Here is a 288,358-nt window from a genome sequence, read left to right on the forward strand (position 1 = left end):
CAGCCCAGGCAGGGGTCCTGTGGGAGTGGGGACCCCCCCCCAACGAAGGTGTCCCCCCCCTCCAGAACTTACCTGCCCAGGCTGAACCCTGGTGCTGTCCCTGGTACCCCTGGGCGTTGGGTACCGGGCTGATGAAAGTAGTAAAATATAGAAATAAAAGCTATTGTCTAATACTGTGGAACTGTGAGTCCCAGCAAGCCTCCCCCGCATGCTGCGACTTGGAGAACCTTGGAGAATACAGTGCAGTATGTACTGTATTAAATAATAAGTTACCAGAATGTTTTCGGATTGTGGAAAGAATCAATACACACATGCAAACATTGGGAATACGTACAAACTCAATACACATATGGCCTTGTTTGAATTAAACACATTAATAACACTGTACCACTGTCTTATCATTTTTCACCCTAATAATGGATTCTGCAATTTTATCCACTAACCAAATAATTAGTAATCTCTGCAATAAAATATGAAAGTACTGTATGTATATCTATTTATTAAGTCAAAATAAAAAGCCTGAATTAATGTAGATTTCCCCTTCATTTGACTACTTTGAACTGCTGGCTCACACTACGCATTATTGCTCAGATCAGTTAACTTGTGATAAATATATTAAATTCAACAAATGTATCAGTGAAATTAGTCTATTCTGTCTACAGAATACCACACACTAGTGCTGCAGCGCCATCTGTTGTCAAGATCATGTACTGCACAGTTTCATTTATCATCGAAAACTGCACTTGCTAATGCCGATGTATTTTCTATTAAGGTATATCCATGGGTCTTCAAACTGTGGCCCTCCAGATGTTGTGAAACTACAAATCCCAGCATACCTTGCCACAGTTTTAACACTCCCTTATAGCAAAACTGTGGCAAGGCATGCTGGGATTTGTAGTTTCACAACATCTGGAGGGCCGCAGTTTGAAGACCCATGGATACTGTTATTTACACTGTGGTTATTATTCACTGAGTGCCGCCATTTGTTATTTAAATTGAACATGTCCACATAAATTGCCAGCTTTCTTTGAATACCTAATCAACAGTGCCTAGATTGACACCAACTTGTCGACATTTACAAGGTTGACATAGGCACTCTGGGTCCCTCCCGTGATGTGCCCCTGTGTGACATTACATAGCCATCGCCTAAATGGTCCGGACCATGCACCAAAAACTGCGATATATACATTCACATGGGATAATCGGTAGCATTTCCTACATTGGTTATTACTAGAAGGTACAATGGTCCCTATGACTGCTGCATTATTAATCAGGTTTGTCATGGAACATCCACCAGCAAGTCCTGAAAAGTATGCAGAGCCGCAGCTGATTTGTGTGGTGTCCTCTGTCACAAAGTAATTCGACTATTTTATCAATGGGGATATAAGAAGCATGCCCTCGTGGGACAGAGACATGACAAAACTCATCCCAGAGAAAGCCCATGTTATGATGCACCTTCCAACATTATATAATATACATGTATGGAAAAAACATGGATGACCGTGAACAGGACGATCGTAGTCAGAATAACGACGCTGGTACCCCGATAAAGGGAATCCCGATATAGGTCTGGTTAACATACTTAGCTCTGTCCAGTACCAATTAATATGCCCTGTACTGCACACAGACACATTGTGGGACACATACCCTGCACAGCGCACAGACACCGCGGGACACATGCACTGTACTGCACACAGACACATCGGGGGACACAGGCGGTGTACTGCACACAGACACCGCGGGACACATGCATTGTACTGCACACAGACACATCGTGGGACACATACCCTGCACAGCGCACAGACACCGCGGGACACATGCACTGTACTGCACACAGACACATCGTGGGACACATACCCTGCACAGCACACAGACATCGTGGGACACATACCCTGCACAGTGCACAGATACATCGTGGGACACATACCCTGCACAGCGCACAGACACCGCGGGACACATGCACTGTACTGCACACAGACACATCGTGGGACACATACCCTGCACAGCGCACAGACACATCGTAGGACACATACCCAGCACAGCGCACAGACACTTCGGGACACATGCACTGTACTGCACACAGACACATTGTGGGACACATACCCTGCACAGCGCACAGACACATCGTGGGACACATACCCTGCACAGCGCACAGACACCGCGGGACACATGCACTGTACTGCACACAGACACATCGTGGGACACATACCCTGCACAGCACACAGACATCATGGGACACATACCCTGCACAGCACACAGACACCGTGGGACACATGCACTGTACTGCACACAGACACATCGTGGGACACATACCCTGCACAGCGCACAGACACATCGTGGGACACATACCCTGCACAGCGCACAGACACTTCGGGACACATGCACTGTACTGCACACAGACACATTGTGGGACACATACCCTGCACAGCGCACAGACACATCGTGGGACACATACCCTGCACAGCGCACAGACACCGCGGGACACATGCACTGTACTGCACACAGACACATCGTGGGACACATACCCTGCACAGTGCACAGATACATCGTGGGACACATACCCTGCACAGCGCACAGACACCGCGGGACACATGCACTGTACTGCACACAGACACATCGTGGGACACATACCCTGCACAGCGCACAGACACATCGTAGGACACATACCCTGCACAGCGCACAGACACTTCGGGACACATGCACTGTACTGCACACAGACACATTGTGGGACACATACCCTGCACAGCGCACAGACACATCGTGGGACACATACCCTGCACAGCGCACAGACACCGCGGGACACATGCACTGTACTGCACACAGACACATCGTGGGACACATACCCTGCACAGCACACAGACATCATGGGACACATACCCTGCACAGCACACAGACACCGTGGGACACATGCACTGTACTGCACACAGACACATCGTGGGACACATACCCTGCACAGCGCACAGACACATCGTGGGACACATACCCTGCACAGCGCACAGACACTTCGGGACACATGCACTGTACTGCACACAGACACATTGTGGGACACATACCCTGCACAGCGCACAGACACATCGTGGGACACATACCCTGCACAGCGCACAGACACCGCGGGACACATGCACTGTACTGCACACAGACACATCGTGGGACACATACCCTGCACAGCACACAGACATCATGGGACACATACCCTGCACAGCGCACAGACACCGCGGGACACATGCACTGTACTGCACACAGACACATCGTGGGACACATACCCTGCACAGCACACAGACATCGTGGGACACATACCCTGCACAGCACACAGACACCGCGGGACACATGCACTGTACTGCACACAGACACATCGTGGGACACATACCCTGCACAGCACACAGACATCATGGGACACATACCCTGCACAGCGCACAGACACCGCGGGACACATGCACTGTACTGCACACAGACACATCGTGGGACACAGGCGGTGTACTGCACACAGACACCGCGGGACACATGCACTGTACTGCACACAGACACATCGTGGGACTGGGACACATACCCTGCACAGCTCACAGACACCGCGGGACACATGCACTGTACTGCACACAGACACATCGTGGGACACAGGCGGTGTACTGCACACAGACACATCGTGGGACACATACCCTGGACTGTGCACAGACACCGTGGGACACATGCGCTTTACTGCACACAGACACCGTAGGACACAGGACACTGCACACAGACACATCGTGGGACACATACCCTGCACTGTGCACAGACACCATGGGAAACATGCACTGTACTGCACACAGACACATCGTGGGACACAGGCGGTGTACTGCACACAGACACCGCGGTACACATGCACTGTACTGCACAGACACATCGTGGGACTGGGACACATACTGTACCCTGCACAGCGCACAGACACCGCGGGACACATGCACTGTACTGCACACAGACACATCGTGGGACACAGGCGGTGTACTGCACACAGACACATCGTGGGACACATACCCTGCACTGTGCACAGACACCGTGGGACACATGCGCTTTACTGCACACAGACACATCGTGGGACACAGGCGGTGTACTGCACACAGACACCGCGGGACACATGCACTGTACTGCACACAGACACATTGTGGGACTGGGACACATACCCTGCACAGCGCACAGACACCGCGGGACACATGCACTGTACTGCACACAGACACATTGTGGGACTGGGACACATACCCTGCACAGCGCACAGACACCGCGGGACACATGCACTGTACTGCACACAGACACATCGTGGGACTGGGACACATACCCTGCACAGCGCACAGACACCGCGGGACACATGCACTGTACTGCACACAGACACATTGTAGGACACAGGCGGTGTACTGCACACAGACACATCGTGGGACACATACCCTACACTGTGCACAGACACCGTGGGACACATGCGCTTTACTGCACACAGACACCGTGGGACACATGCGCTGTACTGCACACTGACACATATTGGGACACCACGGGACACATGCGATGTACTGTACTGCATACAGACACCGTGGGACACATGCACTGTACTGCACACAGACACATTGTGGTACACATACCTGCACTGTGCACAGACACCGTGGGACACATGCGATGTACTGCACACAGACACCGTGAGACACATGCGCTGTACTGCACACAGACACCGTGAGACACATGCGCTGTACTGCACACAGACACCGTGGGACACATGCGCTGTAATGCACACAGACACCGTGGGACACATGCGCTGTACTGCACACAGACACCGTGGGACACATGCGCTGTACTGCATACAGACACTGTGGGACACATGCGCTGTACTGCACACAGACACCGTGGGACACATGCGCTGTACTGCATACAGACACCGTGGGACACATGCGATGTACTGCACACAGACACCGTGAGACACATGCGCTGTACTGCACACAGACACCGTGAGACACATGCGCTGTACTGCACACAGACACCGTGGGACACATGCGCTGTACTGCATACAGACACTGTGGGACACATGCGCTGTACTGCACACAGACACCGTGGGACACATGCGCTGTACTGCACACAGACACCGTGAGACACATGCGCTGTACTGCACACAGACACCGTGGGACACATGCGCTGTACTGCATACAGACACTGTGGGACACATGCGCTGTACTGCACACAGACACCGTGGGACACATGCGCTGTACTGCACACAGACACCGTGAGACACATGCGCTGTACTGCACACAGACACCGTGGGACACATGCGCTGTACTGCATACAGACACTGTGGGACACATGCGCTGTACTGCACACAGACACATCATTGGAAACATGTACTATACTGCACACAGACACCATGGGAAACATGCGCTGTACTGCACACAAACACCGTGAGACACATGCGCTGTACTGCACACAGACACCGTGAGACACATGCGCTGTACTGCACACAGACACCGTGGGACACATGCGCTGTACTGCACACAGACACATCATTGGAAACATGCGCTGTACTGCACACAGGCACATCGTGGGAGACATGCCCTGCACTACACCACTACACACAGACACTGTGGGGCACATGAGCTCTATTGCACACAGACACCGTGTGGGACACATGACACAGACACATCGTGTCTCCCCGCATGCAATCCCCGCTCCCTGCTATCCGGAGATCTTTCTTGCACTACATATGATCTCCGAGTCCGATTCAATGCACATGGACATCAGACACATGCTATTTGTGCCGATTTCTACCAATTTCTAATCCAGATCCTCCTGAATCGGGCCCAAATCGCACAGTGTATGGGGGCCTTTAGAGGTAATTTATTAAAGGTCAATTTTATTCAATGTTGGTTGATTTAAAAGCAAATGTAATTGATGTCAGGCTTACAGGACTGAAACACACATTTACTATTTATATACATTTTTAGATATTAGTAAATATGTGTTCTAGCATCAACCAAAATCGACCCCTCAAAATATACCCCTTAATATCAATCCAGAACCATATTAGAGAAGGGATAACACAACAAGAAGTGGTACTTGTGTATTTTGGCAGCGCCCATCGCATCGCATACCATAAGGCATGCGATGGAATGCGATGCAACGCGATATCGCGCGATACTGTACAATGCCATACAATTTAAAAAATGTATGACATTGTACATGACATACAATGTGATGCGATGCGATTAAACATTGTATAAGCACCCTAATGGGTGCTTACAATGTGAAATGCACCCCCACTATAAACGTGAACCCGAAGCGTGGCGAGTGTAGCGAGCCCGCGAGGGGCGGCGGTACGCGTCCTCCGACCCTTTCATACCCCTACTATCCACGTGGAGTTGAGAATATAAAGTGTGCCGAGTGCAGCGAGCCACCGAGCCCGAAGCGTGGCGAGGGGACGCGCATTACTTCACAGGTATACACGCCCGCTCGCCACGCTTCGGGCTCGGTGGCTCGCTGCGCTCGCCACACTTTATATTCTCAACTCCACGCCGACGTGGATAGTGGGGGTATGAAAAGGTCGGAGGATGCGTACCGCCGCCCCTCGTGGGCTCGCTGCGCTCGCCACGCTTCGGGTTCGCGTCAATCGTGGGGTGTAGCTCACAATGGGGGGGGGGGGGGAATTAATTTATAGACACTATATTGGCCCATTTCCCATTGTTAGCTATGTAAAATGTGCTTAATCCCGTCCATCGCATCTTGTGTCATTATAATGGCACAAGACCGACGCGATGAACGCGATTACAATGTTAAAAATATTTTAACATTGAACCCTATGGCAAAATCGGGTCCATCACGTCGGTCGCGTCGGGTGCCATGTTAATGCACGCGACCGACGCAATGGACCCGATTTTGCCTTTGCCGGCAAAATGGACCTGATTTCAAAGGAAATCTGGCCCATATGTGCAGTCTGAGGGGACGGTTTGCCAGCTGGGATCACCTTCATGTTGGGGTGTACACAATTGCACCTTAGATGATGGCACAGTGATCTGGACAGGTGCAGACCCCACATACTGGAGCTGTTTACATATTTTGTGCCACAAAGCACCAAATGTCTGCCCCCAGATGAACGCTCCCTTAAGTCACTGCAGACTGGCTGTATCTATATGGGGCATAAAACTAATTACAGGCTATGGGAAAATTTACTAAGATGGGAGTTCTATTTCACATGGGATGTTGCTATGGGCAACCAATCAGACACCATGGGCGAAATGTAATAGGGTGCGTTTTTTTAGACTAAAAAAAAATCGCACCAAATCGCACCTTTAAAAATCGCGTTTTTTACCGCGAATTCGCATATGTAATGAGATGCGAATTAGCGGCAAAAAATGCGATTTGCCGCGATTTTTAGTCATGAAAATGTGCGCATTTTCAGTCATGAAAATGTGCGCATTTTCATAAATGCGATTTTGTGCTAAAAAAAAAAAGTAAAAAAAAAAATGGCGTGGGGTCCCCCCTCCTAAGCATAACCAGCCCCGGGCTCATTGAGCCGGACCTGGTTCCAAAAATACGGGGGGACAAAAAGCATAGGGGTCCCCCGTATTTCTGAAACCAGCCCCGGACTCTTGGACCGGTCCTGGTTCCAAAAATACGGGGGACAAAAAATCTGGGGGTCCCCCGTATTTTGAAACCAGCACCGGGCTCCAACAGCCCGCGGTGTCATGCCACAGCCGGGGGACACTTTTTATACAAGGTCCCCCGGCCAAAACATGAGCACCGTGGCTGGTCAGCCTTGGACGGGGTACCTGGAGGAGTGGGGACCCCCCCAATAAAGGGGTCCCCCCCCCCCCCAGGCTTCACCCATCCAGGGCTGAAGCCCGGGGCTGTCACCGGCGTCCGTGGCCAGTGGACGCCGGCCTGATAGGGTTAAATTCATCATACATATCATTACATTGCTTTTTACCGGCGAACTACAAGTGCCAGCAGACCTCCCCCGCATGCTGGGACTTGGAGAACCACAAGTCCCAGCATGCGGGGCATTAATGGGCCCGCTGGGACTTGTAGTCCACCTGTAAAAAGAATGTTTATAAAAAACACACACACAGAGAAGTACAAGTTTATTACACACACACACCTCAATTTTACACCAGCGTTACTTACCATTCCTGGATCCAGCGCTGGTCTGGCTGCTTTACAGCCGCCTCCCCCCGAACTGACAGGCAGCGGGGAGAAGCGGCTGTCTCCGTCGCTTCTAACAGCCTCTGTAGCGCTGTCCGAGTGCTACAGAGGCTGAGAGCGTGATTGGCTGAGCTACAGTATGCGTCTCCATGGAGACGCATAGCTCAGCCAATCACGCTCTCAGCCTCTGTAGCACTCGGACAGCGCTACAGAGGCTGTTAGAAGCGACGGAGACATAAAGTTGTATACTTTATAATGGGAAAACATCTGGATGCGAATTGAAATGTGACTAAAAATCGCACTTAGAAAAGTGCGATTTCGCGGTAAAAAGTGCGATTTTTTTACCGCGATTTTCAACCTATTAAATGTGCGATTTTCGGAAAATGTGCGATTTCGGCCGTTTTTGACCAAAAATCGCACATGTCTAAAAAATCACACCCTATTACATTTCGCCCCCTATATTTTCATCTAGAAGGTGCTAAAAAAATAAGTAGATTCTGATAGGTTGCCCATAGCAACATCCCTTGTAAAATAGAAATCCTGCGGCGCTGGGTCGCATTAAGCCCATAGGCTTCTATGGGGTATCACCAGCTTTTGCTGGCAATACTCCCTGCAGCGAACACCTGGCGTGCGGGTTTTCCTGCATATCAAAATGCGGTAAAAACACAGATAACAGGGTTTTTACCACATTTTTCATTTAGTGCATTCCACCTACTGAGTGGTCACATACAGATGTAGCACCGCTCATCCAGCACCAGGGCTCGCCAGACCACCCCCACTGGTGAGCGGATGGTACATCTGACTGGGACGCGAAAACCCTGCCCGTCTCCGCTTCAGAGAGACAGGCAGGGTTAGGAGGGGGAGCGGGGAGGTGGGGGACGGTGGCGGGGACCCGGGGGGAGCTACGGTTGAAGGGGATGCGCGTGCCTCTCTTGCACGCACATCCCCTTCCGGATGGCTGGCGAATCCACCACCAGCCCCTGCAAAGATTACAAGCGCTCCAACTGTACATTAGAAGTCCAATTCTCATTGATCTATGATGTTCAAACCCCACCTTCATTGTGGGAGTGTGTACACATTTAGGATTAGGGGTTTCCTTTACACCCATATGTACAGGTTGGAACACATTGTCCAGTGTGTACACTCTATGTCACTGACAATGCACATTCCCACGAATCATCAGACACACATACCCCATCACCAATGAATGTTAGATGGCAGAGGACATCACAAGTGGGGGAATGCAGCATGGCCTCCACAAGAGTAAGTGTATATGCACTTGCCAATGCCGACCCCCCCTCCTGCGATATTGTGCTGGGTACACATTGCGCAGTGTATACCCAGCACTACAGTAGGACTGCCGACTGGATATTCAGACTCTTTTAACTAGCCTTATCCCTGGACCTGGAACCACTGTAATAAAGCCTGTAGGTGAAACTATATAGGGCCAGATGCACCAAGCTTCAAAAAGTGATAAAACGGAGTGATAAACAAGCAGCCAATAAGCTCCTACAGATGGAGCGGGTCTCGCTCTTGCAGGGGATGGCGGAAGATTCGCCAGCCGTCATCCCCCGCCAGCCGCCGTAAGGGGACGCGCGCGCACGAGATGCGCACGCGTCGCCTTACAACGGGGCTCCCCCCGGGTCCCCACCAAGGTCCGCCCGGGGTCCCCTCTGCCTTGCCGTCCCCCCCCCCCTAACCATCTCCCACAAGCGGAGATGGACAGGGTTCCTGTCCCTCCGCCGACGGGAAACTGAGACACTCGTGCGTGTGAGACGCACGCGTGTCTCAATCAGCGCCAGCAAAAATGAGAGGCGCTCCATCTGTAGCTGTCATTTTTCAAACCCAGTCTGAAACATGGCAGCTAGGAGCTGATTGGCTGGTTGTTTATTACTCTCCACCTTATCACTTTTTGGTGCATCAGGCCCATAATGGGTGCGCACAGCGGCATCATTCTGAGAACATGTACACAACCTAATGTACAGTAGTTTTCCATGGTGTTCCCTGCAGTCTTATCAGCAGATCAGATTACCAGTAAGATGGAGCGGCTCTCCCCCGGCGATCGCCAGCGGGGAGCATTCTGGCAATTCCCGGTGATGAAAGAGAGGCTCTCCATCTGTATATCTTATATTTTGGGGGCATTTAGCATTTGATGTTACCTTTAACAAATCACCATAAACACCATAACAAGTCACTCAGTCTCCCATGCACTGTAGGGGTAATTCAGACCCACTCGCTAAGCTGCTTATATTCGGAGACCATGCGAGAAGGTCAACATCGTCCTGCCAAACACCCCCCCCCCTGGTTCCCGAATCCCCTCGCTATGCTGCAAGTGGATGTGTACGTTTACGCTCGCAAGGACCCACACAGATGAGAAACCCTTGGATGTTTGCTCACCACCTAATGACTTCCCCTCTGTTTGCACCAGGAAGGTTAGCCAGGAATTACTTTATGCTACACGTTGTTGTCCAAATTGTGGCGGGTGTTGACTTCATGTGACATCATCCGCCTGCCCCGAGCAGGCAAGGGAACGCCTGCGTTTGCTGGGATCCACCCAGCATTTCTATTAGCGTGCTCACCATTTTGGTGGGCACGCCCATTAAATGCTAGGGATCCACCCAGGAATGCCTCTGCCTGTCAATCAGGCTGCGAGCCCCTCGGTGACGAGAAACTTACCTGAAGGCGCTCGGCCGGCACATGCACAGAGCAAAATCATCGGTGGATGGACCGAATTCGCTGCTCAATGATGCAGGTCTGAACCGGCCCCTGGATTAGCCTATCCTCCTCATATCATGCCTCATCTACAGCAACCTCCTTCTATGTGGCATTTGTCACCTCTCTGTCCCCGCAACAACCAATAGTAAACACAAACTGAACTTACTTGCTGAAAAAAGAATCTTCCAAAACAATTACCTTCATATTTAATATCATATTATGTATAGGAAAATTCACCTCTGACCTGCGCCTCCTCTCCGTTCACTGTATCTCTACCCTGCTTACAAATCTTTACTACATTAATGGAATTCCCTAACACAATTGACTCTCCCAGCCTTTGACGCGTGAAACACCTACGTCCACCATTATCGATCTCACTGGTACAAAATCCGGGTTGGGATCATTTGGTCTACAACATGATGATCGACAGTCATTAGGTCGACACCATTAGGTCGACATGGGAAAAGGTTGACATAGATCTAGGTCGACATGGGAAAAGGTCGAAAGGTCATTAGTCCGACAGGTCGTTAGTTTGACAGGTCATTAGTTTGACAATGTCTAGGTCGACAGTCAAAAGGTCGACATGGGGTTTTTCAGGTTTTTTTACCTGAATGTCAACACAGTTGACATGGACACAGTTTGAAGTGCACCGCATCCCCTCGCATCGCTCGCAATGCGTCGGGCACGGTGCCACGCTGCGCTCGGCACATTATTTTATTCTCCCACCACGCCCTAGTGCAGGGCTGGGCAATGGCGGCCCTCCAGATGTTGATGAACTACATATCCCAGCATGCCTTGCATCAGTTTCAGCATGGCCACATAGCAAAAACTACCGCCTGTCGGCTCAAAAAACAGTGAAAAACCCCATGTCGACCTACTGACTGTCAAAATAGACATTGTCAAACTTACGACCTGTCGAACTAATGACCTTTTGACCTAGAACCATATCGACCTTTTCCCATGTTGACCTAATGTTGTCGACCTAATGACTGTCGACCATCATGCTGTAAACCAAATGACCCACAAAATCCAACTGACATTTTTTTATCTGCAATTTTTGGTACTTATGTATTATCTGGGCTCCCATGTTAAATGCACCCCATTTTTTCATACCCCTACTATCCAACTACGCATGGAGTTGATTTTATATAGTGTGGCGAGCGCAGCGAGCCCCGCGAGGGGACGCGGTCTCATAAGAAAAACGGGAGCCCAGATATTACATAAGTACCCAATTTTTTTATCTGCAATTATTTTCTACCCTCTATGTTCCAGGGCTACAGTATACAGTATGTTTATAATGTTTTCCCACTGTCCTGCATGACAATTATAGCAATGAAAATGACAACAAAATAAAGTGGCAAATGAATTAGGAAATTGAGTGAAATAGATGAGTGTAACACTAAAGTGGTACAACTTAGTAGGTGGTAATGATGTTTTAAGCAATAACCACTGGTGGTAGATTCAGGGGAAATTGGTGATGCAGAAACTATATGGCTTTATTATAACTTACGTTTTGGTGATAACATTAGTTATCCATATTTATTTATTATTTATTAACAGTTTCTTATATAGCGCATACATATTCCGCAGCACTTTACAGGGAATATTTGAACATTCACATCTGTCCCTGCCCCAGTGGAGCTTACAATCTATATTCCCTACCACATGTACACAGAGACACAGACATTCTAGGGTTAATTTTTATTGGAAGCCAATTAACCTACCTGTATATTTTTAGATTTTGGGAGGAAACCGGAGTACACAGAGTCATCCCACGCAAGCACGGGGAGAATATACAAACTCTGCACATTTAGGGCCATGGTGGGAATTGAATGAACTCTCAAATCTGGAAATCTACATAAGCATAATTGAATGTAGTTTGTGTGTGTATGGATGTTCCACGATAAGTCTCAAACACTTTAACAAATCGTCTTCAAGCTTTGCATACTACCTTGTCATCTTAAGGGACAATCTAAGTTCGAAGATGGGTTTAATTGAACCACCCCTTAAGGGTGCTGTGTTATGACCATGGTCATTGCTATTTCAAGCATTGTGATGTGGTTGAAAAGCTAACAACTTTCTGACATCGTCAGGCCCTGGTAAAAGGGGGCGTGGTCAATGGGAGGGGCATGACTACACCCCTGTAAATAAAATTGCAGGGGAGTGCGGGTGGTCTGCTGCCTCTCTCACCCGGTCAGCACACGGCACTGAGCAGCGTGTGCTGAGCGGGGTAAAGAGGCTGTGCTGCTGCGGCAGCCTCTGCTCTCTACTCCCACTGCCTGGTCTCTGCAGTGGGGGAGAGGGAGGCAGGACCTGGGACGCTCCATCAGACCCAGGTAAAATGTACCCCCCTCCCTTGACGACACTGAATACAACACAAGAAAAACTCCCTTAAGTGGACTCTTAACCCCATGAGTGGTCAGTTTCCTTGTGGCAGGACAAACCTACCAGGGCAGGTATGTAATGCCCCAGAAATACTCACCACAGAAGGGGCAGCCCCTGCCTTCTGCAGCAGCCCCTGCTCTCCTGGGGCTGCTGCTGCCAGCTTCGGCTGTTTGCGGCCGCTATCAATAATCGCCTGGCCTGCAAAGTTACAGGTATGAATTAGGCCCATTGTCTCAATGCTGCTTGAATCCACTCATCCTCAGCAACCTGAGGGTTACTCAGATGGCCAATGTTTACACAGATTATCTAATGTTGTGTCCTCAGCAGATCAGAGAAGTTGCCAGGAGGTGCGTGTTAACACAAGACCCTTTCTGTGGCATTAGAATCATTTTGCAGTACAGGCTACAACACTCATCGCAGCTGCTACTGCATAGTGTGTCTCTGAATCAGGCCCTTTAACAACAAAATAACTACTATGCACCAATAATACTGAATTTGCTCCAAAGTTACCAGACCTGTCAGGTTCCAGCACTAGGGGGGTGTGGCCCCGTGTGTGTGTCGGTAGTCACAGCCCATTATAACTAATGGTGCCTGCTGTGAGAGATAATGTAAAAGGGGCTTATTCTGTATGTTCCCTTCTCTTTCAGAAGTTATACCACAATGGGTTAATGTGAGTAGTATTACATAAGAACAGGGGCAGCGCGTTCATAGCCTTTGCTCATAGCTAATGCTGTGAGATGCCATTCAAAGTGCTGCATAGAAAAATTAATACCCAGGTTTCTACATCATTCTGCATTTTGTTGGAGCAGATAAATCTGGCAACATGCACACTTGTGCACCCATAAATCAACTTGTGAATAAATCAATATGCAACTGTGTCAATATAGACATAATGGGCCTGACTTTCTGGCCAATGTTGGACATAGCGGAGGATCCTTTGGATCTGTGCATGTGTCATAGTTCCACCTTGCATGCATCCTGTCTGTGCCAGAATAGCAGTGTACTGAGAATGTAATGGAAGTTCCAGAGCAGACACAAGAAGGTATTGAGGATGATCCATGTTATGGGAAGTGTCAGTGAAAGTGACTTATAGACCCAACGCAACCACTCACAAAAGAGGCCAAAAGTCATACTGAGGAACTCCCCCTGCCCTATCAACCAATCAACATCACAGCATCTACAGACACAAATAGACCTTGTACAGTATGTTAGGACACATGAATGTACACAAAGACTTGGCATAGTGGCAGACAATGGTGCCAGCTGTGGGTGCTGCTTCTGGTCCACCTATTAATCAAGCCCTGTGGCATACTGTATTAATGGTGTTTTAGAAATGATTTATGTTGCCGGTTCTAAGAAATAATTAGTAAAATTAAGTGTTGACATTATGTATGTTCCTCACCAGGCTTTATTGATGAAGTAAAGTCATTAAGCAACACCTACATTTTGTGCTTTCGTGAGGACAGACACACAATGCATTCACATAGTGTAAACAACCAAAAGTTATTCAAAACTTTTTTGCTTTGTTGTTATGTCAAACCTTAAGCCAGGCATGTCCAAATGATTAACCTCCAGCTGTTGTGAAACTACACTTCCCAGCATGCCTTGCCATAGTTTTAGCATTCCCTTATAGCAAAACTGTGGCAAGGCATGATGGGACTTGTAGTTTCCCAATAGCTGGTGGGCCATAGATTGGACATGCCTGCCTTCAGCCATTCATATGTGGCATAATTATTAAATAATAGTTGTGTCTTAGGCATACAGAAACTAGGTCAACCCAATTTAGGTCAAGATGAATTGGGACGACCACCGACATGGCTAAGGTCGACAGGGTTGGAAGGTCAACCCTGACACACAACCAGACACACAAGGTCGACAACGGGAAGGTCAACATGAGTATTTCACTTTTTGTTTGAGCCGACATGTACCGACAGGCAGTATACTTCATACCCTAACATCCACTAGGACGTGGAGGGAGAATAGCGTAGTGAGCCATGTGAGGGGTTGTGGTACACTTAGGACCTTATTATGGTTGATTTGTGCGTGCACATGTTCGCACGCATATATACACAGAGTGACCATTCGCACGCAGCCATGTGTACCGACGCCAACACCGCATGCGAACGTGACACTTCGCAATGATACACAAAGGGTAGTGCACTCCAACCAACCACACACTTGCGTGTTGCTAGGACATACACGTGAACACAGGTTCTTGCACTGTGCAGTGTTCTATTTTTGACCAGATCTGTAAGCATACACACACACACTCAACCCATTAAACCTGCTCAACAATATACTTCATTACATCAATTGTCTTTATTGAAAGAAATGTAATAAATAAGTGGCCATTGTCAATTACCAATTAAACTTTGTAAAGCTAACTTTTCCTATGGTTCACACAACTCCCTCAAATTTTGTTTCCTACAATTGTCCTGGTTTTCTTTTCACATAGACACGTGGCTTTCATATGTATAATGTGTGCTTGCTGCTAAGTATGTTTGCATTTATTATATCATGTTAGAATGAATATGTGTCATGAAATGCTCCCACCATACTTCTAATGTGCACAATCATTAATGCCCGTCATATGTTATTTGTTTTGTATGTCATGCATTGTGTAAGTTCTCATTGTAATAGCTAATATAGTCACCATTAAACTTGTAATTAGGTAACAGGTGTCCTTACTGTGTAGATGTGCTTAGGTAATTGATTAATGACACAAACTTGTATGGTGTATGGCTCAGTAGTGTGGGCAGGTGTATGTGTTTTACCAATTGAGAGGGTTGATTAGTGGTGCATGCGCTAAGCCATTTAGTTGCAGACCGGAGACACCTAGGGCAGTGGTTCCCAAACTGTGTGCCGTGGCACCCTGGGGTGCCTTGGAGTAGTTGCAAAGGTGCCCTGTATTGGTGGTCCATGACCAATTCAAATTATTGAAGAACAATGTTATAGGAAAATTGAGGACAAACAGAAGTGAATCCTGTCCATTACCTCATAACTGACCCTATGAGGTAATGGACACTCTGAATTGTGAATGATTTTCCAGCCCAATACTGCAAGTATACACATAGCTTTGCGAAACTACCACCCACCAATTTTGGTCAACTCCCCTTGTATATGCTCCGTTATACGTCCATCCGCAGTGCTACGGGGCTGCGCCCAAAGAGACACCCACAACGCGCCCTGAGTTCTGATCTGCCGTGCGTGCATTTTTATGTACGCAATGATGCGAGACTGAAGGTCTGAACAATTTGGCGCATGTGCATTGTGTTCGTGACGCATGCGCAGTATGCGAAAATATGCGGCATTTGCATATTCATAGCCATGTATGTCAACCAGAATAACCTCCTTAGAGTCTATGTCATCAGTTGGGACAAAAAAAGTGAAAAACACAGGTTGAGCTTCCCATTGTCTACCTAATGCTTGTGTCTACCTTCCAACCTTGTCCACCTTAGCCATATCGACACATTTTATGTGTTGACCTAAGCCCTGTGGACCTTCAGTGGTCGATTCAATGATTGTTGACCTAACCTGATTCGACCCAATGACCCATAGCCATGTCTTATCCCCTCAAAATACCTCAACAGCCCAGAGTTTGTCCCCTGCAGATGGCATTAGCTGTTGTATCCTGAGGGCCACACTTCACGCAATTTACTAGAAGAGGGTTTGGAAAATGAGCACAGCGCATGTGTGGTCAGCGGAACCGTGCATGCACTGTAGTACGTCAGGGGTCCCAATATAGTATGAAGTGGCTGCTGATGCCATCTGTACACTACTAACACATAGCAAATGGCTGTGATAGAGACATCGCAATCATCGAGTCTGAAACCTTGCAGTTGACAAATATGCCCCTTAAAATGCTCTACAGTATATTACAGATTATCCCCGGAAGTTGAACAGTTTTATTTCATAATACAAACTACTATAGATCTTGCATATGTGATAGTAAGAATAAAAAAATTCAAAAGCATCAAAAAGGCACACAGTAGACACCCTTTCTTGTACAATAAAAAGACTAATGTTTATTTATTTGTCCTTTTTACTTGTGGTAGTAATGTCGTTTTTTTGTTTTAAATCAAGTTTGGGTCAGATTAGCATCAGCCACCATGCATTTTGCTAATACATAATTAATCTTTTCTAGTTTTACTAGTGTCCTCTTACATAGGCTTAACACTTTGTCTCAAAAACAATATATAAATAATAATAATAATAAAAAGGGGAAGAAATACTTGCAGTGAAATAAAATCTTGTTCTAATCTCATCGTGTTCTAATAATGAAGAGCAATAGACAAAGTGAGCAGTTACATAATAGGTATGAATATCTGTGAAATGCTTACAGTTGGTTAGACCAGTATGGATGCTGAGAGCTCATTGGGTGTTCCAAAACAGTAGAAGTGCAGGGCTGGTAATGATTGGTCTGTGGAGCGGGAAGGGTTATGGGGACAACACTTGCGTGTGACACATAATATAGAACTACCAAAACATTTGCCCAATTATATGTTATAGGCACAACAGTGGGCTGGTTCTCGTCAGAGTAACTATGTTTTCATTTCTCCATGATTCTTGGTGCTACAGTATATCAACTATATGGCTTCTTGTCTTGCATGGGCACTAGAATCTCAGTAATCTGCTACATGGCCACACAGGGCCCCATGAGGACTGCATTAATTGCAGCACTAAAGGAAGACAGTATTTTCTTGGTGCCAGCCATCATTTTGTAATTACCGGAGCAGATAGGAGTGTGCCTTGTTCCCCCTGCCAGTCCATTAATGATACTTGGGCTAATTTATCATTTATTGAGTGCAGCCCTGGAAATAATCTGTAAACTGTAATTTTTTTAAGTATTATGTATCATTTTTTTATTTTTTCATTTTTACAAAAAGCTGTTTTCCCTTTCATCTTGGAGCTTCAGAGAAACGTTGCATTACAGACTGCACAATGCATTGGTACTTATTTTGCTTAGTGAACTTTCAATTTTTCACACCCCCCCCCCCCCCACCCAAATGAAAGACATACAAAAGATGTAAGACATCATATTTATCAGTGCCTCTTGTCTGCTGGTGATGATGTCACTCTGCTATCTGCGTTCCAAACGAATAAAGCTAGCAATCAGCATTCAATCGATTACACTGTACTTCCAAAATTAAGATGGGAAGACACTGGATTGTTAACGAACTACAGATTAATATTTAAAATAAATCAGGATATATTTATAGAGAACCTGTGATTTTCACCAGCCTAAGCAATTCATTGCAAGTGGCTTTATAAAAGCATCTTCACTTTTCACAGCGTATATATATATATATTATATGAAGGTTAGCCAAATGTTGCATAGAAGTGCTCAGAATTTATTGCACACCGTAATGAGACTCGTCATAACATGGTTTGGTTTTAACTTCTGGGATATACATTTCACGCTAAAGTAAAATAAAAACATAAGGATGACATTGGCTTACGCCAGAAGCCATTCTATTTAATTTGTCGTTTTTGTTTGTATTTACAAAAAAAACATGTCAATAAAATAATGATATTTTACAGCATTTGTAATATCCTCTTAAAAAGTTGAACCTCACTGATCAGCTTTTTTGTGCTGTTTACAACATAGCCTGTACATATGTATGGATTTGGTTTATACAGTAACACATCCTCTTAGCTGTAAATGGATAAAAATGTTATTTCCAGATTCCTTCTCCCACCCCCATAAGCTTAATTTGTGTCACTGACTGTGGAACAGACTAGGACGTCCCGCTTGGCACAGAGGTGTTACCCTAAGTGAAAGACAACTGACATTTTTGGAATGGATGGATATCAAATGATAATATACATACATCATGGCATTTCATGCGTTCTGTGTGTTAAATAACAGGCTATTATTTTGGTCCACACCATGATCATCCTTCTTCTTGTACCACATTTACATCAAACCCATCAGCATTTTTAGCAGCAGATATTAAAACAGTACAGTACATGCTATATTTTTTGCATAATGTTACTGCCCTCATAATAAGGTTAAAATAAGATGATAGAAATTACTGTTCCAAAAAATAAAAGACAAACGTTGAAGGCTAATAGGAATCCTTAGCTTAACATTCACAGAAAATGTTCTTAAACATTCCTCGCTGATCCATCGTAAAACATATAACATAAGTCATGAACGAGAGGTGTGGCATACATAGTTGTCCCAGCGATGTGCAGTGCTTGGTGGGGGGTGGGGGGAGACTCTGCACAATGCATTGTAACAGCTTAAAAAAATCTAACATCATTACAAATTGCATTATAACTTGCAGTCTATGTTTATTACTGTCGTGTAGACTATGGTACCGGATATAGCTTTATTTTGTAAACTTGCTATAAAAAAAATATGTTATGACAGAGAACAAGGAGCAAACTTGTCATTTTAAAGTGCTAAGCAGTGAATTGTCCCAAATGAAATAAAATAACCTTCTTCACAAACTCTTCTCTCCATACAGACCATCCTTATTCTAGCAGTTTTCTAAATATCGCAGCTTTACTTCTGCTATATATATATGCCCTTTGTAGAATGGAGACTAAAAACGTTGCAAAATACAAAAGCAGAATTTCATAAGCCCTAGATTTTGGTTTACTGTGACAAAGAATTAGAAGCTATTTTCTTGTCTTGTAACTAGTTTATAGTAACCCCAGGAAACCTCAAGCAGCAACTAGTATCTTTTTCATCTGTGTGTAATATGTGCAAAAGTGGTGTTATTTAACATATTTTAATAAACATACACAAATCGTTCCGTCTTGCTTTAATCCCTAACCATGACGTGTAAAAAGATTGAAGATTTGGTAAATATTGGTGAAAGGGTATATATACTAAGTTGCCTCCAGATACAGTGTTCAATATTCAGTGGCGTGCCCCAGAATTATGGCTTACCCACTGCAGAGGACACAGTACTGATGTTTTGTGTTTTATGAGTCTTCATGCATGATTCCTGATCACAACATGCCATCATGCAAGTCATTTCTATGCATTGAACGAGCACAATTTTTAATTTTTTATTATTATTTTTTTTTGGAATCGGTCTGAGCAAGTGCCCCTTCAGCCTGAAGAATAACCTGATTTTCCCATCTCCCAAATCACATGAAGCCCGTGTAGAAAAAGTATGCAGATATATAAATAAATTGTGATAATTATGCGGCATGGGCATAATGTTTAGCTTTTTTTTTTTTTTTTTTTTTTTTTTTTACTTTTAATTTTTTTTTTTTGCCAGATATTTTTTTTTTGTCTTGTTTTGCTGCTTGACTAATGTAACAATGCAAATATAGTTTTGCATGAACAATCAAACCCCTAAGTGGTGCTTTTTTTTTTATATTTGTAATAATATGAGAAAAAACTTCATTTGGCTGCTACAGAATTAAACTATTTCTTGCAGCTCTGGTTGTTTCTCCTAAGTTGCATTTATTGATGGGGGACATGCAGTATCCACCAGCCCAACAATATGACATCCTTGTATAAGTCTTTTAACTCGGCGGCATGTCACTGCCTTAAAATGCAACAATGTCACAATAAGCAGATTGTTTGATTTTGATCTTTAGGCAAATGTCTCCATAGCTGATCTGCATTTATATATTAAATTTGTAAACAACCTTTGCTTGTAAATGTGAAATGTTAACTTTTTTGTTTTCAATACTTGGAGTCCCTGACGTATTTTTGTTTTTTCGCTCTCTCCCTAATTGCTTCTTCTATTCTTTCTTGTTTTTCCTTTTCAGGTTTAGTTACACTGTCATAGGATGGCAGTGATGCCGTCGAAGGGGTGCCTTCCTTCCTTTCCATGTTTGTTCCTCCATTCTCCATTATAGTCGAAGAAGGGTTTCTACAAACAAATCCTCGTTTTGATAAGTGACGTCTGTACGCCTGCTGAATAAGAACAGCTGATACATCCTCTTGTTTACGCCTGAGCGTAGTAGTGATGGGCTCGTAAGACACTTTTGAAGGGTTAGAGGCTACAAAACGCTCTTCCATTTGCTGACGCAATATATCAAGCTCTCCGCTTTCTCCAAGTACACGTTTAGTGAACGCGAATAGAATATCCAGGCAATGAATTCTGTCACCGCTCACCATAGGCAAATCCATGGCAATTAGTTCAATAGTGTTTGGCTTGGGAACTCTCAGAGGGTGCTCCAAGGCATCAGCAAAATCTGGGAGTTTGCTAAACTGGATAAACTGTGTGGCATCAGGGTCAAATTTCTCCCAAATTTCATAAAATGTTTCAAAATCGTCTTCACTTAAAGGATCTGCACTCTCCTCTGTGGCCACACTAAAGTTCTCTAGGATTATAGCAATGTACATGTTCACGACTATAAGAAAGGAGATGATTAAGTAGCTTACAAAGAAAAAGATTCCCACCGAGGGGTTGCCACAATCTCCCTGCATTGGGCTTCCTGGATTTTCCTTTTTAGGGTCACAATCTGGGGGGCGGTTTAAGATGGGCAACAGTAAGCCGTCCCAGCCAGCAGAGGTAGTGACCTGAAATAAGCAGATCATACTATTGCCGAATGTCTCAAAGTTGAACATGTCATCTATCCCTGCTTCTTTCTTCACATAGGCAAAGTTAGACATTCCGAATATGGAAAATATAAACATAACCAGAAACAAAAGCAGGCCAATATTGAATAAGGCCGGCAATGACATCATTAAGGCAAAAAGCAGGGTTCTAATTCCTTTGGCTGATTTGATTAAGCGTAGTATACGGCCAATACGAGCCAATCGGATGACTCTGAATAGTGTTGGTGATACAAAGTATTTTGTAATCAGATCCGCCAGGAACATACCTAAGGGAGAAAATATACTTTTTAGCACATACAGTAAAATTTGTGCAAAAATTTTGCAATTTTTTTCTACTTTACATGCTGTACAATATATGATTTCACCACAAATATCTAATAATAATATAAATCGGTACTTGAGTATTATCACGGCGCCCGATTTCATCTAAATCGCATACGATATCGCATCCGATTTATCTGCGATGCGATTTTGCGTCCGATTTTTTTTTTAGATTTTCGGCCATTTCCTGCCGATTTGCATGTTATTCAATCCTTGCACACCCCCAGGTACTATGCGATGGTATGCAATGTGATTTTCGGGAAAATTCCCCTGATTGTACAATTAAATATCGCATAGCATTGCATGCCAGCAAGTGCGATGCGATGTGATTCGCAATGTTAAATGCACCCCCATTGTTAACGCCACCTCCACTATCATCAACACCAACCCGAAGCATGGCGAGCGGCGGCGGTACGCATCCTCCGACCTTTTCATACCCCCACTATCCACGTCAGCGTGGAGTTGATTGTAGATAGTGCACGCCCGAAACGTGGCGAGCGGACGTGGATTACTTTACATGTATTCCGCGTCCGCTCGCCACGCTTCGGGCTCAGTGGCTCGCTGCACGCGATACACTATCTAAAATCAACTCCACGCCGACGTGGATAGTGGGGGTATGAAAAGGTCGAAAGGACGCCTACCGCCGCCGCTCGCCACGCTTCGGGTTGGCGTTGATAGTGGGGGTGGTGTTGACAATGGGGGTGCATTTAACATTGTAAGCACCCATCAGGGTAATTGTACAATTACAAATCAAATCACTTCACATGCATCGCATGTCATGCATCACATGCCCCTATATTGCATGCGATGCACTACGATGGAAATCGGGGGTGTGCAAGGTGTGCAATGTTGGAACAGCATGCAAATCGGCCAGAAAAAGTGAAAAATCTGTCGGAAATCGGCCGCAAAATCACATCCGATTTTTGCATGAGATTTTCGGCCGATTTCGTGGGCGCTGTGATAATACACAAGTACCTAAATCATTACACATGGATGAATTAAAAGTGTTAAAGGCCTGGGCCAGTAAATAAATATGCAGATTTCTAGTTTGTACACGTCTTGCTTGGATGCCTACCCTCGTTCATCTATTTTTTTATGGGGCCCATTTATCAATAAATATTTGCACTCCTTTTCAGGGGGTAACTGCATATATTTAGTATCACCAAAGTGAAAGGAGGAAATGCAGCAGATATTGCAGACCCTCCATTCCTCACTGCAACCACAACTACATAGGTTTCCATGGCGGACGCAATGCTGTCATATTTTACAAAGCTTTGGAATGCTGAAGCTAATGCCATCCGGAGCTAATGCCATCTGAAGAATGCATTACCCTGTTGTAACTCCCTGAAGACCGCGTTGGAGGACATTCCTACACACCACACACCCACCCAAGTCTCCTCCCATCCAGGAGTAGAGCGCACGGCAGCTGCCGGGACCAGAGACTCAAGTGCAGGGATATCGTGTAATTCGCGTCATCCACACCCGGAAGTCGAGCCCCGTGCAGAGTCCGTGGAGGTGAAAAAAATGGCAAATATAGGGCTATTCGTATTCAGTCACAAGCGTTTTTGCCCATATTTAAGTACATTTACACCCATGCCATCTCACTTTTTGGGTGTAAACAGCAAAAAAAAGGCAAAAACTGACGCGAATTCGACAAAACACTTGAATTTGCGTCATTTTTTCCAATTTTGCACAGTTTTAGCTAAAGCTGGATTTGTCACCCAGGCGAAAAATCGGAACGGGCATTGAATAGGGTGATTGAATTTGTGCCAATTTTCCGCCATGGGAAGAATTTGCCCAGGATTGAATACCCCCTTCCTCTAATGAGGTAATGAATTTGAACATAATGTCGCAAAGATCCTACTCTCATGGCCACTAATTGTAGTTTCAAACAGTGATACTTACCAACAATAGAGAGAATTACAACAACAAAGTCAAAAATATTCCATCCAACGGTAAAGTAGTAATGTCGCAATGCACACAGTTTTAACACACACTCCGTGGTAAAAAATATAATAAAAACTACATTAATCCAGTACAGGACATTCTCTGCATAATCACTTTGATCATCTGTTTCCACCATCATGGTGACCATGTTCAGACAAATGAGAATCATGATGATTATATCAAATGCTTGTTGTGTGATCAGATCAAAGATGGCTCCTTGAAACATATTCTGTTGGGAAAGGGATATACTGGATCAGTTAAGAATACAGCACTAGGTACAGTAAATTGTCATTCCTTACTACAGAGTACATGTTAGCAGAACATAAAATACATACTATATAATAAATACAGCACTAGTTTGTTAATATTGTCATCATCATCACCACAGTCAGATTTTCTCAGACTTTGGCCCTTATTCTGATTCGGTCGGTACGGCCCGCGTGCGGCCGTACCGCCGATGTTTGGACTCTGCACATGCGCAGAGGTCAATCTGCGCATGTGCAGCCCCCTTCGCCGCAGACGTATTTCGTCCGCCGCAAAGGGGGCGTATAGGGGCGTGAGAGGCTTCATGCCCTCATTTCCCTATGTGTACGCCCCGCGTTTCATGGGCGTTCCCATGCAAACGCGGGGCGTATGCATGGTAATGAGGGCATGACGCCCTCATTACCATGACATGGGGGCGGAAAGCTGACGTCGCCGGATGACAGCTTTCAGCCCCCATACAAGCTACCACACGGACGATTGTCCGTGTGGTCTTAGCTTGCGGGAGCTGCCGCGGCGTGCGGGCCTGCCTTCGATGGTCGACGACCATCGAATGCAGGGGGCAGCTCCCACCATGGTGGAGGCGTAGCCTCCACCATTTTAATGCGGATCGCCAGCCGTCCGTGTACGGACGGCCGTGGCGATCCGTCTGGTGGGCGGCCCTTGGTTTGTGCGGTCGGAGCCCCGTGTGCGGCTCTGACCGCACCAACCAGAATAAGGGCCTTTATTTGACAGAATCCTTGATGAACCAAACCTCGATAGAGATAACATAGGGCCTTATTTTGGTTCACTCTTTCTGACAAAATCCTTCTTAGATGGACAAAACCATATGCACTGCAGGTGGGGCAGATGTAACATGTGCAGAGAGAATTAGATTTGGGTGGGGTTTTATTTCAAAGTGAGATCTATATTGAAGTGTAAAAATAAAGCAGCCAGTATTTTCCCTGCACAGAAACAAAATTACTCACCCAAATCTAATTCTCTCTGCACATGTTACATCTGCCCCCCTGCAGTGCATATGGTTTTGTCCATCTAAGAAGTATTTTGTCAGAAAGAGTGAACCAAAATAAGGCCCATAGAGAGATAAAGTACCAGTATCAACCATTCATGTCTTGTTACAGGCTATGTTTCTAAAATTACAATTAAGAGCTGATTGGTTGATACTTTATCGCTATCCAATTTAAGGCTGGGTACACATCTGACCGATGGCCTGTTGACAAGATGGTTGTTTCAACTTTCCTTTGTCATGGACCAAGCGACATTGTCCATACAAACTGTGCAATTTTATGACAGCCAGAACAATATATAGATTTGTCATTCATTTAAATACATCACATAGTACACAATATCTTCTAATTGGCCGTGCAGCGCGGCCAACCAGAAGATATACATTTATATGACCCGTGGGAGCGCTCATTTAACTGTACCCACTATATAATCTATACAATATGTTGTTCCGATTTGTCCCAAAATTACATATCGTTATGATATCATACAAGTGAGTACTTGGCCTATCTCTCTCTAAGCTTTGATACATCTCCCCCTTAAAACCTAAAATACCTATGGGTCAACTGTAAACATTTTTTATAGGTTGCCATCTGCTTCAGGTTGGCAACATATACTGCTGGTAAGTTTTGACATGTTTAACAAGGTGGCTAATGTACTGTCATTTTGACATACATCAGTGGTTATAGTCTAATAATGTATACAACTGAAAATTGCCACCAACTCACAATAACCAGTATAGTGTGACCATGAAAACAAATATTTTTTGCACACACCTGTGATTGCAGTAGCGATGATGTGAGTCATGCCTGAGAACAAACTTGTTAAAGCAGATAGAAGATGACTACTATTGGCATGACTGCTCCACTCACCTTCTGACCTCAGTGATAGTCTAAGACATGGTGAGGTTATTCAGCAGGTATATGCTGCCCCACCAGAGTGAAATCCCACCCCAATCTAGCCTGAATTAGCTGGATCAGCCAATACTTACAAATACATTCGCAACCTGCCGATCATCTAATGATTTTTCCTGTGTGTGCAGTCAGTACATAGCAAAGGACTTACTCATGGCTGCAATGAAGACAGTTGGATCGGGGCCGAAGCTGACATCACACACCTTACCCTCAAGCGCCTGGGCACACCTGCATTTTCCCTTGCACTCCCAGAAAACGGCCAGTTACCACCCGCAAATGCAGGCTTTCTGTCAATCAACTTGCGTATGGCCAGCGATAAAAAAGCATGATTTTATCGCAGGACAGCCTCGCACATGCGAGCTAGGATCTGTAAGCATGAGCATTCTATCGATAATGGCCTGCAAATTCGCAGGTCGGAATAACTCCAATGGATAGGAAATGGTATAGCCATTCACCTGAGACCAACTTACCAATTCTTGTTCAATTTGTCCATTAACTTGAAATGTAATGATGCCACATAACCTTTATGCCGATAGTCTTGGTCAGCATTAATGAGCATTTATATTTTTGCGTATGGGCTCTTCTTTTGTAAATAACTCTCATTGCATTATTAATTTCAATAAAAAATCTATAAATCTAGAATTTAATATTTAAATTATGCTTCACTGTTGTAATAGCGGTAGAGGTACAGCAGGTAAAAAAAGTCTGCATTGCATGCAATATCGGATATGGGAGTATATTTGTGCATGGTGACAAAGGTGTAGCGCTGGGAATTGGTGTTATTTGCTTTGAGCAACAGGGGTGATTCAGGTTGGCTCACAAAGCACATTTGGTTTATTAATGGACATAACCATGTGCACTGCAGGTGGGGCTGATGTAACATGTGCAGAGAGAGTTAGATTTGGGTGAGTTATTTTGTTTCTGTGCAGGGTAAATACTTGATGCTTTTTTATTACAATATATATTGCAATATAGATATCAGTTTGAAGCACACACCCAAACAAAATCTAACTCTATCTGCACATGTTACATCAGCCCCACCTGCAGTGCACATGGGAGGTTATTCTGGTTGGTGCGGTCTGTTCCGAATTCTTTTGGAGCTGACTGAACGCCACGCTGTGCGGACATTGTAAGAACAAACGCCCACAGGTCCTCCGCATTCAGACGGACTCACTCTCTAAGAAGAGGGTGTGTTTTCGGACTACATCCAAACCGTGCGTGTGCGGTGGCCACACAAAGATTCTGCACGGTCTTACAGCGTCAGAACGGACGGGAAGCTTCCCGTACGCACCGATGCGGGGTATGTCCGCAAAACTCACGACTGCTATCTGAAGTCATACATCTGTCACATGACACACTTATGCAATTAGCCAACCTCATAAAAAATGGATTGTTTGTAATTGTCATCAATTAAATCCTAATTGATACTTAAACACATTAGTACCGCTTTAGATTAACCCTTACATCATGTGAAGTGCTATTCATTCATTGTTACCCCTTTACCTAGGTTTTATGTATGCATATTATATCATAATTGCACGCAATGCTTTCAATTGAAGCAATGAAAAGAGTGTAATTAATGAGTAATGAGTAGAGGAGTGGATTGTATTGTGTTTAGCTGACAGTGTTTCAGGTGCGGGCGTAATAATTGGGCGAACCGAATGCCTAGCGCATGAACAAGTGCTCTCCGCAAAGTGAAACTTGCTTATGAAGACCGCATATTTCATGCGTGTTGGTTCGTTTGAAGTCGGTGTGCTGTCCGAATGCACGCCTACGACAGTTCGTGCACTCCATCGTGTACGCCCATATTTACACCCAGTTTTTCCCACTTTGAAACCACGCCCTTTTGTAAGTCCGAATGACGCCCATATTTCCCGATTCAATTCGGTGGATATTTCTGGACAGTATTAGTGAGAACGAGTACGGAGACCATGCGTGGCACATGCACATAGCGTTGCCTACGCATGCGCAGACGGCTAAAAAGTGCACTCCGAAAGAATGCAGAACGGACCGCATCGACCAGAATAAGGCCCATGGTTTTGTCCATTAGCAAACCAAATGTATTGTGCGAGCCAACCTGAATCACCCCTATTCACCAAGCAATGAAATAATCAGATACTCTTATTCATAGTATGCATGTACACGTAGATGTGTTTAGTGCTAATTAAACAAAAACATGAATAGAACATTTCCTATTTGACTTTGTTTCATCCTTACCAATGGTCTAGGGATGGGTTTCTGTGGTTTCTTCGAGCCCAACTTCTTCATAGCATTGTAATACTTTTTCTGCTCTTCTGTCATGAAGATGTCCTGACCTCCAAAGTAAAAAAGAAACCACTGATCTGGTTACAATCTGTATCAGGCTGAGGATTGATGGTTATTCCCTGTGTATGTCTACCTATTATTTTGTCCCCGGCACAGCTTCTTTTTCCTCTCCCACATCCCTTATTTCACACTTATACAGATCTCATTCAAACTCATTGGTGCATACATGACCAACAAGGTATATACAGTATAAAGGGGGAGATGTATTAAGAATCCTAAAGAAAAATGAGTGGGAAAGTTGCCCATAGCACTCAAGTGAATTTTATAAAATAAATACTCAATATTTGCGGCTAACCCCCCAAAACTGGTTGTTTTTAAGGAAATAGCCTCAAATATAGGGCCAAATGTGATAGGGTGAGAGAATCAGAAAGTGAGAGATTTTGGGAGAGTTTTCACTTTTATTTTTAAGCGGCAATCAATTTCATGGCAAAGTCAACCTGGATTTGCAGTGTAAATGATTGCTGCTTAAAAAAAATGGGAAAACTCTCCCAAAATCTATCACTTTCTGATTCTCTCACCCTATGACATTTGGCCTATTATGTGATAAATTAGCCCCTCTCTTACTGGTTCAGAGCCAAGGCACTACAGCAGTGATTCTCACCTTTGGTCCTCAGGACCCCCCAACAGTGCACGTTTTCCTGGTCTCCACACAGAATCACAAGTGAAGTAATTAGCCCCACCTGTGGATCTTTTAAAATGTGTCAGTGAATAATGAGTGCACCCGTGGGGTGACCTGGAAAACGTGAACTGCTGGGGGGTCCTGAGGAGCGAGGTTGAGAACCACTGCACTACAAGGAGATACAATGTACAGCTGGTCAGTCTACTTACAGTCTATTACAGTACATATGGTCTTCTGCTCATTCTACTGATTACATTGGGATTCATTCTTGCATGAGCAAATGAGCAACATGGAAAAGAAATATTCAATTATAAAATCTTGTCATTTTCAATCAATAAAATACTTATCTTTTTCTTTTGCTGATTGAAGTTATCAATGATGACACCAATGAATAAATTGAGGGTGAAGAAAGAGCCAAAGATGATGAAAATGACAAAATAAATGTACATATAGAGGCTGTCTTCATAGTGTGGCTGTTGGGTGACCTAAAATATGGAAATTCATTTGTAAACATACAGCATCACAGCAGACGTCCAAAACACATGTATTAAGTTACAAGCAATGATAATATTAATACATAAATATTTGAACTAATATATAAAAAAACTTGCATGTCTACGCAGCAGGAGAAATCAATTCCAGGGTCACCAACAATGGAATGATTTCTCCTGGCTATACAAATAAAAGTCAGTGGAAACCAGCCACCCACCCCCAGCAAACATTGGCAAACATGGAAATATGAACTGAACAAACCACCCCCCCCCATCCTCATCATACTAGAAGATGCTCTCACTCCCCACCTTTACTTACTACCTACAACTCCCACTCCCTTATACCCTCTCAGACCCCTTTTTCTTGCTGAACCCCTGCACTTCTCACTGCTTGCCCCCCCCCCCCCTCCCCCTCATTTCATGCACATATCATTGGTTGTTTAACTCCCTCCCTGCATCCTTCACCCGCTGCCTACCTACTTCTTTTTCGTCTCCCATTACATGCTGGCAAATATGTTACATTTCTATCCATGATGGCTTTATCTCTACAGCGCTTTTGTGTAATGTCACTTACCTTGTGTATAACTTATAGAATCCCACTACTTGAGTTCTTTCTGAAGGCTAGGTATTTATGCATATCATAGTTCATTTATTAGTCATAGTCAGAAATAATATCCTACTGTACATGACAATAAATCTCACCTTCCTGGCATCCACTGCAGCATACATAATATCCATCCATCCCTTAAACGTAGCCTAAAAGTTAAAACATAGTTGAAATAGGCACTTATCAGGTCAAATAAAACTGCACTAAAGTTTTTTTTGCAGGGCACAGAGATACTAGTATAAATAGTTCACATACAGTATGCGCTTTACTAGTGTGGTAGGATGGAGTATACAACAAACATGATATCCTTCACCTATTGTAGCTTAGCTGTAATCAAGTTCCGTGCCATGTACTGTAGTCGCTGGACTGGATCATTTAAAATGTGCCTTGGAGACAGCTATCTAGAACTTAAACTTCAATTTCAAGTCTCTCTCTACACTTCAGGCTTAGGGTATATTTACTAAGGATCGTGATTGTAGTGAACTTGGTTAAGATTAATCAAGTTGGTCATCACATGATCTCGGGGGAAACTTGTTGGTATAATCTCCTGAATTTACTTTGAATCGAGATTTCAATAATCATGTTTCTCAATGGTGAAGGAGTTCAAGAATTATCCTCTTTGTACCCTGTATTTGGCCTCATGAAACCCCAGTGAGACCTGTGCAGTGCATCTTTGTGTAAAGGTGTGTAAAGTATTTAAAAATATAATAAATGAACGGCGTTGGGTCCCCCCTCATAACCATAAGTCACTGCCTGACGAAGGGACAAGCAATTCCCGATACGCGTTGCAGGAGGTTGGAGTGCTGTGTATGAGAAAGAGGCATCCAGAGCTGGAGATTTGGGAAGTACCTGAGACCCAGGTTTATCCGGATAACCAGGGGCCCTCTAAGGATTTAAAGAACTATCCTATAGGCTTTCAAAACCGCCAGAATCTGGTAAACCTCCAACCATATTTTTAAGGACACCATATAAAGTGGTCAAAACATTTTTTATACTGTGTGTACAAACAATTTTATTGTGTATATTGGAGTGTGTTTTTTTGTGTGTTTTTTTGTATTAATAAATTGTTATCCCTGGCAATATTACACTATTTGTGTTTCTGTCTTCCCCATATATCTATCCCTCATATTGCCGAGCCTCATTTGAGAGGTGAAGATTTATAGAATACGGGAAGTAATATTTATCTACCTCTCACCCACATCTTTTTTCACTTGTTTGAAACGGTCATCCACTCTTTTGGAAGGTGTCAGCGCACAGAGTCACTTACCATTCCTTTATATTGTATTGTTCAGTTACTAGGGAAGTAACTTTTAGTGACTAGTGCTGCAGACATTCATTTGTTTAGCGCCACAGAGTATAGACTCAAAATCACAATATACATAAGAAGCCCTGGGTTCTATGAGCTGATGCTGGTTCTTAAAATACAGGGAAAAAAACGTCATAGGGGTCCACCATATTTAAAGAACCAGCACCGGGCTCTTGGATATATACATATCCAGTATATATACCTATACACATGATTGTAACCATAGGAGTACATGTGGCGATAATTAGCCTTATTGCTGCAGATTCATAAATAGGCTCTACAGTCACACATACTAAATAGGGCAGGCAGAATTACACACTGTTATACAAGAGACGCTGCATTTAGAATGGACATTGAACACACAAACAGTGCTTACTATCTGAAGCAAGGCAAGGTATCCAGCTCCAACGTTGTCAAAATTAATTTTTACATTTTTCCATCTGACTTCCGAATAGTTTTGATTAATAAGATATTCACAATCTGTCTTATTGTTTACTACGTCTATTGGGAATCTGTCTTCTGCTGTCTCATTGTAACAGTAGTAGTATTTGCCAGCAAACAAGTTGACACCCATGATACTGAAGATCAGCCAGAAGATCAGGCAGACGAGCAACACGTTCATAATGGAAGGAATTGCACCAACCAAAGCGTTGACTACAACCTGTATTGGAAAGAAATAACACTGTAGTAAAACTGACCAAAACCGCCTAGTAATATCTGTTATCACACGGGAATGAGTAACATTAAAGGCCACTAACATGTATACCTTATGTACTGTAAACAGCACTCAGTAGACAATGAGATTGCTAACAATATAATTTGTATAATATGATTAGCGCATGATTAGCCAGTGATGGGTAAATACTGTAGATGCAAAGGCACTTATATAGTTTTAGGAGAATAATGTTGTCTTTAAACAAGACTTCACTAGTGTCACACATATATTTTCCAGCCTGAAAACTGCTGCACCTACAGTGATACTGATGGGGAAACGCACTAGCAATTGGTATTTTCCCACATCAAATGGCTTTGTGCGTATTTGTGGTGTGACATGTTCGGTCGAGTACGTATAATTTACTAAGGTGTTATATTTATGACTTTCCTATTTTCCGATGGCATTGTAATACGTAGGCAGTCGTATTTTTAGTGTTCGTATTCCATTCGGACGCATGTGCATTGTACATTTAATACGTACTTTGCCACGGTTCGTACAATTACATTCATATACAATACGCCCACCATTCGGAAAAATTTTCGCATCAACATTGCTTGAAAGTTCCTGACATGGGAGTACATCCACACAGGCCCCCCCTCCCTCCTTGTGGGTTTAGTTAGGAGAGGAGACAGTGAGGAGCGCTGTTGGTGAGAACTGGTCGGTTGGTTTTGTGTGCTTAATGGCGTTTTATAGGCAGCACACTTGAGCACAGATGATTGTTGAACTTGGGTCAGATGTTAAACTTGCATCAAAAACGTGTTCTGCTTGAAATTCGTAATGAATATTTCTAAGAATTACAAACGTGAAGACACCAAAATCCGTACGTACCCGAAAATACTAATCTTTAGTAAATTTGACCATACCATTGAAATGAATGGGGATTTACGGACGTATTCTAACGACGGTGTATTTATTCAAATTTTATGGATCTACCGGAAAATGCGAACGGCAAAAATACAATCCGTACACATTTCAGCCTTAGTAAATTATACTATGTGTGAAATTAAAGCTGTTCTTATGTACATGTCAGATCAAATCAGATCAAATTATATGTGGCATTTTACCATATCCATGTGCCATTAGCCTACAAGTGTAAATTATAGTCATATCAGTGGTCTTTAGATGAACATTCCCATATGCTGACAAAATAGTATTAAAGTACCTTAATTAACATTAAATGTGGATAAAGTTCATATACAGCATTTTGGTGATTTATGCAGGTTATATATATGCCTCAGGCAGCTTGCTGAGCATGCATGTAATGCAAGCTCAAGTTTTAAAAAGCCATATTCCCTCCTCTGAACAACAAACAAGATACATTTTGGATCTCAGTCTAAACTGCTATTAGGTATATTAAGCCATAATTCATTTCTTCAATATAATACAATAAATAAAGCTTTCTCTGTAAAATCTGGAATGCATATTAATCATAGTTTCCACTTGCCTAAACAGTTATATTCACAGCAGCCGAGGAGAGCAGAGCACTGTAACATGGGAGCGGAAGCCCTGAAAATTCTCCCAGCAACTTATAACATAAGCCAACCTCGGTTCAGCAGAGAGGTCAAGGGATATTCAGATTTCTGAGTTCTTTTAAATGTTTTCTTCAGTCTGTCTGGATTGTAGATCCCTGGATGGAATCGAAGACCTCTCTTTGTGTCCATCGCTTTTCCATTGTTTATGGCATTGTTTATTGAACTTTCTTGTAGCATAGATTTTCTCAACCTCAAACTTGACTGACTCTGGGCCGAAATTTGTTAGAGTAAAGCACTGCTTTTTGGTAAATTGTAGGTACAACTGGTAACAGGCAGAACTTCATTTTGTAATAGTCTTCAAATTTATTCAGTCTAAGATTGTCGTCCTATTCACAATTTAGAAATTTTAGATCATGATGTGCATGAAGAGCTGCTTGAACTTTTTTCCAGATGCTTGTAAGATGTGCAGAGGTTGCCGTAATATTGGAAAACACAAACTTTGGTTTGTCAGAAGAAAAGAGATTTGGGTGCTGACCAGCACACACAAGAAGAGAAATGTCAGAAAAAGAATGGTGAGAAATATTCTATTCCTACTGTAAGTGATGCAGCCCAGTCATTATGCTAAAGAATATTTATATAAACTCTAGTAAACGCTCTCCATCAGTCTCTTAGTTTGGAATATTATGCAGATTTTTATCTGATCTCTAAGATGACACAGTGTGACCTCCAAACCAGGCAAAAAACTGAACTCTTCTCTCAGAAACACTGTTAGTATAAGTGCCATATCTTGGAGATATGCTGGATGAACAATGGTGCTACAGTAACTCATAGGTAAACAGAAGACAAAGTTTAAAAATGGACCATTCTTCTGAATCAAGTAGTGTTGACCCCCACTGATAAAGAAATAACCAATATAAAATCCATTGAAATATAGGACCATAGTCTTCTATGAAAAGACAGGGCTACAAGAGGCCCAAACGACTGACCTTGAGAATCTTTCTATGGGCACAGACTAGACAGAACATTACAAATTCCAAGGTATATTCCATAGGAGATGAAAGTAAACTGAACAAAAGCATTCTAGTGGTCTTAAAGATGCCTGACTGACTTGGGGCTCTAAATTAATCAACCTTTATAAGAATGGCTAATTTAAGCTTTATAAGGGCAAAAAGCAGGTCTGATGGAGCTTCTACTGGAACACTGGAACACTTACTCTGCAATGTTTAATGACATCAGTGTGTAGTAAATCCTCTGTTTAGTGAGAACAGCAGAAGGAATCATTTCACTTTCTTCCAGAACCTGAGAATCTCCCTGCTACACTCATCTCTCTATCCTCTGGTGCAAGATAGAGAGTAAGCAGTTGGTGGACGAGATCCTTAACTCAGTTCTGACTTACACTGTGCGGACAGGCTGTACTATATTCCAGTATACTTTATTGATAATGTACATCACTGCAGGTGCATCATTGTAATATTTAGGGGTTGACTTAGGATATCTCCCTACATCCAGCAATCCAATTTTGTGTAGAGGTGCAATTGTTTCTATTTTGTCTTTGTTTTTGTGTGTCAATTCATATAAGATTGTCCTGTCCTACAATTAATTGGTAAACACCAAAGGACCTATTATTATTGATTAAAGAAATAAAAGTTAAGTTTTAAAGTAATAATATTTTGATTAACATATTTTCAGTGCCCCCAACACAAGTCTTCTTTTCTTTGTGTACATTTATACTGATGGAGCTTCTGCAAGATCATGGCTTTAAGACAACTGTAACTGTTAGATCTCTGGATCGGTCTGTCACAATTATCCGAATGAGAAGAGGAGGTTCAAAAAGTTAGTACAAGAAACTTTTGGAGAGGTTATCAGCCCTTAAGATTTCTGGACCCATGTCTATAGGTTACTGAAATTAAACCTGGAGAAGAATAAGTCTTTTGGCAGTCTCCACATGCAACAGATTTTTGTGCAACAAATCTATTGTTTGTTTTTTTTACAGAAAAATACTGTACATAGCCCACTGTAGCTAATGCCTCAATTCCTCGAAGGCACATTTCAAAACTAACATTTGTCATATTTTTTATAATTGAATTAAGTTAAGAACATTTATTTGAAACATATCTAAGATGATATTTTGAAAAAGATTAAAAAAAACATATATTTTTAAACATTGGTTAAATAGCATTAACCACAATATTGCTTCATAATTAGTTAGGAACATTGTGACCATCAGGAACCTGAATTTGGATACATCTCTCTGCAGCTGGGGGGGGGGAACTTCTTTTACATTTCACAAGAGGCCTAATGTCTGCTGCCATGGGGTGGGTGGGGGTGTGCCCCCGGGCTGTGATTGGCTACATATCAGGCACCGGGGGTGAAGAAATCAGAAAACAGAGGGCCCTGATGTGACCATGATGTGACCATGTCAGTGAAAATTCTGCCTAAGGTGGTGGTATTTGATGTGACCAGGCCAGGCAAGTGGTTAATGGCTAACAACTTCCTGTTACCTACATTTTTTTAAGCACAGGATGTGAATTGTTCAACAAATTTACGTGTGATAGAGTAACTCCAGATCCCATATCAGAGGTGTCAGTCTTCATAATTAAGCAAGATCTTAATGTCCAGATATTAAAGAACGGGTGCTGGTTCAAATATGCTCTTTTAGATTCGTCTTGCATATTGCATATCAGCGGCTTTGCTCCATTCGCAATGTGACTGGAGAAGTACAAGAAAAGCATGAGGCCTTTAGCCTCCATGGGTCCTGAATTGCCATAAGCTATTTTCTTGAGATTTTAAACCTTGATGTAGAGAACTAGCAGCTGGTGTACACATATATATATATATTTGTTATAACAATAAAATACCAACATTTTCTAGATCAAAAATAGATACTGTTGTTATAAGTCAGTATTGAGGGCCAGCAATGTTTGGCTTTTCATTGGTATACCTGTATATGCTGATAACCAGCAACAATCTTAATATGGCAAGTGCTGTAATATAAAACCAGTATTAAACCCAATTTTTCTTTGATTGTTCCATTCAATTCCTAACATTTTACCACTATTTTTGATAATAGATTTCAACTACAATTCCAGATATATAATTTTCAACAATGCTCTTAAAATACATTATATACAATTTGTCACCTATTTATTAATTTACTTTAAAATACTACAGTCAACATGTTGCAGATGACTTATATTTTGTCATGTTGCGCTAGCACCATAGGAGGGAACATGGCTTTTATGTGAGATTGTGCATTGGCGGGTAATATATTGCATGCATGCTTCATTGCATTATTATTATTACCAGACTAAGACATGGTATTTCTTTCTGAGAAAAAGTTAACAAGAAACTAAAAGACCATGAAGAACTACAGCACATGTAATGATTCAAAGCTTGCAGTACACTTGCTTTCTATCATTAAATGCATCTATTCTAATTTATTTATTAATTAGTTATTATATGAACAAAGGGGTGGAGGATAATGCAAGATAAATAGTTTTGTTGATCACCTATTAAACAACGTGCTCTTTACTATAAAAAATACCTTTTAATCAATTCTGTGATACAGCAGTGTTTCTCCCCCATTCTAGCAGAACTGTAAAATCAATCTGTACCACAGGTTCTCAAAATCGGTCCTCGGGACCCCACGCGGTGCATGATTTGCAGGTCTCCTCACAGAATCAAGTGAAATAATTAGCTCCACCTGTGGATCTTTTAAATTGTGCCAGTGAGTAATGAGTGCACCTGCTGGGTAACCTGGAAAGCGTGACCTGTGTGGGGTCCCGAGGACCGAGTTTGAGAGCCCCTGATCTATACCAATACTTATGACAAAGAGAGCCTGATTTTGATCGCATGCACTGCCCACATCTATCTCTTCATCACTCTCTGGAGGCTATACTCAGAAGGAGAATCTGCAACAAGCATAGTTCTTCTGCAAATTTCATTACTGTGACTGGTGTGGTCACCTCAGTCCCTGAAATTTGGAGATATGGCTGTAGACCAAGGAAGGGCTTTGAAGTGGCATAAGTATAATGTTGCAAAAGACACAGAAACTGCTAAGAATCATTCCTGGTGTGCTTTCAGCACATCCACTGTGGAACTACCAGTGCAGCTGCCCATGATTTGAGGGTGGCACACTTACCCTGGCATGAGTGAAGGCTTCCTGAAAGGATCACTGGATCCCTTAAATTTTGCTACTGAACTCAACATGCACAAGTTTGTGCTTAAGAAATAATAAACTGCTACAATGTTTATCAAACTGTCATTTGCATAAGGAGGTAAAATCATCAAGCAGCGATTTTTGGCTGGGTGACAAACCACGGGAATATCGTAGCAAAATAGCCAAAGTTAATTACCTGCTGTTAATTACCATTCTGATTTTTGGCATATAAATATACAGTTTCACAAATGCTGCCAGAAAAAATGCCTAAAAAGATGTGGTTGTTATTGGAGCGATAGTTCAACCACTGGCAGTTTGACTCACTTTACATTGCCTGTCCCCTTCCCATCTGCAATATATCTAATATATATAGAGGACCATCAAAGATATAACTAACATGTGGGAGACCACAAAGATAATACTAATATATAGGGGGCACATAATAATAATAATAATACATATAGCAATAAGTGGGGCTTACATTATATACAGTAGGAAGCAGAATAATAATAATAATAGTACATGTAGCAATACCAGGGATTTGTATTACATTTTAAACAATATAGGGGCACTGTGAAAGGTAGGGTGTTTTTTTTTATTAATTTAACAATAGTGGTCTCCCCAAAACATTGTGTGATTAAAGAATTCACTCTCACTGTACATTTCTGCTAATTCTACCCTCTAACTCCTAAATCAGGTGCCCTAGAGGGTGGAATTGCTTAATACGCCAATCTGCCACAGTCACAAAACCACAAACACAAAAAAACCTTGTTAATCTATCGTCTCAATCAGACCACCCAACTGTCCTGATTTTCACGGTGGGCTAGTTGGAAAACCCCTGCCTGTGACTTGCTGCTCTGCTTAGCAGGGCAGCAATGAATAGATGCTGTGAGTTTGTGCACAGCATCTATTCATGTAGGCTAAAGTGCTGTGGGGAAAGGCCAGCGCACAGAGAACTGAGAGAACTGTCCACATCATCACAGTGACAGAGAATTGGGGTGTGGCTAGCTGGAATGTAATTTCAGTAAAGCCACACCCACATTTAATGATATCACACACCATTTTCGTGCGATGGCCTGGCTGGTATCCCGACTCCCAACTTGGAGAAGTTGGAAGTTATGTCTCAATTAAGACCCCAGCTATCACTTTCACCACATTTCGTAATATAAGACAGAAATTACATCTCCATTTGAAGGTTAAGTGCCCAACACGGAAACACCTACAAATTGGTGCAACTTACTGTGGCCCAGAGAAAAATCAAAGTTACCTATTATATTAATTTGACATCTATAATAAACTGTTACAGAAAGGATCACTGTAGTAAACAACCATGATAGGTTGGTATCTGATTCCTGCAGAACAATCAAGGTAAAAAAATATATTGATCTACTCTGATAAGTATTAGTTTAATTACTAACCTCTTTTCTCTATTATTATTCTCTATCTTGCATATTATTTTGAGAGGGATGCAAGTGTGTATTGAATGTGTCATTATGTATTTATTCCTGTCTAAACTTTTGGAATGCCACCCTAAAGTACTTTCAACATTGGGATCCATACCCTCAACTTACTTAGTATATTTACTTCTGATTCTCTAATACCTAGGTATACATATATCTCTTTCCTTTCTGAGGGACTCACATAGTGTGGGACCCTGCTGTACCTCCTCCACTGACAAAAAAGTATTTTTTCATCAAGGGGAGTGACTGGATTATATACATACAAAAGCAGATCCCTGTCATTTCCTCATCCCTGGCTAACCTCTATGCACTCTCACCCACCTGTTCACTGTTCCCAGTAACACACAGCGGGCAGTAGAACCAGGATAAAGGTAATATGAGTCTTTTTCTCATTCATCTGACATTAGGGGGCAAATTTACTAAGCATCTAAACATGAAAAGGGGTGATTTTTGCCATAGCAACCAATCAAATTCAGTCTACTATTTTCTAGGATACAATAGAAAAATGAGTCTGATTGATTGCTATGGACAACATAACCACTTTTAATTTTTAAAAATGTTAGTTAATTTACTTGGATCACAGGTGGAACAAAATCCCAGATAAGACGCGGCACAAGCTGGCATATTGGGGCTAACTGGATAACGTGGGTGAGGGAAATGCATGCGATCAGTGATCATGGGTATTTGAATACCACCCATAGGATCATATTTATATCCCTCATTAATGTAAGATATTAGTCCAGATAATACCAGAGTCAAGTTCACCTTTTTGGAGACTTAAGTTATTGGGGGAAATTTACTATAGGAAATTTGTAAAAAAAAATAGGTATTTGTATCCAGAAATACACTTATTTTTGACATTTACTATGCCGAAAATACGGCAATTCGTATTCGTGTTGATGTGCTATCAATACGAATACAAATTGCCGTATTTTCGGGATAGTAAATGTCAAAAATAAGTGAATTTCTGGATACAAATACACCTATTTTTTTACAAATTTCCTTTAGTAAATTCCCCCCATTATGTCTAATTCGTTATGCACAAACTATGCTGTATAACCAGTGTACAGTAATTTATTTTGATTATATTTTCAACCTTTCAGATAGAGGTATTTAGGTGGCCATACACTTATGAGATTTTGGCCGATTTCACCCTATTCTGACCGGTTGAAACTTGGCCAAATAGCATGTTTGACATCGGATTGAATTCGATACGTGGCCATATGCCCATCGGATCGAATCCACAGATTGATCCTCTTGCACATAAGATAAATCAGAATAGCAGCCGTCAGTGCACATCCAATTTATCAATCCAATTTCCCTTGAACTCCCCTGCAGCTCCTTCCGTGCTATTTGCGATTTATCGCATGGGATAAATTGCATGTAAAAATGGCACATCAAGTGCCTACTCGGATGGAAGGCCTCCCGGGGAGCGGCCCTAGAAGTTAGAGGGATATAGGATGCAAATTGCCCTTCAGACAAGCAGCACCAATTACAGTATGAGGGCCTTTATCTTCTATTCTCTTTCTTTTTAATGTGGTATTACTCTTTGTATATACTTCGTGTAAACCAATAAATACAGCCCTGACAAACTGTGATTAGCAGGATCGTACCTATCCATTATTATAATTCACTTACAGATGGAGACGCTCTCATTACAGCGGCTCCTGGTGATAGAACCGCCATGCACCGCCCCCTAGCAGCCACCGGAGTCCGACAGAATGGGGCGGCAAGCCGTTTTTGTCACAGACGATGTATATATATATACATATACTGTAGTAAGCTCCACGATTTTTAAGCTAGTGGAACCATTTAAATGAGAGCATATGTATGTACACTGGTAAAAGTTTTGGTTCTAACACAGGGCCTAATTCATGTTTGCATAGACTTGCCTACGCAATTGCAAATCTTTAGGCTACAGAATCGACAATCAGTCAATAGCAAATGCGTACACATATGCAGCATCCATGCAATAATGAGGAACATTATACAGACTGGATGCGGCAGTAGTAACGCTGGTGCCATGTTTCTCTATCTACATGATTCCAGAGGAAGTCAGTTACACGCCCTGAAAACAGCCATGGCACACCTACATTTTTTTTGCTGCCACTCACCACCACCTCCCCCAAAGGGTTACTTCCTGTCGAATCTCTCAGCGAGCGGCATCGCAGAGGTATCTTATCGCGTGCGCAGTCTGCCGATAAACATGAATTAGACCCACTGTACAGCAAAAGTTAAATACATTTCAGGAAGCGTTAGAAGGCGCTGGTTTGAAGATGTGCTCGTGTTCCTACAGCCACAGAGGTAGGACAGGGCACCATAAAGCATAGAGAGAAGTGGAAGTGAAGGTGGAGCTTCGCTGTCAGACAAGCCTTCCAGTCTTCATAAGACTGGACTGAGAACAACAAGGTGCAGAAAGATGAATTAAACCAAAATGTCAAAGTCTCATTATTGGATGATTAGACAAATTATCTCTTCTATCTCTGACACAAATACAGATAATAAAATTTCTGCTATACACCCAGTTTCCCCAAATAATATACAAAACAAGTTATGGAGATGAGGTTAAAAGGGTTCAAATTCCTCTTCTTTGCACCTGGTGATTCTCTCTACAGAGATACAGCAGGGGAACCCTCTGGATGCTTGAGATAAGCCAGGCCAAATGAAAACAGCCAATGTTACGATGTACTACGGATGATATGTTGTTTGTGGCCCATATTAATGTGATGAGGCAGCTAAATGCGTCTCCCTTGTTGTAGCAGAGAGTGCGGGGATAAGGGGGGGAGGGGGGAAATTAGCAGCTGCATCATGAACTTTGAATCTCAATCCAGTTTGATCAGTTCTAGCATGCTTAAAACTGCTCCTTACGCATGCAGAAGGATCGGCTGCTTTCAGGATCTTACCCTCATCCCTTCAAATCGTGACAAGGCTCTTAGGGGTCTCAAAGCTCTTAAAGTCCTAAGGGACTTAATGGCACCTAGTTCCGAGTAGCCCAGGGCATTAGCTACAAGACTTACTAAAGAGACCTACACAGAAACACAAAAGCAGAGAGGTTCCAGACTGTTAGAATGAAAGCCTAACACTGATTGAACAGCCTGGATTCAGGGCTGGGACCCCAGCTGTCTAAGTCAGGTGACCGACCTGAAAAGAAACACGGTTAGAAAAAGGTATTATTAAAATAAGAAGGATAAGTTGGAGAGAGAACCACATGAATTGACAGTAGGGTCTTTTCAAGACGAAGCTCGCAAAATTCTTACCCTGGCCCATCAACATCTGCCGGAACAGCTGCTCCCATTAAATTAAGCCAGACAAATTTAAGGTACCTGTGAGAAAGAATACAAAGAAACATATACAGGACATGCCTCCTACATATATGTCGGCTGGAATATAAAAATGTGTATTCTGCAGCTAAACCTGCGTCATGCTTTGTCTTATTCTGTCCTGGTATATATATATATATATATATATATATATATATATATATATATATATATATATATATTGTCTCAATGAGGATTGTACTGTAGGATGATGGCTTTCATGAAGGATTTCATACATGTGGTTGACCTTAAAAGATACAATATAAACAAAAATGAGTCATTCATGTGCATACCAAATGGAACAATGCGTTCTTAGAAACTATATAAGCAAAATCTGAATGTGCAGACATAACTATATTGTAACTACTAACTATACGTGTTAAAATCAGCCTGTACGTATGGTACAGCTGTATGTAGTGTAGTGACTGATTTAGGGGTAAGGGGACTAGTGGAGACATTATCCATAGCATCCAATCCGCATTTACCTATCATATAGAATGTATTTGATAAATACTGCTTGATATATCAACACCCCTATGTTTATGTTGTTTCAGTTCTTCAGGAACAGTGAAGTCTATTTACTAAGTCGTAGAGAGAGATAAAGGGGACAGAGATGAAGTACCAGCCAATCAGCTCCTAAATGCCATGGTACAGGCTTTGTTTGAAAAATAAGAGTTAGGAGCAGGTTGGCTAGTATTTTGGGCCTGATTTTTGTTTGATGGGACCCCGGCGTATGCGTATATTCGCAGGGCCGCTGCACGGACGCATTCAGCGACTTGCACAGTCGCCGAGGGTTTCGCACAAGGGGAGGTGGGCAGGGAGCTGTCGCATGGGGACGCCCAGCATTTCCTGGGCGTGCCCACAAAAACGGTGGGTGAGCCCAGGAGAACGCTGGCTGTTCCCATGCGAACTGATCTCAGAGCCGGACTCCGCAAATATAAGTCAGTCAAGACTGACCTATATTTATGCTAAACATCCATTGGCAATGCTGCGGGGATATTTGCACGTGGTGGGGGTCGGACATTTGCACACGCCCAACGGCGGCGTTGGATGGCTCCCTAAGCAGCAAATTCACGCTGCTTAGCGAGTCAACCAGAATCAACACCTTTATCTCCCTCGATGACTTACTGAACAGATCCCATTGTCAACGATTAATACCCGCTTTCACACCAATATTCCTGGGACGACCTGGGATTGGGGCAATACCCGGGTGCAGTGTTAAGCTTTCTATGCTGTAAATAGGACCCGGGTCAGATGATCCAAGTTACCTATTCACACTGCTCCTTAACCAAGGTCCTACCCAGGACAAACAATGCTTGCTACCAGCATTGGAGCCCCGGGTCTCTGAACACAGCTTTTTTTCCAGGGACATTTCACACTGAGCAATGACCTGGCCAAATCCTGGGTCGAAACAGTGATGTGAATGGAGTATAAGTGTAGTAGTCTGTTATTTTGACTAATGAGAGTGTCAATTCTTATGTGCTTGAAACACAGTAGTTCTCTGAAGAACAAGACCTGTAGGGCATATGAAATAGAAATACAAATATACCTGTAATATTATAAAATTAGATGTTAATACATATTTATATTCTGGGAAACATAATTGCAGCAATATCATATCTAGTCCAACACACATTTACAAACTCTTTATATAGATCTAACTAACAAGAAAACATAACTTACTGTAGGTGAATATACTGTAATCTGTGTTATTCCATTTATGGTAAACCAGTATTAGTATAGAGAGCTGTAATTCCTATAATACAGGGGGATGTACTATTTATTGTTCCATATACCCAGGAATCACTATAGGGGTATTTAACATTTGTCATTCTGTATACCCCTACATTAAAAAACAAAAATATTATTGTTATTATTCCATATAACACAGTTTTGGAACAGGGGCAGGAAATCTTTTATGTCAACTGGTAATAAATAATATAGATAGATAGATCCCTTCATTCGATAAGGGAGTTTGTACTAGAGCCTATATTCTATAATTCCATATAGTTAGACATGCCACAGGGTTATACAAGGTAATCAGCATATTAGAACAGGCATATTCAGTATAATCTTTGTTATTCAATGTTTACCAACTTTAAAACAGACAAATTTTTGTTCAAATATAATTTTTTAAGTGTTAGAAATTTGTAATTTTGCCCCTAAAACAGAGAATTGTATTAGATGTTAGGCGGGGCCTGAGTCGGTACTGGCAGATGAGAACATCACCCAGCACCAGTTTTTCCATTTCAGTGAATGGATCCCGGGTTGCATCGACCCGGGTTACCCATTTACAATGCACAGCAAGCCGGGTTGAACCCGTGGGGTCTCACAACCCGGGTCATTTGAAATGGGAGCGTTTATACCGCCTGCAAATCCGGGTTTTTGTGCGCTCCCGTGCAAAAACCCGGGTTATTTAGGCTAGTGTAAAAGGGGTATTATTGTACATAACTCTGTGTATAGTAGGGATATACAAGTATTAATTTGCAATGAATCCTGACATTAGTAAAAGGATATATAATTTTTGATTGTTGCTCAGCATTAGAATAGGGGAATGCAATATTAACTGTCAAGATGGGGCCTATATAATCCAACAGTACCAGAGACATCAACATGTCCCATGTATAGGTAACCAGTAATGGTAGTGAATGAGCTATAGCTAAATATGTAATGTACAAAAAACACACATAAAATAATACATACATCGACAATGAGGAAGTCTAGCCAGCACCAGGCGTTGGTGAAGAACTTGACAAATCCATAAGCCAGCCATTTCAGTAACATTTCCAGGATGAAAATGTAAGTGAAAACCTTATCTGCATACTCTAGAATTGTCCGAATCGTCTTGCGTTGTTCTATGTAGATGTCTTCAAATGCCTGAAGGGAAAATTGCATTTGTTACCATGCGCAGTATTTGTTGAGGTTTTCATGTTTGGACAGTAGGGGCGAAATGTAATAGGGTGTGATTTTTTAGACATGTGCGATTTTTGGTTAAAAACGGCCGAAATCGCACATTTTCCGAAAATCGCACATTTAATAGGTTGAAAATCGCGGTAAAAAATCGCACTTTTTACCGCGAAATCGCACTTTTAGAAGTGCGATTTTTAGTCACATTTCAATTCGCATCCAGATGTTTTCCCATTATAAAGTATACAACTCGCAAATGTAATAGGGTGCGATTTTTGGTCAATGTTACCAAAAATCGCAAAAAAAATAGACCAGGTTCTGACAGGCGAATTTGACAGAACCATGCACAGATCATTGAGATCTGTGCATGGTTATGTTAATAAAAATGTGTAAAAGTGTTTTTATAAAAAAAAAACGGCGTGGGGTCCCCCCTCCTAAGCATAACCAGCCCCGGGCTCATTGAGCCGGACCTGGTTCCAAAAATACGGGGGGACAAAAAGCATAGGGGTCCCCCGTATTTCTGAAACCAGCCCCGGACTCTTGGACCGGTCCTGGTTCCAAAAATACGGGGGACAAAAAATCTGGGGGTCCCCCGTATTTTGAAACCAGCACCGGGCTCCAACAGCCCGCGGTGTCATGACACTTTTTATACAAGGTCCCCCGGCCAAAACATGAGCACCGTGGCTGGTCAGCCTTGGACGGGGTACCTGGAGGAGTGGGGACCCCCCCAATAAAGGGGTCCCCCCCCCCAGGCTTCACCCGTCCAGGGCTGAAGCCCGGGGCTGTCACCGGCGTCCGTGGCCAGTGAACGCCGGCCTGATAGGGTTAAATCCATCATACATATCATTACATTGCTTTTTACTGGCGAACTACAAGTGCCAGCAGACCTCCCCCGCATGCTGGGACTTGGAGAACCACAAGTCCCAGCATGCGGGGCATTAATGGGCCCGCTGGGACTTGTAGTCCACCTGTAAAAAGAATGTTTATAAAAAACACACACACAGAGAAGTACAAGTTTATTACACACACACACCTCAATTTTACACCAGCATACTTACCATTCCTGGATCCTTTTTTTTTTTGGAACAAAATCGCATTTATGAAAATGCGCACATTTTCATGACTGAAAATGCGCACATTTTCATGACTAAAAATCGCGGCAAATCGCGGCAAATCGCATTTTTTGCCGCTAATTCGCATCTCAATACATATGCGAATTCGCGGCAAAAAATGCGATTTTTAAAGGTGCGATTTGGTGCGATTTTTTTTTAGTCTAAAAATCGCACCCTATTACATTTCGCCCTAGGTTTCTTTAGCAGATCATTTGAATGTATATTAACCCTATTACAGAAATGTTATTGCAACTCCAGATTAAAACAAAAGGTGTTGGTGCACAACCCAAGACTAATGTAAGATGGGAGGGGTAACTCTCAAACAATTTGATTGGATCCATTTGAAAATAAACATAGAATGTCACGCCAAACTAACTTAAGAAGTAACCATATAAAAGAAATCTAGAATATTTTGATGCATAAAGCACTGGAAAACTACAATAAGTTCATAAATATTGTGGATGATTTGCATACTCTGAGGGCCCTAAAGGGATGATTAACCATTTGCCTCACATCAGATATGACCGAGCCAGACTGGGCTTTCCCTGACATGGTAACATCTGCAACCAGTCAGAAACGCCAACTTGGGGCTGGGGTAAGATCATTTTCCAGCAGCTGCCCCTCTGCTTCCTGGTTCCCTCCCCCAGTGCCTGTGGTGCATCCAATCACTGCTGACTGGGAAATGTAAATGTAACAACTCTCACCTCCCCTGTGAAAACCCAGCGGCTGTATAGAGAAGCAGATGCTGGCGAAAGCTGCAATGTTCCAATGGGTATGGGTCTTAGGTTGACTCAATAAAAGTCAACTCAATAAAAGTCGACATACATTAGATCGAACACTAAAGGTCGACAGGGCTTAGGACGACACCTGAAATAGGTCAAAATGACTAAGGTCGGCACAAACATTAGGTGGACAATGGGAAGGCCAACAGTCAAAAGGTCATGGAAGGAGATGTAGAAAGAACCCTGGCAGCTCTGGTCTAAATATACTGCTTGCTGAGGCTTGGCTGCTGGTAAAGACATCTACTAGCAGCAAGCAGTACAGGAACTAATCCTACCATGCAACACAATGCCTCTGCAGAGTTACTTTACTTTCACTCTGGCAGAACTGGCAACATGTCAAGGAGAGTATCCTTCCACACGGCATGACAAATGAGCCCTAGATTCCAGGGCGAAGAATTTTGATCTTGATAAATGTCTTGTGAACAAAGAGGACACAAGTTAAAAAAAAAAAAAAAAAAAAAGAAGTGGCATTCCCCCACTATGCTAATGCACACCTAAATGTGAAATGGGTCACATCATGCAAGGGAGGCAGCAGATGCAGACCTACCATTGGTGCAGCTGGTGCAGAGAACCATTCTGCCACTGGTCTGCAGTATGGTTCATAATTCAAATAGGGGAGCCACACCTACTGCCACCAACTGCCATTCCAAACTCACTCACTGGCAATTGATGTTTTTCCTTTATTTGAATTTTGAACTGTGCTGCAGCCCCCCTCTGGATCCACCACTAGTCACATGCAACATCTGGTTGCGCATAAAATGCATTTAATGGGGGGGGGGGGGGGGGGGGGGGGTGTAAAAATGACAAGTACAATACTTGAACTATTGATAACAAAAAATATATTTAGCATTTTAAGGTAAGAAATCTAATCAGATATTAATTTTTAATGCACAATAAATATCCTGTTTTGCTAGAACTATGGGATTTTTTTCAGCACAAACATATCACAAAGGTAAAAACTTTGAAAAGAATAAATAAAAGAATAAATTCTCACTTATAATCCAACTTCAAAATGTCTGTAAGAGCATCAAGAGAGGTACATACACCCCCTCCGAGCGGTAATACCGAAGTTCCGGCTCCTGCTCAGTGACAGGAGCCAAGTGCTGCACTGTAACATTACTGTATATGCAGAACCTGGCTCCTCACAGTGTAAGAGCTGGGACTGCAGACTCACTGAATCTTTGGACCCCTACAGTGTCAAAAATGGGGGTTTAGCAAGGCCACACCCCCTTGCACCCTGTATGTCTCCAAACCAAGGGTCCTTGAAGTTAGAGCTGAATAAAAAAGTACTTTAATTTAACCTGCAGCACACTGCACATGCATTATATACGAAAAGGCTTACCCTGCTCCTCACCTGTATTGGTGCAGGTGTTTTGCATACTAGAGGCCACTAGATAGCACTTAACAGAGCAATTTAAATGTTGCTCCATTCCTCTGTACACAGCCGCTGGTACTGACATTACTGTTACTGATGGGCTGGGAACTAGTACAATGATGATTACTTATACAAATAGATATACAAATATACACATTCTGGTCCACAGAGAGTGAATAACAAACTATGGGGGTTATTCTGGCTGCGAATTTACAGCCTTGCGAGTTCACCAAACCCCACCTGGCAAATGTCCGGCAGCCTGCCTCCCCCCCTCGCAGCGTAGGTTCACCCGCACAGGCTGCATTCTTTGCTGCGGGTAACCTCCCACATCTTTCGATGGTCGCCGACCATCGAAAGATGTGGAAGGTACACGCATATAAAAGTGACTTTCAAGTCACTTCCATATGCGTGTACGCTGGGATGGATATGGACGGGCAGCTGACATCTGGTGATGTCAGCTGCCAGCCCCCCGCACCCGCGTCACTGCCTCATTACCATGAGAATGCCCAGTGTTATCATGGGAACACCCATGAAACTATGGGCATTCCCATATGATGATGGGGCTGTCCGGCGCCCCCCGCTCGCCATGTAGTGGTAGGGTGCTTGCACCCGACGAGCAGAATGTTCGCAGTGGGTGCACGCACCCTTTGTCTGCACATGCACAGAAACGCGCCTGCGCATGCGCAGACACACAGCATCGGTCCTCCGTGCAAATGCACAGAGGACCGAACGAATAGTCTGTAGTCTGTGGTCATTTAATACTGACTTTAACCCTTCTTAGGTCCAACGTCTAGTCAGGTTTAACAGCCCTAGCGCTAGTAGCAGATCCAATGGTGAGCCACTTTAAAATAAGAACATTAACATCGTTCAACACTCGATGTAGACCATTTTTTGAATTAAAAAAAAATTACAATTAATTTAAACATTTAAACCTGACTGTTGAAATTGCTAAAAAAAATTTGGACTGCACGGGTTAAGACAAACCCTTTCAAGAAGGGTTTCATTGTGACAAAATAAAAGGAAACTAGAATAAAAACTTACCAGAGCCCCAGAGCTTAACAAAATCATGAAGATGATAAAAGTTTCAAACCAGTTGTGCTCCACTATAAGAAAACAGGTTTTCCGCAGGGTCCACCATCTCTTTCCCCACCCTTCTTCAATAGGGAAATCCAAATACTTGAAACGTGCTACACAACCTGCAAATATACATAATATTGTGTTAATACATAGTAAGCTTTGACTCACAGTAAGGAAACAGTATCAATACATCCAGGGCCTGATTCAGACCTTATCGCAGGTCTGCGAATTCAATATCAAATGACCGTGCATGTGTACAGTACGCAGTGAGCAAGCGAGAGCTGTCTGTGCGAACTAAGCCAGCGATGGATTGTCATCACTGACCCTTCACAACTTAATTGTCAGGCACGCCATAGTTTGTGGGTGTCACCCCGGCCGTTTGGAGGGAGATACGCTGACATCAACAATGGTCCCGATCTCCCCCTACACTTACTGGGTGGCTGCACATAGGGGGAGATCCAATTGATGGTGAGGGATTGAGAATGGATTTCCAACTATGTGCATGGCTGCAAATGCATTTGCAGCCATGCACAGGGGCCAGGATCCACACAGGCGGGGCAGAGTTTACCTAATCGCTGGGCTCTGAAGATTTGCAGCACAGCAGTCAGGTCTGAATCAGGCCCAGTGAGAACCAGTATCAACACAGTGAGCAACAATTAACTTTATGCTAAAAACATAAAGTCTCAGCTTGTCTTTTTTTCCTCTCCTTCCTTTTCCATGCATCGGAACGCTACAACTACACTACTCCCAGAATCTGTCCACAATTGTAATCATCACTATCATCAGAAAAGGGGACACTATCATCAGAAAAGGCATCCCCTTGGCATTTACACAACTGATAACATGCAGTAGCGCACGCAGGGGGGGGGGGGTCTGAGTACCCAGAAACCCCCCAGGAGTCTAAGGGCCCTAGGCTGAAAGCTGAGGGTCCCCTCTTTCTATGGGTATAAGAATTTTAAAAATCGGCCCTTGAAAATCCAGAGATTCTGGATGCTAATAAGACAATTTGCAGTGGATCACTTAGTAAATTACTTGGCATTAACACCAGAGTGGGCCATTCTAGGTTTCTTACCAACTACCCCCAAAATTACAGTTGGTTGTAAGAAACTGCTGCTGTATGTATCCTCAGTTGCAAGGAAATGCATACTACAACAATGGATATCTACCTCACCTCCCTCACTCTCAATGTTTGAGGACAAATTATTCCAAATATTTAAACTTGAATGGACCGAAACAACCCTACACAAAGAATCTCAAACTAAAGGGTTTTTTGAAATTTGGGAGAGCTATATAGACACACTTCCAACAGAAACTAAACAACAAATACACAAATGTTTTCACACAACCCTGTGGTACGAAACTAGAGTACTCCTACAAGATCCACCAATTAACCAGTAATTACTGGAACTGATTGTCTTGGACGCGCATGTTCTTCCCCCCCCCCCTTGTCCCCTCTTTCCTAAACATATCCCTTATAATTTTTGTGCTTATTGTTTCTCTTCTTAACTATATCTCACACAAAATAACATATGTTTTCGTGAACACTTTATCACTCTGATTTGTACGAAAAGATGAAAGATGCCACAACATTGATAGTTAAACTTGTTTATTGAAAACGAAAATTGAAAATGAAAATGTACACAAGTTCTGATCAAATATCACAAACTGTATGTCAAGATTATCTTTGAACTTATTATTTCTCTTCTTAACTATATCTCACACAAGATAGCATATGTTTTCGTGAATACTTCATCACTTTGAATTGTACGAAGAGATGAAAGATGTTACAACATTGATAGTTAAACTTGTTTATTGAAAACGAAAATTGAAAATGAAAATGTATGCAAGTTCTGACAAAATGCTACAAAATGTATGTAAAAAATTTTCTCTGAACTTGAGAATAAAAACAAATCGGCCCTTGGGAACCGGAGATATCTGACTTCAAAGCAGTGGTCCCCATCCAAACCTGTTAATTGCTCTTCCTAGTCAGATATTTCAGGTACTGTCTGACTTAGAGTTTTTCTGAGGGTATATTCCAAAAGCTGGGACTCTCCCTCTTTGAGGGACATTAGTAGTTTGTCTCTACTGTTCCCAGAACCAGAGATATCAGCCTTCCAGCAGCTGGTTACTGCTCCAGCTCCACACACCTGGTATGTAGTTTTCTATTCTCATTGGCAGATTGCTCTGCCTCCTGAACTCTGATCCCCTAGTCCCCAATACCATTTGGTAGGTGGGATTCTCTAGTTTTTAATTCCATTAAAATCTAAGAAATCTATTTCTGGGAAGTGGAGATATCTGCAGTCAAGCAAGCTGTCCTCCCACCAGAAAATTGTGAATAATAAGCCCACTCCAGTATACACCCCTCCACTGCGTATTAAACATACTCTACCACCCTGGAAGTTATGTATCAGGGCCCCTTCATTCAGCCCAATGCCCCCTTCTCCCACCCCATCTCCCACCATCTGTGCAGTAAAGGGGTAATTAGTGGAAATTACTGATCCAGGCCCTACATGCTGAGCTGTTGATATAATACCCCCTACCACCCGCGGGACATCAAAGCTTCCCCCACCCCTACTGCTGGAGTATCAGTAGGGGCCCCAATACATTGGTATGCCCAGGGGTCTACACTGCTGTTGACACCCCTGTATGTGTGTATATATATAAATATATATATATATATATTATTGTTATTACTTATATACATTTGGTCTATCTATAATACTTTAACTGACCCGGCATATACTGGGTCACCTAAGTGTCCATCTCCGTGCTTTGCTCCGCCCCTCTGGAAACCCCCTTCTGAAAATCCTGCGTTTGCCCCTGACATGGTGCACATACGATACAGTTGCGTACATTCAGTTGCCACCCAGTAATGATTGTTCACAGATGGCACAAAAGGGCTGCGCTTGCGTGTAGTCTGCAAAACATCACTATACAGCATAGGTTCCCAAACGCGGTCCTCAAGGCACCCCAACAGTGCAGGTATTAAGTATATTCATACTTGGCCACAGGTGACTTAATTAGTAACTCAGTCAGTCTGATTTAATCATCTGTGCTGAGCCATGGATATACCTAAAACCGGGACCATTGGGGTGCCTTGAGGACCGTGTTTGGGAACCTCTGCTATACAGTATGGTTACACATTCGACTTTATGTACTGCTCAGAATCAGGCCCAGAGAGTATATACTACACACATATATGCTCATATAGTAATAGTGAAGTCATTTATAAGCACCTTTTTGCAAAGTAGGCGAAGAGACTGGATCATAGCACATTTATCTTTCCGATATTCCTCCAGGAAAATGTTTTGAGAAAAAATGAATATCTACATGATGTATTTCCTTGTAAAACCTTTTATTTTCTTTCATGGAAATAATGTTGGTACTTGTGTATTATCTGGACGCCCGGTTTTTTCATTGCATGCCACTACTTAAGGCATGCAATGCGATGCAATGCAATGCAATGCGATTTTTTATTGCAAAGACCCGATTTTTAATTGTATAGTCACCCATGGGTGATTTCATACCCCCACTATCCAACTACACATGGAGTTGATTTTATATAGTGTGGCGAGCGCAGCGAGCCACCGAGCCCGAAGCGTGGCGAGCGGACGCAGAATACATGTAAAGTAGTCCGCGGCCCCTCGCGGGGCTCGCTGCGCTCGCCGCGCTTCGGGCTTGGTGGCTCGCTGCGATCGCCACACTATATAAAATCAACTCCATGTGTAGTTGGATAGTGGGGGTATGAAATCACCCATGGGTGACTATACATTTAAAAATCTGGTCTTTACAATGAAAAATCACATTGCATTGCATTGCATCGCATTGCATGCCTTAAGTAGTAGATGCGATGCAATGCGATGCAATACAATGAAAAAATCGGGCGCCCAGATATTACACAAGTACCATGATGTTAATTTGAGCCTAATTATATATTCTACATCCTCACATAATTTCCAGTATTTTAAGTGCATAAATTGTTGGGCTGCTGTAGAAGAGTATAGAAATATAGGATATGGCCACCTATTGGCGCCCTGCTGCCTAGGGTCACCCAATAACAGTTTATAATACCATACAAAACAAAAATTGGGAGTTCCAGACTTCTAAGGCGCAGATAATCAAGATGGTATCTCAGACGTCGATATCTCAAAGGATCTCATTTGCGCTTTAAATATTCTCTCTCAGTGTGTTCCCAGCAGTATAGGAAAAAAACCAACAAGGGAGACCAATGGTTACATATCATTCCATATATGTGAGATGATTATGACCAATAAAAATGGGCAGAGAAGATATAGACGGGCGTACCCCACTCACAGTGTCTATATACCCCGCATCAGTGGCGGAAGTCTCGGAGGCAATGGAGTCATTAGCCGCCGGGCGCCACGTTTGAAGGGGACACTCAGCAGCCTGACATCCATTGCCTCCGATAAACGCCACCCTCTGCGCGCCAGCCAGAATACTCTATCAGAGCAGTGCTGCAGTAATAGCAGGCAGCGCTGCTCCACGATCTCTGTGAGAGGAGGAGGAGGCGGGACTTCCTGTCACACACAGCCCCTGCCTCCAACTGACAGACCTGTCCTGCAGCCCGTCCAGCTCTTCTTCACCTCCCACACACAATCTAAGTTCTGACTCCTGTTACAGTATGGACGGATGCTTCTTTTATAGGTGAGAGACCCACCCAGTTGTAGTGTTTATTAAACTATTTATGTGTAGTGTGTTTGTGTGTATCTGTATAGATCTATGTTTATATGCATGTGTTGCTTTGTGTGCATATGTGGCTGTGTGTTTACAGAGGTGTGTGTGTATATGCATATGTAGTTGTGTGAATACATGTGTGTGGCAGTGTGGATACATGTGTGTGTGGTTGTGTGTATACATATGTGTATGTTGATGTGTGTATTCATGTGGGTGTATGTGTATACACGTGTGTGTGGCTATGTGTATACATGTGTGTGTGGCTGTGCGTGTACATATGTGTGTATGTTGCAGTGTGTGTGTGGCTGTGTGTATACATGTGTGTGTTGTGTGTATACATATGTGTATGTTGATGTGTGTATTCATGTGGGTGTATGTGTATACACGTGTGTGTGTGTGTGTGTGGTTGTGTGTATACATATGTGTGTATGTTGCAGTGTGTGTGTGGCTGTGTGTATACATGTGTGTGTTGTGTGTATACATATGTGTATGTTGCTGTGTGTATACATGTGGATGTATGTGCATATGTATCTGTGTGTGTATACATGTGTTTGTGTTTGTATGTGGCAGTGTATAATTGTGGGTGTATGTTCATATGTACTGTAGCTACTGCATGTGTATACATGTGATGTATGTGGCAGTGTGTATACATGTGGCTTCATGTGCGTATGTGGCTGTGTATAAATGTGTGTGGCTGCGTGTGTGTGTGTGTATATATGTGTGTATGTGCCTATGGGGGTGTGTCTGCATATATATATATATATATATATATATATATAATTTTTTTTTTTTGGGGGGGGGGGGGGGACATCGCATTTTTCACCTCCGGCCCTCTGTTATAAACTTACGCCACTGCCCCGCATATACCCCGCTATAGACACTGTGAGTGGGGTACGCCCGTCTATATCTTCTCTGAATATTTTTATTGGTCTCCCTTGTTGGTTTTTTTCCTATACTGCTGGGAACACACTGAGAGAGAATATTTAAAGCGCAAATGAGATCCGTTGAGATATCGACGTCTGAAATACCATCTTGATTATCTGCGCCTTAGAAGTCTGGAACTCACAATTTTTGTTTTGTATGGTGCTGTAGAAGAGTGTACAGGCAAGCAATGGTATGCGTTGATCAGTCACCGTTCGTTCATGGCATGAAAAGCTTGAATCTTGAGAGAGATTTTGAATGCACCAATCATATAGTTAGTATATGAAAATGACACAACTGGGGAAGAAATCTGGGCCATCACAGGCAATGTCAATTGATGGTCACTGTCCTGTCCCCCGTACGCCATCTTCTATTAGCCTGCCTAAGGCCGGGCCAATCAGCCTGACGACCTCAAGGAAAAAGAAGCCACAGTCATTGAACAACATCCCAAGGAAATAAGATGTGAGAAGAAGAATAGTCAGCAGAAGAAGATGTGGAGATGTATGGTAGTCATTTATGTAAAGAACTTAATATCCACCAACGTAACATAATCCACGAATCCTGTGGTAAAGGTTATGCTTGTAGACTGCAGGATTTGCATGTAAAGGCCCATACACACTTGCAGACTTTGAGCTGAAAATCGCTCAAAACAGCAGTTTTGAGCGATTTTCAGCTGAAAATCGCGTAGTGTGTATGCCCCCCAGATTGCCGACTAGCGATGATGCGCGCTCCCGCATCATCGCTAGCAAGGTGGTTCATCTGCTGGTTTTACCAGCAGATGTAGCGATGATGGATGGTTTACCATCCATCATCGCTGTGTGTGTACGCTGCCGGGCTGAAAGATTAACCACTTTCAGCCCGGCGGACCGCCCCGCCGCCTCGCGCCGCCCCCCCCACCCCCGCCTGTCATAATACTCACCCTGTCCAAGTGCTGCTGCGTCGGCTCCACGCATCCTGCTCCGAGTCCCTGTCTGCTTGTTCCACTCTCCTGCTCAGTGCTCTGCTCACCACGGAGCACTTCTCCCTCACCCGGCAACACACTCTGCTGGCCCCGCCCCCCCCTGCTATGCTTTACACAGAGCACCGAGAGCAGGGGGCACTGCTGGCCACCAATGTTTAATGTTTAAGGCAGTAATATATACATTGCTGGCATATGCCAGCAATGTATATATTGCTGGAACCACTGGGCACCAATGTTACATTTTTAAGGCAGTAATATATACATTGCTGGTATATGCCAGCAATATATATATTGCTGGTACCACTTGCCACCAATGTAATGTTACTTATAAGCCAGTAAGATATACATTGCTGGCACAGGCCAGCAATGTATATATTATTGGCACCACTGGGCACCAATGATTATTAATTTGCTTGCTGCCCACAAATAATTATGAATTAGCCAGTAATATATACATTGCTGGCACATGCCAGCAATGTATATTTTAGTGGCATCACTGCCCACCAATGTTACTTACAAGCCAGTAATATATACATTGTTGACACAGGCCAGCAATGTACATATTATGGGTACCACTGCCCACCAGGGTTAAAGTGAGCAGGAACGGGGCGGAACTGCATTCCATCAGTTCCATTTTGGAGGTGGAATGGTTCCGCCTCCGTCCGCATCGCTAAACAGCTGACAGCCGGGCAGAGCGGTGGGAAATCCGGATGTCTCAGAGCAGGTCCATCCGTCCGTGTCGCAGCTATTTTAAAATGATGTGCCAACTCACGGCTCGTGAGCCAATCAGAGCTTGTGGGACGGCAACAAATGAGCAGCTGCCGGGCCGCGAGCACCGATTGGCTCGCGAGTCATTTGAAATAGCCGCACCACGGACAGATGGACCTGCTCTGTGACATCCGGGTTTCCCACCGCTCTGCCCTGCTGTCTCCTTTCCCACACAGTGCACACCTCTGGCACTGGGCATGTTACCCCTGGCACTGAGAATGTAATACCTGGCAATGAGCATGTATTTACATGCGGCACTTATGTGGCATAATAAAAAATGGGCATTACCATGTTTGGCATATTGTGAAATGGGCATTACTGTGTTTGGCATATAGTATAATGGGCATTACGGTGTGTGGCATAATGTGTACTTGGCATTACTTTGTGCATTTCTGTGTCCCTGTCCCATAAAGCCATGCCCTAAATTTTTTGGCACAAAATGTTCCGTTTTTATTAGGTGTTGGGTTGTTTTGCACTGTGGGGCATCATTTGAATCAGGGGTGGTATTATGTGGCCCACATTATTATTTTCCTGACTGTGTGGCTGTGACATAATGGGGGGGGGGGGAGGGGAGAGTCAAGGAAGCGAATTTCACCACCTCACCAGGACCACTTTAAGCACTGCTGGTCACCAATGTATAGTGATAATAGTTATTAATGTAAACACTGCTAGAGCAGACCAGCAATGTATATGATACCGCTGCCACTGGCCATCAATGTATATTTTTATGGCGTTAATGTATACACTGCCGACGCAGGTCAACAATGTATATGTTACCACCGCCACTGCCCCCCAATGTATATTTTGTTGTGGCAGTAATGTATACATTGCTGGGGCAGGTGAACGGATTTCTCCCTACGTGCACGGTGGCAAATTAAATCGTAGTTGTGCACATGGGTGGGATTTTGCCCAGTCGGAGCAGAGTCAGGTAGCGTTTACCTGTTTGCTGGCCTCCGAATATAAGCCCAGCGATCAGTTCTGAATCAGGCCCCTAGAACACAAATGCACTGAATAAAATGTCCCCTGCTTCCACCCTTGGAATTCAAACCCCGCCCATTATGTAAATAGCCTTTTATATGAAAGATTTTCAGCAAAGTCTTTCGCCTCATGAAAATCTCTTGCTCTTTGGGGAAAGTAGCTCAGTGTGTACGCACTACTTTGGTGACAGATATATCTTTCACAGATTTTGGCAAAGTCTTTTGAAATGAAAATCTTCTAGTGTGTATGGGCCTTAAGATTATGAGAATGCCAATGAGAGGCAAGCTCAAGAATAGTCTGTAGAAGAAGAGGGTTCTCTGCAGGCTTGACACAGACAACAGACCCACTAAGGTCTTCGGGCCCCTTTGTATCCCTATCTAAAACTATATGACCAATGATGCCGTAGAGTAGTGGAGACACTTCACTGCCACCATTTTTTAGAGTATTTAGCTACTGAATCTGTAAAGGAAAGAAGCTGTCTAGCCCCATCTTTATAATTGGCCCCATAACAAAGACCTAAAAAGTGGCATAAGTAGCTAACATTAGACCAGAAGGAAGACTGAGCATGTTATAGTACTACATTTCCTTACTATTGTCACTAGAGAGATAGACATTGGATACTGCAAATATCGGGAGCATGCATACCCACTGTAATTTTTCTTTGCTACGCTTCGCACACAATTGAATCCTCCCCATAGGTGTAGATTTTGCTTGTGTGTTCAAAGTAGTGGTATAACGTTATTCAAAGGGCTTTATTCAATATGTCAACATTTAGAATGTTGACGCAATGTCAACATTGAGATTGTTAACCTATTATGACAGATACTGTATGACGGTACTGTACATGCCATTGCTAGGAAATAGGTTTAGCCTATACCTAAACCTAACAATGATATGTACTGTAGACATTGTGGCAGTCATACCATGTTGACATTCTCAATGCTGGCATTCAGACCATGTTATTCAGATCAGGTATATGCCCTCGCTGTACGTTTAATAATAACTGTACGCAGATCACCTGCCTTGTTTGATTGCTTCCGGGAGTGCACTTCATGATGACCGGCTCTCTTTTTTGGACCAGCCATTTATATTCCTAAATACTGCATGTAAGCTTCCTTTCTAGCATAAATTAGTGATATTAGTAAGTAAAAGTTGCATTTAACCTCAGCTTCACATTTCCATCCATCCGAAGAAGAAAAATGTTGCACTCCACAGTGTTACCATCTTGACAGGTGAGAACAAAATGCCTACATGTGGCTCTTACTGTAGACAGAGACTTGTTAAAATCTTCTCCTAAATACAAGAAACCCCCCCCCCCCCAAAAAAAAAAACAACAACAAACTTTTTTAAATGTAATAAACAAATCACCCTCTGTAAAGCAGTTATCTGGATCTAGATATTCTTCTGGCTGTTCCACTGGGATTTCTTCTACTTCTGGCTTTATGTCAACTGTACTTCCCTCTGATGAGCTTGTGTCGTCCATTTTCTCCATGAAAATAAAAAAGAACAAAAAAGTCAACTACAGCATGTGTAAAACCAAATAAAAACAGCTTTTATTTCAATATGTTACAAATTAATTAGTGTATGGTTGCTATAGCCCAAAGCTGGGTACACATCTATACAATCCCTATTTCTGGCAACCGTTCGGCTGACCGTACACCCGTCGGACCGTCCACAAACAACAGCCGACACGCGCGTACACACCTGTACAATTTTACTTGCGACGTCTGATGTACTCCCGTCCAAACAGTCGCAAGAAAAAGATTGTACCACCGTACACACTGTCTCGATTTGGGCTATTGACACGTCACATGTGACCAAAATTATCATAATGGGCTGGGTAAGGGCATAATTATAGCTGTCACCCTTTTACCAGGGCTGGTTCCCAAAATACGGGGGACAAAATGACCAGGGGTCCCCCGTATTTTAAGAACCAGCCCCAGGCCAAACCAGCCAGTAGGGTAATGCCACAGCCGGGGGACACTTATTATATAATGGGTCCGGTGTAGATCACGGAAGGTCCCGCGGCGTTCTTTCAGTAATCTTCAGCCGCCGCACTGACAGCGTGTGAGCTCCCAGTGCGGCGGCTGAAGATTACTGAAAGAACTACAGCACAGGTGAGAGGTGCACTGCGGGGGGACGGGACGCCAGCCCCCTGCACCACCCCTTGTGCCACAATTCATCACTTGACTTTTTCCTCCCCCCTATCTGCACTTGCGGACCCACTCACCCCACACCACCAGCAGACCAGCACAAACCCCTGTGCTGCCATTCCCAGCTCCTCTCTCCCTCCTCCCCCTCAGTGACCAAGAACCCACATTAGTGGGACCTGGACGTGCACTCATTCTTTTTATTAATAAAGCAACTTTGCTTTTACACCACATTGTTTTCCAGACCCATCATTACCTTTGGTATAACTTGCATCGCATCCAGCTTTGAGCTGTAGCCAATACTGTCACATTTACACCACATAGGGCAAACTTCTGTGCACCCACGGAAGCTTGCTAGAAGGAGAGCGCATTGTATACCCTATCTGTATTACAATATCTCTGTGGTCTTGGACAGCTCAATACTCTGCAGCCCCTTCGCTCAAAAGGTAACTGAGCGCTAGCAAACCCCCTCTATCCATTACTCTGAGGCATGTATTATATAGCTTCCCTTCTGGACTTGCAACTTGGTGGGACTGCTATGCTATTACTGGTGCCTGTCTTTGTGTTTCCCTCCTACTGCGGCCCTCCAGATGTTGATCGGGAGCGTGTCACCCAATCAGCCGAAAATCGAGAATGTGTGTACCCAATTTGTTTATTTAGATCTTGTGTGTGTTATTTATGTAATTATGATGTGGATATTGCTTTAAAACAATCATTTTTTTTAAGGAATGATGTTCACATCTGTACTCACTTCTTCATCAGATACACTGCTGATGTCTTCCGTGTTGAGATTCTCGAAATCAGACTCTCCTACTGCAATGGGCACTTTGACTGTGAGATTTGGGTTATTTATAAAAGACAGGTGTTCCTCGTCTATCACATATTTCTCCACACTGCTTCCAATACCACTGGTTGTGCCATTCCCATTCTTCTGATATTCCATATCTCGATTGATGTCCACCCCAGCATGATTAACTAAGCAGCCCTTTTTCTCATACGTGTCATCTAAAGGTTTCTCATCCGCTTTTTTCTTTTTAAAGTGCTTCTGTACAAAGTTGCGTACAATTTGTTTAATCCAAGCTATGCCTTTCTTGATCCGAATGACCGATATCTGAAGGTTGTTCATTTCCCCATCATCATCTGTGGCGGCCAGATTGTCGGCACTGAAAGAGCTCAGCAACAAAGCCAGGAACAGGTTCAGCACCTAGGAACAGTGATACGATGGGATTAGACGCCGTACATTGAATACTCATACATTAAAATGCATCCAAATTAAAATGAATGTATTAATCATACAATAAAAAGACTCATTCTGGGTTATTTACTAACAATGCACAAGTGCAAGAATGCTTTATACCACGCACTAATCTAATTACCGATAGATTGCCGATCTTGTGTATTTCCACAGTTAATTAAGGAATCTCTCAGAATACAGCATTACTGAAAAGAACAAAAGTTTTGATTTTATAAATTTAATCTAAATTTAAATTTATGACTCTTTATGATGATTCTGTGGCCGCTTCCCCTATACCTACAGAATTGTATTTACTTTTATATGCTAACGTAGGAAATTGCAAATCTGTGTGTCTGAAGTGCAAGCCCACTGGTCTAGATGCAGCTGTCATCATTCATTACTGCCCGCACTGGTGTCACAAGAGATCTTGTGAGTATAAGCAAAATTAGTGACTAAAAATAGGAACGATTAGTAATCGCATAGTATTTGCAGTATGGGTGACAGGTAGCTGGCATTTGGGCAATAGAGACTGGGGGAAGGGGGATGGATTTATTCCGCACTGAATTGGTCCTATTGTGGGCCTTTTTATATCCAATCTGCTGTCTCTTGTATAGTTAATACTCAATTCCTTTCGGGTATTGGTTTATTCATCTATTTCAATAAGAGAGGTGGTGCTACCCTTCTCCGGTACATATGTATACAAATAAAAGGGGGGGGGAAGGGATAGTGGAGAAACAATGGGTGCACACTGCAGATGGTTTTATTAGGCATCCAACTGATACTTCAACGTTTAAAATGTAACTTTTATTATTAACGATATTAAAAAAGAGGTGTATTAATTACACCTTCTTGCTAGAACAATAGTGTAGAAGTGTGAAAAAGTTTAGAATAGCTGGCATTTGGGGATAGATACATGGCGTTTTCTGGGTGTTAAAAAAAAAATACAGATGCCCCAAGTGTTTTTAGGGTGGGTATCTGACGTCAGCATTGACCACATTCAGCCTGTCCCTGTCACAGATTAGTGGTAACTTCAGACTTACAATTTGCAAAGACGGCAAGTACGGCCTACGATACAGTAATTCGTAATTGTACAGAGGCATTTTTTCTTTCTGTCTGGGCTGCGGCTATCTGCTCACAGTGAACTGCTATTTCTCTGATTAGCGATTCATGCTCAGTTAGGCCCAATGCGCGATGCAAGCACAGCAGAGTAACAGGGTGATGACATCATGAGGGGCGATGAGGTCAACAGGACCAGGAAGTGCCACCTGCCTGGAGCATCCGGAGGATGCTCTCTGTCACGCCTGAGGTGTTAGTATGATTTTGAAGCTGGATTCCCTTAGGAACATTGTCCACATATGTGGGTAATCTCAGGTGTGGATGCAGAGACCAGAGCCCGAAGGCATGACCAATGTTGGAGGAAACAGAAATAAAATCAGTTACTTAAACAATGATAATTAGTGTGAGGAAGTATTAGACTTTAAGGAGAGGAAACAGAAAGAACTGTAATAGTCTTTGGACTTGGGTTTGCTCGAATGAGGAAACAGTAATAACTGTAAGTCTTTGGACCCTTTACCCTCAATATGCATATCCGATATGACTTCTTTGTATTTTTACACCAGGAAGCGTACGATTTATTCAGATCAACTGGAATGCGATGTATATAGTATAACAGTTGCAGGCCAGGAAGTAATGGGGTCCAAGTTAGCAAATCTCTCACAAAACAGCTTTATAAAGATAATTAGAGCTGGTTTGTTTGGGAAATATATATATTCAATGCAATCAGCAAGCCCCTGACGGCGAGCTATATGGCTCATTGTTACCCCCTCACTGGTTCTTTTCAGCGAGGTGGAAACATTGGCCATCAAACCGGAGGGACACACAACAAAATGTAGCAGGCTCGCTGCATTTGTGGTGAACCTCATCGTCCAACCCCCCTCGCCATCACTATCAGAGGACGGCAAGGATTTATTCCAAACATTGAATACGGCAAGGGGGTTTGACAGCGAGGATGGCTTTTCCTCGCCGAAAATAAGCCACCCCCATCGTACAAACCCCCATCGCTGCTGCTCGGCACCGCATTGAATACACCCAATTATCAGCAATGTTTAATTTTATGTACAAGTTCAAAATAAGAGCACATTTGTTATAAACATAAAAAATATTTTCTAACCTTAAAAATTCAAAATATACTTGATTTGTCAAAATATTGTAGTCTGTATTTTTTCTATTTTTTGGTACTTGTTTCCTAGCACGGCCGCAACGATCATAATCGCGGTCATCGGGGGTAAAATCGGGGCCATCGCGGGCATCGCATGCGCAAAAAAATCAGGTGCGATGGGCCAGACGCGATGCCCGCGATTTCCCCATAGAGAACAATGTTAAATGCCTCAATTTACACGCGATGACCACGATTTCCCATAGGAAACAATGTGAAATGGCTCAATTTACCCAAATTATCATAGGAACAATGGTAAATGGGCCAAAAACACCCCTGAACATTGAAATGTCCCCCCAAAAGTAGTTTACGCCACCACATGATCAACGTGAACCTGAAGCGTGGCGAGCGCAGCGAGCCCGCGAGGGGCGGCGGTACGTGTCCTCCGACCTTTTCATACCCCTACTATCCACATTGTTTTCTATGGGAAATCGGGGTCATCGCGGGTAAATTGAGGCATTTAACATTGTTCCCTATGGGGAAATCGCGGCCATCACGGGTGGACCATTTAAGCATTTTTAGGCGCACACGACGCGACCGACCCGATTTTTCACTGTTTTCAATGCATTTCAATGGAAAAATCGGGGGCATCGCCTCGGTCGCGTCGCAGGCCACTAAAATTACCCCCGATGGCCAAGATTTGTGGCCGTGTTAGGAAACAAGTACCCATTTTTTCCTTCAAATGCATGTTATATGCATAAGAATAACTAGATGCACAGGCAACTTTTGCTTATTAAATTGATATGTACAGTATATTAGTATAAGAATATTTGCATTTTCAATTTTATTAATCATTTCTAAAATGTATATTTATAACAAATGCGTTGTAATTTTGTACTTGTACATTGATTTAAACATTTCTGATTTAAAGATGTATCGACCTGTTTTCTATCCAGGTTACAAACTCAACTCCCATTACATTGGCTAAGTTGAGCAAAACATCTGGATCCAACGTTATACCGGTCACCCATACAGATGTAGCCGGCATCATCGAACCGGATCTGGCGGTCAGATCGCCAACCTCCAGCCCCCGCCAGAAGGGTACGTTCGCACAGGAGACCCTCGCGTGTCCCCTTCCGACAGAGCCCACCACCCCCTCCACATCGCTCCTCCGCTTGCACTGCTAGTTGTGAATGGGATGGCAAACAAGCAGTTCGCCAGCGCACACTTGCACCAAACATCTGCACATATGCATAAATGCACATGCACAGGCGCTAAACATCACTCCCCCGTGTGAACGCGTGTGGGAGCGATCCAACCAGAATTACCCCCTTTGTCACATACAGTAACACATTGTATATGGAAATAAGGTTGTTGGCCCTATATTGCCAGTTTGATATTTCTGAAGAAATCACCAGAACTGGTGTGAGGGACTGTCGGATCAGACATTGTAATAAGTGCAAATTGGGTGATCTGGACCCGCTTTGACTCACACACCGATGAACACCAGACACCTGAGCACCAGACACAAGAAATGTAGCTTTGATACATTTCCCCCGTAGACAGTGTGTATGGTACTGTACCCAGTGGCAGATCTGTATGGGTGATACAGATATACCACTAGGAACCATACAAACTTTCTATGGGGGAAATGTATCAAAGGTTGGAATAAGATAACGTGGAGATGAAGTGCTCTCCAATCAGCTTCTAATTGTTATTTTACAGACTGTGATTAAAAAATGATAGATAAAAGCTGATTGGTTGGTACCTCTTCTCTATCCACTATATCGCTGTCCTAGCTTCAAAAAATCTCCCATTATTCAGGAATGTCACAATTAAAATTGCGTAATAACACATTGGAGGCACTTTGTAGAGAGCTGACCTGACAATCAAGAGAAGGAAGCTTACACACATAAATATCCTTATGGTACATCTGAGCAACCAATAATATCACCGAGGCTTCCTCTGATGTGGGCAAAATGTAATACATAAATAAGTACATGATAGGAATAGATATACTAACCACTAAGTTACCAATGACCATCACCATCATGAAGACAACCAGACACATTGCCTGTCCTGCGACCTCCATGCAGTCCCACATGGTTTCAATCCATTCTCCACACAACACTCGAAAAACAATAAGGAAGGAATGAAAAAAATCATGCATGTGCCAACGTGGCAGCACGCAGTCTGGGTTTATCTTGCAGACACAGTCTTTGTAATTCTTTCCAAATAACTGCATTCCCACCACAGCAAAGATGAAAACAATGATGGCAAGCACCACAGTCAGGTTACCCAGAGCACCGACAGAGTTCCCGATGATTTTGATCAGCATGTTTAGTGTAGGCCAGGACTTGGCTAGCTTGAAGACTCTCAGCTGTTGGTTAAACACAATATTCACTTTTAATTAATGATATATATATGCATGCTATGATTCATGACAAAACTATCTGACTATTATTATTGGTCCTATTTTAGCTCACATTGGGCCTGATTCATGTTTGTAAGGAAATGCAAAGTTGCAAGGAAGCGGCTATGGAATTCCATGTCATTACAAATCTAATGCAGCAGGAGAAGTCTGTAGGAGATGCTGTTCGCATTAGTGAGGATCTGGGTGCTCAGGACGCATCTTCGGATCATTATCAAGACCATTGCTCTCAATATGTAGTGGTTATAGGCATAGGCCAGTCTGCATAAGCTCAAGCGTACTCAGGCTGGACATTGGATCCTGGAGCTGTCATGCCTTCAAAATGGGGTGACACCCCCCCCCCCCCCGTTTTGATTGCTGCACCCCAAATGTCACAGTATGATTTAACATCACAAGACCTGTTCTGCAGGGTTTTGCGCCTGCACAGTGGGTCCCTTTAATTTTTTACAATGATGTAACAGATTCCTTACAGTTACCTAATAAGTACAATAGGCACTCATATAAGGGTAATAAGATTTTATGTCACCAAAAAAGTAATTTATCTCAGAGCCTTCAGTCTTGCAGACTTTCTTTGCCTAGTGCCGATATGTTTGATAAATCATATAATTTATGGCTGCTCTATCTATCGCCCGTTTGACAAGATGCTTTGCTTACTTTAGTAGATATTTTTCCTTCTGAAAATTTTAGTTGTTTATAAAAGATCCTGTCATAGATTTGCTTTTCTGTCAATTATTTACAAATCATGGGGCACGTGTAATGCAGTCCAAAATTGCTGGAGGTGCGGGATGTTGGCCAATCTTGGATCGTAATTTAAAGCGGCATTCATTTACAGTACATGGCAAAACCAACCTGATTTTGAATTTTATGATTGCCGCTTTTAAAATTTGTCTGAGACTGGCATCTCTGGCAAACTTATACCCTATTACATACAGTATGCCCCCATATTACAAAAAGGGGAGATATACAGTAAGTGGACTCTTACTAAGCAGTGGGGGAACCATGCATTATCTGACCCTATAGCAAAATGTGGTTAAAGGGCCAAGTGATGCATTCAATCCGGAGCTTGCAGCCAATGCATCCTGTATGCTCTGGTAAGATAAGGCTCTCTGCTCAGCTCCTTTGAGAGCACTGTGGGGTTTACTGCAGAGATCTGGGGCATCAAGTAGGAGACAGAGGTCTTGGGAGAGAGCAACCCGGGCCTCCCTAAATTCTTATTTTTCATAGGCTAAAGCGGTGACGGGCAACTTGGTGCATTTCAAGGGCACAATGTGTGGGTAACTTTACTTCAAAAGGGACACACCAACACATTACTTTGATTTTATTAAGCCAAAACAATGTATTTGACATAACATGTATGGTAGTCCAAAAAAGAATTCTCATCCCAAACATCCCCCAAATTCCATGTCTACTTACCCAGAAAAGTATTTAACTAAACAGCCCTCATCGTCAAATTGACCCCTCATATTATTCATGTGCCCCAGACTCCACATAAAGCACTTCCCAAACCATCCATCCACCACTCACTAGGAGTACCAATAACAACCAGTATTTATCTAAGAACTAGTACGGCCCTGTTTGAAATTGAATTATCCAGCTTTAATTACGTAATCAGGAATCTAACAGCTCAACCCTGCGGAGGAAGTAGGGAGACCATCATTATGAATAAACATCCTTCCTTCTCCGTTCCCATGTAAGTTGAAGGTGCTGTAAGACCTCTCGGTACTGTACTATGCCGATGTGGTCACATGATACGGAAGTAAGCAATTCCGGGCAGAAATTTCAGTATTATGCTCTGCAGAAAAGCACAACAGCATAAAGTAAGAAGAAGCTGTGGACAGGTGGGATGTCCTCTAACCAATACTGGATTTAGGAATTGGTATGCCATTTTTACTAGCTATAAAATATGTATAGGTGCCCGATGAACTTATAAATCAAGATTTTAATACTCTGGTCTAGTGGACACGTTGAACATTAATTATTACACCTATCCCCATTAAGAAAAATGTGGACTCTTGAGGAACCTGAAGAATAGAGATGATTGACCATAATAACCAAACTAAACTACTATAGGGCACAATTTGCTTATGGGAGAAATAGATATTCTAAAAATCTAGGAGTAATGTGAAAAGTAAACATTAGTGCAATATACCAATCGAAAGGAACGCAGCACTGAAAGTCCTTCCACATCCTGAAGACCCAACTCCATTAAACTGAGAGACACTATAAAGCTGTCAAATATGTTCCAGCCTTCCTGAAAGTAATAGTACGGATCCATTGCTACAAGTTTTAAAAACATCTCTGCTGTAAAAATGCCGGTAAAAACCTGTAAGGCAAAGAAATATATATTATGTTATACATGATTAGAAAATGTACTAGGTAATTCTTCAATAGCATAGCAGAGGTTTATATACATTTTAGCCATACTAATTTCAAATTCATAATTTATATTTTATTTTGGCATTTCATAAGCAGAACACTCAAGCTCAGTGAGAGGTGTGAACCTAGAAATATCTGGTAACCTAAACTGGCATCAAAGCCCAAAGAACATACAGTACTGGGGCAGATTTATTAAGCTTGGAAAAGAGATAAACTGGAGATAAAGCGGAGAAAAGGTAAAAGGAGATAAAGCACCAGCCAATCAACTCCCAACTGTCTTTTTCAAACACAGCTGATTGGCTGTGCTTTATCTCCTTTTACCTTTTCTCCGCTTTATCTCCAGTTTATCTCTTCTCCAAGCTTAATAAATCTGCCCCATAGTATTTTAATCATCCGTAGTTAACCTTTGTTCTAAATCCATATCGGTACTGTAAATGTGGGGGAGATTTATCAAAACTAAAAGCATTCAGATACTGTATAATTTATCAAGTAAATTCAACAATGTGATAGCTGGAACTTGAGTATTTGCTTTGGACAACTTCTCTATTTGTCTTCTTCAGAAGATTTGAAACATCTCCCCGACAGCATTCCATAACCATCTAATAATTTTATAGTTTTTTTTTTAAAATATAATTTATCATTAGCCTTACATGTAGGGGTTACCACCACCCATCCGGTATTACTCTGGACAGATCGGTACTTAAAACCAGAGTCTGAAGGGGTCGGTTCACGGACTATACAATGTCCGGGAATAGGCAGCTAGTAGGACATGCATTGACACTAGAGGAGGTTAAGAGGAACTTGAAGAAATAATACTTCACAGAAAGGGTAGTGGTTAGGTTGAATAGCCTTCCATCCGAGGTGGTAAATGGTAAGACAGTAGAGAAATTTAAACATAAGCATAAGGCTCAAATTAGGGTTTGAGCTAACAATATGGTTAAAGGGGCAGATTATATGAACCAAGTGGTTCTTATCTGCCATCAAATTATGTTTGTGTGTGATCTGCCTTTTAGATCACTGGTCACACATCAACAGTTTCAGAATAGTATATTAATTCATTTATTTACACTTTGATTAGGTATTCAGTATTGAGAGCACACTACTATTTTACTAATATATTAGTAGTCAAAGCTTTCATTTTTTTAGCATAATCACAAAAATAAAATAGCAGGATCATTTGGAATTGACTTAGAAAGTGTCAGAACATTTTCTAATTAGACCATTCAGCATTTACCTACGCATATTTAAATTTTTTATTACTGTAGTTTCAGCAACAGTCTTACCAGATTTCCCACAATTAATATGCCTTCAAATTCTTCTGTCATTGGGTAGTGTTCCATAGCCATGAATAAAGTGTTGAGGACAATGCAAATGGTTATGGCTAAGTCCACAAAGGGATCCATTACAATCAGGTTTACTATTGTCTTGAACTTTACCCAAAAGGGACAGCACGTCCATATCAAATATGTGTCTGCAAACTTGTACCACCAAGGTGGACACTTCTTCTGAGATTCCTCCAGTTCTACAGAGAAGACCAAAAAAAAAAGAAAAAAAAAAGAGATAATATGCATAAAAAAAACCTATGAAAAAGACCAGATATAAAACAAATCACTGGGGCAATGTCAAATGAGATCTGCTCCACCAAAACATAATATTTACCTAAGCTTGGAAAGAGATAGTACCAAATAGCACATACAGCAGTCTCTTTTGTATACCTTACAAGACTGATCGTATAGGGCTGTGTTGAGGGCTTATAGGCTAGGAGCAGTGGTCGAAGTGGGCCGGTATGTGGAGGTATGGCATACAGGTACTTCTTCTCACTGACTCAGAAGTGCGGAGATGCAGAGGCGGGGGAGTGCAAGCCACACTTAAGTTGCTCTGTATAGGTGTCCTGTGTGGTGCCGCTGATCATGTCTCTCCCAGTCACTCGCCCTCAGCCTGCCGCTCCAATCCCCTCCAGGCTGATGCCCCCATTGGTCACCATCGCTGGTGCTCTCCCTGCCTCTGCCGGGCACCCTGCTCCCATCCCTGGCAGTCCCTCATCACTGTGCCGCTGGTCCTTTCCCTGCCGGGCGCCCAGCTCTTATCCCTGCCTTTGGCGGTGGTGGGCACCCAGCGTTCATCTCTGCTCCACTGGTCCTCTCAGTGATAGACAGCCATTGGCACTGCAGAGCTGTACTGCCAGCGATTGTCCAGTAGAATTTGGATTTGCAGCCTGCGGTTGGAGAAAAGGACGGCGTGCAGACTGCAGTACAGGAGTGGGCAGAAGGCCTTTAAGGCCCATTCAGCTGCACACAGATTGAGCGCTGGAAACACAGGGAGTTTTGCCACTCACTCATCCTGCAGCTGCTGACGGGGGGTCTTGCAGTAGTATACTCACTGATATACCCTCTCCCAGCAGGTAACTTCAGCATGCGCTGATTAACTGCCTGACACCCCACTCTCTCACCCATACTCTCTGCCTTACCCCCTCTCTGTTACCTCTCTATATGCCTAACACCGCTCTCTCCCCTCTATCTTCCTGCCTGACCCCCCCACACTCTCTGCCTGACACCCCTCACTATCTTTGGTACTCTTTACCTAGAACGGCGCCCATCGCGACCATCGCGACCATCGTGTGCACTAAAAATCGGGTGCGATGGCCGCGATTTCCCATAGGGACCAATGTTAAAAGTCAGATTGGACGCGATTTTAGTGTTCAATGCCTCAATGGCCGCGATTTTTACATAGGAAACAATGTTAAATGGGCCACAGAGCCCAAATAGTCACCGTGAAGTCTGAAATGGCCCCCACAATTGTTAACGCCACCCCACGATCAACGTCAACCCGAAGCGTGGCGAGCGCAGCGAGCCCGCGAGGGGCGGCGGTACGCGTCCTACAACCTTTTCATACCCACACTATCCACGTCGGCGTGGAGTTGAGAATAGAATAGTGTGGCGAGCGCAGCGAGCCACCGAGCCCGAAGCGTGGCGAGCGCAGCGAGCCCTGCGAGGGGACGCGGATACCTTCACAGTTATACGCGTCCCCTCGCGGGCTTCCCAGGTGTCCATGGCGACGCGGACACCTGTGAAGCCCGCGAAGGGACGCGTTTACCTGTGAAGGTATCCGCGTCCGCTCGCCACGCTTCGGGCTCAGTGGCTCGCTGCGCTCGCCACACTATTCTATTCTCAACTCCACGCCGACGTGGATAGTGGGGGTATGAAAAGGTCGGAGGACGCGTACCGCCGGCGCTCGCCACGCTTCGGGTTCACGTTGATCGTGGGGTGGCGTTAACAATTGTGGGGGCCATTTCAGAGTTCAAGGGCACTATTAGGGCTCTGTGGCCCATTTAACATTGTTTCCTATGGCCAAATCGCGGGCATTGAGGCATTTAACAGTAAAATCGCGTCCAATCACCGTTTTAACATTGATCCCTATGGGAAAATCGCGGGCATCGCGTCGCACCCGTTTTTAATGTACCCGCGATGGCCGCGATTTTTTACCCCCGACGCCCGCGATTCCAATCGCGGGCGCCGTTCTAGGTAAAGAGTACCCTATCTTCTCTTTGCCTACCCCCCCCCCCCTCACACCTCTCTTTCCCTCTGCCTGGCCCCCCTCTCTCTCTATCGCTCACTGTCTTAACACGCTCTCTCTCCCACCTCTGTCTGTCTCTGCCTAACCCCCCTCTCCCACCCTCTCTCTACCTGACCCCTCTCTCATCCCTGCGTCGCTGGTCCTCTCTCTGTCTGTTCTCTGCCTAACTTATTTTACTTAACAGATGAAAAGTGTTTATACCATGGCGAAAAAAGCAAGATAAAGCCTTCAGTGTTAGGGCAAAGTAGGCAAAACAGTTTAGGATGCACTATTGCCGGAGTTTGATTATTTACCAGTGGCCATCCATTTTGGAACAGCTTGTGCAATTTGAGATAAGCACATCTCTTTTTGAACTCACCACCAAAAATGCCTCCTCCTCTCCTGACCAGGCTGCTGCAGGCTAGGACCAGCAAGAGACATGCCCAGGCAGTTCCACCATTGATCCTCTACCCTTATATCAGCTACTAGGAGCCCCTGACATATATGGAGGCATGATTAAAGCTATTAGGGAAGCTACTGGCTCCCTGCTGCCTGCACAAACTACCTGCATAACTAATCAGCTCTCACGGCTCACAAAGAGCATGCAGTTAGGACACTGAGCCTAGAGTGGATGAACTGTTTTCTAATATACAGTACTGTATCTCAACTGAAAAAAACATCATGCCAAGCAAGAAAGATCCCATGATGATATATGGAACAAGCTAGATGACCTTGACTATAGGCCAAGAAGAAACAACCTCAGAGTAATAGGTATTCTGGGATCTGTAAAGGGAGCGGCATTGTTTGATTTTATCCATAATACCCTTACATCTCTACAGATGTCTGTAGGGAATTAATGATAGAGTGAGCACAGTGTATACAGTCGTGTGAACAGCCATGAGTAGTCCTACTTCAGTACCAGAATTACTTGCACAATGAAGCCTCTTAGACTGCCTCAGGTGAACACTGTTACCTTTCCTGGTAGAATATATTGGAATTTCTATCTTCAATACGTTAAAATACCAGTCTGGCCTCTGGTGGTCGTTGATGCTTTAATACATTTATTTTCATAATGTTTTTGATAACTGCTGTCCATGGGATGGTGTTAATGTCTGCCCCTGTTCTTCCCAGAGGCTCGAAAGTAGTCATATAAACTTTAATGTCTCTTCTGTGGTTTGACTTTCATAAGGAAGTGGATAATTTTTCCCACATACAAATTCTAAAACAAGGTGGAGTAAGCTTGGGAAGAAAATAGATTGAGGAATTCCTTCTTCTGAAGAAGTCCCGTTTGTGCTCTGGATAGCGTACTGGAGCAGCATTATTCTCATGTTACTTCCCAGAAAAAAAAAAAAAAATTGTCAATTACCTAAAAGCACAACACCTCTTAACTGATGCTTTTCATAATCATCAATCTGCTGCTGCTACTTCTCTTTACCTATTACTCTGAGGTTGTTTCTTCATTTACCCTACAGCTAAGACACATTATGAGGCTCTATTTACTCTTTTAGTAAGATTATAGATTTGATAAATTCGGTAATAAGTAGGGAAGCCAATCCCGGGGCATTTTTTCAATCCCGGGATTCGGGATTGAAAAATGCTCAATCCCGGGATTCCCGGGATTGACTTTCCTAATAAAAAAACCACCCTGGCCGCCCCGCATTTGCTTACTTTTGTGGCCGGGTTGCTGGGTGGGTGGGCAGTTTCATACTGCCAAGACCCCGGGTTGTTGTTTGCTGGCTAGGTGGGCGGGCTGGAGTGCGCCTTCGTAGTCCGGGAGCCATGGGGAGCGGGACTGCGGACTCTGCAGTGTCGCTTGCTGTGGGTGGGAGTGACCTCTGATGTCACGCTGAGAGGTCACGCTGCGCAGTGCTCTCCGGGTATGGGAGAAGCCGGGCAGAGTCTGAGCGTGTGCTCAGACGCTGCCCGGCATTAGACTGTGCATGGCAATCTCCAATCCCGGGATTGAAATCCCGGTGTTTTGGGCGCCAAATCCCGGGATCCCGCCGATTCCGATCCCAGGATTGGCCACCCTAGTAATAAGGCAGGCAGGCTTCTTACTAGATTATCGGTAGGAAAATATCCTTCTATGGTTGCACATACTTTAAAATTGCCTGATGATTCTGTAACCTTCTCTAGTGAGCAAATAGCTGGTGTAATGAAAGATAACAGCCGCATTGTGTGAGTATACAGCGTAAGGTATGTCTTCTTTCCATAATCCAGCCCTTACGTCCTACCGCAGAATTCAGGCATGGTCTTGGGCACAAGACTGGCGCCAAGCTAAGCCAATTTATTTATGGTTTGGTGGGAGGCCAGCTCAGTTTGGTCTGGCCACCACTTTGGTGCCAGTCTGGTGTCATGGCATAGATATATAGATTATATATCTTCATTTGCAAGGGTAACCCCGATGATATGGAGGAGTTTTGTGAGCACTTAAACAATAATTCAAATAATATCAAGCTAACATATAATATTAGTAGAGAAAGTGTGGAGTCTTTGGACCATATGATCTATGTTGATGAAGGAAAATTGAAAACTAAGAATTTTGTAAATAAAACATAATGCAACTCTGTTATAGATTACATTAGCAACCATCACCACAATTGGATACGTAGTATTCTGCAGAGTAAGTTTCTGTGAATACGGAGGATTTGCATGGAATTGGAATACGTACAAGCAGAGACTCCAGGCAAAAGGATATGACCTAAACATTATCAATGATGCGAAATGAAAAGTCATGGAGATGGAAAGGTCTGTAGCTATTTGCAGTAAAACAGTACTGAAAAAAAGAGAATTAGGGGTACTGTTCATTACCGTTCCTTACAAAATTTAACTCCAACTATAAACAAATTGACGGTATCCTAAAAAGCATTGGAAGATTTTTTTTCCACTTCTCAAAGAGCACACTGAAAAGAAGGGCTGATATCATCATGATTAGGTTGGTCAGAAGTGCAATCAATACACTGATACCACCTAATGTTATTAAAAGGGTTTCTATAAATGCAGCTCTTGCAGCCTGATCAGATCAGAAGATTCAGCTAAAGATCCACGGGAGTGCGCATCGGACCAAAATCGGCCGATTTTCGACCGGTTATCGGTAAACATCGGTCGATATATCAGCCGATTTATCGGAAATCGGCCAATCGGCCCAAAAATCGTTCTAGTGTGTGGGCACCTTAAAGGTGCCCATACACTTGTAAGATTTATCTTCAGATCTGGCTGGTTGGAACAAAAACATGGTTATGGATGAGTGACAGTTTGTCAGTTTCCAGCATTTCCAAGCTAATGGTCAACTGTCATTTGCTCTCATCCATAACCATGTTTTTGTTCCAACCAGCCAGATCTGAAGATAAATCTGCATGTGTATGGCCACCTTTAGACTTGCAAGAGCACAGATCAAAGGTAAAGAATAAATCTATGCAGACTAACAAAATCTTTAAAATGAAGGAATTCATAACTTGTAACTCCAAATTCTGCATATATTTATTAGAATGTAGTTGCAAAAAGCAATATATAGGCCGCACCACTCAAATGCTAAACATAAGTTGGGCAGAGAATGTGGGTTCTATTAAGAAGGGACTTGAGATCCAAAATGTGTCGCTGTAGCTATAAGAAGACCCATGGGGGTAAGATTAAACATTTGGGGGGAAATTTACTAAGATGGGAATAAGACCACATGTGATGTTGCTATGGGCAACCAATCAGACGCTACTTCTTATTTATTTAACACCCTCTAGAAGATAGTAGACAGGATCTGATTGGTTGCCCATAGCAACATCACATGTGAAGTCTTATTCCCATCATAGTAAATTTCCCCCCCTGGTCTCTTTTTGTGGCATCAATTCTAATTGGAATGGAAATGAAGAACGTCTACAGATGGTGCGCGGCTCATGCTTGCAGGGGCTCGCTTCAATCCATTCGCCAGCTGCCTGAAGGGGGCACGAGACTCTCGCGCAGCCCGTTCCCACGGAGCTCCCCGCCGCCTCCTGTGCCTGTCCCCACCGCCTCCCTGACCCCCACCCCCCGCGAACCTGCCCGTCTCCCTCAAGCGTAGACGGGCAGGGTCACACCGCCCAGTGACTGGGGTGCGCGCGTGTGTGAGACGCACGCGAGTCCCAGTCTGATGGAGTCCCTCTCTGCCACCGCTCGCCAGCGGGGAGGATCTGGCGAGCGCTAACAATAAAAGAGAGGGGCTCCATCTATATATGATGAAAACATTAGAATCCAAGGGGTTAAACGTTGAATTCCAAATGAGGCGTTTTTTATGAAGATATTTTTAAGTGGTGTTTTAATATGTCCTATATTCTCCATATTTTAGCATTTAAGTATGTCTATGTAATTTATGGAAATATGATATGCAGATAGTAATTTTTTTTTTCTGCATATTTTTTCATGTCGGGCTACTCCAAAATGGCAGAATTCATTATCTTTTTATGCATAGGGAACCGGGGATCTATGATACCATGGCGCAGTTTCAGAGGGCGGCATACCATATACCTGTCCTGACGAAGGGGGAGACCCCGAAACATTGGCGCTGTATGACTGATTAAACCAGTCCACTTTCACCTTACTGAGAGTCCCTGAGTGCCCTTTCTTCCAGTGTGTATATATATATATATATATATATATATATATACACTGTATAGTATATCTTTTTTTAAACTATTCGTGAAAATAGAGTACATGCCAGATCAGGGAATACAATATAAAATATATTAAAAAAAAAAGCCTGCTACATCTTTGTAGCAGCCACCAGCAGCCGGCTGTCGCCAGGGGCGCTCGTGCATGAGACGTTCGCGCACCCTGTGGCAACGGAGCCTGCTGCCGGTCCCCGTCGCCGGTCCCCGCCGCCGTCGCCGCTGGTCCCTCTCGCCGCCCGAACCCCCCCTCCCGAACTGGGCAGCGTCTCCCTGAAGCGAAGATGGGAAGGGAGACGCTGCCCAGCCGCCGTGATACTGGGGCACGCGCGTCCCAGTCCCCATCACCGGCGCTCCCCAGTGAAGGGGATCTGGCGGGCACTGGCAACAGATGAAGAAGGCTTCATCTGTACTTAATAATATCACAAAGTAATGTGGAATATGTGTGCACTATATATAAATAACTGATATTAAATAAAAATAATACCAATGGCCACCAGAGGCTACATAAAAAGAACAAACAAGTGTGCTGTACCTTCTACAAGGGTCTGTGTGAGAACACTCAAAACACTGTTGGTTCTGTTCTTCTTTGAGAATAATGCATTCAGCTGGTCCATGGACACCCGGAGAGATCCAGAAAGTCTCTTCTTAATCTCCACTTCTGTTGTATGCTACAAAATAATGCACTGTGTTACATGAGAGGGAAAGGGAGTCTCAATTTACACTTTTATACGGAAATAGCAGCACTTACCTATTCAATGCTGATGTTTCCGACAGCATTGAAGGCAGTCAGATCCGACATTTTTTTAAAGTCATATCTGTTTTGTTCAAAACAGACGCGGATTATCAAATCCACGGTTGTTTTTCAACAATCTGTGGTCATTTTCGCAGATCCACTGACTTTTCAACTTTCGTCAGTTTCAAATTATAAATCCTGAATGTTATGTTACTGTTGGATTGGACGTTCCGGCTGTCGAGATGTTCTGACAGTCGGTATCCCAGATTGAATACCTCCCTAAATCTGTTTCAGTTGAAGGTGTAGATTCACTTTAATATGAAGTCCTACTGAATAGTACTTGAACACTTATTTATGTTACACTACAGCACAAGTCTTCAACCTGTGGCCCTCCAGATGTTGTGGAACTACATTTCCCAGCATTCCCTGACAGTTTTGGCATGCTCTTATAGGAAAAAATGTGGTAATGCATGTTGGAACATGTAGTTTCACAACATCTGGAGGGCCACAGGTTGAATACCAATGCACTACAGCAACACGAGCATAATAAGTAACCTGAAACGTTCTCTTATGTACAGTATCTTACTTCAAATAACATTACTTAATTTTTTTAATTAAAATTAACGGTAAATATAATTTTTTTACATTTTAATTAGTTTTTTATTTTATTACATACTGCCATCTACACTAGTAGAGTGAAATAAAAATAGGAGTACTATGCTTGGGAAAGGCAAATGACTATGCTTTCTAAAAACTAAGTATCAAAAAGAGTTGAGATTATACCGAAAAATATAAAAAAGAGGCAGACCAGATAGGCCAAGACGTTCTTATCTGCCATCAAACTCTATGTTTCTATATATGATTGAGTAAATATAGTAAAGAAAATCACTCCTTTGATTTTGGAATACCGTTTTCTCTTTTTCTAGAAAACGGAAAATGTTTGTCATCTTATAGGAATAACGTGGTCACATATGAAAAATTTTGTAGTTTGATGAATGTGTCCCATCTGTCCTAGGGCCTTATTTTGATTGATTCGCTCCCTGCACGCTTGAACAGGGGAGCGATGTCTTCTGTCTGAGCATTTTTGCGCATGTGCATACGGTGGGTGCGAGCGGGCATGGCGAACTGCTAGTTCGCCGTCCCGTTCACATCTAGCCGTGTGGGAGGGAGGCGTGGGGCAGCGGCGAGGGGCTGCGCCCATAGGAATACCCTGCGTTTCACAGGTGTTCCCATGAAAATGCTGGATGTTGCCATGGAAATTAGGCAGTGACGCGGATGCCGGGGTCGGACAGCTTTCATCAGCGGATGTCAGCTGCACGTCCTCTTTCCGTAAAGGGAGCACGCAGAGCTAAGACACCAGAGAGTGTCTTAGTTTTGCGTGCACCTTCCTAATAATTTCATGGTTGGCAACCATCGTATGATTTGGCACCTGCACCCAAGATTGTGAATGGATGTTTATGCGAGTGGCATCTATCCACATGCATACATTAGTGATTAACTACAGTGTCCAGCATTTTCACCCCATTTATATCAATGTGGACATTCATTCAATGGCCCATTTCTTCCAATAAGTTTTAATGCAGTGGTAGCCAACTCTAGTCCTCAAGAGCTACCAACAGTTCACATTTCCAGAGCACCTAGCTGGTGCACAGTTGCACTCATTACTCCCTTACACATTGTAAAAGTTCCACATGTGGAGCTAATTACTTCACTTCACTGATTCTGTGAGGAGATCTGGAAAACTTTGGGCCTTATGCTGGCCACACATCAGACCAGCTTTACGCCAATCATCAAACTAGTTGCTTGGATGGAATAAAAATATGGTACTGGATAGGAGTAAAGGACAATCAGAAATGTGCTCACAAACACAGGAAAATGGACAAAAACATTCAGTCAAATTGTTTAAATCAAACAGGTTCAACTACAGTACTGTGTCTGAGTGACAGTTTTTGTCCTTTTCCATATTTTGGGAGCACATTTCTGCAGTAAATATTACATCTGCTCCCATCAAGTACCATATTTTTATTCCGTCCAAGCAACTAGTTGGATGGTTGGAGGAAAGTTGGTTTGATGTGTGGCCAGCATTATTTTGGTTCACTCCTTCTGGCAAATTCCTTCTTAGATGGACAAAACCATGTGCACTGCAGGGGGGCAGATGTAAAATGTGCAGAGAGAATTAGATTTGGGTGGGTTATTTTGTTTCTGTGCAGGGAAAATACTGACTGCTTTATTTTTACACTGCAATATAGATCTCACTTTGAAATAAAACCCCACCCAAATCTAACTTTCTCTGCACAGTGCGCAGTGTACATAGTTGTGTCCATTGTCCATCTAAGAAGGAATTTGCCAGAAGGCGTGAACCAGAATAAGGCCCATTAACTGTTGGTAGCTTTTGATGATTGGAGTTGGCTACACCAGGTTTAATGCATGTGCAAATTTTCACTTAATTGGCTGTAGTCTCTAATGTAGTGTATTATCTGGTACTTATGTAGTATCTGGGCTGCCAATTTTCTGATTGTATGCCTTACCTTAAAGGCATACAATCAGATGCGATTCGACGCGATTTTTGGCAAAATCGCATCGAATCGCATCCGATTTCTTAAAAAGTATTCTGTGTCCCCTCGCGGAGCTCGCTACGCTCGCCACGCTTCGGGCTCGGTGGCTCGCTACGCTCGGCACAGGTTTATATCCAACTCCATGCCCACTTGGATAGTGGGGAAAGGAAAAGGACCCCTTTTTCCCATTGAATTATATGTTAAAATGGACTCAAACCATTTTAACATTAAATCCTATGGAAAAATCGGGACCATCGCATCGCATACGATTTGGTCGCATGCTATGCAATACGATGCTACAGATCCGACCCGATTTCTAAATCGGACGCCCAGATACTACATAAGTACCTATTATCTATCTATCTATTATTTTGCACACCTATGTGCCATTTTATGTAGTTGGGGTACTTGGGGAGTTGCCCAAACCCACAACACCCAAAGAGGCATTTGAAATATCGTTTGAGTTTGCCGGTGGTGAAGGATGCCGGCCAATTCCAGAATTTTTCTTTAAAGTGGCAATCATTTAAAAGGCAAAAGCATGCCCAGTTAATGATTGCCACTTTAAAAAAAATTAAGAGAACCCCACTACATATGCCTCATTATATGTGCTGTCCTCTGGGATAAGGTTATATGTTATGTTATGGTATTATTCTATAATTACAGTATGTTTTTGTTTTCATTTTTTTTCTTTTAGCTATTTGACCTGTAGTTGTACATTTTTTAGACCATGCATCATGCTACATTTAGGGTACCCATGCTAGGTTAGAGGGAAAACTGAAGTAGTTCTACATTAGGCTAACATGCTAGCTACAGTATACCATAAAGGATAAGGATAACATAACTTAACATAAATGATAAAAGATACATTAAAATCATTTGGGTTTCTGAGGCAAAAGCATACTGGAATTTACAGATCTATAGAGATACATTGCTGTTTGCATGAGTTGAATAAAATGACACAAATTGCGGAGTTTACCTTTGAATAGGAGTGTGTGATTTACTGATTTAGCTGCTGTGAAAGGCTTTCCGGGAATGTAAACTTACAGTGAAAATGTAATAACATAATTAATGTTTGATCTGCATCTCATCACTGTTGAACGTAAACAGTAAAGGAATAGACAGATAGTGCATTCTCGTATCATGCTGAATAAGACATTAGAAATATACTTTAATGCTTTCTTGAATGGGATGTGGTCCAAATTAGGTTTAGGTCGTGGGAGGGGGAGGGGGAGGGTTAGGGCTAAGCATTAGGGGGTGGGGGGTGCTAGAATTAGACTGCAGATAGGGACGGTTAGGTTTAGGTTGCAGGAGGGGGAGTGTTAGGGCTAGGCATTGGGGGGTGGGGGGTGATTAGACTGCAGATAGGGACGGTTAGGTTTAGGTTGCGGGAGGGGGAGGGTTAGGGCTAGGCATTAGGGGGTGGGGGGTGTTAGGATTAGACTGCAGATAGGGACGGTTAGGTCTTCAAACTGTGGCCCTCCAGATGTTGTGAAACTACATATCCCAGCATGCCTTGCCACAGTTTTAACACTCCCGTATAACAAAACTGTGGCAAGGCATGCTGGGATTTGTAGTTTCACAACATCTGGAGGGCCGCAGTTTGAAGACCCATGGTTTAGGTTGAAGGAGGGGGAGTTTTAGGGCAAGGCATTGGGGGGTGGGGGTGCTAGAATTAGACTGCAGATAGGGACGGTTAGGTTTAGGTTGCAGGAGGGGGAGTGTTAGGGCTAGGCATTGGGGGTGCTAGAATTAGACTGCAGATAGGGACAGTTAGGTTTAGGTTGCAGGAGGGGGAGTGTTAGGGCTAAGCATTAGGGGGTGGGGGTTTTAGGATTAGACTGCAGATAGGGACGGTTAGGTTTAGGTTGCAGGAGGGGGAGTGTTAGGGCTAGGCGTTGGGGGTGTTAGAATTAGACTGCAGATAGGGACAGTTAGGTTTAGGTTGCAGGAGGGGGAGTGTTAGGGATAGGCATTAGGGGGTGGGGGGTGTTAGGATTAGACTGCAGATAGGGACGGTTAGGTTTAGGTTGCAGGAGGGGGAGGGTTAGGGCTAGGCATTAGGGGGTGGGGGTGCTAGAATTAGACTGCAGATAGGGACGGTTAGGTTTAGGTTGCAGGAGGGAGAGGGTTAGGGCTAGGCATTAGGGGGTGGGGGGTGTTAGGATTAGACTGCAGATAGGGACGGTTAGGTTTAGGTTGCAGGAGGGGGAGTGTTAGGGCTAGGCATTAGGGGGTGGGGGGTGTTAGGATTAGACTGCAGATAGGGACGGTTAGGTTTAGGTTGCAGGAGGGGGAGGTTAGGGAGGATATGGTCACTAGGTCTACAAGCAGATGGTCGACAAGCATTAAGCTCAACCTGCATTAAGGTCAACATGACTGTAGATTGACATGGGTTAGGTCGACAGGGTCATTAGGTCGACACAAGCATTAGGTCGACATGGGGAAGGTCGACAGTCAAAAGTCAACAGGCGGTATTTCAGGCCCTACCATCCACTAGGGCCTTGATGGCTAACCTTGACACTCCAGATGTTTTTAAACTACACATCCCAGCATGCACTGCTTCAGATTTAGCATGCCAAAATAGCCAAACTGAAGCAGAGCATGCTGGGATGTGTAGTTTAAAAACATCTGGAGTGTCAAGGTTAGCCATCAAGGCACTGGGGCGTGGTGGGAGAATAAAACAGTGTGCTGAGCATAGCAAAGAATCGTGCCCGAAGCATGGCGAGCGCAGCGGTGCTATGTTTCAGTGTCCATTTCGACTATGCAATTTTTTTTTTTAAACCCCATGTCAACCTTTTGAATGTCGACCTTCCCCATGTTGACCTAATGCTTGTGTTGACCTAATGACCCTGTTGACCTAACCCATGACTTAACCTATGTTGACCTTCCTGCATGTCGACCGTAATGCATGTCAACCTAATGGTGTCAACCTAATGCTTGTCGCTTGTCGACCATCATGCTGTCTACCTAATCATCCAATGATCCACAAAATTGTTACCTCCATCTATCAGGATTTTGGTCATCAGGATCTTGCTGTCGGTCATCAGACTGACAGGATCCAGACTAATGGGATTCTGTTCTCAACCCCTTTGACTGTATATGGATTAAAGCTAAAGGATAAAGAGATCAACTACAATTAAGGCTGATACATTTAGCTGGTGAGCAAATTTTCTGGTGAGGCTTAATACACTGTTTTGAATGTACTGGAATCAATCACTACAGGTTGAGTATCCCCTATCCGAAATGCTCGGGACCGCGATTTTTTTGTAGCCATACTTACCTGTCCCCTGATGGTGTCCGGTGGTCCCTCGGCGTCCGCGCAGTCCCCGGGCGTCCACAGCAGGCCTCCGGCATCTTCTCCTGGTCTCCAGCAGTCCCAGGAATGCATTGCGCGAGTGTGCGCGCGCACCGGTGACGTCACCGGCGCGCGCGCACACTCGCGCAATGCATTCCTGGGACCGCTGGAGACCCTGGAGAAGATGCCGGAGGCCTGCTGTGGACGCCCGGGGACTTGGTAAGTATGAAAAGAGGGTTAGGGGGTTAAAAAAAAAAATAAATTTGAATGATTCCAAAAACCACGGTTTTTGGAATAATTTGGATAAGGGATGTCCGGATACCGGATACTCAACCTGTATTTACATAGGGTGTGATTCTGAGTCATGTGCTGCGGGTACCGCAGCTTTTCTCTACAGATGCTTTTTTACTTAATTCAAATGCTAGTGCAAGAATCCGCCCAAGTAAGCTGCCAATTAGCATGTCACCTGTTCTAGCAAAGCAAGATGCAACCACCATCATTAGTATTTTCAGTTGCATCCAATTTCCAGACCTTTTGCAATACGAAAGTGAAACAAGCTTTATAGGAGCTTTTTCCATCATTTTACAGATGTGTCCACATATATCTAGCCTCCTTTCACGTTAAACAGCCCTCCTAGACTCTACAGTACAAGGTGTCTTTTTCCAAGAAACCACTGTAACATTCTGGGTGAAATTGAATAGGATGAGAGATTCAGAAAGTGAGAGATATTGTAAGAAATCTCCAGTTTTTTTTAAAGTGGCAATCCAGTAGACGGCAAAACCAGTTTGTTTTGCAGTGTAAATAATTGTCGCTTTAAAAAACCTGGAGATTTCTTACTTTTCGAGTCACAAGGAGCCTGCGCGTTTTGTATAATGCTAATTATATTGCATGAAGAAGAGATGTATGTGAACACATCTGTATCTAATTTCTTGTTATGCAAACAAAGTCTTGTTTACTCACTGCAATGGCCAACTAGACATGTATGCCTAGACCGTTATATGCCATTAATACCCTCAACTACTCCCCCTGGCCTGTGCAAACTTCTGCTGCATGGCAAACACTGCTATCTTTCCTCATAAACTCCTGCTATTTAGTGGATAGCTGAGGTTAAATATCAGGAAGAAAGGGACGGGTCTAAAAGGCTCTCTCCTCCTCCACTGCTCCTTACCTCTCTTCACTGATCTCTATCCACACTCCCTCTCGTTCTCTTCGCTCCATCGCTGACCGCCGACTGACCTCTCACCTAATCACCTCCTCCCACTCCCGTGTCCAAGACTTCTCTCGCGCTGCCCCCCTGCACTGGAACAACCTCCCACCACCCATCAGGCTTTCTGCTTCCCTTACCTCCTTCAAGCGCTCTCTCAAAATCCACTTTTTTTCGACTAGCCTATCCCTCCTCCTAACCTCTTTTGATCCTCCTATCCTGCCTCCGTTCCCATCAGTTCCTACTTTCCTATTGTTTTTCGTTCGTCCACCCACCTCCTTTTAGTATGTTAACTCTTATGAGTAGGGCCCTCCTTCCTCACGTACTCACCCTACCTCTTTACCTCACCTGTGCTCCTGTCCTGTTCTTCCCTTCCTCTACTTCATCCTCAGTCTGCTCGACAATTTTGACACCTACTTCTGAACTGATGCTGATTTTAGTTCTACCAGCTATACCCCTATTTATACTGTATTTTTCAACACACCCTGTACGTTACCTTGTAATTTGTTTTTTGTTTGCTATGTACGGCACTGCGGACACTTCGTGGCGCCTTATAAATAAACATACTACTACTACTACTATGAGGCACCTCAGTATCACAGTTGTGTATTTATCCTCGTGTACAGTACATATTGGTTTAAAGCACAAAATATCTGCTTCAATTCTGTGTGTCAAATGTACAGTACCTAAAGCAATTCTGAAAACCTTGTCACAGAATTAAATATATATGTGAACATTATTTTCCTGTGCTTTATTTTTTGCTACCAAGCTGAAGGAAACCACCTTATATTGCTATAGATGTAAGTTACTACAAATGTAAATTTCCAGCATGTTTTTGGATCTGTGTTAGACATACAGTAGCAAAGTAAGTTAATTTAAGGCACAACAGAAAAAAAAAGACAAAAAATAATTCTCTACAGGTTTCTAAAAAGGTTAGCAAAGGTTAGGAAAAACCAGTACTCATTCCACCAGGGTAGGATCTAACTGAGTGTTTGAGGGCGGCATACAGGAAGCAGAAGGGTAGACCGCCATGCCTAGACTAAACTACTCATATACTTCCTTACGCTGTCATCGGTAGCTGCCTTATCTATTTTCACCTCAGGCAGAAGACGTCCACCAGGGATATTGGAACCCGGACCACCAATTAATGAGACCACGCCATTGCAATCCACAGCACTGCTCCGTTTAACGTTTCTTCGCATGTTGGGCAAAATGCGGGATGATCGGCTTCCCTGGCTGTAGCCACTGTTGTAACTGTTTGTCCGATTATGTCTGACTGGGATGAATAGGGAGTCTCGTCTTCCTTCACTTTCCTCCACTGTACTATGTTCATCGTCTGCAAACTCGTTTTCAGAAACGGGATCTCTAAAACTTCTTCGAAAACTGAAGATGCTGCTTTTGCTGTTATGTCTAGACAGATAAGGAGAGCCTGGGATGCTGAGTAGAGACTGCAATAAGAAGTGCAAATTGCATTTTAAATACCTGAGCAATAACACGGATAAAGGATAATACAATATAGAGACATTGCTTTAGTTTTTTATGTTGTTTTATTTTTTCCTTCATTTTTACTTTCTTTTTGCCATTTATTTTATATGATTTTTCTGTTTTAGTTTTCAAATTAAAATTAAAAGGAGTCTGAAACAAAACACTGAAATAAGACAGACTGCAACTGACAGTGTAGGACTGAGGCATTAAGGGCCCACCAGAGGAATGCAGTGGTAGGGGCCCATGTTAAGGGCAGTGGCCAGTCTGCAGAGGGGGCTGTGGCCAGTCTGCTGAGGGGGCTGTGGCCAGCCTCCACAGAGGCTTGGATAACTATTAGATAATGCATTTTCTGGGCCCTTTGATAATTACAGTATATATAGTAAATACTGTTAGTGCATACATAACATATCACATTAATTACAGCAGTGCACTGTAGAAAATACACTATAGTACAGTGCATCATAAGGTAACATAAGTATAATGTATAATTCAAGTGCACAGTCTGGAACCTGATCCTAGAAGAGGTGGTGGGCCCCCAAGAAATGGGGCCCACCAGGGTTTCCGCTGTTCCCCTGTGGGCCAGTTTAAGCCTGGTTACTGAATAAAACCCATAGCAAAGACAATGAAAATTAAATATAAATGCAAAAGGGTGTACTGTATCATAAATTAAGAAGACACTATGGAATATTATCTTTTGGGGACTGTGTTGTAAACAAAAATCTAATAAAATAAAAAATCACTGTGGGTAGGCCAATAGGATATTTCCGTCATACTGTAGCAAAACCCTTGACATTTTTAAAAATAAAGTCGATCCAAAAAGAAAGCCCATAAGCATTTCACTACATGATGACACAGCCAAACACCATTTGCTGGAATACCGACTACAGGACTATGGTCTCTGTACTACTCCTTGGAGAGTAATTGAAAGGACAAAAATAAAGGGGTCTATTTAATAAAGTACAAAACTGCCATGTCACAGGCTAGATTTGAAAAATTAGTTAGAACCTGGTTGGTTGGTACTTTATCTATGTCCACACAGCTTTCCATGGCTTAGTACATTGAACATATATATATATATATATATATATATATATATATAGGTGATGGTGCTAAAGGGCATATGACATACAGTATATGTATTTGTATATGTATTTTAAGATGTATACAGTTCTGCATGTGGGTGGTAAACTGCAAACTGCAGTAATTCACGCCTGTTTAGCAAACAATTCTGCATCCGTTTCCTAAAGAGCTATTGTACAACACTGTATGTTTTATTTCCCAATACAATACCTGGTCCATGATTGAAAATTTTCTTCCCAGCCTGGTGTCAGGGTACCAAAACCCCTTTCTTCTCATACCATCTTCAGATTCGGATTTATACACCTTTTCATTGTCTCCTTTCTCCTCCCCTTCAGACAGTTCTTTCTGTTTTCTTTTCCTTCTGCGATTCCTTCTTTCTTTTGCACTCTTAGAACTCAATTTAGACAGTTCTGAAGATGTCTGGGACATCCTGGCATCCCCTTCCTCATCTTCCACAGCATCTTCAGTAACTGTACCAGCGGATGTAGCCATTGCTGCTGCCTGCCCGGAAACAAAACAAACACCATATTGTACAAATAATGTACTAGTAACTATTTAATTTACAAAGTACTTCAAGATATTTGCCCACAATTGTTTAGATGAACTAAATCTCATATTTATAACTAATGTTCTTTTAAAGGTACTGTTATTTATTGCACCATCAATGGGTACATAAATAGAAGTTTAAATATGTTTCAAGATTTGAAAAATCTGTTTGATACTGTGAAATGCGTTCGGTGTAAATGACAGTTGACCATTTGCTTTGAAATGCTGGAAAACTGCCAAAAACTGTCACTCATCCATTACCATGTTTTTGTTCCAACCAGCCCAATCTGACAATCGATCTGTAGATGTATGGCCACCTTAAGCCAATGCTGTTTCCAACCACTTCATTAACATATGCAGCATACAAAGGGAATCCTTAAAAGTGGGCAACATCACAGAGGGATCCAATTGCTAAAAGGAACCTGTAGACAAACTGCTTGTGGTAACATTCTCTGAGACTATTTAAATATTACTATCCATTTATGTCACTATGACAGATAAAACAATTTGTGGGAACAGACACCAATATTCCTGTCTCTGATTGATCTATGAACTGACTGGCGTCTGGTTTGTGACAGAGACTATGGACCTATTTTTTAATAACTATTAAGAGGTATCCAATTAGCCTCAAAGAAACATGATGTTTCACCTTTATTTTTTGGGGACTATCAAATTAGATCGCACCACTGCATCATGTATTATACTTTGCCTGCCTGAGGCAGGTGAAACACACTCCCTAATAAACCATAGCATGTGCGGCTTATCGGGACTAATTGGAAAGCACTGGGCGAATCAGTGGTTGTGGGTAATTAGATACCACCCTTAATATGAACAAAATTGCAGATTGCTATTAAGGATGCAAATCCCGGGGCATTTTTTTTGTCTCCCTAATAAAAGACCCGCCTCTGCCACCCAAACCAGCCACCCTGCAAATTTACTCACATGGGCGGCGGGAGCGGTATAGGCTGCGGCGGTGCAGCCAAGAGTGGAGCTGGCAGCAGAGCGGGAGTGCGGCTGTGCAGCGTGACCTCTGAACACAGGAGCAGCTGGGCAGCATCTGAGTGGGTGCTCAGATGTTGCCCGGCATTAGACAGTGCATGCACAGTCTAATCCCAAAATCCCAGGATTGGAAACTCTATTTCATCCTGGCAATTTTAGTGCAAAGTCCTGGGAAAAACTGGTAAACAGGAATAATTGTGGGAATTGTTACGCTTACACACTGTAAGCGTAACAATTCCCACTGTCTGTGTTACTGACTGAGATGTAGAAGAGGTGGCCATTTTTTTGGCATGACATCATGACATCATCAGCACTGCGCCTCCTTGATAGATTCGGCCCCTTAATCTGTAACGCTACTAATGTAGAAATGACATAAAGAATAGTTTCGTATTATTCATATTGTGGCCAGACCTGGTCTTCCTGAATTTTCTTCAACTGCTCCAGCATTGCTTTGAATTCATGTTCCTTTTGTTCTGCTTCCTCCAGTGTTGCTTGGTTTTGTTCTTCATAGGCCATAGCTACTACAGCCAGAATTAAATTCACCAGGTAAAATGAGCCAACAAAGATGACCAAAACAAAGAAGATCATGTATGTTTTTCCAGAAGCACGAAGGGACTAAGTAATAAAAAAAAAACAATTAATATATTTTTTGCATTCTTACTGAACATCAATAGTTTCAACATTCCTGTATAATGTGCAAATAAATATACATGTGAGCAAAATGAATGTGTTATATGTACAAAACAGAGGCAAACACTCTCTGTGGCTGTACCAATATGAATGAGAATTCTGGAGGCGGTGACAACAATGAGCCAGGTTATATTCTCATTAAAATTGATTTACACCACAAAATAGCTCCATTTGTATGATAGAAACCCAAAATATATTGATGGTAAGTACTGGGGTTAGGTTAGACACTAGGGAGAGGGTAAAAATTAGGCTGCAGGAGGGGGGGATACGGGCTAGGATGCAGTTGCGGTTAGGCTGTGACCACACATAGCAGCCGAGCAAGTCTCATTCAACAGGACCCGCTTGGCCAGAAGGATCCTGCCAAAGGCTACTATGCAGCCACCCACACATACATATGGACTGGATGGTGGCACAACCGGATTTAAGGAGGAACACATGCATTTGAATGTACGTGTTCACCCAGTGTGGCTGTGTTCCACTTGAAATCCAGTTAGCAATGCCCCCACACATCCTCCTTAAGGCCAAGCAGGTCACGCTGAACTGGACCTGCTTGGCCACTATGTGTGACCCCAGCCTAAGGCTGCTTGTGAGGTAGGTAAGGTAGGGTTAAAATACTTACCATGATCCCTCATGATTCTGGCCATCATGATCCCAACTTTTAGTATTTCAATACCATACCTTGTACCTCGGTACAGGGCCAGCAGGGGAGGGAGCTTGTACCTGCAACACCTTTTGTGAAACCACTAGTGCCACCATCACCTGCACCCACGATTGCCTCAAAGCAAGCACAATGAAGCTCTAGCTGATCTACACTACGCAGGCCCCCATGCACAAGCACAAGAAAAGAGGGCACATTGCATTGTCTCCCCTCTAGACAATGTAGTTTCCAGCCCAAGGTACACTTTAAGTGTAGCATGTTAAGAACCTGGTTCGGAGGAACATGACAAGCAGATTACATACCGTATTTGCCGGCATATAAGACGACTTTTTCCCCCTGAAAAACATGCCTCCAAGTGGGGGTCGTCTTATACGCCGGGTGCACTTCGTAGACAGTACATATAGCCCCAAGGTTTACACTTTTATACATGTCATACCCACATGTCAAACCCACATGCAGTAATGTGTCAATGCATGTTATAGTTTAATTACAATTCATCTCTTAACAAAGTATAAAACTTGTGCAAAAGTGGCAGGATGTTTAAATTGAGGCATTAAGTGTACTTACTAACTGGTACAAGTTTTCCCAAAAATCCTGAGTCATAAGGCGAAATAAGGCCAGAAAGGCCCAACTAAATGTATCAAAGTTTGTGTAGCCGAAGTTTGGATTTCTGCCTGCTTTCATGCATGTGTATCCCTCCGGGCATTGCCTAAAACACAAGAATGAACTGTAAATAAATATCAACCTGCGTATATATGTATATTACAATACAACTGTTCTCTATGGAGAATTTCCCATGCACCCTTTCTGATTTTATCATCATTCCAAAAGGACTTTCCTTGTGCCAGCAGACCTCACATTTCCCTGTTATAACCATTATAGGCAACCTAGATCTGAGTTGCCCACAAAGACGCTGTAGTTGCGGATGGCCAAAGAAGCCTTATTTGTTACAATCTAATCATGAGACATTCTGTAGGAGCAACAAGTGGGTTTGTATGACTGAGAATAGAAACCCATGCCACCCACTGTTAGTATGCCATCTACAGCAACCGTCTTCAAAACTACCGGGTCTTGTATCAGTGCAATGCTAGATAAAGTAGATCAGTCAAAAATGGGTTTCCAAATTACACGGAGTATAAGATACATGCCCACAAGACTGTGGCTCTGTGCGTTCATACTGTCACTACCCAGTTCCCTTCCCAAAATGCTAATTTTAACAGAAAGACAGATCCTGCCAAGTTCTGCCTGACTCGAAATAGGATGGACATGCATGGACATGTGCACATCTGCAATTGTGCTTCCTTGCTCCAGCTAAAATATACTTATCTAAGCATTAAGAATATATATTGCCAAGAAGTTGTAGCAATCTGATCTTTAGAATTCAGGATTTATGTTGCAGATTTAGGATTAACGGATTAATAAAATACAGATTTGGAAATTGCGACACTATAAAAAAACAAAAAACATGTTCAGTTGGGGTTTTTATAGTTATTGTACAGATGTGTTCACATACATTTAGCCTCCGCAAGTAGTAAACAGCCCTTCGAGTCCTGTACTATGGTGTAACATACATAGGGCCTTATTCTAGATCACTCTTTCTGACAAAATCCTTCTTAGATGGACAAAATCCTTCTTAGATGGACAAAACCATGTGCACAGAAACAAAAGAACTCACCCAAATCTAATTCTCTCTGCACATGTTACATCTGCCCCCCCTGCAGTGCACATGGTTTTGTCCATCTAAGAAGATTTTGTCAGAAAGAGTGAACTAGAATAACCCCCATAGTAACATAGTAATTAAGGCTGGAAAAAGACATTAGTCCATTGAGTTCATCCTATCTAATTTGTAACTACTGACTTGAGTAAGTCATATCTATAAGATTCCCTTAGAGGCCAAAAATGTATCCAGTTTTTATTTAAATTCATTAACAGTAGTTGCTGTAACCACGAATGATTTCCAGAATTTTACTGCTCTAATAGGTCCTTATTCAGATCTGATTGCAGTACAAATTTTGTTTGGAAAATGGGCAAAACCATGTGCACTGCAGGTGGGGTAGATGTGCAGAGAGAGTTAAATTTGGGTGGTGTGTGTTGAAACTGAAATCTAAATTGCAGTGTAAGAATAAAGAAGCCAGTATTAACCCTGCACAGAAACAAAATAACTCACCAAAATGTAACTCTCTGCACATGTTACATCTGCCCCATCTGTAGCGCACATGGTTTTGCACATTTTCCAAACAAATTTGTACTGCGATCAGATCTGAATAAAGGCCATAGTGAAGAATCATGTGATGCATTAGCATCAAGCGTATTTTTGTGCTGATTTCTCTATTAAAAAGAATCTTGTGTACATTGATATGTGATTAGCATGCACAAGCAGGCTTTGCTGATTAAAATTATATGCGGCATGATTATCTTCTATGTGCGACTGCAGCTCTATGTATCTTACAGTGTTTCCCTGGAAACGCAGCATTTCATCCAACAAAAGACTCCCTACGTCAGCAGAGTTGCACAGGAATTACTAGCTCATTAACGCCGCATCTCGCAGTGCATGGCGTATTGAGGCTAGATGTGTGAAGATCTGTATATTAATCCATCAATGTTTGTTCACATATATACAGTAGAAAGAACATTTATAAGGGATTTTGTGTACACTACACGTGCCCTACAGTAGTTCATAAGCAACCATCAAATTATAATCACAAGTGTCCTGTAGGAAAAATGTGTAATTGTTCATGGGTTGTGTCCTCTAATGAAATTGCAGCATGGTTCATTTGTTTCCAACCATCACAGGAGAGTGTGACCTACTGTATGTACAGTAAGTGTTCCCTTAGGGAAGCAGTGGTTATACTGTCAGCACAGGTTAATATTGCCCATATAATCCAGCATAATCATTGAGAATTTACAGGGGGTTATTCTGATTCACTCAGAAAGGCACAATCAATCTCTAATGGACAAAACCATGTGCACTGCAGGTGGGGCTGATGTAATATGTGCAGAGAGAGTTATATTTGGGTGGGGGTACTTCAAACTGATATCTATATTGCAGTGTAAAAAAAAAAGCAGCCAGTATTTACCCTGCACAGAAACAATAAAACACCCAAATCTAACTCTCTCTGTACAAGTTACATCAGCCCCACCTGAATTGCATATGGTTTTGTCCATTAGAGAGTGATTGTGCCTTTCTGAGTGAATCAGAACAACCTCCACAGTACATACATTCCTGTGAAAAAATCCACGTTTTATATATATATCAGGACATAGTAAACAATTCTCTAGTTTCCAGCAGGTCCAAAAACTTACCAATCTAATTGTATAAGTAAAAAGAAATTACACAAACAGTTTGTGTTAAATTTGAGTCCTGTGCAACCTGTATCCCTCACGTACACCTTTTTAGTGTCCTCACATCATAAAGATATCCTGCCTGTGTTATGACGTGGTTGGGAGGATCTGGTGGGGACTCTTAAGCCCTGTATACACGTGATTTAGCCTATACGGGGTGTTGGTTGCTAGGAGCTCTCTCCCACGACCAGCCCGGTACTGGTCGCTGGTTGGGGGAGCATGCTCCTGCAACCAGAGACTTTCTCCTGCAGTGACTCCATTTTTGTCAGCGACCATCGCTATTCGCTAATGAAAGCTGGACACTCAGCGATTTGGTCACTGAGCGATATTAAGTCAAAATTGCTAGCGATCAAATTGCTCAGCAATCAAATCGCCTCGTGTGTTTAGAGCTTTGGTGATGAGGATTGCGAGATGGCCCTGGAAGATCCCTGTAAAACTACTACATCTATATGGTTTTAACAAATCCAGTTATTTGTTTTACACAGAACTTATTTAACTGTTTGTTTGGTGCATTTTGGAGGCCGGCATTCTGTCCTCCGTCCCAAGTGTGGCAATGCTCAGGGGACTTTCTGTCGCTTATTATGGGAGTGTTCTGTGGTTCAGCATTCTGGGTTCAGGTGAAATCTGCTATGTCTCATGCTTGTATTCAGTGCTTACTGCTAAATTCTGTCGCCTAGGAGCTAGGAAGGATAATGAGTTAGATAAATACAGTGTCCAATACGCTATTAATTTGTGTGGACTTGCTAAGCTATGTATGTTCTGCTCCTGGATGGCTTCCAGAGGCCCAGTTATTTCAGAGTGGGTTTCCTTGGTGAATGCCATTGTGGAACATGAGCAATACTGTATATGTATTTTGTCCATAAAACAGGCACTAAATTTGGCCATATCTGGACCACAGTAGCTGGAGTCTATGTGTCCTCGCACTAATCCACATAGCAAACTTTGTGTATTTCTATGTCAATTATTTTCTTTTCTTCTACTACTTCTTTTGTTCAGTTTGTATTCCGAGTGTGGCTTTTTTTTTTTTAAATGTATTTACTGATATATCGTATTGTACTTGATTGTTTCTACAGTTTGTTTAGTGTAAAGATGCCCATACATGGTGCGATTTGCGGGTGCGATGCGACCCATGCTCCTGCGCACATCCCACCGCACAGATAACAATGTATGTGCTGCGCATAATTTTTGAACTAGGTACTGATTGCATCACACACAAATCCCATGCAAATCGCATACGATTTGCGTGCGATGTGATCTAGACCAAAACACATGCAATTATTGCACCGTGTATGGGCACCTTTAGGTTGTTGTTTTTTTGCTTTCTTTTTTCTATAAGCTGTTTATAAGCTGTTTATATAATTTCATATTAGTAGTTCTGAATGGTCCTGCATTTATTACTTTTGATATAGCAGGTTATCTGTATGGTCCATTACCACATTTGAATATACTAAAATATTGGGAATATATGCACTCTAATCTGTTATTTGAACACTCACAATGACCAGGCCCGCCAAAAGAGAGGTCAAAGGGGACAGCTGACCCGGGCCCGACGATTGGTGGGGCCCCAGAATCAGCCTCTCGTCCCTGCAGTCAGCCGCCCGGCACTCGATTGCTGTGGGTGGCTGACACATAAACCAACCCCCCATCAAGCATTTTTGCGACCGCGGTGCTGCAGGGACTCGGGAGGGGAAGCTGCCTGGGTATGCCTGTCATATCATGCAGCTTCCGGCTGCACCTTATACACACTGACATGAGCGCCGCCTCATTATGACTAATGTGTAATTGGCATTATAGTGTGTGGTATAAGTAATGGGCATTAACATGTATGGTATCATTTGTAATGGGCATTATGGTTTGTGGCCTAATGTGTAATAGGCATTATGGTGTGTGGCATAATATGTAATGGACATCATAGTGTGTATAGAAATATGTAATGAGCATTATAGTGTGTGGCATAATGTGCAATGGGCATTACGGTGTGTGGTAGAATGTAGAATGTGTAGTAGGCATTACAGTGTGTGGCATAATATGTAGTAGCTGTCAGTTCAGAGGTGAGACTGTCTGCACTGGGGGCAGCTATTAAATGGGACTTCTTGCCACCAATATGCCCACTATCCCTCCCTGCTCCACACAACTACTAGTGCTTAAGGGGGTGGGGAGCACCCAGAAATATCAATGTATGGGGCCCCAAGATTTCTGTTGCCGGCCCTGGCAATGACATACGCTATGTCTATGCTGGCTGTCTTTAGCTCCATGTGTATATTCTGCATATTATGTTGTTTCTGTCTATTTTGGATATTTTTAGTACTGGCTTACAAGACAACCTTATTTAAAAAAAGTGTGAAAAAGTAAATGTACCCTCTCTAATTCCAAATCAATAAAGTAGCAATGTGAGCAAAGTGCTGCTTATAAGATGATTAAGCATGTGCTACACCCTCTAGAAAAAAGGAGACCTTTAGCAGATTGGTCTGGAACTTTCAGGTGCCAGAGAGGCAACTGTTGCTGTGAATAAGCCTGGAAAGGCAATTTCTAAATAATTTGAACCCCATCATTCTACTGTCTGAAAGATAATGCAAAAATGAAAAGCAGTGGACAAGACAGTTGTCAGTCCTCCCAAGACTTGGTGTCCCAAAAGATTCACTCAAAGTTTAATCCATGTGATGCCCTGAATAATCACTTTCATGGATCTGCAGCTTACATTTTAATGTTGAGGACTGTTAATGTGAAAAATTTTACTGATTTCATGGTTGGCCAGAGGAAGCCTCTGATAGACCACACCAAAGTTTGATTAAGTATAACACAAGAATCTCATACTAGCCATCAAGCGAGGCGGTGAAGCAGTGATGAGGCCCTCAAACTCATTATGTACACCACAAATGTATTTTGGAAAGATCAAGTCAAAGTACAGCTGTGTATAAATGAGGGCCATCATACATGAATAGGAATCCAAAATTTGATCATTTCAATTAATTGCTGATAATTATTGTTCTGCATCTTATTGAACATGTATTGGAAACATTGCTCCAAAATGTCTTCTTTATGTTGCTTTAATTGGCCAATAAGGAATAGATGATGACTAGATGATTTTTTTGCCTTGTAAAATCACAGATCTGAAATACGGTGTCTGCACTTCCAAAATCCGAATAACATTTACCATTATGCATTTAACCAATGATGCAACAAATAGTTTCTGAAAAGTGTAGGCTATAACAATATGCTCCTAAACATCAAAATTCAAACCACTGTTATGAATGCTGTCAAAATAAACCCTACTCCCCGATACTTATCATCATATCACATAAGAAGTGTACTGTAAGTGTAAGTAGTATAAATTACTTACCCTGCATCCGAACTATTGCCGCAGAGTATTGGATCAACGGCTCCATGAATTTTGTAAAAGTTTGCTGAAAATTTGGACACGATATATATTAAAGTAACTAAAAACAGTTATACAGTACAAACAATATAGAGTTTAATACATTTAGATCTACCTAATATACCATAGAACATTTTAGACTTATGCAATCCAATATGCAGTATAATACATAAAATATAGGGAAAAATAAAACATTTGTAAGAAAGTAATTTAAATACTAATTTAAAAATGTAATATTTATATTCAAAATGCTAATATTTACATAAAAAATAATTACAAGTAAATACAAACATCAGTTTAATAATGTAATAATAAGATTCAGTGAAAATTGGCTTCTTATCATTATTATCAACAAAAGTAATGTAAAGGCCCCCATAAACTAGTGCAATTTTGCTCTATTTTGCCCGATTTCACACAATTTCGATGGATCGGGCTGAGAAATCGAGTGAAATCAGGCCAAGTCGCATGTGTTTGTCATCCAATCTCATATGCGGAAACTTGCGCATCGGGTCAGAGGTCGGACGTGCTGCACATAATATAAATCGTAAGTGCAGCCATCAGTGGACATTGAGGGTACTTTTTAGCACCCGAGATGTATCGCATTCGACTTCCTTTGACTTCCCCATCAGTTCCCCGGGAGTTCTTTTACATGCAATAAATCACATGCTATTTATTGCATGCAAAAAATGGCACATCAAGTGCGGATGAGCTGCCGGGTGAGCTTAAGGGAAATCGACTCCGACTTGCCCTTAAGACAAGTCAGACTATTGTCTTAAGATTGTATAAACGCATAATTAAAGAAACAAGGGACAAAGGCAGTCATTTACAATGAGATAGAAAGAGATGTCAATGGTCAAATACTGTAACTGCGTATCATTCTGTGCATTTTTTGGAGACCCTTCTCCACTGTGGCTAAATTTGTCCCGATGCCCGTGTTGAATGCTATTTGTGTTGCTGGACCCAAACAGATGAGGGTAAAAGACTTTAATAAAAAGCATATACTAGTTCCATTCATGCTTGCCCCTTTTCGCATAGAACATTTCCAATTAACTAATCAAATGTATTTCTATTCATTATAATTTAACTTGAGAAAGTAAAGAGACAAGTGGCCTACTATTGTAATATGGTGCAATATTTGTATCCATATCTGTCTTCCTGTGTCCATCCAGGTGATGCTCACTGTTTGTGCACTAACATGTGCAAACAACTGACCTCACAATAAAGGCCTTTTGTAACCTGAATGTTCTATATTATTCTCTTTTCCATAAAAACAACAATTTACTTTATCACATAATAACTTAACTCAATCTATCCATTATTCAGGGAAATGTTGCCTGTATGCAGAAGAATCTATTTTATGCAACAACAACAAAAAGTATAAATAATAAAGCAACAGAGAAAATAAAAAAGGACATGGAAGAGTGAGCCTTCAATATGTGCGTCTGCGTCCTAATCCTAAATTGAACTAACCTTTCCATTTTTTGGTATCCTAGGTTCTATAAACAATGTAAACTGAAATGAATGCAATTAGCTTCCTCTGCATGTGAAACAGTCTATCACTCCAGGCTAACTGCTGATCAGAAAAAAACTCTCAGAGAGCGCAATATTGAACAATAAATCATTTATTATAAACTGAATCAGAATAAAATAAAACACAATTCATTAAGGACAATAAAAATACACAAATACATATAATAATAATAAAAAATAAAATTAGAAATAAAATTAAAAACAGCCAATCAATTCCACCAGGATGAGACAGTAGATCCTCTTGAAGTAGTTTTAAAAAATGGCTTAATGATCCCTTTAATTAACGGCTGACCAGCACTTATTGTTAATTATTGATAATGTGGGAAATTGCCTTCTGATTATAAAAGAGGGGATATCAGTCATCCAATGTTTAGAGAAAACCATCAATTTAGTTAATTCCAGTTTAAATCAGGGGGACACTCACAGTAGGGCCGGTGATTATATAGGTACTGCTGATGTATATGAGCTGCTGTCTCACGCAGAGTTAGCCATATGGCATCAAGAGGGCACAGTCACGAGTGGGTAAGCAGGGTATCGACTAGATCAGTGGTGGGCAACAGGCGGCCCGCGGGCCGGATGCGGCCCGCGAGCCGCTTAGGTCTGGCCCGCCACTCTGACACATATTAGTATGACAAGCGGCCCGACTATAGCCGATTGTCATTGACTTTTGAATGCCGCCGACGCCGCGTTAATGTCCGTCTGTGCCTGCCGCACACAGCATTACTGGGAACGTGGGAGGGGACGTGATGACGCGGCAGCCGCCCCCCAGCCATTGGTTGGCGCGGCCGTGTCACCGCGTCCCCTCCCACGCTCCCAGAAATGCTGTGCGTGGCAGGCACAGAGACTCCAAGAAATATTTAAAGTTTCTCCACGTCCCCTCCCAGGCTCCCTGAATCTGTGCAGGGCGGGCGCAGTAGGAAAACGGCTGCTAAGTAAGGTGCCTTCCCGAGATATAGTGCAGGTTTGTACCGAAGTACTGCGGCGGCATTCACAGGACTTAATTCTTTAAAAGAAAATACAGACCATACTTTTAAAGAATTAAATCCTGTGAGTGCCGCCGCAGTACTGTGGTACAAACCTGCACTATATATATTGTATATACAAGATATGTGTGCGGCCCTCGAATATTTTCTGGTTTTGATAAGCGGCCCCCCAGCCAAAATAGTTGCCCACCCCTGGACTAGATGGATACACGATCAGCAGACCAGGGGTGAGCCCGCAAGATTAGTGACAGGGCATCGAGAGGGCACAGTCACCAGCGGGAAGCAGAGTACCGTTTAAGAGGAATTGCGATCAGCGGACAAGGAGACCCAGGTCTACACCGGCGCCGGTGTCAGCACTGTGTTGTGACCACAGCTGTGACTCACCCGGTGCTCTTGATCTTTCACGCTAACAGCCACAGGGGATCAGTTGGTGTCCGTCACTCGTTTCAGAGCTGTGCAGGCGGACGGTCTGCTCCCGACACTGTGCTTATTGATAGTCTGCTGAGCTAGACGGCTTGGAGGTGTCTTTGTCACAGAGTTAGATGGTTTCCTCTGATGGAAAGATTGGCGAGTAGTGGTCAGTCCAATATCCTTAACGCGTTTCTCCGCACTGGGGTGTCTGGAGGTTTCATCAGAAGGTTTCATCAGAAGACTGATATCGCCTCTTTTATAATCAGAAGGCAATTTCCCACATTATCAATAATTAACAGTAAGTGCTGGCCAGCCGTTAATTAAAGAGATCATTAAGCCATTTTTTTAAAACTACTACAAGAGGATCTACTGTCTAATCCTGGTGGAATTGATTGGCTGTTTTTAATTTTATTTCTAATTTGATTATTTTTATTATTATTATTATTATTATTATTATTATTATTATTATTATTATATGTATTTGTGTCTTGTTATTGTCCTTTATGAATTGTGTTTTATTTTATTCTGATTCAGTTTATAATAAATTATTTGTTATTCAATATTGTGCTCTCTAAGACTTAACTCTATTTTTTTCTGTCACTTAATCCTTGGTAACACTCCAGATTACCATTGGAGCTGCATATATATTTATAATTAATTAGATGGTCTTATATATTTTTTAAACTGTTATATATTTTTTGCGCCTGATTTGTTTCTATTATAACTGCTGAACACCACTTCTAAGCAGAGGAGGCTGCAGAGGCAGGGACAGTTCAATATTCAAATAGGGGAGGCACAGCAACTGCCACCAAATGCCATAAAAATAGACTCACTAGCAGTTAGTGGTGCTCCCCTATTTGAATTCTGAACTGTGCTACAACCCCACCTCTGGAGTCGCCACTGGTTATAAGAGAAGTAACAGGTGAAACAGTGTTGTGGAGGGTTCTCTCTGCACACAGTCCGGTGTACTGTATCAGTAATGACGTTAGCACTAGTAAACTGGACCTTACAAATGCACAATTAAAAAACTGCTCATTAATATGAAATGTTCATCAGTTTTAACTCTGTTGATAATTGGTGGTTGTTTTAGTTACTTTGTAGGGATTGTTTAGCCTTTACCTTGGAAATGAAGTAGGCAAGCAAGTCTCAGAGCAAGCATGAAAGAGCGATGCCCATTACTAGCAATAAAACCAGACCTAGGTGCTACTCTGGGCACCTTTGGTAACTCTAAGATTTTAGAGAAAGCCAAGTTAAAACTAAAAATCATGAAAAAAGTTATATCTTTGTTCCTAGTCACATAAATAACATTACAGCTGGGATAGCAAAACGAGTCTGGTCTGCATCTCCACAGCAATTGGTTTACATATTGTGGCACAATGTCATTATCATGACTACTACTTTGACCTTTGTAACTAGAGAGGGTTCTGCAGCCATATTAACTGATCTCCCCATCTCTCAATGATCCTTCTCAATTAAATGTTATTGTTTTTTATTCATACTTACCAGACCTGTGATTCCATCACTGGTCAATCTGTGATTCTGCTCTTTGATTGATACAGTATTTTCACTTGTATAAAGAACAAAGCTCTATTGCCAACATAATACAATGGGCTACATTTGATAGCATATTATAACATAATGTACTGTAGCAATATAACATACTACAATGCACGTTGCTTATTTCTATTTTTTCTAGCAGCCTGTTCTCAGTAGCATCAAATACAAGGATAACAATACAACGTGCAAGATGTATAAATATAAGGTACTATAATACATACTGTCATTGTTAATGTATTCAACAAAGTCAAAACCTTTGCTGCCATTGGCCAAATATTGTTCGTCCATGTTGATTGGCCAAACAACACACTTCCGCCTTAAATGACCCATGAAAAGCTGTAGACCGATTAAAGCAAAGACACTGAGGCAAAACACTGTCAAAATCATTACATCCGACAATTTCTTCACAGACTGTATAAGGGCACCCACAATGGTCTTCAGACCTGTAGAATGAAACCAACACAGTTTTTAATCCTACAAATGTAAGGTCTATGAGACACTTTCTACGATTATAGTATAAATATTTTTATACTTAATAAAAATGAGTTACGTCCATTTCATCATTTATAGTATGCTTCTCCTATGATTTGCAACTGAATGAGGCCCAATTTGTACCATCTCTGAGCTGGAGGATATAGAAGAGTCTATTTAACAGGCTAGCTAGCGGTAATGTGGTTACTAGCATTGTGCAGCACCATACAGAAGGTCTCATTGCAGCCCCAGCAAAAACACCATTCTTAAGCAGATATTTTCTCCCTCTTACCAGCAGCCTAACACTGCCGGCAATGGGTTCTGGTAATATACGCATGTCTGGCCAGCTGCCAAGCATTTACATAGAGATCTGATCCAGAGTAGAGTCAGCAAAACCTCTATGGACTTTTTGGTCCCCCATTGCTGAGCATGATTAATGCCATCCTAAGATATGCTTTTGCTGCTGGTTATATGGGATGGCAGAAACCACTGCAAAATATGCTAGCAATGGAAATATATCTCTTTAAATTGCAAGATGAGATAAGCTCGTTATTTGATGTCAGCTTCATAAAAAGACCCCCCCTACTAAAATGATTATCTTTTGCAGCCTTCAATAATCTCGTCTTGCACACTGAAAAACAAATATCACTGGTGCGTCTATACTTTAATTACAAGGAACGTACCATCACTATGCGCAATAACTTCTGCTCCCCCATAATCTGCACCGTCTGACCACATTCACTACGTGCCCTGGCAGAACTCTAAACTCTTATTTTCTGAGCCATTTCCTGCTTAGTAAATGTCCTCCACTGATTCTAATCTTCAGTTAATGAACTATACTTATTTTTCCTAAGGCTTTCATCTTACTAATGACTGATGCCGTTTACTCACCAGGTTGATGAGTTGTACTTGTGGCAGATACTCCGATCTATCTGAAGATCGGTAAATGCATGCACACGTACCTATTGTTGACCCGATGTGTTATGCCGGACGTCGCAACTGATTTACATGTGATTACACATTTACATGTGCTTGCTCAGTTGTGATGTCTGCCACCAGCAGTCACAGCAGCAAGTGTATGGTCGGCCATCATGATATACACCCAGCAATGGGGTCACAATGTATTAGCCTATATATGGGTTATTCAGTACCCAGCATTACCCCGAGATCCTGTAAAAAATTGTTGATTGTATTCCACACAGGGGGCCCTAATTATCAACTTTTACGGTATACACCCATTTTCAGTTGGTAAACGCAAATATTAGGTTTCACCTGAATGTATGGGGAACCACAGCACATATGGAAGTGGTATCTCTGGGGATTGCTCTATTGCAGAATTTACCAAGGCCTGGAATGGGAAGCATTCTGTAGCTTGGCCCTATAACTAATGCTATCTTTACATTCCAGAACCATTGGAACCCATAGCATACTCTTCACAGAAATGACTTTACGTGCAATGGTGCCGCGGGGTCACGACAGAGATGAGACGTGATTGCATTAGCAATCACTTCCCTATTCAAGGCTGTTTGCTTTCAGAGCCCAGGTTCTTTTTCAGAGCCCCTCTGTAGGCGAATATTAATACATTCTCATGATCATTAGTTTCCTATTGTCTCGATAAGCGGCGCTCTAAAAATGTCATTATAATAAATTATAATGTCATAATTATTAAATATCCCCCTTGATCTTTTATGAGCACCTCATCTCAAAAAAAGTTCTCTGCTAATGAAAAAACAAAAGCTAATGAAAGTTGCAATCGAGAACAGATTAATAGGTAATTAATCATATAATTATTCAACAAAAAAACTATAATATGGTTATAACATGCCAAATTTCTTCCAACTCTTCCTAACTTTGCACCACATTGTACAGGCTTTTGCCATTACTGTCTGCAATGTACAATACAGTACCGGTCATGTATATATGAAAGAAACGTCGAAGAAAATGCTGCAAAGACATAAGATAGATACTGTAGAAATTGGCATCAAAGCTATATTATTAGTGGTGATGCTAAATGTGCGCACAGCATAAGCAAAACATGCGCAGAAGTACAAACATGCTAATAGAAAGATAAAGCATAGTTCTATTTCTAATCCAACAACTCTATAGACAAATAATGGCAGAAAATAGTGATAGAAGGAAAGGACAATGCATGTTTCCTGTAATAAATTAACAGGTAAGAGACTGATCTTTATGGAACCAGGCTGGAGCAATGCACATGGTCCTTCTACTATAGCAGACTGTAGCGCATGCTCTTTTCTATTCGGATGTCATCCCTATGGGAGTTTGTCCACTACACCGGCATCTGTCCATAGAGATCAGTCATTTCTATGTGAGTGTCTGTGATCTGTCTCTTCCCATTCACCTGCCATTCATAGAATCAAGAAGAGAGATGTGTAAATTACACATATTTGGAGAAGTCCTAAATTGTAGAATCTTCAGCAGACAAATCAACAATAAAACAAACGTTACTGGTATTTTTGAAGGGGAAAAAAAAAAAGCCTTCCATATTAACATGGTGCGGACAGCATGGGTGTCGCACAATCAATAGCAACCTATTAGCAAGTAGCATTCATCCTTCTAATGCAAGAATCTCTGATTCGTTTTGGTAAAAGTTCCTCTGCTATTTGCAGAAGTCCTAAAGTGCTTCTGTCACCTTAATTGTTTAAGCACACTATAAAAAAAACTTAAGTGAAAATATTTTATTATATTCTGTATGTATATGGCTTATGTGTAATAAGGATGTGAAATATAAATCAAATATGGCAATTTGCTGAACGTACAGTATAAACTGGACCAAGCTGTGAAAATCGGGGTAATGTCACATTCCTTCTGTACGTCAGACGGATTCAGTATGAAATCCCGGCGGTCGGGATCCCGGCGTTCAAAATCACGACGCCGGAATCCCGACCGCCGAAATCCCGACAAGGGGGGAAGTGGATCGCTGCGCAGCGGGCCTGGAGCCTCGCTACGCTCGGCACACTAATTTATTCTCCCTCCAGGGGTGTCGTGGACACCCACGGAGGGAGAAAGTGTCGGGATTTCGGCGGTCGGGATTCCAGCGTCGGGATTCTGAACGCCGGGATTCTGAACGCCGGGATCCCGACCGCCGGGATTTAAACTGCATCCCTGTCAGACAAAGGGATTACATGGCACCTTATTAACTAAATAAACCATAAATACAATTAATTAAAAACATATTTGCTAAATTACTACTTCGGAATGGCCAATTTACCTAGAGGGAGACTGAGAGCAGTTAAATAAAAGTTCACGTTTAATGGCATATCCATTGGTGACATCCAATATAACTAATCAAAATGAGCACAGTGACATTTGAGCAGCATGACACAGATATTCCAAATATCATGGCTGCTTTATTACATTCATGGTCAAAGGTCACATGACTTGGTTCCCAATGTTATAAGAAGGCTCATTTGCATCTGCACAGTATCATGTTTTCTCCAACAGAGTAATAAAAGAAGAAGAACCTTCACCTTTCCAGTGCTACAAAGAATATTGTATGGGCTTCTTCTCTTCTCTATAGTCTCGGAATTGGATAGGTAACATCAAAGCTCTGTAGATAAGTTTTGAGTTGTAGCCAGGTTTATAGTTTACACTTAGCATATTAAGATTTGTCTAGGATTCCAGGTAATGTTAATGCCAGGGTTCCAGATTGAGTAACTCACAGGTTCTCAACATCGGTCCTCAGGACCCCCACACAGTGCAGGTTTTGCAGGTCTCACAGAATCACAAGTGAAATTATTAGCTCCACCTGTCGATCTTTTAAAACGGGTCAATGAGTAATAAATGCACATACAGTAGCGGGTGACCTGGAAAACGGGAACTGTGTGGGGCTCATGAGAGCTGAGTTTGAGTACCCCTGCAGTAACCTGGACTAATCTTTGACCTAATTAAGGTTTAGGATTTGTTTTCAGGTTTGTTTGTTTGTTTGTTATGATTATCCAATATGTATTTATGTAATGCACTATGGATCTATTTTAAAGGCTTCCTTAATCAGACACCCCTACAAAAGAAATACATTTTTCTGGTGGGCCTTGGGTAATTTCATCTTTTCTATATAATAAAAGGTTTTGGGGGTACATCATAAACTAATAAGCAAGATAAAGCCCACTATAACTGCATGCTATAATATACAGCTAACAACAAAATAAACCATGGGGTTTGTTAATGGACTGTTAAATACGTAAAATGCCTAAGTCATTATTACTTTATAAATATATTTTTAGATATATACTGTAGTATTGTCTTATTGTTTTCTTATATATGTGTGTGTAAATAGGTGACAGATCCACTTTAATTAAGTGATCAAGAAGTTTTTTGCTTGGTTTATAATTGGCATTTCCATAAATGGATCCATAACCTAACTTTATCTTACCGTTACAGACTTCAATTTTTTAAATACTATACTGTATATCTCCTATATTATATAACACATCAACAACCAACCGACTGAATGTTAACAGCAAATCATAGCACTTGCTTACTAAATACACCCATAATTAAGTTTCATTAAATACTCAGTAGCTAATGGTTAGAATTTAAAAAAATTAAAAAATTTTAAAATTGGACTTGATAATATTTACATTTAAAACAGTAAAACGGTCACAGCGATTAAATGCATGCAAAGTTAGCAGTCATCACAAACTAAGCATACTGTTCCATGAGTAGGAGTCAAGCTGGGATTTCAGTATTTTCATGCAAATCATTTAAACTCCAAGGCTGAGTGCTTTCATGTCGCATATTTGTAAACACCAATGTTTACTACAAATGAAAAATAATTTACCTGTTTATGAAAAAAAGAGTTGATTATGCCATGCATGCTTGGATATATCAGTAATCTGGATTTCTACTTATTTGTCCAGCACAAACAGCTTGTCACAGACAGATTATCAAGTATATATATTCTAACATTCCGTATGAGAATATTAGGAATAAAAGTTTTCTATATCTAAATTTTATTTACACTGTATTGTATTCAATCGCATAAGATTTGCTGTGTATGGGCAGTAACACCATACAAAACAATGACATAACATACGTGTATAATGTTTCAAACAATTTTGTGCAATAAAAATAAGGGGGGGGGGGGCATGTTTTTCGCTTATCATCAAAGATATCTTTAAGAAAATATTTAAATCCCAACAATATTCATGTTCCAAGAGTTGGATGCTACCAAACTAAAGTTATTTAACATAATACAGGTCCAGTATCCCTTATCCAAATATCTGTTATCCAAATTATTCCGAAAACCATACAGCCCTGAAAGTGAATTTTTTTATTTTTTTGCTAAAAGCACTCTGGGGACATCTGTAACAGTACTACTGGTGACATGATATGTAACTGGCACTACTGAGGACATTATACTGTACAGATGGAGCGCCTCTCCATCTGTACAGTATAATGGTTTTCGACTAGCCTATCCCTCCTCCTAACCTCTTTTGATCCTCCTATCCTGCCTCCGTTCCCCTCCGTTCCTACTTATCCTATTGTTTTTCGTTCGTCCACCCACCTCCTTTTAGTATGTTAACTCTTATGAGCAGGGCCCTCCTTCCTCACGTACTCACCCTACCTCATTACCTCACCTGTGCTCCTGTCCTGTTCTTCCCTTCCTCTACTTCATCTTCAGTCTCCTCGACAATTTTGACACCTACTTCAGAACTGATGCTGATTTTAGTTCTACCAGCTATACCCCTATTTATACTGTATTTTTCAACACACCCTGCACGTTACCTTGTAATTTGTTTTTTTTTGTTTGCTATGTACGGCGCTGCGGACACTTTGCGGCACCTTATAAATAAACGTACTACTACTACTACTACTCTCGCTACTGCTCCGCCAGCGCCAGAATCCAGCCGCTGGCGATCGCCAGCGGAGAGGCGCCCCATCTGACTGAGACGCGTGTGCTTCTCACATGCACGCGCGTCTCAGTTTCCCATCGGCGGGGGGGCGGGAACCCTGTCCGTCTCCGCTTCAGGGAGACGGACAGGGTTAGAGGGGGGGGGCGGCAAGGCGGCGGGGACCCGGGGCGACCCTAGGGGAGGAGGCAGGGACCCGGGGGGAGCCCCGTTGTAAGGCGACGCGCGTGCATCTCGTACGCGCGTCCCCTTATGGTGGGTGGCGGGTGATGGCGGCTGGCGAATCTTCCGCCATCCCCTGCAATAGCGAGGGGCGCTGCATCTGTATGTAACTGCCACTAAACATCTGCAAGAAAATGATTGCTCTGCATTTTAATTCATTGTCTGAGATAGTACACAAACTTTGTTTCATGGTTTGAAACCTTGTTTTATGCAGAAATAAAATATATTTGTGTGTATTTCATTTGTTTGATGTGTTTGTACAACATAAATGCAAGATATCTCAAGATACATCATTGAATTATAAAAATATTCTGAAATACGGAATAATCCGTTATCCAAAATTCTTCTGGTACCGAGCATTTTGGATACGGGATACTCAACCTGTAAGTGATATTGTTACATAGGAAAGATACAAATGGTTATTGCTCATATTTACTTATTTTTATATTATTTTATTGTTTGACATTGTGTTTACTTCTTACCCACTGGAAGTCATCCGGAGTCCAGGTATTGTAAGATCCAGAACTAAGTAATCTTTTCTAATTAAATAAACTGTAACATTCATTTATTAAAAAAATATATAAATTTCATGTTTCGTTGAATTACTGGATGTTAGAAAACAAGTAGCACTGACTGTGGCTGGTGTGCTGGAAATAATGCAAGATCACTATTCTCATTTTTGCAGTGCCATATATTTGTATGTCATCTTGGACATTAATTGTTTTATATTTTGCCAAGTTAATCACTTCTACTTATATAAAAAAAAAAAAGCCAATGATTCTCTGAGCCATGCAACAAATGTAATCCGTCTTAACCTTAGGCTTGGCAGTCTTGGTGTATAAAGAGGATAAATAAACGTGGACCATATGCATGGTGACACGGGAACATGGGGGTACCTTGAAAGATATTTTGCCAGATTACAGGTAACTAAAAGTTATTGGAGGTCACTTTTGATAGAGTGCTACAAAGCAAAAAACACCCAAAAGTTCTGCCCGGAGCTTTCAATTGCTGCCACTACCCTGTGCACTTAACGCTTTGGGGGTTACCACACAGGGAAATTGGCTAGTAATTGAACAGCTCAGGGTGAGGATGACCCGTGTCTAATTGAATCTGCCCCATCCCTCATCTTGACAAATCTGATGCGCTGAAACACTCTGTTCATAAATGACCATCCAATAATGCATGGGGGCAGTATGACCTGCATTCCCCAACCTCATGTGCATTAGAAGAGGGCAGACTGCAAAGCCTGTCAAAAATGTATTTGTACCATTTTTGAAAAGAAACTGAACAACGTATGTAAAAGATCAGCCTTAGTGTTTAAATTGTTTCTCACCTGGAATGACAGAGATAGTTTTCAAAGCTCGGAGAACTCTGAATGTTCTCAGCGCTGAGACATTCCCAAGGTCCACAAACTCTGTCACATATCTGCAATAAGGGAGGTCACACACAAACACAATGACAAAACACAAAACAGCTACACAGGAAGTACGTCACAGGGCCTAACCAACACCTAACATCAACTGCAGGCCACCTTACCTGGTATTACAGATATAGTTTTCAAAGCTCTCAGAACTCTGAAAGTGCGTAGAGCTGAAACATTGCCTAGGTTTACAAACTCTGTTACATACCTGCAGAATCAAATCAGAGTTACTTGTAATGTTGGAGATGGTTTTATAGAAGATCAACAATAACCACTTGCTCCCAGGGGATCATTAAAGGACTGCTACTCCTAAGATGCAAGCCATCTCTTAGAAAAGGTCTACTATTTGTGTGTGTGTGTGTGTGTGTGTGTGTGTGCGTGTGTGTGTGCTTGTGTCTGTGTGTGTTTGTATGTTTATGTAACATAATATTTGTGTTTGTCTGCAAGCTATTGTTCCCTGGTAGTCTCTACTCTAATCGACGGCCTGAGTCAGGAGGCACTTCACTAGTTTTAGGCTCAAATCATCGGAATCTTGGACCAGCCCAAAAAATTGGTGGCCCCCACAGAATGAGAGTAATGGGTACTTTTTAACAAGGCACTTCTGATTTATGAGCACATTGTTATCTTTAGTAAAAGTAAACAAACAGAATTGCAATAAAAAAAATGCATATACTCAACCTCTGATAAACTGACCTGCACTATAAAATTATGCCTCAAACACAAGTTGTCATTTTTGGCATCTTTTTTACATTCTAGCTAGACCGGCAACTCTCTACGTCAAGTGGGCTGGACCAGTGTTTGCAGGAAGTGTGTAGCCACGGCCAAAATACAGCAATTGTAATGGTGCAAGTTGTGAACTGATGATAATGAGAGCTGCATGGTGAGTTGATTGGCTGAAAATGACTAAAATACTTATTAATGCAAATATGTTGAAACTGCGTCCTAAGAGTCAAGTTAAACTGCAATGAAAACTCATTTAACACAAATCAAATAAAATATGTCTATTCTGTTTGAAAGGGGGAGGCAGCCCTTATGTTTATGAGTGCTGCCATACAGAAATATCGGTTTCTTGCTAAATTAGCATTGCACATATTCCAAGGCTCTTGACTACTTATTAACGTTACTGTAATGTGTACACATTACAAAAACTGTGATGTTCAGCATGTTGTGTACTCCCTGCCAAGCCATGGATTCTGTGTCATTCCCAGCACATCTGTACATGGCAAGGAAGGGATTCGCAAGTAGAATAAGGATGCAAAAATGCCACTTATCATCTGACACATTTTGCTATTACCTTTGCTTCCAACTGTGAATGTGGCCCACAATTTACCCAGTTGTCTTTTAAGTTAAACAGAATGTAAAATGTTCACAAATTTGGTTAAAAGGGGCTCTATCCCAAGAGACTAACTGGCTTAGGGACGTCATTCCAATACTGTTGGATAGCAGAAAGGTGACCTCTTTCCCATGGTGCTCTAAGTTAACCTGAATATGACCACTTGAACACCTGATTCAACTGTTAAGTTGTGGTAGTGGTAGTTACATGGGAAAAATATAGATAGATTCATGAGTCTTTACAGCTGTTACTAAAGGTCACATCCAAATGGAAAGGTCCTATGGTCTTACATCTCTGCATTGGATAAGCTCTGTACTTCAATGGTATGCTACCTACCTGTTTTCCTGCTGTGGGAGTAGTGTCAAACTTTATTGGTCTCATTGCACAATGCGCAAAAGGATCACATGGAAGCAATATTGCTTTTATGTATTTGTGACTTAAGAGGGACAGATATTAAGCTTTGTGTCTTCTTATCTGGGGCATGTTAGCATCTACGAGCACAGAAATAAGGAACTTGGCTGGACAGGGAACAGGCTGGTCCATAATTGCAATTAGTCGTGTAAATTTTTTGCCAAAATTCGCAGCAGTTTTACAGCTTGATATTTAACCCTTTGAGTACCAACGTCTCTGTGAGAGATGTTCAAATATCCGTTAAAAATGCCACTGTCGCCCACATTTGTTATATAAATTCAAATAAAAAAATGTTGTGTAAAAAACATATCATATTTCTGTTATAAGGCGATTATTACGGGTAATATGCTGAATAACAATATTTGTTTGCCATTTTTTACACCAACTTTGACAGATTCACTTGGCACTCAAAGGGTTAAAAGAATGAAAGAACTGAATGGACATCTTTTTTTTATAGCTGTTCAGATGACATCTAAGGGCAGGCTGTATTGTGATGTGAGTCTGGTGACCATGCCAAATTGTCGACATGGTGAATGGGTCGACACTGTCAAAAGGCTATCAAGGAAATGGTTGATATCTGAAAAGTTTGACGTCATTTTTTCATGTTTTTGTTGTTGTCAGTTTGTATATTGGAGTACAAGGACTCACAATTAGTGTACAGCGCACCCTTGATTGGTAGACTTCCATTGCTATGTTTTTGGGAAATTTCCATTTCCAATTTGGTGTCCACATGGACAGTAAAATAAAAATGAAACTCAGAAAAACTCATGATTGACTCATGTTGACTTTTTCACTACCCTATCTACTGATTGGTTGTATCGACCTATCGTCAATGTCGACCTAATATATGTCAACAAACAGTGGTCAACCAATTGGCTGTCGACACAAAGTCCAGATCCCATAACAGATAGGGGATTATAGAGAGAGACTTAGATTTGTGTGAGTTATTTTGTTTCTGTTCAGGGAAAATACTGACTGCTTTATTTTTACACTGCAATATAGATCTCACTTTGAAGTAAAACCCCACCCAAATCTAACTCTCTGCACAAGTAACATCTACCCCACCTGCAGTGCAGGAGTGAACTAGAAAACCCCCCACAGTTCTTAGTAAAAGTATGTAGTGGCAGAATTACATACCAGATATACAATTATCTTATGAACCAATTTTTTATTTTGTTGTTGTTGTTGTTTTAAACTTTCATTTATAATACCAGAGATAATAAAACAAAAGTAGAATAGTATACAGACGTATGATATGTGGGGTGAATTTAATAGGATGAGATTCAGAGAGTGAGAGATTTGGTAGATTTTTTTTAAAGCGGAAATCATTTACACTGTCAAATCTAACTGGTTTTGCGGTGTAAAAGATTGATGATTTAAAAAAAACTGGAGATTTCTTACCAAATCTCTCACTTTCTGAATCTCTCATCCTATTCAATTTCACCCAAGGTGTGTACACAAGGTGCAATATTGTTGCGTAATATTATCCCCTAGCAGTCGCAACGCAATTGACAAAAGAACAACTAAAATGTGTGTGGGGGGGGGGGGGGGGGGGGTTCAGTCAAAATGTAGCAATATACTGGAGACAGTATCAATATGCATTTTATCTCCTATTATTGGTTAACTTCCTATAGTTGTCAGTTTTTGAATCATTGATGGACTGGAATGTTGGGTTTTAATTTTATCAATTATACAGTAATATTTATAGTATATACAGTAGCAGTTGTTTCCAAACTTTTTTCAATCATGGTGCCCTAGAGCAGGAATAGCCAACTCCAGTCCTACAGCTACCAACAGTTAATGTTTTCCAGATCTCCTCACAGAATCACAAGTGAAGTAATTAGCTCCACCTGTGGATCTTTTAATATGTGTTAGACAGTAATGAGTGCAGCTGTGTACCTGCGAGATGAGCTGGAAAACATGCACTGTTGGTAGCTCTCGAGGACTGGAGTTGGCTACCACTGCATTAGAGCAGTGGTTCCCAACCCTGGTCCTCAAGTACCCCCAACAGTGCATGTTTTGCAGGTCTCCACACAGAATCACAAGTGCTATAATTAGCTGCACCTGTGGATCTTTACAAATGTGCCTGTATAATGAGTGCACCTGCCGGGTGACCTGGAAAACGTGCACTGTTGGGGGTACTTGAGGACCAGGGTTGGGAATCACTGCCCTAGAGCATCAATGTAGTTTCATGGCACCCCTACACTAAATGTTTCCTATTGAGAAATTCAGAATAAAGTATTACATTTAAGTAAATTGTGTTTATATGTCATCCTTAGGATCAATTATGTGAGAAGGGACAGGATTTGCTTCTGTTTGTCCACATATGTTATGAATAACAGCCACCAGCTTCTGTTTTGTCTGTAAGTGTCATGAGGCACCACAGTGTGGTATCTAGTATAATTATTGAAAGTGTGGCTTGTCAGTGAAGGTAACATGCTTCTGTCTACAAAGACACTCGTGTCCAATAGAAAAAACTTGACACAGATTGTGTTTTCTCTAATTCTCATTGAGGACCTTATTGTGGTCCACACGCTACACTGTGAATTTTGCAGCGTTGCGTGTGGATTAAACACTGACTGCTGCTCGTACAGCCGCTGCTCCCCCCCCCCCCCGCGCACGCGCACGACTGCAAGTGGATGTTTTGCATAAACATCGAATGATTTGGAAAGTAAAGACAAAACTAAGACACTCTCAGGTGTCTTCATTTTGTGTGTTCCTTGTACAGGAAGAGGACGGGCAGCTGACATCTGGTGATGTCAGCTGCCCACCCCCGGCAGCTGTGTCACTGCCTAATTTCCATGGGAACGCTGGGCGTTCCCATGGGCTTATCCCCTCTCCGCCGCCTCACGTTCCCCGACCGCACTGGTAGGTGCGAATAGGATGGCGGACTAGCAGTGCCATGCCCGTTTGCACCCAGCGTATGCATATGTGCATTATGAAAACATTGCTCCCCCGTGCGAACACGCGGGGGAGCGAGTGGAACAGAATAAGGCCCTAAGTCTCTGTAACAATTTGCACAATACCAATAAATCATGGACAAACACCTGTGTCCTACATCCCAAACTATGGGTCTTATTCTAGTTCACTCTTTCTGACAAAATCCTTCTTAGATGGACAAAACCATGTGCACTGCAGGGGGCAGATGTAACTTGTGCAGAGAGAATTAGATTTGGGTGGGGTTTTACTACAAAGTGAGGTCTATATTGCAGTGTAAAAATAAAGCAGCCAGTATTTACCCTGCACAGAAACAAAATAACTCACCCAAATCTAATTCTCTCTGCACATTTTAAATCTGCCCCCCTGCAGTGCACATGGTTTTGTCCATCTAAGAAGGATTTTGTCAGAAAGAGTGAACTAGAATAAGGCCCTACTGTATGTGTGGAGAACTGTTGAATGGATGTGGTGTTATATTGTGATATGTTGTCCTGAACTGGATGAGGATTTTATATATACCTGGAAAAAAAATCTAAATGATACTATTGAGTTACATCCTGGCATACAAATATAGAAGCTTAAAATAACTAGTATATATGGTCTGCTCTTTCAGAATAAATAATATTATGATGAAATAATAACTGTCCTAAATAATGAAGTTGTCAGTGACTGAAAATGTGGTCAGTGATCTACTGCACCCACTATCGCAGACCACAGTGTTCCTTTCACACAAATTCCGTAGTAATGGGGGTAAATAATTTTTAATCTTTTTATATACACAAAAGTATTATGCAGTAATGAGCTGAAACAATATACAAAATAAAAATTTGTCAGAAGGGTTATATTCATATATAGAATTATTATAATGAATTACAGTGCGTAGGTCAGACATGGCCAACATGTGTCTTTCAGGCTGTTATGAAACTATCCCAGCATGCTTTACCAGCTGAGAGGATATGATGGTGCTTGTCGTTTCACAACAGTTGGAGAGCTACAGGTTGGCTAGGCCTGGCATAGGTCATGGTGCAGTGTGAGAAACTACATAAGCAAAAGGCATTTCAGTATATGCAAATATACTGGGCCATTGAAATTACTCTTTTATTTTTGCAAGATTCTAGGTCAGCCTGAAAATATGTGCGTGTTAAAAAAAATATACCATCAAACACATTCTAGTTTACAGTTGTAATAATGAGAAGAAAGGGTCTTAAGAACTCTCCCTAATAGATCACTTGAATTTTGCAAATTTTTGTTACATTGCATCAATTCTTAAGCAGTAATGGGAGTGTCTATCTGTAGGCGAAACATTATAGTGGGTGGGGCTACAGCCCTGCTGGAAATCTTTACCAGTAAAACTCCTAATTGTTTAATGCCACACACCTTGGGGGCACCTGCCTCCACTGTGTGTTGGTAGTAGAATACCTCCCACCTACGAAAATCTAAAAGTGCCTAATTTAGGAAAGTTGGGAAATATGGTATTCTTATACACTAAAATGTGCACACAGATGGTAACAAAAAGTTGTCCCATCAAAAGTATAGGATAACACCTGATTATTTGCAACTAAGGGCCATAAATAAAAGATTAAAAAAATGACTCCAGTCTCTAAGACCGTATGATGTTGTGACATAACATGTGCGCTAAGGGGCCACAATTTGGCATGTAAATGACCCTGGCATTCTTGTTCATTTACATATGAAATATTTAGCAATAAAACACAGTACTTCATTGTATTCTTCATTTATCACATTTGCTCACTATTACATTTCGCACATACAGTATATAACAAGAACAAGCTCAGCATTATAATATAAAGAAAGAAACTTACGCCATCGAAATAACGCTGAAATCTAACCAATTCCATGGATCCCGCAAAAATGTAAAACCATCTATACAAAAACCTCTTGCAATGATTTTCACAAGCGATTCAAACGTATAAATTCCCGTAAAGGTATACCTGTGAAAGCAACCATAAACATTAAAGAGGGCCAATGCAAACCAGTTATTTACACTACTATAAAGGACCATCTTAATAATCATCTTTCTGCCAAACACCCATGCTTGGAGTTCATTTGTACAAGGAGAGAGACACTGCGCAGTCAATGCTTTCTTTTAAATAAACCACTTATGGTGCCAATACACTATACAATTGCTGGGTGCGATGAGATGCAAGCTCCCGTCACTAGATCTCATCTCATTGCATCTTATTGCATTGCAAAATCTAGTCCAAATTGTATACAATCATTGCACCGTGCATGGGTACCTTTACAATAAAAAAGGTCAACATATTTGAAGTATTCTTATACCACTTTCACACTGCCTAAACGTTTTAAAAAATGGTATTTTAAAACGGTATTTAAAACGGGTCTGAGCCTTGACATTGCAGTAGATTACCATTTTAAATACCATTTATATACCATTCACATCAGTCAACCCGTTTTAATCCCCTCAACACGTTTCAAGGCAGAAAGCAGGGGACAGCCTATCACAGGTCTGTAATCTGTTGTTTTTTGCTAAATACCGTTTCAGAGCCATTCTCACTGCATAAAAAACGGCTCTGAAACGTGTAGGACTCTGCTTTTTAAACGTGTTGAAATACCGGTTATCTTTAACCGGTAAATCAACTCTGGCACTTTCCCACTGCAGCCTTAAATGTGTTGAAATGTGAAAAAAATGGCAATATACCGTTTTACAAGTGCAGTGTGAAAGGGGTATTATTCAAACTCTTAAAGAGTTTCTGTCACCGTGGTGATTGTAACACAATGCAACAGACATGAGTAGGATATTTATAATGTAGCCTATCTATAAAAGTTAGCTTTTGTTCAAAACAAATCTAATGTGCAGATTAGGGTCACCTCAATCAGTAGCACACAGGCTCGTTAAAATGAAGAAGTGGTCACAACAGCACATCCCATTGTAAATATGTTAATCCCTATCATGCTGAAGAAATTTAAGGACTGTTAATGCTACTGTACCTCAGGACTGTGGTATCTGGTATAACATACTGAGGGCATAGTAAATAACTATAGAAGATATGTTTATTGTCATAGCGTAAATACAATTGTAAAAGCAAAATTAAACAAAGTTTATAAGAAGCCGTATTTAGCTTAGTAAATTTCCCCCATATAGTACTATAGTAAAGCCATATAGTAAATGCTTGGCGACAGGTCTTCTTAACAGAAAATAAATAATTTTTTTAACGTTAGCTAACCAGACCTGCTGTTTTGTCTGCCGCAATATTGGTGCACTAGCCCAACATTGCAGGAGTGTGCCCCATGAGAGCATATTCAAGCCTATAAAATCATTGGCAAGCATGTTGGCGAATGACCGCGGTCACCTATGTGCTCTCACTTCCAGCTACACTAATAGCCCCACTAGAATTGATACAGCCGTATGCAAAATGTTTTAATTGCCCTCCAAGATGGTGTGATGGCACATTATAACTTTGCCCTAAAAATGTCCTTCCGCTTATTTACATAGCAAATTACTGTACATGTAACATTTCTTATACATACTGTACATCAATAAATTAGGTGTACTTACTCCACTTGTTTAGACCAGTCCGGGGGATTACTAAAAGTCATGAATACGCAGTTGGTCAAAATAGTTAACATAATGATCATGCTAAATACTGTATGCTGTAGTCAAGGAAAAAAAACTATTTGGGGAAAACAAAATGTCAAGCATGATTTAAATACCAGATTTCTTAATCATATGCAGTAAATGTTACTGAAAAGTGTTGAACGTGGGCATCCACTCTAATCTTCCTGCCAAATTCAGATCTGGAAACGAGGCAAAATTAATTTTTTTCCAAAATTGTGTCTCATGATATCGACTACATATATTATATGTCTAAACACCCTAAAGCCCCTAAAACCTACAGACTTAATGATAACTTTTTTAGAGGCAAATTTATCTCAAATGCTGACAAAGCATGCTGGAACATGCAGTAGCATAAGCCTATTCTGGGGTATAAAAATATGTAATACAAAATTATTATTTATGCATAATATTGAAAAAAAATGGTCTTCAACATTTCAGGTTAGCACGGCACGTAATCAATCACCAGGTGGGAGGATTAATTTTTTTACTGCCAGGGTACACAGTAATAAGAAATTATAATTGTAAAGTCTAGAAGGCAATAATTACTAAATGTGCCCCTTTGTCACAGCCCCACCACTGGGACAGAGACAGAGGTGGATCCGGGGGAAGGGGGTGATGACCCACAGGACACACCGGCCTTATTTATTGACCCTTTTGGCAGCCACAACCTTCAACTAAGTGACACTTCTCCTCCCTGGGGCCTAAGTTCTCAGGTGGCTCCGCCTCACTCAGGAGGGTGCAGTGAGTTGGGAAATAGGAGGGGGCGAGGGGCCATGACAATTTCAGGTGCCACAACTACGGGAGAGGGGTCGTGCCCAGGTTCTGACATTACTCAGTCCTTTGCATCTATTCAGCGCTGACTGTGAGAGGGGACAGGACCACACTGCTGATCAACCAATGATAGCTCCAAGGACATGAGCACGCATCCCTACATTTCTGGTGCACAGCTGCTAGGCTGAGATTAGGCTGCCTGCTGTATATTTTAGATACGCACTCAACATCTAAACACCTCTACAGCTAAGAACTAGCCACAATTTTTTATAAACCAGGGGCCAAGTGTTTAATAGGGTGCGAGAATCAGAAAGTGAGAGATTTTAGGAGGCTTTTCACCAATTTTTTTTTTAAAGCGGCAATCATTTACACGGCAAAGCCAGGTTTATTTTGCCACGTAAATGATTGCCGCTTTAAAAAAAAATGGGAAAACTCTCCCAAAATCTCTTCTGATTCTCATATCATTCTGATTCTCTCACCCTATTACATTTGGCTCCAGATGTCCATTATTTTCACCACTAGAAGATTTGTCATAATTAGCATCTATGATCTAAGCAGGACTCATGTCAACAAGCGTCATATACAGTACAGTATATGAACCAGTCTTATGTTTCTTTAACATGCATGGTAAGGAATGTTTGGCTGTGAAATTTTGACTTGACTCACAGGTACTAGTAACTAGTGAATTGTTATTTGGCTAAAACTGTACATTCCTATTAATGTAAACACACATGTTAAGAGAGTGTAGGATTGGTGCACTCATTTACAAGAGCCCATACAGCGCAGTGTGCTTCCCATAGTTCACCCGTAGCGTGCTGTCATAACACAGAAACAGGAACTGTCTGCAGTCTGCAGCTGAATCAGGAAAATACATCAGCATTGTACACATCATCTGTTGTGAATAAAATGTTCCTACAGTATAATATTGGTGAATAAATGTTTCATGTGTGTGAATGTTGCAATCCCTTCAAACTTTTGATATTTGTACCAACATAAAAAAACTATAGGTAAATGAAAAAAGGATATGAATGTATCAAAATTTTAATAGCTATTTTCCTTAATGGGTTAAAAGGACTTAAAATATACAAGGCAGGCGTGGCACTAAATCTGAAGATTGTTTTTCCACTGTTTAGAACGATAAAGGTCTGCAAAGGGGGAAAAAAGAGAAAAATATGTTATTACAAAACAAGATAATAAAATTCATTCAAAAATCTGTTTTTTTTTTCAGCATTATCATTACAGAGAATAGTATTTTAGCCTCAATAAAAGTAGGACATCTTAACATAAGCAAGCAAACAGTATGCAATTGATTCATTGATCACATTAAATCATTAAACAATTATTATATGAAAGTGCTTTTGCATCTAAAACTGACTTACTGTAAGTGAAAATTAGGTTTTATTACAGAATATCTGAAACTTAAAACCTATTCATATTATGCCCTACAATTCCCACTTCTAAATTAAAAATAATCCATGAGCCACAAGCTACAATTGGAGGAAAAAACACCAAGGGCAATATGAAATAACAGGCAAGGTGCAAGGTATTAACCCTCTGTGAGAGATGCACAAAATATCCACAAAAAATGTGTCACTCACATTTGTTATATAAATTAAAATAAAAAATTTGTATAAAAAATTATCATCTATGTAAATGTCTAGTGTCTGTGAGTCTCCGAAACACTGCCATCTGCTGGCAGAAAGTGAAACTACATCTCTTTCTAACACATGCAAAAACACAGAAGGTAGTAGACTAGCTTTCAAAGCTGTTGCTTCGAGCGGGTTTACTAGTATTTCCTATATAAGGTAAACATTACAGGACATTAAAATGAATAAAAATGTTTGCTTCCAAATTTCACACCTATTTTGACAAATTCCCTGGCACTCAAAGGGATAAGAAATTTCTGATACCCTGCCCATTTAAAAAAAAAAAAAAGTGGCAATCATTTACTGGTTGGTTTTACCTAGTCAAGAATTGCCATTTAAAAATGAGACAATCTCGCAGAAATAGCCAGCATTCACCTCGATGCCTATCACATATTGCCCCACAACTAAATAGCTAATTAGACTTTCTGAAGTAATTATAAGCCATTGCTTACAGTTCAGTAGGCTGGCAGTGAACAACATGGCAGCACAGCTATAAAGCAGTTACTTTCTATATTGCGACATCACATACTTATTTGTCTAATTTGCGGTGGGGGGGGGGGGGTGTTCTATTCAAACTCTGTCAATATTACTGACAGTGGAAATATCGACAGTTCAGTATTCAATCCGGGCCGGCAACAGCCATCCCTACCGGGACTCGCCTGCTACAGACTGTAATGTAAATCGACAGTTCAGTATTCAATCCAGGCCGGGATTCGCCATCCCTGCTGGGACTCGCCTGCTACAGACTGAAAGGTAATATTTAAAAAGTAGCAAAAGGACAAAAAGCTCATTTGATTTAAAGTTTTTATATAACCAACGTAAACATCAACATTAGTCTTGGTATAAGACAGTTAGGTATTGTTGGAGGTGTCCTCAGAAATCAAGTCTCTCCTGAATATATAAAAAGTCCCAAGGCGCCACCAGTATTTTTGCAGCCTCCACATAAAAAAAGACCACAGTATTGGGGCGGGCTTAACTCGCACCATCAAAAGTGGTGATTATAGGTGAAGTCTAGTGCCAGCAGGTATCCGCAATCTATCAGAGGGAGTCAACAGAGTCAGTGTAGGGTGCACCGTGGCCGTTCTAAACAGCGGTCCCGGCTGTGGGTTGACAACCGTGGTCAGAACATCTTTCAGACTCGTAACATAAATTGTTACATGGTTGATGATGGTTGATGATGGTTACATGGAAATAAATTATACATTTTTTTTACTGTTACGATGACTGCTGTATAAATGGCAAAATAGGGGGTCCACTAAAATTATTGAACATACATTACGTACAATGGAATGAATTGGTATCTTTCTGCTTCATTCACAGGGGAAACTGAAGTCCACTTACATTGGGGATAGAGTGAGTGTTAGCAGGAGTCGGCACTTTAAAATTTTTTGAAGTGTGGCAGGCTCCTCACCTCTATCCCCCCTCCCAGACTCCAGTCATAGAAAAAGTGCCAGAGGAGTCGGTTCCCTGGGATTTAGTCTTCTACAGGAGACTGTCATTTTTTTGTGTCATTTTATTATTATTATTTTTTTTTTTTTAGGCAAGAGGACAGGAGAACAAGATAGCTGCTGTCTGCCTGCATCGGGGGAGCCCCTGAACGGGTCCAGTCACAACCACATGCAGTGTTCCTCTGGTGGCCGGACCACTGGTGCAGCCACATCAGAGGGTCTCCACCGCAGCTGCTCATGGCTAGTGACGGAGCCTGCGGCCAAAGCCACATATTTCAGGGGCACTGTACATGCTATGTGGCGCAGGTCCCTGTCTGCCAATTTGAACTTTGTGTGCTGGTTGCCTTTGCGCGAGGCGGCTAACCCAGAAGTGATACCGCCGGGGCTATATGAGCGCAGAGATGCTCAGGCGCCATCTTCTCCCCACGAGGCAGACTCAGGAAGGACTGGTCCTGTTACACACTGTGGATCCAGTGCCTGTGATTGTCCCACACTGGAAAATGGAAACTGTAAGTGCTGCTCTTTGTTCGAGTGGGAGTGTAGTGACGGTTGTAGACGTGGGCTCCGGGTCAATCAAGGATTTGAAGGCTCCTCTTTCCTATTGCCCTTTCACTGTGTTTTTTTTTTCACATTCTGCTATATGTGTTCTGTGTGGGTGTTATTGCAATTACATTAAAAACTCCTGATAAAAAATTCCAAATGGTTCAGTATTTACTACCCCTTTCCACAGGAATCAAGTGCCATGTGGGAAAATCCTCCACCAGCTGATACATCGGTATCATGGTTATCAAAACAGGCAACTTTACCGGTCCCAGCAGCAGTGGTATTGAAGGAACCCTCAGACTGTAGGTTAGAAACGACCCTTTAGTCTATTTACGTGACAGCGGGCTTTCTTCATAGACCTGCTTCAGTGAGCACTTGGGTTAACAGAGCAATGGAGGTATGGGCGGAAGAACTTTTAGGGGTCTTCAAATGTCCTAAAGCATAATTGATTCCCTTAGTGGTATATATTAAGGAATCTGCAGTGTGGTGAAGCTTTCGGGGACGTTCTGGAACTGGCGGCAAAAATCTCGGCCTTGTCCATATCAGCAAGGTGTACTCTTTGGCTCTGGTCCCGGCAGGCTGAAGCGGAGATCAAGAAGGCAGTCGAGTCTTTACCGTATGCTGGAGAGGGACTGTTTGGACAGGAGCTGGATAAGCTCATTGCCCAGGCAACAGGTTGGAAATCTATCTTTTTACCCTCGGCAGCTCCACCAGCAAAAACAACTTTCTCAGGACTGTCTTTTAGTTTCTTTCATGGCTATAGATTTAGAGGAAAACCCAGAAGATCTGCCACATCAAACAGAGTTAGAGGCAGAAATCTGCACTCTTTCTCCTTGTCTTCCGCCACAGCTTCCCGTCGACCAGAGGTTAAGCCCATGGAAAAACATTTAACATGACGGGCTTCCAACCCACCTGGGGGACCCCAGAGTGGGAGCGTGTTTGTTGGATTTCCGGGAACAGTGGTTACAGACTTGCAACAACAATTGGGTTCAAGAAATTATGATCCATTCTGCTCCACGGGATAAATTTTGCCCTTCTGCTCCACGGGAGGTTTCTGTCCTCCCTCAGCTCACCTTAGGACACCTGCGTTATAGTTTGACAGTTGTACCGCCCCAGTCAAACTCCCCACCCTGGAGCGGGTCTGGTTTGGAATTTGCCTCCCCTCCCCCAAACCGGTTCTTTACTACAGGACTTCCAGTTGAAATAGTAAAACAAGAGGTAATTCTAACAGTTATAAATACTCTCTTGCAGGCAAAAGTAATAATACAAGTTCCTATGGGCCAGTGCGGTATGGGTTTCTATTCATATCTTTTTGTCGTTCCAAAACCAGATAGATCGTCACTACCAATTCTAAATCTCAAAACCCTAAATTTTTTAACACAGATTCAAGATGGAATCTATTCGTTCAGCAATTGCAAGTCTGGAACCACTGGAATTCTTAATATCCCTGGACATAAAAGATGTGTACCTGCATGTTCATTTGAACAACATCAAATATATCTGAGATTTGCGGTTCACAATCTACATTTTCAATTTCAAGCTCTTTCGTTCGGCCTATCTTCAGCACCAAGGATGTTTACAAAGATAATGGTATGCATGGTTAAGACCCTACGTCTTTAAGACTTTATTATTTAGACAACCTGCTGATAAAGGCACCCTCCTCGGAACAGCTCCAGCAAAAGGCACATCGGACTTGTCAATTTCACATCCAACACGTTTGAATCCTCAATTAAAAAAAATCACAACTAATTCCAGCTCAAAGACTGGTGTTTCTAAGACTCCTATTAGCAGTACAGAACAAGGTTTTTGGGCCACTGGAAAATATCCAATCCCTACAGGAGCTGATCAGGAAGGTGTTACAGGACAAGTTGGTTTCGGTACACCTTTGTATACAACTACTAGGAAAAATGGTGGCTTCTTTCGAGGCCCTGTCTTTCATTCCCAAACTTTCCAGTTAGACCTTTTAAGCCAATGGACGGGGTCTCATCTTCACTTGCACAAACAGGTGAGGCGCCCTGAACTCGACTGCCACTCCAATGGTGGCTCAACACGACAAATCTGTTGGAGGGTCGCAGTTTTGCATAACAGGACTGGACCATATTGACAACAGACGCCAGCCTCAGAGGCTGGGATGCAGTTGATATAGGTTACCAGTTCCAAGGACGATGGTAAGCTCAGAAATCCAGGCTGTCCATAAATGTTTTGGAACTCAGAGCCATACATCTAGCCCTTTTTCAGGCCACTCTTCTCCTCAGAGGGAAAGCCATAAGTATACAGTCGGACAATGCTACAGTGGTAGCATATATCAGGAATCAGGGCCACTCTTAGTCGCAGAGCGATGCAAGGGGTAAGACCATTTCTGCTTTTCACACGCCACGCAGCAAATTTCTTGGAGATCTTTGTCCCAGGGGTGGAGAGCTGGGATGCGGATTACCTCAGCCGCCAGGATCTCCACCAGGGGAATGGGTTTTTCACCCATCCATGTTCCGCCAGATCACACAATGATGGAGAATTCCGCAGATTGACCTAATGGCTTCTTGTTTGAATCACAAGCTTCCAACCTATTGCTCATGCATGAGGTATCCAGCGGCAGTAGCGGTGGATGCCTTATCCAGTCCTTGGCATTACACTCTTGTTTACCTATTTCCACCGTTTCCTCTCATTCCGTGGCTACTCAAATGTATCAAGCAGGAATCCTCTATGGTCATTCTAGTAGCTCCAGACTGGCCTCGATGTGCATGGTACTCCGACCTTCAGAACCTCTTGGTGGATGATCCTTGGTGCCTTCCACTTCGAGAGGACCTTCTTCTACAAGGACCGTTTGTTTACCCCGACTTACCACGTCTGCGTTTAACGTCTATTGAAACCACACTGTTGAAAAGACAAGGTATTCCAACTTCTGTCATTCCAATGATGTTGAAAGCTCAGAAGGAAGTGACCTCTTCTCATTATCATCGGATTTGGAAAGCTTATGTACCTTAGTGTGAACAAAGGAAGCTGTCTACCATGGTTTTTTAGCGGGCCTACGTCTAGGCTCCTTAATAATTCAGATATTGGCCTTGTCTGTATTTTTCCACTGTAGGTTGGCCTTACTACTGGAGGTTCAATCCTTTCTTAAAGGAGTTCACCATATTCTGCCACCAGCGGTGGCCCTGATGGAGCCTTGGGATCTCCCTTGGTACTTTCTTTTCTGCAATCAGAAACCTTTGAACCTTTATAGTCAGTAGACTTGCGGCTGCTCACTTGGAAAATGGTACTTTTGCTGGCATTGGCTTCTGCTAGAAGGGTATCAGAGCTCATTCTCTTTCTTGTCGTTCCCTGTATTTGGTTTTTCATGAAAACAGAGCGAAGCTTAGAGTAGGGTTAGATTTTTTGCCCAAGGTGGTATCGGCATATCACATTAATCAACCCATAGTGGTTTCTACCTTCTCGGGGGATTCAAGCTCTTTATACGTAGTAAGAGCCTTGCGAATATATGTGGACAGAACAGCAGAACTGCGTAATACGGACGCTCTGTTCATCCTTTATGATGCAAACAAGAGGGGCTGGCCGGTCTCTGAACAGGCACTGGTGCACTGGATTTGCCTCACGATAAAAAAAGCATATTTAGTCTCTGCAAAAAAACACCATCGGAAATTTCTGCACATTCTACTCACTTAGTGGGTCCATCTTTATGCAAGAAACCTCTAATTCTGAAGTGACTACAATAAGGACTGGAGTATAGAAGCCCTAAAGAAACCTAGATGGGAGAATTTCATCTGTTTGCCCTGTGAGTACACAACTGATGACAACTGTGACAACTGTCTCTTTTGGTACATTACTTTGTATTTGACACGTGGTGATCCCGTAAGATGTGATAATAGATACCTTTATGCACCTGGTACCATCCATTCCCTTGTGAGTAGTGTACGCTCAATCTTTTTGCCATTTATAACCCTGGTATAGCCATCAATTGTATTTATCACGCTGAGATGTTATCATGGAATTATTGTGGAGACGCTGCTGGAGCGCAGGATGGTCGGGCAGTGGAACGCACGGCCATCTTGCTTCCGGTTAAAGCCTTGTACATTCATATTAACACTGCTGGAACGCATTATGGTCGTAGCGTGGAACGCATGGCCATTTACTTCAGGCGATAAGCGGAAGTGACGTCGTAAGGGATGGACTCCAGGGGTATTTAAACCAGACAGAGGTAACTGAACACGCTACTGAAGAAGGATCCCGGTGATCCGAAACTAGATTGGCGTGTCTTGCCACTTGGACGGCGCCACCAGTTCCAGAGCTGCACTGCCTTATCCATTGGACAGCTGACATCCTGTTATGCCCTGGGCTTTGTTACATACTTGTTTAACCTTCAATAAATTGTAAGTGCACATCTTGAATAAAAAATTTCATTTTTTCACTATTTTGCACTTTCTTCGATTTACATGCTTGGAGGATTACATTACTCATGTCGAGAGTAAATTTCCATTGCATGTCTAAAGGCATTGTAGACTCAGCATTATAAGCAAACAACTTGGTGGGCTGCAGCTGCGTCGATACAGTGTCAACACTTGCGGTCCTCCTATATACAGTGTAGGAGCATTAGACTCCTAAGATATGTTTGAGCCGATTAGTGCTTGTGGGTAAATGCTTACTATCCATATCACGGCACACCTGTGTTGGAAGATTTGTATTAGACTAATGTAGAGAGTAATACCGTATTTCCATTGCATGTCTAAAGGCATTGTAAATTTAGCATTATATGCAAACAACTTGGTGGGCTGCAGCTGTGTCAACACAGTGCCAACACTCCTGGTCCTCCCATATACAGTGCAATAACGTGTTAATTACCTGAATACCCAGGGCCGATACATTTTGTCCTGACTTTTAGAGATATATAATGTATGTTGTCTCTCATATGGTGCTGATAAGCACATGAAATGTTACAATGAATGACATATGGCTTTTGATCCTCAGAGAGGTTACAGATTTTTATAACTGAAATTATTCAGGGCCAGCACACTTTGTCTTGATTCTTAGAGATACATAATATTTTCTGTCTCTCATATTGGGGGTTATTCTAGTTCATTCTTTCTGACAAAATCCTTCTTAGATGGACAAAACCATGTGCACTGCGGGTGGGGCAGATGTAACTTGTGCAGAGAGAATTAGATTTGGGTGGGGTTTTTCTTCAAAGTGAGATCTATATTGCAGTGTAAAATCATGCAGTCAGTATTTTCCCTGCACAGAAACAAAAAAACTTACCCAAATCTAATTCTCTCTGCACATGTTACATCTGCCCCCCTGCAGTGCACATGGTTTTGTCCATCTAAGAAGGATTTTGTCAGAAAGAATGAACTAGAATAAACCCCATTGTGTTAATAGTGCAAGAAATGTTAATTACAGTAGATCTAAACAAATGTGATACGGCTTTGACCCACAGAGAGGTTATACAGTAGATCGCTACAAATGAGATACTGGTAGGGGAACTGCAGAGTGAATAGTAACTTCAGTAGAGATACATTTGTGTCCAAACGTTATGAGATTTAAGGTGCATACACACTGTACAATTTTTTTGACCAATTTGGTTGAAAGACATTTCCATTGAACCCAGTGTCCTGGACGAAAGATGTTGACAAAAGATATTGTCAACAAACAAACGATGAATGATGATGCGCATACCCGCCAGTTGTTCATCAAGATTGTTCGTCAACTGTGCATGCAGCTCAATTTGAATATCTTTCAAAAAGAGCCTATAAACTGTAGCTAGATCTATCTTCTTTCGTCTGTCGTCAATATATTTCGTCAACATCTTTAGTCCAGGACACTGGGTTCAATGGAAATGTCTTTCAACCAAATTGGTCAAAAAAGATGTACAGTGTGTATGCACCCTTAGTAACATTGGGCCTTATTCTAGTTCACCTCTAAGAGTGAACCAGAATAAGGCCAATTGTTACTGACAGTGCAGAGACAGTTTGTGAATAGGAGAGAGGGGGTTTTATTAGAGGAGATTGTTAGAGAGTATACAGTATGTTAATGATTGATGCTGTATTGAATAAACATAGCAGTAAAAATACATCTACACTCTCTAAACTACACTGTTCTATTTCATAGCTGATATGAGGGCTGCCAATAATTCAGGGATGCATCCTGCAATGCGTACATAGTATCATGATCACCTGTATTACAATTGTCAGCAATGTAATCAACTATATAGGGCAGTATTCAATGTTAAAGTTCTCCGTGCATGGAGAGCGTTTTATTTCGCTCTCCATGCACTCTCCGTGTTTTAGCGGAGATTCTCCGCGTTCCGGAGCCTCCTGCTCCCTCTATTCAATGTATTTAAGACTCGCCGCCACTCGCGGCGAGTCTTAACCCCTGCAGCGGACGAGCGTCCGCAGCAGGGAGCTTTCAGGGAGCCGGGGGACGGAAGCACGGAAGCAGCCAGAGAGAGATTAAAGTCTCCCTGGCTGCTCCAGAGGAATGTATAGGGGTGGTGGGCTCCCCTGGACCCAGGCAGCACAGGCTGCCCCCCCCCTATAGCCAGCGGGGGACCCAGTATTCACTGCATCCGAACGTGCATATTAACTATCGGGTGCAGTGAATATATGAATATCTAATGAGCGGCTCGAGCGCTCGGGCCCCCTGCTGGCTGCACTGTGTAAAAAAAAAAAAATGAAAAAAAATATTTTTTTTAAAATTAAATATATATTCATGTGCTATAAACACATGAATAAAAATAACATGCCCCTTCACAGGAAAAAAAACCTGATTTTTTGACACCAAAATTAAAAAAAAAAAACCTTTCCGTTTAAAAGTTCACATTCCAGCTCTCCATCAAAAGATGGAGAATTGCTACACGGAGAGAGACGGAGAAAATCACTTAAAAAGACGGAGAATATTTCACATTGAATAGGGTTGCTCGCTTTTGGAGAGCAAAATGCTCCGTCCAAGGCGAACAAAGCACAAATTCTCCACAAAACACGGAGAACTTTTCTCATTGAATACTGCCCATAGTCTATTCTCGGTAACAACCCGGGAAGACTCCACTCTCATTCTCCCTCCCCTATTTTTCAATAAGAGGGAGCAAAGCAGAAGTGGTGTATCTCCGTCAGGGATGACCTCTTCTAAATATCTTCTGCACTAGTGATCTAGTCATTTTTTTCTCATTATCTCATAGCGAACTGGAAGGTTGACTGTGGTTCATTTGGGAAGTACCCTGCAATGCCTTTATGGTAACAGGGTCACCAAGAGAAACCTTATCGGCACTACAGTCAGCTATCTACTCTGTCCCTCAGTCACAACCCTGGGGCATCTCACTCTCTCATTCCCCTTCCTCTGTTTGTGAACATGAAGGGTAAACAGCAGAAGTGACGAAGCCCCATATAGGGCAGACCCTTTGTTTCCCTGATCTCTAAATATCAGAGAGTGAAATAACAATTATCGCATGCACAGAGACGGTAAAAGGAAACCAATGACCTATGATTTAACCACACAACTGTCCGATATTTTGGATGATAAGTGGCTTGATATATGATGGTCATTTTTGCTAGGACAAAGCAAGCTGTGGATTGTTAAAAATATGGAAATATTTCGCGATGTGTAAGACATAGAACATAAGGTGGTCAATAATTTTAATGAATTACCAATAAAAGTTATTTATTATCAATAGTCATAGTACAGATAATCCTCTAGGACATAAGAGTGCCCCCAAACAGAGTTTTCTTTTTTTCCCTTTGTTCTCCCTTGAACTCAATGGTCACATATGACCTTTTTAAAACTCGGGGTGCACCACTGACTGTCACAAGTAAACCCAGGGATATATACCAAGGGGTAATTTGGTGACCAATTGGAGATTACTAACTCCAATAGTCAGTAGTCCTAAAGGATTTTGATCAATAAAAACCATAAGAATTACAAAACAATTTCAAACATAGTACATAACAAACTGGTGCGATCTCCACTCCGCTACTCCCTTTCTACATAGGATTACATCATCTTCAATTGTTCCATCTGGACTCATATTGAATTTATGGTGACTATATAAGGAGGACCTTTTGAGCGCTGCACAGCAATATGCATTTTATCCATTTGTCCATTTGTCTGAGGTAGTTTTAGAATAACACCTGTAGATTGTTAACAGCTGCTTTAGAGTCTTTGAGCACTTTATCACTCAGCCACTTTTTTTCAGAGGGATGTTACGATAGTCAGAATCCCGATGTCTCTGTTTACTTCTGTAAGATGGAATGAATTGTAAGATACATTTCTTTACTGTGATGGACAAGACTGGCTGAAAAGAGTAATTATTATCAATGGGTTGCATTTTGCTCGCCGTGTGTTACGTTATTTCTTGCACACTCAAAGTTGTTGGCTCTGCTTCTTTACAATAATTACACACAACAGATACAATTGTTATTCCAATAACTTATTACGTTTTTAGAACACTTAGGCTTATAAATCTCGGGCTAGTATCTAATTACTTGCGATCGGCGATCACGGGTATTTGGATTTTATTCGATTGCCTGCTAATAAAAAAAACAACAGCAAACCATGGAAACAGTCTAGACATGCTTCCTTTGTCCAGACCACACTGCCACCCCCCCCCCCCCCCATTCCCCGCAACACCACTCCGCCAGCCCTGTTGGCCCTTAGACAGATTCCAGAATGTGGCCACGGATTAAAGGGTCACGCATGCATGCTGCCACGTGCGTGCAGAATCAGCATTGGATGATGAATTAGCCCTTGTATACACAAGCATCCAATCAGTAGCAGCTTCCTGATGCTGGCAGCTGTCATTGTAAGCAGTGCGTCTATATGGCCAGCATACCAGCAACAGAAAGTGATATGGATCCTGGTACATAAGTGTCCCAGCACTGCTATGCCTCAGATGCCATTACACAAACACACTCCTACTTCACTGAGACTGCATTTTCTGCACTCTGTGTCCCCTCTGTGTCCCCCTCCCCAGACATAGATATGATCAATATAATCTGCATACACATGTAGTTACAGTTTTTACAGAAACAGCTTTTATCATAAAAGGAACAGACAGAAAAGAACTATAACATTCCTGGGTGAAATTCCTCCACACTGCACAATGTGCATCTCCGTTTCCTGTAAGGCGTAAAGGAAAAGTCAGCAAGGCAGAAAGCAAAATCAATAAGGTTTTTGCTGACATGATAACACGTGCAGCGGAAAGAGACTTCAGCATGTCCCTAATGCACACATCTCATACGCACTGCCTCGGAAACTCAACTGGACTGCAAGTTTTCCTGCAAGAAGAGTTCCCAGAGGAATTGCAGCAGAGATCAGGCTCATCCCATGTTATCTTTGGATGATAGCACATATTATTCATGCTGGGATCCCATCTGCTTCATCTGTTTTTTTTTTTTTATTTCAGAAAAACAGTCTATACATAACAAATATCACATTCAATCAACATGTGGCATGTGGTAAATAACGATATTGGGTTCATGGAACAACCAAGAATGAGATTTTTTTTTTATACAATTGATACACAGTAGGTAAAAATGATAGGTCACCAGTGATCTGGGCAGGTGTGGTGACACTGTCCTTCTGGTCTGCATGCCTGTATGTAGTTAGATCAGCACATTCACTACCACCCCCTATATATGGCACCTTGTTGCAGGATAAGAAGACATATACTGTAGGGCCAGATGTACTAAGCTTGAAAAATAATAAAATGGAGTGATAAACTGCCAGCCAATCAGGTTCTACCTGCATTGTCACAGGCTGTGTTTGAAAAATGACAGGAAGAAGCTGATTGGCTGGTGGTGTATCACTCTCCATTTCATCACATTTCAAGCCTTAATACATCTCATCCTTAATCACATGCAGTATGTACAATATAGCACAGTATTTAATTACAGTGTACACAGGGCCGGTGCAAGGCACCGGAGCGCCCCAGGCGAGTCGGGCTGGGGGCGCCCCGGTGCCGGGGGGGGGGGGGGTAGGGGTAGGGGGGGTAGAGTAGGGGTACGGGTAGACTGCAGGGACCCCCGCTGCCTCCGCCGCCAGATTTAAATAGACAGGTACAGGTACCCGGGCGGCATTTTCCGCCCTCCAGTGGCCGGCGCCCTAGGCAAATGCCTAGGTTTGCCTAGTGGTGGCGCCGGCCCTGAGTGTACAGTAGCTCCATGTGCATTGCAATCTGGATGGTGTACTGCATTCTATAAAACAGTATTCATTGTACACCACAAATTACATGAATACCAATAGTCTCAAATAATATCATGCCCATCCTCACAGAAGTTGATCAGCAAGACGGTATTAATAAGAAAACCAAAATATGTCCAGTGTTACTGTCCAGTATTAATAATAAGAACAGTAGTAGTAGTAATACATTAAGTAGCAATCATCCTTATCCAAGTCCTGGTTTGCCTCCACTACCCTAAACCTATAAATAGTAGTAAATTTGCAGCAATCCTTTGTCCCATATCATAAGGTGGGGAATCGCCCCCCATTGTCAGTGCGTATTGCGGTATGAGAGGAGTAGCACTACGGGGCAGTGCTATAGTCAATCACCTTATAAAGGGTACATGTCACTTTCAGACTGCTGGTTATTTGTAGATATTAATTCCCTTCCATTCTCATTACTGCGGCTTTTATCATTTTGTTTATGAACATTAATATTCCTCAGGCCTAAACAAAGCCACCATGCTTTCTTGTGGGCATAAATTTAATTCAAATGTAATTCAGATACTGAAGATGTGTTAGGAGTTTAGTTAATTAATATTGGTACATCTGGCCTTAAGACATTCACAAAAACATTATCACCCCCAAGGCTGGAGCTAGCCACTCAGCAGCTTCTGCAGTGTAGGGAGGAACCGAGCTGAAGAGGCGCCGAGCTGCAGTGACTGCCACTCTGTGCAGGGAGGTGGTGTACATGGGACTGAGCACACCCTGCGGCGCGCATGCGGGGGGCAACAAGTGAACAGGCTGTGTTTCCGGGAACTCCGTGCTCACTCAGGAAGGATAAGCTGGGCAAGCAGGGGGGAAGGGGGGCTGTAGGGGGCCGAGGGTGAGACTTAGGAAGGATCAGTGGGTGCTGGAGGTCAGACCTAAGAGGTAGGAGGAGAAGGAGACCCCGGACTGCAGTGACGGCAAGCTGGCCACCAGCATCTCAGGTAGGGGCTGCTCCAGCCATGGATGGGGTTGCCAGGGGATATATAATAGAGTATGTCACACTGCTATAGACTTCCTGGGGTCTAGCTCCAACATTGCACTGTAGAACCCAGTTAGACTGATCTAAGCATGAAATAATTAATAACTACAAAACATATTTAGCAGGCAGCCCACATAGATCAGCAGTTATGTATGTGTAACTGTATGTAACTGTGGGCATTATTTTTATATATATATATATATATAAGCAGCGCTACTACTGTCGGTAAGTGTGGGCGTTATGTTATGTTATGCACTACTACTGTGGGTATATGCAGAAGAACTCAGGGCATTACGTGTAGAAAAATGTGTGTCATAATGTCATATGGTCATTATGGTGTGCAGCATATTGTGTAAGGGGCATCATGATGTATGGCATTAATGTGTAATGGGCATTACGGTGTGCTGCATACTGTGTTAGGGGCATCATGATGTGTAGCATAATATATAATGTGAATTACTGTGGGTGGAATAATGTGTAGTAGGCATGTTTTATGGGCATTACGGAGTTATTGGAACTTTTATATGGCCACGCCCTTTCCCATAAAGCCACACTCTTAAATTTTTGCTCTGCGCCTTAGGCGAGCACTCTACCAGTTTTAACTGAAGTGGTGGGGCAGTCACCAATTACCAAAGGGCACCATAATGACTAGTTATAGCACTGGTGCTGTGTAATGTGAATAAGATTATGCTACCATTTGATGTCATTTGGGATGGGGTACTATTGTGTGGTATGAGAGGGCGCAAAATTATAGTTTGCAGGAGGGCGCCAAACACCCTAGCACCAGCCCTGATCACCCCCATTATTTTATTTATTAGTATTTATTAACTCTTATATTGTTCTGGTAATAAATCTGTTTTCTATGTTAAAATGTATTAATTAGTTGCCCTTAAAATATATTAATTATATCACAGTGTCCCAAAGATATATTTATTGTTTGAGCACCATGATTATTAATTTGTGAATACTTAATGATTAATCTGACTCTTTATTGAGTTTTGGCCAGACATAGGCCCTTATTCTGGTTCACATGCAAAGGCAAATTCCTTCTCAAATGGACAAAACCATGTGCACTGCAGGGGGAGCAGATGTAACTTGTGCAGAGAGAATTAGATTTGGGTGAGTTATTTTGTTTCATTTATTCCCCTTCCCCAATGTGTCCCTGACTGTTCATACGTCACGTCACTTGTCCTCTTCAAAGTTTGATACATCTTTTATCACATAATGGAAAGATGTTCGTCACACACAAAATACAGCATCCAGTACAATATCCTATACTGTTGGGATCACTTTGAGCATTCGATTGGCTGCAGTTTGGAATGGGTGCCGGACGGGATCCCGACAGTCATTTACCCGACGTCGGGATCCCGACTGTTAAAACCCAGATAGACGGGTTCTGGCCACTGGCTATTCTCCCTCATGGGGGTCCAGGACCCCATAGAGGGCGAATAGAATAGGTGGGAGCGTAGCGAGTCACCGTGCCACAGCGTGGCGAGTGCAGCGGAACCCTGAACACTGCGGAACGCTGCGGTCACTTTGCAGCGCCTTATAAATAAACGTAGTAGTACTACTACTACTATACCACATCCGTTGGAATATCCCCACTAGCCTCAAAACTGGGGACATAAAGAAGATAATCCAGACATGAACATTTAAAAAGCTGACATTTCAACAACTCTTTTAAAGGAAAGTATTATCTCTTCACTTAATGTCAGCAGTTGAAGCTCCACCTATATCATTGGGATAGTGTCCAGGTGGCATCACACACATAAATAAAAATCTTAAAACGCACAATTTTGGATACTGGTCATACCTGTGTAAGGACCGAACAACCCACACAGTGTCTTTGAACATAGCAAAGCATACTTGCTGTCTTTCATTACCTCTCTTCAAGGAGGAAAGTATCGGCTGGGGAATGCAAAGGGCAATTACATAGTCTTGACCACATTTAATACGCAAAGTCACAAATCACTGCCACAATCACCTGGATGGCAGGGAAATGGGTGGGATCTTGGATGCTGGTCTACTCATCATAAAGTTAGGGACACTCTGGGAGAGCAGACAAATACATTGCAAAGATAGTAATCAAACTCTATGGAAACACATGGGAATGGAAACACATCAACTTGCAACCGAGGAACAAGACGGAGCATGTTAGACATATGTATTATTTGACATTATAAACTCCACTTAATCCCTGTATAATAAACAAGTAGAGCACTAATACCAGTTACAGGTAGGAAACATTGAAATTTGAATTAATCTCTGTTACATTTTTGTCAGTACAAGATAGAACATGCCTAAATGCCGCCACTGAGAGCATTATCTTTCTACATGACAACTGAGAAGGCTCAAAGGGAATCAAAAAGAGCATCAAATGTGCTTACCAGTCCTCCAACACAAATGCCTGCAAATTGCAAGGAACAGACAGAGGTGGGGAGAAGGCGATCAGATGGTGAGACCGCGATGACTCAGAGGAAAAGGAAAAGACTCACTTAACAGCTTGTTAAAATACATTTCTTACAGGAAGAACATTTTTTTCTCTTACTGGCAAGAAAAGTGCAGATAAAAAATTAAGAAAAACTTTAACCGATGATGAGAAATGTTATATTAACTTACTGAGGTTATCCTATGGATCATGGTTAATATAAGGATGGGATTTATGAGAAGAACGAAAAGGCCTCCTAAAGTTTGGGGTTAAAGGGTCTGTACAAGTGGGACGGGCAGGATGTAGGGTACGATTGCGACCTGCTCACTCGGCTGAGTGTTTTCACAGGCTAGCGAGCAGGTTAACACCACCCCGCCGAATGCATCCCCCCCAGAGACCGAGCCCAAGTGCAGGGCTGCGAACAGATGTGTACGGGTTTCCTACCATTGAATGATTTCTCCTGTGATCAGCAATCGTAGCCGCCGTGTGACGCAAGGGTCACCATGGGTGCAATTTTGGGGTGGGCGACTGCCCTGAGCAGGCAGGGGAATGCCTGCGTTTGCTGGGGCCCAGCCAGCATTTGTATGGGCATGCCCATGAAACAAACGGGGCCACCCCGGAATGCCCCCTGCCTGAGGCTGCGAACACCGCGGAGAAGGGTAAAGCTGCCAAAGGTGCTCGCAGTCTGGGCCTGCGCATGCACATTTGTAACAACGGCGAGACCCCCACCATTGCCGGAGGGGCCCAATTTGGACCTGTGTGCCACTTAGTCTACCAAAGCCCTGTGCACCTACAAGCGTCAATAACGTAAATTTGTCCCTCCGTTAGTGATGGATAATGTGGAAAAGGAGAATTCCAGATAACTGGCTACTAATATCGTGAGTCTCAGATGCTATCGCTGTAACAATGTTATACCTTATACTAGCGCATTTTGAGGGGGGACATGAACAAAGTAAATTTTAATTGAAACTACTCATATGCAGTCCCATCTAGTTGCCGTCCCAAAATGATAGGTCAGTACATAATAGGGCTCCTCAAGTTAGTAGAGGAGCCAATCTTCTATCATTAATGAATGCCTCATGTATATAACTTTATCAGATTATTGACAATCATTATTTCTGGATGGTTTTTGGGGACAGACAATATTGAACATGGTAATTTTTGAACTGACTGCTTGATCAGAGGCTCATTTCCTTCTGCATGTAGTTCCACTGCCACTTACACTTCTGTAGTCACCCCATGATTTTCTGCCACCACTATTAGGACCATGATAATATTGAACATGTCAGTCATGTGAATCCTTGAATATACATTACAGTACTTCCCTCATTTTTAGGTTTCCAGTGTTCTCTCTGGCTGTTAGGCACTAAACCTGTAGTCCAGGGCTCACTTCTCCTCTAGTTCATCCCAACACCAGTCAGCCTACAGATGTGTCTACATACATGTACAGTATCCTCCATGTGCAATAAGTTCCATTATACATTGCACATAAGATCTATGTGACTCAGTCATGCACAGCTTCTTTGCATGCAACTTCTTCCGCTACGATGCGTCTTATTCGCAAAATACAAATATGCCGCTCAAGCAGCATCTGCTTAAAATGATAGGCAGCATGCCTATATTCCGTGGGTGCATCTGCATAACACTGTTAACATAACATTTTTATCAGCAGAAGCTGCTTCAGCTGTGTCTTATTTACACTGTTTTGTGAATTAAGGTGCGTACACACGGGGGGAGATATATTGCTAGCAATATATTGCTTGCAATATATTGCTGAGCAATATATTGCTCAGTGTCTCCTTTTCAACAAGCGACCAGAGATGGTCGCTGTTGAAAACGAACCTCTGCTGGGGGTGCCGCAGAGGTAATTAGCTGGTCGCAGGAGCAAGCTCCTGAGACCAGCGATTACAATGGGGCAGAAAACGGGAGCGCGCACCTGGCGATTTATCGCCGGGGCACACTCCCAATCACTGGCAATATGGTCGCCTGCGACCATATTCCCAGCGATTATAGCCCCTATCTCCCCCGTGTGTACACAGCATAAGACACAATGTAATAGGAAAAAGGTGCATGCAAAGATGCAAGGTGCTACCGTGTCACCCCATGGCACGGTGGGACTAGTAGGCCTGTTTAACTGAAAAGGAGGCTAAAAATATGTGGAATCACATTATATAGCCACAGTATTAATGGTATTCCAATGTTGATATAACTTATCATCCCCAATCATTAGACTCCCATAACACCCATAAAATCCATAACACTTCTTAACATTGCTTTTAAGCTTATGTCTATAATTATGAATTCCAAACTTGAGACATTGGCAGGTATTCAATGCTGTTTGCGAGTGGTGACAGCGAGCAGGGCTTCCTGCTCGCTGTCACCACTCACCCTGACAGCATTCAACGCAGCCTCCGCATCCGCCAATTCCCCCTCGCTCCGTTTTTTGAGCGAGGGGGAATTGGCGGATGCGGCTCCAGAAGCAGCGAGACCCGCGGCTAAAAACTGCGAGGTTTCTGCAGCAGCCGCGGGTTTCGCTGTTTTGGGGAATTCTCGCCGTCCTGTGACGGCGAGGATTTCCCCAGCAGGTTGAATAGTGCGAGCGGCCGGCGCGGGGGTTAAACAGCGAGGATCGCTGGTTTTCAGCAATCCTCGCTGTTTAACCCCCTCGCCGGCCGCTCGCTGCGGCATTGAATACCTGCCATTCTATCTTGCCTGCATTCTGGTCATCAAGTTAAATTCCTCAAGGGGTGTCACTCGGTTAAAGAAATTTCCACAGCCATTGTGGTGGTAGTGCCCTTTATGATGGAACTTGCATCACCTAACATAAAATTCAGCTACTACCAAAGCCTTCGACACTTGATTAATATCTTTATTCAAAGCATGTTAGCCTTGTCCTTATTCATCTTATTTGATGCTTTCATAAAACTTGAACACCATTATTTTTAATAAGTGGTCAAAGAAGACAAAAGGGCATGACTAAAGGCCAATGTCAGGACTGCCTCTTGTCCCACTACTATGCAGTCTTTCACTAGACCCTTCCTAAGTATCTCTCCGAGTTGGTTTAATTTTGGGGAAAATTGGGGACAAATTCATAAAATCTGCCATTGCAGTTCTTTATATATCCAATATACTGTAGCATAATAATTGTGGCCTGTATTTGTCAGTATCCTGATCCTGGATGAAATATTTGGCTTCTTCATTATTTTGATAAATGAATAGCTGTTACATTACAGGAGAAATTGGCATATAATCCTTGGATCATGAAAATATGTAAATAACAGGTTAAGCACAAGATATTCTTCTGGGCACCCAATTACACAGATATCTATCAACCTATACAACTTCAACCTTAGCAATCAGCGACACAGCAAAATACCTCCGGGGTTAATATAATTTCCAGTTATATTATATTGGCAAAGCCAACCTGATTGAAATGATATTGTTTTCCAAATTAATGAACCTCAACCATGCCTTAGCACTATTAATCACACACAAAGACATCGGACTCAACAACTCTTCATTTCACAATTTTATTTGGAAGAGCAATTTTAGTTGTAAAGAATAAGTCTATGTAAGCAAAAACAACCAGAATATAATGAAGGCATCAATCTCAATAACAGAACTATAACAAAACCACCAATATTTAAGGGGCTGACTACAAACACCAGATAATTAAGCACTAGATTCCAAAAAGACTAATTGGAACCTGTTCTTTCATCTACATAATCAAGATATCTCAGAACACTACTTAGTCCAGTGGTTCTCAAACTCAGTCATCAGGACCCCACACAGGTCACATTTTCCAGGTCACCCGACAGGTGCACTCATTACTCACTGACATATTTTAAAAGATCCACAGGTGGAGGAAATTATTTCACTTGAATCTGTGAGGAGAAACATGCACTGTGTTGCATGCACTGTCCTGAGGACCGACTTTGAGAACCTTTGCTATAGACAATCCATTCAAGTCCATGAGCAAAAAAGTAACACATCTTAAAACACAATTGTAAAATATCTAGCTAAACGTCCATGCAAATAATAAGTAACTATTGAAGTTATGGTTAACTACCTTTAACTACCGAAGTAAAAAAACAGAGGTTAATCAGTAATCTAACCCCAATGGGATAAATTTACTAAAATATGAGTTCTAATATAGATTGGATGTTTCCCATAGCAACCAATCAGAGTCTACTTCTAATTTATTTAGGGTTTTTTCCAGGCAAAAAAAACAGCAATCATTCGCCGGATATTTCGCCCAGGCATAAAAGCATCATGTAGTCTGAATACGGTGAATCGAATCTGCTTGGAAAATTTATACAATACTCAACTGTCTGGCTAATACCTTTCAGCATGGGCTGGTAAGTCCTGGAGGGGGGGACCCCTTCTTTGGGGGGGTCCCCACTTCCCCAGGACTCCTGCCCATGCTGACCAGCCAGGGGGATAATGCTTTGGCCCCCGGCTGTGGCATTACCCTGCTGGCTGGTTGGGTCTGGTGCTGGTTCTTGAAATGCGGGGGACCCCTTGTCATTTTGTCCCCCGTATTTTGGGAACCAGCGCCGGACCTTGAGCCTGGTGCTGGTTTCATTAAATCAAGGGGACCCCTATTTGTCGGGGACCGTGATTTTATGTCACCAGCACCGGCTCAATGAGCCCGGGGCTGGTTATGCTCTGGCGGGGGACCCCGCGCAGTTTTTTGTTTTTTTTTTAAACTGTTTTTAAACTGTTTAACCCTTTTTTTTTGACCAGAACCCTGCACAGATCTCAATGATCTGTGCAGGGTTCTGGCTAATTCGCCCATCAGAACCTGGTCTGATTTTTGGGCGAATTTTAGACACATTTATACAAATCGCATACCATTAAATATGCGATTTGTATACTTTTCAAAGTGGAAACATCAGGATGCGATGTGCTGCGAAAAACAGCCATCGCATTTCCAGAATGTCCAATTTGTTGGCCAAAATCGCACTTTTTTCACATTTCGCAGCTCATTAAATAAGCGGAAATGGAAAAACATGCGATTTGGGAATAATAGGATGGTTTCTTAAGAAGTGATTTTATCAATAAGTGATTGAAAGAAAAGTGTGGTATTTGTACCGGGGAGAATTAGCCAGCTGTGATGGAAGGGGGTGCAGGACAGGTTTTAATGAGCAGACACTTCCTCCCCAGTCAATATGTCCAAGGAAGAGAAGGTGCACAGTAAAGGGAGATTGGAAAAACATTTAATAGGGGCTATCCAATTACCTGCCATTAACATTGGGTGCATAAAAGTAAATGTTTTGTGATTTTTCACTGTTATTTTTTACAGGCTATCCAATTAGATTGCTGGTAAAAATAATCTCACTAGAACGAAAAAAGTTTTTATGCGTCCAGTGCCTTATTTTCACATGAAAGCGTTGCTGCTTTCTAGTATTTTGTTTCACCTGCTTAAAGGTGTGTGAGCCAAAATATCTCAAGTTGCGTCTTTTTCTGGCTTATAGGGGCTAATCAGTCAACTCTATCAGCGGGTAACTGGACAACAACCCCCCCCCCCTATTTTAATAGGTGTCAAATTGCACAGTGTGAGATAGCCACAGCTGCGACTAGTGGACAGTAAGCAATGTTTAAGAGGATTGTCTTGCATGAGGAAAAACTTAGCTGGAAAGCAGCCCATACACGCTGCGATGTGGGCTGTCCAATGTGCTTGCACATAGTTTTCATCACATTTCATCGCATTGCATGCACAATGTATGCACGGGCAATGCAATGCGATGTGATGCGTGCTAGTTAAGCACTGAACGCACGCCCGTATCGGGACGTGTATGGGCGGCTTTAGAGCAGAGACTTAATTTGTACTATAAATACAATCGGAAGAGCATCCCCCATCATAGCTTGGATGAGGACCCTTATTAAATTAATAATGACTGATCTAATGCATTCATGGAGTCAACATGCACTACATAGACATTCAACTTGTCAGTACCAGAATGTTGAATGTTCTATCCGTATGGATAAAATGTTGATATCTATAAGTACAGTACAGCATTTGGAAAATGTTGATGGACAAAAGGCTGACTGTCAAAATAGTAAAATGTCAATGTTAGGGTTAGCTATCTTCATTGTGAACATTTCAAAATGTTGATGTTACAAGTATACAATGTACATGTTGACATAATGAACATGTTCAAATGTAACAAAAACACTTGCGAAGTTACCATAGGCAGATATATTTGCCCAGCGTTAATAGCTTCTGTCTAGCGAACAGAAGATAATTAGCAACCATGATTGCCAGACTACAACCATGGCCAAACTTTTTGGTTTTTAAATAGTTTGCTGCTGCAGTGTTTCATACCTTTTTGTCATATCTTAATATGGTATACTGAAGTCAGATGACAAGCATAACTGTCAAAGGCATGTATTGACAATTACATTAAGTTCATACAAAGAGTCAATATTTGCAGTGTTAACCCTTCTTTCTTAAGAACACTGCAATTCGCCCTGGCATGCTGTCAATCAACGTCTAGGTCACATACTGACTGATGGCTGCACATTTTTGTCTAATCAATGCTTGGTATTTGTCAGGATTTGTGGGTTTTTGTTTGTCTATCCGCCTATTGAGCACTGACCACAAATTGGCAATATGATTAAGGTCTGGGCAGGGACCCAAATTTATTTTGATGTTTTGTTCCCTGAGCCACTTAGTTATCACTTATGCCATTTTGGCAAGGTCTTCATCGTGCTGAAAAGGGCATTGTAGTCACCAAACTGTTCTTGAATAGCTGGTAGAAGTTGCCCTTGAAGGATGTTTTGGTAGCATTCGTAATTCATGGTTGTGTTCTTGTGAGCCCACTCCCTTGGTTGAGAAGCAACCCCCCACATGAATAGTCTCAGGATGCTTTACTGTTGGCATGACACAGGACTGATGGTAGCACTCACCCTTCCTTCTCAGGACAAACATTTTTTCAGATGCACCAAACAAACTGAAAGGGGATTCATCAGAGAAAATTACTTGACCAAAGTCCTCAGCAGTCCAATCCCTGTACCTTTTGCAGAATATCAGTCTGTCACTGATGTCTTTCCTAGAGAGAAGTCGCTTCTTTGCTGTCCTTCTTGACACCAGGCCATCCTTCAAAAGTCAACGCCTCACTGTGCGTGCAGATGCACTCACACCTGCCTGCTGCCATTCCTGAGCAAGCTCTGCACTGGTGGTGCCCCAATCCTGCAGCTGAATCAACTTTAGGAGACAGTCCTGGAGTTTGCTGGAAGTTCTTGGGCCACCCTGAAGCCTTCTTTACTATTGAGCTATTGAACCTTTCTCCTTGAAGTTATTGATGATTTGATAAATCGATGTCTTGCGAGTCAACCAGAATAACCCCCATAATGTATGTACCTGTATTCCGATCTAATGTACAATCCAAACATATCACTCATATGTGCATATAAGTCGTGAAACACATGGTGCAGAAATGAGCACTACATTCTATATGGTCAATCACAAAACACAAAGAAAGTTCTTAAACTTACATTTGTCTCATCCCTCAATAGTATAAAATCACCCTAAAATAGAAATAAGTGAAGACATCTTATGCAAAAAAAAGTGTTTTGATGAACACAAAGAAGAGTAAAAACCATGGGGTTTATTCTAGTTCATTCTTTCTGACAAAATCCTTCTTAGATGGACAAAACCATGTGCACTGCTGGGGGGCAGATGTAACATGTGCAGAGAGAATTAGATTTGGGTGAGTTATTTTGTTTCTGTGCAGGGAAAATACTGACTGCATGATTTTACACTTCAATATAGATCTCACTTTGAAGAAAAACCCCACCCAAATCTAATTCTCTCTGCACAAGTTACATCTGCCCCACCCGCAGTGCACATGGTTTTGTCCATCTAAGAAGGATTTTGTCAGAAAGAATGGACTAGAATAACCCCCCATATCCCTAATTAGATACAGTGGGGGAAATTTACTAAGATGGGAGTCCCATGTAAATGGGATGTTCCTATGGGCAACCAATCAGATACTATCTACTATCTTCTTGAAGGTGCTAAGTAAATAAGAAGTTGATTCTGATTGGTTTCCCACAGCAACATCCCATGTGAAATAGAACTCCAATCTTAGGAAATTTCCCCCAGTATGTCACCAGCAGTCACTCACATATATTGTATCTTTCCAGCAGGGTGATATGACTTCTGTCTATTGCAGGCTACACTCATCCGATTCTATGGCACACAACATTAAATGGAAATACAAATCCAACTTCAAAAAATATTTTAAATAGTAGATTAATTGGGGGGAATTTACTAAAGGAAATTTGTAAAAAATAGGTGTATTTGTATTCAGAAATACACTTATTTTTGACATTTACTATCCAGAAAATACGGCAATTCTTATTCGTATTGATGTGCTATCAATACGAATACGAATTGCCGTATTTTCTGGATAGTAAATGTCAAAAATAAGTGTATTTCTGAATACAAATACACCTATTTTTTACAAATTTCCTTTAGTAAATTCCCCCATTATGTTGTAATAAATTGCAATTGTGTAGAAACACAATAAGGGCCCTTGGTAGATTGTCATTTGTGGCACCTACCAAACATGGATTACATATCTGTATTGTTAGGATATCAGATAATGAATGAAACACATAGGTCGATATATGAATTGTTTATTTGTCAGAAATAGCTAGCCTATGTACAATTGGCTGGTGATAAGTAAAGTAGGATACATATTGATGAGCTTGTATTTCCAAATTTGTCATGAATGTGAGATCGATCGAGGTATTGCCGAGCGTAGTAGGCATTTCGAGTGGGCAAAAGCTAGAGCCCATATTTGCATAAACAGAAGACGCGGACAAATGAAACGCTCTTCCACCATGATGCGGTCTGGCAGACGAGTCGGTTTCGGCGAATACTTGAAGCCGAACTCCTTGCACATGGGTGGCAATTTCTTTAGTCACAATGAGCGCATATACGTACCGCATACCAGAACCTCAGCATTTGCTCTGTACTCCGTCTCGCCAAATGCCGTAGTTAGTACGTAAATGTGATCGGTGGTTCACTTGCGCAGTTAACCCTTGTAGACAACTCACAATTGTTTAGAAATAGCTTGGCTAACTGATTGTCTGCACCAGAGTAGCGTGACGACACTGCTGGTTGCTTTAGTAACAGCATTTATGGGACTGTGTTGGGGTCCATTGTGACCAAGGTTGGGTTATGAGTGGTCTCATCAGCTTCATCTCGATTTCGCAAATACACATCCGACATTTTGGTGGTCCTCCCGGGGGACCTGGTTGTGGAGAAGCGGTGTGCGTGCCATTTTTCGTTCTGCACTATAGTATTTTGGGCCCCATAACTTCTTTCCTGGTGATCCGATTCTCTTCATTTTTTCTGCTCTCTATACCAGCGGCTCCGCTTCGCCGAAGTTAATGGAGGTTGTTGGTTTTGTGGTGGATTTCGATTTTTGCTCTTCTTTCGTGGCAAGAGGCTGTTTCACGAGTTCAAAGTGCAGCTGCTTCTAAAATTTTCAGGGTAGAGCAATAGTTATTGCAGTAAAGGGAGGACCATTTTCAGCCCTTTCGAATGAGCTATCACTCGTGTCCGGGACACTTGTACTTTATGAGCAATGGTGCACGAAAGAATCAAAGTGCTGCAAATTGTGCTGAAATTTGTCTGAAACGCGATGACGCACCACCTGAAATGATAAGGCGAACGTTATAGAACAATGCTATTTTAATGTGCGGGCAACCTTGCCCCGTCGATCGGTACCTGTGCGCAGTCCGGCATACGAACAGGAGGGGATTTGACAGCAGATAAGAACCATTTGGCCCAACTAGTCTGCCCCTTTTTTAAATATGTTACCTCAAACCATATTTGATCCTTATTTCTTTGTAAGGATATCAGTATGCCTATCCCAAGCATGTTTAAAGGTGTATTTAAAAACATAAACATTCTCAGACAAACATGTGCACCTCCAGCTTCTTTCACCCAGAGCTGTGAGTTAGATTTGCTAATAACTGAGCCACCATGTATAATAGATACTGTAATAACATTCAGGATATTCCAGAAACACATACACAGTACAATTAGACATAATAAATATCTGGGATATGAGTAGGATTGTCAGGAAGAGCTTAATGATCCACTATTCTGTTTATTTCACACTGTCACACCCTTTTCGTTCTGCTGAGTGTGATTTTGTAAGCGTAATAGCAGCTGTAGGCAGCTGTACTGTGTCTTCACTGCAGATCTGATCAATAGCACTTGCCTGATGTTGTTAATTTTTCCATTTTTTAACCCTTTTGCAAACTAAGGCGTCTTCTGAATTTGCACTTCAGGTGGCCAAGTCATTTATCCAGTCTCAGTTCTGTATGTGTGCAGCTGGTAGGAACATCTCTGTATTTTACACTGAGCAAGCAAAATGTATATACTTAGCTTTTTAAGCAAGGCAGACGGTTCCAAACCAGATGCTTTTGCCAACTGAGGTCACTTACTGAATCCCAGCCCCTAATGCCAGCCACAGCCATTACTCAGATACTGACAGAAGAAAGTGGGTGGTGCTTTTACAGTGAATAGCCCAATCATCTCTCCCTTTAGGTGTATTATTAGCATAACATTGAATATGGAGGTAAAGTAATTTTTCATTTCCATCTCTCAACTGCGTTCTTCACCTGCAAATAGGAAGGCCATTACCAGGGCATTTTTCAATCTTGGCATTCGGATAAAAAAAAAAAGCTCAATCCCGTGATTCAATGGATACAGGGTTTGAGCCACCCTAGTATCGGAGTACTGATTTGAATCAACTGACCCCCTAAACCTGCCCCCCCCCCGCACTTTTACTGACATGGAACTGACCGGTGGTGGCAGGCAGCAGCAGGAAATGGCAGGATATCGGTGCGGCAGGCAGCGAGTTGCAGCAGGCGAACAAGTACGGCAGACAGACTGAGCAGCAAGACCTCTGACCATGTAACACTGCACATAGATGCACTGTTAGGGGCAGGAGCAGGCTGGCAGCATCTAAGAAGGTGCCCAGATGCTGCCTGGCATTAGATTGTGCATGTGCAGTCTAGTTCCAGAATCCTAGGATTGGAAACTCCAATACCAGGATTCAAATCCAGCCGATCCCGATCCCAGGATTGGCCACCCTACATGCAAAGGCAAGAGGGAGCATACAATTGGCTAATCTACTGACCAATCATTAATCACTTCTGTTGGTGTCTGCGGTGCAGCAGAGACAGGTGAAGAATTATAACGGTAGTGGTACACCCAAGGACAGTTATATGCTCTTCCTGCCACCTTATAGATAATGCTGCCAAAGCAAAAGCTTTTACCTCACCTCTTTACAGGAGAACATGTAAGTAAGTAAGTTTAATTTACATAGCGTATTTTCTCCAACAGGACTCATAGACACAAGAACATAGACTTAGCGGTCACTGTGCTCATGGATACAAATGATTGGTGTCATGCAAAATTTCCAATGAATTGCTTTTGTTAACTATAGAAGGGTAACTATCTAAATCAGTAATAGGAATGATTTAGACAATGGCATCTTAAGTGTGGGAAAATCTTGTTTAATTAATCCCATCACTGCAGCCCTCACACAGTTACAACATCTATACAGGTTGAATCTACTACTGTATATCCACAAATCCAATATCCAAATTATCCTGAAATCCAACTTGAGTGTGACTGAGAGAATGACACCTTTACTTTCTGATGGCTCAATGCTCACACACACACACATTGGGGGTCATTCTAGTCCATTTAGACGGGGCTGAATTCGGCCCTGTTCCAACGGTTGGTGGACTGTGCATGCCCATGGTCTTTTGTGCGCATGTGCAGGTCCAATGTGCGAACGGCCACGGAGATTTAAAATGTCGCCAGGCCATTCACACATAGCAGTGCAGGGGGGAGGGGCGTGTGGCAGCCGGTACGGAAGTCGTCCATGGGAACGCCCAGCATTTCATGGGTGTTCCCATGCAAATGGCAGTATGATGCGGTTGCCAGCCAGGTGTCTGAGGTCACATGACGTCAAATATAAGTCAGTCTCCACTGACTTATATTTGCATGGCCTGGAGAAATCATTCGATGGTCGGCGACCATTGAATGATTTCTCCACCAGAGGGACGTGCGAGGGGATGTATCTTCGTGACACATCCCTTCACATGGTTGCGAGGGGATGTGGCAGCGGTGGGGAGGGGGCGGCGATTCGCAGGGCAGCTTACTGAGTCAACCAGAATTAGGGCCATTGTTTCATGCACAAAATTAAGAATATAGTGTAACATTGCCTGTAGGTTGTGCGTGAAAAGTGTATGTGAACTAGAATGCATTCTGCGTTAAGACCTGGGCTCCATCACCAAGATATCTCATTATGGTATGCAAATATTCCAAATTATGGGTAAAACTGAAATGCTAAATAGTTCTGGTCACAAGCATTTCGGATATGGGAGACTCAGCCTTTACTAAAATCACAACTGCAGTCATTCAAGCATCTGGTCTCAAACTTTACCATTGTTTCAAACTAGTAAACATTTCCCAAACCTCCCCACATGTAGGGTATAAGCTATGCTGAATTTCACTATCATTTGAAAATAGCTGACCAATAGGAAGAAATTGTGTTTGTAAACATTTTGTGCGGATGGATTACTTCCGCAACAATCAGGATCATACAATGAAACACAACATTACCATTCCTACCTCTCTCCTGCTGCACTTGTACCCATCTGGCCATCCTCCTCAGCCTCCCCCCCCCCCAGTAACTGTAGGTGTTCCCCATAGTTTTGTTCATGGTCCACTCCTTTTCTCTCTCTAAATATCCTCTTTAGGTGTACTCATTAGCTCCTTTGACTTCCAATATCATCTCTATGGTGATAATACTAAAATCTAAACCCCCACCACTGTTTTTACTGTCTCTCTGCTACCTCTTTTTGGATGTGCCAGCCCTCTCGTACAATCTCACCTCCCACAATCTAATTATGTATTGATGGCATTACTATCTCCTCTAGCCCTCAAATGTGCTGTCTTGGAGTAATCCTTGACCACTCCCTCTCATTCACACCACACATTCAGCACCTCTCGCAAATCTGCTGCTTTCATCTCAAAAATATTTCCAGGATCAGACCCTTTCTCACACAGGATGCTAATATACTGTGTGCGTGTCTATATAATATATATATATATATATATATATATATATATATATGGCGGTATTCAATGTGAATACAGGCGACGTGCAGCGAATCCTGTTTAGGATTCGCTGCACATTCGCCACTGGTCGCCGCGTTCCAGAGCCTCGCCGGCTCCGGTATTCAATGAGTCAGGGGCTCGCTGCCCCTGACTGGCGAATATGAGCTCCTGCGGCGGACGCCGCAGGGAGCCTGAGGACGGTGGCAGGCAGGGAGATGGAAGTCTCCCTGCCTGCCCCACAACGTTTGTGGGGGGGAGGTGGGCTCCCCGGGTGCCAGGCAGCACACTACACCCGATCATGAATATGTAATGATCGGGTGAAGTGAATATATGAATATCTAATGAGCGGCTCGGCTCCGGCCCCCTGCTGGCTGGTCTGTGTAAAAAAAAATATATTTTTTAAATTAAATATATATTCATGTGCTTACAGCACATGAATAAAAATAACATGCCCCTCCTCAGAATAAAATTCCTGATTTTTTGACACCAATTGTAAAAAACAAAACACTTTATTTTAAAAGTTCACCTTCCACTTCACCATAAAAAGATAGCGATTGCTACTCGGTGAATCATGGCGAAAAAAACCTTGAAATGTATTCGCCATCTGGTCATTGAATAGGGTGATTCACCGTTTTAGTCCGAAATTCGCCTTACAGCACAAAATCGCCATAAAAACCTGGCCTCATTGAATACCGCCCATTGATATATAGATAAATAGATAGATAGATAGATAGAGTTACAACTCCATGGCTCATATTCAATTAGTATATGGTTACTATGGGATTGATGTACAGTATCAAGCTGTGAAAAGAATGGAAAACCAGTTGAGCAATTACCCAATCAGTATTTACCTATCATTTATGGAATGTCCTCAAAGCTGCTAATTTTCCTATGTATACAGTATCATTTGTTTTTTAACATGTCTTCAGATAAACATTCTTTGATAGTGTGTATACACGGTTAGATTTGGTTTCCGATGTTCCCGATATCAGGAACATCGGAAGCCAAATCGCATGCAAATCGAATGCTTTTTCAGGGCTTCCGAGCCCGATGTGCTGCCGATGCGCGCTCCTGTGTGAGCGCATAATGGCAGCCAGATAGAGAGGGCAGGCAACACTATATAGTGCAGATCTGCACTATATAGTGTAAATTGTGCCCCTCTAGCATGCCGTGAGATGCGAGTCCCGATGCGATCTGATCGCGTCGGGACTCGCATCTCACGGCATTTCCTGCCGTGTGTACACACCTTTAGAAATATATTATTCTTGTAGCTTTCCGCTTTGACACTTGAGTTTCATGCTGCTTAATTTGTAAATGTGTGCTCTTCAGTTTATGCCCCATTGCAACTGTAAGTCTAATGTTCAACTGCTTTGCATTCTAGCATTTCAGCTGTCTGCATTCACATAATTTACCAGCGATAACTGTAATCTTTGCAATCTGGAATTCTACTAAATAGATTATTACACTTAAAGAGACTTGCTTTAGGTAAAGAAAAACCTTTAAATTGCAAGAGTATAAAATAGGTAATACTGCTTAAATATGACATGTACGTTGTATATTATTTTATGAATGGAGGCCATTCCTCGTCTAACATTCAGACTTAAGCTGGGCATACTACAGATTTATTGTCAGATCTGGATGGTTGGAACAAAAACCTGGTAATATCTGAATGTCAGTTTTTCAGCATTTTGAAGCAAAATGGTCAACTGTTATTTGCTCTCATCCATTACATGTTTTTGTTCCATCCAGTCAGACTGGACAATAAATCTGTAGATGTACAGTATGGTCACCTTAAAGAAGTAAAATTGCTAACTTTTTCTCAGCTACAGTACATTATATATACCAAAATACAAATTTTGTATACAGATCCAAGCTGGGTGTGACCCAGCTGAGACCCCTTTCAGACTGGCAACAGAACCCAGCTTATTGCCTGGACAGAGATGTCACCATTTACAGCTGCAGCCCCGATGCTTGGGGATGAGATTATCTTCTAGCACCTCTCTACCTATGCTTTAACCCCTTCCTGACACAGCATGTTTTTGCCTTCCTGACAGAGCCCTTTTTTTCAAATCGGACATGTATCACTTAAGTGTGGATAACTTTTTTTTGCTTTTACTTATCACAGTGATTTTGAGATTGTTTTCTCGTGACACATTGTACTTCAAGTTAGTGGTAAATTTGGGTCGATACAGTCTGTGTTTTTTTGTGAAAAATACCAAAATGTCGTAAAAAAATGGAAAATTTAGCAATTTGCAAAATGTTAAATTTTCTGCTTGTGAGACAAATAATCATACCACTCAAAATAGTTAATAACTAACATAGACCATATGTCTACTTTAGGTTTCCATCATTATTTCAACTTCCTTTTATTTTTTTTGGACACTAGGAGGCTTACAATATGAATAGCAAATTCTCAAATTTTCAAACACTGATTTTTTTAGGGACCAGTTCAGTTCTGATGTGACTTTGAGGGACTTGTATGTGAGACACCCCCATAAATGATGCCATTTCAAAAACTGCACCCCTCACAGTATTCAAAACAGCATTTTGGAAGTTTGTTAACCCTTTAGGTGTTTCACAGGAATTAAAACAAAGTGTAGGTGAAATTTCAAAACTTCATTTTTTTTGCAGATTTGCAATTTTAATACATTTTTCTAAGGAACACAGTAGATTTTACTAGAGAAATGTGACTAAAAATTGATTCCCCCAATTCTTTTGTTTTCATAAATATCCTATATGTGGCCCTAGTGTGCACGTTGACCAAACCACAGGCTTCATAATAGAAGGAGCACCTACTTGATTTTGGAGCCTCCTTTTTATGAGATTATTTTTTAGGCACCATGTAGGTTTCTAGGCACCATAAGATGCTAAAAGTTAGGAACCTCCCCCACAAGTGACCCCATTTTGCAAACTACACCCTTCAGGGAATTCATCTAGGGGTATAGTGTACATTTCAAACCCCCAGGGGTTTCACCAATTTTGATACAACTGGGCTGTGAAAATGAAAAAAATTTAATTTTTCATTTTCACAGCTCAGTTGTATCAAAATTGGTGAAACCCCTGGGGGGTTTGAAATGTACACTATACCCCTAGATGAATTCCCTAAAGGGTGTAGTTTGCAAAATGGGGTCACTTGTGGGGGGGTTCCACTGTATGGGTGCTTCAGGGGTCATTCAACCAGAATCTGTGCTGCAAAATCCAAATATCACTCCTTCCCTTCTGAGTCCTGCCATGCACCCAACTGGTATTTTTTGGTCACATGTGAGGCATTGCCATACTCGGGAGAAATTGGGGCACAGATTTTGGGGTGCTTTGTCTCCTTCATTCCTTGTGAAAATGAAACATTTTGAGCCAGATCTGCATTTTTGTGTAAAAAAATGTAATTTTTTACACAAAAATGCAGTTCTGGCTCAAAAATTCATTTGAACAGCCAATCACAGCGATCGCCGACCGGGGGGGGGCATCCCTGCCCCCCCTGGGCAGCGAGGGGGGATGTCTGCTGTCAGGGACAGCAGACATTTCCAAACTGTCACCGCGTCTATAGTCTATGCAGTGGAAGAGGGGTATTAGTTAAAGCACAGCAGTTACTCCAGGTAAATATATCACTCTGAGATACTTTATATTAATGTCTATATCACAGATTTACTTAGCAATGTACATGAATATTGTTAATGTGCTACTTGTAAAACCTGTATAAAATGCAATTTCTACATTTTTATCATCATAATCCTTCATACTTAAGGTTTTATGCACATTACTGTCAATTTAAACATGTGTTTGGTAACATAAGCTAAGGGGTTTTTACTCTCTCGCTTTCTTTCTGTCTCTCTTTTTCTCTTATTTAGCTGTACTAGATGACACATTCTACACTACCTGTGGATTTCACAAGTATTAATACTCATCAAAATACAATGAGTGTATTATGTGAAAGTTCCTTTAGTACAATGTACAGGAAAGCATTCTGCAGGAAAAACTTTGAAATGTGTTAATAGTCAGCAAGGACAAAAGTACAAGATTTTGTCCATGCTGTAACATTACTAACGACTGCCTAGGTCCTTAATGGCTAACATTGACACTCCGGCTGTTGTCGAACTACACATCCCAGCATGCTCTGCATCAGATTTAGCATGGCCAAATAGCAAAACTGAAGCAGAGCATGATGGGATGTGTGGTTCAACAACAGCTGGAGTGTTAAGGTTAGCCGTCAAGGGCTTAGGTGTACTGTATGCACCAGACTAGGGGCCTTATTCTGGTTGGTGCGGCCGGGCCGTACGCGTACGTTCCGGGGTTTTTCTTGATCTGCGCATGCGTACATTCGCTAATGTGCAGGCGCGAACACTCCACAACGCTTACGGACGGGTCTCTCCGTGCGAAAAAACCTGTACGCGAGTGTACGGGCATTGGGGGCGGCATAGGGGCGTGATGAGGGGAGCGGCCGAAATAATGAGGGAAAATGGGCGTAAACATGGGCGTACACGGGGGTGTGCACCAAAAATGAGCGGTGCTACTACCGCACGATCGCCTAAAGCACCGTTCATTTCGGACACCAAACAGGCGGCCGCCAACCGCCATCTCAAACCACCCCTACAGATACCGCATGCCAGCGTGCGCCTGGGTTTGCTAATTTACGCTGATTACTACTCAACCACATACACCTGAATGTAATAAGCAATGCTGCAGTCTATTAAGTCCAAACCATGATTTCACTACCTGCAAGCCACACACAGCACTCTAACACATTGGAAGCTTATCTTTCTATACTTCTCTACATTTAAAGGTTTGTTTAATTTAAGGTAAGAATCTTTTTAAGACCTGCTTATATATGCTAAGGTAGGTATTTGTTAAACAGTTAGACACATTCACTACGTGCTTTCATAGACTTTACACAGTAGCACACTCAATCTACACAAGTCGACATGTGTCAACGTGTTCACTCTAATACAAACATAGGTTTTGTATTTATGATACAATAACATAAACCACATCTAACACCTACAAAGGATGTTTCAGCAATGTTTTAAGCCCATGCCCACTATTTTGCACATTAATTCATTCAATCAATTAATTAATTAATTTTCATAATTATCGTTGAAAGGCAAGATTTGCAGGTCCATATATGTGAAGGGTATGCCAGCGTACACGGACGTACGCTCACTCTCACGAGCGGTGACATAAGCTGAGTTTTCTATTGAAAACAATAGGGACCCGTCCGTGCAAGCTGGCGTACGCTCAGATAGCCGCAAGAAGTCGGTGGGAAGACGGACGAGAGACGTCCGTAAACGGTGGCGTACGCTCAATTGTACGCCAGTTGTCGGAGTGTAAGGGCTGGTCCGTCCGTGTACGTTGGCGTACGCTCATTTGTACGCCACTCCCCTTCGACGGTGTTTCTGCCCGTACGTATGCGGCTGATTTGTGGGTGGACTTAACCCCAACGGCCGCGTACGGATAGCGTACGTTAATAGCGAACGTACGCACGTTTGGCCGCTACGATCAGAATAACCTCCTTGGTGTGCTGTTATATGTACTGCATGCACTGGTCTAGGTGTACTGTATGCACCAGCCTAGGAGTACTCTATGCACAAGCCTAGGTGTAATCTATTCCCACACCTAGGTGTAAACAAGTCTAGGTATATTAGTGTTTCTGCTAGGCTGTTTTAGCAACCTGCCCGATTTTTAAAGGGCAAAATGCACCCTGCCCCTCTAGCAGCACCCTGCTCGAACAGCCTGCTGCCTCTCCTGGTGCGCATGGGGAAGCCCAGCGCCCCTGTAGATGGCCGGCGCTTCCCCAGCAGTTACATTTGGCCAGGCCTATTCTGCCCCCCAATGATGATGTTAGCGGCCTGACCCACCCCTTTTAGTGATGTGGTGGGCTGGGCCTGCCCAGGGGTGGGTCAGGCACCTGCCTAGGTATACGTCGCGGCCCGGGCCCGCCCCTTTTGATGACATTGGCGGCCCGGTCCGCCCCTTTCATTCTGCCCCCGCCCTGCCCTGTCTAGTTCCTAAAAGGAACACTATATATTCTATGCACCAGTCTATGTGTGCTGTATGCACCTGCCTAGGTATACTCCAGCGGTTCTCAAAATGTGGGTCCTGACCCCAAAGTGTGTCCCGACCTTCTCAGCATGGGGTCGTAACTCCATATTGTGACCATCAGACTGATGACTTTTCTAATCTCAGTCAGTGATTCAAGGAGTCTGAAATAACTGTTGAATTGTCTGTTTTTAGACTCCTCCCATCATTTTGTGCCTCCACAATGCTGGCATGTACAGTATGTGCTGTCTGCTGACTACACATGTGACGTGATGTGATGACCTTCTGCAGTAACTTGCTGGGGTCCTGTCTTTATTTTTATTGTCTGATGGGGTCCCAGAGCAAAATAGTTTAAGGACCCCTGATATACTCTATCCACCAGCCTAGGTGTTCTATATACACCAGCCTAGGTGTTCTATATACACCAGCCTAGGTGTTCTATATGCACCAGTGTAGGTGTACTGTATGTACCAGTCTAGGTGTTCTATATGCATCAGTCTAGGTGTTCTATATGCATCAGTCTAGGTGTACTGTATGCACCAGTCTAGGTGTACTGTATGTACCAGTCTAGGTGTACTGTATGTACCAGTCTAGGTGTACTGTATGCACCAGTCTAGGTGTACTGTATGTACCAGTCTAGGTGTACTGTATGTACCAGTCTAGGTGTTCTATATACACCAGCCTAGGTGTTCTATATGCACCAGTGTAGGTGTACTGTATGTACCAGTCTAGGTGTTCTATATGCATCAGTCTAGGTGTTCTATATGCATCAGTCTAGGTGTACTGTATGCACCAGTCTAGGTGTACTGTATGTACCAGTCTAGGTGTACTGTATGTACCAGTCTAGGTGTACTGTATGTACCAGTCTAGGTGTACTGTATGCACCAGTCTAGGTGTACTGTATGTACCAGTCTAGGGCCTTTATTCTGATCGGTGCGGATATTCCCGAATTCTTACGGTGCGGTCCGCACGCCACGCTGTGCTGCCGCGTGCGGCCATCGTCCGTAGAAACGCCCACGTGTCCTCCGCATTCGGACGGACTCACTCTTTAAGAACAGGGCGTGTTTACGGACGACATACAAACCATGCGTGTGCGGGGGAAACACTCCGATTCTGCACGGTATTACAGAGTATGCACGGGAATCCCGCATCCAAACGGATGGCAAGCGGTGCTTCCGCACGGAAGCGGTGTATTTACGCAAAACTACTCACTATTATGTCTATTCTGCAATACATCACATGACCCACTTATTCAATTACCTATCCTCATAAAAAAATGTTTATTTGGAATTGGAATCAATTAGATGCCAATATATCCTTACAAGCATGCCTAACACATGCATTGCACACATTAACCCTTCCAGCAATTGAAGTGCAATGGTTTCAATTAAAGCACTGACAAGCGTCCTATTAGTGAGTAATGAGTAAAGGAGTCGATTGTATTGGGTTCAGGTGTTAATGCTTGTAGTCATTAGGCGTTCCGTTCGCCTACCGCAAGACCGAGTGGTTTCCGCAAAGCAATACTTGACTTATGGACACCGCACATTTCTATCGGTTTTGGTCGCGTGCATTCGGAGTGCTATCCGAATGCACGCCCCCCAACATAAGTGTACTCCCCCGTGTCCGCCCATGTTTCCTCCCAGTTTTTCCCACTTTGAAACTACGCCCATGTCTCATTCCGCATGACGCCCATAATACGCCCATATTTCCAGACTGATTGCGGTGCACAGTTTTGTACGGGATTTGCCCGAACAGGTACGGAGTCAATGCGTGGCACATGCGCATTGCGTTCTCCACGCATGCGCAGACGCCGTAAAGACGCTATCCGAAAGTATGCGGAAAAGTACGCATCAATCAGAATAAGGGCCTAGGTGTACTGTATGTACCAGTCTAGGTGTTCTATATACACCAGCCTAGGTGTTCTATATGCACCAGTGTAGGTGTACTGTATGTACCAGTCTAGGTGTACTCTTTCCACTATCCTAGGTGTTCTACATGCACCAGTCTAGGTGTACTATATGCACACATTGCCCTTAATGTCAGTAGTAAGACAAGACCATGTATTTAATGGATAGAGAGAGATAATAACATCAGTAGTACTGGAATCACATCAGCAGGCATTTACACTATATACTGTATAACACATAGAGGGACCAGTAAAGCAAGAAGAAGCTGAAGGAACGCAGGGCAGCATGCGGTACTAGCGCCCATTGTCCATCACTGCTGTATATAATTATGTTATCCTGCTGAGTCATTTTCATTTGCAGGCTCTGCAGTTTCTGTAAGCTTTTGTATAAAGCAACAAGTCTACGAGAGCCTAAAGTATAAATGCCTTGAGTGTAATACGTAAAGAAATCTTGTAATGCAAAGTTTATAGCTTTCAAAATAATTTCAATTAACATTTGTATCCTGCAGTCATAAACATACTGTAAGATGAAAAAGTTCATGCAAATATAGGAATGAAGGGGGAAATTTACTAAAGAAAATTTGTAAAAAAATTGGTGTATTTGTATCCAGAAATACACTCATTTTTGACATTTACTATCCCGAAAATACGGCAATTCGTAGTCGTATTGATGTGCTAGCAATACGAATACGAATTGCCATATTTTCGGGATAGTAAATGTCAAAACTAAGTGTATTTCTGGATACAAATACACCTATTTTTTACAAATTTCCTTTAGTAAATTTCCCCCGGAGTAACAACTTAACCAGCGCAGAGTTCCTTCTTTTGTGCACTTCTCTATTCAAGGATGGAATGGTATCCAGCAATTAGCCGGGCGGTACCCACAATGAAAGGTATTATTTATAGTAAGGTGTGGTTTTATTAACAATCAAAATAGTAAAACATCCAAACAACTTGATAAAAATGGATCAGGTGATCTGACAAGATAAACGCAGGAAACCCCAAAGGGGAAGCAATTACAAGCAGTTGTGGAACTGACAAAAGCAACCTGGCACTGTGTATCCTTATTCTCCTTTTCATGCTGAATACTTCAAATAAATTATAAAACACACTATAAAAACTCAGATAAAATGATTAATAAAATGCACAAAATACATAAGATATATCTACATTTATACATACGTATATCCCTGATCTTGCAGACAGTGATAAAGTGACAGATCAGACACCAACATATATTTTCCACTATTTCAAAATCTATATTGAGCCCATTGGGCTGAAGGGTCCCCAATTCAAAAACATTTTTCCTTTCACCTTTAGATAAATGATTAGGGAGATCCCTCCTCCCTCCGCCCTTGTGATGATTTTTAAAGTGTTCTAAAAGTGCATGTGTAGTAATTCTCTTTTGTATATTCCAAACGTGTTCGCTGATCCTTACTTTTAGGGCTCTGGATGTACGGCCAATATAGAATAACCCAGAGGTGCATTCCATCGGATACACCATTTGAAAAAGCTGGGAACCCTCCCAGTGAAACGCGACACCTCCTCCTCTGGAAAATCTCTGTGGATTATAAATTAAGAAATCCTGAACCAGGACTGTACTTCCATCACCAAGGAGCACTGTACCCCAAGCAGGATAAAGAGCCATCGGCCCCACATTCCAAAGGGTATACATCATCCCTGCAATTCAGCGCAGGACTGTTTTTCCCACAAATCGTGAGTGGTATAAGTAAAAACTGCCGGTATTCATTGGTATCAGTACAGTTCCATCTCTAGGACATCTTTCCATCTCTCCACAGAGAGGAAAACGTGAGGTGTCTCCCCCCTATCATACCTAATCAAAGCTATCATTTGAATATTTTTATTCAATCATTTATCTTTGTGAATGTTTTTAGAATTATTTTACATTCACTATGTATTAAATTTGTTAACAAGCCAATTGTGTGTTGTAGCATTGATCTATAATCTAAGCGCAGAAATCTCCACTTTTTCCATTGTGCATCGCATACACCACACTAGTAATATTACAAGCCATGAAATCACGGATTTTGACTTTAATCCCATTAACCGCTAACTCTGTAATCTTAGTAGAGTCTCCCTTAATATTTTTACACGCAAGGCAAAAATCTATAAAAAAAGTTGTGATTTGTGTCCATGTTACAGTTTCTGGGGGGTATTGCACTGTGTACTAAGCTTGTCTTAAGGCTAGGCACCTTTCTATAGATACATTTGGGTTTTAAGCCCTTGAGTGGTGGGTTTTCCTGGGGCAGGACAAACATACCAGGGCAGGACCTGCCCCAGAAATACTCACCACTGAAGGGCAATCGCTGCAGCCACTGATTTCTACAGCAGCCCCTGCTCCACTGTGGCTGCTGCAGAAGGCTTTGTCTGTTTGCAGGAGATCGGGGCCACTGGGGAGGTGTTCGGGCACTCGCATATTGAAGAGCCTGAACACGCCCGATTGCTCCTGAGTGGCTCCGAACCTCTGCGGGAGACAGGGGAGTGATCTGCAGATGCGGAAGGCTGCGATGGGGAGTGATCGGCGGTGGGAAGTGCCAGGCAGCAGAGGTGGAAAGTGCCTGGCATACAGCAATAGGGGGGAAGTTTCTGCTAGAAGGTGATGGACCACTGGAGGCACCACTGGCGCACACATATATATCATGGCATGCCCGGAAATTATCTGGGACACCCGCTTGGGGGGCACAGCTGAGTTCGCAAACCAACAAAGCAGTTAATGGTAAATTAGGACTTATAACCGGTTCCTTGCATAATATATACAAGAGATTCCTAAGAGATCTATCTATAACTTTATGTTGGCTACTATAAGTTGTAATGAATGACCATTTATAAACCAACTTTTGGCGTGGTTGTTGTTTTATAAAACCAACAGATTGTGGTACCTATCTAAAAGCTGACAGTTGCCATCACCCAAACTGTCTCAACTCGATACCAGTAAGCCAGTTCAGAAGGGTGAAACACAACTGTTCTGACAAAACTACATTTTTGGAACAGGCAGAATCTGTGAAAAATAAGTTTATAGCATCAGGGTAAACTGCTAATAAAGCTGAAGAAACATTACAAGTAGTAAATAACTTACCCAGAAATTAGCTATTAGAAAATAAAGCAACTACAACCACTCTAAAAGTTGGTCATACTGTAAGTGTTTAAGTGATCATTTATTACCACTTATAGTAGCCAACATATAATTATTAAAAGATCTTTCAAGAATCACTGGGATATATTATGGAAGGACCTGGTTATAGGTTTTTATTTACCATAAACACGCAAACGTATCTATAGAAAGGTGCCTAGCCTGAGATGAGCTTTATCCACAGTGCTATACCCTCAGAAACTCTAATACTTTATGATATACGTATATAAATGTGACATATCTTATGTAGTTTAATTTTATCTGAGTTATTCAGAATAAAAGGAGAATAGGAATCCCTCCACACAGCGCCCGGTTGCCATACTAACAAGCAACCACTGTTGATAAGCACCTTGCATGCTGGGAACTGTAGTAAAAAAAAACTCCAAAAAACGGAAGTGACACGACTACAGAAGCCTGATATCTACAACCTCCATCTAATGAGATTATTTGCGGATTCCAGAACCGGAAGTGATGCTTCAGCATCACTAGGAATCATGTGACTTGTAGTTTCCGTATGCTTAGGGATTTATTATGTGCCCTTCATCACAGGACTACTTAGGAGAGGTATATTAAGGCTCTGAGGGAGGGTATGGAAAATATTGACTTGCCTTGAAATAGCGTATAGAGGTCAAAACGCGTTGGTTGTAACAGAGGACACAGCACCAGACTGGTGGCAGGACCAGATGGGAAGTGTAAGGGCGGAGCATTGGCACCAGGGTCTAACCCAGTATTTACACTGGAACCACAAGCCTTTCAGAACTGTCATTCTTTGTCAATTCCACAAATGCTTGAAATCGCTTCCCCTCTGGGGTTTTCTGAGTTTATCCTGTCAGATCATCTGATCCATTTTTTTTGTATATTCAGTTTAATTGAACAAATGATTTAAAAAAAAAAATACAATGTATAGAAAATGTACAACATAGCTTGTTAAAGCAAAAAAAATGAAACAAAGCAATCCAACATTGAACATCAAAAAGAAGAAAGAAAGAAATTGGGATAAGGAAAAAAGAGGGTGGGAAGTTTCATGACCAATCGCAGAAGGAGCAAATGATCTAAATTCCAAAAAAAAGCATTTAAAGTAGTCATGGATTAGTTTTAACCAATGGTGATATGTTCTTTGTAAATAGGTGTCGATTTAAAATCAAGCCATGGAAACCAGATAGATTTTTTTTTTTATCTATGGGAGATAATAGGACATCTTCCATTGTCATATAATAATCAATTCTGGAGAACCAAAGCTTACAAGTGGGTGTAGAGTGGATATGACGAAGCATGTGGCACTGGTAAAATGTCATATTAAGGAATTTTTTTAAACCTAGATAAAGAGACACTAGCATAGTTCAGCAACCAAAAAGCAGTCAAGAGCGTGCATTGAGGATTTTTTGGGATACAGTGATAACAGTAGTCCAGTAAGTTTTAATAAGGGCACAGTCCCACCAGACATGGAGAAAAGTACCCATATTACAGGTGCGTCTCCAAGATTTAAAAGAAATTGAGGGGTACATCACATGCAGGAGAGAAGGGTGTCTATACCATCTCATAATTATTTTCTATTGAGTTTCCTTTATTTGCGTGCAAATTGAACTTTTGTAAGCTTTAAAAAAATGTTGTTGTTTTTTTTACAATATTAAGCCAAGGTATTTTTCCCAAGCTTCGGTGTATGAGGGAAGATTTTGTGAATAAGGGGTTGGAAACAACTTATATAAGGTAGAAACTATGTGGGAAGGAGCAATGCATAGTCTCTCAAAGGATGTCAATGCTTTAGCTGCTAAGCACCCGAATATATAAAGTGGCGGACCTGTAAATACTTCCAAAAATCTGTTAGGTATGTCCCATTTATTTTGGAAGGCTGAGAATTGTAGTGTATAATTAATTGTCCAATTCTAAAAAGGCCTTCATTTGTCCAGATGGAGTGGGAAAGGGTTTTACCTGGCAAAAAGTGAGGATTTCACAGAAAGATAGTTAAAGGGCCCACGTCCAAAGAAATATCAGGTTTGCTAAGTAAAAAATTTGCAGACTGTTAGTGTAGGGGAGATAGTTGGGTGAAATGGTTGGGGTCTAACTAAGGAAGGTAGCCACGGGAAAATTTTGGTATACTGTTTCATATAAAAACCCTCAAGAGTCACCCACTGCTTAACGATTCTCCTTCTAGTCCAATCCAATATCCTATTTAAGATAATTGCATGATAATAATTTGTAATGTCTAGCAGCTGGAAACTGCCATTGCGGATTGACCAGGTTAGGGTGGATTGCTTAATCAAGGGCCTCCTACGGAGCCCCAGAAATTGCTGGACAAAGAGTCAAATGGAACGAAACCAGGAGCCTGGGACTAGAATTGGTAGAGTCTGAAGAAAGTAAAGTAATATAGGCAAGGTGTCCTTCTTAACCCCAGCCATGTAAATTGTTTATCTGCTATAATCTGCACGTAAAGTCGTAAGGATAGGGAGATAATTAAAAAAGAATAAACAAGGGAAATCACCTGGTATCTTCACTCCCAGATATGTTATGTGGGAGGATTGCCAAGCAAAGGGGAAAGAGCATTTAAACCTTCAACCATTGAAGAAGGTGCCGAACCATTGAGGGCGCAAGATTTAGTCATATCCATTTAGAAGTTTGAAAGCTTACCAAAAACCTCTAGTTTGTGTACTAAAGGAGAAAGGAAGGAATCAGGGTGGGTGACTATTGCTAATAACAAATTGTCAGCAAACATGGCCAATTTATAATCAATATAGTCAATAGTTAGTATATTATCGTTAGCTCGAATAGCTCTTGCTAATGCTTTGATACAGAGGCCAAATTTTAGCGGGGATAGGGGGCAACCCTGCCTCATACCATTACTGATAGAAAATGGTTCTGAAAGATTACCGTTAATCTTGACTCTAACGATGGGAGAATCATATAAAGCGAGAATCTTATTAAGTAGATGGGGGCCTAAACTATATGCTCAAGTACAGCCTTCATAAATCCCCAGTTCACCCTATCAAACGCCTTCTCAACATCAGTGGAAAGCAAAATAGTAGGGATTGAGTTACTGGAAGCTAGATTAATTAGATTTAAAACTTTGGTGGTATTATCTTTAGCTTTGCAACCTGGGACAAAGCCAACTTGATCCTTATGTATTAGTAGAGGGAGAAATGTATTTAATCTATTGGCTATTATTTTAACAAATAATTTAGAAGTGAGATGGGTCGGTAGCTAGAGCACACTGAGAGGTCTTTACCTGGCTTGGGGATAATGGAGATGTGTGCTTTAAAGGATTGTTTCGAAAAATGGGTGTGAACGGAAATGGAGTTGAAAGCCTGGAGAAGTTTAGGGGCTAGTGTCTACAGCGTCAGCCAATCGCTTGAGGCCGCAGCTGCACCTGGAAGACTAGGCCACGACCTGTAGGGATCTCCCAGCACGGCTCCCAGCCCCACAAGTGGTCCCTCTCAGCGCCATGTGCGTCCTGGCAGCAGGGGGAAGAAGCGGGGTACCCAGCAGGCGGCTGGCGATGTTTGGAGGGAGAGATAAATACAGGTCAGGAGCTCTCAAGAGCAGCGTCTTCTCCATTAGCCCACTAGGCCACAACCCCACCTGATCCATTTTTATCAACTGTTGATTGGATGTTTTACTATTTTGATTGTTAATCAAATTGTATGTCTCTATATATAATTTCGGTACTTATGTAGTATCTGGGCTGCCGATTTCTAAATCGGGTACATCGCATCGCATCGCATGCGACCATCGGATGCGATGCGATGCGATGCGATGACCCGATTTTTCCATAGGAATCAATGTTAAAATGGACTGAGTCCATTTTAACATGGAATTCAATGGGAAAAAGGGGTCCTTTTCATACCCCTACTATCCAAGTGGGCATGGAGTTGGATATAAACCTGTGGCGAGCGTAGCGAGCCACCGAGCCCGAAGCGTGGCGAGCGTAGCGAGCCCCGCGAGGGGACACAGAATACCGTCCCCTCGCGGGGCTCGCTTCGCTCGCCACGCTTCGGGCTCGGTGGCTCGCTGCGCTCGCCACAGGTTTATATCCAACTCCATGCCCACTTGGATAGTAGGGGTATGAAAAGGACCCCTTTTTCCCATTGAATTCCATGTTAAAATGGACTCAGTCCATTTTAACATTGATTCCTATGGAAAAATCGGGTCATCGCATCCGATGGTCGCATGCGATGCGATGCGATGCGATATCGCATCGCATCGCATCTGATTGTATGCCTTAACTTAAGGCATACAATCAAAAAATCGGCAGCCCAGATACTACATAAGTACCATAATTTCTTTCATTGTGAGTACCCCCTGGCCAATTGCTGGATACCATTCCATCTTCGAATTGAAGAGTGCACAAAAGAAGGAACTCTGCTGTGGTTAAGTTGTTACCATTTCTATGTTTGCATGATCTGTTTGGTGAAGGGAGAAGAAACGCTCACTGGTTTCTGACTGACCTGGCAGCTGAGTGTACGCACCATTGATATTTCCGGTATTTTTGTTGAAAAAGATGTCTGTAATGAATTTGGAATTAAGTTACCTTTGTAAAAGACACAGCCTTACTAAATGTTTTACCTGTTGAGACATACAATACAAAAATATATATGTCTGGTACCTGTATATCAATATAGTCTCCTTAATTTACCTTTTATGTGTTTTAATGAGGATCCAAGACCGATGCCTGCTTACAGTAGGTTACATATCTGTTATTAATGAGGGTGTGAAAATACTATGTACCAGCAGGTACATTCAATTCACCAGGAAGGAAGGCAAGCCTCCCACATTCCCCTGGAACACCTCCGCTGTTTAAATATTTGGGGAGGGGGCTTCTCCCGGAGAGGAGACATAAAGAATACCCGATTCCTTGGACCCTCTGCCATTCTGGGAGGGTAGACAACTCTGAATTAAATCAAGACGTTAGGAATGTTGTAGCCAATTAACACATTAGCCAATACCTTGGGTGTATATAGCACTTTTCCATCCATGGGTATGGTTCGTAGGATCGACTCAATGAAAGTTGACATACATTAGGTCGACCAATAAATGTTGGCAGGGCTTAGGTCAATGCCGAAGATATGTCAACATGGCTAAGGTCAGAAGGTCAACACAAGCATCTTTTGGGAAGGTCGACAGTCAAAAGATCAACATGAGTTTTTAAAGGCTTTTTGTCCCGAATGTCGCCCTGGACACCATCTAAGTGTACAGTGTCCCCTCACATGCCTTGCTACACTCACCATGCTTTGGGCATGGTGCGCTCAGCACACTATTATTTTCTCCCACCACACCATAGAGGATGGTAGGGTAGGAAATACCGCCTGTGGGCACAAGTGGGCTAAAAAAAAACCATGAAAAATCCATGTCGACCTTTTGACTGTCGACCTTAGCCATTAGGTTGTAATGCTTGTGTCAACCTCCCGACCCTGTCGACCCTAGCCATATCGACCTATTTCATTGGTCAACCTAAGGTATGTCGACCTTCATAGGTTGGACCTAGTGACCATATTCCCCACCCATCATTCAGAGCACTAACCCCTTTAAATCTGTAAAGACATTTTCCTTTCAAAAGTGATTGCATGTGGAACAATCCATAGCAGCATAGTGATGTGACAATACAGGAAAAACATTGCTTTAGGGTTCATTAATGCTAAACCATCCAAAATTACCCCAAGTGTTCTATATAAGAACATTTCTATTAAGAAAAGGCATTATATAGTTGACAATACAATGAAGGCATTGTAAATACATTAAAAATACCAAAACACATTTCCCAGGTCTCATTTCAGGCAATTTTAAAGCAAATAAACATAGATATTAAAGCGTATAGAACTGTAAAAGCAGACACATAGCATAATTCACTTTCTGATTAAAATATATAGAATATACGAAATAGAAGAATTGCAAAAATCCTTAAAATGTTTCACTAAGATCAATCTAAAAGAGAAAGGAGAGCAATCAAGTCTTACAACACATAGGTCAGTGATTGCCGACATATTACCATTGCACTGACCTTGCTGGCCCTTAATGTCATATTTTTATATTTTAAAATATAAAGTACAGTATACTTATATTGAAAAGGTACAATGACTCTCCATTTTTAGCCGGTTTCAGACCTGACCACTTATGTGGGAATTTGCAGTACACAAAATTGAGAGAGAATTGCGAATGGATCACTGACCGGCATCCACTCGTAGATCCATACGCAATTCCCAAACCATTGAAATGATTTTACTGTCTGTGCAATTGTAAGTAAGTTTGAGGCTTCCATCAATCTGTGACTAAACTCAAAAACACTTGGGCACATCTGCGTTTTTCTAAAAAACCCAGAAAATAGCAGGTTACCACCCCTAAACGCCAGCTTCCTGTCAGTCGAACTGCGAGAGGATTACTATTAATACCTACATGCAATCTCTGTAGCAAATTCACCTTGCGCATAGGGGAAATAGCCACAGAAATTGCCTATGGATTGGAATTATCCGAACAGTCATTCGATAATCGCTCGATTTGCAAATTCTCTAATAAGCGGTCAGGTGTAAATCAGACCCTAATCTCAGTTTATTTTAATTGAACGAAGAACATAAATAGCTTCATTATACATATGATATAATAATGCTTAGTAACCAACTAAAGCTGGACATAAAGTACATTTTGATTGCTAAGAAAATAAGCCATTCTTTATCCTACATGAAAAAACTACATATCAACGCGGAAACTAGAATGAAGGATATAGGGAGAGACAACATCAAAAAACAATTTAACGCTGAAAAAAGTTACTCATACAGCTGAAGTAAAAATGTCAAGCAAACATCTAATCCACCACGTGTTAGAGTAGACACTAAAATATTATACAACTAGTGACTAGCAAAATTCAGATCGTTTTAATAAAAACAACACAAAAAATAATGTAAAATAAAGAGGACAAAATAATGTGAAAAGATAATTGCATTCATCTGTATCCAAAGCAGCTGAATCGCTGCCAAATAAGGTCCCGGTTGGCCTGCATCTAAAAACAATGAGAGGCCTAATGCAAAATCATGTCAAACGTAATATGGGTGCGGCCTGCCTAATTGTAAATGCAGCTGGCCTGAAAGTGGCCATGGGTTTTAAGCCAATTAAAATTAATAAAACAACTACAATAAAAACCTCATTTCAAAACAAGTATTGCAATTGCAAATCGAGCCCCATAAATCTGATGACCAGTATACTATATGGTTTCATAAAGAACTTCGGTACTTATGTATTATCTGGACTCCCATGTTAAATGCACCCCATTTTTTCATACCCCTACTATCCAACTACGCATGGAGTTGATTTTATATAGTGTGGCGAGCGCAGCGAGCCACTGTGCCCGAAGTGTTGTGAGCGCAGCGAGCCCCGCGAGGGGACGCGGTCTCATAAGAAAAACGGGAGTCCAGATATTACATAAGTACCAGAACTTCATTTTGATGTACAAAGCAGAGCCCATTCTCTTGACTAGTGTACAATATAGAGCTCAAGTGTATAACGAAGGCATTTTGTTAACCAAGCTACATTCTTGTGATTAATAAATACAGCTAAGCGCAGTGCAGTGGTGGATTTCCCACTAGGGATACCACTTGCTGGAGGCAGAACATCAAGGCCCCCCTGCTTCAGGGCCCCCGGTAGGCCCCTTTGCCTGAGTTGGTCATTACTTTTGAGCTGTAGTGCTCTCTCTGAGTCAGGAGAAAAATGCAGGAACAGATAGCAGCTGGGGAATCAACTGAGCATGCAACCCCATTAAAAGTAAGAAAACAGGGGGGTCAGGGTGGGTGCGTCCAGTAATATTGTACCAAGAGGCAGTTTCGCCAGTAAATATCCACCCCAGGTTTTGCCTGTTGTTATGGTTAATATAGAATATTAATCGTTATTTACAATGCAAAATGCCATCTGATGACCATTAGACAATGGTACATTGTAATATTACCACATTTAAACCGCCAAATCAAACCCAGGTCTGAGACCTGTTCAACCCTGGTCTTCACCAAGGTTGAAATGCCAGGTTATTTGACCCGGGAAATGGTGCTGATGCGTTTTCATCCCGCAGATCAACCCAGGTTAACACAGCAATAACTCGGGTTGATCTGCAGTCTGAAAGCGCCACAGCACCATTTACCTTGGTCACGACCAGGGTTGAACAGGGCTGAAACCCGGGTCAAAGTGCAGAGTGAACAGATAGCCTGGATCAAGTGACACGGTCCCGTTCACACTGTGGAAGAGGAACGCTTGGAAACATTATCAGCTCTAAGCGCTGTCCCCCCCCGATGATGCCCTGCAGCTCGGTCCTGCCCCCATGTGACATCAGCGATCCTGTAATAAGCCGGAACGCTGTGGGAGCTTTCAGACCACAAATGCCGGGTAGCTCCTGGGATGCGACCTGGAATTTCTGGTTTGAAAGGTGTATAACTAAAACTGAAGCAGATGTATTAAGCCTGGAGAAGAGATAAAGTGGAGATAAAGTGAAAGTAGATAAAGCACCAGCCAATGAACTGTGTTTGAAAATGACAGTTGGGAGATGATTGGCTGGTGCTTTATCGCCTTTCACTTTATCTCCAATTTATCTCCAGTTTATCTCTTCTCCAGGCTTAATACATCAGCCCCACTATAATACAGCTACTCAGCATTGCAGGCACAGATGTTGAACTTAACCACATGCATGACATCATAGCTCTTAGTTTAGCCCTCAGTGCATTGTTTGCCCAGAGGCTAAGTAGTAATAAGCACTCTGCAGGTATCAAGGCAACCACATACCATAGTAGCTCCTAAACTGACTGCAGTGACTTCTAGTGGCTACAAAGTGGACCTATTTTGTGATAGGGCAGATTAATACAGGTTTCTTTCTTTATTCAGAACAAAATATTAAACTGATAACGTACTTCCATCAGTACGTCTGGCATATACTTTTTTAAGTATGTTTTATGAAATATCTGGAAATTTCCCATTTAAAACCAGTATGTGAATACACAGATACATTATATGCAAACCATAGAAAATATCCAACGACAGCTCTAGTATCATCAATATAATATCTATAACAAACACCCCTTTAAACAATACTGTGCGTCGCAGGTAAAAATGAATATCCATAAAAACCGTGTGATTGCAATAAAACATCACATCTGCAAATCAAAACCTGTATGTGCTGCAACATCCTAACCGCATCTCAAGCACATGACCCTCACATTCCCGGGGATTATATCTCTCAGACTCACTTTCTGGTTTAAATAAAAAGGGTCTAAGTCTTCGATTGGCTGAGCGAGAATTTCCTTAGGAACATCGCCGTAGATAAACGGCACATTTTTGCCTGCTTCCAGGTCAGTGTTTGGTGCTGGTCTATTATCTTCATCGTCATCTCTGTGGCTACTGTCTGCCTTTGGTGGCTTTTTCTTCTTCTCTTCAGCTATGCGTTTTTCAATGGCAGCCAATGATTCCCGAGTAAATTTTTTGAAGCTATCAGGGCCAGGTGGTGCCATAAGCAGAGCTGCCATCTTTTCATCCTGCAGCAACTTCTTTATTTATATAGCACTCAAGACAGTCAAATTCTGCACAGGAGAAAAAAAAAAACAGAAAAAGAAGATAAATATTAAAATAGAATGCACAACATAACTAGGACACACACTTGAGGAATTTACTAAATCCCTACCAGGAGGCTAGTGGAGTGAAAAGCATGGCCCACATCTACTGTATATATGTAAACGGCTAACTACTCCTCACCTCTATGAGGTGAAGTACCAACAGTGACCACTAGAGGCCACTCAACAGACCAAAGTGAAAGCAATTTTTGCATGGCCATTGATCGGTTTGAAATGTGCTGGATATGAAGAGAGGGAGGTGTGAAGACTGAGGAGTGTATTCAATGATTTTTGTGAGCTGCCACAGCGAGGGGGAAACTGCGTGTGCGGTGGCTAAAACAGCAAGGTTTACAGCTGAGTGCAGCAGGCTTCCTGCATCAGCCACGTGCCTCGTAGGCTAATGCAGAGAACGTAGAATAGGGTGAGCAGCCGGCATGGGGGTTAAACGGCGAGGGTCGCTTGTTTTCAGCAGCATTGAATATGGGCCAGAGATTGGAGGTAGGAGCAGATAGGGACTGGGAGTGGAGAGTTTGTGGGTTAAAACTGTCACAGCTCAAAGTACATTGCAGAAGCTGTCATTTTGATGGCCTTTTATCTAAAATATAATAAAGTTGGTCTCAAACATCATTTACTGTATCCAAAAAAGTCTGCGTAACTTACACATGAATTGTGCACAAACAATGAAGGGAAGGGAGGACACAAGTAGTACCATTATCTGTGGGAGACAGAAACCGTTTACAATGTATAGAGCCCATCCAAATTGACCAGACCTTATGAAATGAATCCAGGGCACCTCTACTCTTATATGTAAAAACTGATCTCTCACAGTAGTGTGTACTAAAGTCACACAATCATAAAAGTGAAGTGCAAGTAGAGGAACAACCAACCTGTCCATGTCATGCTACTAACACTTTACCAAAGATTTCAGAGAATTTAGATTGAGAGACACTCACTTCTTCCTCCAAATCTAAGCTAAACAAGGGTCTTGTAGGGCTAAAGGCGGACATCTACCCTTATGTTACATATAAATTCCCGAGCAGAAACCAAAAGACAAATAATTATTGTACATTCTCAGATCATATGTAGAAAAGAGCCTGAGGGGTATACACATCTGGGGCAAACTACAAAGGCACAACTGCCCATCTGAAGCAATCAGAGAGGAAACACATAAATTGCAAGACATGTATTTGATCAATTCTGATACATAGGGAACCACCTGCAGTCTTTCACGGAACTTAACACCCCACCTCGTTTGAGAAACCACCAACATCACTTACCCCCTAGAACATACAATGCAATTGTGCTATAAAAGTAAATAGTAATAGATAGATGAATAAAAACTATACATAAAGTTAGGAGATTAGTTTGTGAGAACCCAAAGTATTAATTACAGTCCTAATTTAGAGACATACCTAAATTCAATATTTATGTACATCTCTGATGTTTGCAGATCTGTGCGTGTGCAAGAGCCGCATTGTGCAGATTTGGGTGTGCAATGTGGGATGCAGTGCACCGAAGCCTCAGCATGACTCACATGCTGCTGGTGTCTGGGAGCTTGATCATGGAGTGTTCCAGGAAAAGGGGGTATGTCGGCCCAGTTTTCTGGGCGTGTCAATGCCAATGGTTGCAACTTTTGGCTCTGGCAGCATGATTTCCACAGACTTTCGGAATGACCTGAGAAATACTAGGATGTCCGATGGTCACATGATGGCTATATCTTTGGATGAAGCTTTGAATCAGAAGAGCCAGCTGTGGGCATCTTTTTATTTTAGACACCTCCTGTGGATTTTGCATACTTTAATCTTTGTATTAGGCACACATTTCTTATTTGGGCTAGTATCAATTATAGAAGGGTGAACAGCAGACTGGGATCTCAGGGCATTTTAATAGTTGTTTGGGATAGAGAAGTCAGAATTAAGTTGATCAAAGCATTTAAGACATCTAGCATAACAGATGAAACAAAATGAAGATATACCAAATCTGAGGCATACCATGTAACATTTGACATTCTACCTTATAGAGAAATATGTAATGACCTGCGAGGTGCAGGCTCTTGGGAAATCGGCGCTATGAAGGCCATGGGGAGAACGAGGCCACTAATACCTCCAAACAGTTGGGGAACATCTGCATTTTCCATGATACTCCCAGAAGACGCTGCATCACCACTCCCAAATGCCCGCAGGGTGTCAATCACCCTGGGCGCAGCCTGCAGTCGCACAAACTGCTCATGGATGCGCACAGCGTACAATTGCATGCATGGTCATTTGATCATTGGCAGGGCTGTAAATTCGCAGCCCTTCGGATTAGTGGAATGAAGCCCTTAGACTTCATCACATCCCCAAGTGTTCATGAATGATAAAATTTGTTACCAAATAGTGCAAAAGGTTTTTTATGAAAGCCATCAATTATTATCTACGTTGATGGAAGGTGAACTTTCAGTAGGCATGGGGTTAAATATCTACATTTAGCAAATTCCATTAACTGTCCTACAGCTACTGATGAGATAATATTGCGGCTCAGCAAAATCAAAACTTTGAGACTGGAGATACATCTGAGATAATATTGCGACTCAGCAAAATCAAATCAAACAAATCACCAGGGCCAGATGGGATTCATTCTAGGGTACTAATGAAATTAAGGGAGGAACTAGCGACCCCTCTATATTACAATGTTGATAATTCACTATCATCAGGTGAGGTACCAAATGACTGGAGATTAGCAGAGGTAGTGCCGATATTCAAAAAAGGAAAAAGGGACGACCCAGCAAATTACAGACCTGTGAGCTTAACATCAATAGTGGGTAAAATATTTGAAGGATTTTTAAGGGATGTTATCCAGGAATATTTAGACATTCATAAGTTACTTAGTATTAACCAGCATGAGTTTGTGAAAAATCTTTCATGCCAAACAAATTTACTAGGCTTCTATGAGGATGTTAGCAAAAACCTTGATAATGGAAACGCTGTAGATGTGGTCTTCCTAGATTTTACAAAAGCTTTTGATACAGTGCCACACAAGAGGTTGATAAGTAAAATGGAGGACCTGGAATTAGGGGCAAGAATCTGTAGATGGGTAGGGAACTGGCTGTGTAATAGAGAACAAAGAGTGGTTGTGAACGGTGCCGTATCAAATATGATATCAGTACTAAGTGGAGTGCCACAGGGGTCGGTGCTAGGGCCAATTTTATTTAACATATTTATTAATGATATTGGGCTGGGATTACTCAGCAATGTATCCAACTTTGCTGATGATGCAAAATTGAGTGGAGTTATTAATGCAACAGAGGATGTCTCCGTGCTTCAAAATTATCTTAACTATCTAGATGAGTGGGCAAAAACTGGAAGATGAGGTTCAATGTGGATAAATGCGTGCTAGTTATAACCTAAGCGGGGAGGCATTGGGTAATTCAGTACTTGAAAAGGATCTAGGAGTCCAAATAGATAACAAAATGGGGTGTAGTGCTCAATGTTACATAGCAACAAAAAATGTCAACAGAATTCTAGCATGTATTAAAAGGGGCATGGGAACTAGGGACTCAAAAGTAATTATGCTACTGTACAAATCATTGGTTAGACCTCACCTTGAATATGGAGTACAATTCTAGGCCCCACACTATAAAAAGGACATCATAGAACTAGAAAAAACCCAAAGAAGAGCAACAAAACTAATTAGGGGAATGGAGAATGTAATACCCCTTTCACATCGCACTTTTAAAACGGTATATTGCCGTTTTTTTTCCATTTTAAAATGTTTAAGGCTGCAATGTGAAAGTGCCAGAGTTGATTTACCGGTTAAAGTTAACCGGTATTTCAACACGGTTAAATAGCAGAGTCCTACACATTTTAAAGCCGTTTATTTGGGCAGTTTGAACAGCTCTATTTCAATGGCTTGAAACGTGTCCCTTGGGGGTTAAATGGGTTGAATGTTTGAATGGTATCAAATGATTTTTAAAACTGTTTTCACCTGCAATGTGAAAGGTCTCAAGGCTCAGACCCGTTTTAAAGTCCCATTTAAGAATACCGTGTCATTACCCATTTCTGCAATGTGAAAGCAGTATAAGCTACGAGGAGAGATTGAGCAATTTGGGACTATTTACACTAGAGAAGAGATGTTTAAGGGGGGACATGCTCAACATGTGCAAATATATCAAGGACCAATGTAAGGAACTGTCAAGCACCCCTTTTACTGCAAGAAAGGAATCTAGGACACGCGGGCACGAGTTTAGATTAGAAGAAAGAAGATTTTGTTCCCTTAGGAGGAAAAGTTTCTTTACGGTCAAAGCAGTCAAACTGTGGAACTCTCTTACTGGAGAAGTGGTGTCGGCAGACACAATAAATACGTTTAAAATAAGGTTGGACAAACATTTATTGGTTAAAAACATCCAGGGGTACAAATAAGAAACATAATCGGTCTTTAAAAATATCAGAATATACTATATAACAAGGGATAAGCTATTAAAACCTAGGTTGAACTTGATGGATGCAAGTCTTTATTCAGCCTTATCTACTATGTAACTATGGGGGTTATTCTAGTTCACTCGGAAAGGCACAATCACTCTCTAATGGACAAAACCATGTGCACTGCAGGTGGGGTTGATGTAACATGTGCAGAGAGAGTTATATATGGGTGGGGGGTGTTCTTCAAACTGATATCTTTAGCGCAGTATAAAAGTAAAGCAGCCAGTATTTACCCTGCACAGAAACAATAAAACACCCAAATCTAACTCTCTCTGCACATGTTACATCAGCCCCACCTGCAGTGCACATGGTTTTGTCCATTAGAGTGTGATTGTGCCTATATGTAACTACTGTATAATATTATGTTATGATGTCTTTCATTGTTATAGAAGATAACGTTTGCTGTCTTTCTATTATGTACAATTACATTACAGATTCAACACTTTAAAACATTAAAAGATGCAGCCCATTATAATCTATAACAAAGTGCTGATATGCATTATTTGGTGTGCAATAGAAAACTTATGATGGAAGTTTCAATTAGTGCAGTGTTCAAACTGGGCCGTCTCCAAAACAAGGTCTGCCCCATTTCTCTAATCACAAGAAACCATAGAGACCATGGGAAAGTAAGCCAAACGAGGTGAATATGGCATGAATACTAACCATTATAAACAAGAATCTTGTTGTCTTCAAGTATTACAGACACTGTGTTTGTGAATCAACCAGAATGACCTCCAATATGTGTACCCAGTGTGGTCTTGTGTGATGGGAACCGGTGGGGCTACTGGCATCACAAAGTGGATATACACATACACACTTGCCGATGCTGTGCACGACGAGCAGTGGCAGGGGGATTGTGAGTGAAGTGTGATGTCCCAGAACTGTCTTTTAGGGGCCCTGAGTGACAGAATAGTGTTGCCAAGACCTTAAAAACAGGGATTTTGGGTGGAATTCCATTAACTGTGGAAATTTACCATGGTTTAATTGAAACAGCAGGGCTATTAAATGATCCCCACAGGCTGCAGTTACCAAGAAAATCCACAATAAATTGCCTGTTTTTGGGTGCATTTTGTGTACAAACACCACAACAAATGTGGGCATAGTGTAAGGGACAGAACTACTGTGGTCATTGTTTATTTAAGTGATACTACTACTGTGGGCACTAAGTGTAAGGGGCACTACTACTGTGGGCATTTTGTGTGTATAGTAGGTGGTAGTACTGATACTGTGGGTATTAAGTCTAAGGGGCACAAGTTTTGTGGGGGGGGGGGGTACACACTGCGCTGTCAATCAAGTGAATTGATTGGTATATAAAAAGTGATATTGTCACGCTGAGCACAATGATAAAGGACACACTGTATATAAGGTAAAAGGTTTATAGAAACAAATAATAATATAAACAGTATAGGAAGGTAAAAAACAGAAACTAGAATATAATATACACACAAACATGCAATATATAAAGATCTAACCGGTTAGGAAATGTTAACTCCCTACACCTGCAGCAGTCAATCAAGGTTCATATTACACAAAATAACCATCTTTATTTATCTATACACATATATATTTTTTTAATTAGCGCCGGGGCTCTTGAGAGAGAGGGCTCCTCCCCCTCTCAGGAAAAAAAACCTCCATTAAGTGTAAGGGGCACAAGTATTGTGGCCACTATGTGTGTAAGTGGCACAACTTCTGTGAGCATTAAGTGCAAGGGGTACAACTACTGTGGGCATTATGTTTAAGGGGCACTACTACTGAAGGCATCATGTATAAACTGTGGTCATTGTGTATAAGGGGAACTGCTATGTGCTGTAATGTGAATAAGGGACACTACTATGTGATGCAATGTGAATCAGGGGTAATATGTGTGGTGTAATGTGAATAATATTGTTCTATTGTGTGCCATAATTAAATTGAGGGTAATATTGTGTGGCCCTGCCCCTTCATAGTGAGACCAAACCCCTTTATGAGTCACAATATAAAGCATGGGTTCGCTTACAAAACTTTTTTAGCTCGGCATGGCTGTAGTGATGTGGTCCTTTTGCACATCTTCTCCCCGCTTTATATACAGTATGTCTATATCCATGATTAGGGGTTATTCTGTGGCAGTAAATAAGGAGAAAGGTAGGCTTCTGTGCTAAAAACCCACACATTGTCTATTTTTAGTACTACTATTGTTTACTGCTGAGAGGGGATACCTGACTATACAGTAGTACTGTGACAGTTATTGCTTACTAAGTACAGTATAAAAATTTGAGATGCTTTTACCTTTAATTTACTATTGGTAGTACCTGTTTAACTGGGGATATGCCATCAAATCATGATAAATATACAGTATGTGTGTCTTGCAGGTGGAAATAGGAGAACATTTGTACATTTTACTGTATTACATAGAACCTGCTAAAATATAAGAAAAGAACACCTCACACGAGGGAAGTGGGATTAATGTTTATTTTATGCAACTATGTTAAGTACTAAAACTGTGTTAAATAATTGTTACTGTAGTACATTTACCACATATTTTGATTTAAGAGTTTATATAATTCAGAAAAATCTAGCTTCCGTACCCATAAAACGATATTTAAAAAATGATTATAAGAAGCACAATCATTGAAAATATATTGTTAACTGCTCACTCAATATGGATTAACAATATAGCCTACCAGTTCCGCTTTTACTGGACATGTAACTTGTGTCACGCCTGGCTAGTATGACTGCCCCACTTCCGGAACCAAAGAGGGCACAATACCATGGATTGGATGTAAACAAAGAGACAGCTTGCATTTGTGTTTTTTTACTGGTAGACGACTGTATTTCTCTGTTATCATACCAAGTGGCACCACGTAACACAATCTTCAAGTGCGACCATTGCTTTTATTATAATAACAAATTCCTCTTATTCATATCTAAGGAGTATAAATATACCCCACAGGACAGAAGCAAAGTGCAGCAATTTCATTAATGGCAGGACAGACTTTAAAGATGAGCAGCAACTGGATTCAGGGCCCGATTCAGATCTGCTCGTACAGCTGCGAAACCAGACTGCTGCTGACATCACAAACACTCCCCTAATAGGCTGTGGCATGCCTGCATTTTCCTTATTACTCCCTGCTTTATTTTCGGCACACCCTGTGTTATTCTTGGCACTTCCATGAAACGGCAGGTCCTTACCTCCGCACGCCCACTGCTTGACAATCACCTTGCGTACGGCCAGCAAACAAAAAAAGTTGCAGTACCTGATCACAGCCGGGCGTCATGCACGCGCTTTGCGGCCAGTACGCATGTGCAGTTCATTGATAATCTGCCGCCGTGCGAATTCGCAGCCATGAGATCAGGCCTGAATCAGCCCTCAGTCACAAACAGATATACAAGTGTTGCGTTTCACATGAATTACTGCATACTGTGAAGCGGTTGTTGCATCGCATTATGAGAAAGATGCTTGAAGAGGCTCGCTTTCTCCAGACATCTCACACCACATGGTGTGCTGAGGCTAGGTGCTTGATGACACCTCTGTATGTCTCTATGTGTAGAGTAGAACATCAGCCAAATAGGCTACTCAGGAATTGCTGAAAGAGGAACTCCATTTTGTGATGCAAATATTATTATTTACATTGTTTATTATATTCAACCTATGGAGCCAAGATTGGGTCTGCGATTTGATGGTATTTATATTGTATGCTTTGGAGAAGGGGGTAACTCCCAGGTTGTTCTGGCACAATGCATGCAGGTGGGTGGCACTCCAAAAAAAACGACTCAGTAGCCAATTCTGGTAAACCGACGTTTCAAATGTATTGTGACATTTTTCATCAGGGTGTCACACCCTGATGAAAAATGTCACAATACATTTGAAGCGTCGGTTTACCAGAATTGGCTACTGAGTGAATCCTCACCTCCCAGGAAGGCACCCAACCCTTCTTTATTCAGCGGAATGCCGGCCAAACCAACATTGAATATATATATATACTAGTAAGCCTGCTCGAAGCAAAAGCTAGTCTACCTTCTGTGTTTGTGCATGTGTGAGAAAGATTTCGGAGACTCACGGACACTAGACATATATATAGCTGGTAAATGCTTCTTATTGCTAAGGATTTTGCAGATTTACTGTACACATTTATCTGAAATCAGTAATGAAATATTTAACAGTGTTAATGTACAGGTACAGGCATATACAGTATGGGTATGGTCCGACATGTACTGTATGGATAGAAGCCTCCATATCAGCATACAAACATGTGTAATAATAACCCTTCCAGTGGCAACGCCATGGATGTGGATCAGATCATAATGAAGTTCCACTATTCAAATAAATCTAGACAATCATTTATGGGAAGACTGATTTCCCATTCAGCTCTGCCTGCTTAGTCACAAGGGGGAAAGGATAGGAATGAAGGACGGAGCATAAAAATGCTGAGCAGGGACAGGGCTGTGGGTGAGAGCCCAGATTGTCCTGCAGTCTGGACAACTGCCCAGGCCATACTTGCATTCTTCAACCAAGGAACAACAATGATAAGACCTTGGATGAAGTGAAATACGCATCCCACACACTTTTTTATTTTTTTACATTGGTTTGTGTGTATGTATTAAGCACAATTACTATAATGACTATTGCAAACATCTGTCTGTTTTACATGACCTATATAGCCTTGTATAGTGAACATTTTAATTATGAGCAGTTTTCACCCACTGAAGTTATTGCCTGATTCAGAGTTGCTTGCAAAAGCGAAATCTTTGGTACTTATGTAGTAGCCGGGCACCCACTAAGCACCTTGCTTATTGGGCTATTCTGCGTAAGAAGATCGCATCGCATGACCCGTTTTAGTGCCATACGATGCATGTGATGCGATCTTACTAAGTAATTTATTCACTGCTCTTTTGCCGCGGGCTTATCGCATCACATGCCATTGTACCTCATGCAAAATCGCATGCGATTGCATGCGATTTTTTAGGGTACGATGACATTAACTGTACTACAATTTGTAGACACCCTCCCACTATCCATGCCACCTCAAAGCGTTCCGAACACAGCGAGCCCACACTATCCACGCCACCCCCGAAGTGCGGCGAGCGAAGCGAGCCCCGCAGGGGGCGACGGAAAGCGTCCTCCTGACCTTTTCATACCCCCACTATCCACATCGGCGTGAAGTTGATTGTATATAGTGTGGCGGGCGCAGCGAGCCACCGAGCCGAAGCGTGGCGAGGGTAGCGAGCCCCGTGAGGGGATGCAGATTACTTGCGAGCCCCACGAGGGGACGTGGATTACTCTACATGTTTTCCGCGTCCACTCGCCACGCTTCGTGCTCGGTGGCTCGCTGCGCTCGCCACACTATAGAAAATCAACTCCACGCCGACTTGGATAGTGGGGGTATGAAAAGGTCAGGAGGACGCGTTCGGTCGCCCCTCACGGGGCTTGTTGCACTCACCACGCTTCGGGGTGGCGTGGATAGTGGAGGGGTTTTAGGAACACATTCACACGAGCCATACAATACATCTGACACAGTAATGTGGACATGTGTTAACGTTAAACTGTGAATTTACTTCGTAATGATTCATCAATGAAAGACAATAATTAATTACACATATGAACAATAATAAAGATTATTAACAATGATATGAACAATAATAAAGATAATTAACAATAATAAGGATAATGAAAGATGAAAGAAGGAAAAAAAACAGTCACTGTGAAGGCAGTGAATTAGCCTTTGACAGGAGTATCAGAGCGTGGAGAATTCTGCCAAAGGGATTGGCAGCGCCCAAACTCTTCCTCCACATAAATTCTTAGAGGTATGACTCCAAATGGTGCCTTGAGGTTCCTCTGTTTATTCCTCCATTTGCAGGCCCCCCACAGCCGCTCAATGTTTTGGGTGTGGACCCCTGACTCAGGGTCAACAAAATTGTATCTATGATTGACCTTGAATGTTCATACCCTGCTTGCTGAAGTTGGTCGGTATTATATGCCCTCCAGCAATCCGATTATATCACAGACCTGGGAGCGACATGTGTGTTTATAGCAGCTATCAGGGTAGTGGCGTCTCTCCTTTCCACAGTGGTTAGAAAGCAGGCACCTGTCTCCCTGCAGATTCCGCCAAAAACCCATTGCTGGGACAGCATCCTCCCAACATGGTATTTCCGCTTGACGAAGAGGCTTTCGTCAACCTCCACCACCATGCCAGGGCCTCCAATTTGCCTCTGTGGCTGGGAAAGCAGATCCATTGCACACGCCTCCCTCATAAGACTGCTGTACTGCACAGTTGTTTTTATCGACATGTGCAGCTCCCTCTTGCAGTACAGCACACTGGTCATCTCCTGTGCCCATGAGTATACAAAACGGACCAGGGTCAGGAAGGGTAACCGGCACCCCGGGAACCAGTGGGCCGCTCGAACACTGACCTTCTTCCTACATGATTTTATGTGGCAGCTCCACGTCCCTTCCTTCAGAGACAGTGTACACGCGGGCTGGGCCTTTTACATATGGGAACGCCCAGCGTTTCATGGCGTTCCTATGTGAACGCTGGGCGTTCTCATGCAAATCCCCCACGGGTGTGGAGTGCGGTTAGCTGACATTATAGGATGTCAGCTGCCAAAACACTTCCTGCCGAGCATCCACGCATATGTAAGTGACATGAGAGTCACTTTTATATGCGTGCACCTTCGCTATCATATGATGGTCGCCAACCATCGAATGATGTGTGTGGATCCCTCTATGCTGCAAATGGATGTTCGGAATCGCCCTTCCGAATGGGTGGCGGCCAGGCCATCATTCACAAGGTGGGGTTTGGTGGCCTCGCAAGGTTGTGAATTTGCAGCCTTGCTAATCAACCAGAATAACCCCCTCTGTCCACATGTTACATTTGCCCAACCTGCAGTGCACATGGGTTTTGCCCATTTGAGAAAGATTTTGCCTTTGTGATCAACACTGAATCAGGCCCTTAGTTAATGGGCAAAACTATGTGCACTGCAGGTGGGGCTCTGCACAGTAACAAAATAACTCACCCAACTGTAACTCTCTGGTGGTTATTCTGGTTCATTCGCTCCCTCGTGTTTGCATGGGAGAGCAATGTTTTGTGTCTGAGCATGTGCAGACACAGGGTGCATGTGGCCACGGCGAACAGGGTGTTCGCTGGGCACATGTATCCAAGTGTGCAGGTGGGGGGCGTGGAGAGGCATGGGGCGCGGGAGGGGCGATTTACATATGGGAACGCCCAGGGTTTCATGGCGTTCCCATGAGAACACTAGGCATTCTCATGCAAATGTCCGACCATCGAATGATGTGGGTGGATCCCACTAGGCTAAGAATGGATGTTACTGTGTAACATCCATTTTCAGGCCCTGCAAGGGAATCGTCCTTGGGAATGGGTGGCGGCCAAGCCACCATTAACAAGGCGGGGTTTGGTGGACTCACAAGCCTGCAAATTCGCAGCCTTGCGAATCAACCAGTGTAATCCCACTCTGTCCACATGTTACATCTGCCCCACCTGCAGTGCACAAGGTTTTACCCCTTTTGAGAAAGATTTTGCCTTTGTGATCAACTCTGAATCACGCCCTTAGTTAAAGTATCTCATATAAAAGGAAAAAAACTGCAGGTTTCTCTTTAAATAATGAAGGATACATTTTATTCTTCTTTGTAAAAGCTCTCATCTTGTGGTTATTATATGTATAATTAATTGTATTTTCCATGATATGAATACGTTTGTATATACACAATGGTGGTTCAATAAATAAGGTAACAAGTTGTCCCTAAATCACAATAGACTGTATAAGGGGGAGTGGACAAAGCTAAACAGGGTAGTTGCCATAATGACTCCATTCAGCTAAAATGGTCCTTCAATGGCACGTGAATTGGACCATTTATGGAAGTCACCTCACTCCAAATCCTCGGACAGTTTTTAGTCCCAGAAATACCTGGCATTACAAACATTAAAACTGGGGTAACTAGATTCAGAACAGAGGGTGGACTAGGCCAATGGAAACATGGGGCATGTGTCCAATGAGCAGAACTACATTAAAGTGACAAGGGGCTACCATTATTGTTTGCAAGTCCAGCAAGTGCCAGCTGCAGTAGAAGACCATGTAATGGAGCAGTTCTCAGTCACTAATAGACTCTACTCCTGTATCTGGGGGCAAGGACCAGACAACACAGCCACTGATGAAAATGGCACAGTGCGAGACAAATATCAGGAAGGACTTCTCCTGACCACTGCATCCACTGGCTGGAACATCATTTATTATTCCTAACAAGTGATAACAAAAATAACACTCATTTAAGTCTGCCCCTAAATTACAATCACGGCCATCCACAGCGCACATGCTACGGTTTTTGCACTAAATAGTTTCTATATTCTGTGACATCATCATGAAATTGCCTACATCCCGCATGCATCTGTAAATGTTAAAATGCTGACAGCAGTTACATTAAACATGATTATATACCACTTTGTATGACCTTGACTAAACTGTATTAAATTTGAATTATAATATAAACTCAAATTTACTATGTTTTGCAGGCTTCATCCCTGTATATTAATTTAAGGAAACCAATTCGCTTGAAAGTGGTAAATATCCTATACACAGTATCTATATGCCTCCCAACTGTTCTGATTTTAGCAAGACGGTCAATCACTTTGCGTTCTGTCTTTCTCTCTCTGCCGCCGGTGATCGGGGGATTCAGGGACAGTCTTGTCACTACCTTCTGCAGAGCAGTGCTGAATTGGTGCCAATCACTGGAGGAGGAGCCTTAGGGCAGCACATCAGCTTCCGCATGAGAAATAGAGTCATGAAACATCACCCACTGGGAGCAGGGTCAAGTGGACATATAAATAACAAGATGGACAATGTAAATAACTAGATGGATAAGCAACCAGTGTGTCTCTAAGCAATATATGGAGTTATAGTCTGAAGATTGTTCAAGAATAAGATAGCAACAATCTGAGAACTTTATCCCCTTTGATGTGAGTACATATACAGTATATTTTTTCCCCAGGAGACTTTGTACGAGATGCAGTAAGGTAGTCAGAACAAGGACAGTGGAAGTGTTAGGGTTAGACTGGGGGAGGTTTGAGGTATGGTTAGCATTAGGAGTAGTATTACAATGCTTACAAAGAACCTATGAGGTTTTGACCATTGGGATGCCAATGTCGGCATTTTGGTTGTCTAGATATTTTATGGTCCAGATGTAGCCACGCTCATCTTTGCCACCAGCCATCTTAAATGCGGCAAATATGGCACAGTGAGTGTGTCTGTTACTATAGTGTATGCACACACTATAGGAATGACTAGGCATGTACTTAATCACATCTCAGTGATTGCACTCTGGACTTGGCATAGCACATATGCCCATACGGCCGTGTTGCATATAAGATGAGCATGTCTATATTTGAATTTGCTCCAGCAATAATTCACCTTTCTTGAACTGCATAAAGCAGGACTCTATGGGGTACAGTATATTCAATTAGTCAAAACTGCAGTTTTGTTGGAAAGACTTCAGTTTCAGACTGATTTAAGTCAGAAGGGGTTCCGACCTATTCAATAAGGGCTGTTTTTTCCTGACAGATCGGAATGCTCTGACCTGTCGGAAACCGCATGGATTGGTGGAATAGCCATGAATTCACGTGCTTTTGTAGGAAACGCCGCCAAATCTGACAGGTTTTTGCCCTGTTTCAGACAATCTCAATCCAACATGAAAAGAAGTCAGATTGAGGAGATGAGGCAGGGAGGTTGGTGCAGCAGCCATCCTTCCCATCCACCAGCCTTCTGTCGCTCACCCGGTCCCAAACCGGGTTGGGTGAGCAGCGGCAGCTCACCTGTTGCCCTTGTTTGCCGTCCTGCCTCCTCCCGTCACTCACCCAGTCCTGGCGCAGTCTGAGTCAGTAGCAGCTAAATCTGACTGTTGGCTGCAATGAATGGGGCTTGTTGGATCCATTCCGACAAATGCATGTCGAAGTGGATCCGACTTTTATTGAATATACCCCTACATGTAGGCTTTCACACGCACACACACACACACAAACAAAATCTGCCATTGAAAACTATGGATTTTTTTCTATAATATTTGTTAAAAATGGTTAATATGTATAGGAATAAGATGGTAATTTATCAAGTCCTATTACGTTGAAAAGCTACAACATTAAGGGGGAAATTTACTAAAGGAAATTTGTAAAAAAATAGGTGTATTTGTATTTAGAAATACACTTATTTTTTACATTTACTATCCCGAAAATACGGCAATTCGTATTCGTATTGATGTGTTATCAATACGAATACGAATTGCCGTATTTTCGGGATAGTAAATGTAAAAAATAAGTGTATTTCTAAATACAAATACACCTATTTTTTTTACAAATTTCCTTTAGTAAATTTCCCCCTCAATGAGAGGACCTATTTTTGCACAACATGTATGAGACCTGGGCTTTGGCTCTCATGCGATTACCAGGCAACAGCTAACAGGCCGCATCATTTGAAAGAAAAGGTCCCATCCCTTTCAAATGTGGGTGCCCCAAAATTTCTTAAAGCCATGTTGGGGGTTTAGGTCTTCTGTATCTGTGGCCTTCATCATTTATCTGTAGTATGTTTGTTATTGCTGGGTGATCGCACTGATCATGAGACAATAACTTCTATAGCGGCAGACAGTTTTAAAGAGGCGACTTCTCCATCTTTTAAAGAACTGCAGTTGGGGATACAGATCCTTTTATCTATTATAACTGAAGTGACTTCATTGCACATGTGCCTGATGGCATTACTTACAATCCATTACTTTCACGGCAAGGGGCACAAAAGTAGAAGTTTAGCCAAAGAGCATGGTGTTCTGCATCAAACTAGCACGCTGTAGTGTTCCAATGAGGTGGATGTTGGGATTTGTTATAAATGCAAATGTATCATACGTCCAATTATAATTTTCTTGTATAATGTTTTCATTGTCACATTCTTAAATGGTCAGCTTATTTATTCAAAACTACATACAAGACATAAAGGATTTGACATGATATATGTCAGATGAAAACGTTGAAGGTGAAGTACTGTACCACTTCCTTTTTTGTATGATCGCTGTATTTGAAATTCTTATTATATTCACTTAGGTGCTCTATGCTTGCCTAAACGGAAAGCATAAGGATGCAGGAGTGATGTCTTTAGGTGCACCGGAACAGGCTCTGGGCCTAAACCAGGTTGGTTCGGTAAGCATCAAAATTTGCTGCTTACCGAGTGCTGAAACACCACCAGACTGAACGCCCGCCGCCGAATCCCCTCGGTACCATGCGAGGGGATGTGTTCGCTAACACATCACCTTAAATGCAGCCTCTAGCAGGAGAAATCCGTCTGAACTGACTTATTTCCTCTGCAATTCGCCGAAGACAGGGCGCCCTGAGACATCAGGCACTTGCCCTGAGCAGGCATCAGGCCCAGCGTTTTCATGGGGATACCGGGCCGTTGTGAATTGCAGAATCATTCAGTGGAAGGCAAGGTCACCATAATGCAAATAGTATCACCATGGTTTCCCAGACTTGACCATCCATACTGGTCAAACAGATGGGAGGCAGAAGTGTTCGACATGTATACTTTATATATACTTTCACATGAACACTACTTGGAAATTATATATAGTATGTAACGAGGTGGGGATTATTTATTAACCATATAAGAAAGGGAGAGGTAAGCTTACAAGAAATATACTCATAGACATTTGAGTATGTTTCCTTCTTACACACTTCACCCATTTCTATCCATGTACAATAACTGCACTAGAACGAAGTTTAGTGGACACATTTTGGTAGCTATCTGAATAGTAATTACAGTGTCCAGAACAGCAATGAAGAAGTTAAGTGAATAATAAATTATTTATCCACTTAAGCTTTACAGGAAATGGGCCGCAATTTATAAAACCATGAACAGCAGCTTTTGTGCTGGCTTTAACTGTGCCAGGACTCCTGGAAGACGAAAGCCGAGCAATGAACCTTCATTCATATGACATTTTAAAATCCCACAAAATGCACAGGCTGTCTTGTGTAAATCCGTGCCTTTGCCTTACAAAGCAGTAGTATCATAGATGAATTAATCAATTATTGATATCCCAGAAATCAATGAACCATCTTTTATCATAGATATACTCCACCAGAACAGAGAGATACTGCTACCTTAGACAAAAGGGATAACTGAAAGGCCAACTATATAAAAAAAAACGTAATTAAAAGGTTTTTGTAAATAAATTCTACGGGCTTGATGTAATGCGGTGCAAGGCCATCGGCAGACGGGATTCAAAAATGGGGCGTGTCTGCAAAAACGGCAGTGGGTTGTTGAGATCCGGCCGTGATCTCGACAATCATTGGCTGTTTTTGGCAAAATGGGTCCTCCAGATTTTAAAGTCGGGTCCGTTCTGTCAATATGCCTCTTCAATGCTGTCGGGAACGATGTCTGCCGCTATTTCCCTGTCGTAAATAGCAGCGTGGATTGAATACTCCTCTAAGATTCATTAACAGACAACCTCTTGTCTACAAGATAGCATTCCTTTGTGCAAGCAAAATCTATGAATGGTTAGTGGAAATGACCATTTTTCAACAGCTTCAGCTATCGATTTTGACAGCTGCAGCTGTCATTGCTGCATACATAGCATTGTCCCTGGCTGTTAGATCTGACAGCCAGGTATTGTGCACTCAACAAAGTGTCCGGACGGCACCGCTATGGGTCCCTGCCCATCTCCACTTCATATATATATATATTTAAGTGTGCGTGAGTCGCTGGCAGAGAGTGAAACGACATCTCTTTCTCACACATGCACAAACACAGAAGGTGGCAGACTAGCTTTCAAAGCTTTTGCTTCCAGTGGGCTTACTAATATATATATATATATATCTCTAGTGTACATGTGTAACCGAAACACTGCCATCTGCTGGCAGCAAGCGAAACTACATCTCTTTCACACATACAGCAACACAGAGGCAATCACACATACAGAAACACAGAGGCAATCACAAGGTAGCACTAGCTTTTGAAGCTTTTGCTTTGAGAGGGCTTAGCTAGCCACAATTCATTTGGTACAGATTTATTAAGAGGAAATCTAATTGATAGTTACTAAGAAAAATATATCTGTGTAGTTTGAATATTATATAAAATAAATTACATGAATATAATTTTATTTACCAAGGTATGGGGTGGACGGATTGCTAAATTAAAATCAGCATAAGTATATCTACAAGTAGCTCACTTCTGAGAATATGACAGATGGTAAAATATTAGCAACATAAGCCAAGATACAGGCAAATAAGGCAGACAATTAGATATATGTAAGACACAGGATTTGAAGAAATGACTGCAGGCCTGTAGACATTATTAGCCATTAATGCTATATAGCAAGATGAACATTTGGGATTGCAGCGTCAAAAAAAAAAAGTATACCTCTACATTGATTATATTGCTGCAAATACTTTCCTAGAAAGACAGGACAAAAGTGAAACGTCTCAGGAGTCTGTTCTAGGACAAACTATTATTAGTAAAATGAATGACATGAAAACGAAGGAATGCCATATTTGCTGATGGGACAAATAATAGTAACATGGTTTCCATATGGGAAGGGATTGGGGAATGGGGAATGATTAATGATTTAGATACAGAAGAGGAATGGCCAAACTTGCCCTAAGTATAATTTACAGCTAATAGCTGCAAAAAAATGCACATGGGACATTGTAATACAAAAAAAAAAGAATCTAAGATTAATGGTACTACAGCATAAACTATAGTGGACATGGTAGTCCTTGCTATACCACACATACAATTAGGTCACCTGTAAAAAACATGGAGGAAAGGGAACAATATTACCATTTTGGATTGTTCTATTGTCAAGACGTTTATTCATTAACTCTAATGAGGATAGCAGATGAAATAGTATTTATTTCTAAAATTATTTTTTTTAGCACAATAATCTAGGCAAAACAAGTATACAAAAAAGTGAAAATTAATATATTATGGAAACAATCTGAGAAAGATGATTATGACCAAGGTCATTGCACATGGGTCGGATCCGCTGCATTTTTTATGATGGGGATAATAAGAGTAACCAATTTTGCTGGTTACCGGCTGAGACGTAGGTCTACAGGGCAATCATGCCCAGACTATAACAATAATCCCAAATTACCTCTGCCATCATTCTAGTTCTATAAAATGTGTTCTGACCGTTATATGGCTGGTTCATGGTAGTAATGGGACTACTGTACAATGGAGTTGGATAATAATGAATATAAATACAGGTTGAATAACCCTTATCCGAATATCCGTTATCCAAATTATTCCAAAAACCATCCATTCCAGAAAGTGGATTTTTTTTAATTTTTTTGCTAAAAGCACTACTGGGGGCATCTGTACCAGCACTACTGGGAATACATGATATGTACTGGCACTTAATCTGCTGCCGCTATTTCCGACTTGGGAAAAAAGGGGCAGCTCCCTATTCAATGCTGTCATTAACGACAGCATTGATGCGGGATCACGGCAGAACGGGCCCCGACTTCAGAAGCTGTCGGGCCCGTTCTGCTGATACCGGCCTGGATTATCATTATCTGGGCTGCAGATCGACAATCCACGGCCGTTTTCACGGCCACGCCCTCTTTGCGCCGAGCGCGAGCGAGAAACTGATTGCTTGGCATTCAAATTCAGTACCTGAGATAGTACACAAACTTTGTTTCATGTTTTGAAACCTTGTTTTATGCACAAATAAAATATATTTGTGTTTATTTCATGTGTTTGATGTGTTTAGACAATATAAATGCAATATACCTCCAAATACATCATTGAAATATAAAAATATTCTGAAATACGGAATAATCCGTTATACAAAATTCTTCTGGTCCCGAGCATTTTGGATAAGGGCTACTCAACCTGTATGTGCTATGAATTATTTCGAGTTTTCAGGCATTCATGATGGACTTTTGATGTGAATAGATATTTTGATATGATACACGTGGTTACGAATGTAACAAATAGAAATTATTTATACCCATGTACTTTTTTCAAGGAAATGAAAGTATTATAGTATTAATTCCAGCTAGTGAGGATGAAAGTAATGGTGGAATCACTACATCAGGTGGCTAAAGGTAGGCAGCCCTGTGTGTGAAGCATAAGAAAACATGAGTAGAGCTGGCCATACATACATTGCAATTTAGCCAATTTGATTCTGACGGATCGGGCCGAGAAATCAGGTGATAAGTGGCCAAATCGCATGTGTTTAACATCTGATCTGATGTGTGGTCCCGTGCGCATCGAATCGGAGTCAGAGATCGGACTGGGATTGCATATAATTTATTGTATGCAAATAGACCGCATACCATGTATGTGATCCTGCTGCCAGGGAAACCCCCTGGTGGTTCAAGGGGCATTGCATGCCCCCCGGAGAAGTTGCATAGTGTATGGGGGCGTTTCGATATACACGAAGTGCATTTTTCAAGAAAATTAACTTCTACAGAGGTTGGCAATGACAGTTTTATTACTGTTAATAAATAAATAGATAAATAAATAAATATGTTTGACTTTCTTCCTTCATTTTATTTAGCTTGGATTCCTGAAAATCATCAACTTTATTCTTAGGCCTAAATAATGCATACAGTAATTTTTGGAGTGAAAAAAACAACACTCATTCCGTTGTAATGCAAAGAGAAATAGCTATAGAATGTTGATTAGATTAATCTCACATCTACAGATGCACCAGTTGCCAGGGCTCAGTAGCCTGCAGTCCTATCCTCTTTCCAATGGAGACTTTTCAGAATAATCTGAGTTAAGTGCATTGGCCTAGGTCCATTTTTTGCATTTAAGGTTACCCAGTTCATTTATATTTAAAGCATCAGGATCACAATGTTCGTGCTTTACTTGCATTACTTATTGTTAAAGTAAGCTGATAGAAAACTCCTTACTTATTCTCAGCATGCAATATTTAACTGACACTGCATTTGAGAGGTGAATTTTGCCATGTTATATCATGTACGCATGCATGTACAAAAGATAAGCAAACTTAGCACTTGGTATAAAGTGCTGCAGTTAGCACTCTGCAGTACAGGGGTTCCCAAACTTTCGTGCCCTAGTGTACAGTATCAGCAATTTTTATGGCACCCATAGGTAAAAACATTTAAAGTTCACAAACATTAAATTAAGTATTTTGTGTATACCTGTAATCCTTCAGTCATGTGGTGGTGGACAGGTGTTTACCCTCCTCCACATATTATATGATTGGCAGCCAGCACTGGTTTTGCTTGCCACACTGACCACAAATACTTTCATTTGGTCCTAGACCACCAACCCATGGTACCCCTATAAATGCTCCACGGCAACCCAGGGTGCCATGCCACCGAGTTTGGGAACCAATGGTGTAAATTATTTGTAATAGGGGGTGACATTTAATGAGATGTAAAAATGTGATTTGTGCGATTTTTTTTAGTTAAAAATCGCACGTTTTTCCAAATTCGCATATTTAATGAAACTAAGTCCCAGCATGCGGGGAGGCCTGCTGGCATTTGTACTTCACCTGTATAAAGCAATGTTATTTAATGAGTGTTTTAACCCTATCAGGCCGGCGTCCAAAGCCCAGGGATGCCAGTGACAGCCCCGGGCTTCAGCCCTGGATGGGTGAAGCCTGGGGGGGACCCCTTTATTGGGGGGGACCCCACTCCACCAGGGACCCTGTCCAAGGCTGACCAGCCACGGTGCTCATGGTTCGGCCAGGGACCTTATGTAAAAAGTGTCCCCCGGCTGTGGCATGACACCGCAGGCTGTTGGAGCCCAGTGCTGGTCTCAAAATATGAGGGACCCCCATATTTTTTGTCCCCCGTATTTTTGGAACCAGGTTCGGCTCAATGAGCCCGGGGCTGGTTATGCTCAGGAGGGGGGACCTCACGCCTTCTTTTTTTTTTTTTACACAAATTCGCACATTTGCATGACTAAAAATCGTCCATAATCACACTTTTTTGCCAAGAATACGCAGCTCATTAAATATGCGAATTCGCTTTTAAAAAGTGCGATAATGGCCAATTTGGAAAAGTTACTAAAAATCGCATTCTATTAAATGCCACCCAAGGTTTCTTTGTGCAAGTGGACAAGAAAGTTTAAATAAATAAAAAAAAAGTATTAAAAAAAATCATAAATTCTAAGGAATATTATGCAAGACTGTGTCCAATGTATATTAATGTATAGAATTTAAATATATAAAATATCACAACTCAATGCAAAACAACCGAAATATAAAAACAAAAACAACATTGTTACCTGGATGATGTCATTCAGACAATGATCAGTGCCTTATTAATGTGGTGCAAATGTTTTTAACCTACAGTATCAGCACCAAATGAATAGACTTGGACCTTCTCCAGTAATGCTTTCATATTTTGAAAATAAGGAAAACATGTCAAAAAAATCTAGGGTACTTATATGTTAGTTGGCGCCCACTAAGCTATTTGCTTAGTTTTACGCGTCCGCTCGCCACGCTTCGGGCTCGGTGGCTCGCGATCACCTCCATGCCGACATGGATAGTGGGGGTATGAGTGTACTTACTATAGTGGGCGCCCAACTAACATATAAGTACCAAATCTAGTTGTTAAAAATGTTCGGTAACGAAGTACAATTAGTTTTTACCATTTTCTAAATTATTTATACCGTAGTCTATTGAATCCAATGATTGTGAACTTAGAAGAATCTCGCTTGCATTTTATAAATATCTATATATCTATATATAGATATATAGATATATATCTATATATCTATATATAGATATATAGATATATATATCTATATATCTATATATAGATGTATATATGAGGGTGATGGTCCAGCGCTCGCAAAATGTCCTAACAACAACTCTGGTGCTCATTCTCCCGCAATAATATCATACTTTGAATGAAGGTACTCATGAGATTTTTGAGAAAAGAAATACACAAGGCTTGTATCGTCCTCTTGATAAAGCATTTAAACCCCGAAACATTGATCATCCACAAACCTTATGTATTTTTTTTTCTCAAAAATCTCATGAGTGCCTTCATTCAAAATATGATATATATATATATATATATATATATATATATATATATATATATATATATTATCGCCAGCTAATGCAGAGGAAACATATATAGGAATCACTATGTTATCATGCTGGTAAATGGTTGTCCCTTTCAAAAAAGGTCTGAGTTCATCAGGCATCTCAAACGGCCACCGAACTTGGACTTCATTACACCTGGCCCGTGGTGTAAAAATTGTAGTCATGTGAAGAGGCCATGGCCCTTATTCTGGTTCATTCGCTCGGATGTGAATTTGCACCCTTGCGAGTGAACCAGATCCCACCTTGCGAATAGTGGTACGCCGGCCCACTACTCACAATGCCTATACGTTTCCACTAGTTGCGAATGGATGTTTTACATAAACATGTAAGGGAGTTTGTTCACCGTGGACGCAGGCACCCAGCGCATGCACATTCGCAGAAATGCACATGTGAATAATTCGGCCCAGTGCGAACACGCACAGCCTTGCGAACAGACCAGAATAAGGTCCTATATCTACAGAAGGATACATATAAAGATCATGCAACAGATAGGCTGCTAAATGACATCACAAACTGTACCAGGGAAATATAAGCACCTCAATGTACACAGAATATAAAACCTATCAAGGCTTTTTAGAGGCAGAAGGAGGACTATTAGAATAAAAGTATATGCACTCTACATCAATGCAGCAGGTTTAGGGTAACAGTATTTAGTTTGTTTGGGAAATATCTATTTTTTTAGTAAATTCAGAAGTGCATGGTTGCTGTGAGCCTAGAGGGTGTATTCATGTGCGTCTCGTCCATTCTATCTATCAAACAATGGAACAGAGAAAAGACATCTACAATAATTCCTGTACACATTGGCACACATATATGTTTACAGCATATTTTTATTTTAACTAGGTAAAATTATGTCTCCAGCAAGTGATCACTTTTTTTCCAGATTTACAGAACTTTTTAAGTTGAAATTAACCTCGTACACATTAATAAAATCCATTATTACTGTTACTCATCTTAAGGTTACCTGCTGGTTTTACATTACATACATACAGATACATTACATGCTGATGCCAACACAAATGTGACCACACTTGACATGCATCAATAAAACCATTTTAACCTTTGTTTGCAGAATTCAAAAAAGGTGTGCTGCAACACAAATGTTCCTGTGCAGATGCATAATGCTAGAAGTATAGGATCACAGCAACCAATAGGTTTATATACCATATTCCTTACATGCATGTAAAATAATAATACAAAACACCACCAAGGAGGAATGCATTTGCATAAACCTTTCAGAATTTACCGGTACACCTGCTTTTATTGCAAAGCAAGGAACCAACACAGATTACAGTTTGTAGAGTTCAGATCAGACCATGTGGTCTGGAAGAGGGAACAGCAGTACAAGGGTACACAGCTGCATTGTTGTCAGACAACTTTCCAAAAGACTTATGACTGTTTTCTTGCAGGTAATGTATTAAAATCTGATTAGTCAGAACTGCTGACTTGAGTTTTTATCTTGCAGATACATTATAGAAATTTCATGAAAAAAAATGGTGACTAACACAGTGTTTCTCAACTCCAGTCCTCTGGGATCACTAAGAATGTGCGTCTTCCATATAATGTGCTGAAGTTCAGGTGCATTCATTACTGACTGACAGGGGCAGGCTAACCAGGTGGCATATGCCCCCTCAGTGATGCACTTTTGAATTGCTTGGGTCTCAATCGGCTGCACAGGTACCAACCGGAAGCCGCAAAGACAGCTCTATAGCAGCCAAAGTCCACAATATGAGGACAGTGTGTATGGACCTTTAGTGTTAGCTGTATTACTGACACAGCAGCATCAGCTTATTAACAGCTAGCTGCGGATCACTCCGAAACAGAGTGCAGACAAATTGATTTAAGTAAATGGTGGGGGCAAATCTCCTGTGTGAAACTCATGCAACTAAAAGGCAATAGGCATTATACTATAATCAATAGCATAGTCCTCTGTGATATATCCTGTATTAGAGATAGAGAAATCACAAAAACACATCATGTTGCTTTCATCCTTAAATTTAGATTTTGTATTTTAATGCTTGCTTGAGAAGGTGCACTCAATGTAGCTACTTTTTAAACTACATGCGGGATGTGGTTAAGGTCCCGGCGGACATGATGTCGGCAGTTAGAATGCTGAAGCCATCATTCGGACATTGTTGGAAATGCAGATGCCGGTGAGGGTTAGCGTTACTTAAGGGGGAGTGGTGGACTAGGATTAGGCTGTGGGGCTGGATGTTTTTGTATCCACTGCAGGGTAGGAAGGTTAGGGTAGGGCTCAACAAATTTCTTTAAAATGTAGGAGCCAGGATGAAAATGTAGGAGCCAGATAAACTAATAGGGACAGTGCATGCTGAAGGTGCTCCCCAAATATGTACCACCGCCATAATGCCTATTACATAAACCATACACCGTAATGTCCATTACACATTATACCAAAGATCGTAAAGCTCATTACAGAAAATACCACATGCAGTAAGTATATATTATGCCACATAAGTTCCGCTTACCTACATGCTCGTTGCTATGGGTTTCATGCTTGATGCCAGGGGTTAACATGCTCATTGCCAATGGGGTTAACTTGCTCTGCCAGGGGATAATATGCTCTGCCAGGGTTAAATGCTTGTTGCTATGGAGTTACCATGGTCTGCCAGGGGTTAACCTGCTCGTTGCCAAGGGGTCAACCTGCTCGATGCCAAGGGGTTTACTTGCTTTGGCAGGGGTAAATGCTTGTTGATATGCCATGCTCCCTGCTGACATCAGCTGGGGGTTAGTGGCAGCGCACAGTTACATGGTGGCCTTGCACCTGGAGCTGCTGCTGCTGCTGTGTGCAGGGGAGGCTGGGCTCTGACAGCGGCATGGGGTTAGTGGTGGCAGTGGCCGGGTGCCCTCCCAGTTGTAGCTGCCGCTGCTGTGTGTGGCGAGGTGCCGTAGCTGCTGCTGTGTGAGGGGGGGCAGGCTCTGACAGCCTCTGGGGGTTAGTGGTGGTGGCAGCCAGGTACATGGTGCCCTTCCAGCTGGAGGAGGAGCCGGAGCTGCTGCTGTTGTGTGCGGGGGAGGCCGGGCTCTATGCCAGCTCAAGCTCTGAAATAACTCCGGTGGACCTGCTCTGCTATGCACCCGGCCGTGACCAGATTCTGCTTCCTCCCAAAAAAATCTGGTCAACAGGAAGCAGAATTTGTTAGCCGTGGCGATCTGGTGTCCGGGGTTTGTCGAGCCCTGGGTTAGGGTTAGGCAATAGTGAGGTGAGTTAGGCTGTGGGGGTGTTAAGGGGAGCAGGGAGAAGGTACGTGTGCTTACTGGAACCCTGTTGGGATCAGGATGCTGGCATAAGTATTCTGACCTCCGGCATCATGTCTGTGGTCTTCTGTATGTATCCCTACATACAAAATACTTGCCTAGTATCTTACTCTTTACAAACTGGATTTACTAATAAATTGATAGCTCTGAAGCTCATTTAACCCTTTGAGTGCCAAGTGATATTGTCAAAATAGGTGTGAAAATTGCCAAGCAAACATATTTATTCATCATGATGACCTGCAATGTTTAGTGGACGCTCCAGGATCACAGGAGGGCAGAGCGCTGGGGGAAAGGGGGCACTTTAAATGCAGCTTCCCAATTCGCCTTTTAAAATCGAGCAGGGCCTGGTGCCCAGCTAAAACAGCCTCGAGTGAACGCTAAAGGGGAAATATACTAAGATGGGAGTTCTATTTCAGATGGGATGTTGCTATGGACAACCAACCAGATACTATTATCTTCTAGAACAGTGGTCAGGGAACTGGGGTAAAAATAAAAATTCCTGGGGGTAATGGATGGTCAGGTGAATCTATATGCATGCCCGTCTGGGTCTCGGCCGCGCCACCATCCATTACCCCCAGGAATTTCATATCATTGCATATAGAATCTGTATATAGATTCTATATGCATGCCCGGCTGTGTGTGTGTTACAGTACTGTAGTGTACAAGGACCTGACGCTGTGCAGTGCGTTAGGCCCTTGTGTACAACACATTTCCTTGTGTGATGCCCCAGGCCCCGCCTTCAAGTCTGCCCGTTTCTTCAGTAGAGTTGACTAGTTGCTGCGCCATCTCGGCAGTGTGCAGTCTGTACAGTTGCTGCGGAGTTTCTTTGCCTGGTTATAGGCTCCTGTCAAGGTATACCCATCTCTAGTCTAGGAAAATACATTTGCACAGACTGTCACTATCATCTTGAAATACTGACACTAATAGTTGCCAGGACATCACATTATCAGTGGCTATACCACACACAGCCTGGCAGCCATTGATGATGATGATGAATACCATGTATGGCTGTGTGTGGTGCAAAGTTCATCATCAATCGCTGCCAGGCTGTGTTCCGTACCAGCAGGATATATCATACATTTCTGGGGGTACAGTGTGTTTTACAATGATATGATTTCTTTCCTTTGAAATCAACGGGTTAACGTCAGTGTATCAAAATATATACCTTTTTGGGGTAAAAGGTAAAACAGTTCCCAGACCCCTGTTCTAGAAGGTGCAAAATAAATAAGTAGCTTCTGATTGGTTACCCATAACAATATGTTTTATGTCAGCAGTCTCAATTGTAGTATTCTGCCATCCAGAGATATAAGATAAAACTGTATGGATGACACTATAGATCTAATGCACTGTATCTCAGGTCACACAAAACAAACAACACTGTCTGATCTACAGACATTGCTCTGAAACACTGAGGCCAGCAATATAAAGCAATGCATCCAGTACAGGTCTAGACAACCTCCGTCTTTCAGATGTAGAGAAACTGCAAGTCTCAGCATACCTTGCCAGCTATCAGATGGCTGAGCATACTGAGGTTTGTAGATTCACAGCACCTGAAGAGAAATATACTGTATTGTCCAGGCCTGATCTAGAATCATTTCAGAAGGGCATGTACACGCCATTAGATTCAGATTATTAGAAGGACATTCCCAATGATGTAGCCAAATATTTGTTTTCACCAAAGACCTGCCATCATCTCCTGACTATGGGTCATGTTTGTAACCACTTCTACACAGCTGCTATATTTTTAGGCTACGGAATTGCTAGTCATCACAAGAGAAGCTGCCACCCAGAAAAGAAGATATACACCAACCAAAGTCACCATGAACTTATTTGCACTAGCATACACATATGCAGACGATACGCAATAACAAGAAACATAAACTACTAGAGTAGCCTTATAGCTATGGAGATTGGACAGGGCAGTAGCAAAGCTATGCTTTTGTACATACATGATTGCAGCTGACGGCATATGCGTACCCTAAAAACCTCCCTGGCAGGTCTGCATTTTTGCTGCCATTCGCCAAACGCTCCCTTCCTATCAATCACATTGTGATAAAAATCTCATTGCAAGCGCAACAGCTCCTTGGATTGTGCGCAGTGTAATCATGGCGCATGCGCAGTCTAACGATAAATGCTTTGCTGCGTGAACATTGACATTGCATACAAACATGAATTAGGCTCTAAGGGGGTACTCAATCTCAGCTCCAGAAAATATTGGATTGCTGGCGGCCATTTTAGCCAATGCACAGAGTTTACGACTGACGGAATCTTTTCAGACAGTTGGAAAAACGAAGCTGATATTGAATAGGTCAGATACAAATTCAACCTATTCTTGTCGAAAACGGATGATATTTCCGCCTGGCGGTAATATCAGCGGAGATTGAATACCCACCTATGTTGTATTGCTAAGAAGAGACTAAAAGGATATGGAAAAAACATAATAATAATAATAATAATAATACAGGTTGAGTATCCCCTATCCGAAATGCTCGGGACCAAGAGCATTCCGGATAGGGGAATTTTGCGGTTTTTGGAATATATTTTTTTAAAGCATACTTACCTGTCCCCTGATGGTGTCCGGTGGTCCCTCGGCGTCCACGCAGTCCCTGGGCGTCCACAGCAGGCCTCCGGCATCTTCTCCGGGTCTCCAGCGGTCCCAGGAATGCATTGCGCGAGTGTGCGCGCGCACCGGTGACGTCACCGGCGCGCGCGCACACTCGCGCAATGCATTCCTGGGACCGCTGGAGACCCTGGAGAAGATGCCGGAGGCCTGCTGTGGACGCCTGGGGACTTGGTAAGTATGAAAAGAGGGTTAGGGGGGGTTAAAAAAAATAATAATAATTCGAATGATTCCAAAAACCACGGTTTTTGGAATAATTCGGATAAGGGATGTCCGGATAGCGGATACTCAACCTGTAATAAACTTTATTTATATGACACCACAAGTGGTCCACATCACCGAACAGAGGAAAAAACAATAAAACAGTGCGGGGTTAAACTGTACTGTACAGAGAACATTACAGTGCAGTAGACAAGTAAGAAATAGCACTACAATAGTGTACCCGCTAGGTTTCCTTTAAGCCCTGATCATTTTTTTGTAAGAAAAAACTGTGCTGATATTGAGAATATAGTCTGAGGGTTAGTACTGGGCTATCCTATTACTGCCCGATTCCATCGCCCAAAAAATGATCACCCGATAACACTAGGGAAACGGGATATGATTGCGGGGAGGTCTTTCAAACACCCACATAACGGGTTTCAGTATAAGAGCAGGCATATTGTGTCTTGTGAGACCAGGTTCATGGTATATATTATCATCTGCTCGTGTGGGCTTTATTATGTTGGAAAGACGTCCAGGAAATTTAAAGAGCGCATTGCGCTCCACAGGTCCGCGATAAAAGCAGCGTTGTTGGGGAAACCCAACGATCAACCAGTGGCCGCACATTTTAAAGCTCGCAACCATCTCTTATGCTCTTTAAAATATCAAATCATTGATCACATCCCGGAGAGTATCTGTGGTGGTGACCGTGACAAAAAGCTTTTGAAACTGGAGGCGTCATGGATCTACAGATTGGAAACAACCTTTCCAAAAGGCCTTAATGAAAGAATAGCTTGGAACAGTCTTATGTGAAATATAAGTATGAGTAGGGTTCTGGGTTGTATTAAGTATCGGCATTGCTGTCTGGTCTGTTTTTATTTTTATTTTTCTGTATATTTTTTGTATTTTTTCTATGTATTTTGTATACATGTTCTTTTGAGTGTACTTATGTATTCCATTTTATTACTGTATATGTTATGTACGTTGATCATAATGTATCCATTTTATTGTGTATCTGATTATGCTTATGTAGCCGTATGTTGCGGGTCCAATAGGTTGTCAGCTAACACGCACATGACGCATGAACCTCGGGAAAGCAGCGTCCTCAGGTTGCTATGCAACCACCTGGTAGGGCCGGCGAGAATCATCATGCTGCGCCGTAGCCAGGTGAGGACTGTGCTCGAGGTGATTGCAAAATGGGCGGTGGATGCGACGCCGTGGAGACCTACATAAGGTGAGACACTAGCAATGTATGTTTGTATGTCTTCCTCCTGACGACGGGGTAACAGCCCCCGAAACGTTGAGGACAATAAAGCAACTTTTACCAAGTCCTGGCAGTGCCGTGTCTGGATTCTTCTACAGTCGAGGTGTGGATCCTATCTGCTGTATTGTTTTTCAACAAGGGCACGCGGGGCTGCTGATTAAGCTGGGTGAGTGCCGATCCGTACCGGTCCTCTATATACATATGTGTGTGTGTTAAAATATATTAGACAGGAGCTGAACACAAAAAAACACACAGCTACTGCACACACAAAAATGCATATAAGTGCAAAGGAGGTTATTCTGGTAGACTCACAAGGCTGCGAATTCCGCAACCTTGCAAGTCCCCCAGATGCTGCCCACATCGCTACCCACTCCCCTCCCCCTTACAAACGCCACGATCCCCCGCAGGGATGCAAATGGATGATTCCCATAAACATTCATTCACAGACTTGCGTGCGGGGACAAAATCATTCAATGGTCGGATACAATCGAATGATTTTGCAAGCGCATGCAGATCTGAGACACCTTTGTGGCGTCTCAGATCTGCAGGTGCCCTGCGTGGGAAGTGGGCGAGTAGCTGATCTCCGCTGTCTGCCCCCACGTCATCTAGGAATTACCATTAGAACGCCCAGAATGTTTATGGGCGTTCACATGGGCGTTCACATGGGCAAATCTCCCCAACTGCCGCCACACTGGTGGGTGCAAGTGCACAGTGAATAATCTATTCACCATGGCCGCTCGCACACATCGGCTGCACGTGCGTATAAATAACCATGCCCATGAGTAGTTGCAAAAAATCGCTCCCCTGCGAGTACACGCAGGGGAGCGTGTAAACTAGAATAGGCTCCATAGTGTGCTCCTGTCATCTGACATCCCAGAGCTTACATTAAGTTTAAAGATATCTAGATAAGTTGTATTGATTTTTGGTACAATAAGGTAGTATGGGGACAGTGAGCTAAATTTGCACACCCAAAGTTGTGAAACATGGGAAAAAAGTGTATGACTGACATCACAGGATAAAATGCAGGATTACACTTTAAAAAATAAGGGCATACAAAGCACAATAATAACATTTATACCATATATGTGAAATAAAAAATAGATTCTTAGGGGGAAATTTACTAAGATGGGCGTTCTATTCCAGAAGAGATTTTGCTATGGGCAACCAATCAGATACTATCTATTATCTTCTAGAAGGTGCTAAATAAATAAGAAGTAGATTCTGATTGGTTGACCATAGCAGCATCCCCGGTTATATAGAATCCCTCAGTGCACATTTTGAACAAATTGTATATACCACCTTAAGATGACATTTGAAAAATGACATTCGAAAAATCCGCACTTTAATTGAATAGGTCGAATGTAAATGTGGCACTAATTAAATACACCCCTAAGGCATTAATGCTGACAGGAACTAGTTCATGGCTATCCTACTTTAAAACACCTATATATTGGTAGCGCTGAGTGTCTTTTTCGTGCAACTTTTTCATTAAAATGCATCTTATTTATATGCCGTATAAAATCCAATTAAATAATTTAGTACAAGACAGAAGTTTTTTTCTTCTAAATGCCAGCTAATAAAACCTAAAGAGGTAGAATTATGTATTTTGTGGTTACAATGGTCAGCTTTCCTTAAAAATGCCTTTGATTACATTAGTGTTTTTAATAAGCATTATGAATAGTATCTGTATAGTGGCCCTTATTCTGGTTCACTAGCAAAGGCAAATGCCTTCTCAAATGGACAAAACCATGTGCACTGCAGGTGGGGCAAATGTAACTTGTTGAGAGAGAATTAGATTTGAGTTGGGTTTTACTTCAAAGTGAGATCTATATTGCAGTGTAAAAATAAAGCAGTCAGTATTTTCCCTGCACAGAAACAAAATAACGCATCCAAATCTAATTCTCACAAGTTACGTCTGCCCCCCCCCCCCCCCTGCAGTGCACATGGTTTTGTCCATTTGAGAAGGAATTTGCCTTTATGAGTGAACCAGAATAACTCCCAGTATCTGTTGATAATTCAAGAACAAAAACATGTTAATAGCTACATTACAATTACTGCATAACATGCAGAAAAAAGTATACCGCAATCAATGCAAAGTTACTTTACAGTACTACAGTCTGGTCAGTTTAGATCTTTTTGTATCTTGGGAGGTACTGTACAGCAACTTAATTATTTGATGCATTGTATGTATTGCAACTTGACATCCGATTCCCAGCTAAACCTGAAAATATAGTGTACCTTAATAATATTAGAATACATTCAATGACCCATGCTAAAGCTTTCAATAAACGAACTCTAAAAGATAAAGGCATAACTCTTCTAGTGGAGTCATTTAAATTCCAACTCTCATCATAATGAGTAATTAAGCAGTACTTTTTGTTTTCTCTAACATATCCCACATAGCCAACTCTGATCGCCATTTAGCCACTTTGGTTATCTCCAGAAACTTAGTTCCATAACCGGGAGAAAAATCATACACATGGACAGAAAATCATAATCCATTTAAAACTCTAGTAGTCTAAAAGCCACAAAATTAAAGTTTGCATAAGTTTCTGACTTACAATAAGTTATATTGAAAAAAAAAGGGAGATCAAATCAAAATCATATTCAAGTCTTCAAGTCTCACAAAGGACATGAATCAGGAGTTTTATCTGCTATTAATTAACCCCTGAAAATAAGGAGCAATTTACAGAGGAAAATATTACACTACAAACATTGCTCTGCCAATATATATAGCTGACTGAATTGTATACATCAGGAGGACTAGACAAACATTGCTTGCTAGAATTAAAAAAAATGCTTTGATAAGTAAAGTAATTATACTTTAGGGGGACCTTACTGCCATTCATTGGGTGCAGAGTAGTAACATTTGGTGCCATACTGTGGGGGGAGAGTAGTAACATTTGGTGCCATACTGTGGGGGGAGAGTAGTAACATTTGGTGTCATACTGTGGGAGAGAGTAGTAAACATTTGGTGTCATACTGTGGGAGAGAGTAGTAACATTTGGTGCCATACTGTGGGGGGAGAGTAGTAACATTTGGTGTCATACTTTGGGGGGAGAGTAGTAATATTTGGTGCCATACTGTGGGAGAGAGTAGTAACATTTGGTGTCATACTGTGGGAGAGAGTAGTAACATTTGGTGTCATACTGTGGGGGGAGAGTAGTAACATTTGGTGTCATACTGTGGGGGGAGAGTAGTAACATTTGGTGCCATACTGTGGGGGGAGAGTAGTAACATTTGGTGTCATACCGTGGGGGGAGAGTAGTAACATTTGGTGTCATACTGTGGGGGGAGAGTAGTAACATTTGGTGTCATACTGTGGGTGGAGAGTAGTAACATTTGGTGTCATACTGTGGGGGGAGAGTAGTAACATTTGGTGTCATACTGTGGGGGGAGAGTAGTAACATTTGGTGTCATACTGTGGGGGGAGAGTAGTAACATTTGGTGTCATACTGTGGGAGAGAGTAGTAACATTTGGTGTCATACTGTGGGTGGAGAGTAGTAACATTTGGTGTCATACTGTGGGGGGAGAGTAGTAACATTTGGTGTCATACTGTGGCAGGAGAGTAGTAACATTTGGTGTCATACTGTGGGGGGAGAGTAGTAACATTTGGTGTCATACTGTGGGGGGAGAGTAGTAACATTTGGTGTCATACTGTGGGGGGAGAGTAGTAACATTTGGTGTCATACTGTGGCAGGAGAGTAGTAACATTTGGTGTCATACTGTGGGGGGAGAGTAGTAACATTTGGTGTCATACTGTGGGGGGAGAGTAGTAACATTTGGTGTCATACTGTGGGGGGAGAGTAGTAACATTTGGTGTCATACTGTGGGGGGGAGAGTGAGGACCTTTGCTCCCATACAGTGGATGGAGAGTAGAGATCTGTCTGCCAAACTAAAGGTTGAGAGTAGGGATCTGGATGCCTTACTGTGGATGGAGAGTGAGGATTGTGGCTAATTTACTATGGGCTGAGAGCGAGGGTCCTGGCTGCCATACTACTGACAGATATTGGGCACTGACTGCCATCTGTGAGTGGAGAAAGAGAACCCTGGCTGCAGTTTAACTAGCATGTGAACTAGCAACTATACTATTAGAAAGTAGGGACCCAGATGCCAAGCTTTTATATTCCAAGTGATAGTTATGAATGCTCTCCAGAGCATGCGGAACAACGGTATTAAAGATAGACTGAAAATGTAGTCTTTAAATACCAAACTAACAAGCCACATTAGAACACACAAAGGCAACAGAACGTAGCACTTAGCAACATGAATGTAGCACAACCAACAAAGTAGCCACAACAGAATTTCTGCCAATGAATACGTGTTTTGACCACTGCACATTGTGGGTGAAGAGGTCTCTAAGATGATCCAATGCCAGTCAATAAAAGATCAATTTTATAAGATATAGATAGAGTTGGGTGGCTATGTCAATTCAGTAAACACCAGGGCTATTTTTGTGCAGGCTCCAGCAGGAACTGTGGCCCTTATTCTAGTTCACTCTTTCTGACAAAATATTTTTTAGATGGACAAAACCATGTGCACTGCAGGTGAGGCAGGTGTTACTTGTGCAGAGATAATTAGATTTGGGTGGGGTTTTACACCTGCATCACCTGCAGTGCACATGGTTTTGTCCATCTAAGAAATATTTTGTCAGAAAGAGTGAACTAGAATAAGGGCCACAGTTCCTGCTAGAACCTGCACAAAAATAGCCCTGGTAAACACCCTTATATAGCTGGGGCAATATGTGATTAAACCCTCAGCATTCTTCTGTGCTGTATTTTATGCAGTTGTGTTTCTAGGAAACATACTTTATTTAACTTTTATTTCAGATATAATACATTTGTCAGTAATAATTGTGTTCATTTTAATGTGTTTCTTAGCCCTTCTTAGTAAGGAAATCAAAACGATATCTTTGGAATTAATTTGCACATTACTTACTGATTGCCTCACAGCTATGGTGCATGACTTTTATTCCTTACCAGGTACGTAAATGTATGGAGTTTGTATGTTCTCTCATGTTTGCATAGATTTCACCCATGTGCTTAATTTTTCTCTCACCCTACAAAAAACCCTGTTACAATACTTGGCTGCTTACTAAAAATGTTCATTATTGTGTGATTGTGTGCAGGAAATTCAGACTGCAGGTCCCAATGGCCCTTATTCTGATCGGTGCGGCCGGATCCGAATATGCGGCCAGGACCGTGCATCCGAAACCCCGCCTTCCATACGGATCGCCAACTCCGTCCATACGCGGTAAGAAGCTGTCCGAACGGACCGCACGTGTATTTCTCATGGAATACGCCTCCTCCATCTCAGGGAACCTCCCCCATCATTCGATGGTCGCAGACCATCGAATGCAGGACCGAGTGGTCCACCAGCTCCCGCAACCTCAGACCACACGGACATTTTTCCGTGCAAAAGCAGGGATCTGGGCGGGCAGCTGACATCCGGCAATGTCATATGTCCGCCCCCTACATGTGCGTCACGGCTGCATTACCATACGTACGCCCAGCGTTTGCATGGGAACGCCCATGAAACGCGGGGCATATGCATATGGTAATGAGCCCAAATAGCCCTTCACGCCCCTCTCCACCCCCTGTTCGAAGTGTTCACATTTCATGGCCGTACGCCCCGCTTGCACATGCGCAGAGACGCCTCTGCACATGCGCAGACACAAAACATCGGCGGCACGAACGCACGCGGATATTACCGCACCAACCAGAATAAGGGCCACTGAGACTGATGTTAGTGAGAAATATCCTCTGTACAGTGAAGCATACATAAATATATAAATGATAACACTAAGTTCTTATCGGGGACCAGTGTATCATCTAAAGTTACAGGAGATTTTGTGTGTGTGTGCGTGTGTGTGTGTGTGTGTGTGTGTGTGTGTAGGGTGGGGGGTTGTACTATTTAATTGTTTTGGGTTTTATCACACTGTTTGAGTACTGGAGTGCTTTAATTTAGCCGTGTAAATCTGATAAACCCAACTAAACTACTATGATGGGCACATGTGAAATGGGCCATTTGGGTGCCTAAATTGGTCACCTGTCACATTTTTGCTTGCCAGCACTGGGGGCAGCAAGCAGTAATGCCTGCACCAGCAGCTCTTTGCACCCAGATGGAGCAACAATTGAATGGCTCCAGCAAGCGCTTAATATTACAGCACTGCTTGTATCTTCAACTCAGATATCTCTATTATGGGTATTGATGCCAAAACAGGAAAGTATATTTTAAATAAATGAGTAATGGGGTTAAATAACAAAAATAGTACTGTAATAAAAAAAATTCTAACATACAAGAATGTTAAGATACTACATATTATTACAGTAGCACTAAACTTTATTATAGACAAAAGTCTACTTGAGTCAAATAAATGTACTTAATCTGATTTAGTACTCTAAAATGTATTAAAATTTGGGTACTTGTTTCCTAGAACGGCGCCCATCGTGGGCATCGCATGTACATCGCATGCCATTATAATGGCATGCAATGCGACCGATGCAATGTCCACGATTTTACATAGAAATGCCTGGTAAAATGTAAATCGCGTCGGTCGCATCGCAACGGACAAAAAATCGCATGCGATGCGACCGACGCGATTACCGATTTTACATAGGGAACAATGTTAAATGGCCCAATTGACCCGATTTTACATAGGGAACAATGTTAAATGGCCCACAGACCCCAAATAGCCACCCTGAAGTGTGAAATGGCCCCCCCAATTGTTAACGCCATCCCACGATCAACGTCAACCCGAAGCGTGGCAAGCGCAGCGAGCCTGCGAGGGGCGGCGGTACGCGTCCTCCGACCTTTTCATACCCCCACTATCCACGTCGGCGTGGAGTTGAGAATAGAAAGTGTAGCGAGCGCAGCGAGCCACCGAGCGGAATACGCGGAATACGAACCCGAAGTGTGGCGAGCGCAGCGAGCCCCGCGAGGGGACGCGGAATACATGTTAAGTAATCCGTGTCCCCTCGCGGGGCTCGCTGCGCTCGCCCCGCTTCGGGAGCATGTTCCGCGTCCCCTTGCGGGGCTCGCTACGCTCGCCGTGCTTCGGGCTCGGTGGCTCGCTGCGCTCGCCACACTTTCTATTCTCAACTCCACGCCGACGTGGATAGTGGGGGTATGAAAAGGTCAGAGGACGCGTACCGCTGCGCTCGCCACGCTTCGGGTTGACGTTGATCGTGGGGTGGCGTTAACAATTGGGGGGGGCCATTTCACACTTCAGGGTGGGTATTTGGGGTCTGTGGGCCATTTAACATTGTTCCCTATGTGAAATCGGGTCAATTGGGCCATTTAACATTGTTCCCTATGTAAAATCGCGGTAATCGCGTCGGTCCCATCGCATGCGATTTTTTGGCCGCATGCGATGCGACCGACGCTATTTTTTTCCTTGCGATGCCTAAGATCAAAATCGTGGGCGCCGTTCTAGGAAACAAGTACCAAAATTTGTATTATTGGACAAAATGTAGAACTATCTTTGTTTAATGTTACCATATATAAACAAAGGTGGTTGTTTCTCTTCACATGTATTTACATAAAGAAACTCAAACCCACATGAATACAAAGTTTTGATTGAAAAAAAATATATCCGTCTACAGTATGTTGATAGTTTTTACCGTACAAATGTTAATCCATCTTCAATTCAAATAGTTTTACATATCTGTGCAAAATATGTAATGAAAATTGACAGAAATAAAATGTAAATTCACAGAAATAAACTGAACCCCATACACACTAGAAGATAAAATGAAAGATGTTGTTCAGAAGGCTTTCTGAATGATGTTTCACAATATCGTCTAGTGTGTACACTCAATATCGTTAACGATGCACGCTCCCATGATGCACGATGATTCTTCCAAACATGCAGGTTAATCTGGCAATATAACCAAGCGAACGGCATGTTTAGCCAGCCCCAGTGATGCCACTGATATATATTGGCAGACGATATTGTTTAGTGTGGATGCACAGTATCGTCTGCTCACAGCCTTGGCCGATATGATTAACTATATCGTCCGTGGCCCCCGACGGCTAGTGTGTATGGGGCTTAAAAAAACAGAATACCACTTCTATAAATTATAATAGATATCATACCTCACTAAAATGTCTTGGGTATAAACCATAATTCATCCAATAAATTAAACATATGTGGAGCTATTCTAGAACTAAATTTTATCTTAACAATTGGAGTTGAATTTTCTGTTGGAATCTTGATTGCACCAAACAGTTCCACAACCATTGATTCATTAACCAGGCAAGCAGTCTTGGAGCTGTCCATACAGGACCACAGGGATGACAAGGGGTCCCTGCCTGAGAGCTGTCAATTCAGCACCACAGCTGAAGACAAGAGGTCTCTCTTTGTGAGCTGTCCATTCAGCACCACACGGGAAGACAAGGAGTCACTCTTTGGGAGCTGTCCATTCAGCACCATACGTGAAGAGAAGGGGTCTCTCTGAGAGCTGTCCATTCAGCACCACACGTGAAAACAAGGGGTCTCTCTGTGGGAGCTGTCCATTCAGCAACACAGGAAGAGAGGCGGCTGTACTACTGTAGGTGCTGCCTATTCAGCACCATGCTCTCAAATCAGCACCATGCTCTCAAATCAGCAATATACATAGCTGCCCATTCATGGCTACAACACACCTAGACCCACTATAATCACATTCTGTATATTTGGCAGCACATTACAGAAACAAAGATGACCTTTTTCAAATGACTAATATAGGGACAAAACACTAGTCAATATGCAAATAGGATATGGCATTGAAATCCATTTTATTACGAGACAACGACAAATTGCCTATGAAATTCAAGCAATAAATACATAACACTCCACAATAAATACAGCCTATGCACCGACTTAGGTAAAAGACGACATTAAACAATGTGGGGGGGGGGGGGGGGGGGGGTTGTATTAATCAAAGTCCAAAACAGACGCTAAAATAATTTCGCGCACACACTGTACAGTGCATGATGCAACCAGAGCTGGATAGATCTTTTAGATCCGGTCTGCAACTTGTAAAGGATGTGTGATGTGTGTCAGGGACTGCCATAGCCCAGACAGGGACACGCGTGCTTTCCCCTCTGAGACTGTGGCTTACATCTCTGTCTCTACCATGTCATCCCGCAATAGGAGCGCTGCCGTGTCCTAGGCATGCATTCTCCTTGCAGAACAGAAGGGCCACAGGCTTCAGCAGGAAAAAAATACTGCAGTGAATGGGAGCAGGTTACATGCAGCATGCTGGGGCAGATCGGGGACCCCTGCACACATACACTGTACTGTGCCAGACGCTACATGCAGCATGCTGGGACAGATTGGGGACCCCTGTACACATACAGTGTACTATGCCCAGACGCTACATGCAGCATGCTGGGACAGATCGGGGACCCCTGCACACATACAGTGTACTGTGTCAGACGCTATATGCAGCATGCTGGGACAGATCGGGGACCCCTGCACACATACAGTGTACTGTGCCAGCCACACTACAGTACGTGTAGCAGCACATTGCAGAGCATACAGGAATGTGCACCTACCACACCCGCACGCCTCACACCTCCGGCAGGATCCGGGCTCCCCAAACTCTGGCAGGAGTACAGCACCCACTCTCAGGATTTCTGGAGCTGATCAGACCCTCTGCTGCTGCCCAGCGCCCGGCCCTCTACATGCACTGCACGGGTCGCATGCTGGGGAGGGGCTGGGGAGGGAAAGTGATGACACCCTGTGATTTCCTACGCCCGCACTGGGTGCGCTGGGGTGTCAGGGTGGAAGTGCATGCATCCCCATAGCACTGACTGCTGAGCTGGTGGGAGGAGGTGACCGGCTACACAGGCCGCTGGGAGGGTATGAGGGTGTCTGGTGCAGGGCAGGCGGGCTGTCCCGCAGCGGGAGAGGAGCCCGGGGATGGGGCGCCCAGGTGCTGGGGCAGCAGACCAGCCTCTCTGCCACCCTGTACGGGGACCCGGGGGACCGGCAGCAAAGTTACGGGCAGTAACGTCTCTGCGGCAAAGAGCAAGTGTAGGAGCCGCGTCTACCCTCCCCCAACCCGGGCCCCCGTAGCCAGCGTCCGCCGCTCCACTAGCCCTCACACAGCAGCTGCAGCTTCCTCCTCATGTCCCCGCTCCCCTGTCCTTGTCACCTGTGTCCCGTGCCCTTACTGTCCCATCACACTTACTTCTTGCCCGGCTCTAGCGAGAGTCCCTGCAGGCGCCGCCGGACTGCAGAGGTGGGGAGGCTGCAGCAGGAGGAACTGCGGCCGTCGCCATCTTGGAGCCTCCGCAGCGCGCGCCGGCCCCGTGCATAACTGATGACTCTCAGCACAATGCTGCTGCTGCTGCTGCCGCCGGGGAGCGTGGAGAAAGAGCGCGCCCAGCGCTCCCCGCACACACACACACACACACACACACACTCATACAGTACTGTAGGGGAGACCGGGGGCCCGGGGACAGTCTGACATCTGCTCGCTGCTATCATTGGCTGGACACACTTATTAGATGGGGATGAAATAAAGTCAGCTTCAGCATGCTTTAGTTTGACAGAATAATGTTCAGTTACTTTATTCTTTAATGAAATTAAGTTAGGATTACTATTATAATTGGACTGTTGTCAGGGGCTGGCTGGCAACTTTTAGCCTAGGGGGCAAGTCCAGAGCACTGGCCCGTGACCTGTGCCATGATTGTATTGTGTACCTGCAGCTTGCACATTGTGATGCTAATTACACATTATGCCACACACCTTGATGCCCATTACACCCCATACTGTGATGGCAATTACCCAATGCTCCCCACACCGTAATGCCCATTACGCCCCATACCATGATGCCTATTACACCACACAATGTGATGTCCACAGTGCCAGATTTGCTCCCACAGTGCCAGATATTCCGCCACAGTGCCAAATACACATATGCCCCCACAGTGCCAGAGACACATATGCTCCTATAGTGCCAGAAACACATGTGCCCCCACAGTGCCAAATATTCCCCCACAGTGCCAAATATGCCCCCACAGTGCCAGAGACACATATGCCCCCACAGTGCCAGATATTCCGCCACAGGGCCAAATACATATATGCCCCCACAGTGCCAGAGACAAATATGCCCCCACAGTGCCAGATATTCCCGCACAGTGCCAGATACACATATGCCCCCACAGTGCCAGAGACACATATGCCCCCACAGTGCCAGATATTCCCGCACAGTGCCAGATACACATATGCCCCCACAGTGCCAGAGACACATATGCCCCCACAGTGCCAGAGACACATATGCCCCCACAGTGCCAAATATTCCCCCACAGTGCCAAATACACATATGCCCCCACAGTGCCAGATATGCCCCCACAGTGCCAGAAACACATATGCCCCACAGTGCCTGAATTTCCCACCAGCAACTCACCATTGTTGCTGTCTCTCCATCTGCTGCTGCTGGGGGGAGGGGGGCAGGGGAGAGCGCAGCACATGCCCCTCCTGCCCACTGGTGAGGCTTCTACCGACACTCAGCCCTCCTGTGCTGGCCGCGGCTTCCAGAACACGGCCGCAGCAAGAGGAAGATGGCCGCCGGCCTCCTGCACTAAGGACATGTCCTCAGTGCAGGGGGCCGGCGGCCATTTTCCTGTAGCCGCGGCCGTGTTCTGGAAGCCACGACCAGCGCAGGAGGGCTGGAGGAGGTGGATCCAGCGGGGCCCGCAGCCAGTGACTGGGTAAGCGGCCCGGGGGGCACATGGCACCCTGCCCCCCAGCCCAGCCCGCCCCTGACTGTTGTAAGAACTAATATTTGAATCTGATAATTGGTTAAATAACTGGTAAAATTAGTCTGGAGATTCCAGGTGAAATTTTATAGGATGAGAGATTCAGAAAGTGAGAGATTTGGTAAGAAATCTCCAGGGTTTTTTTAAAGCGGCAATAATTTACACTGCAAAACTAGTTTGATTTTTAAGGGTAAATGATTACCGCTTTAAAAAAAATGTGTATTTTCAGGGCGCCCGATGTAATGTAAATCATATACAATATCGCATCTGATTTATCGGCCGATTTGCGGCTGATTTTTGGCCGATGCGATTTAGCGGCCGATTTGCGGCCGATTTTTGGCCATTTCCTGCCGATTTGCATGCTATTCCATCCTTGCACACCCCCAGGTACTATGCGATGGTATGCGATGGTATGCGATGCAATGCGATTTTCGGGAAAATGCCCCTGATTGTACAATTAAATATCGCATAGCATTGCATGCCAGCAAGTGGCATGCAATGCGATTCGCAATGTTAAATACACCCCCATTGTCAATGACAACCCCACTATCAATGCCAACCCGAAGCATGGCAACCTTTTCATACCCCCACTATCCACGTCAGCGTGGAGTTTATTTTAGATAGTGTGGCAAGCGCAGCGAGCTACCGAGCCCGAAGCGTGGCGGGCACAGCGAGCCCCTCGAGGGGACGCGGATTACTTTACATGAATTCTGCGTCCCCTCGCAGGGCTCGCTGCGCTTGCCACACTATCTAAAATCAACTCCACACCGGCATGGATAGTGGGGGTATGAAAAGGTCGGAGGATGTGTACTGCCGCCCCTCGCGGGCTCGCTGTGCTCGCCACGCTACGGGTTGGCGTTGATAGTGGGGGTGGTGTTGACAATGGGGGTGCATTTAACATTGTAATCACCCATCAGGGTGCTTGTACAATTAAAAATCTAATCACATCACATGCATCGCATGGCATGCATCACATGCCGCTATATTGCATGCAATGCGATCCACTACGATGGAAATTGAGGGTGTGCAAGGTGTGCAATGATGGAACAGCATGCAAATTGGAAGGAAAATGCGAAAAATCGGCCGCAAATCGGCCAAAATCCAATTTTAGCATGCGATTTGCGGACGATTTTCAGCCGATTTCGCGGGCGCCCTGATAATACACAAGTACCAAAATTTCTTACCAAATCACTCACTTTCTGAATCTCTTATCCTATTAAATTTCACCCTCCATATAGTTGTCGTACTTTAGACAAATTAACAAATGTTACCACCCTTATGTATGAAGGAGTTCTCCAATGGGATAAACAACCAGCCAATCAGCTGCTACCTGTCATTTTTCAAACCCAGCCTGTAACATGACAAGAAGGAGCTGATAGGCTGGCTGTTTATCACTCTCCACTTTATCACTTTTTGCAGCTTGACACATCTGGCCCCCTATCTGCTTCGGTCTTCCCACGTCTGGTTGCTGTTGCAGCTCCATAGCTTTCTATGAGGTCTGCAGAGCTGTCAGAATTACCAGTGTAGCCTATTGGCTATATGAGAGGGTTCCTCCAGGACCTTCCTCTGCAATGGCTTCTGCACAAGGGGACAGCAGAACATGTAGAGGCAGTAGCACTGGGGACTAAGTAAAGACCGGAACACCGGACATCAAACTTTGCATTCCATGGCTTGTAGTGTCTAGTCCGGGGAGTGTCCCGTCCGGGGGGTGTCTTGACCGGGGGGATTCCTGTGATAGCTTTCACCAGGGAATGGGGAAGGGGAGATTACAGCCTCCCTGCGTGTTCCGGACTGTTCAGCTTTTTGCTACATGCCCGTACCATATGGGGAGTCCCTCTTCCTGTCCTTGGTGACAGGTGTAACAGGCAGCCCCCCTGACAGGCACCCATCGGACCAGACACTACAAGCTCCGGAATTACCGAAATTGATGAATGGAGCCTAACCGGTTCTGTGTTCCAGGGTCCTGTCTATGTCCATTTTTTACCCATACCCGTAGCGCTGTAGGGTCCCGATATCTTGCTTTGGGACTCTGGCAGTACGCCCCTGAGGACCAATTAAGTCATTGGAAGTTTCCAGTTAGCTTAATTAGTCTGTATTTACTCACCTTTTGAAGTCATGTCTTCTCCCCAGGTGTCAGGATCAATGTCTACTGCAACAGGGTGAGTATATGACTGTGTGTAAGTGTGCACGAGAGATAGAAACTACCAGGGGGTCTGGGCCCGCATGTAGTCAGCCAAAAGCCAGACTTACTTTCAAATATGTATCTGGTCCTTAAACTATGGGGTAAATTTACTAAGATGGGAGTTCTATTGAAGATTAGATGTTTCCCATACCAACCATACCAACACCCTATCTTCAATAGAACTCCCATCTTAGTAAATTTACCCCTCAGAGTCGTTAACCGTAGTCTTTAAGAAGGTGACCGTTTTCTTCCCAGATAACTGATGAAACCATGAAATTCAAGTTATGCTTCCTACGGAGACTTTGAACTTCCTTAAGTATGGTTAAAGACTTCCACTCCTGTTGAATAAGTAGTACAACTAGGTAGGGAACTAGGGAGAGGTGTAGTCAGTCACACAGAAATAGGGTTTACGTGTACAGGTGGACCCTCATTGTGTGTTATGAATGATACATTTTTCATAGATACGAGGGTGTGCTACCATAGACACGAAGAGGACAAATTTATTAGGAGAGAGAAGAGTGTCTTTTTATGGTGCACCTAGAGAAGAAAAGTTCATAAAACGTCACTTTGGACCTGAGGAAGCTTTTGCGAAAGCGTACGCTTGACTAAACTACACACCTAGTGTGTCTAATACCCCACTCTCCCCTCCCCACTTATTAACTGTATTTTTGAACTGTTAGGCTGCTTTTGGGGTTACCGTTGGACACGGTCCCCTACCTTAGACACTGTCACGGTATCTGGCGCCAGAACCGGTAGTGTACCTGATTGTTCTGACCCACCTGAGCGAGGAAGCGCACGCAGGCACCTCTCAGACTCAGTACTGTGGGAGAACACAGGACGTGGCACCACTGGCTCCAGCAAGCCAGCAGCAGCGCTGAGACGGAACTGTATCCGTGCTCAGGCGCCTGCCAGCGGCTGCGAGAAAGAGCCCAGGGTCATTAGAAATACTGTATCTTACAAATAAACACCCTGATCCACGTTACAAATAATTATTGTTACTAACACAAGCCTATACAGCCAGATTAATTAAGGCAATTGGGAGAATAGGCAGTGGGGTTTCCACTAGGTGAAGGATTCTTATCCTTTTTTACATCACTATATGTTGTCTCATGTCTTGTCTTATTTTTCTTTTATATTCGCAACTATTTTAAATGAACTTAATAAAAGTGACGTTTTATGAACTTTTCTTCTCTAGGTGCACCATAAAAAGACACTATTTTCTCTCCTAATAAAGTAGTACAACTACTCGACTGTCTTGTATTCCGTATTGTCGAATAGACATATCTGATAAAACAGCTGGTTGCTCAGCTAACATTAGCATTTAAGATGAAATGTAATAGGATGAGAGATTCAGAAATCTATAGAAAATCAACTCCATGCCGACATGTATAGTGGGGCAAGAGTTTCCCTATTTTCCATCTGTCATCTCAGCAATATCATTATTTTGATAAATAAATTATTTTGGTATTTGGGAAATATTTTTACATTGCTTGTTATGGACTTCTTTATGTGCATTTGAATTTAATAAGTCTCAATAGATCTCAGATTCATTATGATCAGATGCAGTGGTCGAAGTGGAAATTTTGAAGTGGGGGTATGGAAATTTTGAAGTGGGGGTATGGAAAAGTAAAGAGTGAATATAGTGCGCACCTTCGGACACCCCCCTGTCCATCAACGTCCCCTGCCAGACTGCCCCGTTGTACAGGGGTATTACAAAAGCACAATATGTGCTGCTGAGTGATCAGAGAGCATCCTGAGGGGGGAAAAAAAACTTTTTTTTTTATCTTCAGATTAAAGTGGGGGTATGCCATACCCCCGTATACCGCCCCACTTCGACCACTGATCAGATGTGTTTTTTACCTATAGGCTGCAGGACTGCAGCCGCTCCAGGCAGTGGCTTTACTACCGAGGGTGCAGCTGCTATGGGGCCCGAGGAGACTCTAGGGCCCACAGCTTCCCCTGCACCCAACACACCTGACAGGGGGCACAGCCAGGAGCCTAATACATTACCGCCAAGATGCGCTTCCCTGCTGCACCCAGTTTCCAGCATTGTACAGGTGCCAGGACCGCAGCGGGGCCTGGGAGAAGCAATGGATGAGCAAAGGCAGGGGGGGGGGGCTGGTATTACAGTCAGCGTCAGTCCTCCTCCTACAATCAGGTAGGAGCCACCACTGATTATAAGAATCAGCTGCTCAATGCATTTCAGACCTTGTGGTCCTTCATCAGAGGTCAGAAGGACCACAAGGTCTGAAATGCATTGAGCAGCTGTACCCGTGGCTGGAGGACAGTATCGCTTCTTGGAAGGACCACCGATTCAGCTTGTGTTCCCCGCAGTTCCGATAAATAGAGGACCCATTCTTGGCATCCCAAATCAGAACCACAGGCAGTGGTTGGTGAGATCCTCCGTGTTTTGTTATCACCGGCTGGTGATTATACGCTTGTTTTATCCCACTTTTGTGAGTGCAATCCTTGAATAAATTGTTCCCCCCTGTTTTTACAAAGGTGTTGCACTATGTCTTGTCTTTTTTAGAAAAGTACTAAAGGACCAACAATGTAATCATTTAACCCGTGAAAGAGAACTGGGTCTAGATCATCTCCAATCCTAGGAGAGACTCATCTATTCATGACTCAATAAGAGTGTAAGTGCCATTATCTTGCACCTCTCCAACCCTAGCGCCTGGAACACTGACATCTTTTCTTCTGGTGTACATGTTTTTTCTACAAATATGTTCTAGAAACATATTTTGGCAGAAACCCGGAGTGTAAATGGGGGCGCTACTTGGAGACTATCCAAGCACCAATGTAAGCTTCTGATCACCAATTGCCATGCTGGGGGCAAGCCCAGCGCCAAGGTAAGCTGCTGGGCTGCCCCCAACCTCCATGCACCACCCTTAGCCCCCTCCGCGAGATCAATGGATGCCGCACACGGGCATCCATTCACATCCGCCCTGCCTCCGCTGCTGTCTGCACAGTACAGCGGACAGCAGCAGAGTCTGTGTGTGCCCCCTTTCCAACCCCCATACTGACTGCTGCTGTATGGAGGTTGGGCTTCCCCATTGCTGGTGCCCCCCACCCTTTTTTTATCAGCTACCCATTTTAGACCACCACTGACCAAGGTCCACCCTGGTATTTGCCTTGGTGTAAAAGGGGTACAATTTGGTGATCATCTTTGTTTCATAATAAAAACCTCTACAAAACTTTAGATGACCTCCAGAAGACCTTTACTGGTCCATGGTTTATGGGTTGTTGATTATAGTGATCCTGTAATTTTGTCTTCAGATTTATGCACTTCTTTAAACAACTTTAATTTATCTCAGTTGGCTCTTAGCCCACATTTGCATAATCTTGTGAGTACTCTTAAGAATGTTTAAATGATTCTCAGCTTTTCCTGTAATAATAATATTGTCAAGAGAATATTGAATACCGGGTATTCCCTGTAATGCTTGGTCACTGGCTCTTAGCCATTGCTGGAACTGAAGCTATTCCACAAGACAGTTATTCTGAAAGAAACTTTTTCATGTGTTGATTTTTCATTGAGACTAAGCTTGTGCTAATGATAGTTTTGGAAAGCCTGGTGCATGGTTACAGTACAGTTCCATCTATTTAAAATGTGACAAAATTCTTAAATCTTCTAATTTTCTGAGCTCTAGAGTGGCTCGTCAATCAGTTAAAAAAAAGCACATAGGGCCTTATTCTAGTTCACTCTTTCTGACAAAATCCTTCTTAGATTGTCAACACCATGTGCACTGCAGGGGGGCAGATGTAAAATGTGCACAGAGAATTAGATTTGGGTGAGTTATTTTGTTTCTGTGCAGGGAAAATACTGACTGCTTTATTTTTACACTGCAATATAGATCTCACTTTGTAGTAAACCCCCACCCAAATCTAATTCTCTCTGCACAAGTTACATCTGCCCCACCTGCAGTGCACATGGTTTTGTCCATCTAAGAAGGATTTTGTCAGAAAGAGTGAACTAGAATAAGGCCCATAGTTTGGGTGAACTCACTGAGTGTAGTATAATGCCTGATTTTACTGTTTTAATTATGAGTTTATAAGATATGGGTTAACAATGATTTAAAAATCTTAATTGTACCTTTATTATTATTTGATACCTTTGATGATGACCTGTATACCTGCTAGCTATCTACTCACGGTCAAACAATGCATATTTCCCATATTGTAATACCATTTTGATATACATATAAATATACTTTGAACTTCAACAATATTGCAATAACATTTTCTAAAATAGCCTGTAATATTGTTTTACTGTAATAACTGAAAGGGCAGATTCCATGTCCAGTTTTATTTGCAAGTTAACTCATACCACTTTCATTGTTGAAAGCATTACCCAGAAGTCTGCCACTATTATACTATTTAATTAAAGGCATGACCATTTCTTCTTCTTTCCTGACTGCCAGTTGAGTATCACTCATGTGCTAACATCTTGTTACCTGTGGAGCAGAGGCGGAATTTCCATAAGGCAACCCAGGCATCTGCCTAGGGCCCAGCATATCCCAAGGGGCCCAAAAAATATATCCTGGCTTCCAACACATTCCCAGAGGAGCATTGTGTGACTACCGTGTGATGACATGACATCACATGCACCTGTTCACATTGCCAAAGTCCCTTTGATGTTCTTTGCTAGGATAACAAAAATCTGGACACACAAAATGGTTTCATTCTGTGTGTGTGGGCAGTTGGTTTACTTAAAATGTGACACAGGTATTAACTCTACTTCCAAAAGACAAGGGGTGAGATTTATTAAGATGATCTCCAGTTTTTTTAAAGCGGCAATCATTTACGCTGCAATACCAGTTTGATTTTGAAGTGTAAATGATTGCCGCTTTAAAAAAACTGGAGATTTCTTACCAAATCTCTCACTTTCTGAATCTCTCATCCTATTAAATCTCACCCCTGGTGCCTAATTCAGACATGTACACAATGCCGATGTTCACACAGCTGAGCATTTATTGGTAGACTGTGCACACGCTAATGTGGGGTACACACCAGGACGACCCGCTCACGGTGCACATCGTAAGCGGGTCGTCAGTGTTTCTTCCAACCCGCTCACGATGACTCGGGGGCACGACCCGCTCACGATGTGCACCGTGAGCAGGTCCGATCCGATGGCGATCCGCACCCGGGAGTATGGTCGTTTCCAGATCCTACCTGCTGCAGGATCGCGCATTGGAACGGTATCGGTCCACACCAGGACAGAAAAGGGCCCAATCACCACACAATCTACATCCCTTGTCATCCTGGTGTGTACCCAGCATAAGGTACGCTATCGATGCTACCTGCGAACAGCAGCAAAAATATAGTGCTGTGGATTGTTTGAGGGAAGAGGGCCCCAAATCATTATATTGCCTAGGGCCCCATGAGGCACAAGTCGCCTCTGCTGTGGAGGTTTACATTCCGGGTGAGACAGCATTTAATTACTATTTTTAGATTTTATTCCTCAACTGCATAGTCTTTTAATGTTTTTTTTTAAGCAATTCTCTTTTTGACATTTCCTGCATTCTTTGGGTTTAATTACACCAACAGTTTAAATTGATGTCTACCCACATCAGAAACTCTGTTTAAAAGATCTATTGTCTGTTATCATTAACATAGGTGTGCGCACATTGAGTGTTAGGGGTGCACAGGCACCAGAGGCGTAGGGAGGGCGGAGCCACCGGAGCTCCTGCTCCGGGCGCCGTTTGGTTGGCTGGCGCCGCCGGCCCGCCCCCCCTCCGCAAATGGTCCCTGCTACTAGTGTGGCGGGTACGCCCGGGGCGGGCAGCGCCGGCGGCTGCCCTGCCCGGCGCCTGCCTCCCCTCCTGCCCAGGCTGCTCGCCCGGTCCCCGCCGCCAAGCGTCACGGGCGGTGAGGCCGGGCGGCGGGCTGACAGTCACCACGGCTGCCTGTGAATTGCTGCTGCTGCTCGGTCTGGCTTCCGGGCAGCGCAGGCAGCCAGCGTAGCAGCACTAGTGTGTGTGAGTGACAACAATGTCACACTCCTCCCAGCGACTCTGACCCCCTCCCTCCTCCCTGGCTACAGCAGCATCATCACCAGCCTTCCCAAGCGCTGGCTGTAGCCTGGAGGAGAAGGGGGGGGGGGGGGGGGGGGGTTAGTGAATCTCTGGCTTCTGCTGCTGCCCTGGCCTGCTGTGCTGTATATATCTTTATTTCTGCTGTATATATATTTATCTATCTTTATTAATTTATCTTTATTTACAGCTGTCAGCATGTTATATATAGCGCAGCAGCTTCCTTTACAGTGTCTTAGCGCAGCAGATTCCGTTACAGTGTCTTATACAGCGCAGCAGATTCCGTTACAGCGTCTTATATAGCGCAGCAGATTCCGTTACAGCGTCTTATATAGGGCAGCAGATTCCGTTACAGCACCTTATATAGCGCAGCAGATTCCGTTACAGTGTCTTCTATAGCGCAGCAGATTCCGTTACAGCGACTTATATAGCGCAGCAGATTCCGTTACAGCGTCTTATATAGCGCAGCAGATTCCGTTACAGCGTCTTATATAGCGCAGCAGATTCCGTTACAGCGTCTTATATAGCGCAGCAGATTCCGTTACAGAGTCTTATATAGCGCAGCAGATTCCGTTACAGCGACTTATATAGCGCAGCAGATTCCGTTACAGCGTCTTATAAAGCGCAGCAGATTCCGTTACAGCATCTTATATAGCGCAGCAGATTCCGTTACAGTGTCTTATATAGCGCAGCAGATTCCGTTACAGTGTCTTATATAGTGCAGCAGATTCCGTTACAGCGTCTTATATAGGGCAGCAGATTCCGTTACAGCACCTTATATAGCGCAGCAGATTCCGTTACAGTGTCTTCTATAGCGCAGCAGATTCCGTTACAGTGTCTTATATAGCTCAGCAGATTCTGTTACAGTGTCTTATATAGCGCTGAAGATTCCATTACAGCGTCTTATATAGCGCTGAAGATTCCATTACAGTGTCTTATAAAGTGTCTTATTTTTTACATTTTTTCTTTTCAAATGTAACATGCCAACACATGTTAGCCACGCCCCCAATTCATTACGGGGGGGGTGTGCGAAATATGTCCTTGCTCCGGGCGCCATGGCACCTAGCTACACCCAGGGGCGGATTGGGAATTAAAACCAGCCCGGGAAATATTCTGAAGCAGCCCTAATGCGGGCGACGGGGGAGCCGTTGCGCGCCGAAGGCGCGTGGTTTTTTTGGGGGTGTGGCCTAGCAATAAGGGTGTGTGGCCTATATCAACGAGGTCACGCCCCATTTTCGCCGCTGTGGGGGGCATGGCTAGTGGCTCTCTGAGCTGAGCTGCTGGCTATGTCCCCAGCCCCTCAGGCTGCAGAATAGGCGCATGGGAGGGGGGACGCAGGGTGGCATAGAATGCTGGGAGGACGTATGCAGGGTGGCATAGGACGCAGATTGTGAGGGGGACATGGTGGCACAGGACGCAGAGTGTGAGGGGGGAACGCAGAGTGACAGAGGATGCAGGGAGATGAGTATGCGTGTATGGGTAGAGCAAGGCTGTGTGTGTGTGTGTGGAGGGGGGGTGTATGGTTAGGGTTAGGCTGCATGGGGGCGTTCTGGTTAGGCTATGGGGGGTGGTATGGTTAGGATTAGGCTTCCTGGGTGGGGTGCATGGTTAGGGTTAGCCTGCCTGCGGGGTGTATGGTTAGGGTTGGGATGTGGGGTATATGGTTTGGGCTGTCAGGGGCGATGTAGTGTAGTGTGGTGTAGTGTACTAACCTTGCCCTTTGCACCTGCTTGAGTTTCATCATGTGGCAGGGAGTCCCTTAAAGCAGATGCGCTAATCTGTCTCGGATATCCATGTATGCACACACTTCTCCCAGTAACATCCCTGGTGGACAGCTTGGCAGACATGGACACGGCGGCGGAAGACAAGGAAGCCTGGAGACACAGCACAGAAAAAATAGTGAGCTGGGAACTTCTACTTAGCGTTCCCCACACACAGACATACTGTATATACACCAACACCCCCTATCCGACACACACACACATACTATATATGCACATCCCCCCACAAATATATGTTTATGTACACATCCCTCCCACACATATACTGTATATGAACACCACACACACACTGGGATCCGATACGATTTCCCGGCGGTCGGGATCCCGGCGGTCGGAATCCCGACACTGGAATCCCGACCGCCGAAATCCCGACAAGGGGGGGACATGGATCGCCCCCCCTTGCGGGCTCGCTGCGCTCGCCACGCAGCGGGCCCGGTGCCTCGCTACGCTCGGCACGCTATTTTATTCTCCCTCTATGGGTGTCGTGGACACCCACGGAGGGAGAAAGTTTCGGGATTTCGGCGGTCGGGATTCCAGTGTCGGGATTCCGACCGCCGGGATCCCGACCGCCGGCAAATCAACTGCATCCCACACACTGTATACACACACATATACTGTATACACACATATATAGTGTATATGAACAGCACACTGTATACGCACACATCCCCCAGCATCCGTTCCCCATCCCACGCCCGCCGCAGCGTCTAGTGATGAAGTCAGCATCACCTTCCCTTCTGACTTCATCACTAGACACTGCGCTGCGGCAGGCGTGGGATGGGGAACGGATTGTGATCACACAGGTATTTATAGCACTGTTTGGTTTGTATTTGTTAGATTTTCACCTTGATAAAGAGGCCTCTAGGCCTTGAAACGTTGGCTTTACACTAGAGCCTGGTGTGTTTATTTCCGAGTGCCGACGTCCCCCAAACCCATATACTTTGTCAGGATCCATGACCACCGGAGGGCTCCGGCTCACAGCATATTCACTCATATCCCACATCCCTTCGGAGTGCCGCCCCAACAGAAAAGTATATATATATATATATCTCTATGTGAAAAAGTTTCAGATGGCACTCCCAAGATTTTGCGATGCTGCACGGTGGCAGCATATGTCTTGATAAAGGGCTGACGCCCGAAACGTTGATACACAAGCTTTGTGTCCGCTTCATTTATGTTGTTCACGCTGCCGCCGTGCAGCACTACAAATTCTTGAAGAGTGCCATCCGACACTTTTTCGCATAATTGTCCCGGCTGGGATGGAAAGGCAACCCAAGTCGTTGTTGGACTCAGGACGAGTGTCAGGACCCCTCTTGCTACATATACATATACAGATGGAGTGCCTCTCGCTATTGCTCCGCCAGCACCAGAATCTGTCCACTGGCGATTGCCGGCGGAGAGGCGTACCATCTGACTGAGACACGCGTGTGTCTCACACGCACGCACGTCTCAGTTTCACGTCGGCGGGTGGGACGGGAACCCTGTCCGTCTCCGCTTCAGGGATATGGACAGGGTTGGGGGGGGGTGGCAAGGTGGCGGGGACCCGGGGCAACCTACGGCGAGGCAGCAGGGACCCGGGGGAGCCCCGTTGTAAGGCGACGCGCGCGCATCTCGTTCGCGCGTCCCCTTACGGCGGCTGGCGGGGGATGGCGGCTGGCGAACCTTCCGCCATCCCCTGCAATACCGAGAGGTGCTCCATCTGTATGATAGATATATAGATATCTATATAGATATCTATATTATATATATATATCTATATATATATAGATATATATATATAGATATATATCTATATATATATATAGATAGATCTATATATAGATATCTATATATGTATATATATATATATAATATATATATAGATATCTATATATCTATATATATATGTGTATATATATATATATATAGATATCTATATATATCTATATATATAGGAGAATGAACGTGTCACTCCAGGGGTCTTAGTTCAAAGATTTATTAGCAAATAAGCAAAAGCTGGTTACATGTCCAGGTCAACGTTTCGGTACTCGCAGGTACCGTTGTCAAGACAGCATGAACCAAGCATAACAGTATAAGCCCGCACGGCGGCGGGACCACATATATATAGCAAGAAAGATAACTTACTGATTCCATGTGCTTCAGACCAGAAGCCGGGTGCAGCGCGCACACCCCCTGTCACTGAGGCAGGAGCGCGCACCGCTGACGTCACCCCCGCCCTCTGCATGGCAACGCATCGGGGTTGGGGTAGCGTCCCCAGCAACCAGTCGGAAACCCCATAAGCCAGGACGGTCTCATGAACAGTAAAACGCAGCGTATACATCGCAACAGACCAGCGCTGATGGACCAAGCAATGCACGGGGATCACGCGACAGGCACATACACGAATCAATAAAGAAAACACTGCAGGAGGATAGTGCTGCGTGCGCAGAGTCAAGTGTGTGCGAAGGGGAATCGCAGAGTACAGTCACAAAGTGGGTACAATATACACCAGGTGGTCCTCGGGCACAGTCACGAAGGTGATCAGTGGGAGTTTGAATGGGAAAAGGGGGGGTGTAACCGGGTAGACGGGACAACTTGCAGGTTCCAGATGCAAGGTCCGTGTCGACTAGAGTGTCGACAACCGGGTGATGATAATATCGGCAAGCTAGAAAAACAAACTCCAATTCATCCTGTCATTCAAGCCAAATGGCTTAACGGTGTTCAGTTTATGTATCCATTTAGCCTCAAGTTTCAATAGGAGTCCATCCCTGTCACCCCCTCTAGTCAACGCAGGTACATGGTCAATTAAAATGAATTTGATATCTGCGACTGTGTGACCAGCCTCAAGGCAGTGGCGAGCCACCGGTTGGTCGGCTTTGTTGGTGGAAATGGCATTGTTGATGGCCGAGCGGTGTAAAGCCATACGTTCACGTATGGTCCGTATGGTCTTACCGACATAATGTTGTCGGCATGGACAGAACAACAGGTAGATCACGTGGGTGGTGAGACATGTCAGTACATGGTGAATACGGAAAGTCAAGTTCAAATGAGGATGTTGGAAAGTTTTGCATACAATGAGATTGCGACAGGTAGTGCATTTGAGGCATCGGTAACAGCCAGGGGGTTTGTGTAAGAAATGGGTTTTGGTGGTCGTGGATTCGAATCCGGTGATATCGGCATGCATGACTTTGTCCTTAATGTTTTTGCCTCTGGTGTAGCAGGCCATGGGGCGTGCTTGATGGAAGCAAGGTAAGGAGCGATCCGATTTAACGATGGGCCACAAGGCCGTGGTGGCTCGCTGTACCACAGGGCTAGCAGTGGTGTAGCGTTGTTTCCACGGCAACAAGTTTTTGTTGGTGCGTACAGTAGGCTGCAGAAGGTCGACACGGGGCATGTTGAGCACTTCTACTTGGGCTTTTTTAAGCTCGTTCAGGTTATAGCCTCGCTGGACGAATCTCGCCACTACCGCATCGGTGCTGTGTTGTGCCGCTTCGGGGGTGCTGGATATTCTCGCCACCCGCATGAGCTGTGACTTAGGGAGACCACGTTTCAGACCTCGGGGGTGATGGCTAGATGATAGTAATAACGTATTGCGATCAGTTGGTTTAGTGAATACTTCTGTGACGATCCTGTTGGAGCAGAGGCTGACCTTTACGTCCAAAAAGCTGATGGATTCAGATTGTACATTAATGGTGTATTTAATAGGGGATGAACTGGAGTTGATGATGGAGATGTGCTGAATGAGGAGCTCGACAGGACCTGTCCACATGAGGAACAGGTCGTCGATGAACCTGACATACATGAGGATGTGTGGACTTAGAATAGGGTTATTGAGGAACTTATCGTTTTCTTCGGTGAACATGAAGATGTTAGCTAGGCTTGGCGCCACCGGGCTGCCCATAGCGCACCCGCTTGTTTGTTGGTAAAAGGAGCCGTCAAAGTAGAAGTAGTTTCTCTCCAGAGTCAAAGTGAGGAGCTGGGTAAATAAGGACTGTTCAATGTCCATGATGTTGTTGGTCCTCAAGAAAGCAGTCACAGCCGCCACCTATGCCTTCTGGGGGATGGACGTATAGAGGCTGCTAACGTCCAAAGTGATTAATACGGTGTTGTCTGGAATAGTGTCGAACTGTTGTAAGCGTAAAAGAAAAGCGGTAGTGTCCTTGGTGAATGAGGGTTGGGATTGGATGTGAGGTTGCAGGATAACGTCAAGGAGTTTGGAGATGGGTTGGTAAAGTGAATTATTGGCGGAGATGATGGGGCGTCCGGGGGGGTTGGTGAGGTTCTTGTGGATTTTGGGTACGGTGTAGATGAGTGGAATGACCGGGTGTTGTTGTTGTAGCGACGTACAGAGTTTAGGATCAATGGATTTGTTGAGGACGGCTTGACGCAGGATGGTGTCCAACTCGAGCTTGTAGGTGACCGTGGGATCACCAGACAATTTGACATAGGTATTGGCATCCGCCAGTTGTGTGTACAGCTCAGATTTGTAATCAGACAGATTCTGTACCACAATAGCTCCCCCCTTATCAGCCGGTCGTATGATGATGTGGCGATATGCGGCCAGTTGTTTGAGAGCCAGATGTTCAGCCTTAGCTAGGTTGTAATGGGCTTTCTGTGCAGCAGCGTTATATTTAATAACTGCCTCATCAACTAGGCGGGTGAAGGTGGGTACAGATTTGTTGGTCGACGGGGGATCAAAAGACGACTTGGTGCGAGAACGGATGAATTGTTGGACTGGATTGGGGTTGTAGTTAGTGTCGACTTGGTGCTGGAAGTGTTCCTTCAAACGTAGGTTACGTGCGAAGCGATGTTTATCGATCTCCCATTGCAATTCACTATGTGTATTAGTGGGGATGAACGACAAGCCTCTGTTGAGTACAGATATTTCAGCAGGAAACTCCTACCCGCTGGACACCATGAACACCAGCTCCATTGAAGGCTGTCGCACTATGCCCTCCACCAAGGGAGTGCTTTACAGCGTTAACGATACCGAGGCGCAACGGATTCTATTCGATGCATCCGAGGACATCACCACGGTCGACACATCACCTGACGACATCGCCCACCAATTACTTCAATTGAAGAAACGTGAAACTGACTACTTTTTGCACGGATCCTCCTTGTCCAAATATTTTCGGCAGCAATTAATCCCCAGAGGTTTCAGGGTGAGGAACACCCCTACTATTGGGCGTTGCTGAAATATCTGTACTCAACAGAGGCTTGTCGTTCATCCCCACTAATACACATAGTGAATTGCAATGGGAGATCGATAAACATCGCTTCGCACGTAACCTACGTTTGAAGGAACACTTCCAGCACCAAGTCGACACTAACTACAACCCCAATCCAGTCCAACAATTCATCCGTTCTCGCACCAAGTCGTCTTTTGATCCCCCGTCGACCAACAAATCTGTACCCACCTTCACCCGCCTAGTTGATGAGGCAGTTATTAAATATAACGCTGCTGCACAGAAAGCCCATTACAACCTAGCTAAGGCTGAACATCTGGCTCTCAAACAACTGGCCGCATATCGCCACATCATCATACGACCGGCTGATAAGGGGGGAGCTATTGTGGTACAGAATCTGTCTGATTACAAATCTGAGCTGTACACACAACTGGCTGATGCCAATACCTATGTCAAATTGTCTGGTGATCTCACGGTCACCTACAAGCTCGAGTTGGACACCATCCTGCGTCAAGCCGTCCTCAACAAATCCATTGATCCTAAACTCTGTACGTCGCTACAACAACAACACCCGGTCATTCCACTCATCTACACCGTACCCAAAATCCACAAGAACCTCACCAACCCCCCCGGACGCCCCATCATCTCCGCCAATAATTCACTTTACCAACCCATCTCCAAACTCCTTGACGTTATCCTGCAACCTCACATCCAATCCCAACCCTCATTCACCAAGGACACTACCGCTTTTCTTTTACGCTTACAACAGTTCGACACTATTCCAGACAACACCGTATTAATCACTTTGGACGTTAGCAGCCTCTATACGTCCATCCCCCAGAAGGCAGGGGTGGCGGCTGTGACTGCTTTCTTGAGGACCAACAACATCATGGACATTGAACAGTCCTTATTTACCCAGCTCCTCACTTTGACTCTGGAGAGAAACTACTTCTACTTTGACGGCTCCTTTTACCAACAAACAAGCGGGTGCGCTATGGGCAGCCCGGTGGCGCCAAGCCTAGCTAACATCTTCATGTTCACCGAAGAAAACGATAAGTTCCTCAATAACCCTATTCTAAGTCCACACATCCTCATGTATGTCAGGTTCATCGACGACCTGTTCCCATGTGGACAGGTCCTGTCGAGCTCCTCATTCAGCACATCTCCATCATCAACTCCAGTTCATCCCCTATTAAATACACCATTAATGTACAATCTGAATCCATCAGCTTTTTGGACGTAAAGGTCAGCCTCTGCTCCAACAGGATCGTCACAGAAGTATTCACTAAACCAACTGATCGCAATACGTTATTACTATCATCTAGCCATCACCCCCGAGGTCTGAAACGTGGTCTCCCTAAGTCACAGCTCATGCGGGTGGCGAGAATATCCAGCACCCCCGAAGCGGCACAACACAGCACCGATGCGGTAGTGGCGAGATTCGTCCAGCGAGGCTATAACCTGAACGAGCTTAAAAAAGCCCAAGTAGAAGTGCTCAACATGCCCCGTGTCGACCTTCTGCAGCCTACTGTACGCACCAACAAAAACTCGTTGCCGTGGAAACAACGCTACACCACTGCTAGCCCTGTGGTACAGCGAGCCACCACGGCCTTGTGGCCCATCGTTAAATCGGATCGCTCCTTACCTTGCTTCCATCAAGCACGCCCCATGGCCTGCTACACCAGAGGCAAAAACATTAAGGACAAAGTCATGCATGCCGATATCACCGGATTCGAATCCACGACCACCAAAACCCATTTCTTACACAAACCCCCTGGCTGTTACCGATGCCTCAAATGCACTACCTGTCGCAATCTCATTGTATGCAAAACTTTCCAACATCCTCATTTGAACTTGACTTTCCGTATTCACCATGTACTGACATGTCTCACCACCCACGTGATCTACCTGTTGTTCTGTCCATGCCGACAACATTATGTCGGTAAGACCATACGGACCATACGTGAACGTATGGCTTTACACCGCTCGGCCATCAACAATGCCATTTCCACCAACAAAGCCGACCAACCGGTGGCTCGCCACTGCCTTGAGGCTGGTCACACAGTCGCAGATATCAAATTCATTTTAATTGACCATGTACCTGCGTTGACTAGAGGGGGTGACAGGGATGGACTCCTATTGAAACTTGAGGCTAAATGGATACATAAACTGAACACCGTTAAGCCATTTGGCTTGAATGACAGGATGAATTGGAGTTTGTTTTTCTAGCTTGCCGATATTATCATCACCCGGTTGTCGACACTCTAGTCGACACGGACCTTGCATCTGGAACCTGCAAGTTGTCCCGTCTACCCGGTTACACCCCCCCTTTTCCCATTCAAACTCCCACTGATCACCTTCGTGACTGTGCCCGAGGACCACCTGGTGTATATTGTACCCACTTTGTGACTGTACTCTGCGATTCCCCTTCGCACACACTTGACTCTGCGCACGCAGCACTATCCTCCTGCAGTGTTTTCTTTATTGATTCGTGTATGTGCCTGTCGCGTGATCCCCGTGCATTGCTTGGTCCATCAGCGCTGGTCTGTTGCGATGTATACGCTGCGTTTTACTGTTCATGAGACCGTCCTGGCTTATGGGGTTTCCGACTGGTTGCTGGGGACGCTACCCCAACCCCGATGCGTTGCCATGCAGAGGGCGGGGGTGACGTCAGCGGTGCGCGCTCCTGCCTCAGTGACAGGGGGTGTGCGCGCTGCACCCGGCTTCTGGTCTGAAGCACATGGAATCAGTAAGTTATCTTTCTTGCTATATATATGTGGTCCCGCCGCCGTGCGGGCTTATACTGTTATGCTTGGTTCATGCTGTCTTGACAACGGTACCTGCGAGTACCGAAACGTTGACCTGGACATGTAACCAGCTTTTGCTTATTTGCTAATAAATCTTTGAACTAAGACCCCTGGAGTGACACGTTCATTCTCCTACATATCCAACTCCTTCTCGTTGGCACCCGGGGCATCATCTACTACGGATACCAGAGTGCCGGCTCATTTCTACATTCTATCTATATATATATATATATATATATATATATATATATATATATATATAGAATGCAGCAGGCTGTATTATTTATCATTATTATTTATAGGCACTTTACCCGGCTCCTGTGGCTGCCCTCAGTCAGTCAGACTTTTTCTGCTGTTGACTGACTGACTGTCTGCTGCTGTCACCGGCGCACCGCTGCCCCTCGGCTCCGATCCAGCTCCCCAGCCCAGCGCGCGAATCAGGCCTGCGCGCTGTTGCTGCTGCTGGGGAGCATCACGTGGGTGGGCAGGCAGCGCTGCCATACTTCTGGCAGACCGCGGGAGCGGCTGTGCGCTCGCGCATGCGCACCAGCCCTCCCGTGGCCATTTTAACTGTGGGAGCAGCCGAGGCTGGCCGCGGCCATCTTCAATTAGGGAATAGTGCTGCGGCCGCGGCCAGCACGGAGATACCAGTTCGGCGGGCCGCAGCCCATATAGGGTAGGTGGGCGGACACTTTTGCTGTAAAATGTGCCGGCCCACCGGGAAACGGCCCGGTTTCCCGGTGGGCCAATCCGCTCCTGGCTACACCGCTGACAGGCACCCCCAAATGCTTTGCCCACCCTTATGAACACCTCCCTGCTGCTACCTTTTACCAAATACTTTTACTTTTTAGAACTGTATTCCATTAAAAGAAGCACCCATCAATCAATTATGTGTGTTTTTCATTATTATTTTCACTAGACTATTGTCATCGCTACATACTGTACCTGCGTCATCCATATATGTTTTGACTTTATTTGCATGTACTGTTACACAGAGTAATTAGAAGATTAAAGCTGAAATAGGCAGGAGATTATGGTGTGGCTGAGAGATGTTTTATATTGTAGCGAGTGCCAATAGATGATGGTAGACATGCCTGATTGGCAGTGTTAGACACGCCCAATAGATGGTGATAGGCACACCCCTTTGACAGTGCACCCCCTAATAAAATGTGCTGCACACGCCTATGATCATTAAGTGATGATTTTACTCTACCAGGTGCTTATAGATTTGTTTTGGAAAAATATGTTACTCTTCCTTGAGTGGGTTTAATTAGCCAACTCCTATGGTATACAGATACTGTTAGTAACTGCCTGTAAGTGACTCCTTCCACTGCAACTTGAGCAGGTAACTTGCTATCACTACCTAATGTGGATTATGGAGCTGCTTACCTCTGAGTATGTGGTCATGCTACTACAGCATCTCTATGTTGGTGTCCGCTTATTCTCAATTTAGCACTTCCCATGGAACAAGTTGATCTTTATAGCAATCAGAGGGCTTGAATTAGGAGATAGCATTTTGTGCTATTTTGATGGCCCCGGGAAGCAAGTAGATGTGAGTAAAGATGTGTAACAACAAAATCAGGACCACACTTGCAGCATCAATGTAATACAGGACATTACTCAGCATGAGCCGGACACACAAGTGAAAGTAACAGGAGACAAACAGGAAGTGAGTGACTTGGAATGACAACATCACCCATGATGCACATGGGTGCATCCCCTCTTTCAAACATGAAGGATGCAGAACATAGATGAAACAAATACAACAATGTGACAATGTTAGGCGTGAACCCAAGAAAATACATTATACAGTACAATAAAGTCTTGGAACTTAGGGTTGGGTTTGGACACACTACCTGATCTGGTAGTGGTACACTGGGAGGGCTCTGTTACTTCAGAAGTGGTCTCTGAGCAAGGACTGTCCGTGCAATACGAATCATCACTCTCAGGTCAGGCTGTGTAGAGCTTTCTTCAGGTACACTTAACAGATGGCAGCGGTTATTATTATTATTATTATTATTATTATTATTCTTTATTTATATGGCACCACAAGGGTACTGCAGCACCCAATTACAGAGTACACATCAATCAAAACAGGAAAACAGTGACTTACAGTTGAAGACAATACAGGACATGTACAGGGTAAATGATTATAGAAACATCAGCTGATTACTGCAACATAAGTATCCAGGTGGCAGAAAACAGCATGCTTTGGTGCAGTCGAAGACTATTGAAGTAAGAAAGGATAAGGTAAGAGGTCCCTGCTGGCTTAAATTCTAAAGAGGAGGGGCAGACAGACAGGGTGATGAACAGAAGGATAGGAGGACATTTTGCTGGGTTTGGGTCTGAAGAGCCCGTTTGAAGTTCTGTATAGAAGTGGAGTAGTGGAGAAGTGGAGAGTCTAAGGGGTAGAGATAGAGAATTCCAGAGTAAGGGAGCAGCACATGAAAAATCTTGGAGATAGGAGTGGGAGGAGGTAATAAGTCGGCAGGAGAACTGGTTGCGTTCATAGAGGGCATTAGCAGACTGTACCACATAGCTATTTGGACAACCTGCAGGATGCTAATCCACTGCCAGTCTGTCAAATACTTCCTCGGTTTGCATGGCCCTGGTGCATCTTCTGGGTGTAGAACTTCTGAAGGACAGCCGGAATCACAAAGTGGCACAATCAGGATGGCACAATCAGATACGGTCATCTCATCTCTCATACAGTAGAAGGGGCAAAGGCTCAGAGACACTGGCAAAGATCATCCGCAAGTGTAGCAGCATGCAGCTCTTCCAGCTGCTTGGTAGGGAGAACCTCTACAGCCATGACCTCATAGTCATCCTCAGCAACATTCATGTCTGTAGTTGAAAGGAAATCTGGAGACAGAGCATCAGCAATATATATTTATTTGACTCGCTTATAAATGACATATAGGTTTTACCGCTGCACTTGAGCATCATGCCCAGAAAAGGAAGAAGCAAAGTGGATGATGAGAGGCTGATAGTCCGATTCCACCATGACAGGATGGCCATAGATGAAGTAATCGGAACAGTTGCATGGGGAACACAGTGCTAACAGTTCTTTCTCAATTTGTGCATACCTGGTGTCAGTGAGAGTGAGGGGGGCCCTGGAAGCAAAAGAAACTGGCCTGCGGTGTTGGAGGCACACGGCCCCTAGACCACTCTGTGAAGCATCGGCAGAGAGGACTACCTGATCATGTAAGTAGAAGTATTGCAGGACCGGTGGATTTGTCAGTATGGTCTTCAATCGATTAACAGCAGCCTTGTGTGCGTCCATCCAGCACCATTCTGGTGGAGTAGCTGCCGAAAAGGTACCATGGTTTCACTGTATTATACTAAATTTGGACAGGTAGTTAGTCATCCCCAGGAAGTGCTGCAATACCTGTAGATCAGCCAGAAGCGGCATTTACTGGATGACAGTGTTTTTATTTCGGTCTGGTTTGACGCCTTGACTAGTGAGCACGTGGCCCACGAACACCACTTCTGTAACTCTAAACTTGCATTTGTCTGGGTTGAGCTTGAGGTTCAAATCACAGGCCTGTTCGAGTACTTGGCCTGTTCTTCCTTGGTGCAGCCCCATGCTAGGATGTCATCGCCGATGATTTCACAGGAATAGCCTACAAACAGTTGGTCCATGCAATGCTGGAAGACTTCACTGCAAGGAATGTTTCCATAGGGCATGAGAAGGAAGACATACCACTCTATCGGGGTCATGAAACTGGTGAGCAGGGATGAAGAGTACCTTTAGATACAGAATGAGCATCAGTGGCAGAACTTCTGGCTGGTTGGCCCAAGTGCAACAATACAATTTGCACTCCCCTCCACTCCAACCAAGTTTACAATATACTACAAAGGAATAGGTGGCAGGGGGGGGGGGGGCCTTAGTCCTCAGGCCCCAGTGCAATGCACCTGTTGCACCAGTGGTAGTTCCGCCTCTGATGAGCACACACTTTTGTACAGCAGGACAGTGGCAGCAGCAGTAGTTGGTGACACTTGGTGTTTTTTTCTATGTAATCATTACCATTTATATTAACAATTATATATTAAAAGTTAAGTTTTAAATGTAACAATTTTTCCTGACACATAGTTTTTCCCAATACACTTGTGCTAGTTACGGGTATATATTGTTAAGGAGTGCCCCCACACATGAGTCTTCTTTTTCTTCTGTATTCACCCACTGAAAAGGGATGTGGCTTCGAGTAAAGGTGCATGGCCTTGTGGAAAACCCACTGACATCACTAAAGGGGGTATGGTTTCATGGGGGAAACACCCTGATTACCTAACTCCTGGGATCCCCCACACACCCTCACTCACCCCAGAGACTCTTCCAGCACTACTGCCTGGAAGGTTAATATGACACTGCAGCACCTGGCTCCTGTTACTAGGCTCCTTTTTAGGAAAATACAGTTTTGCACCATGTGCAATCCCTGCGAGCGACAGAAACTGAGTGACCTCCCCCCCCCCTCGCTCAGGGCTGCCTCTGGTCAAATACGGTATATAGACATGACATTTTATCAAAACACATTTTTAGGAACACATTCAGCATGTGTGATGACAGTTTCTTAGTCAACATATCAGCAGCATTAGCCTCGCTATATAATCCACATTGATGAATTTGTGACAGCTGATAGCCAATAAAATCCGTTTTGAGTTCCAGGTAAATCCGGGTCTGCACATCCCTAATTGTAACAGTCCCTACTTTCAGGTTTTGTACAATCCTCATGCCGAACAAATGATTTGCAGGGCCTAAATCCTTTAGCTTGAATCTTTCTTAAAGATTTCTTTAAGAGGCAAACTTTTTCCTCTTAGAATGTACTCATCATAATATTCAGGTGGATCCATATAAATCTCGTCTATTAAATCTCTATTCAAGTATACAGAATAATAATAGATGAGGACCAGGAGTTGGAAACAGACCTGTCCTCCACGATCGTTAAAGAAATCCCACATAACGAAAACCTCCTCTCCCTGAAATATGAGAGTTTGGATTATGACAATAGTGAAAACCAGCTGTTTATGGAAGAGGAGCGAAGGATAAATCATGAGGTATCCGAACTATGGAGGTCACACGATGGGTTATCTGCGGCATGATTGGGATTTTTACCGGGCTCGTTGCTTGTTTTATCTACATTATGGTGGAGCAACTGGCAGGTGTCAAATACCAAGTCACTAAACACAATATTGACAAATTAACGGAAAAGGGATGACTGCCATTCTCGCTGCTGCTCTGGGTAACTCTAAATGCTGCCATTGTTATGATTGGATCCCTGCTGGTTGCCTTCATAGAGCCTGTGGCAGCTGGGAGTGGGATCCCTCAAATTAAGTGTTTCCTAAATGGTGTGAAGATTCCTCATGTGGTGAGACTTAAGACTCTGGTGATAAAGGTGTGCGGAGTCATAATGTCTGTAGTAGGAGGACTGGCAGTGGGAAAGGAAGGGCCAATGATTCACTCCGGGGCTGTAGTGGCAGTTGGTATTTCTCAAGGAAGGTCAACCTCTCTCAAGAAAGACTTTAAGATTTTTGATTATTTCCGTAGAGACACAGAGAAAAGGGATTTTGTGTCGGCAGGGGCGGCAGCCGGTGTCTCTGCAGCTTTTGGGGCACCAGTCGGTATGATTTTTTGCTGGTTTATTGGTACTTGAAACTTACACTGCGGGTTGCTTATTGTGTAAATGCCAAGGCCCTCCTCCCTCGTTCTTACAAAACTCTTCTTGCCTTTCAATTACAGCTCTCTTACTCACCTACAATCTATACCTGCATCTATTCTGGGCAGTTTGGATCGTGTAATGGTTAGCATTACTACCTCACAGTGCTGAGGTCATGGGTTTGATTCCCACCATGGCTCCAACTGTGCGTAGTTTGTATATTCTCCCCGTACTTGTGTGGGTTTCCTCTGGGTACTCCGGTTTCCTCCCACAACCCAAAAATATACTGGTAGGCTAATTGGCACCCAACAAATTAACCCTAGAATGTTTGTTTGTGTGTTTACTTGTGTGGTAGGGATTATAGATTGGAAGCTCCACTGGGGCAGGGACTGATGTGATTCTCTGTAAAGCGCTGCGGAATATGTGTGTGATATATAAGAAACTGTTAATAAATAAATAATAATGTCTATCTGGTATAACAATAAATCATGGAGTGTAGCATTGGCAATTACTAACTTCAAGGTGCTATAACTTGCAACAGGTAAGAAGATCTCTCCACGCCTCCTCCTGCATAAGCTAGCACTAGGGGGAAAACACTAGAGCAGGCACACTGACTCCAATGCTAGAGTGGGGCCTACTGAGTGATCTCTTTTCCAACATTTCCATCCACTTCCTACTGACCCAAATAAATGCCATTCTGGTAGCTTAGACCTTTTTCTGTCTAATTACTAACAGTTAAGTCTGACTTGTTGTTTTAGCCCCTTTTGTTACAATTCTGATGCATTCGTGGTTGCAGTCTCCATTTAAATGGTTATGGAAAACCAACTTTCGCACTTATTTTAAATAATTTTTCACATGACTTTATTTTTATTTTTAACACAATATAATTGATTGATAAATCAGTCTACTCATTAGTAATAGCACATTCCTTTTCTGGGTACCATCACTTGGTGTTTCAGTAACACATATTAACATCACTGATTAAGATTTATATTGCACCTTTAAAGTGTCACTATATTTGTATGTTCGTAAATTATATATGGAATGTATTTCTAAATGTGTATTTTTAATGTACATTGTTCCTGTAATTATCACTAGTTTGTTTCACGCAGTAGTGCAGTCATCTAACCTCCTCAGCATGTACAACCAGTTATATGGGAAACCCAGCTATTGTATAACCTCCTTCATGCTATTCTATATAAATATATTCCTGCTTCCCGGGTGGGGAACTATAGATAACATCCTAACCAGAGGGATTCATTCAGACCTCTAGGGTGTACGGTATCTATTTGGTATATCCATTTTTCTACTACAAATTTTGGGGTAGTTCTGGTTGTTTTGGGTAGTTCTGGTTGTTATATTGAAAGTGAACTTCTGAGGTATTTTATCAATCCGTGCAAAAGAGAATTTCAGGACACTCTCTGTGGCAACCTCCTTGTTCAACATTCAGAAAAAAGATTCCTTTTATATATATACATACATACATACATACATACATACATACATACATACATACATACATACATACAGTTGTGCTCATAAGGTTACATACCCTAGCAGAATTTGTGATTTTCTGGTCATTTGTCAGAGAATATTAATAATAACTCACAAACTTTTCTTTTACTCGTGGTTAGTGGTTGGGTGAAGCCATTTATTGTCAAACAACTGTGTTTACTCTTTTTAAATCATAATGAAAACAGAAAGTACCCAAATGACCCTGATCAAAAGTGCCTTGCGGTGTTTCTCCCAGAGAGGAGACTTACAAAGTTGGTAAGTATGTTATAAGTATATGGTTGTGATACAAAATAAAATATTCACACACTGCACTTTCTGTATAATTTTATGAAAACCAACCTTGATAAATAAGCCTATAAATATAACATTAATATATTCCACCTAATTTTACATTTTAGGAATCCAAATCCAAAAGTCTCAGCCTTACTAACCAGAACCATGTGACCACCTTGTGACTATAAACACAGGTGCACTATAATCTATAAATGGTTTGCACCGTATATACAAAATGAGCAACATAATGCTGAGGTTTGTTGTGTTTATTTAACCACCCCAGGTGTGAAAATAATATTACAATAATATGCCATGATTTATCTGACTTCCAAAATGCCTAGAATTCTTGTGTGGTATAGTAAAGCCTGGAACATTCAGCTTTGCAAATTCTGCGGAATTTCTGAAATTTGTGTACATTTGGACTTTACGCCCAGGACAAAAACTTCAAGTACCCCCTCCTTTCCCCTCAAGCACGCATTACTATTTCAGTAGTAAAAATTATTTTTAAACAGTAACTTTTACACTAATAATTTGTATATGTAAATGCATACAAAGAAGTGCCCCTTATACATTTATGCCACACAGGAGTTCCCCCTTACACATTTTGGTTGCATCGCTCCCCTGCACGTTTGCTTAGGAGAGTGTTTTTTTGTGCAGCCGCTTAGTGCGAGCAGGTGAGGCACATTGCTTAATCGCCGGTCCATTCACACTTAGCAATGTGGGGGGGGGGGGCATGGGGTGGTGGTGATGGGCTGCTCCCATGGGAACGCCCGTGACATAATTATCGGGCCACTAGGCCCGAGGCCACATAATGCTTGGGTCCTCCTGGCCCGTGTTGTAGTTGGGCCCTCCAGGCCCGTGGCCCCTCCACCTAAGGCCCCTGATAGGTTGGGCATTAAAGCCTGTGGGCCCCAATAGTCAGGCACAAGGCCCAGGGCCACGTAATTGTCAGGCCCTTCTCCTCCCTGCTAGACCCCTAGTAGGTAACAGGAACATTTTAGGGTGTATATGAGCTGGCTAGCTCTAGGTAGGGAGGTGTAATAGGCAGCAGATGAAAAGGGTGGTTCTGTCACTGTTTCTTGCACCATACTGTATTGTAGGTTATTTTCCATGCAGGGCATCCCTGTGTGTAGAATTTTTAGTACTGTTAGTTTGTGTCGGTAGTTATCCAGTTACGTGCCACACTAGTAAGGGTTAGGCTCGGCACACTGTTGTTTTTGTGTCATTGCTTCCTTACAGGGACCTGTAAGGGATGTCTTGGAGAAGGTGCAAGTTTAGTGATGGTGAGTGTCATCTTGTCTGTCCATATTTGTCCGTTCATCTCTGGTCTATCTACTGTACCTTCCTTCCTCGATTCAGACTGTGTAAGGTCAAGGCCTCACCTAGGTGGGCGAGTGTCAATAGGTGACACTCCGGGCTCTGAGGCCGTGCGCCAATGATGACGTTCCCCGGAGCTCAAAGAGTGCTTCGGTAGAGATGTCATGAGACGGAGGGCGCATCGGTCTGGAACCAGACTCTCCTAGGTGTTCGTGTCCAGGTGCCAGAGTTTTCCAGGACCGTGGTTTGCCACGGCCTGAAGGTGAGAGGGTGTGGTGCCAGTTAAGTGGTCAGGTTAAACCTGCACTGCAGCAGGCACCACACCGCACCGCCACAACACCCCTTTCACACTTCCCCCTCACGGATCACAGTGGAGTGTCCTGCTGCGTGGGACTCCTGTCAAGTTGGAGCTGAGCCAGCAAACCTTGAAAAATGGCCATCTCCATAGTGGGGACTGCTGACACCCACGACCTACCTCTAACAGTGAGCTGGTGCATCATATCTGAGGGCCCAGGAGATCTCTGTTCCAAGAGATCCGAGCGCTGAGCAAAGAGATAATGCTGTTTTCCCTTCAGCTCCCAGGGCGCTGACAGGCAGTGCTACAGTCATCCCTGTAGTGCTGAAAACAGTAAATAGAGTTTTCCTAAGGAAAACTCACACCGTGCCTGTCGCTAGTGAGGGAGATTAATAAATCAGCAGGGGAGGAGTCTGCCTTTTAAAGTGACAGCATAGGTGCCCTGGCTCCTCCAGACCCACTACCTCCCATGGTTAAGATGTGCAACCAGGATGGAGGAGATTTTTTTTTTTTTTTGGGGGGGGGGGGGGGGGGGGGGGAAATACAATAATTGCACACATCAAGGCAAAACTTTGTGTAAAACATGTTTTAAATGTGTGTGTTGGGGGTAGGTTTAATTAAATAATTCCTTAATTATAGCATGAAGTACAACCGGTGGTGACTCCAGAGGAGGGGCTCCAGCAAGTCCAAAATTCACATAGGGGAGCCACACCAACTGCTGCTCTGAATGCTGCCAAACATCACTGGCCGGGACTGTGCTGCAGCCCTACATCTGGAGACACCACTGAACACAATGTATAGTAAGTTACGATATTAAGGACCCTATTCTGGTTACGGCGGCCGTGCGTACGTACGTTCCGTATCAGCGTACGTTTGCCGTACGCGGCCATTGAGCGAAAGTCCACCCACAAAACAGCCGCATACGTACGGGCACAAACACCGACAAAGGGGAGTAGCGTACAATTGAGCGTACGCCAACGTACACGGACGGATCACCCCTTAGACTCCGACAACTGGCGTACAACAGAGCGTACGCCACCGTTTACGGACATCTCTCGTCCGTCTTACCACCGACTTCTTGCGGCTATCTGAGCGTACGCCACCGAGCACGGACGGGTCTCTATTGTTTTCAATGGAAAACTCAGCGTATGTCACCGATCGGGAGAGTGAGCGTACGTCCGTGCACGCTGGCATACCCTTCACATATATGAACCTGCTAATCTAGCCTTTCAACTATGATTAAGCCAATTAAATGAATTATTCTAATTGTTCATCAATTATTGTTTTCTATTACCTCAATTGTCTACCTTAATAAACACCCTAATAAAAATACATTTTAACTAAATAGTGGCCATGGCCTTAAAACATTGCTGAAACATCCTTGTAGCTGTTAGATGTGGTTTATGTATTTTTATCATAATTAAAAAACTATGTTTGTATAAGAGTGAAAAGGTTGACACATGTCGACGTGTGTAGATTGAGTGTGCTGCTGTGTAAAGTATAGGAAAACACGTAGTGATTGTGTACAAATGTTTTAGAAATACATATATAAGCTGATCTTAAAAAGAATCTTAACTAAAATGAAACCAACCTTTACATGTAGAGAAGTGTAGAAAGCTAAGCTTCCAAAGTGTATTAAGGGCTGTGTGTGGCTTGCAGGTAGTGAAATAATGGTTTGGACTTAATAGGCTGCAGCATTGCTTATTACATTCAGGTGTATGTGTTTGAGTAGTAATCAGCGTTAATTAGCAGACACAGGCGTCCGCTCTCATGCGGTATCTGTAGGGGTGGGTGGCGGTTGGCGTCCGCCTGTTTTGTGTCCGAAATGAACGGTGCTTTCTCCGATCGAGCGGTAGTAGCAGCGTACATTTTTTGTGCACACCCCCATGTACGCCCATGTTTACGCCCAGTTTCCCTCATTATTTTGGCCGCTCCCCTCAACACGCCCCTATGCCGCCCACAGTGACCGTACTCTTGCGGACAGGTTTTTTCGCACGGAGAGACCCGTCCGTGAGCATTGTGGAGTCGTCGCGCCTGCGCATTGCGGAAGGTACGCATGCGCAGATAAAAAAAAAACGCTTACGGCCCAGCCGCCCGAACCAGAATAACCTCCTTAGTACCTTCAGAAAGGTTGAACACACACACACCACATATACACACACACACATACAGTACATTCTATCAGGTTTTATTGGCTTCCATTCATTGTAAGAATAAACAGTAACAGCACAGCTGAGGTCATTGCATTATGGCTTCTTGAAAACATTCTGGTGATTAGAAATACTGAGTAACATTGTTGCAGAAAGGGATGAGATGAGTATAGCCTCTAGTGGTAACCAGGGCCAGCGCTACCCGCTCAGCACAGCCTGCAAAGCAGGTAGGCGCTGGCCCTTGAAGGCGCTTCCTCCTCTCCTCTGAGCCGAGACAGACTGTAGCTGCTCGCTGTCGGCTACTGCAGCCTGTGCCTGTCAAAGTGTATGACAGGCAGCAGTGCTGGCAGCAGCGCAGACCCGAGCACTGGACATGGGGCACATTCAAATACATTTTGGCACCGGCCACAGCACACTTGGCCGCTGGATGGCTGCCGATCACCTCAAGCTCTCCCACGCTGCTGAATAATGCTTCTCCTGCCACGCCATTACATGTGTGTAGAGGGGAACTAGATCCGAGCCGGCGGGTGGTCAGGTGTTTTTTTTGCTGGAGCAGGTTGACAGTGCAGTGCAGGACACACTGCGGGAACCCGGACACAGTCACGAGGCCACGCTGGCAGGAAACAAAGGTTAGTGCTACAGGGGCAATTATCGATGGGGCAGAATAGTGGGCCACTATAATAGATACTGCAGTAACACAGAGGTGGCAGTGGCACTCACAGAATTGATTAGAATTAGTTGAGATCAGAAGTGTCTCTAAGCGTTTATTCATATGCTTCATTCTGTAAGTGCCACTGCCACCTCTGTGTTAATACAGTACATTCAATTTTAAGGGCCAATAACAAGCTGTACCAATAGAGGAAAGTGTCAGGGACTTGCTTTCTGAGTGTATGTGTGTATAATATATATATATATGTACACACATATGTATGTATGTACTGTACCAGTGACGTGCAGTGGTGGCTGTGACTGTCAAAGCCACCACCTGTGGACACCACCAACAACTGCACAACCCCCCGTTTATTGTGGGCATTATGGGTCACTACATGTGAATAACATTGTGCGAACACAACTCCTTTATTTGTGGCATGTGCCTCTTTTATAAGGTATGGGAGGGAGGGTGCAAATTTAGAGTTTGCAGGGAGGCGCTGAACACCCTAGCACCGGCCCTGGTGGTAACTAAAGTACACCAGGCACTGACCGGAATGGGATGAGTATAGCCTTTAGCTGTAACCATAGTACACAAGGCACTGACACATTGAGGCCATTGAGGATTGAGGACAAGGGATTACGGGGTAATTCATCACCTATTGCATTGGCGAACAGTCATGCAGTTTCCTGATGCACATGTGCAAAAGGGGTCCTGCGATCACATTGTAGATTTGCAAATGCCTCTACCTGATTGACAGGCAGAAGCTTCCAGAGGGAGGGGAGGGGACAGCCAGCCCTACCAGAAAATGGGGCGTCTTGCCTCTGTTTTCTAGGAGTGGACAGGCTAAGGACTGTGCCTTGGCATCGCAAGCCGCCATGTGGCAGGCAGCCTGAGCATGCGTCAACATCGCCCGTTCAGATATTTAGCACATGCAGTCTACATAGAGCGCATGCATGTGCAAAAGAAAGCACTGATTAGCACAGATCGCTCAGCACACATTGCTATGTATGGGTGGTCTAGCCAGCGATGTGTGCTGAGCAATCTGTGCTAATTAGAGCAGCACAAGTTACCCCATGTGTATGGGGCAGAGGAGCATCCAGCATGTTACAGGCATCCCCATGAAAATGCTGGGTGTGCCCCTGGGAGCACAGGTGTGGTATTCCCTGCTCAGGGTGGGCAGCTGACATCGCATGACGAAGAAGTGCTGCCCGGTCTTCAGCTATTCATATAACATGTAGGGTGACATTCTATGGGATGAGATGTGTGTTTTTTGGCGATTATTAGTAAAAAAAATGGCGACATCGCATTTTTTCTTGAAATCACATATTTAATAGGATGCGCTAAGGGCCGGATATCGCATATTCTATGCGATAACTCATGCGTACTGAAAGTGTTATAAAAATCGCACTTTTATCGCATCCAGATGTTTTCGTACAGAAAAGTATACAAATCGCTTATTTAATGGGATGCCTTTTCGGAAATCGCACTTTTAAGGTGTCTAATAATCGCACTTTTTTCAGACCTGGTTCTGTTGGGCGATTTGGCCCAGAACTCACTTTGGTCAAGTGCACAAATGGTTAATTTCAACACAGGTGGCCTCAATTTCACTCAGAAACACCCCAACATATACCCCAACATCATTAAGGACACCTGTGAGGGTTTGAGACATGGAGATTTTGCAGAGTGGTTTGGAGTTGCTGATTTGTGATGTGGCCCATTTGGAGGAGCTGCGCAGGAGGGAGGAAGCTGCGCACCAGATCCAGGTACCCCCCCCCCCCCGTCTACTGCGCACCCCACGTATGTATCGTGCTAGGCTGTACCTGGACTCCCTCTCGGATCAACAGGTTGTGGGGATGTTTAGGCTGAACCGCAATAACCTGTTGGACTTATATGAGCAGGTGAGAGATGATTTGGACCCTTTCGGGGGGATCGGGGGGCAACTATGCAGTGTCTGGGCTGCAGAAATTAATGTGTACCCTCTACTATTTGGCCACAGGCTCCACTCTATGACCTCATGGTCCTTGGGGGTATCACAAGCCACTTTCTCTAAGCATTTTACTCAAGTGTTACTTGCTTTAAAGAAGTTGTGGCGGACATACATCAGATTCTCACGTTCTGAGTTGGAGTGGCAGGACCTCAGGGGGTATGATTCTTTTTAGCTTGACCTCAAAGGACGTGTAGCAGACAGTGGTGGGGCTTCCTCCGCCAGTCTTGGTGGCCTCCTCCAACTCCATGGCCATTTTACTTTTGAGGTGTCTCTTTATGCCGTTGAACCTCTTCTTGACGTTTCTGACCAGGCGCTTGTGGTGACTTACAGCGTTCACCGCCTGGGTGATGTCCTTCCACATAGCCCTTTTATGCTGTGCAGTGGTCTTGTGGTGACTTTTCCCTAGTAACAGGTAAAACAGGGGTATGATATCCTGGACAAGCGCAGCATTCTCCTTGTAGGAGAATCTCACATTTCTGCCACTTTTTGTGCAGCCAGCTTCAACCTCCTCCTCAATTTCTACTCCAGCCATGTACCCCTCCTCCTCCATGCCAGTGTCTTCCTCCTCCTCCTCCTCACGTCCATCTTCCTCCACCTCTGACATGTGGCCCTCCTGCAGCTGCTCTGGGGTATGGAATAGGTCCTGGGTATAGGATGGAGATGCCAGCGGATCCTCCACCTCGTCCTGCTGGGGTTGGTCCGCCAGAGCCTGGTCTGGGGCTGGCCTTGCTGTGGCCATGCTGCCTGCCACACTGCTGCCACTCCCTGTAATGGAGGACGACCTCAGCAGCCCTCTGCTGCCTCTCCCAGTGGCTCCTCTTGGCTGGCTGCTGCCACTGCTCCCTCTGCCACTGCTCCCTCTGCCACTCCTCACTCTGCCACTCCTCACTCTGCCACCAACACCTCTTCCTCTGCTCACACTGCCACTGCTCCTCTCCATGCTCCTTACTTCCTATCAAAGAGTGAAATGGCGCCAGTGCCCATATATATAGGGGGTGTGATGCATAATGGAGGGGACCTAGGTGGGCCAATAGGTTAGGGGGTTCTTAGTCATGCGGAGACAGTCTTGTAAATCGCACTCCGGTTGGTCCAAAACTCGCACATGACCGGCAGAAGAAATCACACTTTTATGTGTCATAAAATCGCACCACTTCGCCGCAAATCGCACTACATCGCACTTTTCAGCCTCCAAAGCGCATCCCATTAAATATGCGATTTATTACAAAAAAATGCGATTTCAGAAAATGCGAAGAGCGGCGATGTGGAGCGAGATAAAAAAATGCGCTTTTATCTCATCCCATAGAATGTCACCCTCAGTCTCCAATGTGATGGAAAATGCTATTCTTGGTTAAATATCAATTGAATACAATTGGTATGTTCACTAATTTATTAATTAATACATCAATGGGTTAAAAATCAATTAAGTATTAAACTTTAGCCATAAAGAACTCGTATGTTAGCAATAAATGTAAACAGACATATGCTTAGATTAATTACTTTTAATTTTAAATAATTAATGGTGCAAAGTATGGCCTTGCTATTTGGCCACTTCTTGCTAATTCTGTGGGCGGGAAGAAGCAATTAATAATATAGAACGTGTTTTATCTTAAACAGCAAGCTGGGAGATCTGTATAATTCATTAATATGATAATTAGAACCTTTATTGCATTGAGGCCTCGAGCGGTCACCTCAAATATCTTGCCCTATAGTCGATGCTGATAGATTTAGGCACAGTTAGGGATGCCAATCCCGGAGGAATTTATATAATCCCGGGATTCAAGATTGAAAAATGCTCAATCCTGGAATTCCCTGGATTGCCCACCCTAATTAGAAAAACTGAAAAGCCCACCCTCCCAGGAGCAGGCGGGAGTCGGGGGTGTGGGTATGCTGCCGAAATGCGAGCCGACGGTCAGTCTAATCCTGAAACTCCAATCCCGGGATTTTAATCACGGCTATTTTGGGGCCAAACCCTGGGATCCCACCGATCCTGGGATTGGCCACTTTATGCACTGTACATATGATGTACTTGTAAATGCTGATGTGTTTGTCTATTCAGAGGGGAGTATAAAAATAAGGACGTCTGGGAAGTTCTGCCTACCTGCCATTAAGCACACACATACTTCTAACACAGTTGTGCAGAGTTTATGTTGCTAAGCTCATACTGCTAGACGGGAAATGTGAATATGGCGTTATCACAAATAAATTCAACGAATGCAAACGCCCTTCGTTTCCTGGGCGTACCCACAAAAACAGGGGGCAGCCACCTGCCTTCCGGGGGGGCAGGCAGCTGACTTCACAAGATGTCAGCTGCCCGCCCTGTTCTCGGAGCAGGGTGACGCTAATCTCACCCGAGAGTGACTTAGATTAGTGAGCGCTAAAGAAATTATTCAATGGTCAGCGACCATCCAATGAATTCGGGCCCACAGTGCTGGTGGAAAATTCGGCATGTAGCGGGGGGCGGGCATTTACACTGCCTGTGGGCAGCATTATATGGCTCACAAAGCATTAAACTAAAGCTGCAAGCCAACCAAAATCAGGGCAAATCTGAAATGTGTGCTACAGTAGGTGCGATTTGTGCCATACAATTTGGACTGTACACTGGGTGTGATTTGAACTACAGTACATGCTATTTGAACTACACCTGATTTTTGGCTATACTACAATAGTCAATTACAGGGTACATGTGATCTAGTTAAAAAAATACCTGCATGCACACACTTTTTCCCAGGTTGGGATCATTGGGTAGACAAAAAGCATTAGGTCGACATGCATTAAGGTCGACATGCAGGAAGGTCAACGTGACTGTAGGTCTGCATGGGTTAGGTTGATGGGGAAGGTCAACAGTCAAAAGGGGTTGACATGAAGTTTTTGCAAAAAAAATTGTCCCGAATTTTGACACAGTTGACATGGACACTGAAACGTAGCACCGTGTTTTCTTGCATGGCTCGCTGAGCTCGCTATGCCTTGGGCGCGGTGCTGCGCTACGCTCGGCACACTATTTTTTTCTCCCACCACACCATAGTGGATGGTAGGGCATGAAATACCACCTGTCAGCACGTCGGCTCAAAAAAAATATGTGAAAAACCCCATGTCTACCTTTTGACTGTCGATCTTCCCCATGTTGACCTATTGCTTGTATTGACCTAATGACCCTGTCGACTTAACCCATATCGACCTTCCTGCATGTCAACCTAAATGTATGTTAACCTAATGGTGTCGACCTAATGCTTGTCGACCAGCATGCAGTAGCCCTAGTGACCCCTTTTTCCCTTGCGATATACACAGGAGTGCGCATCCCAACACTGGCAAAATAAACATGGTGCGATTTGAACTAGATGCAATGCGATATGAACTGCAAAGTTCAAATCGTACAAGAAAATCGCACTATGGCCCTTATTCTAGTCGATTCGGATGGATGCGTATTTCGGACAGGAACTGAGTGTTCTTTGCCCCGCCTACCGTACGGATCGCTCACACCGTCCGAATGCGGTAAGACGCCGAGCGTACGGACCGCGAGTGGATGTTTCATGTGAACATCCCCTCCATCTGTGGGAACCTCCCCCATCCTCCGATGGTCGCCGACCATCAATTGATGGACCGAGCAGTCAGGCAGCAACCAGAGCTCCAGACCACTCGGACATTTTTCCATATGAAAGCAGGGATATGGGTGGGCAGCTGGCTACGTCAGTTTTCCTCCCCCCATACGTGCGTCACGGCCGCATTACCATACGTACGCCCAGCGTTTTAATGGGAACTCGCGGGGCATACGCATATGGTAATGAGCCGGAACAGCCCTACACGCCCCTCTCCACCCCCTGCTCGGATGGTTCCGTACGATCGTTTTCTGCACGGACCTCACTCCATGTTCGGACGTGCGCGGTATTCGCACATGCACAGATACGCCACTGCACATGCGCAAATACCAAATGCCGTCCGACCGCACACAGAGCCATCTGACTCAATCAGAATAAGGGCCTATGGGCCTTATTCTAGTTCACGCTTTCTGACAAAATCCTTCTTAGATGGACAAAACCATGTGCACTGCAGGGGGGCAGATGTTACTTGTGCAGAGAGAATTAGATTTGGGTGAGTTATTTTGTTTCTGTGCAGGGTGAATACAGGCTGCTTTATTTTTACAATGCAATATAGATCTCACTTTGAAGTAAAACCCCACCCAAATCTAACTCTCTCTGCACAAGTTACATCTGCCCCACCTGCAGTGCACATGGTTTTGTCCATCTAAGAAGGATTTTGTCAGAAAGAGTGAACTAGAATAAGGCCCAATGTGTGGGCACCTTTAGGTTCAGTTATGTGGTGAAGGACAGGATTCACGTCTGTTTGTCCACATACATTTTGATTGGAAGCCACAAGCACTGGTTTTGCCTATTACATTGAGCTTAGATAATTTTATTTGGTCCTGGACCAATCCAAGACACCCCTGCATGTGACCCGAGGTACCCCACAGTGTTGCGGCACATAGTTTGGGAACCATTTATATAGGACACGCAGCTCAAGAAACCCGACCCAGGGCCATCGCTGAGATGGGAGTTCTATTTCACATGGGATATTGCTATAGGAAACCAATCAGAATCTACTTCTTATTTATTTAGCACTTTCTAGAAGATCATAGTATTTGATTGGTTGCCCATAGCAACATCCCATGTGAAATAGAACTCCCATTTTGTACCCCTTTCACACTTGCAAGCTGGGTCGCAAGCTGGGTTCACAGGGGTGAATTTATGAAGCTTGGAGAAGTGTTATCTATCCCCATAAAGAACGTTAAGTGCAAGATGATAATGGTTCAGCCAATCAGCTCTTACCTGTCAATTTACATATTGTAGCTGATTGGCTGAACCATTATCACCTTGCTCATAACGTTCTTTATGAGGATAGATAACACTTCTCCAAGCTTCATAAATTCACCCCTAAGTTCCAGGTGCGACCTGGCTTGCAAGTGCTTTCACACTGGCCACCCGACCCAAAATGAAGTCAGGTGGGTGGCGTCATCTGGAGGCTTGGCCGGGGTGGCGCTGGGAGATGTCAGCACCTCCCAGTGGCCCATTTTTACTGCAGTGAACGGGATCTGGGTCACGCTGACCCGGAATACCCGTTCACACTCACCCATAGGCGTGCGCACGGGGGGTGCCAAGGGTGCACAGGCACCTCCAAATGACAGGCACCCCCGTGCACACGCCTATGGTGCCCTTCCCCCGCACTATTGCAGCAGCAGTGATGATGCTGTGCTCGGACGGTCTGGCTGCTGTCTGACCAGTGCTGTGGCCGCAGTGAGGATGCGGTGCCATCGTGGGTGCGCGGGCACGCAGGGGGATACCGAAATCAATGATGAAAGATGAAAGATGAAAGATATGCGTGAGGACGGGTTGCTCCTCCTCTTGGTCAGCATTGCAACAGGCAGCCAATCACGAGGCTGCCTGTTGCTGAATGGGGGGCGGGCCAGAAGACACTGCTCAGACATGGGTGATCTGAGCAGTGGACTGGAGACTCAAGAATGCCGCTGGAAGCAGCAAGTCAAAGCCAGTCATAGGTAAACTAATTTAAGGGGAAGGGGGGCACAGAAATATTAGAATACAGTCAGGCGCTCCCCCTCCCCGCTCTGCATCACCGCTGATCACTGCTCTGCTCAGTTGTGCTGCTGCAGGCAGGCAGCAGCGCCGGCAGCTAGAAAAACCTCCCAGTCCCACCACCACCAGTCCCACTCCCATTTAAAAGCATTAAAGTCAGCGCCGCTGGTCCCGAAAAGGGGCGGAGCTTCGCGGGACATAGGGGGCGTGGCTAATCGGGAAAATGGGCAGAGCTACGTTGGAGAGCGTTTCCTGTGTCAAACTGGCAGCCAGTAAGTGGTGACAATCAGTGAGATTGTGAGACAATCAGTGTGTGTTGTGTGTGTGTGTGTGTGTGTGTGTGGGGTGGGGTGGGGGGGCATTATTTGTAGAAGTGGTGCAGCTATTGGGAACATTGGGCCTGATTCTGGGCTTTGTGGATCCTCTATGCCCTGCCCGGAACCCGCACGAACGTCTGACCGCCCTCGCACGTAAAATTTCCCTGCCGGCATGCGAATGGATGCTTTGCATAAACATCCATTCGCAACCTTGTGTGTGTGGGAGCAAAATCTTTCGATGGTCGCTGACCATCGAATGATTTTGCAGGTGCTTGCAGATGTAAGACACCTATCTGGTGTCTTACGTCTGCGAGCGCCCTGTTCGGGAAGTGGGTGGGCGGCTTACATCAGCTGCTCACTCCCGCACCCTCGTCACAGGTGAATTTCCATGGGAACGCCCATGAAACGCAGGGCGTTCCCATGGGCACAACGATGGCCTGCGAATAATCAATTTGCCGTGCCCGCTCGCTCACAGAGGCTGCACATGCACATAAATACTTATATGCGTACACAGTCTCTAAAAATCGCACCCCAGTGCGAACACGCAGTGGAGCGATTCAAATAGAATTACCCTCATTGTGCGTGTAAGCAGTGCTGCTACTATTGACATAATGGGTGTAAATGGAGCGGCTGATATGGGCATTGTGCGTGTATATGGCGCTGATACTGAGGGAATTATGCGTGCAAATGGTGCTGCTTTTATGAGCATTATGTATGTAAACTTCGCTGCTACTTAGGAAATTATGCATGCAAACGGCACTGATACAAGGACCAATATGTGTGTAAATGGCACTGCTACTGAGGGCATTAAGTGTGTAAAGTGCGCTGCTACTTGGGATATTAAGCATGTAAACGGTACTGCTACTATGGGCATTATGCGTTTAAACGGTGCTGCTACTGCAGACAATATGTGTTATACCCCTTTCAGACAGAAAAATCCCAAAAACCAAGGTATTTCCCGGATACAAAAACCCGGGTACAACTAGGCAGCAAGGGGCTGACCCCCTTTCACACAGGAGCAAAAACCCGGGTATTTCCCGTGTCGACCCCTTTCACACAGAAGCCGGATTTTTCCTGCAAAACTCTGTGTGTCATAAGAATAGGACAGTTTTAAAGGCACACAGAGATGAGGTCATCAAAAGTGGGTGGTGACTGCTCACTGCATTGCATTAACCATGGCATGACACAAGGATATGTTGTAAACAAGTGTTATTGTTTTTATATACTGGAAGGTACATGTTACCTCACATGGCTGTCAGTATATTTGCAATGTTTGAGTACACTGTGGCATCTTTGACTGTCCCAGTCATCTGCCGATATCCTCCTCCCCTCTCACTGCCAGCAGCTCTCACCTCTTGCTTCTACCAGTGGGCAATGCTATACTTTTTTCAGCTCCCTAATGACCTCAGAGGCCAGCTCCATTGCCATGCCCTCCCAGCCAATCAGTAAAGCCTATCCTCACAACCAATCAGCCAGCACCCCACCAGGAGAGCCAATCAGTGCCTAACAATGTGTAATAATCCCAAAAACCCGGGTCGTTTCCTTTCAGACAGCCGGCGACCCGGGTTTTTGGAATACAGACCCGGGAAAAACCCAGGTAAATACCTGGGTCGAAGTCCCGGAACTTTAGACCCGTGTTGACCCTTTCAGACAGAAGAAAAACCCGGGTCGACACGGCAAGAGCAGGGAAATTCCCGGGTCTTTTTTTCTGTCTGAAAGGGGTATTAGTGACACTGATGCTACTAGGGGCATGGTTTGTAAGCAGTGCTGCTCCTGCGGACATTGGGCCTGATTCTGGTTCATTTGCAAAAGCAAATTCTCTTTCTAATGGACAAAACCATGCTGCACTGCGGTGTCATCAGAATCAGGGGCATTACATGTTGTGTAATGTGAGTAAGATTGTGCTACCGTGTGGCGTAACTTGTAATGGGGATACTATTGTGTGTCTACGTTTATTTCTTGTGAGACTACACCCTTTTTTCAGCGTGCGCCCCTGGTGTGCACTTTCCCTTTGTAAAGTATCGGAGGGCGCAAATTTATAGTTTGCAGGAGGGCGCCGAACACCCTGGCACCGGCCCTGAATACAGTGATACATACATACATGATACAGTATAAAAGAAGAACTAAATTATCTAGGAGTGGGGGGGGGGGGGTTGTGGGTGTGGAGGCTGCCAACATTTAAATAACAGAACTACAAGGAGGGAGTTGTTGTATACTAAGAAAACTACAAGGAGGTACCAGGGCTCACACTGAACATTTGAAATATGGTGCCTGTCTGCCAGCCTGTCAGAGTTAGTGATTGGGCAAGCTTTGATTGAGCCAGCACCTTATTTCAAATATCCGTCAGCACTGGTGTGAGCTGCTCAGCAACATAGGTGCTGAACGCACACCACACAGGGCCGTGACAGTAAGCGTTCTCCTTCCCTCTTCTTTCCCCTCCTGCACTAATATGGAAACATTTGTAAGGGGCACTACTGGGGGAATTACGTGTAAGGGTCATTACTGGAGGCATTATAAGTAATGGGCATTATGTGTATGGCACTGTACCTATTGCCCATATTTTACAAACAATTCTTAAGCCCTTGCATAATATTTATTGGGCATTATGTGTAATGGGCATTACTGTATATGGCATTTTGTGTAATGGGCATTAGAGTGTGTGGCATTATGTGTAATGGGCATTACAGTGTAAATCTTTGCAGCGTGCCTTCAGCGCTGTCCTTATTTCTGCTATGTGGGGGGGGTGATTCATTCTGTAGAGAATATACAAAAATAATCACCTTCTATTAAATTTGCATTGATGCGTTGATGGACACGCCCAATAGGCGGTGACAGACACGCCCAGTAGGCGGTGACGGACACGCCCAGTTGGTGGGGATCGACAAGCCCCTCCAATGGTGCACCTCCTAATTAAATGGGCTGCGCACACCTATGCACTCACCACATCCCGTGTCGATTCCGGAATCTACCCAGGTCAGGACCTGGGTAGAAATCACAGAATGCTGAACACGGGATGCGGTGACAAGACCCTTTCACACTGAGCTAAATCCCGGGTTCATGCGCATTCATGTGCAAAATCCTGGGATGTTTTGCAAGTGTGAAAGGAGTATTGGTAAATTTCCCCCTGTATACACAAATTGCAAAAGAGCATTTGACACTGGTCTTTGCTTGAATGAATTCACTTTGGGGGCGGGATGTATCAACATACATCTCCGCCCTTCGCACGGCAGCCGCCGCGATGCTACCGCATATGTACTAGCATATGCGGCCAGCATTGGGCTGCAGTAACGGAGACCCCCGCGATACCTGGGATGTGGTCTGCTGGGGTCTCCGTCACCTCCCGGCGGCTGCCAGCGTCCCCCTGTGTCTCCTCCTCCCCCCTGAAGCCGGATGTCCTGCCGGCTGTGACACCAGGGGGAGGAGGAGATCTAAGGAGGACGGGAGGGGGTGGGCGCGCGGACGTCGGACGACGGGCGGCGAAAGAAGCCCATAGGCTTCTATAGGGTATCGCCACCCAGAGGGTGGCGATACCCTCCCTTGCGAAAACTAGGCGGACGGGTATTGATACATAGGAAAATGCGGTAAAACGGGTGTTTTACCGCATTTTCCCGTTAGCACATCCCGCCCATGGTGAGCTTGTGATTGCCAAAATTGATATAATAGTGTAAAAGTGCAAAGAGCAGATAGTGGAAACTGGATGGATTACTTGCCCAGCCCAAGCAGTTCTATTGTCATCAACAAATTGAAAAGGCTATTCTCTGTGATGGTATACCTCAGCAATGCCTTACAGATCATATAGATCATGGGCAATGAGTTTCATGGTATATGAAGACAATTGGTCATCCAACATATCACCAGATGTCCTCATAACCTACAGTACAATAGAATAGCTGAAAAAGCAGTTACTGGTACTGCAGAGATGGCTGTGATGTGCTCTTGGTGCTATGTATTTAATCTGATGAATACTCCAAGAGAGTGCTAGTCCTCACCCACACATTCTCAGCTGCACATCATCAACATACCCCCCCCCCCCCCGATCAGACAAAAAATACATTGAAAATATTTGTTCCATCAGAGGTGATGGAGGCGGCGGCTGCTAAGGGCTGGGAAAACCCCCTGTAGTAGTATTATTATTATTAGTATACCAGGACACCACAGGCTGCTCCCCCTGCATAAAACCAGGACACCACAGGCTGCTCCCCCAGCATTAAACCAGGACACCACAGGCTGCTCTCCCTGCATAATAACAGGAGGACAACACAGACTGCTCCCTGTATAAAAAGAACAGGACACCACAGGCTGCTCCCTTGCATAAAGAACAGGACACCACAGGCTGCTCCCCCTGTATAATAGGCCATGACACCACATGCTGCACCCCCTGCATAATAACAGGAGGACACATCAGGCTGCACATTAAAAGGAGGACACCACAGCAACAGCAGAAATGTTTCTCCCTCTGTGCTGCTGCGGCTCCCCGCTTCTCTGCCCTTCTTAGTGCTCACTTGGCCGCGGCCAAGTCAGTTTGGGAATTTACCTATATGTCCTGTGAGGAAAAGAAACCTTTTTATGAATATAGGGCCTAGCAATAAGGCCATTGGACAGTGGATGATATCCAGATGAGAGACTTAGGGGGGTGTTCAATCCTAGGTCACGACAGTCGATCTGGCCAGACAGCCGTGACCCTGGCCTGTTTTCGTTTTGTTCGACCGCAGATCGCCAGGTGCAATTCAATGTCCCACTTTTTGATTGGCAAAAAGGGGGCGTGTCTGCGTAAACGGCCGTGGATTGTCGCTATTTGGCCGCGATCGCGACAATTCACGGCCGAAATCGACAAAACGGGCCCAACTGCTTTTAAAGTCTGGCCCATTCTGTCGATCTGCCTCTTCAATGCTGTCAGGAAAGACAGCATTGAATAGGCGTTCACCGCTATTTCCCCGTCTTAAATAGTGGCCCAGATTGAATACCCCCCTTACAGTCTCTCTACACTATCCAGTGCCAAGCAGAAAGACCTCCAAAATTATACAATAAACTGTGTACCTCTGTCGGACACAATGTCTTGGGGTAGACTATGAGGACAGAAGACATGAAATTTAAATAATGAGGCTAATTAGACGGAAGCCTTTCTAACACAACAAAATGTGTCATCTTGCTGAACTGATCCACCATGACCGAGGTAGTATTGTGAACCAGAGGATGCAGGAAGATCAACAACAAAGTTCATAGAAACATGGGTAAAGAAACTGTAAGGAATAAATAAAGGTAACAAAGGACCTACTGGTGCTCAACTTGGGGACTTGTTCTTGGCACAAATTTCACAAGCCAGGATTAACCTTCTGACATCTTTAGGCTACCAGAGAGCACAAGGCAATAACTCCAATGTTTTGGAAATTCCTTGGATGTCCTGCTATTTTACACATGTGAACTCAGAAAAGATTTGTTTACAGAATTTTTCTGGAATGAAGAGTCTACCAGAAGTAGTGGAGAAAGGAGCCTAATATTAAACTTGGAGAGTAAGAGTAACAATATCTTGCATGATTTACACAAAATAAAAGGAGTTTCAAGGTCTTTTGATTCTTGGACTGCAGAAAAACTTTGTGACCATGCATCCGCCTTCCTGTTATTTGAACCTAGTCTGTAGCTAATCAAAACATTGGAAACAAGCAAAAAACAGCCCAGTGGGCCTGTCCGGAATTCAACCTTTTGGCAGACTCTAAAGTTTTTGTGGTCTGTAAGGATGGTCACTTAATATTTTGCACCCTCCAGCCACTGCCTCTAGTCTTCTAATGCACCCTTGATCACCAAAAGCTTTTTCCCATCATAAATAGCTTCCTCTGTGGAGAACTTTTGGGAAAAGAATGCACAAGGATAAATCTTACTGTCCTGCTTATCTTTCTGAGAAAAAACTGCCCCAATTCGCACCTCGGAAACATCCACCTCAACAATAAAGGGCAGGTCAGGGTTAGGATGACATAGTAATTGGGCTGAGATAAAGGCCTTCGTTAGCTCTTAAAATGCTTTCTGAGTCTGGGTTGACCAACAAGAAGTTTCTGCTCCATTTTTGGTAAGGGCCACAATAGGAGCCACTATGGACAAAAAGGCTGGAATTAATTTCTGGTAATAATTTGCAAAGCCTAAGAACAACTGGATGGCTTTAAGATTGGTGGACTGCACCCACTTCAGGATTGCACTTATACTGAATCCATTTGAAATCCCTCAGGAGAAATTATATAACCCAAGAAGAAGATCTTGTGGACTTCAGACTCATACTACTCGAGTATGGCAAACAGGCTATGCTCCCTGAGTTCAATAATACGGAACTGACATGTTTACGATGTTCCTCAACAGATCTGATGTAAATTAGGATATCACCTAGGTATACTAAGACAAACACCCCCAAAAACACACAAAGGACATTGTTAATAAAATCCTGTAATACTGTAGGGGCAACCGACAACCCAAAGAGCATTTCCAAATATTCATAGTGGCCTGAGTGCATGTTAAAGGCCGTTTTCCACTCATCACCCTCTCTTATCCGCACCAATTTATACACAACATGAAGATTGAAGATCAATCTTTGAGACGATGGTAGCAAGGCGAAATTGATCAAAGAGTAAAGAAATGGTGGGCAAAGGGTAGGAAGTTTTTATGGTAATTCGATGAGTTCTCAAAAATGAATACAGGGACATTATGACCTGTCAGTTTTCCCACGAAAAAACCCTGCTTCCACAGGGGACTAATAAACTTTTTTTTCTCTTTTTCTATGTCCCCTTAAGTAACTTGGATCCAGGAATCAAATTAATGGCAAGTTAATGGCACAATTGTATGGTCTGTGTGGAGGAAGTGTATCAGCTTCTTTTTTTAAAAACGTCAGAAAAACATCAGCAAAAGCAAAGCATTGGGGTGGACGCTCAGGTAGACTTTGCTGCGTCATATAGACTGGGAGTTTTAAACATATAGCTGAACACCCCTTTTACCACCACAGAAGCTCACTTGTTTTTCAATTGGTAACTGGTTTATGTCTCCTGAGCCAGGGCAACCCCAAGACGACAGAAGCCATGGGACAATGCACCACAAACAAGGAGAGCTTCCTTTTGTTTTGTTTTAAAAGTAAGCAGGCTTAAGAACTATGTTGCTGGTCTATTATCGCCACCTACTGGTTCATTCTGAGAATACAAACACCACTTGGGATGTTTTCTTTCTTTCTCCCAAAGTTGTCATTAAAGATTTAAGGATGCTGTTTAAGAAAGCGAAAAAAAAAACCTTTTTACCCAGTGAAGACAAGTTTTTTCACTGGAAATAGTCCTTCTTATATATTAAAGCCTCCATCATTACATGCAGTATATAAGAACTGGAGCTGTACTTTATTATCTATCACTATCTTAGGATGGCAATCGCAGAAGATAATTTATTATTAAATGCTTTTATTATTTAAATATAGCATTTTTTTTCAACTGTGATATGTTCTAACGCACACAGTTCCAGAAGGGTAAAAATGCTCTGCTCCTGGACTGCACTAGGCACCTCAGTGAATGCTAAACACTACAGTGAGCAGTACAGTACAATTTAAACATGCTTGGGATAAGCATATTGATATCCTTACAAAAAAATAAGGATCAAATATGGTTTGAGGTAACATGTTTAAAAAAAGGGGCAGACTAGATGGGCCAAGTGGTTCTTATCTGCCGTCAAATTCTATGTTTCTGTTTCTACCTCACGCGATTAGGCCACGCCCCAATTTTTTTTTACCGGGGCTCAACGTACCTCTCGGCGACCCAGGGTGTTCTCTAACTGGAGGTTTAACCAAGACCCAACCCCCAGCTGTATAGATCTTCTGAGATCCAATATTATCACTCTATCAAGTTTTCATTCAAATCTATCCAGTCAAAGGCCCAAATCAGGGTTACCAGGTAAAATTTCTGGACAGCGTACACCAACGGAAGGTCCGACCAGGATCTCAACCCCATTGTATGTATTTTAGGATCCAATGTTACCACTCTGTGAAGTTTTTGTCCAAATCCATCCAGTGGAAAGCTAAGAACAGGCTCCCCGGGTCAAAATTCTGTCCAGCGAAAGTCAATGTGAGGCCTGTCTGGTACCTAGACCCCCAAAAACCTGACCAGGATCCAACCGGACCAACTTGATTTGCTTTTATCCCAATTGGTGCAAGGGAATTCACATGCATAACCAGAGAGACAAACAAACAGACAAATTCATTTTATATTTAGGGTTGTAAAGTATTGCGGATTATGTAGATACTGTAGAAATAAAAGCTGTTTTTATTCTGCTTAGAATATATGTTAACGACACTGTTATATAATTTGTTTTTACTGATTCATTTTTGTGAAACCAAAATGCTTACCCCTTGTCTCTTACTATGATGACCAGAGAGTATTGTGGCAAAGGTCATGTGTTATTGTCCATGGCTATAGGACCATCTCTAAAAACAGTACATGACGGACTACAAATCAAAATCATTGTTACAATGATTTATTTAAATCTTGTCTAGCGCCTTCTCCTCCATACTCCAGCAATGCATCTAAAGCCCGCCTGCGCATTTTTCTGTAGGCAACGGCAGGCAACCATTATCCACCCGATAAATCGTATCCAATTGCTCTTCTTCTCATCCGTTACTTCGCCTGGAGGTGGTGTGCATGTGGCTGTCCACTTACAATCCTAACACATAAGAGAGTACAAAAGAAAGAAATGTTATTATACACATACTATAGCGCTAGATTGTGGCATATAAGAATGGCTGGCACGCAATATAAATGAAAGTGGATCAGCTGCTGAAACAGACACAGAAATGATTAGGACCTTAACAACATTAAAATTAGCATTGACATGTTTCCATTCTGTAGCAAATACAGGTTACAGCGGATTCATACATGCACACATACAGCTCTGTGCTGCAGGGAAGCTTGTAACAGGCTCACCATGCAATAGATGCACTGAGACTACAAATTGGAAACTAACATTCATTTTAGTACATAGAAAATACCTCAAAATTGTACCGGTACGATTGGCCATAAAGCCAGGCCTCCACATTCATGTCTTCTGTAATAAAAAATGTCTTCTCCTAAGACAACAGAGAAAAAGAAAATAAATCTCTTTGCACAAATAAGGCAAATCAACTGATAAACTGAGAGTAGAGCCTTCTCGCCATGGGAGCTATGCACCCTTCCTGCCCCCATGTGACTGCCCATCTTGCCGGCCTACATGGGCACAGCCCACCTTATTAGCCTCTTTAGTGATACTCACATACTCCTCCATTCGTCTCCTCGCCCAGTGGGAAATGACAGTTGGTTAATGACAGTTGGTTAATTCTGTCAGCATTTCCTACTAGCCAGACCAGCATTATGATGTCACTGATTACAGGTGTGTATTACTGCTTTTATCTATCCATCCCTTCCATCAAAATAGCCAGTCACACACACTATATTACAATAATAAGCCACACCCATTATAGCACAAATATCAAACACACAAATTATATCACACCTACTGTCCATACCCATTTAAATGTAATTTTTAGAAATCTCTCTATTTATTTGTGTATGTGTATAATAATAGACAATATTATAAAAAAAAAGAAATTAAAATGAAATTGATTTTCTTTAAGTAGTCTCATTTAGGTAGAACCAGGGGACCTGAAGGTGGGGCCCCATACAAACCATTAGTCCTAGCCATAAAATAATACACACAGAGACCGCCATATTGTTCAACACAGAGACCACTATACTGTACAACACAAAGAGCTCCATACTGTACAACACAGAGACTGCCATACTGTACAACACAGAGACCACCACACTGTACAACACAGAGACCACCATACTGTACAACACAGAGACTGCCATACTGTACAACACAGAGACCACCACACTGTAAAACACAGAGAGCTCTATACTGTACAACACAGAGACCACCATGCTGTACAACACAGGTAGCATCAGAGACTGGCTGGTACATTTTATCCAGGGGAGTAAAACACAATGGGGCAGATGTATTAAGCTGTAACAAGAGATAAATCCAAGGGTGATAATGAGAGATAAACGTCCAGCCAATCACCTGCTAACTGCCATGTTACAGGCTGTATTTTAAGTCAGTAAGGAGCTGATTGGCTGGACGTTTATCTCTCCTTATCACCCTTGCAGTTATCTCTTGTTAAGGCTTAATACATCTGCCCCATTGCTGGCCATTGAGAAGTGTTTCATCCTTAGAAAACCAATATACTTTTCATTTATTTAGCACCTTCTAGAAGATAATAGATATAATCTAATTGGTTGCCCATAGCAACATCCCATGTGAAGCAGAACTCCCATCTTAGTAAATTTCCCCCTTATACTGTATGTCCATTACTGCATCATGTGATAGTATATTTCACTGTACATATAATATCTCAGCATACTACTGTATATCCATACAGTGGTGGGAAATGAAATACACTTTGGCCTGGCTAAATCAGTGCGGCAGCAGCCGTACTTAATGGTAGCCTCATCTCACTCCATAGGTTGCAGGATTTGTCTGAGTGGCCAAAGGGTACAATAAGCTATGCGGTCGCCAATATTCAAATTCCATGCCAATAGCAATTCGCACCCTTCAGTGAGAATGGAATTCCACCCCATAAGTAGGAGTGGGGCCAGGGGCGGATTGGCCATTTCCAGATTTGGCTGCTTTTCCCCCCTGGCTGAGCCGCTGCTTTCCCCCCTGGGCCACAGCTTTGACCAGTTGGAAGATGGCCGTCATCACATCACCAGCGACAGCTTCCAGCATGACACATGACGTATGAATGGTGCAGAGCCCGGTAAGTGGCGGCAGCATGTGTGAGAGACAAAGAGATGTAGTTTCACTCACCTCCAGCAGATGGCAGTGTTTTGGAGACACACAAACACTATATATATATATATATATATATATATATATATATATATATAGATGATAATCTTATTTTACACAACACTTTTGATTCAAATTTATATAACAAATGTGAGCGATGCTGAAATTTTACACATCTCTCGGGTTAATTAGTATTACAGCCCTGTGCATTATGCCCCATAACGATATCGTTACCAATATTTTTATGTGTATCATCTAGTGTGTGTGCGGAATGTTAATGCCCCCTCTGCACATGCAGTAAATTCCTGAATGTATCATCAATGACAGAATGCTCATGGATTCTAAGGCATGTGCGATAATGCACTTGTGCAACCCCCCCGCAGTGGACGCATTCAGCTAATTTTTCATTAACCAGGGGGCTCGCTGCTTGATTGACAGGAAGGGGGCGTTCCTCATAGAAACAATAGGCAGGCCCATCAGAATGCAGTCATGCCCCTGCCAGCTTGGGGCAGGCGGATGATGTCACATGATGTCAGCGCCCGCCCCCAATTTGTCAGAAAGCAGACCATCAAATTATTTGTCCTCTTTGCAGGCGTGTAAGCGTACACATCTGCTCACATGGTAGCGCAGGAAGGGCGAGCTTTTGGCAAAGCGGCATTTACTTTCTCGCTAGGCAAGTCAATATACGCAAACTATCAAGCAGGTCAGAATTACCCCCTTTTACCCCCCCATTTGAGTAAGAATTGGCCTTTGCGATCAACTCTCAATCAGTCCCTATATCGCGCTAGGGACCCCCAATACACAGAAAAGCCTTGACGATGGCTTGGGGGCTTATTCATACATTTGCGCAAATATACGTAACCGAGATCTCTGAATTCTGTACCATATAGTATTTCTATCTTGTTACTGTTATCATTCAGGGTGCTGGGGGAAACAATGTGTGTTTTTCTTACTCAGAATTACCCTGCCCTTGCGAGCACCTGAATGATATCTCCAAACCAGGGTTCGCCAACCCGTCGCTCGCGAGCGACGGGTAGCTCGCCGGGACTTTTACAGTAGCTCGGGGCTGTTTCAGTGACCTCCTGCCGCTTAGCGGTACCTTGCTTGATGGCAGGAGGTCAGAAAGTGTTTTAATGCTGCTTTTGTGGTCCTGACGTGGCGGAAGTGACCTCCTGCCGCGTAGCATTTCCATCCTCACTTGGCGGCAGGAGGTCTGAAAGTGACTTCATGCCGCGTCCTCCTGACGTCCCCAGTGCACTTTCTCATTGACGCCACAGCCTCTGCTCAGCGTGATTACAGCCTTTGCTCAGGTCCTGCGCCACAGCCTCTGCTCAGACTTACATTAGGTAAAAAAAAAATGAAAACTGTGTGCGTACAGTGTGTGGGGCATATGTATTATGGAGCATCAGTGGCGGATTCAGGGGGAGGGCACCCGGGCACGTGCCCCTCCTGTCATTTCATTTTGTAGCTGAGGACCAGGGCTTTCCAAGAACCCAGCCCCGTGTCTCTAGCCCCCCCGGGAACCAGAGATATCGCCTGGCAAAGCTGTAACGTTTTTTTCCCCCATAGGATAATATGGGACCCGTCAATTCCGACCCGCACCCGGTTCCGACGGCTGCCAGTTCCCCCCCTGGCATCACAGAAGCTTGTGGTTGAACTCATTCAATTCAAAATCGCTGGGCCTTCAATATGATACCAGGCTCGTCCATATCGGTCAATCAGTTCCAGAGATATTACGTGTAAACTAATTTTTTTATTTTTGAAATGTAATTTCATGGCTGTTCATGTTCTTTACTCTGGAACCAAACGTTCCAGTTTCACTGGACCAAAATCATTCAAAGCCCACTCAAAAGTTCTCCAATATGATACTTGTCTCATGTAAATGGATCAGTTGGTTCTGAAGATATAACCGGTTAAATAAGATAACTGGTTAATGGGATGGAGGGGTGGTTTTCTCTCCCCCTCACACCAGAAAATGCAGGGACTAGGCTGGTGTAAAAGGGGCCAACCTGGGAATGCATTTTCTGGTGTGAAAGGGGTATTATTTCAAATAACCGGGTCCTGCAGTGCTCTGAATACAGCCAGGCTCTGCCACTGTCAGTGGCTATCACTTCTGCCTGGCGGCTGTCCCCCATTTACCGCGAGCATGTATTCCCCTTGGCAATTAGCATGTAATCCCACATGGCAATGAGCATGGAACCTCTGGCAATGAGCATGGAACCCTTGGCAATGAGCATGTAGATAAGCAGCACTTATGTAGCATAATTTTTAATAGGCATTATGGTGTTTGACATAATACATAATGGACATAATGGCGTGTAACTTAACGTGTAATGGACATTATGGTGTAAATGTTTAATGTGCGCCTTTGGTGGACAATGTTCCTGTTTATGAAATTTATTGTGAATTTTGGCTTAATCTGTGTGGCATTATGTGAATTCTGGCTCAATCCATGTGGCATTATGTGAATTTTGGCTCAATACGTGTGGCATTATGTGAATTTTGTCTCAATCCCTGTGGCATTATGTGAATTTTGACACAATCCATATGGCATTATGTTTATTTTGGCTCAATCCATTTGGCACTATTTGAATTTTGGCTCAATCCATGTGGCATTATGTGAATTTTGGCTCAATCCGTGTGGCTTGATGCGAATTTTGACACAATCCGTGAGGCATTATGTGAATTTTGGCTCATTCCATTTGGCATCATGTGTAAGGGACAAGTATAATGGGGTCTAGTATTTTGTTGCATAATGTGTAGAAGTTGTATATGGTGTTGTACACTACACTCAAGGACATGCCCCCTGTTGAGTGGCCACACCCCATTTTCCGAAGCGCGCCTTCGGCGCGCGCACAACTACATCCTTCACTTTTGTCGCCATGGTGGGCCTGCATACTTTAAATGCCAGGGCCTATTTTTAATCCCATTCCCACCCTCTCTCTGCCGCTCTCTTAGCATGTACACTGGCACCACTAACACCGCCCCTCCCCCACCTAAACCCTCTTTTTTCATGGTGCCCCCCCTGTCATTTTATCCTGGATCCGCCCCTGTGGAGCATCACAGTGGGGCATATGTATAATGGAGCATCACAGTGGGGCATATGTATAATGGAGCATCACAGTGGGGCATATGTATTATGGAGCATCACAGTGGGGCATATGTATAATGGAGCATCACAGTGGGGCATATGTATTATGGAGCATCACAGTGGGGCATATGTATAATGGAGCATCACAGTGGGGCATATGTATTATGGAGCATCACGCTGTGGGGAATTTGTATAATGGAGCATCACATTGTGTGGCATATGTATAATGGAGCCTCACGGTGTGTGGGGCATATGTATAATGGTGCATCTCTGTGTGTGGCATATGTATAATGGAGCATCACAGTGGGGCATATGTATTATGGAGCATCACAGTGGGGCATATGTATTATGGAGCATCACAGTGGGGCATATGTATTATGGAGCATCACAGTGGGGCATATGTATAATGGAGCATCACGATGTGGGGCATATGTATAATGGGCATCACGGTGTGCGGCATATGTATAATGGGCATCACGATGTGGGGCATATGTATAATGGACATCATGTGTGTGGCATATGTTTAATTCAGCGTCACGCTGCGGGACGTTTGCATAATGGAGCGTCACGTTGTGGGGCATATGTACTGGATTAATGGGAATATGTATAATGGGCATCATGTGTGCGGCATATGTATAATGGAGCATCACGGTGCGGGGCATATGTATAATGGCCATTACAGTATGCGGCATAGGTATAATGGGCATCACAGACTGCACTATTGGGGTCATGTGTATCTGGCACTGTACTATTGGGGACATATGTGTATCACATCTCCATTTTCCATGGCCACACCACATGTGGCTACAGCTCTTAGAGAGCTGACCATGCCCTCATATTGGAAAAAATGGGGGATGTAGCCTCGCAGGAGTTCCACGGTAGTAGGTGAACCCTCTAATTTTGGGCTCTGCCTCGTGTTGGGAGGTATGTTTGTGACATATTGGACATTGCAGTGTGTGGCATAAGGTGTCAGGGGCATTACGGTGTGTGGCATAATGTGTAAAGGGCATTTTTTTGGATATTATGCAGATTTTAAATTTTTTTTAAATTTAGTAGCTCTTCGGGCGGTTTATTTTGTCGCGAGTAGCTCCCGCCCCGAAAAAGGTTGGACACCACTGCTCTAAACTAATTGCCACAGTGGTGTAACAATGGGCCTGCAGACCCTACTGCAGCTTAGGGGAGCCAGCGCCGGTGGAGTCTGTGGGGAGCGCCGGATCTGGGATGATGTAGGCAGGTGTGGGAGCTGTCAAAGCAACTCCCCACAGCTGAGTTACAGATGGAGCGGGTCTCGCTCTTGCAGGGAATGGCGGAAGATTCACCAGCCACCATCCCCCGCCAGCTGCCGTAAGGGGACGCGTTGCCTTGCCGAGGTTCGCCCCCCCTAACCCTGTCCATCTCCCTGAAGCGGAGACGGGCAGGGTTCCCGTCCCCCCACCAACGGGAAACTGAGACGCGCGTGCGTGTGAGACACTCACGCGTCTCAGTCAGATGGGGCGCCTCTTCGCCAGATTCTGGCGCAGCGCCAGCAAGGAAGAGGCCAGCTCCATCTGTATAAAAGGTATGCCAACGCTGGCTGAAATAATGTCCAAGATGGTTCACAATGAAATAATTTATTAACCCAAATTAAAATATAACAATCACATATACAGTTAAAAATAGTGGTATGTTATGCTGCTAGGTATGAAAATCTTTTTAAAAAGTCAAAGTTTTTCCAACTAGCTTCCCATGATGATCCACTAATGGGGTCTGAAGCAATTAGGGATATAGCTATTGACCCAAATGTATGCAGGTAAGTCTCCAGTAGTCTCAATATGCTCTATATTTACAAGAGCTCAAGGTTCCTGATGGCAATCCATTTTAACATATGATGTAATTAGGCATATGGCTAGGTATCCCACAAGGCTGATTTATGCAGTACTTGTTTCTTGTGGTGATCTATAAATTCAGGAGAGGTGTTCGTGGATCAAATGGTCATCAATTTACCAACTAGGACCTATCCACCATCACTATTTTACCAACTGGAACCTATCCACCAATCACCGTATTGTTTGAGGAACACCTCTCCTGAATATGGAGGCAAACTGGATCTATAAACTTAATACTGTGGCACCACATGATTTGAACGAGGGAATTGTATGGAGTACCTTTATGGAATACTGTATTTACTGTATATTGTTATGTGACTTCTGCCTGGTCATTTGATTATTGATTGCTGTTATCACAGATTAATGTAATATTTTTATTTAATGTTTATTTTTTCTGTTTCACTGACCTGTGTTTCATCCTTGCATTTTTATTTATATTGTAAATTCTTATGTTAGTTTTCTTATTAACTGTATTTTGTAACATGACCCATCTCATGTCTCCATGCTACATTATTTCTAGGTTTTCACTTGTTGAGTCGGGTAACAATGGCAATGAGAATGCGGGTAATGTCATCGCTATGCATCCCGACTCCTGGCATGCTGGCTGGTGTGGTGGCGGTTCACAATGAGGGGGAGGAGATAGTGCCATGGATCCTTTTTAAGGTAAGCTTGTACATGTTGGTGGTATGTTTGTGGTGGTCCTCTTGAGAAAGGGGTTGTAGCCCCAAAATGAACCGTTGAGGTAATGCACCCGATCTTGCATATGTAATGATCGGGTGCAGTGAATATATTAATATCTAATGAGCGGCTCTCGGCTCCCGGCCCCCTGCTGGCTGCTCTGTGTAAAAAAAAATATATATTTTTGTTATTGCTATAAGCACATGAATAAAAATAACATGCCCCTTCTCAGAATAAAATTCCTGACTTTTTGACACCAAATGTAAAACAAAAACAACTTTATTTTAAAAGTTCACTTTCCACTTCACCATGAAAAGATGGCGATTTGCTACACGGCGACACACGGCGAAAATCACTTAGAAAGACGGTGAGAAGTGCACGTTGAATAGGGTGATTCGCTTTCTGACCCAAATAATCACCTATATAAAATAGCACAAGTTTGCCGTGAAACAGGGCGAATTATCCTCATTGAATACTGCCCTCTCTCTTACAGTATATGTGGCACAGTTATAGTTGCAGCTGGACGAGTTTTTCAATAATCTCGGCTTTGGCAGTTGAACCCGTTTCTTGTAGGTCTTTGAGACACTTTCACTTTTCCTGTATCTCTGCACGAATAGAGCTTTAAGCTATAACTGAGTGCATCTACTTTCTCCTATTTACAGACACATTATACTATATGTAATTAAGTTGCTACTCCTATCACACTCTCCCTAGTATATGGAACAGTTATAGTTGCCGCTCAATGGATTTTTTATTAATTTCCACTATGGCAATTGATACCGCTGCTCATGGGTCTGTGAGACACTTTCTCCTATTTACAGACACATCATAAGTAATTACATTACATTAGACAGAAAACACATAAAACACACAGCGCTGTTATATAACTCATATGCCCTCCCACTTGCACTGCATGTATAGTTGAACTACAGAGTGAGATTTGCTGACACATCGAGACTATACGGTAAGCTACTACTACCTTCTCTACACACCACTTGCATATCCTGATTCCTGCTATTGTTTTTGGAGGTACGTGCACCCAATCCAGGGTTTGATGTGAGGGAACCAGGTCACCGAACCACCACCTTAGCCTGCCAGATATCAGGCATTGCCACTCCGTGGGATAGGTTACTATACCATCGCCCACAGTCGTCAATCCTTGCTCCCAGCTCTCCACCATCAGATCACCTGTACTATAAAACATTTACTCTAACCGACTGATCCCACACTAACCCCAGAGCGCCAACACTCCCCACTCCTATTGTTTCTACTCATCCCCAGGAGGACCGGGACTTTCCCCCAGGAGTGTAGGCCGCTAAGCGTTATCTCTAAGCGCTGTGTAAATCTTTCTACTGTGCAGTATGTAACAATTACCTCATTGAATCTTCTCCTTGGAAACTGGTTATTATTATTATCCCAAAACTGTACATTTTCAAATAAATGTATAAAATAATTTATATCAAACAAAAAGAAAATTTTGGACGAAATAAAACAAATAACATTGGGGTGACATTTAATGAGATGCGAAAATGTGACTTTTGCGATATTTTTGTCAAAAAATGCAGAAATCGCACTTTTTCCCGAATTCGCATATTTAGGGTGAGATGTATCAAATGGAAAATGCGTTTTACAAAAAATGTTCAGGAATTCTGGCGCTATCAGAGATTGTGCAGCTAGGGAACAGGTGAAATTGGTTATTTTCAATCACTTCTTCTACTACTTCTATTGGAAATGGAAAATGCGGTAAAACCCCGGTTTTACCGCATTTTACAATGTATCAAAAGGATACTGCACTGAAGGGTATCGCCACTGAAGGGTATCGCCACCTTTGGGTGGCGATACCCTATAGAAGCCTATGGGCTTCTTTTCGCCGCCCGCCGACGCAAACCCGCCGCCTCGCCGACCCCCTCTCTGGCTTACCTTCCTGAAGGGTCCTCCTGGACCCTGGAAGGTAAACCCCTCCTCCCCCTAGTGAAGCAGCCGGACATCCTTCCGGCTGCAGGGGGGAGGAGGAAGCGCTGGGGACAGCATGTATAGCTGTCCCCGGCGTGAGGGGAGAGCGTGGTGGCAGGGAGATGACGGAGACCCCCCGCACACCACATTCCAGGTATCGCGGGGGGCCTCCGTCACCGCACCGCGATGCCAGCCGCATATGTTAGTACATATGCGGCAGCATCGCGGCGGGGGGGGGGGGGGGGGGCGGCGAAGGGCGGCGATGTATTTTAATACATCCCGCCCTTAATGAGATGCGAAAAACAGCAAAAAAAAAAACAGAGTTTGAACTTTCTGAAAGTGCGATTTTTACTCGCGCCTGAACTCGCATCCAGATGTTTTCCCATTGAAAAATATATAATTTGCATTTTAATTTGGGAAAATGTGTCTAAAAATCGTCAAAAATTTAGACCAGGTTCTGATATGCGAATTGACCAGAACCCTGAACAGATCATTGAGATCTGTGCATGGTCCTGTGTTAAAAAATGTGTTAAAGTGTTTTTTGGAGAAAAAATGGCGTGGGGTCCCCCCTCCTGAGCATAACCAGCCCCGGGCTCATTGAGCCGGACCTGGTTCCAAAAATACAAGGGACAAAAAGCACAGGGGTCCCCCGTATTTCTGAAACCAGCCCCGGACTCTTGGACCCAGGGCCGGATTATAATGGAGGCACAAGGGGTCAGTGCCCCTGGGCCCCCCTCTAGCTAGGGGCCCCCTGTGGTTGAAAAAAGAAATGGACAGACACCTGAGTGTCTGTGAGGGGCGCCTGTATGGGCGGTTAGGCCTGCAGCAATCAAATAAAGGGATTGTCAGTCCCTACAAATGACACAAAAACAAGGGGGGAAGATTGCGCAGAATTGATGACAGAGCAAAAAATTGGTAAAAAAGTAACAATACTAGTTTAATAAAACATACATTTAAGTATATAGTGCAATTGCATGGGGAAGGGGTTAAAAATGTAAAAATTGGGATAATGAAAAAGCTGCGTCCAGTTGTGGAATATATCACCTTATTCTCTGGCAAGTGAAGAGGGAGATTGTGGACATTTGATAAGTCCTCCTTGACACTGGGACATGAAATCCTTTGTACAGAGTGTCCTCCAAATGGGAACTATGATGGTAAAGTCCTCTTAATGGATTCTCTGTATAGTGAGGTTCTGCTTTGAACCAAGAATGAGTACCTTAGAAAGGTGGCGTCCCTTCAGACGTGGGTACTCCAAAGTAGAAGTGGGTGGATAAGTGTCCCGGTGTTGTTCTCCTCTGAAGAAGAAAGGTGCAATTTTTCTTTTTTCTTGCTTTTGCCAAGGTGGTGACGCCGGCTAGGACAAGTAGAAAGGAATCTGAGAAGAATGGGAAAGACTTAAAATGGCTAAGGATAATACAAGGCACAGTTGCTAATATTTCAATATGCATTACATAATAGCCAAACTGCTATATAGCCGGGTATGCGACTAGTCAGTTTGCGGTAGTCACCCTGCCAAACTGCTATAAAGCCGGGTATGCGACTACAGGGTGACTACCGCAAACTGACTATACTCGCATACCCGGCTTTATAGCAGTTTGCAGGGTCACTACCGCAAACTGACTATACTCGCATACCCGGCTTTATAGCAGTTTGCAGGGTCACTACCGCAAACTGACTAGTCGCATACCCGGCTTTATAGCAGTTTGCAGGGTCACTACCGCAAACTGACTAGTCGCATACCCGGCTTTATAGCAGTTTGCAGGGTCACTACCGCAAACTGACTAGTCGCATACCCGGCTTTATAGCAGTTTGGTGCTCTGTGTGTGTCACATTATGTAATGCATATTGAAATATTAGCAACTGTGCCTTGTATTATCCTTAGCCATTTTAATGGCTATTGTCTGTCTGCTTGTGTCTCTCAAATTCCTTTATGTTGTGACTGCTATATATGATGAGCAGCGGAGCCGCGGCTCCGTGAACTATATTAACCCTGTCACCTCCACACATGATTTATTCAAGTGTGCGTTCTGAATGCAATGTACTTATTATAGTGTAACTGGTGTAGTTCATTATTTGTGACTCACCCTAGTCTATTACTATATACAGTACTTACAATATCATACTGCAGCAATTAACACAGTTTAACACTATTCTGCAATCTGATACTTTGTCTCAATTTAATAGTATATTATAATAGAACATGAATTTCCCAGACATGGGGCACATTATGTTACACTGTGGCAATGTAATGTGTAACATAATGTGCCCCATGTCTGGGAAATTCATGGAACAGAGCACCTTTGAAATGCTAGACGGAACACATAGAAGACCATAGATAACATAGACGGAACACATACTCTGTGATGCGTCTATGACCTGCCGGCTGCTATAAAGATGCGGAAAGTGACTACCTAGTCACTTTGCCGTATCTGTCCCTAGTCAACCTGCCGGCTGCTATAAAGATGCAGAAAGTGACTACCCAGTCACTTTGCCGTATCTGTCCCTAGTCAACCTGCCGGCTGACGCGTACCCCGTATTTATAGTGGTCCACCTATATATTTTGTTTAGGTTCTGTAATCACGCCCCTGTGTTTTGGTATGCCCTTAACCCAGCCCATTATGATAATTATGTTTATATATATCGTGTCAAAAGCCCAAATCGGGAGAGTGTGTACGGTGGTACAATCTTTTTCTTGCAACTGTTTGGACGGGAGTACATCGGACGTCGCAAGTAAAATTGTACAGGTGTGTACGCGCGTGATCGGCTGTTGTTTGTGGACGGTCCGATGGGAGTACAGTCGGCCGAACGGTTGCAAGAAACAGGGATTGTATAGATGTGCACTTAGTATGTTTCCCTCCTATATCCCTATAGATTGTAAGCTTGCAGCAGGGCTCTCCTACCTCCAAGTCTGTCTGTTGTTACCCAGTTTGTTTTATCACTGTCTACTATTGTAAAGCACAACGGAATCTGCTGCGCTATATAAGAAACTGTAAATAAATAATAAAATAGTAAACAGCTTCAATACACATACTTTGGCTGAGACAGTAGTTAATCATTACATACATCAGGTTGTATGCTGACAATTATTCAATTCTGTTTCAGTTCATAGTTGCCTACCCTCCCGCTTTTCACGGGAGTCTCCCGCGTTTTAAACCTTTCTCCCGGTCCCCCGGAAAGCCCCGACATCCTCCCGGTTTTTCAGCCTTCATGCGGAAAAATTGGACTGCGCATTCGCAAGTCCCAAAGTGCTGGGGGCGGGTGCTAGTTACCAGCGCGACATCATGACATACCTTGCGTCATGGCGTCCTGTGTGACGGCCACCGCAGAGGCTATCAGCATGGTGTGTAGAGCGTGTGCGGCAGCGGTGGGAGCAGGGCTCTGTTGGCCTGGCAGCATGGAGAGCGGGAGCGACAGCGTGAGTGGCTGGAGCGGCATCGGTGAGTACCGCTTGCAATTTCATTTGGTTAGTCCCTCCCAGGACTCCGCCCCTTTTGTGCTATACCCTACGACCCCGCCCCCTACTTGCTGCAGCTAAAAAGTTGGCAACCCTGTTTCAGTTCATGTTTTACCCTAATTTGGCATATATTAGATGGATTGCTGATCGCTGGGCTCAGAGGTTTAACAGCACTGCGATCAGGTCTGAAAATACAAATTTACAGCTGCATATGGCATCGAATGGCTATGAATACGCCTAATCGTAGCCATTCAATCTTAATAAATTTCCCCCTGTATCCCACTCCCCTGTGGCTTTCTGCCTGGGCCCAGCAGCAGCACCTCCTATACAGGTACCCTATGTCCTTCCCTACATGCCCCAGTCTGTATTCCTATGTCTTTCCCCAGTCTCTCCCTGTGTGCCCCACTCTGCGTGCCCCGTCTGCAGTGGTTAAAGTGGGGGGACGGGGGACGGGGTGGAACTGAGTTCCACCACCTGAAATAGTAGGGAGAACTCAGTTCCACCTCCATCCCAGCTCTGCATAGTAATTTCCACAGAAAAGCCTGTCCCAGATGCTTATTGCATGGTGTATGTGACATCATCACCGCCAAAGTGAAGAAGAAAGGAGAGGAAGTTGCTGGAGGGACAGAGATCAATATGTGTATAAAGGGCATTTACTGTGGACATTTTGTGGAAGGAGTACTACTGCTGTGGGCATTATGTGTATAAGCAATACTACTATGGGCATTATGTATAAGCGGCACTACTGTGTGGCATACATGTACAATGAGTAGGGTAACTTGAATAAGATGCACAACTGTGTGTCATAATGTGAATAAGAGGCACTTATTTATGGTGTAATGTGAATCAGGATCACTACGTGCAGTGTAATGTGAATATGATTGTTCTTCTGTATGGCATCATTTGAATTGGAGGTACTATTGTGAGACGACTTTATAAAGTATGGGAGTTAGGGCACAAATTTCATAGTTTGCATGTGGTTCCAAAAACTACAGCATATAGATTTTAAGCTTGTGAGCAGGACCCTCCTACCTCTATGTTAGTTTGTTACTACCCAGTTGAAGCACTGATTCCAATTGTAAAGCACAGTGGAATATGTTGTGCTTTGTAGGAAACTGTAAATAAATAAATAAAACTCTGGCACTTGCTTGGGCTCCGCCTAATTTGGGGACATTGGAGTGGGGGGGGGGTTTCGGTGGCAGGAAAATTAGTTCCACCACCTCTCCAGGACCACTTAACGCCCTGCCCATCTGTATCCCTATGTCCCTCGCTGTGTGCCCCAATCTGTATTCCTATGTCCCTCTAGGGGTAGTGCTACTGGAAGATCTACTTTAATGTTAATAATGGGAACATATGCTGGTGGGTGTTAGACACTTTTTTTCCACTAAAATATTTAAATATGTTTTTACAAATGTTTTTGACTTAACTAAATAAAAAAAATGGTACTTGTTTCCTAGCACGGCGCCCATCGCATACCATTGCATACCGTATTTAGTGGTGTGCGATGCGATCTTCCCGTTAAATTAATTGGAGTGTTTGTACAATGAAATATCGCATAGCATCGCATGCCAGCAAATGGCATGCGATGCGATTTTTAATTGTACAAGCACCCTGATGGGTGCTTACAATGTTAAATGCACCCCCATTGTCAACACCACCCCCACTATCAATGCCAACCTGAAGCGTGGCGAGCGCACCCACATCCCACACATACATGGTGAAAAAAGTAAGAAATTCAATGTACTCACCAGACACGGATGATAAGCTCATCTAAAAAAATGAATACATAAAAAATGTTTTTAAATCTATGGACAATACGTTCAATATTGGGCTTAAACCAATACACCTCAAACCTAATACGTAGTGCTATTGCTATTGCCATTAAGAGGCCATGCTGCCTAATGTTTAATTAGGAGGACACTAAATTTAAATCATTGTCAACCTTGATGTGGATAATAGATCCTAATGAGGTTTGGTCTGGACAACATTTAGAAATGTACCTGAAGTATCTCATGGCCACAGAGTCCCGCAGCTGGTATCCGCGTCTGCTTTCAGGGGAGCGGGATGGGCGCATGGGCGGGTCTTGCGGCTCAGATGGAACCTCCCACTCATCAAAGGGTATCTCACGCCGCACAGCTATGTTGTGAAAACAAACACACAGGCCCACAATCCTCGACACCATTTCAGGCGCATACTGTAAGTCACCACCAGTGCGGTGGAGCACTCTAAATCGACCCTTCAACAGGCCAATTGAGCGCTCCACCACTTGCCTGGTGGCAACATGCGCCCTATTGAATGCCTCCTGTGGGCCTGGTTCTGGGGAGCTGTACGGCGTAAGTAGCCAGGGCGTACATGGGTAACCGGAGTCACCCAGAACCCACGCATCACGGCCTTCAAGCTCTTGGAGTCTTTGCCAAATCCCGGGTTGTCGGATAACATGAGAGTCATTGGCACTTCCGGGAAACTTTGAGTTAAAGGAGAGAATTTTCATGGATGGGCCACATACCACCATCACGTTCAGTGAGTGGAACAATTTTCGGTTCCTATAGATCTTCTCACTTCTTGATGGAGGCACAAATGGTACATGGGTGCCATCCACAGCCCCTATCACATTAGGGAAGCCAGCAATTTGATGGAATGCCTGCTGGCTTCCGTGAAGGGTCTCTTGGGCAAAAGACATGGCCACGAAGTGCCCCTTGCGCCTAAACATGGCTGACGTCACACGCCTCAGGATTCGGCTGAAAGCCGGCTGAGATATTCCAGCAAGTACTGCCACTACTTGTTGGAAGGATCCCGAGGCGCAGAAATGCAACACCGCCAGCAGCTGAGTGTGAGGCGGAATTGCTGTCGTGAGCCCATGAAGAGGTTCTAGATCACTCTCAATTAAAGAGAGTATATCTAGAATTACATGTGGGGGTAACCTGTACCTAGTAAGTACCTCATCATCGGGCATCCCAAAGAGTGTCACCCCTGTGCGGAAGATTCTAGCACGTCCTGGCCTCCTTGGCCGACGAGTGGGGTGAGCCGCAAGTGCCCTTAGCCTCTCACCCATGTACTGCATCACTGCTTCAGCAACCTACAACAAAAGGTTAATAAATAAGGATACACCTATGCAAAGATTGGTGATGCTCAAAAATTTGACACATTTGATGCAACTATACGTACAATACAGGGGCACCCAGTGTAGTCCCACAGATCCATAGTAATCTAGAATGAAGTTACAATAATATTACCTCACCACACACCTTCTTAAAGACAAATGTATTTAAAACATGTAACAACTAAACACTAAGTAAGAATTACAGGTGTGATCAACTGCTCAATAACTACAATGAAACATTTCAAATAATGCTGGGACATGTAGTTCACCATTATATGGTGCCACAAACGTTTAACATCTGTCAGTTAAATGGTGGGCAGGTAACATGTTTCTGTAATGCTAACAAGACTTTGCTGTACCAATAATCTGGAGCATGCGAGTGCTTACCTTAGAACCTGGCCCAATACAGCTCTGGAGACAAATGCACCTAGCAGCAAAGCACTATTTATAGGCCTAGCACATGTGTTGTGCATGACATCAGTGATCACTATTGCAAGACTTCTGGGCCGGATTTGAAAATGGATTGGGTAACTTACTTTTTATGGACAATCTCAACAGTAACACAGTACTACTGAACATTGACAGATAGCATTTAGGATTGCATAACGTTACAGGTGTCCATTACAACAAATCTTTAAACAGGTCACCTACATTATAGTTTGATGTTACGCCAGGTTTTGCACAAGCGAGTTACAGCTACTATGGGCGTGGCCTATGCGCCGCACACACACCAAGGCGTACGCTGCCGTTAGTGACGCTGCCGCACGGAACGCAGGTTGTAGCTGATTTACGCCAATTACACAAATAGTATTTAAAGTTGTGCTACAAAGGCACAAAGTTGTATCTAACATGACTCCAACACCACCTATGTCCCCCTCAACCCAGACCAGCCAGTGGGAGAAGAGCAGCCAGCTGGCCCATCTACATCAGGCCAATCGGCAGCTGGCCCATCTTCAGCATCAGCAGAATCATTGGGATCACAACAGGTGGCTTCCCAACAGAGTAGCCTGGCCAGCACTTTGAGTACAGCGACAGGTGGCCGTGGCCGTGGCCGAAAGAGGCCAACAGAGGAACCAAGCAGCAGGAACATGGCATACGAAGCACAGGAGCTTGCCATCCTGGTGCCCCGGGCACGGGATTGGATCGAGTGTCCACAGGACAAGTTGACACACACAAGGAGATGGAAGAACTGGGAGGACATAACGGCGGAGATTAATACGGTGGCACCACAAGTTCGTGAGGCGGAGCACGTTAAGAAGAGGCAAGTTCATGTGTGTTACATTTGAGCAGTACAAGACCAGTAATGTTTACATTAGATATTAGATGGAGTTGGTCAATGGGCGGTCACGTTGCTTGGAGCCACAGACATGTTTGCCATGTCATTTAATTGATAGTTATTGTAGGGTGAGTGTGAGTGTATCTTCTAAGGGTTGGTTTTCAAAATTAATATAATCTAAGTTTGGTGTCATGAGGCACATGTTGTATTATGTTGCAGATTGCAATGGGTGCTACAGCAAACATGAGGAGTGACATGTATTAATATGTACACTTTGATTGCAGGTGGCACGACTTCAAAACGAACCTCAAGAAGAAATTGACCCAGCAGTGGGAACACAGCCACACCTCTGGGGCTGGCCCCATGCCTGGAAAGCTGAAGCTCACCCCCCTGGAAGAGATGGCCGAGTGCTGCATTGCAGTCGAGGAGGTCCGGGGGGTGAGCAGCATGGACAGCGAGTCCCCAGCGGAAGTCATGGCTTCTTTGCTTGAAGGTAATTATTTGCCATGCCATAAGTAGCTGGTTCTAATTTTGCATGGAATGTGTTGTAATTGTAATGTTCTCTTTCACCAGCATCCCCACCGCTTGGTCAAGAATCTCTTGAGGAGGTTGAGGAGTCTGTGCCACCTGGCCCCAGTAGCAGGCCCGTGCAGCAGCAGCAGCCACTGACCGCGGCTGAATTGGCCACGTGGGGGCATGTGCTTGGCAATATTCAGCAGCAGGGAGAGTCAGCATCAGAGCGGGTGCGTAGGACCGAGGAGGTGTTGCAGGGTTTGATCAGCAGCCAGCAGACTATCGCTGAGAGCCTGCAGGCTATGACTGCCACCCAGCAATCAATTGCTGCTAGCCTGCAGGTGCTGGCTGATCAAGCCCTGCGGCAAAATGACCTCCTCCTCCGCCATAATGATCTTATGGTGGAGCTAGTTGCCTAATGTCATCCGTTTCTGGTGCATTACCACCATCAGCACTCCCTGCTGCCAGAGGGGGAAGACAATCCACCCCCTCCCCAGCATCTGCTCCACCTGGCCCACCATCTGACCGTGGCCGTGGCCGAAGAGCTGCTGCACGTGGCAAGGAGCCTGCCAGGGGCAAACGTGCCCGCAAATGAACTTGTGTCCGCATTAATCTCCACCGTTATGTCTTCCCAAATCTTTCATTGAGCTGTGTGTGTCAGCTTCCTGTGTCCAATTCCGTGCCGAGGGTACCCACATTTGCCCTCGCTTCGGATGTCATGTTTGGTTCCCCTGTTGCCCTGTTTCGGCTAGCATTACTGTCTGCTGTACTTGAAGTGTTGGTGCTATACTTTTGTTGTGAAGCCACCTGATGTGTTCCTAATGATTCTGCTGTGGCTATGTATGTCTAGAATACATGGATTTATTATATATTATTTAATTGTCTTCCTGCTATGCTACCTTTTATTTTGTTGCGATTTCTAATTTATTTTATAAGTTCCTTTAATAAATGTTTTTTTGTTTCCCCCAAATGTGTGGTTTAATTGATACATGTAGAAGTGACATGTGTATTTGTATTATTAATATGAAGTTGTGTTCATTATTTGCAGTGTAAAAGTGTGTGAAAAGTGCAGCATATATGTGTGTGTTTAGTAATGTTCCATTGTGTTCAGCTGACATTGGTTGAGGTGTGTCCGTCCTGATTAGGCGTTCCGATTGCCTAGCGCATGACCGAGTGGTGTCCGCAAAGCAATACTTGCTTATGGACACCGCATATTTCTTCCCTTTTTGTTCGCGTGCATTCGGTGTGGTCTCCGAATGCACGCCCACCAAAATAAGTGCACTCCCCGGTGTCCGCCCATGTTTCCGCCCAGTTTAGCCCACTTTGAAACTACGCCCCTGTGTCATTCCGAATGACACCCCTTATTACGCCCATATTTCACGAGTGATTGCGGTGCACATTTCTGTACGGTATTAGTGAGTACAAGTACGTAGACCATGCGTGGCACATGCGCATAGCGTTCCCCACGCATGCGCAGACGGCTAAAAAACGCCATCCGAAAGTATTCGGAAATGTACGCACCGACCAGAATAAGGGCCATAGTGAAGACAAAAGAGGGAACGGAAAGAGAGAGGGGGGGGGGGGTATGGGAAGACCGCCCAGGGTTCACGTAGGGGCAGAGACCTGTCCTGCCGAGGCTATAGTAGCGTACTCTGGGGATTCCTTGAAGGTAAGCCAACTCAACCAAGAGGCAGCAAAAGTCGGTGTAGAATCCTTCAGGAATGAAGTTAGATCTTCCATGGCCATGTATAGGTCAATTCTACCAATGTGAAACAGGGGGAGGTTCTGAATACCTCCAGTGACACGGTATTACCGCCCTTGCTGCATTCAGTAAGTGCCTAATCAGGGACTTTTTAAATTTAGAAATGGGTAGGTCTACGAGGTTAAATAAACAGAACTCCGGGCAGTAAGGTAAGGAAATACTAGTTATTTTTTCCGCTAGACTATGGATCTGGCGCCAGTATAATTGGATAGATGGGCAGGACCACCATATATGTATATGTGAGCCCTGAGACTGATTACACCTCCAGCAGAGATTAGGTAGCGTTCTATTCATTTGGTGCAGTGTCGAGGGACATCTATACCAGCGCGACATGATCTGATATTGGGTTTCTAGTGTCTGTATCGAAGATGAGGAAGCAAAAATATACTTAAAGATCTTGGACCACTGGTCTCCCGACAAATCCCGACCCAGCTCCTTGTTCCATGCCACAGCATAGGCAGGCCTGTCGTCTGCAAGGTTACTTAGGCATATCTGATATAATTTAGAGATCAGGTGTCTTGGGGACTCCTGCGAGAGAATAAGTAATTCAAAAGGAGTGGGTTCCCAACCTTGCTCCCGAACGGGAAGGGAGGAAACATAATGTCTGATCTGAAGGTAAAGCCAGAAGAGGTTCGCCGGGAGGCCAATGTCGGAGCGCAGATCAGAGAAGGATCTTAACCCAGATTTATCTACTAGCTGTCCTACTGTAAGTAAGATACATCTATCGAGTATCAATCAGCTAGTTTTAATTTCACCGGCCGAGTAGGTCCTGGGTTCTGCACACACTGAAATTATCATTAGATGGTGAGTTGCGAAAGGGTTTTCAGCTATAATCAGCCAATCTGCAATATTGTCACAGGCCTTTTGCAGACTTGCACAGGCGGCTATCTGATCACAGGGCAAATTTGCAGGGTAGTGTGAGCTGTGGGAAATATGTGCTTGCAGTGTCCCTTTAAGATCAGGAGCTGCTGTTGATAGGAGGGGGAGGGGATCTGTGGTCTCTCAGTAGCAAGGCAGATTGTCTGGTAATGCTTCCCTGTTACATCGCCTGGCCATGTGCATCTGTTCTCTGGCTCACTTGTATCATAATATGAAGTGTGTAATATCTCCTATAGGAAGCTGCGTGCTGTATACATCTGTGTATTGAATGTATTTAATCAGAAATGATAAGTGTCATAGTCTTCTTCTAACATGCTACATAATGCACATTACTGCATGATAGTATATTCTGTAGAATTAGAGTAAAGGTCAGTTACAACTTGTCTGGAGGTTCGTCTTTTTGATCCATGATTTGTTCTCTGGCTGAGCTCAGTGATCTGTAATAGAAGGACAGCCCACGCTGCAGGCACTGCCCTCTTCTCATAGATCTGCTCCTTACCTACACCCAGCAGGCAGAGCAGAGTTGCTGCTGAGCTGACTGTAATTGCAAGTTGCAGGATGGCCGTGCACATAGTATTCTTCCAGATATGTGTTGGTATTATTTGTTTGCCAATACACATCCTGGCATTGCTGGGTCTGTGGAATCCCATAGCTAAGAAGTGGATGCCTTTCCTCCTGGACAGGATCACAAATACCTACAACAAATACATGAGAGAACACAAGAAACAACTATTCAGGAACATGGGTGATTTTAAAGGCCCATCTGGGGAACTGAAGGTCCTGGAGCTGGGCTGTGGCACAGGAGCAAACTTCCCGTTTTATCCTGCAGGATGCAGGGTCACCTGTGTGGATCCCAACCCTAACTTCAAGAAGTATTTAAGCAAGAGCCTGGCTGAGAATGATCACGTGCATTTCCAGGACTTTATCGTTTCCCCAGGGGAGAAAATGGTCCAAGTTGCCAGTGGTTCCATGGATGTGGTAATCTGCACCTTGGTCCTGTGCTCTGTGGACAATATGGAAGGGATCCTGGAAGAAATACATCGGGTTCTGAAGCCTGTGAGTCCAAACAACTGTGCTTTGTAAAAACATGTATAGAGATGCCCGAAAAATGCCCGATCCCGGGATTGGCTTCCCTAATAAAAAAAACCTGCACCGGCCGCCCCGCATATTTACTTACATGTGCGGTGAATCCGGGAGCCGGGTGGGTGATGCAGTCCCTGATAAGATGGGAGGGCAGCACGTCCAGGAAGTGGCTGTGTGGCCTGCGCAGCCTGACCTCTGACCTCGTCACGCTGCACAGAGCTGCACTGCCGGGGACGGGAGAAGCCGGGCAGCATCTGAGCACCCACTTGCCCGGCATTAGACTGTTCATGCGGAGTCTAATCTGATTTCCCTCGCATCTGATTTCCCTTGAACCACCCCCGGCAGCTCCCTTCCATGCTATTTTTACATGTGATAAATAACGTAAAACTGGCAAATCAGGTACCAAATCTGATGGAAGGACTACCGGGGAGCTGCCAGGGGAGTTCAAGGGAAATCACGTGCGACTTGTGCCTCAGACAAGTCTCACATATGTATGTTGTTTGTTTGTATGTATGTATGTATGTATGTATATTGGGACTGATTCTGGTTCACTCACAAAAGCAAATTCTTTCTCTAATGGACAATGTGCAGAGAGAGTAATGCTGGCCACACATCAGACCAACTTTCCTTCAACCATCCAATTAGTTGCTTGGATGGAATAAAAATATGGTAATGGATGGGAGCAAAGGACAATCAGAAATGTGCTCACAAACCCAGACAGAAACATTGAGTAAAATTGTTGGTACTTGTTTCCTAGCACGGCCACACCGATTTGCATCGGGGTGATCGTGTCGGAAAAATGACGTCGGTCGCATCGCATGCGATGCGATCAACCCGATTTTTACATTGATTGAAATGTGAATAGGGTCCCTGGGATTGGATTCAATGTAAACTATTCCCCAGACCCCCAATTTTACCCCCTCAATGCCACCCCACGATTGACGCCAACCATCCTCCGACCTTTTCATACCCCTACTATCCACGTCGGCGTGGAGTTGAGAATATAAAGTGTGGCGAGCGGACGCGTATAACTTCACAGGTATATGCTTCCTCTCGCAGGGCTCGCTGCGCTCGCCACACTTTATATTCTCAATTCCACGCCGACGTGGATAATATGAGTATGAAAAGGTCGGAGGACGCGCACCGCCGCCCCTCGCGGGCTCGCTGCGCTCGCCACGCTTCGGGTTGGCGTCAATCGTGGGGGGGGGGGGTGACGGGGCCATATACAATGTGAAATGGGTCATATTGGCCCATTTCACATTTTTACCTATGTGAGATGGACTTAATCAAGTCCATCTCATCTTGTGCCATTATAATGGCACAAGACCGACGCGATGCTCCCGATTTCAATGTTAAAAATATTTTAACATTGAAGCCTATGGCAAAATCGCGGGCATCGCGTCGGGGGCCATGTTAATGCACGCGTCCGACGCGATGCCCCCGATTTTGCCTTTGCCGGCAAAATGGACCTGATTTCAAAGGAAATCGGGTCCATCGCGGGCATCGTGTACCTTAACTTTAAGGTACACGATGCCCGCAATTGTGGCCATTCTAGGAAACAAGTACCAAATTGTTTAAATCAAACAGGTTCAACTACAGTACCGCATCCGAGCGACAGTTTTTGTCCTTTTCCAGGGAGCAAATTTCTGAAGTAAATATTACATTTGCTCCCATCCAGTACCATATTTTTATTCCTTCCAAACAACTAGTTGAATGGTTGGAGGAAAGTTGGTCTTATGTGTGGCCAGCATTACATTTGGGTGGGGTTTGTAGTTCAAACTGATAGTTATATTGCAGTGTAAATATAAAGCAGTCAGAATTTACCCTGCACAGAAACAAAATAACACTGATCGCTCTGCCCCCACCTGCAGTGCATGGTTTTGTCCATTAGAGAGAGAACATTTGCTTTTGCAAGTGAACCATAATCAGGACAATAATGCATACCTTCCAACTTTGATGAAGTATGCCTTTGGCGCCCCTGAAAATTTTAGGGGCATGGCCTATGCTCGCAGTGAGATGAGGGAGATGGGGCCACTCTTCCATGGGTGTGGGGGACTTCTTAAAAAATCCAGATGTCTCCTACAACTTGCAGGAGAGTAGGCAAGCAGGGCTTAAATTGGCCCAGGAGAGGTGGTGGAATTAATTTTCACTGTGCCGCCCCTATTAGATTGAGATCAGGTCAGTGCTGGGGGCAAAGCACCCCCTATAAACTGCAAATGTGTGCCCTACCTGCCATAGGACAGTGCTCTCACAAGGGAGGGGTGTGGTCACACAATAGGGCCCCCAATTCAAATTATGTTACACAGCACAATCATTTTGACCACATGTAGTGCCCCTGATTTAAGTTGCACTACACAGTAGTTCTCCTTATGCATGCATGTAGAACATATTGTGGGGTATTCAATGCCGCAGCGAGCGGACGGCGAGGGGGTTAAACAGCGAGGATTGCTGAAAACCAGCGATCCTCGCTGTTTAACCCCTGCGCCGGCTGCTCGCTCTATTCAACGTACTGGGAAAATCCTCGCGGTCACAGGACGGCGAGAATTCCCCAAAACAGCGAGACCCGCTGCTGCAGAAAACTTGCAGTTTTTAGCCGCGGGTCTCGCTGCTTCTGGAGCCGCATCCGCCAATTCCCCCTCGCTCAAAAAACGAGCGAGGGGGAATTGGCGGATGCGGAGGCTGTGTTGAATGCTGTCAGGGTGAGTGGTGACAGCGAGCAGGAAGCCCTGCTCGCTGTCACCACTCGCAAACAGCATTGAATACCTGCCATTGTCTTCAGCATACACAAAGCCTGCTGCGCTTAGTGGCTTTTCTTCAATTCAATTGGCAGAATGATATCACATAAAGTGCCAGAAAAGGAAGCAGCTGGAACAGGCTTTTCCAGTTCCTCCTCCTACCTCCCCCTCCCTCACACACACACTTTAAACCCTATAGGCAAGTATGATACAAATGTATTTCTATGCATGCAGTTGAAGGTATAATTCTGTATTGATGTATGAAGTTTCAAGGTTAGCCACTTCTTATCTCCAGCCTGGTAGCAGGATAATAAAATGTGTCTATTTTCTCTAACCCACAAATCTAAATCATTTGGATAGGACCTGTGACTGTCTGGAAATTACTGTCAGGTCCATGTTTTACTCTTGAATCAATCATTTACTTTACTTCTAGAAGTAAAAATGCAAAGTCGATTTTGATAAGTCAACTGCTGGGAAGTTAAATATTTGTGCAAAATAATGTTGAAACAAGACAACTGTTCTATCAATTGGTATAAAACAAGGTTTTGCCTAAGAGTCATTTTTCTAGATGTGAAATTCCCTTTCTCAGGGTTATAACTTTTGTTATTAGTAGCCAGCTGTGGTTTTTTAAGGTTTTATTTAAATTGTGCAAACTTTCCTTTATTTTCAGGTTTTGCCATTAGTCAATGATTTAGTCAGAACTTTGCAGTTTAACCCTTTGAGTGCCAAGTGAATTTGTAAAATTTGGTGTGAAAATTGCCAAGCAAACATTTTTATTCATCATAATGACCTATAATGTTTACCTGTATAGGAAATATAATGTCAGCTGACCGCCCCCGGCACCCACGTCACAGGCCGAATACCATGGGAACGCATAGCATTTTCATGGGAATGCCCGTGAAACACTGGGCGTTCCCATGGGCGCAACTATCCGCCGTCGCTTCATGCCTCCCACCCGCAGTCTTGGGTGTGAGCAGTCTGTTGGCCGTGGCTGCACGCACCTGACGTATGCACATGCACAGAAATGTGCCTTACCAGAAATGCACCTGCGCATGCACCCAACATCGCCTCCCTCGTGTGAACCGATTAGAATAAGGGCCCTAATCTGGACCCAATAAAGCGTTGGTTTTGACCAAAAGTGTCCGAACACATACCAGACAAATTACAGATTACAATTATGTAAGAAATGTATATAGACACCGTCTGTTTTGACTATTGAAACTGATTGTGGTACATGTGGAGCCATGCGCCATCCCCACCCATCCACCAGAATGGGGCATGCGCACGAGACGCTTGTGGGCCCATTCCCGGCAATGGGACGGGCCAGTATGTGAGACGTCCCCGTCCATCCACCAGTGCAGGCCATGTATATTTATATGACACGCTGGCGGGCTGACTGAGAGCGGCTCCATCTGTACATGCCATACTGAACCATATAGGGCATTATCATTATTTACATAATATCTTCACCCTCCCAGACCATGATACACATTGGTCTCTACACAGTACATTGTACACCCATAACTACAAGATTAGGGAAGGGTTGGGTGAGCATAGCCTGTTTACAATGGAGGCTTTAAAAAGAAGACAATAGGAGACCATATGCTGCTACCTAGTCCTAAATAAAAACACAAAAAATATGATATAATGTTAGTTATTTGCTGTGTTAGGATGGGACATGAAGGGCCTATTGGGGAAATGCCAAGTTATTAGGGTGTGGTCAGTCTCCATAAGGGGTGTGGTCAGTCTCCATTAGGGGTGTGGCCAGCCACCACAGAGGCTTGGCTATTAGTGTAAATATGTACTGTGTATGTGTGTTTATATAGTAATCATGCATGATAATGTACCAGATTAATAACAACTATACACTGCAGAACATACCGTAATTCATTGCATTGTAATATAACCTAATCAGCATCATCTATAAGACTTGTACACCCTCTTGAACCTGATCTTGTGAGGTGGGTATGGGCTCTCAAGCAGTGAGTACAACCAGCGGCATCCCCTGTACCTCTGAAGGCCAGTACAACCCAGCATAATAAAATATTATTTGCTGTGTGTTTATATATACTGTAAACAAGGGTAAACTAGGTTGCTATCGATGGCGATTCTACAACCAGCCATCGATAGTTATAGCTATCGATGGTCATCCATTATCTTTGACTGAATGGCCTGTCAGCCAATCAGAATGTGGGGGTGGGGCTTCCAGGTGTAAGGGGGGCAGAGCTATGTGCCATGTCCCGGCACCTTGAGAAACATCTGTTCTCCTTTTCCATCGATGTAGGGAAACTATCTGGTTGTTCCACATTGATGGCAAAAGTATTCAACATCGGCCCTCAGCCATTGATGATTTCAAATCATCAATGGCCATCCCTACTGTAAACACTCATATCTCTATCTCTCTCTCGTGCGTGCACTATCTTCTTGAAACTGTCTGATTAGTGGAACCTGCAGCCGCATACCAAGGGTTGGCTTGGGAGAGTTGGCATTACACTTGGTTATATTGTTCTGCTTTACTTACTTGTTTGTTATACCAGACACCAATAACCTGGCTCTATAATGCTCATGTTTTCTGACTTCTCATGTGTTTTATTTCAGGGAGGAGCGTATTATTTCTTGGAGCACGTTACTGCAGATCCTTCCTCATGGAACTATTTTTTCCAGATCATTTTGAATCCAACCTGGAAATATATAGGGGATGGATGTGTACTTACAAAGGAAACATGGAAGTACCTAGAAAAAGCCAATTTTTCTCAAGTGAAACTAAGACATGTCATAGCTCCAATTAAATGGAGCCCAATCAAACCCCACATAATTGGCTATGCTGTAAAATAAGCGGTATGTAAATCCTATTTATCCATTATTCATCAGACCAAAAAAATGTCTGGCTAGCGCCTAAAACTAAAAGATTATGCTTACAAATGACAGTTGTATTTCAATCTGTAATCTGCAATAAATGACTGTACTCCATTCAATTTAAAAATGTAATAAGTACATCAGCTGCCATTTCATGTGAACCCTGTCCCTGAGCCTGCTTCTGTTGCACAGCTTACGGGCCAGATGCACAAAGCTTGAAAGTGATAAAATGGAAAGTGATAAAAAACCAACCAATCGGCTCCTACCTGCCATTTTTCAAACACAGTCTGTGACATTGCAGGTAGGAGCTGATTGGCTGGCTATTTATCACTCTCCATTTTAACAGTTTTGAAGCTTAGCGCATCTAGCCCTAAATTTGCCCAGAAAGGGAATTTATACAAGTTCGTAAAAAGCAACAAACAATGCAGCTTACTTAGCAGATTGGGCGGACTCTGCGAATGCTCAGTTTCATCAAGGAGTCCTCCACCAAACAGCTGATAAAGATGGGTAATAGCACTTTTAACAAACCTGCAAAAGGGACATAATTGCCATTAGAGGGAAATATTTCAGTCTGCAAAGGAAGAAAAAACCATAGGAATACCCCCACACTATAAACAAACAGTAAATAACAGATTGTACATGCTTTATAAAATAGAAAAATCAATGTAAATGATATATTTGGCTACTGATAAAAAATGCCTCGAATACGTGGAGTCGGTAGGCCCAAGTGGGCACATGCATGGTGTGATTAGGTTGTCACACCTTATGGTTCTATCCGGTAAATAATAATAGCGTCAGTTCATATCCATAACTGTTGTTACTTGTTAACGTGCCTTAAATCCCAAGTGCTGCTGTGCAGTGAGGGTCAGTGGGCACAGGTTGCCTTTATCTCATAATAAATCTGAGTTGCACCACAGAACATTGTCCCCTTTCATTGAAGTGTCCCTCTCCCATCCACCGGGGAACAGAAGAACGGATGAACCGGAGTCGCCCCTGAAGCAGCAAGGTAAGGGGAACCCGTTCCCTTCGTGCACCGGCCAGCACATAAAACTTGGCGTAAAACCGAACAGGATCCGTGTGCATCAGGAGAGTGAAAACTCGGTGAAAAATGGAGCAGCAGCAAGGCGGAGGAGCGACGCAGCCGGCAAATCCACAAAACCAAGAACAACAAGACACACAAGATGCAACACCGGCCGTGGCCATCACCCTGCAGTACCATTTCGGAGCTCCGTGGCTCCCGACCTATAGCGGAGACGACGACAAATTACAGAAGACCCCATTCGCAGAATTCAGGAATAATATAGAGTCCACGTTCCAGCTATATAGACCTAGCGAACACCAGAAGGTGAAAATACTAATGGGGCAACTGACGGGGTCCGCACGCAGGGAAGTGGCCTCATGGCCGATGGAAGATAGAAAAATTGCGACAGACATGCTAAAGAAAATCTTCACAACATTCGAAACGAAGACCATCCCTGAGCTGAAGATGTAATTGTACGCCCGCAAGCAACGGCCAAATGAGTCCCTACGGGACTACGCCCTGAGCCTACAGGAGACGTTAAAGGCTATTAGAGCAGTGGACCCGGAAGAGGTGCGAAACGCCGACGAGGCCTTAACAGTCCAATTTGTCGAAGGGGTGGCCCAAGAAAATGTCAAGATCCAATTACGGCTGTTGAGGTCGCAGATGCCTGGCAAGACCTTCCGGGACTTCACAACGGCTACCCTCACTATCATTGGTAACCCTAAAAATAGGGAAGAGGAGTATCCAGAACTAATCGGCTTCAAAGAAGGAGCGAACTCAACTGGAGCCGCAGCCAGTAGCACCGACACGGCAAAATGGACCCAAGGCTTGGCGGTGCAAGGTGGCCAGCAGCCCGACAGAGACGCGATGCAGACGCTCCAGAAACAAATGAAGGAACTGGCCGTCGGGATGGCGGAGATGCAGAGAGAAATGCGCCGAATGGCAAGTTCACCGGCACCGAGCTATGCAGGACCAAGATGGAGAGCCGAAAGACAAAGACCGGCCCGAAGCAGGTGGGAACCACCCCGAGAGTATGGACGGCAGCCTCCCGACCAGTTTGATGGGCAGGGATGTCCGACGTACCACCGAAGCCAGGAGGTCGGAAACACAGAGAGAGGTGGCAACCAGGACGAAGATTTAAACCCCAACGCCCCGAGGTCGAGGGCCGAGCCTCGGGGAGGACAGGAAGCTTAGGTCCAGCCCCCGAAAATGGGCAGGCTTGCTACGGCAGACAATGCTATATAGGTGCAAGCGAAGTACCTGCCACATCAGATCGTTACCCTTCAGCCCTCATAAAGAACCAGGGAAGAGTGGTCTGGTTTCATGTACAACGGGGATACGGTTTTATCAATTGTGCTAATACAGAAAGGGATATCTTCGTCCACTTCACAGCTATCCAGAAGAAAAATGCAAGAGATTTTTATCGAAGTCTTGGGGCCGGGGAGCCGGTGGAATTCGACATCATCAAGGGAGGAAAGAGCCTCCGGGCAGCCAACGTCACTGGCCCTGGTGGCGTTCCAGTCAGAGGCACCCAATATGCCGCAAGAAGAAAGCGCTGTTGGAAGTGCCCAAGTCACAGAAGCCATCCACGATGCTACCCCCCGAAAGATCCACCCCAACAGAATGGTATGTACCCCAAGGAAGCAGAAGATGGGGTAGGAAGAAGTAATGGGAAAGCGTACGGATGTGGCCAACAGAGCTCTCAGGTTCGAGTGCAGAGTGAGCCAATGAAGAATAAGCGGTCACATACCGAGGTGAACCCCAAGCGGGGGCTGAACTCACACGCAGTCACAGTCAAATCCATGTTGATAGTAGCGGGTAACCAGACCTCGAGGCTCGACAGCGTCCTTCCAGCATCGGTCCACCGAAGTCGGCGCAGGCTCCGCCCAAGACCGGATCAAAAGCTAGAAGAGGCAACAAAGGATGATGGGGATGAAGAGCCGCATGGTGAAGCAGTCCTCTTGCCTCCGCTGCCCAATGACCCTCTCCAGCTATTGATGGCGGTGGGCTGGTCCACTATGCCATGGCAAGCCCAGCCTAGGCCGCCAGTTGAATTACTCGCGCCTCGCGCGGCCATGGAGGTGGCCCCCGAGCCTGAGCTAAGGCGCTCCGAAAGGAGTTCTCGGGGTACACTTCCCCGGCAGTATCAGGATTAGATACCTGTCTGTAATCTGTCATGCATATAATGCCAACTGTAAAATACTGTCATTGTTACCGTTATAAATGTCATGTGAGTGTAAAGGACTGTTAGTTATTGTGTTATGATGCGCGGGGACACGCATCCGTTAAAGCGGGGGTGAATGTGGTGCCCCGGACCTCTATTGGCCACACAACCCCCTTCCAGGGCGCAAAGGGTTAACCGTGCAAGCGCCGGTCCCAGTGCAGGAGAGAAGGGGTTAACATTCCCCCGGGACTTTGCACGCTTGGAAGTGACAGGCAGGTGTGGGGGCCAGGAGATTGGAGGAAGCAAGGAGGGGCGGAGAAGGAAGGAGCAGCTGGAGGGACCCTCACGTGAGCAGCGTGCTGTGCTGTGCTGAGTGGCGGCGTAGAAGGAGAGCCGGCCGGAGGACGGAGAGCGGGTGAGAGG

The 288,358-nt window shown here is 43.6% G+C and overlaps 2 protein-coding genes and 1 long non-coding RNA gene across 10 annotated transcripts in view; 1 reads left to right on the top strand and 2 right to left on the bottom strand.

Moving 5' to 3' along the window:
- Nucleotides 1-17,240: 17,240 nt before the first annotated feature.
- SCN8A (sodium voltage-gated channel alpha subunit 8) lies at nt 17,241-209,524 on the bottom strand. Of its 8 annotated transcripts, none has more exons than XM_083169473.1 (27): nt 209,388-209,524; nt 168,976-169,305; nt 119,314-119,433; nt 117,458-117,546; nt 115,743-115,871; nt 109,152-109,243; nt 101,474-101,695; nt 96,736-96,799; nt 90,621-90,762; nt 89,117-89,320; nt 87,371-87,661; nt 85,693-86,043; nt 77,341-77,476; nt 69,903-70,141; nt 68,393-68,566; nt 65,836-66,192; nt 61,175-61,627; nt 59,642-59,759; nt 49,915-50,069; nt 45,401-45,574; nt 42,281-42,403; nt 31,948-32,232; nt 30,361-30,414; nt 29,515-29,652; nt 28,441-28,545; nt 24,002-24,272; nt 17,241-22,041 (listed from the first exon to the last, which is right to left on the bottom strand). In XM_083169473.1, the coding sequence occupies exons 2-27, from the start codon at nt 169,249-169,251 to the stop codon at nt 20,894-20,896; spliced, it is 5,910 nt and encodes a 1,969-aa protein (XP_083025599.1). In that variant the 5' UTR covers nt 169,252-169,305; nt 209,388-209,524; the 3' UTR covers nt 17,241-20,893. The 8 variants fall into 8 exon arrangements, with proteins under 8 accessions (XP_083025599.1, XP_083025597.1, XP_083025598.1 ...); XM_083169471.1 differs by having other exon boundaries at nt 85,660-86,043; XM_083169472.1 differs by lacking the exon at nt 109,152-109,243 and adding an exon at nt 109,355-109,446.
- Nucleotides 209,525-257,139: 47,615 nt separating this feature from the next.
- On the bottom strand, nt 257,140-258,011 carry LOC146059131 (uncharacterized). The gene is made up of 3 exons (XR_014470163.1): nt 257,928-258,011; nt 257,668-257,745; nt 257,140-257,342 (listed from the first exon to the last, which is right to left on the bottom strand). It is a non-coding gene; the product is annotated as an uncharacterized LOC146059131 (long non-coding RNA).
- Nucleotides 258,012-278,553: 20,542 nt separating this feature from the next.
- The window catches only part of LOC146057794 (thiol S-methyltransferase TMT1A-like), a 14,249-nt gene continuing 4,444 nt past the window's right edge, over nt 278,554-288,358 (top strand). The window contains exons 1-2 of the mRNA XM_083169478.1: nt 278,554-279,132; nt 284,493-284,732. Coding sequence (XP_083025604.1) covers nt 278,635-279,132; nt 284,493-284,729 — 735 coding nt within the window. The 5' untranslated portion in view covers nt 278,554-278,634 and the 3' untranslated portion in view covers nt 284,730-284,732. The remainder of the gene's footprint in view (nt 279,133-284,492; nt 284,733-288,358) is intronic.

This window comes from Crinia signifera, chromosome 2, assembly GCF_055691185.1.
Source record: "Crinia signifera chromosome 2, ASM5569118v1, whole genome shotgun sequence".
Lineage (NCBI taxonomy): Eukaryota > Metazoa > Chordata > Amphibia > Anura > Myobatrachidae > Crinia > Crinia signifera.

Excerpts from the sequence above, each read along its gene's own strand:
- SCN8A (XM_083169471.1), bottom strand. The coding sequence starts at position 169,251 with ATGGCAGCTCTGCTTATGGCACCACCTGGCCCTGATAGCTTCAAAAAA. Across the intron at positions 89,321-90,620 it reads GGGAAAACTTGTACCAGTTA|TCCCTTCGTGCTTCTGGAAA; the intron begins GTAAGTACACTT and ends TTTATTACTTAG. Across the intron at positions 77,477-85,659 it reads AGGCAGCTACCGATGACAGC|CATACAACAGAAGTGGAGAT; the intron begins GTAAGGAAGTAT and ends ATTATTTTGTAG.